The sequence below is a fragment of the Phascolarctos cinereus genome, unplaced genomic scaffold (genome assembly GCF_003287225.1).
Source record: "Phascolarctos cinereus isolate Bilbo 61053 unplaced genomic scaffold, phaCin_HiC Scaffold_3;HRSCAF=262, whole genome shotgun sequence".
Classification (NCBI taxonomy): Eukaryota; Metazoa; Chordata; class Mammalia; order Diprotodontia; family Phascolarctidae; genus Phascolarctos; species Phascolarctos cinereus.
Window position 1 is genome coordinate 145,057,111 of NW_027555736.1, and position 288,358 is coordinate 145,345,468.

A 288,358-nucleotide genomic window follows, 5' to 3' on the forward strand; every position below is an offset into this window, starting at 1 on the left:
GCTAGGTGGTGCAGTTGATAGAATGCCCAGCCTGGAGTCAGGAAAGTTCATCTTCCTGAGTTCAAATTTTACTTTAGACACTAGCTGTATAACACTGGGCAAATCACTTAACCCTGTTTGTCCCAGTTTCCTCATCTGTAAAATGAGCTGGATGAGGAAATGGCAAACCACTCTGGTATCTTTGCCGAAAAAACTAATAACAAGTTCCAAGCACTAGAGACACAAAGAAAGCTTCAACAGCAGCAGTAGTAACGGTATTGGTGGTGGTGGTGGTGGTGGTAGTAGTAGTAGTAGCAGTAGCAGCAGCAGCAGAAGTGGTGATGGTGTTGATAGTAGTGTTAGTAGTAGTAGAGGTGGTGGTGGTTGTGGTGGTGGTGGCAGTAGTAGCTAGTAGTTACCACTACTAGCGATGGTGGTGGTGATAGTAGTAGTAGCAGCAGCAATAGCAGCTAGCTTTTATATAGAGCTTTTAGTTTTGCTAATATAGGGTATCCCAAAAGTTTAAGCTAACTAAAGCTTAAAACCGCACCAGAACACCTGTATTATCTCATTTTATCCTCCCAACAGCTCTGGAAAGTAAGTGCTATTATTATCCCTGTTTTACAAGTGAGAAAAATGAGTTAGGTAGAGGTCAAGTGACATATATAGCTAATAAGGGTCTGAGGATGGATGAGTCCCTGCCCCCTGGGAGCTATATAACATTCTATAAAGGTTGGGAAATAACATGTACAGAGATAAGTAAATACAAAATACACACAGAGTAAATAAAAAGCTATTCTGGGGGGTGGAAGTGGGGGAGAGGGGGAGCATTAAGAACTCAGGGAATCAAGAAAGGCCTCCCTCAATGCCCATCAATTGGGGAATGGCTGAACAAGTTGTGATCTATGAATGTAATCAGACTTCAGAAAAACCTGGAAAGACTTGTATGGACTGATGCTAAGTGAGTTGAGTAGAACCAGGAGAACATTGTACACAGTAACAGCCATGTTGTGCAATGACTAATATTGATAGACTTATCCCTTCTCAGTAATGCAGGAATCTAAGACATCTCCAAAGGTCTCATGATGGAAAATGCTTTCCACATCCAAAGAAAGAACTGTGGAGTTTGAATGCAGATCAAAGCATACTATTTGCTCTTTTTTCTTTCTGTTTTGTTTTGTTTCCTCTTTCTGAAGATTCCTCCTATTGGTTCTAATTCTTCGTTACAACATGACTAATGTGAAAATATGTTTAATAGGAATGTGTATGGGGGCAGCTAGGTGGCCCTGAAGTCAGGAGGACCTGAGTTCAAATGTGACCTCAGACCAAACACTTGACACTTACTAGCTGTGTGACCCTGGGCAAGTCACTAACCCCAATTGCCTGAAAACAAAACAAACAAAAAAAGGAATGTATATGTATAGCTTTTATCAGATTTTGAGTCATCTTAGGGAGGGAGGGAGGAGGGGGAGAAAAATTTAAAACTCAAAAACTTATGAAAGTGTTGATAAATCAAAATAAATTAATAAAAAAAAGAAAGGCCTCTCCCCCACTGACTCCTTTCCTCTCTATTAACCTCCCTCTTCCTCATCCATGACTCCTACTAACCTTTCCTCCCCATCCTGTCTCCTTACTGAATTCTCTGATCCCCTGCTGAATTTTGTCCTCCTTATCCCCTGCAACCTTCACAGACTTCTTTCAATCAAGCAGACCTTTATCAAGTGCTTATAATGCACTAGGCACTATGCTAAGAACTGGGGATGTAAAGTCCCTGCCCTCAAAGAGTTTCCATTTTAATGAGGATACAACATAAGCATATGTATTGGTATATACAAGATTCGTACAAAGTAGATACAGGATAACCTTAGAGTGGAAGATTCTATCAGCTGGGAAAGACCTCCTGTAGAAGGGGGTGCTTAGGGTTCTGTCTAGATAGAAGAAAACCAAGGAGGCTAAGAGGGAGAAGGGAAGAGGGAGAGTATTTTAGGCATGGGAGTCAGTGCAAAGTGACAGAGATGGGAAATGGAGTGTTGTCCTGTGTGAAAAACAGCAAATAGGCCAGTATGACTGGACCACAGAGTGTATGGAGAGGAGTAATGTGTAAAAAAGACTAGAAAGATAGGAAGGGAGTGTTATGAAGAGCTTTCAATGACTGATGAGTTTATATTTGATCCTAGAGGTATTTTATTGTATAAGTGAGTTTATTGTATAGGGGAGGGACATGGTCCTGCTTCTTATCTCTCATTGCCCCATTTCTCATACTGATCTTTATCCCTCACTGACCTCACTGACTTCTATCCCCTCTTATTGGCCCCTATTCTTTTATCTAGGTCCTGTCCTCCCACTGAGCTCTGTGCCTTCACTAAATTCTCTCCTCTTGTAATCTTTCTCTCTCACTTATTTGTCTCCATTACTAACATCCCTTGCATTGCCTTCTGTCCCATTTAATGACTTCTAGCATGCTTAGCCAACCTTCAGTCATTCCTACTCTTGTCCTCTGAATTGAATATTGGGACCATGTCTTCTTTCCTTTTAGCCCCTCAGTGCCTAGCCCAGTGCTGGACATCTTGGTGAATATTTCTTAAATTGAATTGGCCCAGCCCAGCATTCTTACTTCACACCTTCTTCTCCTTCATCAGCCTCTTTCCCCTTCTGCTTTTTCAAGGCCTCCTCTTCAATAATGGGAAGATTTAATTAAATTCTCTTTATATCCTGGACCAAATTGTATAGTCATAATAGCAGGAATTGCACTCTCATTTTCACTTAGTCTTGTACATGGCCTTTGTATCCCTGTGATAATGCTGCAGCTCATAATACATCCCATGCCTCAGTGAACTGTCCCTGAGAAAAGGAGATGGGACCTTCTTTCTAGTCCATCAGGCAACAAGCAAAGTCCTAAATAGAAGTGGACTTGATCTTTCTTTATTGGGTAGAGACTGAGATTGCTTAGGTCATCACTGATCACTTGGTTTTCCCTAATAGCCCGGGTCATAAAATCACAGGAGGGGCGCTAACAGAGAGAATAAGGTGTCAATATTTTCTTTTTTTTTTTTAAGATGTCAATATTTTAAACCAAAGTGTAAAGAAGTGTTTCCTTCCTGCTATGAAGAAAATTTTTCCCTGATGCCATTGGAGGGCAGTTTGCAATGAACAGACTAAAGATTAGCTACATCCCCAGTGGCCTTTAAAATGCTAGTTTTCAGTCTCTGGAAGATGGTGGCCAGGGAGTTTGTGAAGTGTGAGCAAGCTAGACAGACACCTGTCAGGGGAGAACCTAGCTTTTGCATGGGGACCAACCTTTGGCTTTCTCTTTGCACTCCTATTATTATAAGGGAGAGTTTTTGGTAATGGTGGATAGGGGTTTCATGAAGTCATTTGTAAGCTACAACATTTGTTTTTAAAAGCATTAATAAAGGAGTTTACCCAGAAGAGACAAGAAAATGTAATTCTCTTGTTCCTTGCAGAGGTGGGGAAATGGTGTGGAACATGTATTGTCAGATGCAGTTGACATGTTAGCTAATTTTGATGAACTGCTTTTAAAAAATCTTTCTTTTTCATTCTTTGTTATAAGGGATGGCTTGATGGATTGGGATGGGTGGGGGAAGGCTAAGAATGGGCTTTTCTCAATCCTCATCTTTTTTGGCCTCTCTGCATTTTTTTTTTGCCTTTCTTTGTATCTCCAGTGCTTAGCATAGTGCCTGGTGCATAGCAGGTGCTTAATCAATGCTTATCGACTGATTGATATATTTGGAAATGAAAGTAATGTGAAAAAATATCAATAATTTTTTTAAATGAGAGGGTTTAACTAGATGATTTATAAGTTTCCTTCTCAACTTTAAATCTGTGATTTGATGAGCTACAAACATTCAACACTCTGAAGTCAAAGGGGAGAGCTTCTGTTTCTTTTAAAAAGTTTCCTCACATCCAGAACATACTTCCTCCTGACCTTTACCCCATGTGTCAAGGGCCACATCCTATATGGGGGTCTTTCCTGATCTTCCCTTTCTTGAAATTGCTTTATATAACTTTACATGTGCTTTGGATTTACTTACCTGTGTAAATGTGTTATCACTCCTGTAGAATATAAGTTCCTTAAGGGCAGAGACTGTTTCATTTTCCTCTAGGACAATGTCTTGCATGTTGTAGATATATGATAGACATTGAATTACATTGGTTCTGCTCCTGTCTTTGAGGATTCTCAAGCAATATTCTTCTGGTGTTCTCACCTCTGACCTAGGATCTGAACTTCCATCTCAGTTCGTTTCTGTTGTTTTTCAGTTGTGTCCAACTCTTGGTGACCCCATTTGGGGTTTTCTTGGCAGAGATGCTGGAGTGGTTTGCCATTTCCTTCTCCAGCTCATTTTACAGATATGGAAACTGAGGCAAGTAGGGTTAAATGACTTGCCCAGGGACACACAAGTGTCTGAGGCCAGATTTGAACTCAGAAAGATGAGTCTTCCTGATTCTAAGCCCAGTGTTGTATCCACTGTGTCATTTTAACTACTCCAGAAATGTAATTTCATCACTTTGCCATGGATGTTCAGGCTCCAGTGAAGTGACTCCCAGTAATTAGTCAAAGGAGATTTTTGTGAAGCAGAATGCCAGTTTTATTAAATTTGCAATGAGAATGATAGCTGTGGAAATAACCAGAATGCCTGGGGCAGCTGACCTGTGTATTCTCTTCTCAGTAGGATATTGCTGTTGTGTAATTGTTCAGTTGTGTCCACCTCTTTGTGACTCTGTGGACTGTAGCACACCAATACTGTCCATGTGATTTTCTTGGCAAAGACAATGGAGTGGTTTGCCATTTCCTTCTCCAATAGATTCAGGTAAACAGATGGTAAGTGATTTTCCCAGGGTCACACAGTATGTGTCTGAGATCGAATCTGAGCTCAGATCTTCCTGACTCCAGGGCCAGTGCTCTATCCACTGTGCCACCTAGCTGTCTCTTCTCAGTAGGGTAACTAAATGAAACTGAAGTTTCATGGTGAATATAAAGTCAGAGCCAAAGAGAGTAAGCTAATTAATTTTATCTTATCTACTTAAGGGCTATCTATGCTGTCTTTACACATTTAGCTACACTTCCATTCTGGAGAACAATTTGGAAATCAATAAAAAGTCTTTTCCTCTGTGCTTCCCACCTCTCTTACCTTTTCTCCCCTCCTTTGAAATAGCAGCCAACAGGATCATTGAAAAGCAGAATGTCTTTCAAAAGAAGGATAAGACCAAAGAATCAGGAGCCAAAGGGAAGGGGGAGAAAAAAACATGAGGGTGAAAAACTAATCAGTCAGCATTTACCACCAGTCTCTCTCCTCCTTTCTTTAGCTTGATCTCTCCCCTTCTCTCCCTCTTTCCTTCTCTCTCCCTCTTTCCTTTCTCTCTCTCTCTCTCTCTCTCTCTCTCTCTCTCTCTCTCTCTCTCTCTCTCTCTCTCTCTCTCTCTCCCTTCCTCCCCCATCTCTGTCTCTTTTAACTTCCCTGGTCTCAGGATACAGTGCTGTCAAGTTCCCCACTGTGCTATCAATATTATGGGAAGAAGTCAACAGTAACAACTAGGGCTAGGCCAGCTACCTGAATTGCTTTCCCCCTGAATCAAGGTTAAGTCTCAAGCATAAAACTTGGAAGGAAATCCCAGTTACAAACCAATATCTTTTAATCATCTGCAAATTTCCCTTCTTATTTTTCTGTTTTTTTTTTTTTTACAAAATCTCCCTGTATTTATTTTTTCAGGACTAGGTAGATTACTGAAGCAACAAAGAACATTAAAAAAAGATCTAGATTCCAATTAACTTTGTCACTATCTTTTATAAAAGTATTTCTGCAGAAAGTGGGAAGACAATTTTTACATCAAGTATCTCTGACATTATCTCTCATATATATCTGAATCAAATTTATGAGAACACAAGTCACTTCCCAATTGATAAATGGTCAAAGGATATGAACAGGTAGTTTTCAGATGAAGTAATCAAGGCTATCTATAGTCATATGAAAAAATGCTCTAAATCACTACTGATTAGAGAAATGAACATTGAAACAATTGTGAGGTACCACCTCACATCTATCAAATTGGCTAGAATGAGAGAGAAGCAAATGACAAATGGTGGAGGGATATGGGAAAATTGAGACACTAATGCACTATTGGTGGAGCTGCGAACTAATCCAACCATTCTGGAGAACAGTTTGGAGCAATGTCCATATCCAGGATCTCCCATAAAAAGGATTAACAATATGCCTTCTAGAAAGGTTCTCACTGTACAAAATTATATATGTGTATAGTATGCATATATATATTTTTGTATGTTTATCTATAGCTACATCTACATATGTATCAGGTATAGGACAACTATTTATTTCATTCTCCATAAAAGAAATGCTCAAAAGACTCCTGAGCACATATTGACAACTACTTAAATGAATAAATACTTAAAACATGAAACAATAAGCCGTCACCTATTATATTCTCCTGGGAGGTAAAGATAACCTAACAAAAACTGCAGAATAGGTATTTGATTTTCACCTCTGACCTGTGCTGTCTGTGCAGCATATGTCCAAGTCTCCTATCAAACCAGGGGCATGGTTTGTTTTTGTTTCTTTAGTTCTTTCTGCCGCAGCATTCTCCTGGTGGTGATGGTCATCTCTTCTGAGGAGTGGTTGTGGAAACCACTCCATGCTGATCAACTGTCTCCCAACCACTTTACTCACAAGGTTATTAACAAGACTAGAAATGTACATTTCTTAGGATTTCTGCTTAGTGACCTGAGTTCAAGGAAAGAAAGAAACAAACAAAACCCAAAAGAGGCAGCCAAGGACATGAGGTCCAGTTCAGGCTTACTTAGGCAACAACTTGTTCTTACTGCTTTGTGTGTTCAGTTGGCATTATTGCCTGAGGCGGTGGGCCGGGAAAGAAATCCCTTTTCCCCTTCATTGGAAGTCCAAGGGGGAATTGGTTTTGTGTCCCAACAAAAAGGCCACCTGGGGGGAGGGAGGGGGAGGGGAAGAGGGAGAGGGAGAGAGGGAATTGTTTCTTCAGTTCTTCTTATAGCCTACTAGGTGAATGACTCTCCTTGGCTCAGTTGCCAGTCACCTACACCTGAGTCCCCAGCCACAAGGATCAAGGAACCAATCAGGATTCAAATATCCTTTAAGCAGAGTCAGATCATGTGGCCCACCTGAAGGGGCTACTGAATATGCTTTGCCCTATCACCCATGTTATAAAACAAATAAAAAAAAAGATTCCTCTAATTCTCATTTCTTGCAAGAGGCTAGATCCAGATTTTCCTAATAGTGCCGTAGGAAATGTCATCCTTTTTCCCTGTTTTTGGACACCCATCTCTATGCAATATTCCTATCCTTTCTTAGACAGGTGCACTTATTCTCTGAGGATAACTAACAGAACAGCATGCCGGAAGGGGCTGTATTCTATATCTATGGCAAAGACTATCTTTATTGTGTGTTGTGTATGGCCCTAGGGATAAAGAAAACTGGCTGGTAGGTTTTAAAGAATCAAGAGAATAAGTCTAAGAGAACAAACTCAGGCCTGGAGTTAACTTCTCTCCTTCCCTGGAAGTTTTCACAGTTGGAGGTTGGTGTGGGCTATACTATTTGTCTACTTCCTGTGGTTGACTCAAGACCAGGTTCAATTTCTGTGTTACAGACAGAAAGGTCTCTTTAAAATATTAAGTGCATCTAGCTAATTTTGAAAAGGGACTATAAAATGTATAGCTGATCCACTTTCTATAGCTTGATACTAGCAGAGGACAATTCTCTCGATTTGCCAGTCCTTGATCTCATTATTTATGGAGGTTCCAGGTTGCTCTTTCATTGTTGTCTGTTACCTGGTATGACTAGGTACAGAAAATTATAGTGTTCTATCCTCACTTGTCACTTAGGAATTTAGTTCTTAAAGTATAGCTGTCCACAAGGGTCATCCAGGTAGTCCATGGTCTGGTCTTTTGGAACATTAATGTTAACATGTCTATAATTTTGTATGTCCTCCAATAAAGCCCTATTCTGATACTTCTTTGAGGAGCAGAGGTAACAGTGGGTCATCGAAGGCTATACCAAGCATAAGTTCTGACAGGTCCTCCAGGCTGCAATTTTTTTTTTAAATTACAGAACCAGTAACAGATTAAATGGTTCTCACTAGGGGCAGCTAGGTGGTGACTAGTTGTGTGACTCTGGGCAAACCACTTAACCCCAATTGCCTCACCAAAAATAAATAAATAAACAAACAAATAAATGCTTCTTGCTTGGTTTAGTTCAGAGAGGTTCATCTCTAGAAGACTGACCAGCAATTCATAGGGTCATAGATTGAAAGTTAGAAGGGACTCTAGAGGCCATTTAGTCCAACCCTCACATTTTACAGATGAGGAAACTAAGGCTGAAAGGGGTGAAGTGATGTACTCAGGGTCATTTAGGTGGCAGAGCTGGAATTGGAACATAGGTCCTCTGATTCCAAATCCATCATTCTTTCCTATGGTACCTCACTTGTGACAAAGGGGTGTGTGTGTGTGTGTGTGTGTGTGTGAATGTGTTCTGTGTCAGGGAATCAGGTACCCATACTTGCAATTAAAAATTACAGAAATTTGACATATTGAAATAAATAATTTTGTTTCTCTTATTTAAAAAGTGATTTATTTGTATTGTCCTTCTATCAAAGTGTTGACAATAAAAATGCTAATCTTCATTAATTCTGGGGAGACTGATGAATAGCCCCCAGATTCTGTCTTCAGATAGTCTGTGGCTTGAATTTTAGAACAACCACAATAGCTTAGGCAAAGGTCAGCTCAGGCTGACAGCTCAGTACTCATCTTCAGTTAAACCTGTGTGTCCTGAATTCTTTCGAGGTGAACTCTCGTCTGTAAGAGTGGTGATCATGGATTGGCCACCAGGGGCAGGAGAGAGAAAAGAAACACCTATTTTTCTTTTATCCCAGCGTCTCTAAGATGGTATCTAGCCAGGGTCCTGAAATAACTCGTCAGAAAAACAAAAACAAACAAAAAACCTCTTTGAAAACAAAGGTTAAAAGTACATATATCTTGGTAGGATATGGCATTCCTTTTTTGGAGGGATGTCATTTGCCTATGTGCAGGACTGCCTCCAGAGAAAAAGACAAACTCAGTGGCCCTCTGCCATCCCTCTATGCCAAGTGTCTACCATCCAAAGGAAGCTTATGAACCTCAGAGCAGGGAAGGTGCTCTCAAGTTTGGCAGAGGGAGCTAACGATCTCTTCTTAAGTTTAAGTTTCTTGCTGGGGTGTGTGTGTGTGTGTGTGGTGTGTGTGTGTGTGTGTGTGTGTGTGTGTGTGTGTAGGGGAGGGTGGAGGTTGAGGACTGGTCAGGGATTTATGAAAGCATGTCTATAGCTGAGAATAGCCTTCAGCACAGTGCCACAACACTTTCTGGGAGCAGTCAATAAACATAAATGAAAATTATTTGGTTAGTTGAATAGACCTTTCTCAGATTGCAAGGAGTCCACTGAACTCCTAGCATACAGTCCACACAGGGTCCCTGAATATCCCAGCCAAACTAGGGGACAGCTCAGTTAGCTTAGTGTCCTAGGGACTTGCCTAGGTGGATCTGAGGACATCAATTCACCCTATCTCAAAGGATTCCTCCTGGACCCGAAGCCAATATTTTCTATGTCTTTCCGTTCTGCTTTCTGAAGAAGTCCTTTCCCTTTTCTCTTAGAGCCCCCACTCAATCCAGGCTTCCTTCCCTTTCCTGTGACAACAGTGGTGAATATGAAAACCCAGAGTAATTTCCAATTACCAATTGGAAGCAAGCTAGAAAGAGCTCTGTCTCCTCCCCCACTAGTTTCCGGGGTCAAAAGAGAGCAGATCTATTTCCCCCAAGCTCATCCAGAGGCACCAGCACCTGAGCCTTGTTCAATACCCTGTAAGCTTCTTAAGGGCAGCAGGTATTAGATGGGATTGGATATCCTTCCACTGATATGCCCTTCATACCCGACCCTGCCTCGTGTTAATACTCAGCTGGAAGTAGAGGGGAATGAGAATGGGAGAATTCACTACCAGCCTTCTCCAATCTCACTTCTACTCTCTGAGAGTGGGAGTCCAGAGAGTTTCCAGAACTGAGAAGTTTCCACCAATGGTCCACATTTCCAACTTGGATATCATGGTTTGAAGGTAAATTTGGCAATTTGATAATATTGGCTCATCTCAGGAATTAGTTTGACACTTGAATAATATAGCATAAGCCTAAAGTAGAAAGGGAACTGCTATAACAACCTTTAGAATTTTCCTTATGAGGTTCAAATATGGAAAGCATTGGTGTAACACATGACAAAAGACCTGGCAGGTTGTAAGTATCTCTTTGAAAGGAAGATTGCATGAAAGAGTTGAGTAAGTTAAAATTATGCATTGCCTTGTCTTCTGTTGGTTTCTTTTAGCTTTAAAAATTACTTTCATTTCTTTAATTTGTAGAAAGAGTATTGGACTAAAGGCAAGGGAACCCAGGTTCTTATGAGTTTCAAGTTCAGACCTCTTAATTACTGCTGCACTTCAGCTTCAAGAGCCCTCAAGCAATTGCTTAGGAAATGTTAATTACCACTTGAGTGCCAAGCCTCTTTGTCTTTGCTGATTTACACAGACTGTTTCTAGGGTAGCAGACAAATGGAATCATTCAGCCTTCTCAGGCCTGGCCTTCCTTTTTTGCTGTCTCTCTCAGATAGAATTTCCCTTTTCTACTTTTCTCCCACTCTTAGCAAAGCCCTTCCCAATGTCTATGGGGAACATCAGAAGCTGAATGTCGTCAGCTTTTGCCTTATCCTTAAAGAAGAGGCCGGAAAAAAGCGATTGAGTAGTGAGGGTAAGGAGCACGAAGAAAGGCAGCATTGGAGAGGGGGGAGGGCGCTGGACCTGGGAATCAGGACACCTGGGTTTGAGTCCAGGACCTGTCACTCACTAGCTATGTGACCTTGGAAAAGTCACTTAAATTCTTTGGGCTTTGCCTTCCTCATCTATAAAATGAGGGCTTAGAAAATTATATCTGAGGCCCCTTGGGGTTCTGATAATCTTTTAATTGCCCTTCTTAGAACATCCTGGGTCTATCTCCAGAGGCCAACTGGTAGTATCCATGTTATTGCAGGCCATGCTGTTGCTGCTTTTCTCATAGAAAGGATAAACTAGACAGGTTACTGCTTCCTTTCAAGCATATACCCCACTGCCCTATTGGATGAGACTCTTCTCACGTCAGGGGACTTGTCATTAAGGGCTGTGACATAAATCTTGGAGTCTCTGAGGCTGGTATTCTCATTTACAAATAATTAGAGTTCCGTATCCTTTCTAAAAGCTTTTTTTCCATCTCCTTTCTTAGAGGAAAATACCTTCTTTTTCAGGTTTGCAGACACTTCCTGGGATTCATGACTCACCTTTCCCTAATGACCTCCCCAAATCCTGGAGCCAACCCTATTTTCCAATGGCTGGAATAAGAATCCTTCTCTAAGATCTACTGGTCATAATGGGGAAACGGATTAAATTTTGGGGACAGGAGAAGCGGTTAACCCGACGGAAGAGGCTCCAATGGAGTCGAGTCCTTTTCCTTTTGGGCATGGTACTCATCGGCTCTACTTACCAGTTTTTGAGGAGCCAGTGGGCCCTGCCTACACTATGGACAGCCATGTATTCCCAGCACCCTGTGAAAATGGCCAGCCGGGACCTTCCTAACAGTGAAACAGTAACATTGGACAGTGACCATCAGAAATCCAGTCTAGAAATGGAAGGCAGTACTCTAAATCCCCAAGTTACAGAAGACAGGGACAAGTTAACACTCCCAGCAACTGTGGCAAAGAAAACCTAAATACACCCAGGAGAATAGTGAATAACTCTACTCCAGTGACTCCAGTGACACCTAGGAGAAGGAAGAAAAATTATACCTTAACAACAGGCAAGCAAATAGTGAAGAACTATACTCCAACCACATTCAGTAGAAATTTTCAGAACCCTACCTCAACTACACCTGAAAGAACTGAGGACTATATGATTACCCCCAAGGCAACAATGAAAAACAATGACACAATGACAACTAGGAAAACGGTGGAAAAGAAGCTTCTGGCTACCCCAGGGACCCCTAAAGAAATAATTGAGAACACCCCAACTATTCTAAAAAGAATAATACAGAACACTGTCTCACCTTCTGCAACAAAAGTAGTGGAAAAAACAACTCCAATTATTCCTAAAAGGATAAAGAATACCTCAGCTGCCCCCAAGAGAGTAGTGGAAAAGAACACTCCAACTAGCCCCGAAAGATTATTAGAGACCACCCCAGCTTCCCCTAAGAGAGCAATGGAAAAGAAAACCCCAACTATCCCCAAGAGAGCAGGGGAGAAGAACACCCCAACTGCTCCTAAGACAGTAGAGGAGAAGAAGAATTCAAATGCTTCTAAGAGAAGAGAAGAGGAAAATGTCCCAAGTGTTCCCCAAACAATGATGAAGATAAGCACTATGGTACCCAGCACATCAGTGGAGAACAATACTTCTCCTGGATTGGGTATCATGAATACTCCAACTAGAGCTAGAGTACTGACAACAAGAATCTCCTCAACCAGGGTGATGACGAAGAGAACCTCTACAGCCAGTCTCAGAGAAGGAGCACATAGCACTACATTATCTGCCATGGGTATCATTGCCCCTACCACCCAGATCCGGCACTGTGTGTTTGTAGAACCTGTCCCAACAGTTCCTGCCAGCCTCTCCCCTTCAACAGGCATGACTCCTTTCCTTCATGAGGCTAGCCGTAGCTCCCCTGCAGCCCCTAAGCTGTTAGACTTTCACCCCAAGGCGGAATACCCTCCAGACCTGTTCAGTATAGAGGAGCGGAGGCAGGGTTGGGTGGTCCTACACCTCTTTGGAATGATATATGTGTTTGTGGCCTTGGCCATTGTGTGTGATGAATACTTTGTCCCAGCTTTGGGGGTCATCACCAATAAGCTACAGATCTCTGAGGATGTGGCTGGAGCCACCTTCATGGCAGCTGGTGGTTCTGCTCCTGAGCTCTTCACCTCACTCATTGGAGTTTTCATCTCCCACAGCAATGTGGGCATTGGCACAATTGTGGGCTCTGCTGTGTTCAACATCCTCTTTGTCATTGGTACTTGTGCCCTATTCTCCAGAGAAGTCCTCAACCTCACCTGGTGGCCCCTGTTCCGCGATGTCTCCTTCTATATATTTGACTTGATGATGCTTATCCTCTTCTTCTTGGACAGCCTGATCACCTGGTGGGAGAGCTTAATGCTCCTCATGGCCTATGCCTTCTATGTCTTTACCATGAAATGGAACCGAGAACTTGAAGTCTGGGTCAAAGAACAGCTCAACAGGAGAACAATGGCTAAGATTATGGTTGGGACAGGCCTCAGCAAGGTAAGAGCAGAATCCACAGAGGGTGGGGTGAGAGAGGACTTTGTAAAAGGTTGATTCCCCTTTTTTGGGAGGCAGAAGAGGGATACTTGGATGATGAAGGGGGGATTCTCTGGGTTTGTGAAAGAATCTGGGTAGAAAGAAAGGGTGGGCCAAACATTGCGCCTGGAACCAATTCCAAGTGGCAAGTCCTCCAGTAGGAAAGTGGGAGAGGTAGTGCAGTTTCATGGTGTGTTGTGGGGGGTCATCTCGAAAGAATTCGCAGGTTCAGACTATGTCCAACCCAAGCAAAGGCATTGATTGAGAATTATGCTTTTCAGAAAGTGGGCTGAGCTCCAGAAAGGAGCCAGCAGCTTAACAGAGCAAGACAGGGATTTTTGTAGAACAAAAGATGCAATTACATCATTACAGACTATATAAATATTAAAATAAAGGAGGAGTTTGTTAAGGGATTGGGCAATAGGGGAGGGGTCCCAGTCTTCGTGGAACTGCATATGTGATCACTCATAGTGCATATAGAAAAACCCATTGGGGGGCATGTATGTATGATTATGATATTATAATAAGCCTCTCTGTATCATAAGTTCACCTAAAGGACAGCTTTTGCTATTACTGCACAGTAACCTACTTAGGGAAAGTCTTTTCTATTGTTTTGGGGTCTGCTTTCTGCTCAGGCATCCTGGTAGTGCTGCTTTCTGATTGGCTGGTCCTGTCTTAAGACCAGATGGATATGGTTGACACACCTGCTATTCTAGTGAGGCATGAGTTCATGAACATGGCTACTGTTCTAGTGAGGCATGAGTTCATATGAGGAAATTGAGATATTGGGGGTGGGAGCAGTGGCTAGATTGGGTTTGGGGGCCTGTAGTGTGGTTAAATTGTGTGGTCAAATCAGGACATGCCTGCTGTTCAGTGAGGCCCATAAGGTAGTTAGAATATTGGGGCTGGAGGCAGCTTTATTAAGATTCCATCAGTGTGAAGTTGAGTGGATGAGGTTTCTCAGGGAAGAAATTCCTTTATCTAAGCCTCAGGATATGCAGGGAGTGATATGAAATGGTCAAATAGAAAAGCATATGGGGATTTTATTATGGTACACAGTACCTGGATGAGCACACTGGTTTGCATTAGTCAAACCCCAAACAGCACAGGTTTATCTGGTAGCTTTCCTTAACTACTAAGGGAATCAAATAATAAGGGAGCAGGGGATTTTGACATTTGCACTGATTGGTCAGTCTATGAAATGATCCAGGAGGGACATCTTCCAATTTTAGCAACCTTACCTGGTTGCTACTTACTGCCTTCTGATGTGCTATCTCAGTCCCAAAGATGAATGGGAGTCTTTCCAGCATTGGGTAAGTGTCAGGGGAGGGGAAGGAGTAGTTATTAAGGTGGGAGACAGGAACTCTATTAAGCAGCTGCCCATGAAGTAAAGAGGGCAGCTCAATAACCAAATGTGCATCATTCCATGGAAAACAGCATTCCAAGAGCGTTCTGAACACATTCTTAGTTCACAAATAGGCGTTAGAGGCTGTTGTTTGGAGGAAGAGAGGAGAAGAAAGAAGAGGGAAAGGTTCTTTGTTCAAGTCCCTTTCTTCACAATTAGGAGTGGGGAGGAAGGGCAGGGAGAGAAGTCTCCTGTTGAACCAGGCAGGTTCAAATCCTGCCTGTCACCTCCTGGCTCTGTGACCTTGGCCAAGTCATTTATTCTCAGTTTTCTCACCTATAAAGTGAAAGGGAAGAAACTAGGTGGCCTCTAAGTTACCTTCCAGTTCTAAACTTGTGATCTTCCAGCTAAGTCCAAGGACAGCAAGTCCTTATTGAGTACCCAATATGTTCTGAGAGAGATAGACATAATTCTTGTCCTTCCCTTTGGCAGTTTACAATCTAGGTAGACTAAAATCAAATAAGATAACACATGCTGGAAACCTGCAGTGTTTGTAGTTTAGACAATGAGTATTTCAGGGAGGGATAAATTAGCACATTAATTCCTATTAATGTCCTACTAATGCCCTATATTTTAGTGTCTCTCCATGGGAGTGGTCCTTAGTGTTCATAGCCTAATGCAGCTCTCATTCCAACCTTAAAGAAATGGAGAAGCTGTGGGTTGAGTGGGGGAAAGAAATTGTGATTTCTTTATATCAGCAAATTCATTAGGAAAATACATTTTAAATTGTGGAAATGGATTCAGAGGATTTTGAGCAAAAGCTTATATATGTTCTGTTTCTGGAAGATGTGAACCAAGATGGGGAAAGGCTCACAACCCAACCATCTCAGGTTTCTAGAAATGGGCCTGATATTGGCTGATGCGGTGGGTGCAAAGGGTGGAAGGGTTTAGCTACTTAATCTGAAGTGGCTCTGGTGCTGACCCCAGCACTGTCTTGGCAAAACTATGCAGGAGATACTGCCTCCTTCATCATTTCTTTAGTGTGGAAGGAGCACTGGCCTGACAGACTTGAGTTCTAGTCCCAACTTTGCCTGTGAGACCCTATCTCTGGGCCATAGTTTCATCATCTGTAAAATGAAAAGGCTTTACTAGATGATTTCCAAAGTCCTTTCCAGCTCTAACAATGTATTCTAAATAAGTAACAAAAGCAAAGTTTCAAGGGGGAGGTATAATGTACTAAAGAAACAGACTGTTTTCAACTACCTTAATAGCCGTTAATTTGTGCAACAAGCTAATGTGTTTATTATCAAAATGTCTTCTCTGTTGGCTAAGGTCCCTCAGGATCTCTGTTAGAATCATAGGATGTTGCAGTTGGCAAGGGGTGTAAAGATAAGCTAGGCCCAAAACATCATCTTACAGAATAAGGAAATGAGGTCCAGGGAAGTTAAGTGTGACCCAAGTTCAACCAGAGAATTAGTGGCTGAGCTGAGACTGGAAAAGTCTCCTGATAGCAAACAATTTCTAGAAGTGTATTGATAACAGCTAAGCATTACATTCTGTATTTTGAAACAATAAAGCTTCGTTTCTCCCTTTTTAAATCTTTAATTAGGAATATTCACTAATTCTGACTGGTGTTAATTCTTGGATCGCTCTAAGACAGGACTGCTGTTAGATTTTCAAAACTTTTTTTTTTAAATAGGTGGATTTTGTCTGCTTAGCTACAATGCTGAGCAGATTTCCTCCTCTACCTCCACCAAGAAGTAGAGAAATTGTGTTTCTTAGACCCTCCTGTGACCTGAATTTCAGTGACCAAGGCCTCTGTGATTTGGCTAGACAGTGTAACTATTCACCCAGACTTTTTAGTTAATCCAAGGGCAGATTATTCTCTTTTGAATTCATAAAGAGACACTTTGAAGATCTCATACTTTATCTTAGGTAAGCCATGTCAGTAATGTATAGTCATGGTTTAAAAGAGTCTAATGCAAAACTTTAGCCCTCACTCCCATAAGTTGTTTAGCTTCCACTATTCAAATGAGCAATGCATTTCCTAGAGTGCCCTTTTTCATGGAAGGGTGCACATTTGATTACTGGGCTGCAGTCTTCACTTAGTGCATTGGTAGATATCTAATACAGCAACCTCCTCCCTTTTCTTCCCCCACAAGGTAATGAGGGTAGAGGAGGACTGAAGGAAAAGGTGACCGACTTGTCTCACTTATTTTAATTCACTTTGGCTTCAAAAAATGAGTAACTTAGAGGAGACATGGGAATTGGTGGGGAAGGGGGAGAGAGGACAGCAAGGTTAGGGATAGAGAAACACGGCAAGGGAGATGAGTCTAAGAGGTTAAGTTTACAATAGAGGATCCTTGAAAATTTGAAGCATTAGAAAGTCAACTCTAGGGGTGGCTGGGTGGTGCAGTGGTTAGAGCACTGGCCCTGGAATCAGGAGAACCTGAGTTCAAATCCAGCTTTAGATACTCACTAACTGTGTGACCCTGGGCAAGTCATTTAATCCCAATTACCTCCAAAAAAAGTCAATGCTGAACAAGGTTCCTGAGAAGGGGTCTTTCTTGAAAGAAAATAGGGACTAGGAGATGGGAGAAGTCATACGTAGAACTTGCTTCATTGCAAAGAGTTTAATGTTAGAAAGGATATTAGATATCATGTTGTTTACCTCCCTTATTACCATTGAGAAACCTAAAGTCCAATGAGGTCCTGATCAAAGTTACAGTAGGAAGTGCCAAAGACAGGATCTGGACTAAGGTCCTCTGAGATTAAATCTAATGCTCTTTCCATTGAACTTCAGTGCCTTTGCTACCTTTGGGATGGAAGAGAAAGGAACTGGACTCAAGGACAGCTGTAGATTTGGGGGAACACTTTGTGCATATAACAAACACTTGTACTTTTTCCCTACCATTCATTCATCCTTGTGCTTGGGTTTTAAAAAACAGAACTATAGAGAGCAAATATGGCATAGTTGATAGAGATCTGGCTTCAAAGTCAAAAAGACCTGGATTCAAATCCTGCGTCTTAACACATCCTGGCTTTGGGACGCTGAGGAAGTCACTTAGTCTCTCAGTAGTAGGGGATGTTTCCTCACCTGGGAATTCTTTTATAAATGATCCCAGGTTTAGTCTTCATTCTTCTCCTTTGTCCTGTAAGTTAGCTACATCAAGTACAAATTTGTCTGGGTTGTCTAGAATAATTAGAAACATCACAGATCCCCGTGGTAGAGTAGACGATATAGAGATGGACTTGGAGTGGAAAAGACCTGGTCTCAAATCCCACTCTCCATTGACACTTATTAGCCATATGATCCTGGGCAAGTCATTTAACTTCTCTCAGCCTCAGCTTCCTAATCTATAAAATGGGTATGATAATACCTATTATATCTCACAGGGTTGTTAAAAGGCTCAAACAAGGTAATGAGTATACAAACTTTAAAACACTACCTAAATGTGAGCTGCTACTATTATGTGGTCAGTCTTCCCTTCCACAACAAGTTCAGACAAGTCATTATAGTAATGTGTTTCCAAATTATGTCTATGGCCCTCATGTTCTTGTCCCACTCCCTTTAGTACTCTTGGGAAAAGATCTTCCATTTATTCATTCATTCAACATTTGTTAGGCACTTTCTGTGCCAGTGTTGTTGATTGTTGAATATTAAATAAATATCTATCACTTATACTTGGCTAGAAAGCAGGGAAGTCAACTCCTCACATTAATAGGAAATAGGAGTCAGGGAAGGGATGGTCAACCAAGTGGTCATCATCATTTATAGCCTCCCATCCCATCCCCTACAATGGCAACCAAAAGGTTTCTTGAACTTGGTTGATATCACTCTGAAACAAAAGGGTATCTGGACAGAGGGAGGGAGGGGTCAGTGTCTTAGTATATCATTTTTGAAAAAAGAGGAGTGTCACTCTAAAACTTAGCTTCCTGGCTACATGCCAGTCAACATCAATTTTGTCCTAAAGATATACTCTTGGGTTTTTTCACTTAGTTTTTGCAAATATTTGATCAGAGTATAGACAGGGGAAATTGTGGTGGTCACAGTAGAAAGATAGGAGGGTGACTGGAGCATCAGTATTTGTTTACAGGTGGGTATAATACCAAAACTATCCAGTTGTGGATATACTCCTTTCTAAATGAGTATGCCAGACTTGTCCAAATGTGGATAAAAAAACTGTTCAAGTGAGATTTCAGAATGCTTCAGATGAGGGTTTTAGGGCTATAAGTCTGAGTTATTTTCTGCATTGTCCAGTTGAAAGAACCCTGGGCCAAGAGAGACCTCCATGAGATTTGAGTTCTAGCCTCATCTTTGCTGCCAACTAGCTGTGTGATTCATTCATTCATTCAACAAACACTTATTAAGTAGCTACTGTGTGCAAAGCACTCTGCTTTGTGCTGGAGGAGATACCAAAATTACACTTCAGTTCTTTTAAAACTAGGGCTGTAGAATGGCAATCCAATCCTGACAGTAGAAAGGCAAGGATGAATCCAAGAGCACATAAGTCAAACAGCCAGGCCAGATTAATGTAAAGGCTTTAAAAAAAAAAAAGAGCTAATAGTCAAGGGATTGAGACAGAAGCAAGATTCCAGTTACAGGAATAGAGGAGTAGAGATTCAGGTTGAAGAATTCAATACCAAGAACAGGAGGCAGTGCAGGGATGGTCAAAGAGCTCACTCTCAGTCTGACTCAACCTATCTTTCCAAAGTCTTTTATGACAGCTGTACCACGTGCTTATTCCCACTATGCCTGTATGTCATGTGATAAGTACAATGAACCTATTAGATAGCATTTTTGAGATACGATCATCCCTGACCTTTAGGAGCTTATGATGTGATTAGGGAGACAATAGTTACACATATGAAAAATCAGATAACGGTGCAGCAGCTGTCACAAGGCAGCATATTATAAATGCCATCCTTCTGAGACTTGCCCAGGGTTACATAGCTAATAAATGTCTGAGGCCAGATTTGAACTCAGGAAGATGAGTCTTCCTGATTCTAGGCCTGGCACTCTATCCACTGTGCCACCTAACTGACAGGGTTCTACCATACCCCTTCCTGACTTCTATTGTGAGAATTAAATTAGATGATGAAAAATCAGATGAAATATCAAATATCTACAAATATCAGGCATTTTGTATTGTTTTTGTTGTTGTTTATCCTTCATTCTCGAAGAGGACCATGGCACCAGGAAGGTGATGCCATAACTTGCAAGTGGATTGGATTTAAGTGAGGCAGGGCTATGCAAAGTCACTTTCTCCTCTGCAGCCATCTGGGTCCAGTGGCAAGTTATAAATCAGAATGACTGGAGATGGCCCTGGACGCAGCCTTTTTAAGCCAAGGTCTTTCTGAGGTCTCAGTTTGACTGAGGCAATGCCCATTCAGTGATTAAGGGTAGGTAAAAAATGAGGCAAAGAATGTTCTCTTTTACCTAGTTAAAAAAATCAGTCTGAGAGGGAAAGACCCTCAGGGTTTCTGGCCAAAACTAGAAATAATTGTATATTATTATTAATGGGAATGAAAAGTACTATAAACAAAAAAATTCATTTAGTAGAAAGTACTTTTGAGTTAAACTCTTAGAAGACGTCATTGATGAGTCAAAATAGCAGATGACTAGTTCTACCTTAGGTAAAATGTTGCTTATTATATCCACCTGAAGGTAGGAATCAACTGTCTAAAAGCTTTATAGAATGGCTTTATATAATTCTCTGTATTTGGGTGGGATCAACTAGACTGGAGATACTCTTCCTCCTGCCCTCACCTCTGACCCTGTATAACCTAATAAATTCACTGGTGTGTCATAGACTGAAGAAAGGTAGGAAACAATGCACTGGAAACTCAGGTTCAGGTGTTGCCCAGCTTCCTCAGTTTGGTTATCTTTATGCCATTCCATCAAAATCTTGTTTTAAGAGTCCATCAATAGCCAAGGGGTTCAGGTCAATAATACCCAGGCTACACTTATAGAGTGAACTAGAAACCATTACATCCAATGTCAAAGGGAGCCTAATGGGTTATATGATGATTAATTGGGGCACAAATTGGTGTCAGTAAGGGAGGCTCTGAGACATGCCAGCACTGTAGGTAATAGCAGAAGTTACATTATTATTTATCCAAAAGAAAAATTGCCAAATACCTATTATAATAATGAAAGGCGTGAAAGCACTTTGAAAAGTTCAAAGCATTCTACAAATGTCATATATTATTATTATTAATTCATGTTGTATGATAAGCACAATTAATTATTAATTAACCTATTAGATGGTGTTTCTGACCTCCAGGAGCTTATAATGTGATTAGAGAGACAATAGTTGCCCACGTGAAAAATGAAATAACAATGCAGCAGCTGTCACAAGGCAGTATAGGATAAATGCTACCTGAAGGATACAGACAATAAGTACTCCCAGAAGGGATGAATCCTTCCAGCTGGGTTGGCAGGAAGACTTCGAGATAGGAGCTAGGATCTGGGTAGTAGAGAAGAAGGATGAATGACCCTAAGGAAGCAGGAGAGAGGGATAGAGGGGGATAAAGGCTCAGAGATGAGCAAGAACATGGTATGCTGGAGATCATGGACTACATCAGTGCAGGCCTAAAGGGCAATATTGAGAAAAAAGTAGGGGGATGGGGAGAGGGAAGGAAAAAAAAGAAATTTGCATGATTTATTTATTATATATTTAAAAGGAACAGCAAGTTGTACATAATCGATTTGCAGTTTCATGTGCAATCATCTTTTTAATTATACTACATTATGGAAATGCTTGTTTTATTTCACAAATTAAAAATAAAATAAATTTAAAAAATTTAAAAAAGGAAATGAGTAGTTTGGGCTCAGATTATAGAGGATCTTAAATATCAATCTAAGGGATTTAGACCCATTTAGATAATTTTTAAAACTTGATTAATTCCTGGATATAGATGAGAAATGCTTTATCCTGTCCCAAACAGTGAGATAAAAATAGCATGGCTTTGGGTGGCTTCTGAGCACACAGAATGCAGGTGGGGTGTGGTGTGCTGAGGGCTGTTACTGGTGTGACATTCTTGTGACTCCTGTCCTTGTTTTGTAGACAGGCAATGGGGACATAGCTGTGGATGACCAGGAAGATAGCAACAAATCGAAGGTGGGTGCTATCAGGGGCTTGACATGGTGTGGGAAGCCCAGGGTTGGGGGAGGGGGCATTTTGGGGGGAAGGTGTGTCTTCCTTGGTTTAATAGATGGGATCCCAGGCAGTGATGGACTGGGAGTTAGGAGGTCTTCATTCTAGTCCCAGTCTGCAACTAGAATAGCTATGTGTCTCTGGGCAAGAAGATATTATTTATATAGGACTTAAGTTTTTCAGAGCTCTTGATTTATAATGTTTCATTTGATCCTCAAAATAGCCCTGTGAAGTAGGTGCTGTTAGCCTTATACCCATTTTACAGATGAGGAAACTGAAGTTCTGAGAAGTGAAGTGATTTGCACAGGATCACACATCAGAATAATCATAGGATTCAGAGAGCATCCTGACTTCTGCAGGCCCAGGGCTCTTTCTTCTGCCCTATGTTGCCTCTTGCGGGCAAGTCATCAACATCCTCTGAGCTTGGGTTTCTTCCTCTGTAAAACAAGGGGGTTGGACTACTTGATATCTGAGGTCCCTTCCAGTTTTAACACTATGAGCTAAGAGTCTAAAATGATGTGAAGCATGAAAAGGAGAGAGACCTATGAGGTCCAAATTCAAAGAAAATACACTTATAATGGGAGATAAGAAGGGTACTCCTGGATGTGCATTCAGGATTTCGGAAAACTATAACTGCCTTAAGCTCTTTGACCACCAATTTGTCTGAGGGTTCTCTCTGGGATTTGGGGGTGGGTCTTGGGAAAAAAACATACCTGAGTATGGTTACACAGAGATTTTCCAAGGGAGACCCTATGGGCTATACCCATAGACACATGGCCACTATTTCTTTTTCTCTCTCTCCTTCTCCTCCCCCTAAATCCAGAGAAAAACCCCCAACTCTTGCTTCAGTGACTTTGGGAATTTATTAAAGCTAGAAGGTGTATTAACAGCCTGGGTGATCTATATTGTAGCCACTAGAGGGCAAGATGGCCTCAAATGCAGAGTGCTGTGTGTGTGTGTGTGTGTGTGTGTGTGTGTGTGTGTGTGTGGTGTGCGCGCGCGCACTCATGTTGTGTATGTGCACAGGCATGTGTATGTTTATTGCTATGGGTGGATATGGTCATGTGAGTGCACCCAACATCAGTGCCTGTGTCTGGGGGTGTCTGCATGCACTGATCTCTTCCCAGTGTAGTGGGAGTTGCTAAATCACCTTGAAGATCTTGCAGAATTCCTCTGGTCACCATGTAATCTAGCCACAGGGCAGTAGGGAGTTGTGGGGAGGGCTTTGTTGTTCAGGTGCTAATCCAGTCTGGAAAATCAGACCTGCGTCCTCCACGATGCCTCCTCCCGATCTGAAGCGGGTGCGATTCAGACTGAGGCCGCTGTGGTGTCTCCCCTTGCTCAGCTCCCGTCCACTCTGACCCGAGGAAGCAGTGCAGCCTCGCTACACAACAGCACCATTCGCAGCACCATCTACCAGCTCATGCTGCACACTCTGGACCCCCTAGGGGAAGGTAAGTTTCTAAAAACCCACTGGGAGCCTGGACCAGACAATAACCTCGCCTCTTACAGCTGGAGAACTGGGTCCTCAAAATCTCCGAGGCAAGAGACAGAGACAGAGGCGAAAGGAGATGGAGACAAAGAGATGGAGGAAGATAGAGGCAAAAGCAGAGGTGAAAAGAGACGAGACACGAGATAGGGAAGGAATACAGACAAAGACAGAGAAAATCAGAAGGTATCTAGGGATAGATAGAGACCAAGTCAGAAGAACAAGGGTACTTGAGGAGATGGATAGAGGCAGCAGAGCTGGTGCCTAAGACTTGTGGAACTTCAAATGGGACTGAATGATGTGTCAAATCCCCAGAGGTCACAACATCCACCTCAGCCAGTAATTCTAAAGCTTCCAAGGGGCTTAGTCTCTGTAAAGTCTGTATTTGCCTCACATTCTTGGGAAGATGTCACTCAATGATCAGTTTTGCTCTTGTGACCCAGTTCTCCAGTTCCCCACAAAGGGAGGGGGAGGTGAATGTGATAGAATTTACTTGGGTACATGCTGTCCCTTTGAGGGGGAGTTTTCATCTTGTGTGCCCACCTTAGACCCGGGCTGATTTGTACTCTCAAGACTGCCTCTACCCTTCAGGGAATGGAAGCTGAACTGACCTGGAATGTCAGTGAAATAGGTAGGGTCTGAGTTCTTTATTACACTGGAGGGATCCAAGAAAAGGCCAAATTTGAGGATGATGTAAAAAAAAATCAGCCCTGAGAAGGGAGCTGAAGCAGATGACCTAATCTAAGATTCCTTTCAACTCTGGGAATCTATGATTTTATGATTTGAGAAATGCATATAGGTAGTAGCAGCCAGTCACAAGCATTTATTAAGTGCTTACTATGTGCCTGGTATTGTGCTAAGCTGGGAATACAAAGAAAGACAAAAGCCAGTCCCTGTCCTCAAGGAGCATACATTCTTATGGAGGAGACAACATGTAAATAATTAGGTACATACAAGAGAATACAGAGTGGATGGAAGGCAATCTGAGAGGGGAAGTATTAACAGCTAGGAGGGGAGGGTGGATTGGAAAAGATTCCTGCAGAAGGTAATGTTTGAACTGAGTCTTAAAGGATGGCAGGGAAATTGAGGCAGAGGTGAGAAGGCAGGGAATTCCAGGCGTGGAGAACAGTCATGGAGAAAGAAGGTGAAGGATCCCAAGGAACTGCGAGTAGAACAGTACAGTTGGATCACAGCATACCTGAAAGGGATTAGGATCTAAGAAGGCTGGCTAGAAAGGAAGGGATTGTAAAGATCGTTATGTGGCAAACAGGGCTTTTTATTTGATGCAGGAAGATCATAAAGGGCTTTGTAGACTTTAAAGTCTATATAAGTATTAGCTACTATTATTGCTAATTATTAACAGAGCCAGTGGAGTTCATTGGTTAGGAGGATGACATCATTAGACCTACATTTCAGGAAAATCATCTTGGCAGCTAAGTGGAGGATGGATTGGAGTGGGGAGACACTTGATGCCAGGAGAATGTTGCAGTAATCTGGATGAGAGGTGATGAGGTCCTGTAGTAGGGTAGCTGTGTGAATGAAGAGAAGGGAATTATATGGCACATGTTGTGAATGTAGAAGTGACAAGATTTGATAACAGATTGGATATGTGAGGAGAGTGAGAATGAGGAGTCAAGGATGAGACTGACGTTGAGAGCTGGGATGATTGGGAGCATGGTGGGGGAAAGTTCAGAAGTGGAGGAGAGTTTGGGGAAAAGAAAATGAGTTCCGTTTTAGACATATTGAGTTTGCAGTGCCTGTAAGATGGCCAGTGCAAAATGTCTAAGAGGTAGTTGGAGATGCACAGGCTGTAGGCCAAGAAGACTACTAGGGTAGAATAGATAGGAAATCATTTACGTAGAGATAATAATTGAACTGTGGGAAATGATAAGGTCACCAAGTGAGACAGTATAGAGCAAAAAGAGAGGAGTGCCTAGGACAAAGCCTTAGGAGACACTCACACTTAGTGGACATGGCTTGGGTGAAGAACCAGCCAAAGAGACTAAGAAGGAACCTTTGGACAGATAGGAGAACCAGGAGAGAGAACCAGGGGAGAGAGAGAGGACAGAGAGAGAGAGAGACAGAGAGACAGAGAGAGAAGGAGGGAGAGAGGGAGAGAGAGAGGTCACAGAGAACTCACAGAGTCCTGGTTCCTTAGGGATGGAACAGGTCTCTCCTTTCCTTTCTTTAAATGATTTTTAGGTGGTTGAAGACAATTCCTATCTTTCTACCAAAAAATCTGCTTCAGCTATGGATTTCATCTTTGCTATGTGCTTTACTCCCAGTTCAGAGGCAAGAAAGGAACATCTCTCCCAGAGACAGGGGTGGAGGAGGGGGTGGGAGAGGAAAATTATTTTTAAAAGGCTCCTAACATCCTAAAAGTCAGAAAGTGACTGGGCTCCTTTCACCTCCTGGGTCGTAGTCAAGAAGCTTTTATTAAGCTTTTGTCAAACACTATGCTAGACCCTGCAGACACAAAGCAGACAAAAAAGGTCCCTGCCCTCAGTTTCCCAGTATGCAAAATAACCCTTCCTTGGCTTCTGAGGTCAGAAGGATATTGTTACAGACTATTTAGAAATGGGAACCAATAACCAACAATGAGTGGTTAGGGCTTGGAGGTGGGATGAGGGAGGAGGAGTAAATTTGAGGCTTTGATCTGTGCGGAGAACAGGAGATGCTGAGGACTGAGCAAAGTGAAGAGAGCTAGAATGTCATTTTTCGCTTTCTCCCTCTATGGTTCTTCATCTCTAACCCGAATGAGAGCTTCCGGGGAGCAGTTGCGATTTCTCCTTGGAGCTGAGTCTTAAGGTAGATAGATAGGTAACATATTACAGGGGAATGTGACAGGGTTGACTCGCCTAAGCCACGTCACCTTCACAGTAAGACAGTTCAGGAAATAAGAGCAGTTCAGGAAATTCTCTCTCTCGAGCTCGGTGCAAACTAGCATGAATTTATGCCCAGGCCCGACTGCCAAGTGCCGTAAGTGCAATCCCAATCGACGCCCGAATTGAAAATCCCCAGTGAAGTGCTCCAAGTGGAAAACAAAGGAATCGTTGTCGCCTCCCAGTGATTTGTGAGGGGAGGTTCACAGCCCATTAGAGAGACTATATAAAAGGCGCATTTTCCGCAGGATCTCTCGCGGAGTCGTGCCAACCAGATGTTTACTTTTCTCTGGGGCCTCTCGGCAACTGGATTCCTAATGTCTGCAGTTGATGTTTAGGAAGACACCTAGGGAAGGAGATATTCGGGTCCCGCTGTTGAGCTTTGGAGACCTGAAAAGTCTCTACTAACTTGGGGTGCTATGGGGCAGGGGAAAGAGGGATGACCTTGAAGCTGCTAGGATTTGGATTCAAATCCCACCCCTGCCCTATACTACTTGTGTGAACTTAGGTAAGTCACTTAACATCTCTAGTCTCCACATCTTTAAAATAAGAGGGTTGGACTAAATGACCTCTAAAGTCCTTTCCAGCTCTCCATTCCTGCTGTACCTCTCTTCCTCCCTCACCAACCACAGTCATTTATTATTAATCAGCTAACATGCTAGGAGCTAGAGGTACAAATGTAGAAATGAGATAGTCCCTGGCCACGAGGAGATTATATTCTACTAGGGGAAATAGTCACAGATAAATGAACAAAAGATTTTTTTTTGACTGGACCAATCGTTTCACCAGTGTAGGGGGGACTTTGTGAGGTACCCTTCAATACCCAGTAGTGTTGTTCTATAACTTATAATCTTAGAGAGTGCCTGGAACCCTAAAAACTTAAGCGACTTGTCCAGGTCAAACAGTCAGAACGTATCAGAGGAAGAGCTTAAGGGCACATCACCCTGATTCCAAGGCTAGCTCTGTACGTCAGAGCAGTGGTTCTTAACCTGGATTCTATGAATTTTTAAAATTTTAACAATCACATCCAATATAATTGGTTTTCTTTGTAAGTCTGTGCATCTTCATTTATGCCTTTAAAAACCTTATTCTGAGAAGAGGTCCAAAGACTTCATCAGATTGCCTGCCAAAGTGGGCCATGGAACAAGAAAGGTTAGGAATCATTGGATTTTGCCATGTTACTTTTCAGGAGAGATATACAAAATAATACTAGTAAATGGGGAACTGGGAAAGCCTGCTTGAAGGAAAAAGCCCTTTCAGGAATTAGCCTGGAAGAGGGACAGAGCTTCCAAGAGGCAGAGCTGAAAAGGGAAGCACCCAAGGGCTGGAGGACAGCTTGAGCTAAGGCAAAGAGGCTGGGATTTGGTAAGTGGGAAATACCAAAGAAGCCAGTTAGGCTGAACCATTGAGCCTGTGAGTAGAACATATGAGGGACAGTAGTGTGTAGCCAGCCTGGAAAGATAGAAAGACTGGAGACAGATTGGGAAGAGCTTTAAATGCCAAATGGAGTTTATATTTTATCTTAGAGGCAAGGGAGTGTCACTGAGGATAGATAGTGAACAAAGAAGTGACCTAGTCAGACTTGTGCCTTGGGACTATCAATTTGGCAGCTCTGTAGAGCAATGGTGTCAAACACAAATAGAAATGAGGGCCACTAATCCAAACATAAGGATCCATACTGGCATGTTGACTTAGAAAACCACATATTAACCTTATCTATGTTCTATTGTGTTTTTATTTATTTTGTTAAATATTTCCTAATTACATTTTAATCTGGTTCAGGCTTCACTTGGGAGTGTTCCAGGCCTGTGGGCTGATGTTTGATAGCTCAGATATAGCAGATGGGTTGGAGAAGGGAGAGAATGGATAAGTAAGACCAGTTAGTAAACTTGCAATAGTCCAGGGGAGAGGAGATGAGGGCTTGGATTCAGACAGTTGTGGCATGAGTATAAAGAAGGGAGAGATGGAGAGGAGGGGGAAGCAATAAGACTTGGCAATAGATTGGATACGGAGGGGAGGGAAACTGATGAATCAAAGATGATGCCTAGATTACAAACTTGAGAGTCTGAAAACCAGGTTGCCTTCAAAAGAAATAAGAAAGTTAAGAGGAGCAGACTTAGGGAGAAAGAGAATGAGCTATGTTTTGGACAATAGTGTTCCAGATGCCTATGGCATATCCAGGTAGAAATATCAAACTGACAATTGGAGATAAGGGACTAGAGCTCAGGTAAACAATCAGGGCAGGGAATGTAGATTTTGGAATCATTTTATAGAGCTGATAGGTGGGGGCTGATGAGATCAGCAAGATAGAGAGAACAGAGAGAAGATAAGATCAGGGACTGACATTATATTCAGGCTCAGGGGTAAGATAGGAACCTGTAAAGGAAGCTGAGAAAGATCAGTCTGATAGGTAGAATGAGAATCGGGACAGAGCAGTGTCACAAAAACTCAGGCAAGAGGAGAGAGGTGGTCAGTGGTATCCTGGAGGAGGCAGTTGATGGTATCAAACACTGCAGAGAAATCAAGAAAAAGGAGGACTGAGGAAAGGTCATTTGATTTTGCAATAAAGAGATTACTGCTGATCTTTGAGAAAACCATTTCGGTGGAGTGATGGGGAGTAGAAGCTAGACTGCGAAAGGTTGAGAAGTGAGTGGAGTTGAAAAAAGGAGGCTACAAATGTAGATAGGAATTTATTGGTAAAAAGGAGAGAAATAGGACCATATTTTGAGGAGATGGTAGGACCATTCTTGAAGTAATATTATTTTTAACAATTGAGGTACCTAGGTGGCTCAGTGGATAGAGTGCTGGGTCTGTAGTCAGGAAGACCCTGAGTTCAAATCCAACCTCAGATACTGATTAACTCTGTGACACTGAGCAAGTCACTTAACTTCTGTTTGCCTTAATCCACTGGAGAAGGAAATGGCAAACCACTCCAGTATCTTTGCCAAGAAAATCCCAGATGGGGTCACAAAGAGTCAGACACTACTGAATGACAAAATTTTTAATAATTACTATTGGAATTCTGATTAGAAAGGAACATATCAGTCCTGGTTTTTTTAAACAAAAACAAAAACATTGTACTATAGAAAACAAACTGGCTTAAGAAATTAGTCGAGATAATTCTTGATTTGAGATAAGTCAAAGAAACATAGTAATATTGCTTTCTCTACCAAAAAAGGGGTGTGTGGTGAGGTACTTATATATAATAATGGGTTGCTATTCTAATAACTCAGCTTAAAACACCTTTCTGTTCTCCTAGATTATAACCTTGCTTTTGCTTTCTTTGAGTGAAGTTTTTCAATATGAGGGAGATGTGGGCACATTTGTAGGCAGTAGAGAAAGAGCCCATGGTTAAGGAGAAGATAAAAATTAGGGGAAGAAAAGGGATGATGGAAGAGATCAAATTCCTGCAGGAGGCAGGGGGAGTTGAGATCAAGGCCTCAAGGTAGTTTTGCCTTGAGAATAAAGGTAGTGTCTGAACTCTGGACTTTCTAAATGTCACAGGAAACTTAGTCTCTCAAATACCTCACCAAAGCCTCTTCTCTCTGTCCTTTCCCTTTCCCCAAGAACCTCATTCCCCTCTACCATCAGAGTTTGGGAAAGACCCTCAGCATGCCTCTCTAACCAGCTCTGGGGGCTCTTCTTTGCTGGGGCTTTGGGGGAACAAGCTCTGCCTCTGTCCAGGTCGGGCGCCTCCACCCTGGTCACTAGCCAAAGTTCCTTCAGACTGTGACTTAGGTCAAGGACCCCCAAGTCTTGGATCTATCCTCTCTTGATCTCCCCAGCATGAGACCCTGTTTCACAAGAAAGGAGGCAACAGTCAGGAAAAGGTTGGGAACAGAAGTTTCCCAGTTATAGTGAAGGATTTTTGATGGATTTTTTTTCCTTAATAGCATTTTCTCCAATTACATGTAAAGACAAATTTTAATACTCATTTGATATTCATTAAATTTTTTTGAGTTCTAAATTTTTTCCTTCCCTTTCTCCTCTCCCTCTCCCTAAGACAATAAACGATTGATATTGGTTATGTATATGCAATCACGTACAACATATTTCCATATTAGTCATGTTATGAAAGAAGAAATAGACCAGAAGAAGAAAAAGAAAAACACCCCCAAAAAGAAAGTGAAAATAATATGTTCTGATCTGTATTCAGAATCCATCAATTCTTTCTTTGGAGGTGGATAACATTTTTCATCATGAGTCCTTTGGCATTGTCTTGGATCATTGTATTGCTGAAAATAGCTAAGTCATTCAAAGTTGATCACCATACAATATTGCTGTTACTGTGTTCTCCTGGTTCTGCTAACTTCACTTTGCATCAGTTCATGTAAGTCTTTCCAGGTTTTTCTGAAATCCACCTGCTCATCATTTCTCATAGCACAATAGTACCCCATTACATTCATATACCACCAATTGTTCAACCATTCTCCAATTGATGGGCAAGTGATGAAGGAATGAAGAAACACTATAGTCAAGGTGCTCCAGACTTAACATGGAACAGAGCCAGGAAGGCTATCATCTTTCTCAAAGGAACACCTAATTTATTTTTTGTGTATGAAATAATCCAGAGGTAGGGGATGTAACATCATGGCAGTATTGGACAGAAGAAGGAGTACTAGATTTCAGAGTCAGGACCAGAAGCCTGGACCAGAACCTGTGCTCTGTCACTGTGAGTGTGACCTTGGGCAAGTTACTTCTTTACTCCAAATCTTAGCTTTCTCATTTGTAAAATGAAAGGAGACAGAACAATGGATGAAGATCCTTTAGGTCCCCAAAGGTCTAAACTCATGATCCTTTGGCCGCAGGATATTGCTTTGGAGGCCCTGTCTTGTAGACTCCTCTGAGCTACTCCTGTGTCAGACATCAGAGACCATGATCTATTCTATTTGGTTACTCTCCTCTATCAATACAGATTTCGTGGGTAGCTGAGGTTAAAAAATGCTGGTAGGGAGCAGCTAGGTGGCACAGTGCATACAGCACCAGCCCTGAAGTCAGGAGGACCTGAGCTCAAATTCGGCCTCAGACCAAACACTTAACACTTACTAGCTATGTGACCCTGGGCAAGTCTCTTAACCCAATTGCCTAAAAAAAAAAATGCTGCTAGCCAAGCTTCTGGAGATGATGAGGCTTTTAGATTTTAGCTAGACTGGTGCTCAGACACTCAGGCAACATACAACAAGACTTACTAGGTCTGCACAAGTGGTCTTTCAGTGTGGTATAGTAGGTGGAGTGGCCACACCTGGGGTCAAGAAGGCCTGATTTAGAATCCTCCTGTGCCAGATGCATATTAACTGTGACAACTTCTCCAGTTTTCCCATCTGTAAAATGAGATAATATATGTAGAACACTTTTTATACTTAAAGCTCCCTGAATGCCAGTTATTACTCTTTCCATTTTTCACTTGAACTTGTGCTCTTCTGGCATAGTCTTAAACTCATGGTCAACTCCAGACTGTGGTGAGGCCTTGGAGTTGGGATATAGTGGCTCATATATAACATCTGAGATTTATTAAAAGCAGATAATGACATTTCAATGCATTTTTGAAAGCAGCTCAAACCGAAGGCATAAATTCTCCCCTGAAAATCTCCAAGGGAAAAGCTATATGGGGGATGAAAAGCCCAAGTGTTAGCTTCATTAAAAAAAAAAGGGCCAAATTCCAGTTTCTGAATCCTGAGTCAATGGTATTGTGTGTTGGAGGGACAAGAGGGTGGGAAGGGAGACCTGGACTCAGGATCATAGTTCTTTCATGGGATTTCATAGATAAATCCATGGCAAGTATCCTTGGGGATTCTAAGCCAGGGGCATCTGAGAAGATGAAGCCCTTGTCCTCAGGCCACAGTCTGGAAAAGCACAACCTCTCTGGCCAGGGTCACTGACATGGTCTAGTGAAGAGCTTACTTGTCTTAACTGGATTATAGGATCTGCAGACCAGGAAGAGGTCAGAGAGGATTGAGACTAAGGAGGTGAATCCCTAGGGCTGAGAAAAGGGACTTGTTCAGAAGCAACATCACATCACCAGAAGGAAGGAAGGTAGAGGCCTTGAAGGGGGTCACAACTCCAAAAAGGTAGAGACTGGTCTCTCAGTGGACACTGCTCTGAATCCAACTGTATTGGAGGGAGTAGGGAAGGGGGAAAATTGGAGGAGGAAAGACAGAGGAGGTAGAGTTACTTTGTCCCTCGATGTCATACACTATTGCAAAATCTCAAGTTTTAATGTGATTCCTGCCTCCCCTCCCCTTCCTGAATTTTACCTATTAAGACGAGTTTTTTCATCTGCTTCAATTCAGCAGGTTTACAGAAAACTTCTTCCAGATGGCTAGATGCTCTTCTACTTCAAATTTTGTGTATGGGTAACAGCCATTATTAGTAGTTAATAACCCATAAATGTAGTATGTAGAAAGAAGACAAGCTAATCTCTGAACTGTTTACTCTAAAGCAAATACCAGCTTTTGGCACTCTTCATCAATTAATAAGTTCTGTGGTTTCTCCCCTGTCTAACATAATCTCCACACTGCTGCCAAAGTAATTTTCTTTAAGTGCAGATCTGCCCATGTGGCTCTCTTGTTCAAACAACTCCAGTAGCCGCTTGTTGCCACAAGAATAAAATGTAAACTCCTCTGTTTGGTTTTTAAAGCCCTTCACAATATGGCCCTAACCTATTTTTTTTTTTTATCAACCTCATTTAACATTATTTCCCCTTTCATACTCTGGGATCTAGACAGCTGACCTTCTCTCTGTTTCTCCCACATGACACCCCAACCCCAATCTCCATGTCTTTGTACTGACCACGCCATGTGCCTGCAATGCACTTCCTCCTAACCTGTCTCTGTAGAGTCTCTCTCTTTCTTGAAGACTCAGCGGAAGCACCATTACTTTTTTAAATTAATTTTTATTTATTTCATTAAATATTTCCCAATTACATGTAAAATAATTTTAACAATCTTTTTTAAAAACTTTGAGTTCCAAATTCTCTCTCTTCCTCTTGTCCTTCCCCCCTCCTTGAGAAGGCAAGCAATTTGATATCAATTATGTGAACTCATGCAAAACATATTTCCCTATTAGCCATGCTGGAAAAGAAAGCACAAACAAAACAATAAAAGCAAAGAAAGTAAAACAAAGTATGCTTCAGTCTGCATTCAGCATTTATCAGTTCTCTCTCTGGAGACAGACAGCATTTTTCATCATTGGTCCTTTGGAATTGTCTTGGATGATTGCCTTGATCAGAGTAGCTGCATCTTTCACAGTTGATCATCCTTATAATATTGCTGTTACTATGTACAATATTCTTCTGCTCACTTCACTTTGCATGAGTTCATATAAAGTGAAACACCATCTTTTGCATGAATACTTTCCTGATACCTCTAACTTTTATTGCCCTCCTTCATAAACCTTGTATTTAACTCCTTTATATTTGTACTATATATACTTAACACATGTACTTCTTTTATTCTTTGCATCTGTGTCCCTAGCACCCGGCACAGTGCTTGGTACATTGCTGGCCCTTAATAAACGCTTTTTGATTGATTAAATTTATTCTTCTGAAAATTGTTGCTTCATATCCTTTAATCTATTGCCTAGTGAAGAATACTCCTTGTTCTTATATATTTGCATTGATTTCTTGCATATCTTGACTACCAGAAATTAATCAGAGATAATTGCTGAAAAGGTTCCCCCCCCACTTGACTAGTTCTTTTCTAATTCTAGTTGCACTGATTTTGTTCATGCAAAACGCTTTAAATTTTTGTGTAGTCAGAATTGTCCATTTTATCTTCTATGATCTGTTCTACCCTGTGTTTAGTTAAGAATTCTCTTTCTAGTTATATTTGTACAAAGATACCTTGTTCTGCCCTCCTCTATTTTTTAAGATGATGTGACCTTTTATATTTAGGTTATGTATCTTTTTAGCACTTATTGTGGTGTATGGTATAAAACGCTAGTCTAAAATGAATTTCTGCCAAATTGCTTTCCCTTTGTCACTGGGTTCCTTCCTTAAGGTCACCTAGCTTTCAGGAGGGTCTTCTGTAGTTTGTGTATAAGTCTCATTCCTCTACTAGACTGTGCAGACTCCTTGAAAATGGGGACTGTGCCTAGTATATGCACAAGAGTGTTTAATAAATATTTGTGGTAGAATTGAAACACAGTCTAGCCACGACTGCTCAAAATTCCTTTTTAATGTTTGTAAGATGTTTATTTCCTAACAATCCTTGTTTTACTTAACTATGTACATGTCATATTTTTGTTTTTGGGCTAGGCAATGGGGTTAAGTGACTTGCCCAGGGTCACACAGCTAGTAAGTGTTATGTGTTTGAGGCCAGATTTGAACTCAGGTCCTCCTGAATCCAGGGCCGGTGCTCTACCCACTGCGCCACCCAGCTGCCCCTATGTTGTATTTTTTCAGTAGAATGTAACTTCCTTGAGAGCAGGGACTTCTTTTTTGTCTTTGCGTGCCTAGTTCCCACATTCCAAGAACTTAATAAATGCTTGTTGAACAGAAGTGGAGGCTGGTAAAGCATGTATTGGCCAGTCCCCTGTTATACTCATTTCAAAGTCCCACATTTCTACTAGACACTTTCAGTTTCAATCTGAGAGATGCCTTCAGTTCTGTTTGCTGGCAGGGTAGTGACATACTCTGAACCTAATGACTAGTCAAGTTTTTAGTGCTATGAGGTTGGGCTTGCTCATGGCTATGGATCTACATTGGGTCCTCATAACTATTTCCCTGCCCCTGGCCCTACCCCCCAACTTTTAAAGTTTTGAACTCCAGGACTCGGCTCACTGGGTTTTGACACATTCATTCATTTACTCAGTATATGTTTATAATAATAATCAGTATTGTGCTATAGCCGGTTCCTAAAAGTTTAAGAGAGCTGATTGGTAAAATCGGAGTGTGAGCATTAATGCTTCAGGGCTTGATTTATTATTTTGTTTGTTGTATAGACTTATATAGAAATATTTATTAATGAGGATTAAACTTTAAAGTGTATCGTACAGATATATTTTTCCAGATAGTCCATTGTTAAACATTTACCAGTACACTCCTAATAATACCTAATGTTTTTCTAGCACTTTATACAGTGATAGAAGGCTCTGTGAAGGAAATTCTTTACATTTAGGCAGGTTGTAACTAGTCTAAGACTTCACAGAAAAGCCCTAGGGAGTTGTCAGAGGCACATAGAGGTTAAGTGATTTATCCATAGCTAATAAATGTCAAAGACGCGATCTGAATCCACATTTTCCAATTCCAAGTCTAGCACTCTATCTACTAAGCTGTACCATCTCCATCTGTATAAGTGAATAATATATATATATATATATGTATATATATGTATATATACATACATACATACATTAAAATAGAAATAGGAATATCATATATTTATATATGTCTGGGAATACAAATAGATTCCTAGGCATAGGGCTTTAAAGTTTGGAAAAGTGCTTATTGAGCACCTACTGTATACCAAGTCTACTGCTAAGCTCTCCTGGAGATGCAAAGATTAGATAAGACATAAACCCTGAACTCATGGACTTTACAGTCTAGGAGGGAGGTAGGACTCAAGCATAGACAGCTATAATACATGACATGATGTGATATGTGTATTAAAGAGTTGAAAAACAAACTTCTTTGTGAAATGTTTTGAACTCTTGGATTTGGTTCACTGGGCTTTGGCCTATTCGTTCATTGACTCAATAAATATTTAATAATAATAGCTGATATTTATCTGGTGCTTTATACAATGACTGAAGTTCTATGAGGGCAATCATTACTGACTTGGGGGGAGCATGGAAAGCTTAATGGGGATGGGAGCATTAGAGGTAGGCTTTGAAAGATGGATTGTAATTCAGTAAGCAAAGAAAGGGAAGGAGCACATTCACATAGGGAACAGCCAGAGGAAAAGCAAAGCGGTTGGAGGGTGCATGGTGCATTTGGGAGACAAAGAGCCAACTAGTTGGGCTGGAGTTTAGAGTTTGTGGGGATGGGGGTGGGATAACAAAATGAATCTGGAAAGGAAGAGTGGTGACAGATTGTTGAAAGCATTAAATGACTGAGTTTGACATTTACTCGGAGGCAATACGGGACCACTAATGATTTTTCAGCAGAGGAAGGAAATGAGAAGATCTATGGCTAAGAGAGATTATTCTGATAGAAGCACACTGCCTCAGAAGGGGGAGAGATTGAAGATAAGTTATGACACCATTGAAATAGTTGGTAATAGGTGGTAATTACAGTCTGTAGCAGGCTATTATCAGTGGGAATTGAGTGGATAGATGGGTATGGATGTTTTGAAGATAGAACTGATAGGACCTGGTAGTTACTTGGATATAAGAAATAGGAAGATGGAGAAGTCAAACAGGACTTATTTAGGAACATGGGAGGCCAGATCAATGGTGATATGTAGAGAGATATAGTGAAATTGGGAGGAGCAGGTTTAGGTGGAAAGAAAATAAAGTAGATTTTAAACACATTACATTCAAAGTGTTGGTGGGACATCCAGGTGCACACACCCTATGGGTAATGAGAAATTTGGATCAAGAAATATAATTTATGAGTCCTCTGCTTAGAGGCAGTGCTTGATGGTATTGTCAGGGGAGAGAGAATAAAAGGAACAGAAAAAAGACCCAAGGACAGAACATTGGGAAGCACGTTAAGAAGTGAACAAGAAGACAAGAACTTGGGAAGGGAACAAAAAACACGGTTAGAGAAGTAGGAGGAGAACCTAGAGCTTATTTCTGAAGCTAAGGGAGGAGAGAGTATAAACTAGGAGGGAGCGGTCAACAGCAGAGGCAACAAGGAGGATGAGGACTGAAAAGATTGGGACGCCATTGATGATCTTTGAAAGAATATGTACAAGAGAGATCTAGGTTTGGTCTGGAGTGGAGGCCAGATTGCAAGTGGTGAAAAGAGGAGTGAGTAGGGAAGAAAGGGTATTATTAGGGATACAAACTTCTTTTTAAAGGAGCTTGACAGTGAAGAGGAAGAAAAAGCTGGGTTATCAGGCTCAAATGATCATTTCCAGGTTATATGTCGTATAACATTTCCCCCAGGTTTTCTTTGCTGATGGCTCAGGTTACTGGGTTCCCTTTTCCCTAGGAAGTGCTATTCTAGAATCTAATCAAATCAATTTTAAAAAATCAGAAATACTTAAAACCCAACATAATAACAATGGACTCTTTGTCTTCTCTGACATTTGGTGGAACTGACCATCTTCCTCCATTGCTTTTGCTCAAGCTTTTCCACAAGATTAAGGGGATTGGGGTGGCGGGTAGTGGTCAGGAAGATCTTTTTCTGGGACTTTTGGCCTTCCCCTGTTCTAGTTGTTACCTATTATATCCTTGACTGGAATCAGGCTGAAACTACTGTATGCAAGACAACTGTTCTCTAGCTTGGGGAGGCCCAAGAAGAATAATGATTGGTCAATTCATTTTTCATGGTTTCCTTTTCCTCCTAAGATAGAATCCCCAAGGGAAGCCTTGAGAACTCTAGGCAGGAACCCAGAGTCTGCCCTGGGGTTGCCCAAACTTTCCCCATTCTTTCAGCTGCTCTGCACAATACAAACCTGTGTCCTTTCACGTTTTGTCCTTTTAAGTAGAAGAACCTGCAGAGCCCGATGAGCTCCCATCAGTCAAAGTTTCTCCAGCCTCTGCTGTGCACACTGCCAAAGATCATGATGAGCCAACCCCTGATGGGCAGGTATGGTTGGGCCCAGACTCGTCATATAGTTGTCCTAGGAGGTAGACTCATAGTTATAGAATTTGCAAGCTGGAAAGGACCTTAGAGATTATCAAAGTCCAACCCTCTCATTTTTCAGGTGAGGAAATTTAAGTCCTAGAGGGGTTGGTTAAATGATTTGTCCAAAGTGCCATAGCTAATTAAGAGGTAGGATGTCATTAAGAGATCCTACCTGGAAGCTAGGGAGATCAGGAGGTCCGTCTTCTGACTTATTCTGGCTGTGTGACCCTGGACAAGTCACTTAACTTCTCATTGCTCTAGAAAATTTTCCAAGATCATAATTTGCAAAGGAAGTGCTGACTGTCATTGGTAGAGGACGTTTCCTCACCTGTGAGTTCCCTATATCAATGACATCACAAAACTAATTGCTGTTCCCATCTCACAACTAGCTGGGGTCAGAATCTGGATTAGAACCCAGATTTAGTGCTCATTCTATTCTGGAAGGTTGCTTCAATCACCTATGTGATGTCATTCAAGGGATGAAGGCTTCCCTGGACCAAATCACACCCACTGATGCCTAAAACTCTGCTAGAGATTCATTCTTTTGAGAGAAATGTTGGCCCAAGGCCAGGAGTTCTTAATCTAGGATCTAAAACCTTGCTTTTAAAAAAATCGATAAGTATATTTCAATATATATTTTTTTAATTTTGTAAACCTCTGTATTTTATCTTATGCATTAAAAACATTATTTTGAGAAAGGGGTCCATAGGTTTCACCAGCCTGTCAAAAGGGTCCTTGATACATAAAAAACAAAACAAAACAAAGCAAAACAAAACAAAACAAAATACCTTTAGAACTACTGCTCTACAGTCTCTTTTAAAATGCAGTTGTACCAGGGAAGGGTTAATACATTAATCCTTAACACTTGTTAGATCCTGTGTTCTCGTACAGGCCAGACCTTGAGCAATGAAGCAATGCTGAATTCCTGGAGAGGAATTTTGGGGAAGAAGGGCTGGAGATGGCATCTCCTTCATCATTTTGCAAGAGGATGGCTCTGGATATAGAGTTGGAGTTACACACTTCTTGCTGCTGGTTATACACATCAGTCACTCAGAAGAGAGACTGATAGACTGAGAGTCAGGGAATCTTAGAGTAGAAAGGGACCTTAATTATCAAAGTCCAACCCCCTCATTTTAGAGTTGGCAGAGGGGAGAGAAAGGAATGTCTTCCTTACTCCATCTCCCTGGTTACATGTTGTGATTACAGGAATTAGAGGTTGGAGGTTGAGGGTGGTGTTGGTGGTGGGCAAAGAAAGGGTGTGGGCATTGGAGAGGCTGGGATGGTATTGGGATCCAAGTTGATCCAAGGTAATAATGTCATCAATGGAGGTGGAGTGTGTGTAGACAGAATGGCATTTGAACCCAGACCCCCTGACCCCTGACTCCAGACACAGTATTTTTTTCCACTGCACTGAAACCTCCCTTGGTGATTCCTCTGGAGTCATTGTGTCTTTAGATGGAGCTGTGAGGATTGGGCTGCTTGTCTTGTCTTCCAAACAGGAGGGAGGACTCTACTTGCTGTCCTGGAGTCAGTTTTTAGGCTCACACACTTTTTCTTTCTATCTTTGAGTCCATCCCCTTCCACTAAAGTCCAACCTCAGTAAGTGTTTCATTGCGGTAGATTACCCTCGGTTTTGATGGCTATGGAATCAAGTTTGGGCGGGTTCTACCAAGGTGGAAAAGCTTCTGAGCACGGATCTACATTATCTGCTGTTCTCCAAGATCCAGCAGAGCTCTGAAAAGCTCATCACATTGTTGGCCATAGCAACTTTTAAAGATCATCTGCTAATTTTCTGAGGGATTTTCAATCTGCACTGGTCAAGAGAACAACATCCCACACCTCCAAAGTCATGGATTCTTGAGGCATTGAAGAAAGTACACTGAGCACATTGTCATACTGTCCCATGGCTCCACTTCCACCACTCTGTGTCCCACCTTGACAATATCTTCCCATTATCCTGGGATCCTCTCATCCTCACCAGGTCAGACTAATTCCTCTGACTAATTAGAACAATCACTGTGAGAAAATGCCTCATACAGGAAAGAATTAGTCATCACAGGTAAATTCAGCTTTCTACCTATATATTTTTACCTCTCCAGGAGCCCTACGACCTGAGGGGGGGTGCTCTGATCACCCTTGCCTAGGTGAGAAAAGTTTGAAATTTTAAGTAATTTTGCTATGCAACAAAAGGAAAAATAAAACAAAACAGGAAAACAGATTAAATGAAATTATATACAAACAACTCTTTTCTATGGCCCAGCAACAGATTGATTGGCTTGGCTGGAATAGTTATGGGGCACCTAGTCTTTGTTTCCATTCTGTGCTCTCCATCCTGCCTCTCACTGAGGAAGGCAATTCTCTATGTAGCCATCCTACTGAGCCATCCTTGAATCTTTCTATGAATTCAATGAATTCCCTTGTGCTGTTGAGTCTGTCTGCACAACCATCTCTTGGCATTGGGTGCCTTTACTTACCCAGCCTCACTCTAATTCAGGTCCTCGTCACCTCTTGCCTGGATGATTGCAATAGTCTCCTATCAGGTCCCTCTGCCTCTAGTCTTTCCTCTCTCCAATCCATCCTCCACTCAACTGCCAGAGTAATCTACCTAATGCACAGTTCTAATTCCATCACCAATCTACTTGAACACCTTCAGTAGCCCCTTCTTACTTCTAGGATAAAGCATCTGGTGTCTTCAGCTTGGCATTTAAAGCCCTCTACAGTCTGAGTCCCCTCCATCTTCATCTCATGTCACTTCCCTCCTTAGCCTCAATGACTCAGTGAGACCAGATTGTCAGTTCTCAGACTCAGCATCCCATCTCCCATCCCCATTCATCTGTAGAAGCCATTCCCCCATGCCTGGAATGTACTCTTCCCTCCTACCTCTCTCTCAAAATTCTTATCTTCCTTCAAGGCTCAAATAACTAGTTAGGTCTTCTTTGAGAATGGAGGACAAACAACAACAAACAACAGCTAGGTAGCACAGTGGATAGAACACTGAGCCTGAAGTCGGAAAGACTTGAGTTCAAACTCAGCATCAGACACTGACTAGTTGTGTGACCCTGGGCAAGTCCCTTAACACTGTTTGCCTCAGTTTCCTCATCTGTAAAATGGGCTTTAGAAGGAAATGGCAAACCACTCCATTATCTTTGCCAAGAAAACCCCAAATGGGGTCACAAAGAGTTGACTGAAAATGACTGAAAAAAACCTCCCCAAAGACTTCCTTGATCCTTCTCAGTTGTTGGGTATCTCTCTCCCTTCTCAAATTACCTTGCATTTAGTTATGTGGGCACATATTATATTCTTCTCCTCTTCAATAGTTTGAAGGTAGGGTTTTTTTTTCGTCTCTAAGTCAGTCCCTAGGACCTAGCAGAGTACCCTGCACATAGTAGATGCTTAGTAAATGTTTGTTGAATTGATTGGCCCTCAAGATTTCTTCATTGAGCTTCAAGTTTTCCCAAACTGATCTCTTCCATCTCTCTTGGAGGGACTTAGAACCCTGTTTCCTAGAAGTCCTGATCTTGTTCCTTTGGGTCTTGGTCTATTTTTCTGAAACATTCATCTAGCTCTTAAAAAACACATTTAATTGATATATTTTGTTTTTGTATTACTTGAATTTTGCCAATATATTCCTCCATTAACATTCCTTATAACAAAGAATTTTAAAACATAGAAATAATAGTTCAACAAACAAACAAACAAACCAAGTTCAACACTGTGTGTATGTTTTATATCCATAGTAGCTTATTTTTGGAAAGAAGAAAGGGAAATACATTCTCATATCTCTTCTTTAAAGCTAAGTTTGGTCATTACAATTTCCCAGCATTCATTTTTGACCTTCGTTGTCCTATTCACATTGTTGTAGTCACTGTGTATATTATTTTCCTAGTTACTTACTTCATATAAGTCCAAGTTTCACATCTACCATTTCTTATAGCACAGTATTATCCCATTACAGTCACACACCACAATTGGTTTAGCCATGCCCCAGTTAATGCTTTGCTACTGCAGAAAAATCATTAGCAAAGTCTTAGACAGGCTATGTACTTATGTTGAAGCTGGAATTCCAGGCTAACATTCTGGCCTACCCTTGATGGTAGCCATGTGGTCTCAGTGGCAGGTACTATCTTTTCTGGAGCCCATCCATATGCCATCAGTTCCTTCTTGTCCTCAAGAGTAGATTGCCTTTTCTTCTTCAGAGTTCCCACCTTCATTGGATCATCTGCCAAGAGCCTGAGGGGTGCCTCTAGTCCTCAGCTCATTTGTAGAGTTGGCATGACCAACACAGGTCCAGAGCCCGGTGACTGATCAAGTCTTTCCAAAATCGGTGACTACTGTGCTCCTACTCAAGTGCTCTCTTGGGGGAGTGGGTGGCATTTCAAAAACAATTCTAAAACATCTAAAAAATTTTAAAATGTATGGTAGCATTAGACAATTCCCATTAGAAAGAGAAAGATCTCTTTCTTTCAAACTTAGTGGCTGGTCTAGACATACAATTTCCACTTCCCTTCCCATTCTTATTCAATGGACCCTCTAACTACCTCTGTTAATATTTTATTATTTAGTGTCCCCTTTAAATACGTGTGATCACATCACAGCAGCATCAGTGCATCGACTGAGCCATCAGGTGATAGGACCACCCCACTTCTGCCACAGCAGGATATACATGCTCAAAATGATGCCTTTAGCATATATTTAGTACTCAGTAAATATTTATTGATTGACTAAGTATATGCTTAAGATGAGACTTCAAAAGATGAGACACATTAGAATCACAGAATGCCAGAGCTGGAGGAACCTTAAAGATTGTTTAACCCAAACTTTTCATGTTACCTATGAAGAAACAGAAGATGACATGGGAAAAAAAAACTTGGAAAGAGATCAGATTGCTACTGGTATTCAGGCTTTAAAATGACAAGTGAAGTCCCATAAGGCCAGGATTGGGAGTTTGAATGTGTTGATTCAGGTCTCTAGTCAATGTCTATGTTGATTTTGATTTGCAGGAGGACCCAGATACTGGAGCAGATGATAAAGGTGAAGGTGAAGGTGAAGGTGAAGTTCTAGGTAAAAATGAAGATGATTCTGAGGTTGAAACTAGAGGTGTAGAGGAAGTTGAAAACCAAGCAGGAGAAAATAATGAAGATGAAGATCAAGATGAAAGCAAAGGTGAAGATGAACCTAAAGATCAGGACAAAGATGAAAGTCAAGGTGAAGGTAAAGGTGAAGGTGAAGGTGAAGATGACTCTGAGGATGAAACTGGAGTTCTAGAGGAAGCTGAAAACCAAGCAGTAAAAAATAGTGAAGTTGAAGGTGAAACTAAAACTGAAGATGAACCAGGAGGTCCAGACAAAGATGAAACTCAAGGTGAAGATGAAGGTGAAACTCAAAGGGCCAATGATGATGAAATTGAAGGGGAAGGTGAAACTCAAGGTCAAGGTACAGAGGAAGGTGATGAGAAGGGTGAAAAAGACCATGGAGAGGGAAGTGCAGGGGAAGGTGCAGAAAGAGATGAAGAAGGTAGTGAAGGTGGAGAAGGTGAAGAAGAAGGTGACAAAAAGGGTGAAGAAGACAATAGAGAGGGAGGTGCAGGAGAAGGAGAAGAAAAAGATGAAGAAGGTGATGAGAAGGGTGAAGAAGACCATGGAGAGGGAGGTGAAGAAAAAGATGAAGAAGGTGGAGAAGGTGAAGAAGGTAATGAAAAGGGTGAAGACCATGAAGAGGGAGGTGCAAGGGATGGCAAAGAAAGAGATGAAGAAGGTGGAGAAGGTGAAGAAGAAGGTACAGGAGGAAGGACAGAGGCAGGTGCTGAGGAAGGTAAAGAAGGAGGTGGAGAAGGGAGAGAAGATGAAGAAGAAGGTGGAAAAGAAGATATAAAGGAAGGTGAAGAAGAAGGTGGAGAAGGTGAAGAAGAAGGTGATGATGACAGTGAAGATGAGGATGAGGAAGAAGATGAAGAGGAAGATGAAGAAGAAACTGAGGAGCCTCTGTCACTAGAATGGCCTGAAACAAGGAGTAAACAGGCCATTTACCTCTTCCTTTTACCCATCATTTTCCCCCTGTGGCTGACAGTTCCAGATGTCAGGAAACCGGTAAGATTTTCCATGCCTGTACTCCTGTCCCTTAGGGAGGTATTATGGAAGTTTTCAAGTGTTCAAGTGCCTCCTGAGAGGCAGAGAGTAGATGCATCCACTTATGTTTGTGGGCAGAGCATTTCAAATTCTGAAGCTGAAATGAGGGCATGGTTCAAAATTCATTGAAATTACAGATTCAGCTTTGGATGCCCCCATACAGAAAAAAAACCTTTTAAACAAAAGCCAAGCTGAGTATGACTTAAGTATACTTTAGGTAGGAGATAGGAAACATGGGGTGTTGTCCTGGTTCCCAGAATAAGATTTGAAAACCTGTGTCTTGGTTTTCCTATCTGTTAAATGGGTGTAATGTCATTTGTTCCCCCCCCCATTTCACAATGATTGAGAAGACAAGATGAGATCATACAGTAACTTGAAAGTGCTTAGAAAATAATAACAAAGCTATTATTAGCAATAATAGTAAACACTACTCTTCTATAGTTCCAGGTAATATTAGGGTACAGTGGAAAAAGTCCAGGAGTCAGGAAAACCTAGGTTCCAGTTTCACCACTACCACTAATTATTGTGTGACCTTGGGCAAGTTACACCTTTTCTGTTTCTTCATAATTCAAATGGGGAAAATAATGCTTTCTCTGTTTAACTTATAGAAATGCTGTGAAGATCAAATGAGATAATGTATGTTAATACATTGAAAATATCAAGTATTTTATACATTTGGTATTTATTATTATGACTACCAGCTCTTTAAACAAATAACACTTTCAGGGTATATTTTCATCAGCGGAACAATTGAGTCAGAGGGCACCATTATTTTGTAACTATTGGATTGAACTCTAAAAAGATTTCACAAATCTCTAGTTCCACCAGCAAATTTGTGGGATATATGTTCTTCTATAATCCTACTAAAATAGAGTTTCATTTCTCTTGATGGGTGTGAAATTTTATCTCAAAGTTGTTTTACTTCGCCCGACTTTATTAGTGAGATTGAGCATTTGTAAATTGATGGCTTGCCATTTGTGTTTCCTCTTTTGAAAATTGTCTTTTTAAGGGGCAGCTAGGTGGCACAGTGGATAGAGCACTGGCCCTGAAGTCATGAGGACCTGAGTTCAAATGTGGCCTCAGACCAAACACTTGACACTAGCTGTGTGACCCTGGGCAAGTCACTTAACCCCAATTGCCTTAAAAAAAATTGTCTTTTTATATCCTTTGGCCATTTATTCATTGTGGACTAATTACCACTGTGCCCTTTCAACAGAATGTTATGCATTTTAAATATGTTTTTATCTTTCATAGTTGTGATAAATATTTTTCTTTTAATATAATTTTTGTTGTATAGAATTTTTTATTTTTACATAATCAAGAACATATACTGTCCCCAATAATTCTTCCTATTTGTTGAATCGAAAAAATTCATCTCTCCTCCACAATTGAGAGAAAACTTTATTCTACTTTCATCTTTTTAGTATTTTTTAATGTTTAAGTCATACATGCAAATAGAATTCAATGGGATATATAATATCAGGTGTGGGTCTTATTCCTAGAGACATTTCTAAGGAGAGTTATTCAAATAGGGGGATCAGTAGTACAGAACTTTATCGGAAGCTTCCTTTGGGATTTGAAAGAATAACTTCTTGGGGCAGCTAGGTGGCACAATGGATAGAGCACCGGCCCTGAAGTCAGGAGGACCTGAGTTCAATTCCGGCCTCAGACTAAACACTTGACACTTACTAGCTGTGTGACCCTGGGCAAGTCACTTAACCCCAATTGCCTAAAAGCAAAAAAAAAAAAAAAGAATAACTTCTTCCCTGGAGACTTATTGAAACAGAGCTTTTGACATCTCCTAGATGCCCCAAGTTCCCAGGAAGAAATAATATTGAAGTGAAATTCCAGTTGGACTCTGTTTCAAACTACTCTCTGTGAACCCAAAGAGTCGCCATCAGTGGCTCAGTGTTAGACTGGAGGGAAGTCTCCAGTGCAGTGATCTATATATCTGTTCTTTGCCATATTCAACATTTTTATAAATGACTTGGATAAAGGAGTAGATAGCATGCTTTCCAAATTTGTGGATAATAAATTGGAATAGATAGTTAACACACTAGATCCAAAAAGATCTAAGCAGATGAAATTTAATAACAATAAATGACAAATCTTAGACTTAGGTTAAAAAAAAATCTTCTCAAATAGAATTTAGAAGAAGTGCAGCTCGAGGGGTGGGGAACCTGCGGCCTCGAGGCCACATGGTCCAGGTACTCAAGTGCAGGCCTTTGACCAAATCCAAACTTCACAGAACATACTGCAGGTTACCCATCCCTGGGCTAGATGATCATTAATGTGAAAAAGAGTCTGTGGTTTATATTGCACTACAAGCTCTCTATGAGTCAATAATATAATATGGCAGCCAGAAGAACATATGAGGTCCGGTATCCTGAACTTGGGAGGTGATTGTTCCACTCATTGCTTATGGTTCTGCCTTAGTCAGTTCATGGATGAAGTACTGTATTTTTGGGCCATTGTGATTTAGGGAGGCAGCTGGAGGATGTTTAGAGGAGGATGACCAAGGTGATGAAAGGCCTTGAGAATATGCCATATGACTGTTTTAAGGGACTGAGAATGCTTACCTGGAGAAGAGAAGACTTAGGGGAGACATGATAGCTGTCTTCAAGGAAGGCCTATATTGGCAAATTGATTAGAGTCAATCTGCTTAGCCCCAGAGGACCAAATTAGAAGCAATGGGTAGAAGTAGCAGAGAGGAATATTTAAGCTCAATATAAAGAAACACTTTATTTAAAAAAGCTATTTCTATTTCATTAAATATTTCCCAATTACTTGTAAATGAATTTTTAAACAATCATTTACAAAAATTTTGAGTTCCAAAATCTCTCCCTCCCTCACTCTTCTCCCCCCTCCTTGAGACGGCAAGCACTTTGATTTTGATTATACATGTGAGGTCATGCATATTTCCATATTAGCCATATTGCGAAAGAAAACACAAAATAAAACACTCAGAGTTCATCAATTCTCTCTCTGGAGGTGGCTAGCCTTTAAAGACAGAATTTGAGAGAGATCTTATGGTACCATGGAACATGCTAGATTGCAGTGAGGACCTGAGATCTACTCCTAATGCTGCCATTAATTACCTGTGTGACTTGGGCAAGTCACTCTCTGGGCCTCTGTTTCTTCATCTGTAAAATAAAGTTTGGACTAGATGGTCTCTGAAGCCAGCTCTAAATTTATGGGCTTATAATCAGTTATTCTCACAGTCCTAGTATATACCAAGGTAGTTATTCTTTAGGAAAAAGTTGAGAGCAATTTGTAGATATGGTGGTATCACAGCTAAATAAGAATTTAGAGAGACTGCTCTGCTTTGGTTCATGCTTACTCATGGTAAGAAGAAAGGCGTTTTCATTGGTAGGAAATGTCATCATGTACAGCAGCATTCACATCTTTCCCCCTTGTTTGTGGATAGAGCATTCTTTGGAGATAGGCATTTCTCTAACACCAGTGAGTTGCTTTAGGATTCTGACAAGAAACAAACTGACTAGAAAGCCTTGAAAAATGTTTAGAACTGTTTGGATGAATCAGTCTTGATTTTGAAGAAGCTGCTATTAAGGGGTTTGTAGAAGCAAAGTCTAGGTGAGAAAACAATTGCTGTAATCATACTCTTGTATCCTGGTTCGAGAGGAGACTAAGATTACACAAAAAGACTGATGAAGTTGATTTCAGGTTGCCCTCGGGCAATGGCAAAACCCAAGGTAGGTCTTAGCTTTTCTAAGGGATGATGATGACTTTTTTTGGTGACTTTGTGACAGTTTGCTGTGACATCTCCAAATACAGAAGATGCAATGCCCCCATTATTGTACTGTTGTCTTTATCTCTTGTTACCCTTATGGTTAATGGAAAAATAAGGCAACTTTGGTCTACATGGCTTAAAATTTTACTTTATGCATTGGATGTCTAATATCTTATCTACTTGGTAAGTTTGAGTTGTCATAGAATGACTTGTATGCTTTAATTCACTGTGACAATAAGCACGTTATATTATTCTGCACCCCCAAAGCTCTCTCTCTAACCTCTGAAGGAGTCTACAGAGGAAATATTATATTCAAATGATGAAGAAAATAGGATACAGAACTTTGTAAAATTCCAGAGAAATCTTTTGATTCCTAGGTGGTTTGCAAATTAAGGAAAGCTCAAGCCTTTTATCATATTGAAAGTGAAAGTTTAGAAGGAGTAATGACATTTTTGCCATGATTCTTCATGAAGAGGTTGGTTTTTTTTTTTGAGAGGGTAAGAGCATAGTTTTATATTTTGTTCTGTTAAATTAAATTTGAGACATTTAATGTGTGTGGTTATGAATATTTCAAAACACCAACTGAAAGTTTTTAGGAGGAGAAAAATTGCCTTAAAATGTTTTCCTTTTTTCTTTTAAAATTACAAAGTCCTTTTGTGATTAAGTTTTTGGGCATCTATTTGAATATCAGTTTGTGGTCTTCCTTTTAAAAGTAATAGATTTGTCATGCCATAGTATTCTAAGAGGCAGTCTTAGTCACATTGCAATGTCTCTCTTTGGGTACTTACTTGGCATTGGTGGTGGGAGTTTGAGAATGTAGGGGATGAACACAATAGATCTTTCCTTTCATGATTATTTCATAACTGGAACTTTTTCAAAGCAATATTGAATATACAATATGAGACATCATTTTATGGGCTATAAAATCAATTGTACATTTTTTTCTTGTAATACTGAAGAATGTTTTTCCTACACTTTAAAAAAATCATTTCAGCAATTTTTTTTTTTAGTTTTTATTGACTTGTTTTTTGTTCTTGTTTAAAACTATCACTGGATTATGCTGGTAGGTGCTGTTTGCTGTTAAGACTCTTGGCCTCCCAAGTTTGGTAATTAACTTAAAAATAGCAAAGGCCAGTCAATCATTCACTGGGAATATTATGGAAGGGATTCTCAATCAGGCAAGGTTTGGATCAGATGGCCTACAGGGCTCCTTCCAGTGCTAAGATTCTGATTCATACATCATTTGAGTCCTAGCAAAATACCCCTTTCATCCCCTGTCAAGTAGGTACTGGCACAAATTCTGGTAACTTTTGGTCCAAATGGCTTAGTCTTTCCTCCAAGACTCTTGTGAAGCTGTTTCATTTATTTTTCTAAAAACTTTCCAACAGGAATCTAGGAAGTTCTTTGTGATCACATTTCTGGGCTCCATCCTGTGGATAGCCATGTTCTCATACCTCATGGTGTGGTGGGCTCACCAGGTTAGTAAACAGAATCCCTAGCAACATTTTTTTTCTGTTCAAATTTTTCCTGCATATAGCCAATGCTGGCACGTCGGTTGTGGTTTTAAGTACCCAAATGAATTTTCTAAATTCTCATTATTTTCTCTGAAGACTTGAAAATAAAATTATCTCCACTGACATCATACTTTACAGATGAGAACTACTGATTTTTCTCCCCTAGGAAATAAACAGACTTTTGAAGGACTGGCCCTTTCAGCTAGGTGGCATAGTGGATAGAGCACGAGGCCTGGAGTCAAGAAGACATCTCCCTGGTTTCAAATCTGGCCTCATAAACTTACTAATGGTGTGACCATGGGCAAGTCACTTAACCCTGCTTACCTCAGTTTCCTCATCTGTAAAATGAGCTGGTGAAGGAAATGGCCAGTATCTTTGCCAAGAAAACCCCAAATGGGGCCACAAAGAGTCAGATATGACTGAAATGACTGAACAAGGCCCTTTCACAGTAGCTGTGGTACAGTGGGAAGAGCACTGGTTCTGATGTTAGAGGACCTAGTCTCAAATCTCACTCATAATACTTAGTTCCCTTGTGACTTTAGGTAAGTCACCTAATCTTCCTTGGCCTCAGTTTCTTCATCTGTAAAAGGAAAGACTTGGAGTAAATGCCCCCAACGCCCTTTCTAGATCTACATCTATGATCCTAGACAGAATAACTGTTATTGGTTGTGCTGCCTTGATGATGCAGTCAGTGGAGATGTGGGGACACAGGTGTGGCAGCCTAGAGAGCCCATTCTAAAGAAACAAGGATCCTTATCTGATGTCCTGTGATTTCACAGACAATAAGTGGCCATTCCTTTCTCCCATGCCCCTACCTCCATCCCTTATAGATGCTGAGGGAATGAGCTAGGATGCTCTTCTGCCTTAGGCTGTAAGCTCCATGAAGGCATGGATCATATATTATTTATCTTCAGTTCTCCACCATGCCTGCATGTCAATGATAAATGCTTTAAAGATGCCCAGCTTTCTTGAGCAAGCTGTAGCCACGTTTGTTTTCAATTCTTCTTTCTTCATGAGGTTGGTGAAACAATTGGGATTTCTGAAGAGATTATGGGCTTGACAATCCTAGCAGCAGGCACCTCAATTCCTGACCTCATTACAAGTGTTATTGTTGCAAGGAAAGGCCTAGGAGACATGGCTGTGTCCAGCTCAGTGGGCAGCAACATATTTGACATCACTGTTGGGTAAGTAGAAATATTATTTTTCAAGTTAGATTAAGACAGAATAAAAAAAATATATTTTGGCTCTGGCACAATAGGATTCAGCCCTCTATTTTCGGCTTTGTTCATTTTGAAAAGAAGTATCTGCATTATTGTGTTACATGAAGTAATAAAGTGACTTTACTTTGTTTTTCTTGAACACAGTAGATTGCAGAACTAAAATGCTGCTTGAAATAGAATTGATTAGAATTTACAGATGGATTGAAAAGTGAAGTCCATTAAATGCCATTACTGAACATGGTCAAACCCTCAGCTCTTTGATTCCTGGGTTCAGCAGAAGAGCCCTTGATGCAATCTTAGTTCTTAATTCTCTTCTGTATTTGAATTACTGCCAGTTGCAAGGCACCAGATTGCATCTCTAGTGAACAATCAGCATTTTCATATCATAAGACCATTTCTACAGTCACACATACACATACAGTCCCCCCTTTTTTCCTGGTCTGTACAGAACATAGCAGCATATCATCTGAATAAGCCACATTTACTAGCCTTTGGATAACTGAGGTCTGCCAACAGGCTTTGTAGATTGGGAGGGAAAAAGAGGGGGCTAGATTGTTGAGTGCCATGAAATCTTTTATTCTGAGCCATAGCTTTCCTTTAAGAAGTACAGAGTAAACGAAATTCTTACATCAGGCAATCTGATTTGTCTTTGAAATGTCAATGTGATATAAGGGCAACTTAAGGGACAGAAAAATGTGGGTTCAAGGTTTGGCTCCGCATGAACCTGGGAAATTTTACTCTTTCCTGTGCCTCAGTGTCCTCATTTGTAAAACAGAAAGGTATTGCATTAGAAATACACTAGAAAATGTCTTGTCCTGTTAACATTCCTGGAACATCACGCTATGTACTCATCCAAAAGCCTTTTTTCTCCCTTCTTGTCTTTCAGTTTGCCAGTTCCTTGGTTACTCTTCTCTGTCTTCAATGAGTTACGGCCTGTTCCAGTGAGCAGCAATGGCTTGTTCTGTGCAATTGTTTTGCTCCTTCTCATGCTCCTGTTTGTGATCTCTTCAATAGCATCCTGTAGATGGAGAATGAACAAAATCCTAGGGTTTACCATGTTTCTCCTTTACTTCATATTCTTGATTGTCAGTGTAATGTTAGAAGATCGAATCATATCCTGTCCCATCTCTGTCTGAGTCAGTCTCGAGGCTGCCATTGAATGAAGAGCAAATGAACATGTGATGTTCCTCTGTGACTCACTGTGTTTCCCCAAGGATGAATTCCACCCATGGCGTTGTTGCTTGAGAGGGTGGCTGGGAGTTTTGACAGTAAGCGATGTCAGGAACCAAAGGCCTGATGGTGACTTGGTTTCATACTTGGTTGACGGAATATTCTTCCCTGAAGGGCTCTCCCCCAGACCTCATGCTCCAGTGTAGTGTACACACTAATGCTATACAGGTGTAATTGAAACTAGAGAACTATTTTTTTAAATGAGGGGTAGGTGAAAGGGGCTATTGAAGATAGCCTTCACCATTACACTATTCCCTGGCCATATCTGAGGAACCCCTGAAGCCTCCTAATTTCACAAATCTTCTTTAGGCTATAAATCAGATTGGTCAAGCCAGTGGACATGGTTTCTATATCTCCTTCTCTGAGCAAATATTGTGCTCTGCTTTCTCCTCTTACCACATTTTCTTGAATAAGGTGCCCATCAAGTTTATAGTCAAATTATTTTTTTGTGAATTTAGGTAAAGGTCACTAGTAGGAAGAAGCATTATGAGAAGCAAACACTGTTCACCAGTATCAGTTCATCTTAAATGATACTGACTTTGAGCATTTGGACAGTCTTTTTCTAAAAATGAAGGTGTGTGAGGTAGAGTTCCCCACATGTAGCAATAATTTCTAGCTTAGAAGGGGAAAAGTTTAAGCTCCTAAGAGTATGAGCACTTTAAAAAAGAGGAAGGAGCAGGACTAATGAAAAGTTCTGATTTTCTCTCACATTAGGAGTGCTGGGAGTGAGGCAAATATTGGAGAGGAAGAAAACAAAGTAAGACAATGACTTTAAAAGCAAATGTAATAGAATTTATGCATCCAAATGAGTGATGTTCTCTTTGAAGTAGTCCCTTGGGAAGCAATACACTTATTCTAACTGTTGCCATTTGCTGAAAACAGTTCCGGGACTTTTCTTTTGGCAACATCTAAAGCCCCAACACATCTTTTGAATATCCTGAGTGGTGGCAAATCTTTGTCCTTTGGGGATGGATTTGATTTTTGGAAACAATCACTGGAACCACTTTGGGCAATCAAATTTGGAACATTGTTTTTTAGTTTTTAAAGAACAAAATAAAGAAACAAAAACATTCAAGGTGTGACTATGAAGAACTGAGATGGCTTTTTGGCTTGTAAACTGGCTCTGAAAGGAAAAACAGGAGTCTTTCAAAGTGCTTTGGGCAGCATCCTTAGAATATATAACATATAACCTCACAAGGTTATTAGTTTGATGGGGGTGGTATTTATTTGGCTATATGAGCTCTGATATGGTCAAGAAAGTACCACTTTTTTTTTTTGTGAGGCGATTGGGGTTAAGTGACTTGCCCAGAGTCACACACCTAGTGAGTGTTATGTGTGAGGATTTGAACTCAGGTCCTCCTGACTCCAAGGCTGGTCCTCTCTCAACTGTGCTACCTAGCTGCCCTGAAAGTACCATTCTTATGGTTCTATTGTTTCATATTCTGAAAAACATAAAGGAGGTGTTTTCTCAAAAGGCCTGGAAATGCTGTTGCAAAGGACTATACAGAGATTCTTAGTTTAAACCTCCTCTGTGGAATTTGTTGCTAAGTTTTTATATTATTACTTGCTGCTTTTATTAGACTTAAACTATTGATGAGGTACATCAGGAAAGGCACAGCCCTCTTGAGTAGTGTCACTGTTATGATCAAAATTGAAGACAAAAGCAGCTGAGAGTGACTGTTGATTACAGTTAAATAGTGAATGACAACATAAGAAGGGAAACTCCTGCATCTCCCAACTGCTCCAGAACCAGAGAGTGGAATCCACAAGAAAGACTGCAACTCCAAGGGACCCTTTCTCTTAAAGCCTCAATCAAACCTCCAGATCCCAGAAGGATCTTTCCTTCCCAATTGCACCTTGAGGACCTCTGGTCTTTGATATTGGTTTTGGTGTTGGACCCTAAGGATCAATAGGCCTTTCCATCCATTTTAAGCAAATGATCTTTTATGTGCTGGCTCTCTCAATCAGAATGTGAGCTCTTTGAGAACAGGAACTGTTTCGTTTTTCCGTGCCCCCAGAGCTTAGCAGTGTTGGCGCAGAGTAAATGCCAAATAAATGCTCTTCCATTCCACTGAAGGACACCAGAAATATAATGCTTTGAAACAAATGAAGAATTACTTATTATAAGCCTTAGAGAAACCATCCATATGGTTTCTCTAATAAAATACAAGTGCAGTTTCTTTCAATGATACTTCACATTTTGATATAATGAGGCAATAACTTTCTGTATCTTCTAAGATCTGTAGGTCACATAATGGTCACCTCCACCGAGGATTCTACTATGCAATTAAAAAAGTCAAGGAACTGTAGATCTGAATGTGAATCATTTCACCAAATACCATATGTCCTCATCTCCAAGTTCATCAGAATATGCAACAGAAGCTCATTAAAGCTATGTAATTATGCTCACAATGTAATTTCTGTAATATCAGTTCTTACATCTGAATATTGAAGAAGTCACAAATCTAGGCAATTCACCTTGCCTTGAATGTTTTGACAGGAAAAATAAAAGGAGAAGGTGGAAGGAGGGAGCTCCTTCCAGTTCAGTGAGCTGCTCAACTCACCCTCTAGCTTTAGGACATGATTGCTCATAGCTTTCTCATAACTAGCCTCTGGCAGGCCACTTATTTTTCACCCAGAGAGCAGAAAATCCCTCAAGGATGTGATATAAGATAGTGAAGAATTTTGCAATTAGAAAGTGCTGTATCTTTTCGTTAAGTGATTAAAACCAATTTTTTTCATGAGGTTTCCTTTGGCCAAATGATTGGCTTTCTTAACATTATTCTTTGTTCCCTCAGAAAAGAGATGACCAGTTCTGGTCAGTCCCATACTATATGACACAGAAAAGAACAAGAGGGGGTAGAAGTTGTGTAGTCAATAAAATTAAAGAGTTCTTAAAATCCTATTAAAATCCACACAATTTTAAATTGAGAAGCAGTGATTTCATGGCCAAAGTATATTACACTAAATTAGGAAGATCATCTTCATTAACTGAAAAACTGATGGAAGATAAATTAACAAACCGAAAGAGAGAAGGAAGCAATAAAATACCAATTTCTATTTGCTATATTGCATAACATTAAAAATGTTCACCTATAAACTTTAAACATCTTTAAAAACTTTTTTTAAAAATTTATTTTTAGTTTTCAACATTCCACAACTTCCACAAGATTTTGACTTCCAAATTTTCTCCTCATCTCTCCCCTCCCCTACCCCAACTCAGTGTGCATTCTGAATATCCCCTCCCCCAATATGCCCTCCCTTCTATCACCCTCCCCCGCTTCTCTTATCCCCTTCCCCTTCCCCTTCTATTTTTCCTATAGGGCAGGATAGATTTCTATACCCCACTGCCTGTATATCTTATTTCCCAGTTGCATGTAAAAACAATTTTTAACATTTGTTTTTAAAACTTTGGGGTCCAAATTCTCTCCCTTCCTCCCTCTTCACCCACTCTCATTGAGAAGGCAAGCAGCTCAAAACAGGTTATTCATGTGTAGTCCTCCAAAACACTTCCATAATAGTCATGTTGTGAAAAACTGATTATATGTCCCTTCATCCTCCCTCCCTCCCGTTTATTCTATTTTCTCTTTTGACCCTGTCCCCCACCTTGAAAGTGTTTGCTTCTGATTACCCCCTCGCCCAATTAAACTTCAAAAATCTTACAAAAAAGCACAGAACTTGCTGTCAGCTGTGAGGAAAATCATAAAATAAGTAAAAGTTATGCTTTTAAAGCTGACATTTAAAAAGTGACTAGTAATTTTCTTAGCATCAAATAACTTTGCTCTTAATGCTTAGCTACTGTCTTGTGTAGCCAAGATTCTCAACCCCATGGAGAAAGAGTGAAACTTCTGAAAGATGCTTAAAATAGAAAAGAATAGCTATACTGATATTTTAGCTAAATCTTTTTTTTATTTTACATTGTAAAACTGAACAGAATTTCCATTTTTCTATAGATGAGAGAAAAATGTTTATCATGAACATTGATCAGATATATTTTAAATGAATTACAAAACAAAACAATGACCTTCCTGATGTTCTTTTTGGTAAATAAAGTTTCAGTGTTACATATTTACAAATCTACAACCACTCATTAAAAAGTGCAGTTTTGGAGGTAACAAAGTATCATTTAAAAATCCCAAAGGTAACAACAAGAAATGTTAATCTAATAAATCAACATGTACCATATAATAAAGATTTGATATGCAAAAGTGATCCATTTCTTTTTTAGGGACAAATTATTGCCAGCATCAATATGACATGGAGAATTTTAAGGAATCATTCAGCTTAGAGATTTGTAACTAATGCATTTGGAAATTACTTAGATGGTGATGAATTCTGGGATAATTTTTGCTTACTTATATATTCATCCTACCTATGGTTGCATTTCCTTGGTGTCATTGTTCTGACCTGTAATGTACTGAAAATGTAAAATTCTCATTTAGACTATTCAAGACATTGCAGGTATATAGGAAAAAATGTACTTCAAGCTAAAAAATTTACTTGCTTTATAGGGTTATACATTTTTGTTACAAGTGTTGAAAAGCACATGGTAGCATTTTTACCATCAAGCAGAAATTTGGAAATATTTATTGATTCAAACTATAGGAATGGCTCTGTGATATGGTCTCCATAAAATTTCTACTCAACGCTTTCAACAAGATTAACCTAGGGACATATTTGCTTTGTGGGCAAAGAAGGTGGGTATTACCAAATAGTCAGAGGACATTGTGCTGAGAATGCTAAGATTATTACTGAAGGGCAGCTGCTAAGTAGGAAAATAAAAGTCTGGGAAACAAAGGCTAGAAATGTGTGTAAATAGGAATGGACAAAGTCTACCTTAACTTCCAGCATAAATATCATTGAACCACTCCAAAGAAGACTCTTTCCCTTCCTGGCTTGAGATAAATGAACTGGACGGAAGCACCCAAGTAAATAGTGGTGCAAAAATAAAAATGAAGCTTCATGCAGTGTTGTGAGTGAAAAGACAAATAGGTATTTCCTTAAATGGGATCACAGAAGTACAAGGTAATTTTTGTAAAAGGAAGAATGTAGCATGTTCTCATTATTCTCAGATTTCATAGTGATTATCAAAACACTTTGGAAAAAAGTATTATTAGCTACTTGATACAGGATACTGACATTTTCAGTGATCATTTTTTTAGACTGCAACTAAAGAAATCAGAAAATAAGTAGATCTACACAATTCTGCAGTTGAGAAAGAAAAGGAGGATAACTGAAATATAACATGACATTCAAAAATCACTAACAAGTAGTAATGGAGAGGTAATTTTCAGAACATAGTGGAAGTAGCATATACTTTACATCAGCAAGCAGTATGGTTTTTACTTAATTTCAACAATTTCAAAGTCTAAACCAAACCAAGCATTCTGAAATGAGAGAGTGTACCAAATGGGAAAGGAACTTCAACTATCCACATCAGTCTATATGATCACATAGATCAAGCACAGTACCTGTGGCAAAAAAGGGTGCTTTCCTTATAGTTCTCCTGACTTAATTTTCCATTGCTCTCTATCTGCAAAAGGTAAAATTCTGGAAAAATATTTATGTAGAATTATTTTTAAAAAACTGACCCAAATACTGGGAACAGAACCCAGACAACAAGATAACTTAAACAACCACTTCCCAAATGCATCTGGACTGTAATAATAGGACATTTAAATTTATATAAGAATGTAAAATACATTAGTAGCTAAGAAAAAAAGTAAACAGCCATGAGAAAGGCTTTTGCAGGAGAAAAAAACTCAATACATAAGTACCTCATTACAAAAGTGACTTGGGCTAAATTAATGTTCAATCTCACCGCTGTCCAATACATTGTCTCTTAAGACGCTTACTGAAAAAAATTTTCAAATTTATTAGTGGATTAGAGAATTAGAATACCAAGTATGAGAAACTTACAATTAGTTGGGAATAGAAATTGTGGTGGTGAAAAAAGAAGCAGGCAGAGCGTGGCATCATTGAAGTAAGCTAGTGTCAACACAGGCCTGACTTAGGAGCATTACATATGTTTCATGCCATCATGTCCCCAAGTGGAAAACAGTAAAATCCTTTAAGTTGGGAGTACTCACTAGTGGCTTCACTTAACAGTGAGGCCCATTGGTAGTTGAACTGATTTAGAGAACAAATGACGGGACATTCCAGTTACATTCCGTGAGGGCACGTCTTCTCCTCTTCTACGAATTGCTTCTCACATACACATGCAATTTGGGATCATTTCCTTGGTCCATTTCAGCACATTACCTGGGCAATCTTCCTTTGTTAATGACAACACATGCACACAATCAAACAATGAAAATCATTAAAGTAACTAATGGTAACGGGATACTTTTCCCCCTTGGAAGTAATAACTTGAAGAACACTGAATAGAGTAGCACAACTAAGTGTTTAAAACAAAACAAAATGAAACGAAATCAATTTCAAGTATCTCTGAATACCCAGTAATAATGCTTGAACATTCAGCTCATTGTCTAGTTTCCATAATTTATAGATCTTGATGGCTTATTTCAAAAGCTACATACTTTAATATGGGAGATCTGTTCTGTAATTTATCCCTCTAGAAAATTAATGTTTTGCTCCATGTAAAATAAAAATATATTTTAAATATAATTCTAAATGGAGCACTCTGATTATGTTCCCTATAACTACCATATAGCAAAGATGACATACCCAATCTCATATATTAAAATTGGAGTATATCTGCCATAATCGCTATCTTGCATATTAATATTAGAATAAAACTTTTGAAGTAGTGTCAACCTACTTGGAATGCACACCATTATGTATATTTATAAAATTTATGTTTAATTTTGCAAGTTTCCCCCCCAATGTACTGTATATAAGTGCCATTAGCAACAACAACAAAGTGCTGGGTTCTTCACTGTATGCTGGGCCTGAGTTTAGAAGGTACTGGAGAATTATACTTGGGACTTCTACTACTCTCAAGATTGTCAGTGTGCCAATCCTGGCAGCATACGGGGTCTATCACTCTACAACTTACACATATGTACATACTTTCAAACTTATGGCTTCCCAACATGCAAATGCAAACTGAACCCAGGACAACACTGGAGCTCGGGTTGGCATTTATTGACCATTGTTTGTCCTCCCCTCCTTCTTACACTCCTCTCTCCCAATTGAAAACAGGTTGGACTATTGGTTTCAAATAGCAGCAGCCTTAGAAGGAAGAGCACTAAACTGCTCATTTAAAGTTTAAATTCATTTTAAGTTTGCTATAGTAATTTTAAAAAAATTAAAAAAATATCAACTTACTATAAACAATTTAAAACATGTATAATACAACTTTGTGTTCTTTATAACATCTGAATAATCTATGTAAACAGCAGATCCTTTGATTTTATGTTACTTATTAGTATTAACACATGATTTTTCTCACTGTTTCCCAAGAGACTGTCTTCTTTTAAGACAATTACTTTTAATTATGGTTTTTCCCCACCATGAACCTCTTTATGGAGGGAAACGGCAAAAGGACCAGGAAGCAAAGCAGGGTTCAGCCCACTTGTTACTATTCTTTACCTAAAACATATATAGTTTTATCAGGGCTTTCGGACTCAGCTGCAAATGCATTTTCAAAAAAATGAAGATAGAAATTTTCTTAGAGGCTGAAGTGGTAATTTGTACACAGACTGTACAAAACATATATAGTGTGTGTATATATGTACATACACACATATTTATGTAACTATATACACATAAATTTATTTTAAAGATAAGGTTCGCCAAATATTTTTCGACATTCCATCACTCCTGTGCTTGGCGGTCTATCACAGTTGTGGGTACTCTTGATTTGATTAGGTGTAAGGCGATCATATGCCATCTTGTATTCTCTGTCAAATGCATCTGTAAATATCCACACAGAAAAAGAAATCTGCATTTATAGGGGTATATAGAATCAGTAACAATATTACTTCAGGAACACAAAATCAAAAGCTCGGAAAGAATATCTAGAGGCAATTTTATTCATCTTCTAAACTTAAACTATCTCAAAATATACCATTTGTAACATATTCCAATGTTTCGCAACCCTTAGAAATGGAAAATTCTTTCCAAATAAAGTTACTGAAAACTAACTGGGCAATCTTCTATAATACCCTAAAACTATAGATAAACCAACTCCAAGTTAGCTTCTGTAAAGGTTAATTAAAATTCTACTGCCTTCTTTGAAAGATTTAAGAACGTCGATCAATACAATGACCAGCCATAATTCTAGATGGCTCATGATGAAACATGCTACCCTCTGCTTGACAGGGAGATAAGTGGGTGCAGATTGAGACATATTTTTTTTGGACAAGGCTAATATTTGTTTTGCTTCAATATGCATGTTTGTGAGAAGGCTTTTGTTTATTTCTTTTTTAACGGTGGGGAAGAGATAGAAAAGAGAAAAGTTGGATTCTCATTAATTAAAATTATAAAAATCTTACTTGCTTTCTAGACCCCTGAATTTTCTAATCTTACTGAAGTTGCAGGCCTCTATATTTGAATGACTCCTAAGTAAAGATAGATGGTCATTTAGAGGATTATATCCTCTTCTTCAGTTTATGCAACCTTGTGTTAATATCAGTTTTTTTCTCTCTGACAAAGGCACTAAGTGCTGATTCATGTTAGACTTGTGATTAACTATAAATACTAGCCCTCAGATGGCACACAGGCATGAAAGAAAGTTTCCTCCTTCCTTTTTCTATTTTGACAGTATGTTTTTTTCCTCTTAAACCAAAATACCCTGCCTGTATTTCTTTTAAACTTCTTGTTTAAATTTGGCCTCTTTTCTAATTCTCTTCTCTAAGATGCCTGCTCCCACACCTATGTATCTTGCTGCCCAACTTTGCAAATGTTTTCATTGTACCAAAAGTCTTAATGGCATATGTATTAGAGGTTACCATAGCAAAACAAGCCACCCTGACTGACTTCCTTCTCCTTACAGTTCTAGGGACAAAATGCCATGGGGGAACATTCTCAGCTTTCCTTCTACTCCCCATGTCCCACCCTGGCCTGGTGAAGCAATGCACAGATGCTATGGGTGCCTGTCATATGCCATTATCCATAGTACATTAATAAAACTATTGATTAGTACTGTCAAATATCACTCAAAATGGCCTGTCAGGCCAACACTGAACTGATAGCTACTCTTTTGATAGGATCCTTTAACCAAGGAGGTGATCACATTATAGAAGCATATTCTATGCTATATTATTTTATTTATTGATGGATAAGTCTTAGACCACCAAATCAAGATGGTCCAATCAGTTACATCTATTTATCATTTTCTTACAGAATTAAAGATTAAAAGGGACCTTAGAGGTCATCTAGTCCAACCCCAAAAACAGAGGAGGAAAATAAGGCTCAGGGAAGGGGAAAGTTTCAGTTTCAATTAGTCCTATATCAGTAAATATAACCGTGGTTATCAGATGTGCCACACCCTTAGCCTTAGAATGCTTTCTGACCATCCACATTGATTTAAATGGGATGGTCCCAAATAGTACTCTTTGTAGCTAACAATGGCTATTTTTGCATTCTTCCTGAGGCTTAGAAGGGGAAAACTTAAAGAAGAAGAAGGTGAGCAAACTAAGAAAAGTTTGGGGACTAATGAAAAATATACTTAAAATATATAATTTAAATTTACCAGTATTCTCACCAATGTATTCTTATTACATGAAATAATATTGAAGGGATAAGGCTTTGGAGAAATATATTCCGATAAAACAATTTACATTTATTGTTTATTTTTAAGTTGGCACAATGAAATAGGATGATAATCATTCTTTTTCTTGATAACAACTTGTATTGAAAAAGACAGTGCTAAATAAGTACAAAATAGTATTATTATAATGAATTATACCTATGTCAATGTTGTCTCTTCCTAATGCCACAAGTGAGAGAAATAATATTTCTCTATATAAACTCCTGAAAAAAAAGGGGGGGGGAGAGAATAAAGTGTTAGGTTCCAAATATTAGGGGAAAATATGTTCATTAGAAGTCATGTTAATGCTAAAAGAGACATGAAACCAGTTTTGACAATAAATTACTAAGCAAAGAATTATTAATTCGTTTTGAGGGACCTCATGCTCATTTTAAAACGTTGCCTGACTTAAAAGAATGGTTCTTACCGTTGTCGTTTAAGATGAGGCCATTTGTTCAGTATCTCCAAAATCTGACTCATTGGTCCATAAACGTCGTTCATCTTAATACTTTTTACCATGCTTTTCAGTAGTTCTTGGTTAAATGAGTTATCACCTTTTTGCAATAAATGGACCATTGGGTACTTCTGGGCTGTAAAAGAACCAAGATAACAAATGAAGCAGTGTTCATTGTCTAGAAAGAAGAAAAAATAATTAAGCAGCAGCTAATAGGTATTTTTTCAGATGGGCACTATGAAAATTATAAACCATTAAAAAAGCATCAATAAAATAAATTAAGAAGAATACTAGGACAAAGAAAGGAACAGAGATAAAAATATGAATAAAGCATAAAAGGAAAAGACAAGTACATCTAATGGGGTGACTATGGGACTAAAAATATAACATAGTTTCATACAAGCAACAACAAATGTTTTGCCCCTCAGAGTATCCCTTAAAAGCATCTGAACTGGCAGTCTAGTAAACAGGCAGAAAAGGAATCTGGATGAAGCAATCTGCTGAAAACTGAAATCTTTTTTGACAGATGCATGCACGTTCACACACATACCACCCCCCTCAAAGAAATCCACATATTAGCAACACCAAGCGTAACACTCACTCTCAAACAAAAGAGTACGATTTTGACCTGAAAGACAAAAAGTGGCATTAAAAAAATATCAGTTGTATTACTATCCGTGCTACTTGAAAAAAATAATTAATTACTGTATATCAGTAAAGATTTCTTCTTAGAAAGGCACTCACTCTGTGCATTCCAGAGGATGTATAAGGGTTGTCCTGGATCCTGGTGTAATTTCATGTTGTCCCATAACATCTGAATTAAAACATATTTGCTGTCTTCTGACATACAGTGACGGGGAATCTAAATAGTAAAAAAAGAAAAAACAATTAATATGAGGAGTTCCTTATAGAGTAAATTCTTTCAGACACAAAATTAGTCAGAATGAACATGATATACTATCTATATGTATATAAAAAAAAACACATGCCCCCCTTCTGGGCTCTTGGAGCTGGGAGAAGGTGGAGAGGGAAAAGGGGAGCGAGGGAAAGAGAGAGAGAGAGAGAGAGAGAGCGCAAAAGAAAGGCAGGAAAGGCCAAAAGGTTGTTTTTGGTAGCCCGTGTGCTTCCTTCTTCTTTTCTCCTCTCTCCAGTGTCTTTGCCAAGAAAACCCCATGATGGTATGGTAAGGAGGCAGCTAGGTGGCTCAGTGGATCTGGCTTTACAAAATAACTAGCTGTGTAATTTTGGGCTAGTCATAACCTATTTGCCTAATTCACTGGAAAAGGAAATGGCAAACCACTCCAGTGTCTCTGCCAAGAAAACTCTATATCAGATATTCTGAAGAGTCAGACACAACTGAATAACAAAAAAGAAGCCTTAATTATGCCATACCAGGGGTGGGGGAACCTGTGGCCTCAAGGTCACATGTGGTCCTTTGACTGACTCCAAACTTCATGGAACAAATCTCCTTAATAAAAGGATTCACATCTTATTGATGGGAATGTTCTCTCCAGTGATGAAGATGGCAGCCCATCTGATGAGATTCCTGTCTATGCTGTCCCCTATGCACTCTCCCTGCCCCACCAACCCAACATACTTGACTGCTTTCCTTGGTCATGTCCAACAGAATGTCAACCTGTCATCCCTTCATGTTACCATGTTATCTTATTTTCACATCATTTATCTCCCTGGTGATATAACTTACTCCTGTTCTGGGGATGACACCTGTACTACTCTACAACATAGGGTATCTGGGAGGAAAGAGCTTTGTAAACTTTCAAGAGCTAATTGTAAGTAATGTCTATGGGTGGCTCAGTGGATAGAGCTCTGGCCTCGGTGTTAGGAAGACTCATCTTTCTGAGTTCAAATTTGACTCCAGACACTTACTAGCTGTGTGATCTGAGCAAGTCCTTGAACCCTGTTTGCCTCACTTTCCTCATCTGTAAAATGAGCTAGAGAAGGAAATGGCAAACCATTTTAGTGTCTTTGCCAAGAAAACCCCAAATGGGGTCATGAAGAGTCAGATATGACTGAAACAACTGAACAATGTATCTATTAAGGGCGGGATATCTTATTGTTACTTTGTTGCCAGACTCACAGAATTTGAGAGTTCGAAGGGACCTCTAATGGCCATCTGATCCAATTCATCCTCAAAATCTCAAAATACCTCAAAAGAATCCTCACTACCTCTCCCCCTCACAGTACTCATCCAGCTTCTACTTAAAAGACTTTCAGTAACCTCACCCACCAACTCAAGAGGCAACTCCTACCTCTGGACAGCTCTAATTGTGGCAAAGGGTTTTTCCCCCCAACACCAAAACCTAAATTTCCTGTCTTGCAACTTTCATCCATGGTTCCTGATTCTGCCCTCTGGGCCAAACAGAACAAATCTAGTCCCTATTCCACATGACAGCCTTCCAAATATTAGAATATGGCAGCCATGGGTCCTCTGTGTGTTCTCTTCTCCAGGCTAAATACAAGGCCAGTTTCTTCACCATCCTGGTTGCCCTTTTCTGGATACTTCCTAGCTTAGCAATGTTCTTCTTAAACTGGGGTGTCCAGAACTGAACAAAATTGTCCAGAGGAGGTCTTGATAAGGGCAGGGCACAGAAAGACTCTCATCTCTTTACACATAGCAGTTATACCTCTCAGTGGCACCCAAGGTCAGATGTGGTGGCCACATCACAAGGCTAACTCATGATGAGCTGGTAATCTGCTCTAACCCCTACACTTTTTTCAGACAAACTGTTGTCTGAAAAAGAAAAAAAAAAGCTATGCCTTCCCCATCTTATGCCTGGGGAGTTGCTTTTTTTTGTTGTTGTTCCTAAGCGTAAGCCTTCACATTTTTTCCTACTGAATTTCATCTCCTTCTATTCAGTGCAATGCTTTAGGGTGGCTGTCAAGATCTTTTTAAATCATGATCCTGTCATCCAGTGTGTTAGCTATTGCTCTCATCCTAGACTCTGCAAATTGTATGAATATGTCATGCCTTAATCCAAGTCATTGATAAAAATGATAGCAAATGGAGGTAAAGAAAGAACTATAATAAGGGATTCTTTTTTAAAAAGTTCACAAATGGTCATTATGGCTGTTAAGGTCCTAGAATAAATGAAATATAATGAAATTCCATTTTTTATAATTGAGAATAGGCAAATAATTTTTGAAGTAAAGAGAACAATATTTATAGTATCACATTTGGTACGCTTTTCTCTCATACCTTAGAATACTTATTACAATGCTCAGAAGACAAAATCAATCCAGGCAAATTACTGGGTAAGTCCAGACGTCTAAAATACCACACTAGATTCCAAAATACAATTGGGTGATGGTCTACAAAGTCTGCCACCGTTATTGCATTATCGCCTTCATTTTCCAATAAACTTTCAAGTTCTTTCCATACCACTAATGGACTGAGATATGGGACAGTAATTGGGTCTGGACTTGGAAGGTCCCATTCTAATCCCAATGAATCCTGTTGCAAAACAACAAACAAAAGTTATACAAGTATAAAACATTTAAGTGGAATCATACTTTTCAAACAACTGTTATGATATACTTTGTCACTTCAGTAGAATAGTAATAACTTTCATTATAACTTTATTATGGAAGCTAAGACTTCAAGCTTTCATAATAAAGTTATAATGAATTTAAATGAAGACAAACAAGACTATATAGCATAAGGGAAATGAAAGTATAGCTAAAAGATCAGTGTCCAAATTAAAAATACCAAATATACCGTTGTGCCTTGCAAAGTTGCTGGTAAACTGCCTGTAGACACAATGTGGCTAATCTTCTGGCCTCCTGTTTCTTCCTTGTCTAAGGGACCATAGGTACTGATGCTCCTGGCCACTGGAAATATTGGACATTTTGAAGTTCTCATATTTTGTCTCCTCCCTTCAGGGATCTGAATACTTCGGGCACATGAATTTTCTTGCTCTTTAGATTTGCTTGGGGAAGGAGAAGAAGAATTGGCAATACTTAATTCACAGCATACACGATGAAAATGTTCATTTATGCAGAGGAATATAATACAACATACATTTCTATAGTGCTCCGATATAGACTGTCTGGATCATAAGAAACCTTAGAGGCTGTTTACTCCTAGTCTTTCTCCCCTCACTTACTTTGATTTCATGGAGGGAATCCATGTTCTTACCCTAACCCCTGCCCCTTGTTACAAAGGAAATCAATTAAACAAGAAAACCTGATAGAGTGAGACAACCACATTCTTCAGTGCTAGTCCCCCTCCCCTCTGGCCTAACGATAGAGCTTTCGTTTTCTGATCTTCTGGACTATCAGTGCTTTCTCAATTGCTCAGAGTTCAACTTCCTTTTGGGTATTTTTTTCCCAATGTCTTTCCAATTCTGCTTATTTCACTTTGCATCTATTTATGTAAATCTTTCTAACCGTTTCTCTGGATTCCTCATAGACCATTTTCTTTCCCCGGCCTTTCCCCGACTGATGGATTACCCTCTCTGTAATACTAAAAAATTGGAAACAAAGACTGCCACTATTGATATTTTGTCTTTGGTGTCCTTGGGGTACATACCTGGTATTGAGGTCACTGGGTCAAAGGGTACGGACCGCATAATCACTTCTCAATAATTTTACACTGAGAGTCTAAATGAATGGGTCAATTCAAAAGTCCACCAACTATGTATTTATGTGGCTGTCTTCCTATAGCCCTTCTACCATAGATTGGTTTTCTGGTTTTTGTTTTTGCTTTCTTTTTCATCTTTGACAATTTGCAGGGGGAAGTGAAATTGCAAAATTGTCTTAACTTGCATTTTCTCTTATTCTTAGTGGTTTGGACCACGTTTTCACACAATACTGTATAATTTGAAGTTCTTTTCTGAACTCAGAGGCCCAGAGAGGAAGTGACTTTGCCCAAACATTACACCACTCTTGTGTGATGGAGCTGGAGTTTAAACTCAGGTCCTCTGCTCTGAAATCTTTTCTTTTTTCTCTCTATACTTACTGGATGATCTATCTCTTTTTCCTGGCCAGTCCTTATGGATTCACAGCATCATTCCTTGTAGCACAAGCAGCTGTTTCTGTCTCAAAAGTTCAGAATATTCCCTTCTGCTTCTTGTCTTTCACTTGGTTCTGACTATTAAGTGGTACTTCTCCCCTTTCTCCCCCATTGGCATATTTTCCCACTTGACCTAGGTTAGAATTCCCTTCCACCTCTGCATATCCTTTTCCTTTGTTTTCACTTGGAAGCCCTTCTTCCATATATTTTTTTTAAATATAAATTTATTTATTTTTAGTTTTCAACATTCACTTCCACAAGTTTTTGAGTTCCAAATTTTCACCCCATCTCCCCCCTCTTCCCCCACCCCAAGATGTCACACATTCTGAATATTCCTTCCCCTACTCTTTCCTCTCTTCTATCTCTCTCCCCTTCTCTTATCCCCTTCCCCTTCTATTTTCCCGTAGGGCAGGATAGACTTCTGTACCCCATTTCCTATATTTCTTATTTCCCAGTAGCATGTGAAAACATTTTTTTAAACATATGTTTTTAAAACTTTAGGTTTCACATTTTCTGTCTTCCTTCCTCCCCACCCACCCTCACTGAAAAGGCAAGCAACTCAATATAAAGTTGTACATGTGCAGTTATGCAAAACACGTCCATAGTAGACATGTTGTGAAAAACTAACTCTATTTCTCTTAATCCTATCCTGCCCTCTCATTTATTCTATTCTTTCTTTTGACCCTGTCCCTCCTCAGAAGTATTTACTTCTGATTACCCCTTTCCCAATCTGCCCTCCTCTCTATCATCCCCTGCTCTCTTGTCCCCTTCTCCCCTATTTTCCTGTAGGGTAAGACAGATTTCCATACCCAATTGAATGTGTATGTTATTCCCTCCTTAAGCCAAATCCTATGAGAATAAGATTCCTCATTCCCTCTCACCTTCCCCTGTTTCCCCTCCACTGTAAGAGACTTTTCTTTTTTTTTTGTGAGATAATTTACCCCATTCTACCTCTCCCTTTCTTCTTCTCTGAGTATAATCCTCTCTCATCCCTTAATTTTATTCTCCAGATATGACCCCTTAATCTTCAACTCACCCTGTGCCCTCTATCTATCTACATATACATACATATAATTTTTTTCCTCCAACTACCCTAATACTGACAAAGGTCTCATGAGTTATAAATATCATCTTTCCATGCAGGAATGTAAACAGTTCAATCTTAATAAGTCTCTTATGATTTCTCTTTCCTGTTTACCTCTTCATGTTCCACTTGAGTCCTGTATTTGAAAGTCAAATTTTCTATTCAGCTCTGGTCTTTTCATCAAGAATGCTTGAAAGTCCTCTATTTCACTGAATGACCATTTTTTCCCCTGAAGGATTATACTCAGTTTTGCTGGGTAGGTGATTCTTGGTTGTAATCCTATCTCCTTTGCCCTCCAGAATATTATATTCCATGCCCTGTGGTCCTTTAATGTAGAAGCTGCTAAATCTTGTGTTATCCTGATTGTGTTTCCACAGTACTTGAACTGTTTCCTTCTGGCAGCTTGTAATATTTTCTCCTTGACCTGGGAACTCTGGAATTTGGCTACAATATTCCTAGGAGTTTTCCTTTGGGGATCTCTTTCAGGAGGAGATCTGTGGATTCTTTCAATTTCTATTTTGCCCTCTGGTTCTAATATATCAGGGCAGTTTTCCTTGATAATTTCTTGAAAGATGATGTCTAGGCTCTTTTTTTGATCATGGCTTTCAGATAGTCCAATAATTTTTAAATTCTCTCTCCTGGATCTATTTTCCAGGTCAGTTGTTTTTCCAATGAGATATTTCACATTGTTTTCTAATTTTTCATTCTTTTGGATTTGTTCTATGTGTCTGATTTCTCATAAAGTCATCTTCCAATTGCTCTATTCTAATTTTTAAGGAAGTATTTTCTTCAGTAAGCTTTTGGACTTCCTTTTCCATTTGGCCAATTTTGCTTTTTAGGGCATTTTCTCCTCATTGGCTTTTTGGACCTCTTTTGCCATTTGGGTTAGGCTATTTTTTAAGGTGTTATTTTCTTCAGTATTTTTTTGGGTCTCCTTTAGCAAGCTGTTGACTTGTTTTTTGATTTTCTTGCATCACTCTCAGTTTTTCCTCTACTTCCCTTACTTGCTTCTCAAAATCCCTTTTGAGCTCTTCCAAGGCCTGGGACTGATTCATATTTTTCTTGGAGGCTTTGGATGTAGGAGCTTTGACTTTGTTGTCTTCTTCTGGTTGTATATTTTGATCTTCTTTTTCACCACAGTAAGATAATATATAGTCTGACTCTTTTTGCACTGCTTGCTCATGATCCCGGCTAATTACTTGAGTTTTAAACTCTTTGTGAAGGTAAGAATCTGCTTCCAATGTGGAGAATGTACTGTCCCTAGATTCAGGGGGTTTGTACAGCTGTTTTCAGAGATACTTGTAGGGCCCTGTAAATTTTCAGTTCTTCCAAGGTGGTATGATAAGGGGCAAGGTGTTTACTCCTTTCCTGGCCTGTGACTACAAGTACTCCTTTCTGTCCTATAACTGTGAGGAGGGGCTCCTCTCCACAACCACTACAAGCTCCAGCAAGCCAGTGCTCCTCCTCATCCCAGCACCGCCACCCAGAACTGTGGCCCAGATCCAAACTCGGGCAAAGCAAGAGATTCCTGCCTCAGCACTGGCAAATAGATCCCTGCGATCCCTGTCTGATCAGCCACTGGACTCCCCCTCAGTCTGTGGGCCAGAAGCTTGGGAAGCAGCTGCCCCTCCCAGGGCCACTCTCTTGGGGAATGGAGCTGAAATCCTGCCTTCCTTTCTCAGCACCGACAGAAACAGACTTTTCCCACTGACCTTCTAAGTTGTCTTTATATTTTTACTAATTCCTTGCAAAAATAAAGATAAGAAAAAATAATCTGAAGCTTCAAGTTTCCTATGAACTTTTGCCTTTGAAAAAATAGGAACACTATAATTACAAACTTTATAATCCAGTTAGGTGACATTTCAATACACTGCCTTTCTACCGAGAAGTTTAGGTGTTTATAACCTAACATTTGGTCTACTGATCCATTTTAATGCTTTTTTAAACAACAGAAGGAGGTGAACATTTTTCATAAGGCTCTATTTACAGACTTCAGAACAGTTAACTCCTTTCTGGAATCATCAGCTCCTTTAACATTCTATTCATTTAACAACCTAAGACTGCACTGCAAAAGATGATCAAATAAGGTTAAAATTGAACATATAAAATGGTGGAAATATGTTAACACCACATAATCATAATTACCTATTTGCATTACAATTCTCTTTAGCAGAAATAGCAATGCCTGAGGCAGATGAAGAAATGCAGGACTTCCTTGTCTGATTTGAACATGATGATGGAAAATGCATATTCTCAGTAGAGGGGCTGGACTTTAAAAAGTACCTACAATGTGAATGACAGATGTTTAAAAATTTTTAGAGAAAAAGTATACAAACATGTGCCTCTTTAAATAACAACAACAATTGTTATTATTACAGGTATCATTTATATAGCACCAGGCACTATACTTAGTACTTTAAAAATATTATTATCTCATTGGAACTTCATGACATATGAGGTAGATGCTTTTATTATTCATATTTTACAGTTGAGGAAACTAAGGCAAACAGAGGTTAAGTGGTTTGCCCAGACTCACGCAGCTAGTGAATATAAAGAAAAAGAAAGGTTATTTCTTACCTGCCAGGTCGTCGTAAATCTCTTATTTCAATATTTAGAAAGGGTAAGAAAAGATTTCCACAAAAAGGGCATGTGGTATTGAGATTTGAATCATCCGCTGTCCAACCAGCCATGATTTCTTCATCATGTACAAGGCAGTCACAAGTTCGACATCTTGAACAGCTTGATATGAGAACCTGCAAGAGAAAACAACACTCACTTGAATTTTAGTAATTTATGTATTTTTGTGGTAAAGCCTTAAATTATTCCTTGAGAGTTGCTATCTGGACAAACTGAATTAAAACAAAACCTAATTCAATTAAATCTATCAGAAGAGTAACATTCAGAATTCATCTGAGGGTGGGTGGTAGGAAGAATACTTCTCCTGGGGTCAGAAGACCTGGATTAAAATCCTAGTTCTGCCATTTATGGGCTTCATGACCTTGGGAAAATTACTGGGACTCTCTGGACCTTGGCTGTTCCAATGGAAATGAGAACTCTAATTGTACTACTTCAAAGGTTTGTTCTGAAGATCAAATACAAATGTATGGAAAGTGCTTTATAAATCTTATGGTACCACATCAGGTAGGTTATTATTATTATTATTATTCATAATGACACTGCAAAGAGAAAAGAAAATTAGTTCATCATCCCATAAATTTCATAAATGATTCTGTTGGGTGTATGGAGCTGATCTGACAGTTGTATGATAAAACCTCATTAATTTGAAGTCCAAGGCAAGTGATCAGAAAAAGATTCTGAGTTAATGACATTCATACTAATATTTTTATTAAAAAACAATATTGAGTATTGTCAGGAGATCAGCAATTACTCCTATTTAGATAACATTATATTATTCATTGTAATCTTAATAAAAATTTTATTATTACAAGTATTCTGTACCCTTAATATTTAAGACATTATTTAAAATTAATAAATAGAAATGAAGCATGCTATATTTGCTTACTATTGTATACTTTATTATTACAGGTATTTCATTTATTATGAATTCAACTTTAAATAGTATTAAAACTGATTACATCTACATTTAAAACTACTTAATTTTAAAACAGAATTTGAATATACTTTTAATCAAAGCTACTTATTAGTTATTCCCTCTGTACTGCTTTCCAATCGCTTTGTGCATTTGTTCACTCATTTGTGCATATATTTTTCTTTTTATATGGTCAAAGATAAAGAATCATTCTTTTAGTCCTGCTTTCATTGCATGTTTTTCTATGTTTCCTTAAAGTATTCATTTACCATTTTTAATTGCATTTTATGTTGATATATACCACAATTTGTTTAGCCATTCTTCTCTTAGACGTCTACAGGTTGTTCCAATTATTTTTGATTACAAATGACACAGTTATTAATATTTGATATAAATTAAAATAATGCTCCTAAGTATATTCATAATAATGAGATAATTGGGTTTAGGGTACAAATATTTTTCAAAAAGATATTCTCCTACAGGGGGACATTTAGGTTGTTTCCAGTTTTTTGCTATTACATAATTTGGGAGGGATTCTGAACCTGTGATTTCCTAGGTATAGAGAATTCATCATGAGCAAACTTCCTTCAGTAAATAATGCAGATGGGCAATTGCTCTGCCCTTCCTAGGCTGACAGAGTTGAACAGGGTGCTACAAGATGCCTTGTCCAGGGACATATGGCCACTTGATACACAAACGGAACTTGAATCCATGGCCTCTCTGACTGAAAGGCTGATTTGCTATCCACTACACTATGTTTTTTCTCATTATAAATGATACAGCTGTTAATATTTTTGCATAATTTTTAATGCTCCTTCCGTATATTCCAAATAGTGGGAGTACGTGCTCAAAGGGTACGACTGAAAACAAACAACAATCTGGAAAACCAGATTGCTTTCCAGAAAGCAATTTGTAGTCTCAGCAGCAATATATGCGGACACTGTTTCCCTAAGGGTCTACTACAACGCCTTTTGTTGTTTCTGTTTATTTATTTTTGGCATTTTGACAGATGTGAGGTGGTACTCTATCATTATTCCAATTTTCATTGCTTTGAATGAACATTTTTCAGGTGATTATTTTCAATTTTCCTATCTTCTTTTGTAAAGTATCTGTTCATATTCTTTGAACTTTTATCCACTGGGAACTATAGGGCATCCTTAAGTATTGTTATCAGTTCCTTGTAAATTTTTGATGTCACATTTTTTTCCTTCAGATGTATAGGCCATAAATATTTTCCTCTAATATGTTATTTTTCTTTTTATCTTAGTTATGTCATTAATAATAAAAATAGTTAACATTTATATAATGCTTTAAGGTTTACAAAGTGCTTTTATCTTCATAACAATTCTGGGAGGCAGTTGCTATTATTATCCCCATTTTACAGAAAATGAGGAAGGCAAGGTGGATAGAGAGACTTGCCCAGGGTCACACAGGTAGTAAGCGTCTGAAGCCACATTTGAATGCAGGTCTTCCTGACTCTAGATCCAGCACTCTATGCATTGTGCCACCCAACTGCCTCATACTGTTTTTTGTTTTGTAGAATTTTGTGCAATTTATTCCATTTTTTCCCCCATAATTTCTTTAAAAGGTAAAAATTTATCCCCTCTCCAAAAACGAGATAACTAGATTTTTTTCTTATAACTAAAAATGCTTTAAAAAAATGCTTGGTTCTTTGATAAAACTGGTATTGTTAAACTGCGGATATAAATTCATTTTTTACTCTATGGCCATCTAGTCTTAATCTTTTTTTTTTTCAGTGAGGCAATTGGGGTTACGTGACTTGCCCAGAGTCACACAGCTAGTGAATGTTATGTGTTTGAGGCCAGATTTGAACTCAGGTCCTCCTGACTCCAGGGCTGGTGCTCTATCCACTGCCACCAAGCTGCCCCCTATCTGGTCTTTATAGGCAATGTGGTATGATAGAATGAGTACTGGCCTTAGAGGTGGGAGGAGGGACCTGGCTTCAATTCCTGACTGTGACATTTACTGTCTGTGTGACAGCAGATAAATCATTTAATTTCTCTGAATCTTAGTTTCTTCATCTGTAAAACAGGCATTTACCTGATAGGATTTCTATGCGGCTACTGCAGGAAACCAATGAGGTATCTGCAAAGTATTCTGCAAACCTTAAATTACTATATAAGTTCCAGTTATAATTATCAGTATCTTGTATTAAATAAATATTTAGCCCAGTTTTTATTTCACATAGGTTTAACAAAAACAATTTTATATGTCTATATCTATTTGAATCTATTTCTGAGTTCTTTAGGCTGTCCCACTCATCTTTATTTCTACTTTTAAGTCAGTACCACATAATTCTAATTCTAACAGCTTAGTAACACTTCAATATCTGAGAGGGCAAGTCTCCCACCTTTAACATTTTCCTTTCAAAACATCCCCTAATATTCTTGCCCTTTAGATTTTCCATTTACATTCTGTGAAGATTTTTATTTGGATCTATAAAGAAACCCATTGGTATTTTGATTCTGCAAATCTGAATTTGAATCTACAAATTAATTTTGGGAGCAGTGACATTTATATTAGGTTTAGAATACCTCATCCAGAAACACTGCATATGCTTCCTACCATTCGATTCTTTCTGTAGTTTCTCCTTTCCTCTCTCATTTCAGTTTTACAGTTACAAAGGTAGTATTTTGAAAGAATTCTTACCTCCATAGCATAGTTCTGGAAGATATTTGTACTACTTGTGCTGCAAGAAGATGCCAATTCTGATTTCCCAGGTAAAACAAACTTTGATAGGGAACCTGTTCATCGTCAAAAAACAAAACAAAACAGCAAACAAAATCTTTCAAATACGAAAATAATGTATAGTAGATAATTTAAAAATAACTAAATGTAAATGTATTTTCACAAATGAAATGACAATTTTAGATTTCAGAAATAGTAATTCAAGAAAGTATTCTATATGTGGGGGGAAAACCTTTATGGCAAAACCAAAAAAAACAAAACAAAACCCCCCAAAACTACTAAGGCAAAAAACAATTTTCTAAGGAATAAAATAAAGAACACTGAAAATGTGTTTTTGATATGAGGATTTTAGTTACCAGGGAAAACAAAATGCAGTTCCATTGGTCCATGTAAATATTAGGTCCACTTATTCAACAAACATCTCTTGAGAATCTACTGTATAAATCTAAGAGGCGTTATAGTTATATGCTGTTAGCTGCGTAGCTTTAGGAGATGTTATAGTTGTATGCAATATAATGTAAGCTCCTTAAGGGCAGGGATGATTTTTTGTTTTGTCTTTTTATTTCTAGTACCTAGCACTGTGTCCTGTATATAGTAAACACTTAATAAATGCCTGCTGAATTGGATTAGATTAATAGTCTGAGAGAATCAAAACTATTGAAGGCTCTCTCTCTTGGTTTTCTTACTATCTATCTGACCACTATTTCTCAGTCTCTTTCACTGAATCACCATCCACATCATGTTCACTAATTGCTGGTGTGCTGAAAGGTTCTGTCCTGAGATCTATTCCCTTTTCTCTAAGTTCTCTCCCTTGGTGCACCCGTGCCTCAGCATCCATGGGTTTCATTGTCACCACTATGCAAATGACTCATATGCAAACAGATCAAATCCAAGTCTCATTCTGAGGTAAAGTCCCACATCAATAACTGTTCATTGGACATTAACCAGGAAGTATCTCAATCTCATCATATGTCCAAAACAGAACCCATGCTTTTTTCCCTAAACCCACCCTTCTTCCACACTTTTTCATGTTGGGGGTCCCACCATACTTTTCTATTACTCAGTTTGCAACCCTGCTGTTATCCTCAACTGTTCACTCCTACTCATCCCACAAAGATAATCAGCTGCTAAATTCTAGTCATTTTTATCTCCGTATTTCTCACATACATGTCTTTCTCTCTACTCACATAGCTAGCGCTCTTGTTTAGGCTCACATCGCCTCCTGAATTCTGGCAATATTTATTTGGTCTTCCAGTCCCCAGTCTTCTTCATACTCCAATTCATCCTCCACATTACTTTTGATGTGATTTTCCTAAAGCATAGGCCTGACCACGTCATTCTCCTACTCAATAAACTCTAGGGACTCTATTGCTTTGAGAATCAAACATAAACTCTTTCACTTGACATTTAAGCTCTTCACAGCACGGCCCTTTTCTAACTGGCCTGTCATTGCTCATTGTTGCTTCCTCTGCACTCCAGAGTGCAGACATACTGGCCTACTTGTGGTTCTTCATATCCCACGCTCCATTTCCTATGTCTCTGCTTTTGCACCATCTGTCTCTTACGATTAGAATGCTCTCCTTCCTTACTTCTGCTTCTCAGAATCTCTGGTTTCCTTCAAGTCTCAGCTCAACAGTCACCTTGTACAGGAGGCCTTTACTGGTCCTCCAACCTACTAGTGTTGCCCTATCCAAGGTCACCTTGTGTCTGCTTTGTAAGTGTCTCATATATAACTTTAGATGTATGTGTTGTCTCCTGTAATAGAAGGCAAGGGATGTTTTCACTTTTGTCTTTGTATTCTCAATGCTTAACACAGTCATAAGCACATTGAGGTTTAATAAATACTGACTGATAGATAAATGAAAAAAAAATGAGTTCAGCTTAAAGATTTCTGAAGTACTAAAAACATATTAAAATAAAAAAAAGTCTTTAATGGAAATTATCTGTTTTGTAACTATATCATGACTTGGGTCAAAGGGAGCATAATTTTCCAGTTCACGTATTGTAGGCTATAGGTTTAGGTACGTGTTTAAAGGTCAAGGTAAGGAGGGAACATGAACCCTAACAGAGAAAGCTTCAGAAAGTCCATGTGGAGGTAGAAGAATTTGGCCAGAACGTGAAAGACCTTGCTTTTTAGTTCTGTCAAAGTTATCCTGCAGCACATGGACAAAAGATATTCTTCTTTATTTCAGTCTTCCAATCTCCAAATTAGAGGTTACTTGTCTGCTCCCTCCCTAATTAAAAACTATTTTCTACTTTTGTTTCTGCTACTTTGTGTTCTTGATCAAGTAACAAGGTCCTTCTTTGGGTCTCAGTTTTCTTATCTGTAAAATGAGGGGGAATATTAAATGATCTTCAAGGATCTCTCTAGAAGTGGACATTGAGAAGGTAAGGCAGGTAAAAATACAATATTCAGGGAAGCATTTTATCATTAGAGTAAGGAATTACCAAGTAAAAGATATCATTAAATTAGCAAAAGGGGCTACAAATTAAATGAATGTGCTTATTATTACAGCAATAGAACTGTTAAGACAAACCCTCGCAAGAAGCAGTACTTTCCAGACTTGATCTACTAAGTCCCATTCCCTTTGTCTCTGAAGTGACATTATTGTCTTGAGGGGAAGGCATTCCTTCAAACTCATTACAAACATCTTCATCTGTTAAAGAGGTAGATTCAGAATCTAGGGCTCCGGCTGAAGAAAGGCTGGTTCGGTCTGAATTCTGATCCTAATAAAACAATTAAACTGCTTATTTCTTTTACCTGTAGAAAGTTCACTATCTTAAAATTAAAACAACCAATTTAATGATGCTCCTTTACCAACATGATCAGCACTATGGGTACATTCAATAGGAGAAAAGATAAATTTTTCTTTTAAAAAACAAGAAATGTATCTTTGAAAGCCATTTTGGGGAAAACATAATTAGACAGTCTCAAGACTTGTCCACTGAGACATGTCCATCACAAAATGAATTCAGAGCCAACTATCCCAACAATAAACCTGAACTTACAAAAAATGATTTTTCTTACACCTCATAATTTTATTTCAGAGTAACACCAGTCAGGAAAATACTTATTTCAAACTAACACATTTAAAGATATTTTCCTGGTGACTTTGAGGAACAAATGTGCACTTATTTAAAATGTTTCTGTTTCATTTCATTATCTGTTAATATGCTCTGAAAAAAAGTCAAATGGGCAAAAAGGCAGTTGACTCAGAATATAACAGAAGACTATAAAGGAGTCCCTAATCTATAATAGTAGTCAGGTAGCGAATCTTTAGTATTTGATTAAAATTAGTGTTTTCATTAGCTCTGAACTCTAAATGGCAGTGAGCCAGGGAAATAATAATTGGTTAAAGGAAAAGTCTTTTCTTGACTAAGAGGCAGTGTGGTATAGTAGATAGAGCTGACTTAAGAGACTGGTTCAAGTCCTGCTTTTGACATCTAATGGCTGTGTGACCCTGGATAAGTCCCTCAACCACTCGAGGCAGCTCTGGAGAGAAGGTGCTGAGCTGCATAAGCAGAGGAAGTTTCTCACCTGGGAGCTCCCTATGTCAAGAAAATCAAAGTGCAGTACTTAGCCTTCTCTTGTTTAGAAAGGCACTGCTGTGGGTTTACCCGCCCTCCCCCAACCTATGCAGTGTCATAACTTTTTCTTCTTTCCTGTTTTCACCATAGGAATATTACATTGGAAAGTCAAATGAGATCTTTGCCCAGAAAAGTCTGATAGGACAAGTGCTAGGCATTGGTTAGCATAGTGAGAAAGTGAAATAACGAGGAAAAAGGTAACAAAAAGGTCTTTGGAATCCGAGTGAGTTACTTGGATGTTCGGAAGTTCTGAAGAACTGGAGCCAGAGTGAGAGTTGGGTGTGTACATAGCATAGAAATCACTTTCATTTAAGAAAAGATTCAGAGTGAGTTGAAGACTGTTTTCTACTCAGAGCTAGGTGTAATAAAACCAATGTCAAGTTAAGCATTGACTAATACTAGTGAAAATTTTTTGAAAAGGCACATCTGATCATACAGTGGTATTAATTTCTTCAAATCTTACTCTACTGTTTATAACTAGTGACTTGTTTATAATGGATGAACTGTTATTATTTCAAACATTTTTCTAATATAAAAAAGTACACCTGACTGGGAAGGCACGATTGTTTCTTTGTTCATGTTGCCTATAGGAAGCTGAGCTGAGTTAGAAAGCCCTAAGAAGGTACTGACATTGGCCTGGTGAAAATTCCCAAAGTGCATGCAGATAAGATCAATGGTTTCTAAAGGATTAGTTTTATAAAATCAGGAAAAGGCTGCACTGCCTACCATTTGCTGATAACATTAATGGCTATTTGCCTTTATTTTCGCTTCTACTCAAAAACATATTGTGAAAGTATGTGAGTCTATCAAAGAAATGAAAGCACCGTCCCCCCTTCATTAGAATAAAAAGAAAAAGTAAAAAAAAAAGACAATGGCAATTTCTACAATGCAACAAGAGCAACAATTTCTGCAATGTGCAAATTGCTGATACTGTATTATATTTTTTCATGTGAAAATTGTTTGCCAGGACTAATAAGCCAGTTATCTTCTCTTTGTTATATTATACATCAACAGGTTTAACCAGAAAAACAGAATGAAGACTGAAGATCAATAATAATTTTCTCATGATGGACCCTAATAAACAAGTATATGTTATCTTTCACAGTGGGATTACAAAAAGAAATCTAATCAATAAAATTTCTCCCCCTTAATGACCTAAGTCTTGTTTGTTCTTTATCTCTGACATAAATAAATCTAAGATTTTAAAAAAAGTTTTCTTTAGACAGGGCCATTATTTAAAGAATAACTATCAATATCAACTTTTCCAGCAGTCATGTATTTTAAAATTTTCTATCAAGGGGGTGGAAAGGAAATAACCCTGGACACCAGGGAACCTTACCTTGGAGGGTGTAGTATACATAGTGAATCTTGTATACCATTTGCTTGCCTTCTCTGCAACACCTTTTCCAGCAGAGAACACACTACTCTTTAGAACATCCAATTTAGGCGTTATTAATGTATCTAAATTAAATGAAGGTGATGAAACAAGAGTTAATGTACCAGTCATACCCTGAGACTGTTCCCTAAGTGGACAGGTTGGTGAGAAAGTTGGAGAAGACCAGAGTCTATCCCGGGGTCTGTCTTCATTTTTTATATAGTAACTTTTAGATTTGGTAAGACGCATCGGCCTGGGAGAAATGGGAGGAAGGCTAGACCTTCTGCACGGCTTGGCTGCTGTTGGACTTTTCTTATTTGCTGATTTGTCCTCATAAGTCCGTTGTAAATCAATGCTTGGTGTACGGCTGGTCAAAGGACTGCTCATATTATTCATGTACATCACAATTTCCTCAGCTAAATCTCTTCTTGCTGATGGTGTGGAAATGCTTTTGTTTTCATCATTATCCTCATCTTCTTCCACTTCTTTCTGCTGCTGCTCAGTTTCAGCAGCTAAAAGTGAGAGTGGATCAAACCCAGCTGCGACATCAGTTTTCTCAACAGGTTTTATTGAGAAGCTGCTATTCATTCGTTCCACCCTTTTAGGGTTTTGTGCAGGGACAGTGCCTACTTTTGATGTATCCACTTCGTTGTCTAAATCTTCTAAGTCAAAAATCACAGGAGAGTCAGTTTTATCTGCCAAACAGTTGTTACCATCAAAAGGTGTATCATCGTCACTAGATTCCTTTTCCAGACTGTCTCTTTTTGATCTTAAAGATGGATTTCCAATATCAAGGGTATTTGGCCTTGCATTTTTCTGCATAACATTTGAAAGAATTTTTGCATCAGCTCCTAATTTTTCAACCATTTCTCCAGGACTTTCTTTCTGGCTAATCCTATTGATCATAAGTCCCATCAATACACCTCCACTAAGATTATGATTTCTGTTTTCCCAAGTCATCTGTTGCTGCAAAGCAGGCTCTGCATCACTTTGGTGCCTTTTTCTGAAACCTCTTTCAATATTTTCTGTTTCATTTGTCTCTTCAAAAGAAGATATTAATACCAGCTGAGATGCGTCTTCTGAAAAACAGGAAAGGTAATTTAGTCATGAAGAATTTAATATGAGAAAATGAATTGCATTCAATACCATATGTGCAGATTAAGTCAAGCCAGCAAGCATTCTTAAGAGTTTACTATGTCTCAGGCACTATGCAAAGCAATGAAAGAATAAACTTTAGTACTTTTTTTGCTACTTAAGGAGTAAATTCCATAATAAATTTTTTAACCAATTTTGCCTGATTAGATAGCAAAAATTGTATTTCATTGCTATGGAAAACAGAAAATACTTCACTAAGGAAACAATTAAGAATGAAATAGCACAGCTTTAGAAATTAGCATTAAAACAGGCAGCAATAACCATACTTTTTAAAACAAAGGAACTCCCTGAAAAGCACTAATCACGAAAGCAAATTCAGTTCAATACACATCAGGTTCCCACTATGTTTGAGGTATTCTGCTTAGAGCTAGGATTGAAAACACAAAACTGAAACAATACCTGGCCTTGCAGAGTTTATATTTCACTGCTGAGAAATAACATGCATTCAAGTAAATGTAAATTATACATAAAGTGATACAAAATAATTCTGAGACAGAGAGAGAGAGAGAGAGAGAGAGAGAGAGAGAGAGAGAGAGAGAGAGAGAGAGAGAGAGAGAGAGAGAGAGAGAGAGAGAGAGAGAGAGAGAGAGAGAGAGAGAGAGTGCTAATAGCAGGGTAGGAGATAATCAGTGAAATTCTTGCATAAGAGGTGACCTGTGAGCTGTTTTTTGAGAGAAGCTAGTGATTCTACCAATCAAGTGTGGAAGCAGTACATCCCAAAGAGAAGAGACTACTTGTGCCAAGAAGAGAGGAGGCAGAATGAATACTATGTAATGCATCATTTAGCAGGTCAATGTCACAGACAAGGAGTACATGAAGGAGAATAATACAAAATAAGAATAGAATGAGAAGTCAGACATATAAAGGATGGCTTTAAATACCAGGCTAAAAATTTAATATTTTATCCTTGGGACAATAGGGAGCCACTTAAGATTTCTGAGCAGGGGCGACAAGGTCAGATCAGTTGCCAATTCTACTTTCTTCTCTTCATCCACATGGCTACTACCTTGGTTCAAGTCCCTATTACCTCTCACCTAGATTACTGCAAATCTCCTAATGGGCTCTCTGTCTCAAGTTTCTCACCATTCCAATATATCCTCCACTCTGCTGCCAAAGAAATTTTTAAAAGCATGTATCTGACCACGTGACTCCTCTACTCAATCGACTCCGGTGACTTCCTATTGCCTCTCGGGTAAAATATAATCTGTTTGGCTTTTAAATCCCGATACAGCCTGGCACAACCTATCTTTCCAACCCCATTGGACATTGCTCCTCCCATGCTCTGCAATACAAACTTAATTTCTCTCTGTTTCTAATTTACAACAGTCTATTTCTCATCTCCATGTCTTTGAACTGGCCATTCCCTCATGCCTCAAATTTAATCCCTCCTTGCCTTCATCTTAGAGTCCCTCTTTTCTTTTAAGATGCAGCTTAAGTACTATCTTCCACATGAAGCCTTTCCAGACCCTTCCTATTACTAGTGCCCTCTGTCCCAAACTACTCTGCATTTAACTAATTTGTGTGTATATTTTTTGTATCTGTGTATACATATATATGTATATATCTGTATATGTGCATGTATGTGTTTATTAACTTTATGTAGTATGTATTTTTAGATGAACTTGTTTCTCCCATTAGAACTTAAGTTCATTACAAGTAGAGACTGTTTAATTCTTTGTATCTGTATATCTAGTGCCTTGTACAGAGTGGGCACTAAGTAAATTTTACTTGTTGATTGATCTGAATTTCGGGGTTAGCTTGATAGCTGAGTGACAGATGGATTGCAGAGAAGAGACTGTAAACAGAAAGACCAATTAGATGGCTACTGCAACATTCCAAGTGAAAAGTGATAAAAACCGAAGGGAATGGATGTGAGAAATGTGAAGGTAAAATGGATAATATCTGCTAAATGACAGGCTATTTGGGGTGAGGAAAAGAGAAGAATCAAGGAACGGTTTAAGGTGCAACCCAGGGCGACTGTCAGGATGATGGTGACCCCAACAGAAAGAGGAAAGTTTGGAGGAGGGAGAGTTTGGGGGAAATTACAGTTGATTTTAGACATAATGACTTTCAGGTGCCTACAGAACACCTAAGTGGAGATGTCCAGCAAGCAGTTGGCAGTATGAGATCAGAGTTCAGAAAATATATTGTAGCGGGATAGATTTAGAATGTCTGCATAGACACTTCTCTTATTGAATCCATAGGAAATGATTAGATCATCAAGGCAAAGAAGGTAGAGATAGAAGAGATGAAGGCCGAGGTGACTACAAATACTATTGACAAAATACAATATACATTTCTGTTAAAAAAAATCACTAGAAAACATAGGAATAAATGAGCACTTCTTCAACATAGTAAGTAGCATCTAATACCAAGAGTCAGCATCATATAATAATGAGGATAAACAAGAGTCCTTTCCAATAAGATCAGGAGTCAAGTTAGTATGGCCACTGTCACCACTATTATTTGATCGAGTGCTAGAAATGTGAGCTATAGAGATAAGATATGAAAAAGAAATTGAGGGAATAAGAACAGTCAAAAAGAAATAATATTGTTGCTTTTTGCAGACAAAAAGAATACTTGAGAGCCTACCTACCAAGATACTCATAGAACTACATGAGTACAAATATAAAACAATTTTTAAAATAATAACGGCAGACATAAATAATCGGAGAAATATTAACTGCTCAAAGTTAATTAAACAAATTAAACAAAACTGTTTCATGAACGTGGACAGGAAATTAAACAAATTAAACAATTAAACAAAAATGCACATACTAAATTTGGCATTAGTATGGTGAGCCCCTGGGAACAGAGATAAGGGGCCCAGAAAGGGTGAATTGGCCCAGATCAGAAAACAGAACAAGTCAAAGTTCCTGTGTTGATCAGAGTGAGACCAGGTCAGCAAAAAGACCTTGAACTTCCAGTATGGGTGAGAAAAAAAAGTTTGGGATGGCCAAGGTACCTGCCAGAGAGAAATTGGACAATGGGGACAAAAGAAGGACTAAATCTTAGAGAAAGGTCATTCCCTATAGTTCAGTGAACACCAAGGACAACTTTAATTATGAGACATCTTGAAACTAACTTTTCCTTCATTTATTTTTATCTCACCTGCCTTTTCATTGTTCCTATCTTCCTTGTTGGGGGCATTATCATCCTTCCACTGACTAAAGTTCACAAAATGAGAGTTATTCTTAACTCTTCATTCTCCCTCACCTTTCCCCTCTTCATTCTCTTAATCAGTTGTCAAGACTTCTGAATTCTCCTTAAAATAATAAATAGCATATATCTAAAACCTTCAGCAAGCATTATATGTAATGGGGACAGACTAGAAGCATTTCCAATAAGATCGGGGGTGAAACAAGGATGTCCATTATCACCACTGTTATTCAATATTGTACTGGAAACGTTAGCTTTAGCAATAAGAGAAGAAAAAGAAATTGAAGGCATTAGAATTGGCAAAGAAGAAATAAAGCTATCACTCTTTGCAGATGACATGATGATATACTTAGAGAATCCTAGAGAATCAAGTAAAAAACTACTTGAAATAATAAACAACTTTAGCAGAGTTGCAGGCTATAAAATAAACCCACATAAATCATCAGCATTTCTATATATTACCAACAAAGCCCAACAGCAAGAGATAGAAAGAGAAATCCCATTTAAACTTACTGTAGACATTATAAAATATTTAGGAGTCTACCTCCTGAAACAAACCCAGGAACTCTATGAACACAATTACAAAACACTTTTCACACAAATAAAATCAGATCTAAATAATTGGAAAAACATCAGTTGCTCATGGGTAGGCCGAGCTAATATAATAAAAATGACAATCCTACCTAAGCTAATTTACTTATTCAGTGCCATACCAATCAAACTACCAAAAAATTATTTTATAGAGTTAGAAAAAATAATAACAAGATTCATTTGGAAAAACAAAAGGCCCAGAATATCAAAGGAACTAATGAAAAGAAATGCAGGGGAAGGTGGCCTAGCAATTCCAGATCTTAAATTGTATTATAAAGCAGCAGTCATCAAAACTGCTTGGTACTGGCTAAGAAATAGGGAGGTGGATCAGTGGAATAGGTTAAATATGCAAGACACAGTAGTCAATGACTATAGTAATCTATTATTTGATAAACCCAAAGACCCCAGCTTCTGGGATAAGAACCCACTCTTTGAAAAAAACTGCTGGGAAAACTGGAAAAGAGTATGGCAGAAACTAGGCATAGACCCAAATCTCACACCATATACCAAAATAAAGTCAAAATGGGTTCATGACTTAGATATAAAGGCTGATACCATAAGTAAACTGGGAGAACAAGGAATAGTTTACCTATCAGATCTATGGAGAACAGAAGAATTCATGACCAAACAGGAGATAGAGAACATTATGAAAAGCAAAATGGATAATTTTGATTACATTAAATTGAAAAGTTTTTGCACAAACAAAGCCAATGCAACTAAGATTAGAAGGAAGGTAGAAAATTGGGAAAGAATTTTTACAACCAGTCTTTCTGATAAAGGCCTCATTTCTAAAATATATAGAGAATTAAGACAACTTTATAAGAACACAAGCCATTCCCCAATTGATAAATGGTCAAAGGACATGAACAGGCAGTTCTCAGATGAAGAAATTAAAGCCATCTATAGTCATATGAAAAAATGCTCTAAATCATTATTGATTAGAGAAATGCAAATCAAAACAACTCTGAGGTACCACATCACACCTATCAGATTGGCCAACATGGCAAAACAGCAAAATGATAAACGTTGGAGAGGATGTGGGAAAATTGGAACGCTAATACATTGTTGGTGGAGTTGTGAAATGATCCAACCATTTTGGAGAACAATTTGGAGCTATGCCCAAAGGGCTACAAAAATGTGCATACCCTTTGATCCAGCAATAGCACTTCTAGGGCTATATCCCAAAGAGATCAAACAAATGGGAAAAGGACCCACATGTACAAAAATATTCAAAGCAGCTCTTTTTGTGGTGGCAAAGAATTGGAAATTGAGAGGATGCCCATCAATTGGGGAATGGCTGAGCAAGTTGTGGTATATGAATGTAATGGAATACTATTGTTCTATAAGAAATGATGAACAGGCTGACTTCAGAAAAACCTGGGAAGACTTATATGGTCTGATGCTGAGTGAAGTGAGCAGAACCAAGAGGACTTTGTATACAATAGCAGCCATGTTATGCAATGACTAAGAATGTTGAACTGAACCCTTCTCAGCATTACGAGGATCTAAGACATCTCCAGAGGCCTCGGGATGGAAAATGCTGTCCACATCCAAAGAAAGAACTATGGAGGTCGAATCGCTCTCACTTAATTTTACCTTAAGTTGAATTTTGTTTCATCTTTCTGATGGTTCCTCCTATTGGTTTTAATTTTTACTTACAACTTCACTAATGTGAAAATATGTTTAATGGGTATGTAAATGTAAAGCCTATGTCAGATTGTGTGCTGTCTTGGGGAGGGTGGCGGGGGGAGAAAAAGGGAGAAAAAAATTTTCAACTCAAAAGCATATGGAAAAAAAATAAATAAAAAATAAATAAAATTAAAATTAGAATAGAAAAAAAAAGACTTCTGAATTCTATTTCCAACAACATCTCTTGCATGAATCTCTTTCTACTTATTTAGCCAACTCCCCCCGGTTCAGGATTTCACCTATCTCCTTGAATACTGAAATAGCCTTCAAATTTGGTATCTTTGCCTTAAGTCTCTCTTCTTTCCAACCTACTTTCCATATAGATGCCACATTGATATTCTTAAAAGACAGGTCTGAACGTACTAGTTCTCTGTTCAACAAACTCTAGGGCAGGGATTATTAACATTTTTTGTATCATAGACCCCTTTCTGGCAGTCTGATAAAACCTCTCAGAATAGACAGGTTTGTTTTTTTTAATATTCATAATCCCAGGAAATGCTAAATTTCAGTTAGAGGTTAGTAAAAATAAAAATGTGATTTTTTTTTCCCTATCCATGTTCATGAAACAACTGAAATCTATCCATGTACTCCTTGAGGGTACATGGACCTCAGATTAAGAACCCCTTCTCCAGAGGCATCTAACTTCTTGGAAAAAGTACAAACTCTTCTGTTTGGCATTTTAAAAAACAGATTTGCATTGCTATCTTTTGCTTTTATTTCATGGTTTCCTGTCCACTCCTCAAGAGCCATCTTTATAATAAAGAATAAAAGAGAAAGAGAAAAAAATTCTGGAAAACCAATCAACATATTGAAAAAGTCTGACATTGTATGTAATGTTCCATACCCATAGACCTCCATCTCTGCAGTGGGATGGGGGTGACACCTTCTCATGAAGCTTCTTGGGGCTAAGCTTGGTGACTATAACTGCAACATCCAATTCTGTTTTGGTATTTTTGTATTTCCATTTATACTGTTGTAATTAGTGCACATGTTGTTTTTTTGGCTTTGTTTATTTCACTTTGCATCAGCCCATAAGTCTACTTTCCCTGTATTGGTCACGATTATTTTTTCTTACAAGAACATTCCAGTGCATTCATGTGCTGCACTTTGTTCAGTCATTCCTTAATTGATGGTCAACTACTTGATTTCCACTTCTTTGTTACCACCCAAACTACTGCTTTATTTTGGTGTCTATAGTATCTAGTACCCAGCACAGTGCCTGGTACATAGTAGGTACTTAATAAATACTTGATGAATGAATTGTTATTAACAGTGAAAACTCCTAGAAAAGAAAAACCTCAAAAAGACTATGCTTTTGTTTCAGGGACAAGAGGGTGGTTAGGGAAGGAATCTGTGTTCCACTTCCATAGCGGGCCCAGGAAAGAGGGAGCCTTCAGTCTGAAGTAATGACTGGAGGTGATAAAAGTGAATAAGATGTATGAAACCTTATATTTGTATAGTTATGATACAGATCAATCCTTGTCTGGCTTACTCTGAGATACATTTTCTCAGGTTTTATTCTAGTGGAAGACCTTTGTCTTTGTCCCCACAGGAGGAACAGGAAGGGGTGGTATTTTGTTACCTGTGTATTCTTCCCTTACTTTCTTCCCTCTCCTATCCCTTCTCACCCCTCTCTTCATCCCCCCAGCTCTCATTTGGTGCACCTGCTGGAGCTTCTGCCTCAGGCTGTGGGAACTACAGGCAACCTGAAGCCAGGAGATCCCCTTGCTCAGCTACAGTGCTCCCAGTCATTCTCTTCACGTGCTTATTACTTTAGATGAGGTGGGTTTGCAAAGGCATGGAGCTTCTATGAAATGAATGGACTCCAAAGCCTTATTGCTGGTGCCTCAATTCTGTAGGACACAGAAGGGACAGGGACACTAGAGAAGGGTCAGGAATAGTATAAAGAGCTCAGGGTACTACTGTCCATTGGCTTTAAGCATCTGCTACTGCCAAATGGTGTATATAAATATGGATTTACTAGTGTGCGAGCTATAGTTGCCTATGTTAAAACTGGGGGCACCATATGTGAGGCAATTCCCCATTGACAGGGAAAACTAGGTAAGAATTGCCCCAATCTTACTTATTCAATTTTTACAACAGTTAAGACTTGAGTATAAAAAAAAGAAACTGAGAAGCCAATGTTGGAATATTCTTCTTTCTTTTATGAAATTCCAGGAAATTCTTATTTCTCAATAGATTACAAGCATCATCAAAGACTTAGAGGTAATCACTCCATACTTTAGACACAAACAACAGTGCTTCACAATTAAGAAAACATGCAAGAATAAGGAACTAAAGAGCTTTCAGCCAGCATGGTGCTATGAACTGAAAATAAATGAGGTCAGTTACTAGGCAAAAATGTACAAGGCTGAAAAAATGAGCTTGCTACCTGGTCAGTTTTTACTGAAAACCAATGTGCTGATGAACAAACAAAACAAATTAAGAGAATAAAAATCACATGTATGACTCTACCCAACAACGTGTGGCATGCAACCCGAAAGACTTAGGAATTCTTATCGACTCAATGACCAACAATTCCAGAAGACTCATGATGAAACAGGCTACCCACCCACCTCCACACACAGAGGTGATGGACTCGAGTACAGATTGCGGTTTATGTTTTGTTGTTGTTGTTTTGGACATAGCTAATGTGGGAATTTTGTTTGCCTGGCTAAACATATTTGAAATAGGTTTTATTTTTCTTGCTTTCATAATGTGTGATGGGAGGGGAAGGTAGAAGGAAGAGAAATCAGATCTGAAAAGAAAACTGAATAAAAGAGAAAAAATCTGAAAAATGAACACAAAAAGGGAAGTTTTTCCTTACCTGGGTGCTTTTATCTAAACAAACATCTAAAATCTGAAGAAAAAATAAGACAAGAAACAAGGGTAAAAAGAGATAGCCCTTTTAAAGGAAGAGGTCATGTCCAGCTTCAAATATGACTGTTTGACTTGGACTTGCTACAGATGATACAATCAGGACCTTGATCGGAATACAAGGTACATCTGCAAGGGTATTCTTTATTTGAAAAAAACATGACAACTAGAAAGAGGGCAGTGAATATGGAGTAGATTTATATATTCACGTAAAAAAATCCAGGAACAAGCTGGGAGGAAGTATGGTGAAGAACAACTGAAGCAGAAACTAAAGCAACATTGTTGTTAGAATATGCCACTGAGCACCTAGACAGAATGAAGAACTAGATGAGGAGTTGGGGAAACTGTTCACTTCCCAAATCTCTCTCTCACTTTGAAATTCCTTGTCTTTTATCATAGTATTGATAACACAGTCCTTAGTGCCCTAGTATTTGCTTTTTGCCAAAGACTGCATAATCTTTAGCAAAGCTATCTAGGTTCTGACAGGGTCATTTGTCTTTGTGAATCACTGGAAGTGGCTATTGTCATCATTTTTGGACAATTCATGGAGGCTGTCACTAATGATGAGGGGAATCAGGAAAAATTTCTCACAGCAGATTGCAATCTGAGCTGAACCTAGGAGGAAACTAAAGATTTTAAAGAGGGAGAAAAAATTAGGTAAGAGTGAAAAGACAACAAGGCAGAATATGGAGAGCTGAGTTTAGGGAACAGTATTAGACAAGAGCCTGGAACACAATATATAAAAGGGAGTAAGATGAAATAAGTCTGGAGCACAGATTCTTAAGATCTGGCCCACTTGCATTAGCAATACAAATGCTTAGATTCCTTAAGAGTCTGGCCAATATGGTGGATTCTTTAAATCTCATCCACCCCCGATTGATGTTCTAATAAACCTTGTCTTTGGCTAAAAGAAGGCTTGGGTCGAGTTCATTGGGACAGGACCTGTGTGTTGTGATTTTGGGGTCCCAGCACCCCTAAACCTCAACATTTTGGTGGTCCATATGGGGAAGCTGCCTAACCCTAAACTCTTCTCCAGCCAAGACTGGAAGGTATGTAAGTCTCCTCCCTCTTTCTTGCCCTGCAGTTGGGGTTGCTCTCCAAACAGGAGAGGCTTGGAGGTGATTTTTGGGCAGATAGTTACAAGGCTATCTCCTACTCGGCCTGATGCTCTCGAGGCTCTTGGTCCACTGGTTTGGTTTGAGGCTATGGACCTGGGTACACTTTCTGCAGCATACAGGAGAAGGATGGACACCTTATCCAGAAGTGTATGCCCAATTCTGTCAATTCTCTCGGCGCTAGGGAATTGGGAAAACTGCAGGTGCTTTTTGGTTCCCTGAGGCTTACTTGTTCCCTTCCCTCTATATCCCTGGATCCTCCTTCAAGGAGGCTACAGCGAAAAATTAGAACAGTTAAAAATACCTTAGCAGAATCTGAAAGTTTTGTGATCGATCATTAAGGAGTTTTGAAACACCTCCTTACAACTCTGGTCATTCACTTCTCCCACTCCCTTCTCTTGAATCAAGATGGTATCTTTGTTAACCCCTCTCATAGGAGAAGAGAGTTTCCCCCTCCCTCCCCTCCCCTTCAAATTTGCCCTCTCCAACCTGGCAAAAGGAAGGAAGGGGGAGGGGCAGCAGCTATAGCATGAGCCCCACTGGCAATGGCCTTGGGCCCTGGGGCAATCTTTGCCTGGAAGCATCACCCAGGTTCAGCACATCCTGCTAAGCCCCTCACCCCCACTTCAATCCCCAGCAACCCTGGGGAGAGAGAGAAGGGGGATGGGTCAAGGTAAAGAAGCTAGCCAGCCTCCGAATTTGGGTAAGCCCGCTGTTTTAAAGTTGTAGTCTTAACTGTTAATGAAGAGATGTTGATTCTCTGTGTAACATAATTTGGAAATGCATTTAACAAAACTGAAGTCACCTGATTGGTAATGGATTTGTTTTAAGTTTCAAACTGAAAAACTTTTTATATCAGTTATGTCAAGCAACTTTTCATAATTTGGTTTCAGCTAAAACAATTTGGCTATTGTTGGTTATCATTTTAATGTGTAAACTTGCCAAAAAGCTTGTTTGGGTTATGGTTTGCTGAGAATTTGCAAGTATATGGAAATAATCTCTAACAACTGGCTTTTTACACCAGGACAAATTTAAATTTGAGATGTAAATCCAGGAAAAGTTTTTCCTAAGCTGTGATTAGTGAAACGTGCTGTTTGAGGTAAAAGTTCATAGGACCCTAAATGATTTTATTCTGAGTTGTCTCTAGTGAAACTTGCTGTTTGAGGTAAAAGTTCATAGGACCCTAAATGATTTCATTCTGAGTTGTCTCATGGATCATAATAATCCATCAATAATCAATAATCCACCAGCTGAGAGAAATGTCACAAGCTACTCAGAATGTGATACTGGTGGGAAGTTAGCATTGGGAAAAGCTGAGAGGACAATTTTAGCCTCAGTCTAAGACGGGATCCTCCTGGCTCAGTTTCCCCATTATGTTCCTTTGAAAAGGAATGCTACCTACCTGGCTATTCCTGAGTGTGGCTATGAGGTGGATTTGATACTGCACAGTTGGAAAATTGTGAATTATCTGAATTCAAGCAGAGTTAAGGATGTTTTATCCTGAAATATCTGGGCCCCAAATCTTGTCCCTACTTTATCCTCTTATAACAAATTTCTATAGTCAGAGCAAACAGCAAAAAAATATAAGCACAATGCAAGTGTTTGAGATCTTGCTGTTTTGACCTGAATGTGTAGTCATTCAATTCCCCTAAACAACTGAAATTAAGTCAGAAACATCTTCAGTTTGGTTTGGGGAGGAAAATTTCAGTGATAATTGAAGTGAAAGTCAGTCTCCTGGCAAATTCATTTGTGTAACTATTGGACCTGGAGGGGAAAACCTCTACCAGCAAAAGTGTTACTTAAACTTTTGAAAAAGTAACAAGATCAGATAACCCTGCAGGTCAAATGTAAATGATTTTAATGGGGCTCTTACACTTTTACTTCTCCCTACAGTTGGGCCCTGCAGTCTTTTCTGTCAGATTTGTGTCTTCCAGACTACAGGCCATTCACCTACAGCTGGTAGCAAATGATGGGTACTGTCCCCGCCAATGTCCCCCCATCATCCCCTGGATACAGCCTGTGCTCTGTTCCAGTCAACCTTCTCTTTGGGACCCCCCTTGAGGAAGGGCCAGCTCTATGCTCCTTGTTGGCAGGCAGCAGTTTCAGAAGCCAAGATCTTTGCCCCTTACCCCAAAAGAATTTGGGTCCCATTTGTTTAAGGGGGGGAATGATAGGGATGGGATCTGAACCCCTAAAAGGAAAAGACCATGTCTTTGGAATCTGGACCCAAAAAAAGAAAAGCCCTGGACTTTCCCACATGGCCAAATCTCTGGCGTTTGCATGAGGCTATAATCCATTCAATTGGCCTTTCTTTGTGGCTATGTCCAATCTTCCAGTTCTGTTATATTACCTCCCAATTGCCCCTGGCCACTCCCATCCAGATCCTCCTTAGATCCCTCCTCCAGTCACCCTAGACTACTTGACCACTCCTAGATCCCTCCGCCAGTCTTTCTGTATATGAGGTCCATCTTGTCTCCATTAAGGGGCTCAGATTCTTAAGATCTGGCCCGCTTGCATTAGTGATACAAATGCTTAGATTCCTTAAGAGTCTGGCCAATATGGCGGATTCTTTAAATCTCATCCACCCTGACCAATGTTCTAATAAACCTTGTCTTTGGCTGGGGAAAAAAAAAGAGAGAAATAAGTCTGGAAATCAGATTACGAAAGGGCTTTGAATGTAAAGAATTTAAATTTTCTCCTAGAGATAAGGAGGAAAAACTGGAAATTTTTGAGCTGGAAAATAATGCAATCAGATCTATGTTTCTGACAGCTTTTTGGAGGATGGACTGGAAAGGGGAGACATTAGAAGCAAGGAGACCCATTAGGAGGGTATTTCAATAATCTGGGCAAGAGGTGACCTGGTCATGTCAGTAGAGTGAAGGGGATGAATACAAGGGATGTTATGGAAGTAAAAATCAACAAAATTTGGTAACTAATTGAATTTGGGGCAATGAAATGAAGGAAAGAATTAAAGATGACTCAGGTTGTAAACTAGGGTGATTACAGGGATAATGGTACCTTCAATAGAAACAGAGAAATTTAGGGGAGGGGAGATATAATGGTTAGAAAGGACCTGATGACTTATCAATGAAGTAATTTCATGAAGCCAATGCAAAACTTTAATAATGTTAAATAACATAATATTTTCCTAACAAGGATTCTAAGAGAAATAACCATATATGCTACCTGATAGCAGAAGATTTATAATAGTTTTTCAGAAAAGGTTATGCCATAAAATTGTGCTAGTATTTACACAAAGGAACTTCACCTAAGATAGTTCCAAGATATGTATATTCTTGTTTATAAATAGAAGAAAAACTGAGCTGATTCAAGAAATAAAAATGTATAGTCACATTATTCCATCAAAAAAAAAACCCAATCCTGTGTCCATTAAACCTGTAGATCCTGTAGAAGGATCATAGGATCATAAATTTAGGGCTCCATGAGACCACAAAGATCAAGTTCAACTCTCTCCTTTTATTGATAAGGACATGGAAGTAAAGAGAGGTTAAGTGATTTGCTCAAAATCACACAGCCAGCACCAAAGAATGGAACTGAATTTAGGTTTTCCTGACTCCAAGATCAGCCCTCTATTGACCATGTCATGCTGACTCTCTAGAAACCTGAGGCTGGGAGTCAGCAGACTCAGGTTCTATAATCTACCTCTCCCAGGAATAGTGTCACCTTGAGCAAGTCACTAAACTCCTTAACTCAAGTTCCTTATTTATAAAAGGGTATAATGCAGGCTTCTTCTTATTACATTATGGTATTGCTGTGAGTCTTGGGAAGATTCAAGGATCCTTAATCCACTGATGTTGATACACACTAAACTAACCCCAATTACAAGCACCCTGACATAGTAGGCAATTTTTCAGAGTTGGCCTGGCCAAATAATTCAGTACCTTGTAGCCAACCTGCTGATGATAAGTCTCTCTGAACTTGTCTAGGTTGATCTTTGGAAGGCAAATATAAGATAGATATATATACATACATATATATATATATATATATATATATATATATATATATATATATATATATATATATATATATATATACACACACACACACACACACACACACACATACACACACACACACAGATATGTATGTATATATATGTGTGTGTGTATATTATATATATACACACACACATATATATAAGCTGGGACTATACTTGAAGGTTTTCTATTATGGTGAAATTTTTAAGTATAAAATGAGATCTTAATGTATAAAAGCATTTTAAAATGTAGGTCTCATTACAATATGTCAACTATAAGAGTGTTATTGCCACTGGGTGGGTAGACAGAATTCAGCTACAAAATTGAGGACTTGCATTTTTCTAACTGATGAAATTATGCAACTATGCTTAAATTTTTAATAAAAAAGCCAGCTTACTATCCTTTAGAGTTTCCAATGGTCTATATGAAAAGTAGCAGTAATGCCAACCTGGGGTGGAGTTAGGGTATATGACAAGTTAGAAAAGAATAGTTCAAACAAGAGTTGGTTTGTAATAAAGTTCAGAGCACAAGTTGCTTGGCCATAATGTCAAACATCACAAACAGACACCAATGACATCAACATCATCGACGACATCATCATCATCATCATCATCACTAGCATTTATATAGCACTTCCTGTGTACCAAGCATTGTGCTAAACGTTTTATAAATACTATTTAATTTATTCATTTAATAAAAAAAGACCATAAAATTAAACCTAATTTTTAATACTGACATTTTTGGTTAATATGATACATTATAGATATAAATTTGGTGTATCATGCAAGGAACAAAAATGTAATATATAGATTACCTGTGCTTCCTCCCGATACTTCATCTGCATGGCTAATCATACCACTGGGGCGAACTATACTAGATGTAGGATTTAGACTGCCCATATTTTGATAATTGAGCTTAGGAAGACAATCAGCACTTCCTTTTGCACTCTCACTCTCAGACACTGCAAAGAGAAAAAGAAAATTTCAGCATTAAAAACAGGAAAGAAAAAAGATACCTGAGGAAGTATAAAGGTTTTTTCCTATTTTTTTTAAACTGCTAAATATAAAGATTTAAGAAAACACTTAACTGTTTCTCCATTTATAGACCTGGAATTATTCCACTTTCTCCAGACTTTCAGGAGAAAAGTATGGGTTAATTTATATCATTATATATAATTTACATATGAAGTACAAGGCATTAAAAAGCTGTGTAGAGTCTGGGACACTTAAAAGGATACAAGGAAAAATTTGTTAACCAATACCTTATGTTACATGGTATGCTTTTAAAAAATTTCCCCCCTCTGTGTGTGCAGCATTGTCTTTTTCTTTCACTATGGGCCAAAGTCCACTTTAAAACATTCTGTAACAAAAAAGTTTTCAATACCCAGTTGAAGGCCTGGTTATTTCAAGAAATATTCAGTACTATATAATGATACTACATCAAGAGAATTTGGGTCTCTTAGCATACAATGTAATAGTATGTGACCTGGAAAGACTTTTAAAAGGTCACTAACTGCATATATTCATGTGGTAAAATAGTTATCACTTTTATGTTGAATCCAATTTTCCTTATTATGAGGATGCATAATATGCAAATATCTTGACTAGTCAGGGATCTGGGCAGGGATAAGAATAGAATAAGCATATTTTACACCAGAGGGTCTCTTATCTGTTTCAATGAATATAAAGTTAGCAGAAGGCACAATATACTTTGAATACCTGAGAATTGGCTCAACTACATAAATAGTAGGTAATTTTACATGTTGGTACTTAAATACCTACAGGAACTACAATCACTCTCTTTCTTGTCCTCTTTTTCTTCCTGTAAATCTTGGGTAGATGTGTCACCTCTTCTAACTTCGTCTTTGGATAATGAATTATATCCAAGATCTGACTGACCCCCTGGAGAGACAGAAAATATTTTAAAAGTTAAGAACAATAATTATGTCATATTTTATGAAATCCTTCATAGTGACAAGTGAAATTATCTATTTTAAAAAGTAATTAATTGTGAAATTTAAACAAAAAAAGCAATTAAACTTACATTTATAATAAAAAAGCCCATATAGAACTATCTATAATTTATCAGTTATTATCTCTTGGGGTATGCCTTTCATTGTCTTTGCTTGTACATTGATCCCCATATTTTCATATATACACATTCACACCCACATTACGCGGTCATATAGTGCTTAGATTGACTTGCATACAAATTTCTGGATACATTTCAAATAAAATCACTGTACTGCCAAGTCCTTTCTTATTCCCACTAACGAGAGGGATTTGAGTGCTTGTCCTTCTTTCATCAGCCCTACCCTTAGTAGCATGAAGCCCAACAGGGCAAAGAAAAGTCTGCAGATAATACAAAGTAGAAAACCCACTTAAAGACAACTAAAATTTGACTGAATATACTAGCATAAATATACAAGGTTTTTGGATTGGTTTTATGTAACTGATGAGCTCATTAAGATTTCAGCTAAAAGAAACCCACACAAACTCATATATTTAAAAAATATATATAATTATATTGGGATAAGGAAGAAAATGCTCAAGTAATACATCGAAATTAAATGCTAAAACATTATCCTATAATTTAATTTTTTATCATCTTAGGTGATTTATTTTCTCATGCTGGTTGTATTTGTTCTAATACAACTTATACTTTTCTAATGAAAATATTACTCTAATTCATAAAGAAATAGCTCTTAAAATTTAGAAAAATAATTTTAACAGACTCCTCTTTTTTGAATATGCTTTTAATTACACTTTTTTAAAAAAATTGCATAACTCAGGTTGTACAAGCTCTCACTGAATTATTCAAGAAATAAAAGTTGCCATGAAAGAGCTAAAAACATAGTTCCTCCTAAAAATGAACATCAAAAGAAACAAACCAAACAAATATTCTCTGTTGCAAGAAAAGCAACTTTTAAGTTTTGTTTTTAATAAATTTTGGATCTTTCAATTCATACTTCCTGTCTGTTATACTGTTTCTAAATGTTATATCTAATTTAAAAAATGTAATATTTAAAGGACAAGTTGATACACTAACTCATTTACTACATGTATCCTAGCAGTCAACACTACTTAGAGAATATCTGTGCATTAATTTCTTATATTACAGCGAAATTAATGTAGTTCTTCAGTGCTAAGATGCTATAAGTTTTTCTAGGGATTAAGAATTTTTATAGAATGTGCTCAAAGGAGATTATATGCTCAAGGGATCTATGTGCTTCTGGAACTAATTATATTTTAATATATTAAAAATGTTTAAATAAGCTGCTTTAGTAGCTCTCCAACCTTTTATTCTATTAAAAATAAGGAATGAAAGAAATCAGACAGCTAATGAACTCTGGAATCTAGCCAATGTTAAATAATAAAAGCTTAACAAGTATTTTAATAGAACAATATATGTTTTATTAAGTCATCTACTTAACATCATATCAAGTTAAAAGAAAACATTCAAAACAGGAATAAGACAGTCTATCAAATCCTGTTTAAAATATATGCCATAATACACATATACATATACACACACAAACCTGTACTAGATCTATCATCAGTAGAATCTACTTTGATTAACTCAGTGTTGAAGGGTGCCTGCTCCACAGTGTTTGTGTCATTACAACTATCCATGCTGCCATGACTAACAGCATCCAGGTCACTGCCATCTGCTTAAGAACACAATATGATAGCATTTTACCACTCAAGGAGATATATCCCCAAATACCCATTAATCTGTTGATTTTTATTTGCTTATGGTGGCAATCTACTGACTGTTGTATGAAAGAATCTGAACCTTTTCATCTATTTAGTAAAAATGTGTTCAGCATAAAGCAAACACACAAAAAGTTATGAATTTGTTTAAATTCAGCAACCCAAGATTGAAATTTAAACAATGTCAAGAAGATCAATTAATTATTTTTAAAGGGTTAAAATATTATGTGCTAAGATTTCATATGAGACAACCAAAACTAGCAAAATATTCAGTATTGTGAATTTAAAATACTTATAGAATTCAAAATTTTAACCTCATTTCATGAAAAAAATAATCTTAAAATTACTTTATTTACCTGAGAGAGGAGCATGTGATAGATGAGCATTTTTTCTTAAAACTTTTTTGAACTGTGCTATTCCTAAAACAACATTTCTTATTTTGGTCCACAGAAAATAACCACTTCGACTGCTTGAAGGCCAGGTACTTTCCAAAACAGCCTATCAATTAAATGTAACATATAATGATTATCAATTATAACAGCTCTACTAGATATACAGCCTCCTCCCTTTTCCCTCCCTCCCTTCATCTGCATCTCTTTCTCTCTTTCCAAACCAAAGACTAGAAAATAACAAGATGCTATTTATTTTAAAAGTACATTTTCAATTAAATAAGTACATTAAGAAATCCTTGCAGTTTTATCAATAGCACTTACATTCAAGCATTATAATTATCAAAAATATTTATCACTCTTCCACCACACTACACTAAACCAAATTAATTACCTTATTATAGTAACCATAAGTAATGGCATTGGGATCAACACCAGCTTTTTTCATTTCAAAAAGTACTCGTACTGCAAGAACAGGCTGACCATACTGGCCACACAGCTGCATAAGAACCCGATAGCAGACCTGAAACAGTTATGTTAAAAGGTACACAGAATTAGAGGACTATGTGTACAATTTTAGTAGGAAGCAATGGATTTTATGAGACTTAACTATTACCTCATCAGGAGGATCAATCTTTTTAGAATGCATTTTTCGAAGTACATCATAGGCTGTTTTCAGAGCCCTGACTTTTGAATGGCACACTTTCACATATGCTGGCAGGCAAATAAACCACAGACCATAACAATGACGTAACAGGCATCTGGACCACATCTGAGGGATGGAGGAATACCTCTTCGCTATTTTATGAGCTGACTTTATTTCCTAGGAAACAAATTTTCATTAATGACTTTATATGCACTTAAATTTCCTTACCCACGTGATCAATGTCATAATTATAAATCACACATCAAATCCAGTTAAAACAAATCCTACCACACCAAAATCCCTGAATAGCTAAAATATGTTAAAATAATAATTGACACACACACATATATATATATGTATATATATATATATATATTTCAAGCTACATCTATTATAATAAAATTACAATATGATAATTGGATGATCTTTTAGAATGGGCTGCAATGAGATTTGAACTATAAAATGTATATATGTGTATGTGTATATATACATATATATGTATATATACACATATATATATATACACATATATATATATATATACATATGTATATATATACATATATATGTATATATATATATGAGTGCTCTAGGATGTGACATTCTGTTAGGAGTGATAGATTAGTGGGTGCAAAAGAATTAAACTGTGATGACAATAAAAAGTAAAAACTTTCTAAATTACCTGTTTAGTTCTTCTGAACATTGCTGAAGGGCTATTAGGACTATTATTTTTTGAGGCCAGTTTATTATTTTGTGTTTGCAGAAATCCCTCTGGCCTCTCAAATAAATCTATCTTCAGGACAGGAAATCCATTGTAGCTGTTAGAAAATAGGGGGAAAAAATCTCTTGTTAAAACCTATATGTAGAAGCACATAATGCCTAGAGATTATTAGTTACCTGACCACTCACTGCTTTACCAGAAATTGGTATTTTTGACTTGTATTCTATCAGAGGCAGTGGGACACAGTAGATAGGATGCTGATATTGAAGTCAGGAAGACTTGGGTTCAAATCCAATGTCAGACATAAGCCTCATGACTCTTGCCAAGGCATTTAGAGTCTGCCTGTGTCATACAATGCCCTAGGACCTCTCTATTAAGACACACTGAAGAAATCTAAGTAAGAGAGCCTCAATTACTTGCAAAATGACAGGAAGCAAGGCATGGGGAGAGCAAACACTTGGGAAAGAGAAATATAAAAAAAATTCTTCAATTCACACTGAAGAACAACTTGGCTTCCTTTACAATTTTACCTGATAACATCCCATTTAAAAGCTTCAAAATAGTTTTAACCCTTAATATCCTAAATTAGTAAGATTATTACTAAAGTAATTTGTAACCACTGTCAATTACTTAAGTCAAAATTCACTTAGCTAAAGAAATATTGGCAAAGGACCATTAGGAAATAGAAACAAAGAGCAAAGCAGTCCAAAGAAGTTGTGTTCTATAAAGGTACATAATATGCTAATGGTATTATTATAAAGAAATGAGAGCAATTTTTTCTTTTTTTAAAAATTTATTATTTATTTTTAGTTTTTAATATTCACTTCCATAAGATTTTGAGTTCTAAATTTTCTCCTCCTCCTTCCTCTCCCCCTTCCCCAAGATGGCATGCAATTTGATATAGGCTCTACATTCATATTAAACATATTTTTACGTTAGTCATATTGTAAAGAAGAATTAGAACCAATGGGAGAAACCAAAAGAAAGAAGAAACCAAAAAAAGAGAAAGCAAACAGTATGCTTCATTCTGCATTCAGATTCCATAGTTCTTTTTCTGGATGTGGATAGCATTTTCCATCATGAGTGATTTTCTTTTGTAAGTAATTAAATATAAATCCTCTACCCCTGGAGGTGTGAACTGTTTTGTTTTTGTCTCTATACTACCAAAAATTAGTACAGATCTTGACACATGATGTAAGTTAAATAAATGTGAATTGAGTTCTGAATATCTTATAGAGATAAATCCCATCCCATTGTAGTCACACTCTGTATGTCTGTGTGCATCCACGGATTTGTGTATGTACACACATACATGAATCTCCATGCAAGCTACCTTCTTTCTGCATATGGACAGGACAGAACTGGTCTCCATAAGCAGGCATGCATTTTATTTTTCCAGTAGTGGCTACTATTTGCACCAAAACATTTCAGGCTCAAGAAAGCCACTATTCCCTAACTTCCCAAACAAAAGGAAAAGGGTAGTGGATGTTTAAATTAAGACCTAGATGCTTACTTCAATAGGTCAAAGATTTTGTGATTTCATGCTTGTGGAAACTGTCCACACTGTCAAGACTGAGCTTTCTCCCTAAGCCTTAACATTCATGAGTTCTGACCAAAAAAAAGATCACTGCCTTATGGCCAACCTGGTAACAAGCTTCTCTGAATTTTACCAGGCTAGTCCTCAAATGACATATGCACAATCTGTTGCTGGACCCATTTTCGGCCTCCTCAGGGTCGTTGTGAGGATTTAATGAGATAGCATTTGTAAAGCCTATAGCACAGTGCCTGGTATATGTTGTTTTTGCTGTTGTTTAGTTGTGTCTGACTCTTTGTGATCTCATATGACTAGAGTGGTTCGCCATTTCGTTTTCCAGTGGATTAGGCAAACAGAGGTTAAATGACTTTCCCAGAGTCACACATACAGTGAGTGTCACAGGCCGGATCTGAACTCAGGTCTTCCTCACTCTAGGCTCAGCACTCTATCCACTGAACCTAGCTGCCTCTATATTGCCTGACAAATAGTAGGTGCTTAACCTTTTCCCCTTCCTTTCCAGCTTGGTAAGACTTGCCAGTGCTTACACATCAAAGTTATATCTACATCATACTAGCAACAAGGACACAGTATCAACAGAGTAAGCCATAACATAGAAAGAATAAATGACCAAGGTATATTAATCCAAATGGAGAAATCAGAGAAGTAATGATATATTGTCAAATGATGCAAAGAAATGGTACTGCTCCATCTGCAAACTGGCCCTCTAGAAATCATATTGAAAAAGAATTAAACCACTTAGCACTGAACTCCCTGGGTCCATACAGCTTTATCTTCATCCTGGCCATTTTCCAACCTGCTACCAGGCACATACCCCTATAGGGAGTTAATTGAGTCTACTATGGTTGCACTCATCATCTGTGTATCTTTGTAGAAAAACAAACAAAAAACACCTGCCCCTGCTCACTGTTCCTCTACTATCCCTCGCTATTACCCTCCTTAAGAATAAACTCTCCTCATTTTGTATTTGTACTCCCTGCATACAGAAGAGTGCTTAGCATACAGCAAGCACTTAATAAATGCTTTTCATTACTTCACTCAAAATCTACTAAAGTAGAATAATAAATGCCCAAGTAGGAAATGAGATACATATTTGTATGAAGACTTATAAAATAGTGAAAATGTTATAAATATTTTAGAAAAAGGGATCAAAAAATATTAGAAGTCACAATATTTATGGAGAAATGCAGTACACTTAAAAGAAGTTAGGTGCAACAGTGGATAGAACACTGGGACTGAAGTCAGGAAGATGAGTCCAAATCCAGCATCAGACACTTACCAGCTGTGTGACTCTGGGCAAGTCATTTAACCTGTTTGCCTCAATTTTCTCACCTGCAAAATGTGGACAATAACAGCACCTACCTCACAAACTTCTTGTGAGGATCAATTGAGATAATATTTGTGAAGTGCTTAGCACAGTGCCTAGCATACAGTAGGCACTATATAAATGCTTATTCCTTTCTCTTCCCCTTAGACTGAAGAAAAGCAAGTTTCCAATTTATACAGGTCTCAATGCATAGCTCTGCTTCTCCATTTTTTCTACTGCTATATGGGGAAATTACTGTATGCCCTACTGCCTGCCTTTCATAGAGATTTTGTGACAGTTAAGGAGACGATCTTCCAAAAAAAGCAAAAATATGAGACTGAGATAAATATATAATAAAATTTTTGAGCTCTTAAAAAGAAAAAATTATGTAAATCTAAAGTAGTATTATAATTGGAGAATAAAGGAAAACTAGTAATAGTTTTGACAAACTAGTAATAGTTTGATGACAAAAAAGTTATAACATTTTCTTCCCTTCAAAAATTTCTTATTTTTAGCACAATATTCTTTCTAAATTTTAAATTTTTTTCCTTTTAATTTATAATTTCAGATTCTCTCTCTCTCACCTTTCTTCAACCACTGTAAAGGAAAACAATATAATATCAATTATACATGTGAACTCTTATAAAACATATTTCCATATTAACATAACACAAAACAAAGTTAAAAAAATAAAACAAGAAAATTATGCTTCAATTTGCACTTTTGGAAGTGGATGGCATTTTTTCATCATAAGTCCTTTGGAATTGTCTTGGACATTGTATTGATCAGAGATGACAAGCCTTTCACAGTTGATCATCATTACAACACTGCTGTTATTGTGCACAATGAGCTCCTCATTCTTCTCACTTCACTTTGCATCAATTCATATAGGTCTTGCCACGTTTTCCTGAAACCATCCCCCTCATCATTTCTTATATTATAATAGTACTTCCATCACAATCATAAACCACAACTTGTTCAACCATGCCCCAAGTGATGAACATCCCCTCAATTCACAACTCTTTGCTACCACAAAAAGGGATGCTTTAATTATTTTTGTACATATAGCTCCTTTTCCTTTGGTTTCTTTGGTGGTACAGACCTATTAGTGGTATTGCTGGATCAAAGGGTATGCCCAATTTTGTAGCCCATTGGGAATAGTTTCAGATTGTTTTCCAGAATGGTTGGACCAGTTCACTATTACACCAATAAATCCTTCATCCCCTCCAGCATTTGTTATTTCTAATAGGTATGAGGTGGTACCTCTGAGTTATTTTAATTTGCCCTTCTCTAATTAATAATGATTTAGAGCATTTTTATATGACTATAAATAGCTTTGATGTCTTCTTCTGAAAATGTCTGTTCATATCATCTGACCATTCGTCATTTGGGGAATGCTGTCATAAATCTGATTCAGTTCTCTATATATTTGGGAGCTCTGGACTTTGGCTATAATATTCCTGTGAATTTTATTTTGGGATCTTTTTCAAAAGGTAATTGGTAGATCCTTTCAATTTCTATTTTATCATCTGTATCTAAGATATCAGGGCAGTATTCCTTGATAATTTCTTGAAATATGATTTTAGGCTCTTTTTTTGATCTTAGCTTTGAGGTAGCCCAATAATTCTTAAAATTATCTCTCCTTGATCTATTTATTTTCCAGATCAGTTGTTTTTCCAATGAGATATTTCATATTTGCTTCTATTTTTCAGTCTTTTGACTTCGTTGTATTGTTTCTTAATGTCTCATGGAGTCATTAACCCTTGCCCAATTCTAATTTTTAAGGAATTATTTTCTTCAGTGAGCTTTTGTATCTCTTTTTCCATTTGGCCAATTCTGTTTTTTAAGGAGCTCTTCGGTGAATTTTTGTGTTTCTTTTACCATTAAGACGAATTCTGTTTTTAAAGGTGTTCTTTTCTTTAGTATTTTTATACCTTTTTTTTTTTACCAACCTTTCAATTTTCTTATAATTCTCATTCCTTTCCCCAATTTTTTCCTCTACCACTTTTATCTCTTTCTTTAACTCTTCCAGGAATTCTTGCTGGTCCTGGGTCCAATAAGCATCTTTAAGGCTTTGCTTGTAGCTATTTTTACATTGTTGTCTTCTTCTAAGTTTATGTCTTAGTCTTCCTTGCCACTGTAGTAGATTTTTAGGGTCAAGCTCTTTTTTTTTTTTGGTTTGATCATTTTCCCAGCCTATTTCTTTACTTTAAATTTTATATTAAAGTTGGGATCTGTTCACCTGGGTGTGGAAAGGCACAGTTCCAAGTTTCAGGCTTTTTTGTGCTACTGTTTTCAGAGCTAGTTCAGGGGGTCTGCAAGTTTTCAGTGCTTCCAAGGTTTTGTTATCCTGAGAAAGATGTGATCATTGCTCTTGTGGTCTGTGTTCTGGTCTTTACACAGGAAGGACCTCTGCTCTCCTGCAGCCACAAGTGCTAACACTCCTCTTGGCCCTGGAATTGTGATCAGGTCCTCTGCTCCCTTATGATTGGTCACTAGTGCTCCTCTTTACCATCAAACTGCAACCCAGAACTGCTTATAGGCAATCAAGTTGCAAATCAATTCCAGGTGTATCCAGTGCCAGCAAAGGGTCCCTTTTAATCTCTTTTTTTTTCTTTTGTTTTTGGAGGCAATCAGAGTTAATTGATTTGCTCAGGGTCACACAGCTAGTAAGTGTCTGAGGCTGGATTTGACCTCAGGTCCTCCTGACTTCAGGGCCAGTGCTCTATCCACTGTACCACCTACAGGCACCCCCATATTCTCTTTCTAATCAATTGGCCGACATCATCAAGCCTTGTGGTCTCCGGGCCAAGAGCTCTCAAAGCTGCAGCTGCTGTTGCGGCCTCCTCCAAGGCCCACTGCTGGTGCTCCTGTCCAGCTCTGGGCCTGCACCCACTCCAGTGTTACAGACCTTTCCTGTGGTCCTCCTGAATTGTCTTAGGCTGGAAAAAATATCTCCCTTTGAACTTTTTTTGGCTTTACCACCCCAAAATTTGATTTGCAGTGTTATTTTAAAGTTGTTTGTAGGGGAACATTGGGAGAGTTCAGCTGAATCTTGGCCTGTATTCTACCATCTTGAGTTATAGCATTTTCTAGTATCTATTACTATTTTAAAAAATTTCCAAACCAACCAACCAATCAAAAAAAAATTCACCCTAAATTATACATCTAAAGCACATGGTGAACTTACCAGAGTCAAATTCATTAGCACAGATTTCAATTAAAATAAAGAAAACTTCTTGAAAGCTTATAGCATAAAATTAGAGATGCAGAATCAAGTCTTCCAATCATACAAAATATTGTAAAATCTTTCTGAAGACCACAGAATTTGATTAATCTTTTAAAATTACCTTTAATGAAATAAACAAAAATTTTGAAATGTTCTTGAAATATAATATAATTACATAAATTTCTGTCTAACTAAACTTGTCAATATTTGAGAGGACAACTAATTACATGGCTATGATGAAAGAGTTTCCCAAATTTGTAGGTGTTTTGCAAAAAAAAATACAAAGTTGTGTAGGTGTGGGTTTAATTTGTTTAATGATTTGCTATAAATTTGCCTACTACCTACGAATATTAAGATTTATAATGTTTTAGCTTTTAAAAATACCATAGTACACAGGATCATAGATTTCAGAGCTATAATGTAACTTAAAGATCGAGTCCCACCCCTTCCCATTTTAGTGATGTAAAGTAGTGTATATCGATGATCATATTTCTCTGTTGAACCCATACATCTTACTTATTGATTACCTGTACTGTAAAGGGTGTTCTTCACCAGTAGGCAGATGTGGGATCTCAGGTGGGGTTACAAAAACAGTATGTTCACTTTTGAAGGATTCATCCAGTTCTATAAGTCTCATTTCACCATTTTTGTCCATATCTACCTAAAGAGGTTTAAAAAGAAATACACTAAAAACACATTTTCCTTGGAAGCGAAGGGTTACAAATATCCTAAAAGGGAACAGAAAAATGTATGCTAGGCACAAGGAGCTGAGGTATCTTACTAAAAGCAGCTTAAATGCTAGAAGTGACCTAAAGACATTACCTAGGATGTGTATAACCACAGAAGGAGTGAGAGATCATGAAAGAGAGAATGAGTGGACAGAAGGCCTGAGGTAATTAGTGCCTCTGAGATTTAGAAAAGCCACTGCAGTACACTGGGAAGCTCCTCAATAGAGAGCTTATGTAAAAGTGAACAAGAAATACAGAATGAGAAGTTGAGAAATGACTGTCATCCATACCATTGGGGGGAGGAGTTTCCAATGAATTTACAGATCCATTGAATACCAAAAGTTCAACAATCAACAAGCATTTATTAAGTGCTTACTATGTGCCAGGCACTACGTGAAGGGCTACAGCTACAAAGAAAAAGTGAAAACAGTCTCTGCCTTCAAGGAACTAGCATTCCCATAGAAAACACATATGTATACGCAAAGATACATATAAAATAGGTACAAGGTCACATTGGGAAAGCACCAGGAATTGGCGAGAATGGAAAAAACTTGGTGCAGAAGTTGGAGGTGGAGCTGAGTGTTGAAGGACACCAGAGATTCTCAAAGGCAGGAGTGAAAAGGGAGAGTGTTCTAGGTGTGGGGCATGGCCAGTGTGAAGGTATGGAGAAGGACAATGAAGGATCATGTGTGACGGACAGTAAACAGACCAATATGACTGAATAAGTATGAGTGAATAAAGGACAGTAATACGTAGAAAGACTGGGAACGTAAGAAGGGACCAGGTTGTGAAGAGCTTTCAATGTCAAATAAAGGATTTCATGTTATGTTTGAGGTAGCAGAGCCACTAGAGTTTATTGAGCAAGTGGGGTCAGACCTGCACTTCAAGAAAATAATTTTGGAAGTTTTGAGGAAGCCGGATTGAACTGAGGAAAGACTTGAGGCAGGGAGATTAATTAGGAGGCTACTGTAAAAGTCCAGCAGAGAAGGGATGAAGGAAAGAACTGGAGGTATGACCATGCCAGCGGACAGAAGGGATATGTGTCAGAAATGCTGTAGAGATAGAAATATAAAATTTGGAAACTAATTGGATATGTGTGGGATGACTGGTTATACACAGAAACAATAGAGCATTATATTTTCATTCCTTTTGAGAATGCAATTTCTATTTAATTCTAGACATCAAATTTGTTTGTCCTGAAAGTATGTATGAAGGTTACCCAGAAAGAAAAATTATTAGAGTATATTCTGGGTTGTTGTGGCATGTGTGACAGTGAAAAAAAAATGCCATTTTCCTTATAACATAATTTAGATTTGTAATTAATGAAAAACTCATTCCATAACTTGATGAGTTATAATTATTTTTGAAGGAGAGTTATTGAAAAGCTTAAACATAATTTTATCCCATATTATATAAGTAATCTTTCTTTTCAATCTAGAATTAAAATTGTAATCTAAGCCATATTTCAGTTTAAAAAATCTATATATATAGATTTTCAGTAATATAGTAATATATATATATCAAAAAAAGGATTTTTTTTGGAGATTTCTGAGGCCTGACAGTCATCAAGCATTCATTTCAATAATCTTCTGCATTAACTTCTGTTGAGTGAACAGCAGTTGACCTACTTTCATGAAATCCTAGTCAACTAATGCATTAATTATATAGTACATTAATGTCCCAGATCATAATGTCTCAGGTTCTTAGCAACATGATAAGCCTTGTGTTTCTTTTATTTTAATTAGAATTATTTAATTTAATAATAATAATAATAAAAAATTTTTATTAGAATTATTTCTTAGCCACATGATACTACAACATGGATGAATAACACATCTAATGTTAGCTGAAACTTAGTATTTGTAACCAAGATATCCACAATGGACCAAAAATATAACAAAACTGTAGGAGATTTCAGTCTGTGCTGAGAACTGTATATATAATAGTAAACAGTTTTGTCATCTACTACTGCTACTGCTCCTTACTACTACCTAATACCACCTGACCCCCACCATGAATGCTAGTAAGTATTAAAAAACGGGGCCATTTTTTCACAAGTTAAAGAAGTATATTAACAATAACACTGTAATTTATTTTTTTTCCTTATGAGTTGGCTGGCTAAAGTCCAAAGAAAATTCTGTTTGAAATAATAGATTATAGCCCTAACCCAACAATTTGTCTCATAAATATGTGCCATTATTCACAAAGAAGAACAAGGTGAAGATTTATGTAGTTGGCTAATATTTGAAACAATTTAAAGTTCATGTTCTATTGATAACAGGAATATCATCTCTACGTAACTAACACACATTTGTTTCTATAGAAAAGATTTACAGGAAAAAATGGTGATTAGGTTTCCAGGTCAGGCCACAAAAATAATTTAACCCATAACATAATACTATTTCAATGATACACTGTGACTATGGGAAAACTCATTGAGTTCCAACTGGAGACAGTAGAAATACACTCCCTTATTTGACAATATTTAGGGGTAGTAGAGGTACACCTGGGAAATAGTTAACTACCCCTAAATATTGTTAGCGAACTTTTTTTACTTGTACAAAGGGAGGTACTTCTCCACAGTTTTATGGGTAAAAGAAGGCACCTCTCTAAGTCCATTCATTCCTTAGATTTCTAAACTGGGGAACAAAAGAAAGTGGTCATCACGAGGAATAGAGAAAATGAATGATCTTGTCAATTGTTCACTGTATAAATCATACACGTAAGTTCAGTGGTCATAACTTTGGAACTGCTGGAAATAAAACTTTATTATGCAAAATGAGCTTCATAGAATACTTTGTTTTAAGATGCTTAAAAATGTACAGGACAGAGTGTCCCAAAAGTCTTGGTACAATTTTATGTTTCATTAGCTTTAAACTGCACTAAGACTTTTGGGACACTTTGTATTTGTACTTTAATTATAATTCCAATCCTAACTCTTGAAAAAAATAAACCATTAAAAAACCAAATGAAACAAAAGGTTTCCTTTCCTTTTTCCATTCCCAAACCAGTTATAGTTAGTTATAATGAATCCCTTGTTCACATAAATGTGTTTCTAGGTGATCTTTATAAATGTCTCAGATACAAATTACAACATGTGGGATCAAATCTACAGAGAAACCATTTTTATAGGAAAAAAATCCCACCATTATAGTTATACCATAGAAATGCATCAAAATATTATTAACAATAAAGCTTCATTGTACAGATATGTAAATAAGCCCATAGACTATATTTCCAATGTCTCTTACAATTTAACGGAATCAAAGACTTTGTTGGGGGCAATAGGTATGCATTTCACCACTTCAGTCATCTTTATGTATTAATAAAGCAGCTAAGTTCTAAAATAATATAATCCAAAGTACTCATTATTTTTTAAGGTGATGAACATAAACTACCCTTCTATGTATGAGACTCATTGATTTAGCAAAATAACACAACAGGCATTCTCTATTTTAAAAGGAATTTCAAACTCAGGAATATTCAAAGCCCTAAGACTGCTAATTGTAGTAGAAAGTCAGAAGTTGCCATTATTAGCTATGCAACCTTGGGCAAATCACTTTTACCACTTTACGTTTCAGTTTCTTCTTTTGTAAAATGAGAGAGTTGGCCCAGATGATCTCTCTAAAGTCCTTTCAACTCTAAGATGCTATGAAATTTAAGGAATTTTCAGTTAGAAAACAATACATGATACATCCCATTACTCAACAATGGGGAAAGTGAAAGTTGGCATTATAACTGTTAATTATTGCAAATAAAAAGAAAAAAAAAGGAAAAGGGTAGAAAATCTTGGGTGCTTTAACCAGGGAATTCCCAGGATGAAATAAATTACTGTGAACTAGATGGAAGAGGACAGGGTGGGGCTAAGAAGAGAATCTTAAAGTCAGTGGAAAGCTATCAAACACTACTAGCACAATATCTACTATAATACAACATGCCACGGTGCCACTACTATTTGAGCTATAATTGAACAAAAGGTTTCATTTCAATTTATTAGTGGACTTTCTCATAAAACAATTTTTATCACAAGAAGCCAATGACAAAACTGAATTTATTCAAATTTGCTTCAAAATCATCTTTAATGAAACTTCTTTTCTACAATGCATATTGATAACCTGTATTGTCCCAACACAATGACTTTATTTATTTCAAACAAAGCAAGCACAGGTTACTTGGTTACTTCATATATTGGCAAGGTTTATGTTTTTTTTTTCAAATTCAAGAAGTTCATTATTACAACCCAAAATAAAACTCAACTGTAGATGAAAGGTTCCATAACAGTATTACTTACTTTGTCTACACAATCATCAAAAAATGCCAAGCTTGCATCTTTGTCACTGACAAAGGAACATTCCTCAATGAAACGAATAAACATTTGTGTTTTGGTCATCAGGTTGTAGAATTTTTGATGGGACCGGTCCCGGCTTTTTAAGAACCCTATTAAGCAAGCACATAAACTATCACAATGTAGCTTGTATACTTCTAATTTATGAGTAAAAAACAGTTAAACATGAAAATACAAAAACTTATTACTCATACTAGTTTCTCAAACTACTTTGGCTTTTTTAATGTTGTTTTTCAAAAGAGAAGTACTTTTCCTCTTTAAATTCATTTTTCACATATAACTTCTAGATGTAGTATGGCATGGTGGAAAGGGGGCCAGTCTTGATGTCAGGAAGACCTGTGTTCAAATCTTGCCCCTGAAACATACTAGCTGTATACATTTAGAAAAGTAACTAAACCTCTCAGTACCCTTAGGAAATTCTCAAACACAATTTGCAGATGAGTTGTGATCTACATGGAGGAGTACACCAAGAGTTCCCCTTGCTAAGGAAATCACAGTTCTATCCAACAAAAGATTTAAATTATAAAGCAAATGAACTCTGCATTTTCCATAATTTTTCTTTTAAATATTAAACACAAAAAATTATGTACAATATCTCATTAATTACTTAAACTATTTCTTTTGCCTGTTTTTACTAATCTGTGTGCAATCAATAGATGTGAGGGAGTTAAGAATTAATCTTAAAGAAATTAATTAAATATTGAATGGTTAAAAGTATCCACTGAAAAAGTGAGTCACTCACATAACTTACTTGCTAAAGAGCCAAAACTATTTCATGGCAAAATGGAATCACTCACCTTGTAGCTCAAAAAGGGAACTTGCATCTGTGGCTGTCTCAGATGGGGCCTGTGTTATTGGTCTTAAGTATGATCTGTAACCTTTTAATATAGAGGCCATGAAGCCTAAAAATGCCTCCTGGATTTCCATATCTATCAAATGCAATCTCTTTCCTGAGTTAAAATCATAGTCATTCATTGCTAGATCCATTAATTCATCTTCTCTGGGTCTCTGTTGTACTGTGAAGAAATACAGTGTTGGTGTTTATCTTCATAATGACAGCAAATATTTTTCACAATGATGAATAGTAGATAACAGTTCAAAGACAGTTCCACTGGCTGAAGAGTCAGTTTCATATGCCTACACCATGAAATTTTTAACGTGTGTTTTTCTCTTTTTTCACCTCCTATTGGGTATATCTTACTCATGCTATACGAAAATGACATTTGTTTATCCTAATAACCGTTGGCAATTTTTTTCTAGTTCTCCATCTCTGATGATTTTAAAAGTCAACTTCTTGTCCCATGCTATATATTTTATTGACTCCCACGTATATTATACTTCATATGAATCACAGTATTCCTTTAAGGTCTTTAAAGAGGAATATCACTGAAATACCAGAGACTTAAACAAAGAAACTATAGTTTAATCCCTTTATCACCATTTCTGGAACACTTCCAGGACATATTCTTACTTATTCCTTTTATAGAAACCCTCCATACGCTAAATCAATTTCCATCCTGATTAATGTAATTATACTTTTGGCAAATAACTATTTTCTAAACATTTGAAACTTTATAGTGCAGCTGCAAGATTCACTGAATCAAAAGCATATGGTGTAACTCCTACACTACATACTGCAACTATAATTTCCTAATCTAATTTTAAAATAAATTTTCTCAGATCTTCAAAACTTGTTTCTGTACTTATATCTCTCTACTTCAGTATTTTACTTATAAGCAAAATATAGAAAGGTGAATCCTTGTTTTTTCCCCAAAATTTTAGTAAAAGAAAATTAAGGAAGATAATTTAAAAAGATTCCTTCCTGTTTTATCATTCAATAATTCTTTTCAATATGGCAGGAGTGTGAGCAAAAATGTTCAATTTATTATTTGTTTCATTCTTTACCCTAAATTTCACTTTAACACCCAAGATATGAACATTTCCCTCTATAATACTTCAAATGCAAAATTGGGGGAAAAGGTTCAGTAAAGGGCAAGAAAAGTATTTCATGTTGGTCTCATGAGATAAAAGATAATAGAAAGGGTAACAAATCCAGCCCCTCTACCTTAACTTATTTACTCACATTTTGCTAGTTGCTGGTGCAAATTGTTCAATGTGTTCATCAGATTTTTGCACGGTTTCTTTGGAAGTATCTTCCAGGCTATATTCTTCTTATCTCCAATTCTGAGATTTAAAAGCAACAATAATAAATTTACCAGATGGAATTATTTTCATAAAGTTACAATCCTGTTATGTGTGAAAAAGGAAAAAGAAAAAGCACATGGGGGTAACAAATAAAATGCAAAGAATACAAAATTTTTGGAGGCAAAAGGAGAAAAACACTGTGGTGGTGGTTTTGGGTATCTAGTATTTTAAAACTAAGTTAATGAACAACAAGAGTCTTTATTTTATACACATCTATACTCTAGCATCTTGTATATAGTTCCATGACCATAGTAAGTTCTTAATAGACATTTGTTAGGAATTATAGTGATTCTACCAAGGCAATAAATAAATATGAATACCTTCAAACTAGTTAAACTGGAATGATTTAAAAATACTGTTAACTCCATTAAAGTGAATTTTAGTCGTGGAAAAAATTAAGTGACCTTATTAAATGTTAATCTCTCCCATACAGTGGTTCAATACAGTATAAACTCCAAAAGAACATTATAACTAAGTTTCAAATATACTTTATATCCTAGCAATTTACCTAATCAAAATTACTTCTTTGGTATGTGAAATAATGCTTTTAGATGGGTTGCTTGTTTTTGTGAAACTCAATGTGGAGGGTGTGAGGGACATGATTTACATATGACTGAAAGACAGAGTTTAAAAAACAGCCAAGTCAGGTAGCACCACACAGTGAAGAAAGATGAGAAAAGCTCTAGGAAAAGATAAGAAAGGCTGCTATAAAGCCTTTCTCAAAAGCCCCCCGTGACTCAATTTCCAGGGCAATAAATAGGTGAAGAAAACTGCCTGTTTACTGTCATCATTTGCTATGAAGAGTTAGGAATAAAAGTTAGTAATCAGAATAACAAAGAACAGACAATCTTAGGTCCTACAAGTATGGGGTGGGGAGAGGAATATTGCAGTAACTTAAAGAGTGTGCCCTTGGCTTGTGTTTTTTCTCTGCTAAAAATACAATGTATTTTGTGTGCACATTGCTCTCCATACTAGAAGAAAAAAGTGAAAGGGGTAGAGGAACATCTCTTCACTCTCCAATTAACAGGGGGAATCCCATGGTTCTAAAAGAAGGAAAGGATGAAAAGAAATCTGAAGAGACAGAAGAATCCTAACTGTACCAGTATTTTAAAGGATGGTAAAGAGAAGAAAGGGAATAAAAGGATCATTGATTACTTGAAACAGTATCTGGATTAAATATAGCTTCTTCCTATAAGCAAGTACTTTCTGTACTTCAAGGAATGATGATGTGGATATTACAGGTACCATCAGGAGAAAGATCATTCAGTAATAGTCAAGGAACAAAGAGTAATAGCAGTACTGAAGAGGCTACATGGAAAGCTGACATGAAGACACAATATCTTCCTAGGGCATGCATTCATGATGTGACTAAGAGCCTCTTGAGTCTTGTCTTGCCTTATCACAGGGTCACAGTTTTAGAACTGGAAGAAGCCAGAGGTCTTCTGGTCTAAACCTTTCATTTCACAGATGAGTAAATGGACTCAGAAAGGAGAAAAGACTTGCTCAAAATTGCCAAAGGGTGAAATGTCAGAGCAAAGATTTGAATCCAAGTCCTCTTGATTCTAAATCCAGCCTTCTTTCCACCACACTGTGATGCTTCCATTACTTCACATAGAGGCAAATGATATTGTTAGAAAGAAACTGAAAATGATCACTAGGCATAATGAAGCCCTGGACAAAAGACTGAAGACCTTAGGATAACAGGTAGTGTTCCCATCACTACTGCTGATTAAAGGTAAGAGCTTCAGAACAAAGAAAAAGCCGATATAGGAGGCAAACAGCTAATTAAGATGATGTCTGAATACAGAATTTGGTTTTCAAGACTAGGAATTAGAATTTGGGAATAGGTCAGGGATGAAGTACATTTTATGAGGGTAGTAAAAATAAATTTGACTGGAAAGTTGGGTATGTTTTATTTCCTCAGTAGAATGTAAGCTACTTGAGGCAAGGACTATTTCATTTTTGTCTCTGTAGTCTCAGTGCCTAACAATGCTTTGTATATGCCATATATTTAATAAATATTAATTGAATTAAAGCTCTCACCAACTGCCATAGATTTGATTATGCATATGACATGCAAATCTATATGAACTGTACCTCAATTCCATTGGTTAATAGCCATCTCCACTCACATATTCTCTCAAATTTAATATGTCAAAAATGGAACTTGTTTTCCTCTATAATCCCAACCCTCCTCCAAATTTCCCTTGCTCTGTTGAACACACCACTATCCTTCAAGATATTAAATTCATAAGTTCAGTCAGCTTTAACAGTCCTATCTCCAGGCCAACATCCCATTTCAACTTCCAAACTGGTCAACAGAATTCCAATTGTTCTCTTTGCTTCCCATTTCTTCTCTCTCCAATCCATCCTCTTCAGATCTGCCAGTTATCTTCCAAAGACACAAGGTTGATCAAGTTACTACATCTTCAAAAACTTTCAATGGCTCCCTACTGACTAGAAGATAAAACGCCAGCTTCTCAGCCTTAGAACTATCACCTGCCATCCACCTCATCCATTAGCTTGCCATCTACCCTGTAGCAATTCTCCCTAGACCACTCAACCTAATGAAAACATACCCTGAGTAAATCAATACGCTCAATTTTGGAACCACTGCCCTGGGCCAGTGCTATCCTGATTGATAAGTCAGACAATACAATACACACGGCTCATTATATTTATCTTGTTCCAGACCATGCTGCACATTTCATTCCACCATCCACCCCAGTCATCTTCTTGCCATCTGCCCTGCTGACAAGCATGCATACCCAGCAGTACCCCTTTATCCCTACTTTCCACCTTTTGCTCTGGGAACAGTTATCAAATCAATACTACCATTGCTCCTGGAAAGGGCATGCCAGATGACTTTCCCATGATTCTATTCACCAATCTTGTGACTTCCCAAAGTAAAACATCTTTAGCTGTCATTAAGGAATTCAAGTTATGAGATTCAGGGAGACTATATCCCTGAATACCAAAAGAATTAACTGATGTTTTTTGAGCCATGGTAAGCGATCTATGAAAAATCACAGGGAATTGGAAAGGTACTACAAAACTGGAAACAGATAAATGTTATGCCAATTTTAACAAAAGGGAATAAAATGGAATGTTTAAATTATAGGCTCTTGGACCTGACTGCAAATACTGACAAAATCCTCAAGCGTATATTAAAGAGTTTGTGAGCATTAAAAAAGAGAAGTAGAGATGACTAAGAGTCAACATCACTAAAAGCAAATTATGACAGATTAACTTCCTCTTTTTGGTTAGAGTTACTGGACTACTAGATCAAAGGAATGTCATAATCATAGCTTATCTGATGAAGTTTCTCATGACATCCTTGTGGATAAAGTAGAAAGATGTGGGCTGGATGATAGCACAGTTAAGAGAATTTAGAAATATTTAAATGACTAGACCCTAATAGTAGTGATTAATGGACTGAAATAATGCGCAAAGGATGTAAGACAACTCCAAAAGTCTCATGATGGAAAATGCTATTCACATCCAAAGAATGAACTATGGAGTCTGAATGCAGATCGAAGCATACTATTTGCTTTTTTTTTCCTTTTGTTATGTTTCCTCGTTCTTTTCATTCTTTCTATTGGTTCTAATCCTTCCTTACAACATGACTAATGTGAAAATATGTTTAATAGGAATGTATATGGATAGCCTATATCAGCTTGCATGCTGTCTTGGGGAGGGAGAGAAAAATTTTAAACTCAAAAGCTTATGAAAGTGATTACTGATAAATCAAAATTTAAAAAAAAAGAAGAAATAATGCTCAGAGACAGGTCTCTAGTGGAGTGACTCAGTGAGCTAGCCCTGGTTCTGTGCTAGTTAATACTTTTTATCAATGACTTTGATGTTGCTGAACTTATTAAATTTGCAGATGACACAAAAGTTGAGATGGAATTGAGATAGAAATCTGGATTTAGGCAAGATAAGTTGAAAAGTTACCACCTCTCAGAACCCAGGGTGGCTCTAGGGGTAGAGTCTAAGTTTCCAGTGAGGAGAGGGTAGAGATAATGGCTAGAATGGAGAGAACAGTTTTGGAAATCGTGACTGGGAAACGAACCAAAGGACTAGTCCCGGGCAAGATAAAGAAGATAAAGCACACCTATCAGAGCCCAAGGTGATTTTGATTATTTCTCTTGATATTCCAGATCAGGAGTTCTTAAACCTTTTTTGTATCATGGATCCTTTTAGTGGTCCATGGTGAAGCCTATGGACCCTTCTCTGAATAATGTTTTTAAATGCATATAATAAAATACAAAAGAATACAAATTAAATAATTATTTTGAAATAGTTGTCAAAATAATAATGATCATGATCAAATTCACTAACCCTAGATTATGAACCTTTCTACACCTTTTGTTCTTTTAAATGAATCTTGTAATTATTTTGTCCAGCTCTAAAAGTATTGTCTTGGTAATCTGATTAACACAGCACTAAATATGTGGATTAATTTAGATAGTATAATTTTAATTATACTAGAATGGTCCAAACATGAGTAATGAGTATACCTTCAATTATTTTTTATTTCTTTAAGGAAAGTATATGTCTTGAGTGTTCCTTAGACTAACTCCCGGATATTTTATGCATTTTGTTATTTTGAATGAGATTTCTCTTTCTATTATCTCTTCCTAGATGTCGTTATTGCTACACAGGATGTGATGTTGATTCAGATACTTCACTGAAGCTACTAATTGACTCAGCTTCTTTGCTGATTCTCTGGAATTTTCCAAGTAAAACATCAGCAAATAGTATTTTTAATCTTTCCCTCTTTGTCTTGCTTTATTAAGTTGGTTTTTTTTAGCATAAATGAATGTTGTACTTGATTAAAGTTTTTTGTGTTTATTGGTATAATCATGTAGTTTGAGGTATTTTCCTTTTTAATGACTAATAATATTGCTTTCTTTATATTGAGGTATCCTTGCATCTCTGATATAAATCCAACTTGATCACAGTGAGTATTTTTTGGATGTATTGCTATAATCATTTTGCTAGGATTTTATTAAAAAAAATTTAAACAACGTTAATGATAATGGCCTAGAGTTCTCTTTCTTTGCTTTATCCTTACTTTGCTGGCATATTAGGTCTTAAGACATTTATCACACAAACTGAAATTCATGGCATGTTTTCTTTCCAAATTGTTGAGAATAATTCCTATAGTAGAGGTATTAATTGCTTTTTAAACCAACAAAAGAATTTAATTGTAAATCCATATGAAACAGGATTTTTTCTTTTGGAATTTCTTTTATAGCTGTTTCTTTTGCATTCTTCTGACTGTACTATTTAGGAGATCTATTTTACATTGTGTTAATTGGGGAATTTTACATTTTTATAGTTAATCTTCCATTTAAAAAATCAGTTTTGCTGGCATAAAATTGTGTATAGTAGCTTCTAATAATTCTTTTTTTTCCTGTTTGCTGTAATTTCATCTTGTTTATTTTGGTAATGTGATTTTCCCCCTCTTTTTATTCAAGTTAGTTAAAGATTAATCAATTTTTAAAGTTTTTTTCCCCAAGAACCAGAATTTAGTTGTATTAATTCCATATTCTTATTGTCTTTCATTTCATCTATTTCTACTCTAATTTCCCAGATTTCTTCTTCTTTGATTACTGTGGCTTATTCAATTTTATCATTTTAAAAACTGCGTATTTCATCCATGAAGCCTCTCTTTTTCCATTTTGTTACTGTATGTTTTCAGAGATATAATTTTTCTTCCCAGGATAGGTAGCTTTAGTTGAAATCTAGAAATTATGTATATTATCTCACTGTTGTCATCATTTTCACATCATTACTGTTTCTCTGATTTTTTTTCTTTGACCCACTCATTATTCTGAACATCATCATTAACTCTTCATTTAGGTTTGTATATTTTGCTTTTGTTCTCTGCACTAATCACTATTTTTATTGTAGTATGGTATTAAAAGGATGTGTTTGTTATTTATTCTTTTTTTACAGTTATTTACAATTTTTCTGTGCTTTCACACATGATTTACTTTTGTAAAGGTACTATGTGATGCTAAGAAATATGTATGTAATGTAACGTAAAATATGTAACATTCCTATTCAAAAGATGCCATAAGTCTTTAAGTTTTAAATTATCCGAGTTTGTTCGGTTCAATTCCTTTCTGTTTACATTGTGTTAGATTTTTCTACAGTTCTAGCTGTTATTCACTTGATGGATTTCCCTGGGTATGTCACTTAACCCCTTTGGGCCTCAGTTTCTTGACTCCTAAAATGAGGACTTAGATAATCTCTTTGTTCCCTTAGGATTCTATGAAGCATGAGAATACTTTGAAATAAAAATATAACCTCTCTTTCAAATAAGAATTAATCTTTTCAAATATGTCCTTCTTTAACATTCCAGTTCTGCATCCAACTTTGTGGATTATTTTATGTCTTTTTTTTATCAATGATACCTAACAATAATTCCAACTCCCGGCACTTAGTAAGTATCTAATAAATACTTGTTGATTGCTTGACTGACTTTTCTTCATAGGATTCATCACAGAGCAGAAGTGATCCAGGATCCAGAAGAGTGTGTCATTAGAGTACTAGCTCTAATACAGGACTGCAGCTCAACAGAGTTGAAGGGTAGATATGAGGTTTGAGAATCATCTCCATAAAGATGATAGCTGAATCCATTAAAACTAATGATAAAGAGAGTGTAGAGAGAAGAGGAATGGGTCCTGTAGGAAGCCCTGAGGTACACCTATACACAGAGACCAAGCAGGATTAGTCAATAATCAATCAACAAACATTTATTAAACTCTTATTATGTACCAAGAACTGTAAGCACAACACAGCAGTGTCATAAAAATCCAGAGAGAAAAGAGGATAAAGAATGATGGTGTGATAAACAAAATCAAATGATACAAAAGAGGAGTGAGAAAAGTTAACAGGACCATCATGAAGACAGTTGCAGCTTATAAGTTGTGTTATTTGACAAAGCAATGGAGTCCTATGAAGAATTTGACAAGATTCTCCAAACCAAGGCAACATAAATCTTAATACTTGATCATCTTGAAATGAAGATATGCATGCAGAGAATGGTGAAAACTATGTTGGAAAATATGGTTCTAAATAAAGAAGTCAAAGATGCCTAAGGTTTGTAGATTGTTCAAAAGCAGAATTTGGAACTCAAAATTAAAAAAAAAAGAATGTCAAAAATTGTTTTTACATGTAATTGGGGAAAATATTATTAAAAAAAATATTATTCAGAAGCCTAATGCGGGTACACACATCATGGATACTTTCTTCAAAAAAAAGAAGGAAAAAAATAGAGTCTGAAAGCACTAAATATAGTAAGCTCCAAAACTCAATACAAAAAAAAAAGAAACTGATTATCTTAGCAAATAAGAAATGACTGGTTACTGAAATGGCAATTATTTCAGAATTAGCTTTTTGTGTGAAATCAGATCATTGTATGACTGGACCAAAGGTCAAAATCAGTATGAACTTAGAAAAAAGATAATAAGATAATAATTAGAAGCTCTGATCCAACCTATTAATTATATAGGCTACCTATGCTGAAAAACAGAGGACAGTATTAGCAATGACACTGATTACTGCTATTTCTTAGAGGTTTAATTTTCACAAGGAGGTAAGTTAGCAAAGAAACTATCTCAGCCAGTGATCTTCTTGACAAACAGAAAAACACATGGCAGCCAAGAGCAATACCAATTTATAATATAAAATTATCTTCAAAAGATTGTATTGGAAAATGATGAAAGACTAAGAAAAATATTTCCTCACAAAACAGCAAAAAGTTAGGAAGGAGAAATTCAGCCCCATGAAAGCTTTCGTGTTAAACCTATCAGGATGTTGTCTTGGGAGCTTTCTTCTCTATCACAGGGGAAGGAAGTAGACTGTACTCCATTTGCTTCCCGAGGTCCTGCTGTGAAATAATATTATAATAGCATAGCCAGGTGGCAGTGACCACTATGTCAAGGTAACTTTCCCTTGACATAGGAAATTATTTTTAAATAATTGTAAAGTAGATTTTAATTTAGGATTATCTTTTCTTTCATGGTTCTGGCTTTGTATTCAAATACTTTCGGTCCAAGGAAAAAGGTAATATAGTAGATCTTGTGCAATTCTGTTTCATGTGTTATATTTTCTTGTTGAAAAATTTCCCACAATAGTATACAATATAAATTTCTGCTTATATCTAATAATGTTTTCATAATTACTTCTCAACATTTTCCTTCTAAAACTAGAGAGGAAGGTATTAAGCATCTGCATCCTTATCCTCTAACAAACTTTTGCTAATTTCATCAGTCTTTGATTTTCACTTCCTATTTCACAAAGGACAAGTGACTCATCCAGAGTTATACAATAATAGGAAATATTTTTAGAATCTAGTTATAGTCATCATTGGATCACAGAGCTAGAGAAGAGCTTATAAATTATGCAATCTAACTCCTTCATTTTGGACCTGAGAAAAGTAAGGTCCAGAGAAATTAAGTGACTTGACTACAGTTACAGATGCTGTCCAACATTTACAATGCCTAGGTGTCTAATACCTGACATACTTCTGGATCAAAAGATACATCACCTCCATAGTCTCCATGGCCTAGCACAAAAAGAAATCCCACTAATGGCCCTTCCAAGTCTATCTTTGATGAATCTCAAAGACCACTTACGACCCCAGAGGATGACTTGCTTCTCACGGTCCTGTTCCAAACTCATGCTCAGCCTATCATTGAGCCAATGTCCCCATAGTAAGAGCTATATCTTATAAAATTTCTCTCTTCTTCCAGCAATTCATTCAAGTTGAAATGCTGCTTTAAGAGAAGTTTTATATATTTATAAGCATCGGACAGAGGGGAGAGGGACATTACTGGCAATTGATTTAAAAGGTAAAATTTCATTTAATATTTCCTTTTCCCTCAAATTTCTTGCTTGGCACTTAAATGCTTTTGATTCAAGGGAAAAGGGAGCTGTTAATCACTGCTGAACCTTTGTACAGTAAGCACATGGACTAGGAGGGAGAAAAGCCCATTTATCCTAGGTAAAGTAAAAGGGAGATAAAATAAGAAGATATCAAAGATAGAGCTACATGAGGAATATTAAGGGAGGGTGTTGCCTAACTTCTCCTCTCACTCCAATCAGTGAGAAAAAGTTTTCTACTATTAGTTTTCCCTATAAAAGATAAGGTTGAGTCTACTCACAATAAGCCTCTTCTGGAAGTAATGTTAGAATGTCAAAGTTGAAAGATAAAAGAGTGAGTGAGAAGGAGAAATATATGAGCAACATTTTTATTTTAAACTCCTTCTCAAAATGTGTGAGGGAAAATACATAAGTCAGAAAAAGAGTCTAAAATACTTGCCAACTAACCAATGATTAAAATATCTAATGAGAAGAAGCAATAACAACCAGTTATGAATACGTATAAATATTCACTCACTCTTGCTTCTGGGAAGTCTTTGAATCAATACTTAACCAAAATATGTTTTCATGCCTAAATTTTTTTCTATGCTTTCTTAGTTATTCCATAGAGCTGAAGTTCTATGGCTTAAAAATTGACATTATGATTAAATGATTAGCATCAGGATTATTTTAAGGTACCAAAGTCTTAGAAAATGTATTAAATCTAAGTGCCTGGTAATAAATAGAAGTATATGCTCACATTTTACACATGTAAGCTGTAAAAGCTATACCACTTATTGTGCTTCACAAATCAATTAAGAAAAGGAATTATTTTTAATGTAGCATATTAATGTAGAGTGTATGAGCAAGTTACTTGTTTTCTCTCTTTCTAGGAGACGTCTTCAGTCACCTCAGTCAGGATAGTCACGCTATGTACAGGTAGAGTACAAAGACTGTAACTGGAAGCAGCCTGAAGACCTCTCCTTATACAAAGGTATAAAGCATGCCCCTGCCATAGCACAACTATCTTTTCCCTGTCTCTTGAATAGCTTAAATATGATCAAAATTTAAACAAAGGAATATTTCAAGGACAAAACAAAACAAAACAAGGAAATTATAAAGTGACATAATACTCAACAACCACTTAAACATGATAGTATTAAGAACAAATAGTGTCCTCACAAAGAGGAAGCAAACATTGTCCTCTCCTTGTAAGAAACTAAACTCTTTGGGGCAGCTAGATGATACAGTAGATAGAGCTCTGGCCTTGGAGTCAGGAGAACCTGAGTTCAAATCCAACCTCAGACACTTGACACTTACTAGCTGTGTGACCCTGGGCAAGTCACTCAACCCTGATTGCCTCACCAAAAAACCCCTCCAAAACAACAAAAACAAAAAAAAATACCCTAAACTAAACTCTTAAACTGGATTCAAACTAAATTCTAGGTTGCATTATGATTTCACCAATAATTTTTATTTGCATTGAGGGGAAATTTAAACTTTCTTTTTCTTAATTCTAACTTTTCTTCTTCCAACTTTCAAAAAATGGATAAGGTCACATATTTAGAGACCTGTAGTGGGGAGAGCTCATTTTCTTTTAAGCAAAGAACTCTCGAGTGTTAGAAATTTGGTCTGTTGAAAATGTAGATAAAGCTGATTCAAAAATAGTAACAGATCTTAATACAGGTAGAAAATACATCTTAAATAACCATAGTTAATGTTCATGAAATAAATACTTAAACTTACAAAGTCAGATTCAGAAGAACTCATTAAGATATACTTACTGAGAAATGGTGTTGGTATCTAGATCAACACAACTAACATCTGGTGGTGGATCATAGAGATCAAAGTATCTTGAATCAATCCCCACTATGAATGGACATGGTGCACTCAAAACATCTGCTAAAGCCAATGGGCAAAGAGGAACATATGGGCATGGCCAGTGGAAAGGAAATATCATCTTTGGATAAATAACAGATAAAAGAAAATTTAGCTGTTTACAATATAAGCAAATTACATAAACATAAAATATTATCTTTTAAACACATATTTGATTTCCAACATTTGATAAAGGATGACACTTATAACCATACCTAACATCTGTTAGATCAGTTACAATCTTACTCTGATGCTTCAATGTGGTATATATAATAAGTTCTGGTAGATACTTCCAAGCAGGAAAGGCTTTAAATATGGGTATGGTATTAGACTTGATGTCTTGTCGTCCAAGGTCTAAGTTAGCTAAGTCAAAAAGGCTACTTCTCAGAAGGAGGATGTTACCAGAGGATGATTTTTTTTCAGCCACTGAAACCCATGACAATGGTTTACTAAAGTATGAATGGATTGCGATCTACATGGTGAAATGAGTACCCACACAAGTAAAAACCAATGACCTTCTGAGGCATCTTAGTATAATAATCAATACATTAAAATAAATCTAAAATTAAAAAAATTAAAATTAAAACATTAATCAAATTAATTCATTAACTGAATTAATTAAAACATTAAAATTTTAAAGATTAAAAAAATTCCCCCTGAATTTTCACAGGATGTGAATTGGAAGGGACTTCAGAATTGATTTGGTTCATTCTTACACAAGAATCTTTTCTTCTACATCATCACCAACAGTGACTCCACTGAAAAACTTCCAGTGAGATAGAACTTAGTAAACTTCCTTGAAAACTTCTATTGAGGTAGAACTATAAACCTTCTCCAAGAACCCATTTCAATTTGAGAAAGCTCTAATTGTCGATAAGATTTTCTTTATATTAAACCTAAGTTACCTTTTTGTACCTTCTATTTGTTGTTCGTACTTATATTCCTTGGAGGAAGGAAAAAACAAATTTATTCCCTCTGTTGTCCAATATACCACATATATCTTGGATGTGAGTTTTGCACGTTATCTCTCTCCTCTATTAGAATGTATGCTATTTGAAGGTATGGACTGTATTTTTTCTTTTTCCTTATAAGCCTGGTACACAGAGAGCTTAACATATGCTTGATGACTGATTGATTCTACTATGTGACAGCTCTTCAATATTTGACGGCAATTATCTTCTGCCTCTTAAGTCCTCTCTTGTCCAGGCTAAATAACTGTAATTCTTTCCATCAATCCTCATATAGCATGGTTTCTAGTCCCCTTATGATCCTAATCAACTTCTTCTGGACACACTCAATCTTTAAACATCCTGTAATGTGGTATATAGAATAGAAAACAGTGGTCCAGATGTAGTTTTACCAGGGCAGATTTTTCTCCTTTCTTTCTGGACAGCATGCAAGCAAGGAACACAGAAGACTTTTTGGCTGCCATATCATATTATTTGCCCTTCTTGAGCAGCACTGCATGCAGACCTCCAGGTCTTTTCCACATAAACTGCTATCTAGCTATTTCAGGAGAAATATGCCTCCAAATAACTTCAAATTACAACATTAAAAGCGTTTAAAATTACCTAAATAAGTCTGTTGAAAAACTAAATACTTACAGAGACTAAGGCTTCTGTCACACTAGTCAGGACAGAAGGCCGCAGGGAATGGATGAGAATTTTATGTTCTGTCACTGCAAACACAAGCAGTGTTACAGCATTTTCAGGGCCCAGGTTTTGCAGCAGTGTTGAAAACCTGCCGCCACTGTTAACAAAAATATAAACAAGAACCATAAATAAATATTTGAAGGAAAAAATTCATGAAATTTGTCCCAAAGATCAGAGGTAAAAAAAGCAAATATTGATTAGGTGCAATCTGTGCTTCTGATACTCACAGTCTTAAACCTAATGAAGTCATACTGGTTTCTGCTATTATGCTTTTAAATTCACAATGAAAACAATTCAGTGCTGATGTGGCTCCAAAATCACTAATCTCTTCCATATTATTTTTACTATAGAAAAGGGTTGCTCCTCTGTTTAATTTATGTTAAATTAAATTAGCTTTAAAGAAATTGATTAAATAAAGGATCTTGATTTAAAAAGCAATGCTTTAGCTGGATGGCAGAGACAGGGCATGTAAAAAAAAACCTTTTTGGGGCAGCTAGGTGGCACAGTGGATAGAGCACCGGCCCTGAAGTCAGGAGGACCTGAGTTCAAATCTGGTCTCAGACCAAACACTTGACACTTACTAGCTGTGTGACCCTGGGCAAGTCACTTAACCCCAATTGCCCACCCCCCCCAAAAAAAAAGAAAAGAAAAAAAACCCTTTCTGGACATAGCACATACATATCCTCATTTTAATTGAGCAATCAAGATATGTAACTCATTTAAAACAAAACAATAAATGAAAATTTGGATTTACCAAAAGTTAGATGTGATTGTTTCCTTTACAAAAGCAATTGTTAAGTTATTTCTTTAACATCAAATTCCTCTACCGCATTTAAAATGTAATTCAATTTAAGCATGATTTTTAAAAATATACTTGCTGTATAAAATGTACATATGTATGGCTATGCAACTGTTAAATTGTTTTCTTATTTTTAAATATGTATAAAACACTTTACATTTGTAAGATGTTGATTTACAATAAAACAATTTATTCAGAAAATATTGTTAGTTAATAGTTACTTCTATCACAAAATGTGGAATCAGAGCTACAAAGTGAGAGAACAGATATAAAGTAAGTTATTGATGAAACCATTTGTAATTTTTTAAAACTAAGTTAAAAAATACAAGGAGCTCTACTCTCTCAGATATATACTACATAATAACTTAATTACATTGTAACTGCAACTCTATGACTAGAAAATTATGTTGCTCATGACTAATGTGGAAATATTTTTAACATGACTGTACATGTATAACATATATCAAATTGTTGCTATCTTAGAAAGGGGGGAGGAAAGACAGAAAAATTTGGAACTCAAAATCTTATGAAAATGAATGTTGAAAACTATCTTTACATGTAACTGGAAAAAATAAAATATTATTAAGTGAATGAAAAAGAAAAGTATGTTGCTAATCAGATTTCAAGGTGCTATATTATGACAGGAAAACACATATCATCATTTTTCTTAATTTGTAACCTGAAGAAGTATGTTATTCTGTTAGTCTGCAATAGTATAATTGTAATTATTTTTTCTTCTTTCAAATTATATTTAGAAATATATAACTTTTGGGGGGAAATGAAAACAAGCAATATATTTTTCATAAAATACATATATTTGGACATATGAAGCAAAAAATATTCTAAACTAAAAAACCACTTCACAATAGACAAAATATTCAAGGTTTTCATTATAGTTATTCTACATGACTCCAAAACCTATTAGCTGAAGACTAATCCTAAGAGATTTAAATTCAGCAAAAAGTCATAGCAAAATGTTTTCACTATTTGAAATTGTAATATATTCTAGCAGAGAACAATTGTAAAGAAGATAACCTCATTGAATAATGAGCATTTACAATTTCACAAAAGGTTTAAATATATTTGAACCTTATATGAAAATATAGCTTTACTTACCTTAAAGGAAGAGGTGAGGATACAGGCTGACTAAGAATAAGATTATCATGTGGTGATAACTGAAATAGATTTAGAGCAACAGTGTTTTGAATAAACCCTCCATTAATGGCAAAGAAGCTACACAAAATACTAAATCATTCCAAACCCCAAAACCGAATTTTTTAAAAAAGCCTTACCATAGGACAAATATGTATAAGATTAATAATGCCATTAAAAACTCCCTCGTCCCATTTATCATTATCATAACTAAGTGCACAAAGATTTTGAGAAAACGATTTTAACCATTACTTTTTTTCCTATCCTTACCCTCTTCTTTGTAACCAGTTTTCTTTTGCTCCCTAACAATTTTCTTAAATATTATTGTAATGAATATAAATTTTAAAACATCAAACATAAATTAGTATGGTGAAATACACATTTTCTTTTCCAAGTATTCATCTCTTTGTTATCATGATTCAATCTTTTAACAGAAACTAAGTATTAGTTTAATTTAGAAGTACTAAAAAGTGATTTGTGTAATTTCAGGCAATATTAGAAATCTGGGCAAATCTGAAATTTATTATTTAAAATTCTATGAAACAGAAAAATATTCATATGATATCATAAAAAACCAAGAAAATGTTACCTGAACTAAAATTCGTGGCCTCTGAGGAGATGGAAAAGGAACTTTATGCATAAAATGTGAAATATGCCTACAAGAAATAAGAAAAATGTCAGCCTAAGAAAAATTTAATTCTGAAGCATTTTATACTATAAAATACAGACTAACACCATATGTAAATCTTGTACAGGTTAGTCAAAAGTCCCTGTGCACCTGTTACATCACATAGTATCATATTACTAAAATACTTGCTCCAGTTTTTCTTCCAATGGCACCAAGATAAAAAATTATTTTTCAGCATATTAACAATAATCTGCATAGAACATCATTTAGAAAATACCTTATCTTTGTATTTTCTTCCCAGCATCTATTGGAGAGTATAGGAGGAATTTCATAAATATTAGAATCAAGTCCTAAGTTAGAATCCTGCATCAAATACTATCTGAGCCTGGGAAAGTAATTTCACTCCTCTCAGCCTCAGCTTCCTCAACTGAAAAGTGAGAAGTGTGACTTAGTGGTCTCCAAGCTCCTCTTCAGCTCCAATCTAGGATTCTGTGCTTTAGTGAACAAAAGAATGAAAGGTCAGACATGTTGTGGTCATCACAGGGGCACCTCACATCTGTGAGGCTGAAACAGCCAGTATATCAATCTGCAGTGCACTTTGTTCAAAGCGACCACTCTCAGACAGCATCCATATATCAAAGAAAAAGTTAACCATTTACCTCTTAAAAGTCAATCAACCCTTTGGGAGTATGATTGAGTAGAAGAGTGGTTCTTCATAATGAATGGGCAACTTAGTGGTGCCACAGGGCACAAAGCACTGAGCCTGGAGCCAAGAAGACCCGAGTTCAAATTTGGCCTCAAACACTTACTAGCTGTGTGACCCTGGGCAAATCACTCAAATTCTCCATGCGTCAGTGTCCTTATCTGTAAAATGGGGATAATAATAGCACCTACGCCCCCAGGGTTGCGTGAGAATCAAATGAGATAATCATTATAAAGTACATTAGCATAGTGCCTACTACCTAGTACACACCATAAATGTTTATTATTGTTGTTGTTATTGTTATTATATTCAACTTCCCTGAAAGAATCACGTCACTCCCAGATCCTCTATTTGAAAAGGCATCCAGCCAGGTAACCATCTCAATTAGACTTCATCAAAGCTCTCCAGAATCTCAGCATTCTGAAAGATCACATGAATCCTGAAACTCACACCTCCCCCAAAACCCCTGCCTGGGCCACACTGGTATGGGAGCTTCCTTCCTCCCTTCAGGCCCCTCTATCACTTTTCCTTTTACGTATTAGATTCTGAGCTCCATGAAGGCAGGGGCTGTCTTTTGCCTTTCTTTGTATTACCAGAACTGCTTAGCAGAGTGCCTGGCATATAGTATGAACTTAATAAATGTTCCCTGACTGACTGATTTTTAATCTTCTAAGGTTCTAAAATTGGTATTACTTTTTTTTTTCCTACAGGAAAAAAATTTCATCTTTACAAATGGATTTTGATTTATACACTACAGAAATAAAGACATGGAATTATAAATATAAAAATCCTTAGAAAGCAAGATCTTAATGCTTATTTCATAGGTTCATTTTTATATTGTGTACATCTTTTTATAAATCATCAGAATGAAAATTCATTTTTTTTTTCAACAAATATGTTCTAATTACTTTATCATAGGCAAGGAACTCGCACCTGGAATAAGCAAGATCTGAGTTCAAATCTGGCCACAGACACTTATTAGCTGTGTTACCCTAGGCAATTCATTCAACTTCTGTTTGCCTCAGTTTCCTCATCTGTAAAATAGGGATAATTATAGAACTTACCTTCCTGGGTTGGTGCAAAGATAAGATGAGATAATGTTTTTGTAAGTTTCATTGAAAATCTTAAAGTGCTATATAAATGCTAGCTATTATTATGAATTATGTTAGGTGCTACAGGGATATACAAAAGTGACTAAGACATCATACTACTTATTCTGTAGTAGCATAGAAAAGACAAGAACACATGTAATTATACCACAAAAGTTTGTAATATTGTCAACATGAGTATTCCTTCCACAAATACAGATCACAATTTCTCTGTAATAAATGATCCCTGGAGAGTCGCTGTGGACGACAAATGCATTGTTCTGTTATTGATGTGGTGATGAACCTGTCCCAGCTAGGTTGGATAGTCTGCAGACAATAAATATATAGACCTCAGTGTCTTGGAAGAGCTTGCCTCTCCCACTGGCAGAGCCTCTGAGCACGCAGCGTCATTCTAATGCCATAATGAAGCATCAAATAAAATTGTTAATAACTACTATTATAATACAGGTGAATAAGAAGCACCAGGCCTTCACTGACCTAAAATATTTGCATGAATAGTTTGGAAGAAAATGAAGAAGGTAGAGAAATGTGGGGCAAGGCAAAATTGGAGAGAAGACATGTCAACTCCCACATGACAATTCAGTCACTATATAATGAAAACTGGATCATTCCGGCTTCTGTGCTTGAAAATTCATGACAGCCTTGGTGTCAAGTGGGACAAACAGCATGCCAGACAAATATAGAACAAAGAAATGTAGATTAGTTGCATAAGATCCTTATGCAAAAAATGTAGGAATGCTGTATGAGGTGGCAGGAAGAGTAATGGCCTTAGGAGTCAGAATATCTGACTATAATTCATACCTGTCTCTGCCACTTAGCACCTATATGACCTTGAGGAAGTCATGTAAGTCTTGGTCTGCTCATCTGTAAAGTGGGGACAATAATAATGAGGTTGCAACAACAACCTCAAAAGGCTGTTGTGGGGAAAGCATAGACTATAAAATACTATATAAATGTAAGTTATTACATTTACTTAATTTATTCTCATCAAATGTAAACTTTACCCAATTCCTTTATTTTTGATGCATAATATTTAAATGGGGAAGGAAAAATTCAAATACAAGTTCAATGTTTATTATGTATCACAGGTTCATACAAGCGTAGATTCAGAGCTGGAATGAACCTTAGAGGCCATCTAGTACAAAAACCTCATTTTTACAGATAAGGAAACTGAGGCACAGAGAGATTAGTGACTTGCCGACATCATTCAGGTTGAGTGTGACATGTGAAATTTGAATCCTGGTCCTAAGTATGAATTCTATGATTCTGTCATGGGACCATGGAGAATGCAAAAATATGCAACACGTTTTAGCTCAGGATTTTAAAAAATCATTGATTATAGAAAAATACATGGGAAAAATGTATGTTTCATTTTGGAAATAACAGATAACAGAAATAATCCTGTTACAAAAACAAAACTTAGAAACCGTTCTTGAAATTCTTTTTTAGACCAGATTGTGATTTTATTGATATAGAGAATTCCAGATGAAGAAACTTTCTCTTCTGCTATAGGCAAGACACCTGTTCTGCATTTGCTCTTAGAGACTGCCTAGAGCATGGAGAGGCCCAGTGAGTTGCCCAGGAGCTCAGAGCCAAGATGTGCCATGGTGGACGTGAACCAGGTCTTCATGACACTGAACTCACCTCAATCTAGTGTATTACATTGCCTCTCACCTGGAAATGGATCCCTTGATATAACCCTCTCTAGATACACAATTCTATTATTCAAATGCTAGCATTTATATCATACAAAATTAAAATAACAGAATTACATATTTAGGAAATGTTACGTCAAAGGACCTATTTGCCATGTGAAATTTGGCTAACTCACAAACACAAAAACTATATGTTAAGTCTAACAAAAGTTAAAATTAGAACCAAAACAATTTCCAACTTACTTCTCAATTGGAAGGACATGAGGTCCAGAGATGGAATAACGATATAGAAAAGTCAGAAACTTCTTGAAGGCATCAAAGAAAGGCCAGTGAGAAAGAAGGCAGATGCATTTATTAGTGTGAACTGTTTTGGAGCTATCAGATTTCTCCTCCGTAGAAGATGCTAATCCCAAATGAAATCTTTGTTTTTCTGTGAGATTCTCCTCAGGGTATGATTCATAAAACTGAATAGCAGCACCATAGACCTGCAAAATAGTTAATGCTGGTAACACGTATATTTTCTTATTCTTTAATGCAAACTAAATAGGAAAATATTCTGGGATCACTAAACCTCTTCCGCCTTTCCCCCTCAACTAACAATAAGACACTGCTCTGGACTCCTAAAAAAAAGTTCTTTGTATTTGTTTTTATAAAAGAGTGAAAACTGTCCTACCAGAATTCTTTTTTTAAGTGACCTATGGAAATAAGTTCATATCAAGGGAAGTAGAAACAGTAAAAGTACAGCTATAGATTCTGCCAATATTTCTGTATCAATTTAAGCTATTTTTTGAGCATGCCAATGAAGGATGTGACCTTTGCTAGGGCTAGTCTTACTGGAATAAGTTGTGACGATAAAAACTTTTTATCATATTGGCATAGGAGAGCTTGGAGAGACACAATAAAATGATTTCTTTGCTATATCTAGAAATGCCTCAGTTGCTTTATTCACATTTTCTTTTGTCCAGACCTGTGATTTATTGGTATAGAGAACTCCCACATGGAAACTCCATCCACATAGATGAGCAACTCACCTGCAATTTAATAATCCTAGAGAACTGCCTGGAACACTAAAAGGTTATGTTGACTTGCTTATGGTCACATACTTCTTATGTTATAGAATAGAAATTAAAGATTTGCAAATTTACACAAAATTCATAGCTATAATTTGTTGAATAGGACTTAGTACCTTTTCAGCAGAAGCTCCGGTTAATACGAATGTAGAAAAAACAGGAAGAGGGTATTTGCTATTTGATGGCCAACATTCAATAGTTGCCCCCATTGGTAAACAAAAGAGGGGAACCGATTCTGGTAATGGGAATGACTCATAGTCTTCTTCAGGATATCTGCAAATTAAACCTAAAAAAATAAAGCTTCAACAGTCATCAAAAACTACTGAACTCATTCCTTCCTAACTTTATACATGATCAAATGCTTAAATGCTTAGATGTTTAAAAGTCAAAGCACTTTAGTAATAGTTCATCCTATGACACTTTAACAGAATTTTATAAAGCTAAACTCTTATAAACCCTTACAATTCCTAATATTAATAGACTGCTTATTATTTATCATGTGCCAACTACATTCTAGGAGCTAAAGGGAATATGAAAAAGATATGGTTCTTTAGTTTGGAGCATATGTGTGTCCCTGCCTCGGTCTCAGAGTGTACTTCTATCTTTAACACGTAATCATATTTTCAATTTGGAGCTTGTAACTATTTCACAGTTCATTAGCACCTTCCTTCTAAGCATGGTAACACAGGTCCCACGAAGAAACATTCATCTTATAAAGTAGATACAAGAAAATGTTTTCACAAAAACAGAAGGAAAAGCACTGTATAGTCACAAAAGCGGATTTTAAAAAACCCCACATATTACTAGTTAGATGATATATAAAGATTATAACTAATTTAGGAGTCCAGATGATGCAATCTTATGGTGGGGCAGACTGGATCAATGGCTTCTAATTTTCTTGGGAAAATTTTATGGAGAAAATATTACAAGAGAAATTGGAAGAAATTTTTAACAGCTTGGGCAGTAAGGGCTTACCTAGGTACTATAAGTAAATGGTGAAACTTTTAATAAGTACCCAGTGCCAAAAAAGTAGAGAATACTATGGGAAGTTCAAATAAAGTAGAAAATGGGTTCCATGAACTTGGAAACTATATTACCTCCTAAGTTCTTTCTAGATCTATAATTCTATGAATTTGTGTTTATGTTATTTGTGTACATATATCCACATACAACTTCAACAGAGGGAAGGACATGGAGAGGTGTTGTACAGGATAGACAGGTAGGTGTGCAATCTGAATCACTGAAAGAAATACCTACACTGACGAGATCACAGACCCATCTGAGGGTTATATACATAGATGTATGTTTTTGCGTATGCAAAAGCAAATGCATACATATAAAAGACATTCAAGTACAGCAATTTAGCTATATGTATGTTAAATAATCATTAAAATAATAAATATAGATTACTTGGATTAACTGGAATGAGCTCATGTTACCCAGAAAATAACCTCATGAAATTTTTTTTTCCTCATGCGGTTAATACCATATTCCATGACTTAGGGTGAGATGCCATAAAAGCAGCTGTTTGACCAATGAAGAATGTTGGGTGGGTAGCAGCAAGAGATTCTGGCTGTAAGAGACTCAACCTATGGAGATTTTAAAAGCCCATTATTAGGTATTTTAATTTAATCTGAAAGGCAATGGAAAACTACTATAGGGTCCAAAGGAAGAAATTAAAAAGATAAGAAAGCAGATTCTTTTTATATATTAAGAGTATAAATACATAAGTACAAGAGTGCAAAAGTACATAAGAGAAAGTCCATAGATCTAAAAACAGGAAACCAGACTAGGGGAATGACAAGTAGGTCAGTATGAATAGAATGGAGAAAAGGGCAGGAAAATTCAGAAAGAGGTTAATCTGGGTTGGTCAGTGAGAAGGTCTTAAAGCTGAAGACAAGAAGCTTAGATTTAATGATGAAAGTGACAGAAACTGCTCTAGGGTTTTAAGGTGGGGATGACAAGGTAACAATCAGCCATTGAGAAAGATAGGTTTGGCAGTAGCTCATAAGACTGACTAAATGGAAGCAGTATAAGAATCAGAGAAGCCAAGAGGAAATTTTCTAGAACACAGAGAAAAATAGGTGACTCTAAAAAAAAAATCTTTAAAGAAGCAGCAGCAAATCTGGTAAGAGAGGATATTTTTATCTTGGGGATGGAATAAGTGCTGCCTTGTCTCTAGTAACCAGGAAGGTAGACCTAGAAAGTTTTCTTTCTTGAAACATTTTTAATACAAGTTTTATTGTTGCCTTTTGTTTTTACACCACAGTAATATCCCCTTAGTTCTCCCCCTACTGTTACACCCTCTCTTGAAACAAAGATAAACATTTAAGCAAAATCAACCAGTACATAGTGATGGTGTTCTGACAGCCTACGTCCTATTTTACAATCATAATCTCCGTACTTGGAAGGATAAAGGTATTTCAATGACAATTTCTGTAGGACTGAAATTGGCCATTACGATTAATTAGATTTCAACTCCTTTCTTAGAGTTGTTTTCATTTACATTACTGTAGTCATTCTATATGCTGTTCATTTCATGCTATATAATTTTCTATTCCCTTATCCCTTATTTTACCAAAGTAAGCTCCATGAGGGCAAGGGCTGTCTCACTTTCCTATTTAAAGCCTGAGCACCCAACACATAAGAGGCATTTAATAAATGCCTGTTGACTGACCAGTTCATGTAAGGCCCCCTCCCCCCCGTGTCTTTTAGTTCTCATTTTTGTAATTTTTTGGCACAATATTTTTGAAGAAGTTTTTCAAAAGAAAAACACTTAAGACCTGCTGAGATTCAATTACAATGAAAATAGAATATGTACAAATTATATACCAAAAAGGGCCTCACAAATTCTTACTCTAAAGGGGTCTGTATCGGGGCGGGGGGAATAGAGGTGAGCCTGGGTTCTGAAAGTCCAAGACAGTAAGATGCGGCCTGGCAAGCTGGAAAAACCTTAGAATATGAACTTATCAACAAACTGTGTGTCCAAGGACAAAGATACCTGAGTTTGGAGAGCCTCATCAACAGAAAGCTGACCATGAGGTAACGATTTCTTTTTTTTGGTCATGACAATCTACAAAATGGACAAAACCACGAAATGGTTTCCAGTCCTATGTGACCCCTTTCTGTTATTACACCGGAGGTGGGAGGTGGGAGGAAGAGAGGTACAGGAGGTTTAAGAATCACAGTGTTTAAAATGCCTAATATTAATTTGACAGTTGGTACAATTGAGGCTGACCACTGGACAAAGTTATGAATTAATCAATTACTAGAAGAATCATTTATGTTATCAGCCTAAAGGCAGAAGGATGAAGGATGGCTGACAGGTTCTCTCTGAAGAGGTGAATAGAAGGTTGGTGGAGGTGATGTCTTCCTATATATCATTTCATGGAACATTTGATCATCTTGCTTCGCAGTGTTGATGCTGAACACCAGCAAAATAGATTAACAAGAAGATATTCTCGTTTATGTGCAAACATTCATTATAGGGAAAAGTTAAGGCAGGATACAGGAGAAAGAACACTAGATTTGGAGTCAAAAGACCTGGGTTCAAATCTTGGGATAAAGTTTTGTGACCTTGGCCAATTTGCTTATCTCTTCTAGGCTTTGGTTTCCTCATTTGTAAAATTAGAAGATTAGACTAGATAGATGATTTTTAAGGTCGCCTCTAACTAAAAAAATCCCACCATATTGTAAGAAGTAATGATTTTCAATAAAAAACCCAACAAAATCTTCCAACCAATTCAACATATACTTTAATTCTCTGTGACTTTAATGTGAAACTGGGTAAAGGGCAAAATGGGAAAAATTTTAGAAAAAACAATTTGGGATTAAGAAATGAAGGGGCAGCTAGGTGGTGCCATGGATAGAGCTCTGGCTTTGGAGCCAGAGGACCTGAGTTCAAATCCAACCTCAGACACATGACACTTACTAACTGTGTCACCCTGGGCAAGTCACCTAACCCTGACTGCCTCACCAAAAAAAAAAAAAAAAAGGCAAGAAATGAAGGAAGGCAAAGGGTGCCAGACTACTAAGAAACCTATTGACTATCCATAGGAATATTTTCTTTAAGAAGAGAGTTGCAAGGGAGGGGGGTGGAGCCAAGATGGTGGAGTGAAAGCAATGACTTGCATGAACTCTCCCCAAACCCCTCCAAATACTCATAAAAAATGGCTCTAAACAAATTCTAAAGCAGCAGAACCCACAAAAAGAGTGAAACAAATTTCCAGCCCAAGACAACTTGGATGGTTGATTGGAAAGGTATATTTCACCGGGCTGGTAGCAGAGCGCAGCGAACCTGGAGCAGGCCTCAGAGGACTGAATTGTGGGCAGCTGTGGGGGTTTCCAGACTCAATCCACGAATCCAAGACAACTTAGAAGGTCAGAGGGAAAAGTCTGTTTCTGCGGTGCTGAGAGAGGAACATGGGGTCTCAGCTCCATTCCCCAAGAGCGTGGCTCTGGGGGGGGGGCAGCTGCCTCCTGAGCTTCTCGCCCAGAGACTGAGGGGGAATCCAGTGGCTGATTACAGAGGGATTGCAGGGATCTCTTTGCCAGTGCTGAGGCAGGATTCTCTTGCTTTGCCTGTGTTTGGATCTGGGTCACAGTTCTGGGCGGTGGTCCTGGGGTGAGGAGGAGCACTGGCGTGGTGGAGCTTGTGGTGGCTAGGGAGAGGAAACCCTCCTCACAGTTACAGGACAGAAAGGAGTACTTGTGGTCACAGGCAAGGAAAGTAGTAAACACCTCACCCCTTATCATACCACCTTGGAAGAACTGAAAATTTACAGGGCCCTACAAGTATCTCTGAAAACAGCTGTACAAACCCCTGAAGCTTGGGACAGTGCATTCTCCACATTGGAAGCAGACTCTTACCTTAACAAAGAGTTTAAAACTCAAGCAATTGGCTGGGATCATTATCTTACTTTGGTGAAAAAGAAGATGAAAACATACAACCAGAAGAAGACAACAAAGTCAAAGCTCCTACATCCAAAGCCTCCAAGAAAAATATGAATCAGTCCCAGGCTTTGGAAGAGCTCAAGGGATTTGAGAAGCTAGTAAGAGAAGTAGAGGAAAAACTGGGAAGAGAAATGAGAGTGATGCAAGAAAAACATGAAAAACAAGTCAACAGCTTGCTAAAGGAGACCCAAAAAAATACTGAAGAAAATAACACCTTAAAAAAATAGCCTAACCCAAATGGCAGAAGAGGTCCAAAAAGCCAATGAGGAGAAAAATGCCCTAAAAAGCAAAATTGGCCAAATGGAAAAGGAAGTCCAAAAGATTACTGAAGAAAATACTTCCTTAAAAATTAGAATAGAGCAATTGGAAGACAGTGACTTTATGAGAAATCAAGACACTGTAAAACAAATCCAAAAGAATGAAAAATAGAAGACAATGTGAAATACTCATTGAAAAACAACTGACTGGAAAATAGATCCAGGAGAGAATTTAAAATTATTGGACTATCTGAAAGCCATGATCAAAAAAAGACCTAGACATCATCTTTCAAGAAATTGTCAAGGAAAACTGCCTGGATATTTTAGAACCAGAGGGCAAAATAGAAATTGAAAGAATCCACCAATCTTCTCCTGAAAGAGATCCCCAAAGGAAAACTCCTAGGAATATTATAGCCAAATTCCAGAGTTCAGGTCAAGGAGAAAATATTACAAGCTGCCAGAAGGAAACAATTCAAGTACTGTGGAAACACAATCAGGATAACACAAGATTTAGCAGCTTCTACATTAAAGGACTGCAGGGCATGGAATATAATATTCCAGAGGGCAAAGGAGATAGGATTACAACCAAGAATCACCTACCCAGCAAAACTGAATATAATCCTTCAGGGGAAAAAATGGTCATTCAGTGAAAGAGAACTTTCAAGCATTCTTGATAAAAAGACCAGAGCTGAATAGAAAATTTGACTTTCAAATACAAGACTCAAGTGGAACATGAAGAGGTAAACAGGAAAGAGAAATCATAGAAGACTTATTAAAGTTGAACTGTTTACACTCCTGCATGGAAAGATGATATTTAAAAATCATGAGACCTTTGTCAGCATTAGGATAGTTGGAGGAAAAAAAAATATTTGTATGTAGATAGATAGATAGATAGATAGATAGATAGATAGATAGATGGCAGAGGGTGAGTTGAAGATTAAGGGGTCATATCTGGAAAATAAAATTAAGGGAGGAGAGAGGATTATACTCAGAGAAGAAGAAAGGGAGAGGTAGAATGGGGTAAATTATCTCACAAAAAAACACAGAAAAGTCTCTTACACTGGAGGGGAAACGGGGAAGGTGACAGGGAATGAATGGATCTTATTCTCATAGGATTTGGCTTAGGGAGGGAATAACATACACATTCAGTTGGGTACGGAAATCTGTCTTACTCTACAGGAAAATAGGGGGAGAAGGGGACAAGAGAGCAGGGGATGACAGAGAGGAGGGCAGATTGGGAAAGGGGTAATCAGAAGTAAATACTTCTGAGGAGGGACAGGGTCAAAAGAAAGAATAGAATAAATGGAAGGGCAAGATAGGATTAAGGGAAATAGAGTTAGTTTTTCACAACATGTCTATTATGGAAGTGTTTTGCATAACTGCACATGTATAACCTATATTGAGTTGCTTGCCTTTTCAATGAGGGTGGGTGGGGAGGGAGGAAGGGAAAAAATTTGAAACCTAAAGTTTTAAAAATATGTTTAAAAAATGTTTTCACATGCTACTGGGAAATAAGAAATACAGGAAATGGGGTACAGAAGTCTATCCTACCCTACAGGAAAATAGAAGGGGAACGGGATAAGAGAAGGGGAGAGAGATAGAAGACAGGACAGAGTAGGGGAAGGGATATTCAGAATGCATGCCATCTTGGGGTGGGGGGAGGGATGAGATGGGGTGAAAATTTGGAACTCAAAATCTTGTGGAAGTAAATAGTGAAAACTAAAAATAAATAAATTTATATTTTAAAAAAGAAAGAAGAGAGTTGCAAGATAGTAAATATAACCAAGCACTAGGTAACATCATAACATGAAGGTGACTATATTTCAGACAGGAAATGACTGATTACAGATGTAGCAGTCACTTTAGAATAGGCTTTCAGTGTACAATAAGGTTTTTGACTGGCTAACAAAGGTCAAGGGAAATATCACATCAGAAGGTTAAAGACAAGCAGACACTCAGTAAGGTTATAGTAGAGCTACTTGATGTGTTTAAACAGCCTGTCTACTTTTAAAAATGGGAAACAGACAAAAGTAAAATCATAGACCATCAGTTATTTCCCAGAGGAGTTTTTAACCAATCCAAAAAATCACTATAATGAGCAGTCCAAAAGAGCTTGGAGACTACCTCAACCAGAAAATATTTAACCTTTTTGATAAGTAAAGAAGGATAAAACCCAAGGAAAACACCAGTTTAGTATCTAAGTTTATTTGTAAAACATCATAGAAAGGTGGCAACGTAAAACCATGATGAGTTATCACCACACAAGGCACTGAAAAGCAGGTAAGAGACAAAATTAGCTTGCAGAGATTTGTGTGAGACCTCCCCAGCTAAGACAGATTATACAAAGAACATTTGTTGATGGATCTGAAAGGACAAAAGACCAAAGTAAAACAAATCTACCTCTGGCATACCATTTTATTCTCATCAGTGACAATAGTAGAAGTACCACGTTTGGACCACTTTAAGGACCTGGTACAACTAAGGAAGTGATGAGGGCAGTTAAGAAGTAGAAGTCAGAAAATGTAAGGCCTGACCGAATGTACACAGAAGAAATCAGTGTAACAGCAGTAATTTTAAAGGCTTTAAGGGATAAATTTCTAGGTATTTGAAAGAGAGAAAGATTCTTAAAGAATGGAAACTTATTGAGACTACATATGACTTGAAAATAATGTGGGTTAGTGATATGAGAATGAAAAACAAGATATTAAAAAAGAATAAAAGGAAGTATTGCAGTATGTTGAAGACTTACAGAAAAGACACAGAAAAGAATCTCACAGGGTGACAAGATGTAATATGCATTGGTAGAGGGAACATAACACACCCTGACATAATCATGGAGCCACTAAAGTACTAACTACATCTGAATTTTGGGAAAATATGATATTCATTAGGATGATAATACTTCTAAACCTTTAGGGAATTAAAATATTCTCTTACAAATGTAAAAGCACATATTTAAGACAAAGTTTTTATGCCACATGTTTATCAACCATTATGATTATAGATATATAATATAGATTTACAATTGATACTGATAGGACTTTTAAAAAAATTTTAATGTGGGGAAAAGTCTACTGAATAAGCTACAATGTAGACAAATAAAAATTACAAAGAAATTGAACATCTACCAGGTGGGAGTTCATACCTATTTAAATTCGAATCAGGAACAACATTCCTGTTTTAAATTAATATTCTACTAACTATCCAATGAATTCTATAAGATGAAATGCTTTTTTAAAACTTGCAAGACACTTACCAGCTTTGTAGGATATAGTATTAGTCTTTGCCACAGACTTCTTATAACATAAGTATACTGCTGATCCCCACTGGAAAAAAAAAACAAACCAACCTTCATAATTTAATAAAAATAGAATTATTTAAGGAAAATAACCTCTCCATAATTTCCCAAGCACCATTACTTAAGACACAGCAATAGATTTCTTTCTGTTTTTACATTTACTTAGTTATCTTGGTAGCATTTTGTTAAATTCATCATATGCTTTTAAAAAATAGATTTTTGTTGAAATTTTTTGCTTTTAGGTAACCTAGATTTCCCCATATTCCTACTCCTTATAACAAAGAAGTTTAAAAAAAAGGGACGGGGGAAATTCAGCAAAATTCAGCAAAACTCTAATACACTTTAAAAAAAAAGTGCAGTTTGCCAGTCAAGAAAATTATATGCACAATGAGATAAATGAAAGATAAAAGAATAACCACTACAAAACAACTGAAAATGAATGTTGTTAAATTACTAAAAACAAGTTGATCTCAAAGAAGAGATAAGAGAACAGATGCCCCCTATTTCTTTGCAAAGGACTAAAGAGGTGGGAATCCTTGAGTGTGGACTGTATATATTGTCAGATTTTTTTCAATATATTGATAGATTGTACTGATTTTTCTCTCTTTTGTTTTATACTAATTTTTTTTTTGGTTCTCTGGGAAGGGAAGAGGGAGGGAAATCTTAGGCAATGTAGAAACAAAAGATTTAAAACATTTATTAAAAAAATAATTAAAATAACATTTTCCTCTGTCAATATTACCTTTTTTTATAGCAATAATTTTACGGCTCTAATTTAGAGGAATAATAATGCTTTAAAACAAAATTAGACCACAATAAGTTTTCATTACAAGTTCAAACTCTGGGTAGGAAAAGTGATTGAATAAGACAAAATTCTTAAGAGTTATTTTAAGGGGCAATTAGGTGGTGCAGTGGATAGAGCTCTGGCCTTGGAGTCAGGAGAACCTGAGTTCAAATCCAGTCTCAGACACATGACACTTACTAGCTGTGTGTGACCCTGGGCAAGTCACTTAACCCTGATTGCCTCACCAAAAAAATCCCCCAAAAAACAAAACAAGAGTTACTTTAATAAATAGGTGTAAAATTATAAGTGAAGTGTACATACTAATAAGCTAGATGTTTGATTATTTAATGATCCTTAAAATAAAATCCAAAACATTAGTTTAAGCAAACAGTCAATATACATAAGCAATTTTCTTATATCTATACTGATTGAAGATTCTAGTGAGGATAAATTAAAACATAATCCAAAATTTATTCTCAATTAATTTTTGTAATATATTATTTATTTATAAAGATACATTTCAGTACTTCAACAGATCTATCATTTGCTGTTGTGTATACTTATTCCGTTGATGGACTGCAACCCTTTCTAAGACTTAGTAGAATATATCATGAGTTGCTACAGCCAAAAACAAAAAACAAGTTTCATCACCTTATTGCAAACATTGAGTTACTAATTTCTCTAAATTTAGCTAAGCTAGAAGATAGCTGCTTGAACAACGGCAGGTAGTCTAACTCCCACATACCTAATTTAGCAAAAACTTTAAAACAGTACCATTCTAAATAACAATCAAGAATTACAAGAAAAAAAAACTACAATGACTTCATCTACTTATCTAGAAACTCACAGGCAATAGGAAAAGAGATCTGCCAGAAAAATCAGTGTCAGAACAGATAAACAAGGCAGAGAAGCCCCTTAAGGTAAGCAAAGAAGGGCTTCCTCTTTGGCCTACAAGTGTCTGTACCCATTTGGAAGCAGCAAGAAGAGGGTGCCCATGAAAAAGTTTTCCTGTGGTCAGAAACCTACTGTGTGGACCTTGGAAGAAAATGAAAGCAGCAGATCCAAAGAGACCCAAAACCTCTCAGCACAGATATGTCCCAGGAAATGGAGTTCAGAACTGGGACTTAGGTGACCATGGGTGAGATCAAACAGGGCTGACCCCACCACCCAAAAAGGAGTTGGGGGCAGAGTCTGCCCAGGGCACAAAACTATAATTGGGAAGTAAAGTTGGATATGAGTAAACAGAAGAAGACACTGACCACTGTGTAGAATTATTACAGATCCAGAGATATCCAAAATTTAGCCCAGAAGAAGAGTAGCTTCATACCAACTGCAAGCAAAGCTCTTAAGGAAAAATGGCATTTCCACATAGACTATAAATAATTTTAAGAAATGAAATGAGAAAATTTTTTAAAAAATGAAATGAAAGCTTTCAAGGAAAAAAATTGGAAAGTGATTAAGTACCTTAGAACAGAAAGCGGCAAACCTTACTCAAGTAATGGACTTTCTGAAAATTAGAGCATACCGAACAGGAATCAATGACTCCATGACACAATAAGGAAAATTAGAACCAAAAAAAATTTTTAAATTGGAAGAAAATCTTAAACATTTATGAAAAACAAAGAACTTGAAAACAGATCAAGAAGAGATAATTTAAGAATCAGTGAATTCTTTGGAAACTATGATTAAAAAAATACATGGGCACAATACTTCAAGAATCATAATTAAAACTGACCACATATATTATCAGAGGGCAAAGTGAAATAGAAAGAATTCACAGAACATCTCCTGAAAGAAACTCCCACAGATAAAGCTCCAGGAATGTCTTAGCTAATGTCTAGAGGTTGCAGAGGGGGAAAATACTGCAAACAATTGGAAAGAATGAGTTCAACTACTAGAGAACCCACAATGAGGATCATTGACAAGTTTCTACTACAAGACCTGACAGTTTCTACTATAAAAAAAATAAGACCTTGGAGTACAATATTTAAAAAGGCAAAAGATGTAGACATAACTCAGAATAAACTTACCGTGCAAAACTGAATATAGTTCTACAGGAGGAAAAATTAACACTTAATGGAATAAAGGACATGCAAGAATTTTTGATGAAATGACTAGATCTGAATAGAAATTTTGAAGTGCAAACAGAAAAATCAAGAGAAACTGAGAAAGGTAAATTTTTTTGAAAAACTCTCATACTGCAACATACACAATGATGCTCCCTCAACTGTTCTAATTTCCCAGTTCCTCAAATCTACTGAATTCCCATGAACTACTACTCCACTTCACCACAACCTCACACAGAGAGGGTCATACATAGGGAGATCTTGCTATCACCCTAAGTGGAACCTTCCATATTTTTGAACTCTGCAATTACTTTATCTGATCATAAGCTTTTATCATCCCATCTTTCCTTATGCTTTATAAGCCCTAGCCCTGTTCTTCATCATCACTAAGACTACCAGTCCCTATACCCATCAGTTCTTCCTGAGGCCATCAATGCTATACTAGTTACACTCATCTCCTTTTCCCACCTCAACCGCTTAACAAATCAGTTCAACTCTACATTATCTTCTACATTAGAATTACTTGCCCCCTTGTCCTATTAATGATTATACTTTAGCAATCCCCAACTTAGGGCTATTCACACCATCTACCTCTTTGTTCTTATTCACATGCTGCAGAAAGAAGCTGGAGAAAATAAGAAAATCATATTGATTGAGTCTATTACAAATTTGTTATACAATCTAATTAGGGCCTCACTGTAAAATGGAATCTTTTTAGACCTCAAAGTTACCACAGTAGCTATTCCAAACCTTTTTTATCCCTTCTCAAGTCTCCTGTGGTACCCTCCCCTCTCTCAGCTGAGGATCTTGTTTCATATTTCATTGAAAAAAAAATGAAGTCTTTCGCTGACAGCTCCCTCTTTTCCCTTCTTCTTCATTTCACATTATGTAGACATCTTGCCCTGCTATCTTCTGCTTTACCCATTTCACACAAAGAGATGATTCTCCTTGCCCCAGCAAAGCTTTCAATATGCATCCTTGATCCTACCCTTTCCCATCTTCTCCAGAACATTACTCCCATTATCATCTCCACTCTCTAGATTCAACCTCTCCCTACTGGCATCTTTCCTGCTGTCTACAAATAAGCCCATATCTCTTCTATCTTTTAAAACAAAACAAAACCTTTACTTGACCCAGGCAACCCCACTAGCACTTCTCCTCCTTGGAAAAGCCTTCTACACTCGGTGCCTCCCCTTCCTTTCCTCTCACTCTCTTCTAAATCCTCTGCATCTCAGTCTCCTCATTCAACTTAAACTGCTCCAAAGTTACCAATAATCTTGTAATTGCCAAATCCAATGGCCTTTTCTCAATCCTAATCCTCACTGACCTCTCTGAAACACTTGATGCTGTAGATCACCTTCTTCTGCATATACTCTCTAGATTTTTGTGATACTGTTCTCTCCTGGTTCTCCTCCTACCTGTCTGATTACTCCTTTTGAGTCATTTTGCTGGATTTTCATGCTCACTGTGGGTACTCTCTAAGGTTCTGTCCTGGGCCCTCTTCTCTTTTCTGTCTCTACTGTTTCAGTTGGTGATCCCCTTAGCTCATAAGTTCAACTACTGCTTCTATGAAAATGATACAAGATCTATATATCCAGCTGCAGCATCTCTCCTGAGTTAAAGTCATATCACTAACTGACTTTTGGACATCTCTAATTAGGTATCCTCTACACATCTTGAGCTCAATGAATCCAAAATAAAACTCTTCTTTCCCCTCAAACTCTTCCCCCTTCTGTGACTGCTGAAGGTAGCACCAGATTCCTCCTAGTCACACAGGTTCACATCCTCAGGGTCATCCTTGAGTCCTCACTCTAATTCACCCAACATGCCCAATCTGTTGTTAAATCTTGTCATTTATACCTTTACAATATCTCTTCTATATGTCCTCTTTTACAACTTATATAACCACCAGAGAACCTCATCATTTCTTTCTCAGACTAATTTTTTTTGGTGGTGTGGGGAGTGGGAGGAAGAATTGTTGTTTTTTAATTTTTTAAGATTTAAAAATTTTTTCAGTTCCAAATTTTCTCCCTCCCTCCTGCCCTACCACCCTTCTTGAGAAGGTAAGCAATTTGATATCTGCTATACATGTGAAGTCATGCAAAACATATTTTGATATTAGTAATATTGCAAAAAAAGAAAAATAAAGTAAAAAAAATATGTTTCAATACATACTTAGAGAGAGGTTCATCAATTCAGTCTCTGGAGGTGGATAGCATTTTTCACCATAAGGCCTTTGGAATTGTCATGGATCATTGTATAAATCAGAAGAGCTAAGTCTTTCACGGTTAATCATCATTAAAAATATTGCTATTATTGTGTACAATGTTCTGCTTCTGCTCACTTTGCTTTTCATTAGTTCATGTAAGATTTCCAACGTTTTCTGAAACCATTCCTTGTCATTTCTTACATAACAATTGTATTCCATCACAATCATATACTACAACTTGTTCAGCTAATCTCCAAATGAAGGATATCCTCTCAATTTCTAATTCTTTGCCACCACAAAAAGAGAGCCGCTGTAAACATTTTTGTACATATCTTGCCTAGACTATTGTGAATCTCCTAATCAGGTCTCCCTACTTCTCTCCCTATTTGTCCACACAGCTTCCAAAATGATTTTCTGAAAGCATAGATGTGACCGCGTCACCACCCCCTACTCTATACACACCACTGGCTCCCTATTACCTCAAGGATCAAATATAAAATCCTTCATTGGTCTTTAAAACCTCTTCACAATCAGGCCCTTTCCTACCTTTCCCAGAAAAATCTTCTTACACTTTACTCCATTCCCACACTGTATAATCTGGTTATACTCGTTTCCCTGCTGTTCCTCATATATAACACTTCATCTCCTTCCTCAGTGCCTTTTTTTTTTTAATTTCAATCAATATTTATTAATCACCTACATACCAGGCATAGTGCTAAGCACTAGGGATACAAAAAGACAATCTCTATCCTCAAGGAGTCCAATGTGGGAAACAACACGCAAACAAATACATACAAACAAGCTCTACAAATAATAGGAAATAATTAACAGAGGGAAGGCACTAGAATTATGAGGGGTTTGTTTAAGGAGTAGCTGCCCTCCTTAAAAGGGCAAGCTGGATATACTCTGGGACTGTCAGATCTTGAGGACTTGCTTTTTCACATTTCCCTTGCACCCTGAAGCAAATAATAGGGGAAGGGAATTTCTTTTTCTTACTCCCCAACCAGAAGCAGCAACAGTAAGTTACACATGGTATGTGCAGCCTGGCTAAAATCCTATCTCTGTACAAGCCTCAACTAATCTCCTTTGATGCTCATGGCTTCTAAGATTACCTCCAATTTATCTTCTATATTTTTTTTAACATAGTTGTTTGCCTGTTGTCTTCCCCATTAGACTGCAAGCTCCCTGAGAGCATGGATTGTTTTTTGCCTTTCTTTGTATCTCTAGAATTTAACACAATGTCTGGCATACAATAAGTGTTTAATGTTTATTGACTTGACACTGACACTAGATACATCTTCATTATACAAAGATCTAGTCATGTCACCCCTCTACTCAAAACTCTCCATTGTTACTCCACTGTCTATTGAGAGGACCAAAGCCTGGTATTCAGATTCAGGACTCTCCACAAATTGGCATCATCTTATCTTTCCAGCTTTAGCTCACATTTTTCCCATCCAGAAGCTCTCTCTCTATGTGTATTTGGCTCATAGGACTACTTGCCATCCTCACACAAGGCCTATGCCAGGGGTGGTAAACCTGTGGCCTCAAGGCCACATGTGGCCCTGTGGGTCCTTGAGTGTAGTCCTTTTACTGAATCCAAACTTCACAGAACAAATCCCCTTAATAAAAGGATTTGTTTTGTAAAATTTGGACTCAGTCAAAAGGTTGCACCCAAGGACCTAGAAGGCCACATGTGGCCTTGAGGCTGCAGGTTCTCCACCCCTGGCCCATGAATTCTCACCTCTATGCCTTTATTTTCTCATGCTATTCCCAATTCCTGAGGGAACTGCCTCTGCAATCTAGACATTCCTTCCGCCTGTTGAATTACTACCTATTCTTCAATGTCTCACTTAAAATGACATTTTTTCCATGAAGCCTTTCCTCCCAATAGTGACCTTCCCCCTTTTGAATCTCATTTGTTTGCTTGTCTTTGTATATTTATAATTTTATATTAGATATTTATATATCTTATTCCCCTACCTGACTGCTCCAGGAGGGCAGGAACATTGTCTTATATAAACTTTGTATCTCTCCCACTGCCCATCACAGTGATATACATGTAACATATATTTTAAAAAGTCTCAAAAGAAAAAATGTTCACTAGTAAATTTTTATATCACATTTGCTTGCTAATAATTCTATCTCCTGCTCTTTGTATATTATTCTGATAGGAAATTCCAAAATTTGGATTAAAGATTTTCATTATGCTCCTCAACGCATTTTATTCTAGCACTACAAAACCTCCGCTCTCTGAAGCAGTAAATGTTCAAATTGGAGAATGTTTTTAAAGAAATGCACATTTACTACTTTCAAGTACTATACACAATATAAACTAAAGATATAAATGGGCACTCCTAAGTAATGTGAGGTAAGTTAATGAAAAAGTTACAATTCAAACCAAGCCTGTTGTATGAAACAGATATCAAACAAAAGCCTTTTGACATAGAAGACTTAATTACTGAACCCCGAAGTTGAAGGCAAATTAAAGGAATCTTGAATATTATGAACCCTTGGTTTTAAAAAGTTACAATTTTAGAAAGGGCTCTTCTCTGGGATTGTTTTTAGATTAGTTCCTGTTGCATCTTTTTTGGTATAGAATAGAATCTTTGAAACTCTGGAGTGGGCATCAACAAAGTCAAGAAGACAATCTAAATTCTCTCAACTACTGGATAATTTAAACTTTGCTGAATGTTGTCCTACCTCTTCTTCGACAACCCCTTCTTCCTGGATAACTTCTATAGTAATATCTTCCCATTTTGGGGATGGCAACATGCTTCATTATCTCCAGTTAACGACACCCTCACATTATCTAAATTGGACTCTAGGTCACCACATTGCTCAAGAATTTCTCTGTAATCACTGTCTTCTAAGCCTTGAAAATCATATTCTGGTTCTTTTTTGTAAAGTAGATTTTCTCATGCATTTGCTATTGTGATTTGCTTTACTTCATCCCACCTCTTTGCCCATTAGAAATTACACTTTTTATGTTATAAGCTTTGATTTTTGCAACTGTTTTTTCTCCTCTTGTTTCCTGTTCATCACTCTCTTCAAAGATTACCAGACTCTCTTCTAGCTGCTTCCATCTACAAAGTTGTTTGCAGCTCAAGATCACACCCTGATTCATTGACTGAATCAGTGATGTAGTATTTGGAGTAGAAAAGATACATTTGATTCTCCCATCATTACTAATTACAGACTCAGCTGAAGGATGGGCTGGAGAATTGTCTAGCAATAACATTGCTTTTACATCCTTTTCATCCAACCCCAGGACATTAAGCTGAAAATCTCTAACCCCAGGAATGAAGTTTTGAAAGAACCATTCCAAAAATGATTCTCTGGTGAACTAGACATCTTTACTAGATCTGTATATCACTGATAAAGCATTTACATCATCCTCAATAGACCTAGGCTGCTTTGATTTTCTAATAATAACTGACTTCCAAATTGTGGGTCCTATCTGCATTTGCACATAAAAGAGCTGACAACTGTTCTTCATTTCCTGCCCTGGCATACATAAATCTTTTTTCTTTGCCTGAACATTTTCTGGTACTGACTTCCAAAAGAGATCTGTCTCATCTCCATTGTACACCTGAGCCAGACATAGTTTCTCTTTTTGATGATCATGGATAGTTTTTGTCTAAATGGTTCAACATTTTCTGAAACTGAACTCAGAATTTGTTCCCCACACACTTTTTGGTTCCCTGTTGCATGCCTATTTCAAAATCTAAAAAGCCAACCAGTGCTGGCTTTGAAGTCTATTTGACCAAAACACTGTGCATATCTCTCAGCAGCAGCCTGAAGTTCCACACTCTAACAGAAACACCAGCTGAATGCTTTTGTTGGTATCACATGTATACTGCATCACCAACATCACCACATTTGGCACCTGTTTTTTTTTCTTTTCTCTGCTACAACTAATAGCATATCTTGCTTTAACACAAAGTCTAAAATAAATTTCTTATTTTTCAATGTCATAAAATGTTGATTTGCTGATTCCAAATTCATCCATTATACTTTTAAGAGAGCACCCCAGAATCAATTCTACTCAAGACTTCATTTTTTCCTCTAAATTCAATGCTGTGTATTTTCCTCTCTTATTCATACTGAGTTATTTCAATATATAGAAACAAGAGAAGTTGGGAGAGAAACAGCAATATTGGGTGACAATAAGTAAGAAGTTGAAAAACACAAAGGGCACAGATGTTGGTACTAAAATACTGACAGAATGGCAACTGCAGGTGGTACAGATTGGTGGGAAGGTAATGGCCTAACAATGAACATCAAAGGTTCCCCTCGTCATGGCCTTTAAAGACTGCCACTACGAGATATCTTCCTCCATTCTACTATTACCATAGCACTATAATAGTGAACTTCCAGGAACATTTCAGTGACCTCTCACTTCTTGTCCTTCTCAAGCATAAACAACCAGGAAGGAAAGAAGCCCGTAATGTACCCTGAAACCCTCCCTATAGCCCCACATAAAAGTTGTACAGGACAACAGAGAGCATAGAAAAGGAAGGAGGTATGAGCAAAGAAAAATCAAAGGATGCCTCTAAAAGGCAGGGTAAGAGAGGGAACAAGTTGGTAGAATGAGATTGAATCTTTTTCTTTCCCAATGCTATGGCTTTACCTCACTGCTGAGAAAAAAAAAATAGCACAATTCAGTAAATACTGCTAATGAGGCAATAGGCTTTGAACCTGGAACAGGTCTTTAGTCTTCCAGGACCTGCCATATGTGTTATTTTGATGTTCTGAGAACTTGAGACAGTGGGCATTTTGCTGAATAATGAAGTCAATAAAGCAGCCCATGATCAAAATACATACAATTTTACCATATTCAATAACATGTCCTGGCAAATCTCTTACATTTATTACACTGGTTGATTATTAATTTCATAGTTGGTAATGACATTTCTGCTCTGAGTGAAGCTTTTCCCACACTCAAGTCACAGGATTTAGAGGTTGGAAAGATTCTAGAGATCACCTAGTCCAACCTCCCATTTTACAGATGAGGAATATAAGTCCCAGAGATATTTACTTGCCTAATGTCACATAACTAGTTATGGCCAAAACCACCTTGACCCCAAGGATAGTGCTCTTTCTGTTACACCTATGGTCTTTGGTTCCTGGTGTGGAGTCTCTTAAGTATCGCTTTCAGTGAGGATCTTCCCCACAGTTTGGATATGTATAATGCTTCAGAAGTATGGTAGTAGTGGGGTACCCAAGTCTGAAAGCTTTATAAAGGTTTTCCCAAACTTAGAATATTTGAAAGATTTCTTCTCTGACTTGATTTCCTTGAGTTGAATCAATGCAGAGTTCTAACAAAACTTCTCATATTTGGGATACTTATAATTTCTCTTCTGTGTAGACTGAGTTAGACAGTTAAGATCATAAATTTTTTTTGCAGATGGAAGACACTTTTAAGGGTTTAACTTGGAATTTTTGTTCTACTCTTTTCTGTAAATCCTTCTCTTGGGGAGTGACTTCATGCAATCTCTTAACTAGGGGATTTCCCCATAACTCTTTCATTCTCATTGTCTTTCCTCCATTTTAGCACAATCTCTTGAGGTCTTTCTAGTAACATTCTCTGTGATTTTAGTTTCTCAGAAATCTTCTGCTTGTTCCCCCTCCTGATCCACAAATGCATAAGAAGGTATAGAAATTTTAGCTGTCTTCCATTCCAAGTACAAGAGAGGCTCTGAGCCCAAAAGGTCTGCAGAAATCTTTCCGATCTGCTTCCAGGTACCCTCACCTTCCCTCCCAAAGGAGAGGAATCAAGAAAGCTGACTGCAGAGCACTGTAAAAATGGGCCTCTGTGTCTTCTTAACAGCTATTTTTCATGCCTCTAATTCATACTTTCTTTGCCATTCCTCAAAATTCAGCTTATGCAAGAAGCCTTTACTCATCTTATCCCACTGCTAGAGGTAATAAAGGGGCACAGTAGATTGAGCACTGGGCCTGGAGTCATGAAGATATGAATTCAAATCTAGTCTCAGGCACTTTGGAGTTGTGTGACCCTGGACAAGTCATTTGACCTCTGCCTCAGTTTCTTACATTTCATCTGTAAAATGAGGAAAATAATAGTATCTACCTCTGAGGATAACTGTGAGGACAAAGTGAGACAATATTTGTAAATTACTTTACAAACCTTAAAATGCTAATGCAAATGTTACTTTTATCATTAAAGTCTTCACTCTGAAATTACCTTTCATCTACATTGCATATGTCTTGTAAGTACAGCTATTTGCATGTTGTCTCTCTCATCAGAATGTGAATTCCTTGAAGGTGGGACCATGTTTTTGCCTTTCTTCATATCCCTAGAATTTAGCACAGTGCCTGGAACACAGTAAATGCTTAATAAATGCTTGTTTAATGACCTACTGATGAAGAACTAACATTCTAATTAGGGGAGGAAAAGCAAGTGTTCTTTCAGAACTTTAATGTCTTCAAAGGACATTGAGTTAAATAAGACAAATCTACCTGGAGGTGGAGTAGTTCTGTTCTGCTGCTTTTAAGATAGAAAAGAAAAGGGAGAATGGAAGGAAGACACTAGAGTAGAAAGGTGATGGAACTAGTATGCAAACATGTAACAAAGTCATTAGGTGAACCTTACTTGCACTCATGCAGATAGACAGATACACACACACACACTTTGGTGGAGAAATACAGTTAACAGGGAAAGATAGAGGTGAGTTTAAGAGGGAGGATAAAACTAAGGACATAATAGTCACAAGCAAAATGAACATCAGCTTTGGAGGGTAGATCCTGAAGGGAAGATTAAAAGGATTAAAAAACAAAAAGACAAGAACTAGTTACAGCGTCTAGACAAGGGGAAAAAGAGGAGCAGTGAGATGAAAGCAAAATGCTTCAATTATAAGCCTCTGGTGTTCATCACAGTCCTTCTCTTTCACCACCCTCTTCTTTGTGCTAAGAGAAGTGACTGGGAAAAACCTACACAGTAAGTTACTTTGATTAAGATATAATACCAACATACATTGGGAACTGATTCAAATATATAAGAACATCCCACATGAATAAATGGTCAAGGGATATGTACAGGCATTTCTGAAAGGATGAAATCCAAAGCATCAATAGCCATATAAAAATGTTCTAAATCACTAATAATTAAAACAAAACTACCTCACTCATCAGATTGTCAAAACAATTAAAATAATTATAAAACAATTTTTTAAAGAAGTAAAATGGTTATTGTTAGAGGGGTTATGGGAGCATAGGCACACAACTGCATTGTTCAGGAAGCTGTGAATTAATCAAGCATTTCTAGACTACCACTTGTGATGGTGGGCTTTGGCCAGGACTGCTTTGATTCTCACTAATAATCCCCCTAAGGGCAGTGGGCATAGTAAGAATTTAACTAGGTGGGAACAGGGAAAAACAAGATTGTAAGATGTAAAATAGATAGGCCTCAAATCACAGAGACTCTGCCTTGACTACTGCACTCTTACAAGACCCTAAACTTGTGCTGCCTAATGTGAAATCCTGACTAGAGAGGAACCTAAGTGCAGAGGAACAGAGTTAAGCACGAAGAGGCCATTTGTTGCCTGAAACTTTTATTGAGACAAATCTTACATCATGTATCCTTGCCCTGTGTTTGACAAATGTATTCTTCCCTGTTAAGTTAGAGTTCTTAGTTTGAGATCCTTGAACTTATTTTTAAAAAATATTGATCACACACACACACTCTCTCTCTCTCTCTCTCTCTCTCTTTGCTGGTTTGGGGTCAGTAATCTCAATACCTGAAGTTAGGATGGATTCTTCCTCAACTTCCTTTAACAGAATTATGCCCAAAAGTTATTAAACTGTGCATTCCACCAACCTAGCAATACTGCCACTAAGCTTATACCTCAAAGAGATCAAAGAAAAAGAAAAGTATATATATGTAGAAAAATATTTGTAACAACACGTTTTGTTGTAGCAAAGAACTGTAAATTAAGGGAATGATCATTAATTGAGGAATAACTAAACAAATTCCAGTACATAAAGAGCCGTGGTGCAACAAGAATCATGCATTTGTGAACAGGCTGCTGTATAGATTTGCTTTGCTTGGCTACACTATTTATTCCAAGGATTTTTTTTTCTTGTTTTATTTGGGAGAAGGCAATAACGATCCCTCGAAAAAGGAAAAGAAAAAATGACCATCAAACTTTTTATAAAAATGAGAAAATGACTTAAGTGGCTTCTCAGATAACAAACACACAGCCTGTCATGAGGTCTTTGCTAAACTTTTCCAGGTTTTTAGAACCTGCTACAGCTTGTGATCTGCCAGCACAGCCTTTGTGGGTGCAAGGTCCTGTCCCTGAGTCAATGAAGAAATGAGTTCTACTGGAAGGTTCACAGCCACACTGACTGGGTTCACTAAAAATGTATGTCATCTACTCTCAAATGGGCCCTTACTACTTTACCTCAATCCTTTTCTTCTTCCCAGTCAGTCAATAAACACTTTATTACTCAACAAACATTTTTTAAGTGCTTATTATGTACCAGGCACTGTGTTAAATGCTGAGGGTACCAAAAGAAGCAAAAGAGACAGTCCCTGCCCTCAAGGAGCTCACACGCTACCCTCCATCAGTACTGCATCACACTGCCTACAGCAGTGGTTTGAAACCTTCTTTTCTCCAACCATATTACATCATCATCCCCTAAGGATTATAACAAGGTCAAAGAGTATGCATAGCTCAGTGACTTTGGGGGGAAAGTTCCAAATTCCAAATCCCTCCTAGATATAGAACGTGAGCTCGTCGAGAGTAGAAACTGTCTTGATTTTCTTTCTGTGCCCCCCAGGGCTTGGCATACATTAAGTGTTTTTCATTAATTCTAAACAGCAAATTAAGAGAGAAGAAGAAAAGCTATTTCAGGAAGCTTAGCCAGATGGAGAGAATAAGCTACAATTCAAATAAATGTATTATTAGAAACTAGGCAGAGAGGGGGAAAAAGAGCAATATGCGCAGAAAATCTTCCAGCAGTCTCTGGAAAGTCTGTGACTCTCTTTTCCCTTCCACAGATGCCGAGGGAACTATGTCAGTACCTCATTTAACTGGCATCATTGGGAAATGAAGGTCTTCACATGAATGATTTTTCCAGATAATTAGAAAATCTCCTTTAAGTATCAAAACTTTTACCATCACTTTTAACTGAAAACTTTCTGAAATAATTCCATAGTCAAAACAAATGTGTGGGGCTGAAAGGTAATAGTAAAAATGCATTACCAATGATGAACTATGTGAAAGAAGTAGTGACAAAGAGATTATCTAGGAAATATGTGATTGGAAAAGGAAGTGGGTCAGTCACAAAGGGAGAGCAAGGGATAACTGTTAGACCAAATCTTGTACTAGAATCTATGAAATGTTAAAAGATCTAGAGAAAGTACTCTAGAACACTGGAAGGACATGGATAAGCATGGCACTGGATGAAGCAATAAGAATGGGTTGTAATGGGCACCTATAAAGGAAACATAGATCTCAATGAGCTCATGATTCAATTTAAGTTTAACACTATCTGGTTACATCTTTTTTTTTTTAATTCCCACCAAGAAAAGAGAATTAAAATGAAATGAAAAGTAGAATTCACTTCTGCTTTTCAACTTGGGATATTTGCCAGTGTCTAAAATATGCCCCTCAAATGAAATTACACCAAAATAACAAAACTGAGAACATTTCTCTTCTATTATGGCATCACAGCCCATTTAAAAAAAGACATGCTTAGGCATCCAGATACAATAGCCTGCAACCCCCCCCCAAGTTTCTATTTTAAGCTTGTTTAATGTTTGCCACTTATTTTAAACTTACAATTCAACAAGCATTTATTAAGTGTATGATTTATGTCAGTCACTGTAATAGATTCTGGAGATACAAAGACAAAAACTAAAAGACCCTGGCCTCAGGAAATATGCATTCTACCAGAAAGAAATGAGGGGCAGTTAGATGGCTCAGTGGATAGAGTGCTAGGCCTAGAGTCAGGAAGACCTGAGTTTAATAGCTGTGTAACCCTTAAACCTCTGTTTGCCTTAATCCACTGGTGAAGGAAATGGCAAACCACTTGAGTATCCTTGCCAAGAGAACACCATGGACGGTGTTGGTGTGCTGTGAGATCATAAAGAGTCAGACACGACTGAAAAACAAGGGAGAAAAAACACAGGCTCATAGGAACATAGATTTACAGCTAGAAGAGACCTTAGAGGTCATCAGATACAACCCCCTCATTTTACATATGAGGAAACTAAGGCACAGAGAGGTTGAGTGACTCAGCCAAGGTAACACAGGCATTGAGTGACAAAACTGGGATTACAACAGACTCCCTATTGAGTGTTCTTTCAACTATATCACGCTGGCTCCAGAGGGCACCAGAATAAGTATCAGAGGTTGGGTTTGAACCCAGGTCTTCCTGTCTCTAAATCTAGAGTCATATCTACTACCTCCTGTACATAGATAAGTAAATATAAAATATATATGATGCAAATAGGGGGCGGTATCAGGAAAAGCCTCAGACAGAAGGCAGAACATGATCTGAACCTTGAAGTTAGCTATAGTGTGGAGTAAAGAGATAGAATGTTCTAGGCAGAGGCAACTCTGGACAATGAGGTAGGAAATGGATGTAGTGTCCAGAGAATGGACGGTTTGGCTGCAACACAAAATACATGACAGGGAATAATAAGAAGGTAGACTGAAAGGGTAGGGCCAAATTATAGAGGGCTTTAAATACCCAACTAAAGAGACAATAGGAAGTTGCTAGAGTACTCTGAGCAAAAGTGACACAATCATACTGTGCTTCAGGATTATCATTTTACTGAGAATGGAGTGGGGAAAGGAAGGACTGGATGCATGAAAAACAATCAGGATGCTATTGTAATAGTGTAGGCAAGAGGTAATGAACCTGAATTAACAGCAGGCTTTTAAAAAACTGTATCTTTTACTTTTGTATCATCTTCATTTCTTAATGTATCACTCTCTGTCCCATACCCAGAGAGCCATCTCTTATAACAAAGATTTAAAGAGGAAAAAAAAAAAGCAGTTTGGGAATACTGACCAATACATTAACTGAGTTTGTCAGTATCTGCAATGTTCCACATCTCCTATCTTCTTCAGGGAAAGCTTTGCCATTATAAGCACAATAAAAACAACAAACTTTTGTTCAGTAATGGTTGGGGTCAGAAGAAAAGGAAATATATAACTGAGCCCTGATTGCATATTTGCATTCATACCCCAATTCTCTCTAATTCCCTTAAGTTGAATATCATATGGACAAGTGTGGAACAAGACAGAACTTCCTGGAATCCCACAAAGCATAAACTCAATAAAATGAAAAGTCTACCCAAACTACTTTTTGGCTCCTCTGTGAGAGGTAGGAAAGTAGCCACTGTAAATAAATTCCATCTAGTTCTGCCAAAGATCTAAAATAAACCAACCTCTCCTCAAAGTTAGTGGTAGCAAAAGCTACTAAAAGGTATACCTATTTGACAGCTGTTTGCTGCTTGGAAATGACAGTCTCTCTAAAACGAAGGCAATTTCTAGTTCATACTAAAGCCTGACGCCAGATTGGAGGGAAAAAGAAAGTCAAAAAAATGGATACAGCGGGAATTCTTTACAATATTCTTTATCACCTTCCTCACAAGATACGTAAAGGACAATAATAAATCAGAATAACAATAAAGAGCTGGCAAAATTAAAGAAATGAATGATTTTTTTTTCTTTTTGGCTAGGCAATGGGGTTAAGTGACTTGCCCAGAGTCACACAGCTAGTAAGTGTCAAGTGTCTGAGGTCACATTTGAATTCAGGTCCTCCTGACACCAAGGCAGAAGCTCTATCCATTGCGCCACCTAGCTGCCCAAATGAATGATTCTTTAACCATGGACAAGGCAGGATGTAGAACAGGGCCTTCCTGGGAACAACCACTTGATGAAAAAAACAACTCAACAGATGGAAATTCAAACAAAATGAGTTGATAGCTTCCACTTTTTGGCAATGTGAACCTTCTCTGCCAACAGTGGATTCATTGCTTTGAGAAAACACAGAGCACATATGTTCATTTCATACAATGGGTATTTCAATGTCCTAAACAAATCTAGAATATTTTTGATAAATTGCTGAACCCTGACCAGGGAAAATGGTGAAAGAGATGTAGTCTACAGAAATAGTTCTTGTCAACAAAGAAACCAATTCACTTTGAATCTGAGTCAAGGCAGCCACAGAGTATATATAAACTTACAATGAAAAAATACACATTTTGCATGAGGTTACATGTTCTGAATATACATCATTCACAATCTGTCAGTTATTTGCTGGTGGAGTTTAAATTATCTTTGCTACTACATGTATTTTTAAAATTCTGGGTATTGCAACTAGTCATTCTCAGAACACACTAACTACCATGCCCATCCTCCTTACTAAGATTTCAAGACCAGTCATATCAGGACAATATGCATACAGTATAATAGAATGAAGTATTCTGCAATAGAGTGTATTAATGGCAGCTGATTTTTAAAAATCATCTGAATAAACAGTCATTTGCCTACTGAGAACAATTCTGAAATTTTTTAGGCCATATATTGGATGGCTAATCATTTGGGGTTATTCTTTCTTAAAATAACTAATACTGATGGTAATAGTTCTGTAAACATTTTATGAAGATGAAAAAGTATGTATATGGGTCAGTAATTGTTGCTATCTTTTTTATCACAATTTTTTATTATTATTGACAATGGATTCATTCTCTTAGTATTTTCCCCTAATATATTTACAAAAGGTTTTGAACTCTTGAAAGAACTTTCCCTTCCATGACTACACGACAAATTATGTGATAGTTACAAATCTGTTACTGCAGCCATTTTGCTTTTTTAAACATATGTTTAGAGGGGCAGCCAGGTAGCACAGTGGATAGAGCACTGGACCTGGAGTCAGGAGGACCTGAGTTCAAATCCAGCCTCAGACACATGACACTCACTAGCTGTGTGACCCTGCGTAAGTCACTTAACCTCGATTGCCTTGCCAGAAAAAACAAAACAAAAACACGTTTAGGCCCATTAAATTTGCTTCGGGTTCTCACTACATTTATCAGTGCTTCCTGTTCTCTGTCTTCTCTAAGTTATAGATAATCCTTCTTGCTGCCACTTATCTTATTAGGTATAGAGAAGATAAATATCTGATTATGGCTAATACACTACATAACAATTTTCCACAAAAAACCCCCCTAATTTTACCACCAGTACCTTTTTTTTTTACAGTAACAAACATAAGACTTTTAAAGATTCTCTTAGATTTTGATCAGGTGTTAATTTGTATGTCAATATTGTTAGACAGTTTATGTTTAATTTATCTGTATGAAGAAATTCTGATGTTATTTTAGGAAAGTTCCTTCTTAGACCACAACTCAATTGCTTCCCTAAAATAAAATACCCTAAGTCTTCAAGAAGCATTTTATAAAGACAGCACGCAAATGTTCAAGTGAAAGCAACGGTTGATTATATCAGCAAAATTGAAAGACAATTTTTTTTCAGGGTTTCAAAAGATCCATGTTATTATCAACAGAGGTAATGGTACAAACACATGTTTCAACCACTCCATATCTTAGTAGACAATCTTCATGGATTGTTATGGCCAAAATGATTTGTTATCTAATGGTCAACATTTGTGAGATACAAAAAGAGATACTTACCATACTATTATTGAGATTCTTGTCAACTTTGCAGAATGTATGTGGTGGACTTTCTCCTTTACTAGGGATAATAATACAGATATCTGTGACAGCTAGCGTGTTTTGTGTCATGCTTTCAGAGGCCCTCCTGTAAGTGACATAAATTCTCTGTGATGAGGTACTACCACTAATGGTTGCAGGGCGACCGTGTGGAGTAGTCTGAATAATCTCACAGCCTTGTTTTATTCTTTCTTTCCAGTCATATAAGACCCTAAAAATTAAACACAAGCAAACCTTCCATAAATAAACAGAATACCTTGACCCTTTAACGTATGAAACTAGAAAAATTAACAAAATTTTATCATTTCACTTTTAATTGTAAGGAAAATTGTAGACATAAGGATGTTTTCTCATAGAAAATGAAAATTGATAGAATGAAATTATAAAATGAGCCTAAAGCCAATATATTTTATGACAATAACAAAATAACAAGAACAATAATTAAGAACCAAAGCATTAGGTTTTAACTCTAATTAATGGAACTAATGCATACTATCTATGGGACACTGGGCAAGTGTGTTTTAGAAGATTTATAGGAAGAGATGAGTAAAAATTGCAGTGTGAGAGGGCATAGCTATATATTGTGACTCCATTGTTGGAGGGAATAGCCACAGAAGATATCACAGCCATTAAATTACCTAACAAATACTATATCATTTTCCTTTTTTAAAGCTAAAGAGACTTTCTTCAGAAGAAATAACGATATCACTGACATAAGTTTCAATTCTGCAACCCTCCTTCCCCTTGCTTGAATTTTATAAACTTGTCTGTCTGCTCACTCACTTCTCCCCATTAGATGGGATAAAGTTGGGTGGATTTGCTGTATAGTGATTTTTCTCTGTTTCCTACTTTTTCAAAAGGTTTTGAAAAGGAAAAACAGAACTAGAAAAGGAAAGGCTATCACCATTTCTAGGGTCATTAGAAGAGAGCCCTAGTAACAACTGACTGTAGATGCCTTCTCAAAGCTACAATAAATAGCAGAAAACTTAAAAATTCTGGTATATAGAAAGGAAGAAAAGGTTTAGGAATTCCTTTCTCCTAAGTGACCTTTCCAAGTCTATGAAAGTAACTACATGAAAACCAAAGACAAAGAAATCCATGAAATGTGAAATAAAATTTTCATAAATCCAAGATTTAAATATGCATAAAAATTTCTAGATTGTCAATACTTACACAAAGACTTTTCGCTTCTACAAAGTAGTTTAAACCATAATAAGAACTCTGTTCTTAGTGTACTGTTTTCAGGGCTTCCTAAACTTTTTTTCCACTCACAACTCTTTCAGCACTTCTTAAACTGTGGGTCGCGACCAACTTTAAATTATACTTAAGTTGAATTTTTCAACATTAAGTAAATTCTCATTAACATTAGAAGTTAACATGCTTTTAAGTTCTCTTTCTCTGCCCTCTAATACATAAAATTCTTATTCACAACACTGTTATAGAGAAATTTTCAAAATATTATTGTACACTAAACTTTAATTAATACTACTAAAAGGCAGTGGTCAGAACAATAGAATCATGAAACTATAGGGTTGAAAAGGACCTTAGGGATAGGAAATATCCAGTTATTTTCTACTAAGAGAGGTACAGAAATGGTAATGGAACACAAAAATATGAGACTTAATATAAGGAAAGAAAGGGGTGGGAAACCTGTGGCCTCGAGGCCACATGTGGCCCTCTAGGTCCTCAAGTGTGGTCCTTTTCAAACTTAACTATGAAGTTTAGATTCAATCAAAGGGCTACACTTGAGGACCTAGAGGGCCACATGTGGGCTCGAGGCCGCAGGTTCCCCACCCCTGAACTAACTCCTTCCTCTTTCATCACTGTCTCTAACTAGGTGAATTGTTGATAAACACTAGGAGAGCTAGGGGCATTTTCAATTGGCCTTCCTACCATTGCTACCTGGCCTGGTGTTGATGGCTCAGCTAGCTAGTACTAGTAAACAGAAGAATGCTGGAAGTTAAAGGATGAATCTCCTCTTCTTCTCTTCAACTTACTCAACATAAGAGAAAGTTCTGGGCTATAGTATAAGGATGCAAACTGTACAACGCTTTTGGAAATGCCACTTATCCTTTGGCATGCTACAAATAATAGAAAGTTAAGGGGAAGGAGAAGAGTTTCACCTGGGACCTGAGCATCCATAAACATTTCTGTACAATTTTAGCCCCTTCCTAATTACATAAGGATAAGGATCATCTCGCATTTTATGGGAAACTGAGGCCCAGATGGATGAAGTAACAGATGTGAAATTCCTGATTCCTACTGCAGGGCTCTTGGCACTATACTCTGCCGTTTCTATATGACATAATACTAAACTGATGAAGAACCACATGCCTGGTGACATCTTAGGCTACTGTCTAATAATATTAATTTAATTCTTATATTGGCATGTAACCTTTAACATACTCATATCTTGTTACTCCAACTAGTCTGTAAACTGCTTAAAGGCATAAACTGTATTTTATATTTATTTGCATCCACTCTCTCAGCTCAAAACCCCAAACTAAGTGCTCTGTGCATATTTGTCAAGTGATTAATTTATTTCCTCTAGTTTCACTACCTTTGTACTCTCTAACTGGAAACTCTTCTCCAGAGTTGCAAGGAGATAACTCATTCCTAACAGAATAGAGGGCAGCCTTCTCCTCTAAAGGTAAACAATAGAGAAAAGGGTGCCACACAAATGAGAATCATAGAATTCTGTTTGTGGGACACAATAGAAGCAGAGTCTTGTGAGGTTCTAAGACCACCTGTCCTTAGCTCTTCAAAGCTGCAAGAATATGAATAATTGATTCACTTTAATAAAGATATATTTGCTAAATGTTTAACATTTTACATATAACAAAGCAGCAATAACTGTCATTTTGAAACTATTTTAAAAGTTGTAATCAAATCATAAAGCACAGAGTAAAAAGACAAACAATTGCTCAACTTAATTGTTTTGTCACGAAAAGTATAAAGTCAGAGAGACGTAAAGCAAGAATGAACTTAAGGAGGCCTTTAATTCATTGTCATTTCTTCAGAAAACATTAAACATTAAAATATGCAGGGAAAACATTAACATTCAACTTTAGTAACCAAGGAAATTTTAATTTGTATTAGTTAGGAAGAAATTCTTTGAATCCAAGAGATTGAACAAGATTAGTCAAGAGAAAAAGAGAATCTCTGAGTTGGAAGATAACCTATAAAGATTATCTAGTGCAGCTTATATATTCAGGCCCAGATCTCAGTACATACAAAGTGTACTGTGTGAAGGGAACTCCAGGCCTAACAAGACAGCCCATCCCACTCGGGTACAGCTCTAATTGTGAGGAAGTTATTGTTATATTCATCAACCACTAAGCCCTCCCTGGAGGCCAAATAAAATAAGGCTAATTACTCCTCCACCAGCTATCCTTTCTAATACTTAATGATAGCTATTATTCATGTTCCCCTTCACTTCCCATCTAATACAAGATTACCTCAGAGTACTTACAGGTTCGACAACAGTTCAAAGCAAAGATAGCACTGAAGCATACTGACCCACTTCCCCTTCTTACCTTGCCCCAAATAAACTTTACCCAATAATACCTCAAATTCTACTGTTATTAAAGCAAGACCATGTTCAACTGGCAAAATTTTCAAAATTCAAAAATGGGAGTGATAACAATTTAAATCATTAACACCTTAGTGTACATTAGCTAATCAGATGCTTTCTCTCTAATCCCAGGGATGATAACTAATGGCATCAGTGGGTACCTAGAAGGGAAAAAGGCAATGAATAAGGAGAAAATGCCATAAAAAGAATGATTGAGATATACAAAACTTTCCATCAGTTCATCTGTTAACTAATAAAATACTTAAATTCTACAACTTGCATTTTTGATGCTGCCCATAATACTTTTTTAAAAACACATACCCCAGATCAGTGAGTGCGGAGGTTTATCTCTTCCTCTTCTATAACACAGGTAGATCTGTGGCCCAACAAGGCTTCCATTATTGAGGTCTGCTGACAATCCAGTTGGGGTAACATCTATACACGTATACCCTTTTGGTACTTCTTCACCAAGAGATTTAATAATAACTGTCACATCTGTGATAGGTTCTTTTGGTTTAGCTATCTTATGGCATGCATCATTGAAGTGAATTTCTTCTTCAAGAGGTTTCGAAATATCAGTCAACCCTGCTACAACAAAATAGTCAGCCACACGAGGTCCCTTATTTTCAATCATCTTCCATTACAGAAAGATACATCTGAAAAGAAAATAGAAGAGACTAATATTCTTTGCAACATCAGATAAATCTAAATGGGTTGTGTAAATACAAGGGTGGATTATAGCACACAGATACATTCAGTAATAAACACTGGCTTTCTATTTTCATTGAAAATCACCTTTAAAAGCCTATCACTTATTTATGCTAATAATCATAATTTATCAATACCTTAATAGCAAAATTCTCTTATGTCAGTTATATAGTTTCATTTAGCTCCTTTTTTCTTTAATTAGGAGAAACTGCAGTACAGTCATATCTTCTCTATCACCATTGTGCAAAGAGAAAGGAAATTTAATATCCTTCCCAGGTAGAATACAACATACTCAGCAAGCTATAGTGAGCTGAGAGCTGGTCTCAGAGTAGGATTCAGGTTCCCCACCTCTGACACACACTGGCACTGTGAATTTTGGCAAGGCACATCACTTCTCAATCCCCTAAGCAACTCTCTGACTAGACACTGCAAAAGGCGTCCTGCACAATAAAATCACATTTCCAGTTCCATTTTATCCTCTATCATCCTAAGCAGATTAAAATCCTTGTGGGCAAAAACTTTACAGTGAATTTTTATATAATATTTTATAATGAATCCCCTTATTTATATCATCATTATAAAAACTTACTCTTTGAACCCATTCTTTAAAATGAAGAGAGTTGGACTAGATGGTCTCTAAAGGACCTTGCAATTCTGAAGTTCTATGACTCCTTTAAGGCTAATTTAATGAGTTACCTAATTTATGATATATTTATGGCATAATGAATTTCTGTTTCAGAAACAGTTGGTAAATATCCTCATTGTTTGCCAGGAAACTGGTGCAGAATTTTCTGTCAAGACAATTTTCTTTTTTTTTTTCCCCATGGGGATATGTCTTTATTTTTCCAATTTTAAAAGGTAGGAATACAAAGAATTACTCATTGTGAACAATTAGAGACCTCAAGGATCATTTAGTAGAAGCCTCTCATTTTAGAGAGAAGAAAACTGAGGCTAAGGAAAGGGAAGTGACTAAGTCAGGGTCACAAGATCAGTAAGGCAGTAGCCAGCATTGGACCAGACCTCTCAGGGGTCGGGGAGGGTTTGATCAAGAATTGAAAAGTTAACTCTTCTCTTGGCCTTGGGATGGGGCCTGGCTGAGTACCTAGGAGGGGAGGAGTCTGATGATCTTTGGTTTGGGGGCTGTCTGGTCATCTGACTGAGAGTGATATAGGCCCTGACCCCTGGATCTGTCTGGGCCCCAAGTCAGGCAGGAACTGACCACTAGAGCAGCCAGAACTCTCTTCAGTTTCTGTACTGAGTCCTGCCTCAAAGGGCTGTAAGCATTGCATACTGTGAACTTAGGCTGGCCCGGGGGACCTGGTTCCAGAAAGATGCTCTCAACTGTAAGTGAGAGTCTGATTTCTTCTTCTCAGAATTTTGTATTATCTGGGCATGATCTATATCTTCCTGACCTGGGAAGTGCTGGATGGAGCTCCTTGGAGAAAACTGGGCCTTTTCTGGCTTGAGTAAGTCAAGGGGATTTTCACCTGGGAGATCCAGGGAGGATAGAAGTCTACACTGTTTCACCAACTGGGGGTAAATAGGGTCAAGCTCTATCTGCAGCTTATTTTCACAGGTTATAATCAGATCCTTTACTTCCATTTTGGCTGCTGGAAGGATGGTAGCTCCTCTGTGGTTGGTGGTGGCAGTGGTGATGGTGGTGGCACAGGGTGTCAGGCCCCTTCTCCATGAGGACTGCTCCCTTCAATGACAGTAGCAAGGGCCACCTGTCAGTTCAGAATCAAGGTGTGTTCATGTCATATTACACATGAAAGTGACCTAGGTTAGGATTCCAGTCCTTACTACTATATCCCTCAGGGAGGGCAGGAGTTGTTTCTTTCTTTGTTTTTTCAATCTTTGATCTCTTTTGCCCCCAATACCCCTCCCAATCAAGATGCTTTAAGCAGTAGAAGCTTAATCAATCTTTAATAAAGGAGTGAGCATGTGGAATGGGCTGCCAGTGTTCCTCCAACTGGGGCTCTCTAATCTAATGCTAGAGGGCTTTTGGTGAGGGGATATGAGGATGCTTGTTTGGCTACTGAATGGGCTGGATGGCCTCTGCTGTCCTTTCCAACTCCAAAGGCTTGGAACCCTGAAAATGAATGAATGAAGGGAGGTGCTGGCATTGATAGACAGAAGTGCCCAAGAACTTATTCACAGGGTTCTTGGACAGGTGGAGGGGGGGGGAGAGAAAACAGGGGAGAGGAGGGTAAGGAAGAAAGGGAGAAAGAGAGAAGGGGGGTAGAGAGAAGAGGGAAGACTCAAGACAATTTTCTTTAGAGATCTATAGGTCTTACGTATCATTTCTAACAGGCAAAAAATTCCTGAGTGAGTTACTATTAATTGGTGCTTAAGAACTTTAGAGTTGCTTCCTAAATTGATATTACTAAGGCAGCAATTTTGAGAAGGCTCTGCTAATCACATGAGAAAAATTCATTGAACCTTTTTCAAAGGTCATTATTTTATATGCTTTTATCCTAGTGGGTACCCCAAAGGTCATAATTAACTGATTAATTTTATGTAAAAAGTTTTAGAAAGCATTCACATAAATAAGTTAAGCAAGTTTCCATTAAGTCTCATTCGTATTAATGAATATCAACAAATAATGGAGGAGATACTGCCATTCAAAATTCCTACAGCTAACAAGGATAAAGTATAACATTTGAACCTTACACAGTCTTGCAAATTTTTTTTAAAAAAATCTACCCTCTCTCACAAATTGATTCATCTTTGCCCACTGTAAGGAAGAACAGAGTAGGCAGTAGACAGCAGCTATATATTTCTGAGGATTCAATTCAATTAAACATTTATTGAGGAACTGTGTTAGGCACTGCGTATACAAAAGCAAAAATAAAAGCATCCCTGCTCTAGAGGATGCAAAGAAAGGAATGATGAGGACATATGGGGGTTGATCTGTGTTCTGGAATTCTCATCCCTAAGGCTAAACAACAGAGATTTCATATATGTTAGGACGTGTTTCCTCCTCCTTTAAGAGGGAATTGGACTAGATTAACTTTAAGCCTTCAAGCTTTATAGACCTATGATTTTTTTTCTCCTTCCCAAATGATGAAAAATATTGCATGTTTAGATGTTCAAGTATGTAGGATTTTGTACTTGGTATTAGACATATTTTGTATAATTAAAGTATTACTACTATCAGCCACAAAAAGATTAAACACTATCCGAATGTTATGAGGCTGGATATTATAGAAATCAAATTAGTCAAAGTCCCTGCTCTGTTTTAAAAGTATAGTCTTAGTAGAAATGCTCACTAGAGGGAATGAGTGAATCTTATTCGCATAGGATTTGGCTTAAGGAGGGAATAACACACACATTCAATTGGGTATGGAAATCTGTCTTACCCTACAGGAAAATAGGGGGAGAAGGGGAGAAGAGAGCAGGGGGATGATAGAGAGGAGGGCAGATTGGGAAAGGGAGTAATCAGAAGTAAATACTTCTGAGGAGGGACAGGGTCAAAAGAAAGAATAGAATAAATGGGAGGGCAGGGTAAGATTAAGGGAAATAGAGTTAGTTTTTCACAACCCATGTGTCTACTATGGACGTGTTTTGCATAACTGCACGTGTACAACCTATATTGAGTTGCTTGCCTTTTCAATGAGGGTGGGTGGGGAGGGAGGAAGAGAAAATTTGAAACCTAAAGTTTTAAAAACATATGTTTAAAAAAATGTTTTCACATGCTACTGGGAAATAAGAAATACAGGAAATGGGGTACAGAAGTCTATCCTGCTCTACAGGAAAATAGAAGGGGAAGGGGATAAGAGAAGGGGAGAGAGATAGAAGAGAGGACAGATTAGGGGAAGGGATATTCAGAATGCATGCCATCTTTGGGTGGGGGGAGGGGGGAGATGGGGTGAAAATTTGGAATTCAAAAACTTGTGGGAGTGAATGTTGAAAACTAAAAATAAATAAATTTATATTAAAAAAAGAAATGCTCACTAACACGTCATCTTTAGAATTACTAAAAATGTAACAGTTTAATGTACTCAATAAGACATTAAGGTGTATTTGTTTCTTATTTCACACATACTCTACTTTCATTAGATATTAGTGGAATTTATAAACACTTTTTTGGGTTAGTTTTTGAATGGAAAACTGTTCACTGTGGGATATGTCCCAGCTGAAGCCAAATGCTCCTGGATGGCTGGAAGTAGTAGGGAAGGGACTTTAGAACGAGATGGTTTGTCATGAAGGATCCAATTGCCCTTTTTCCTCAATTCCTTTTCTCCTACACGACTGCTTCTTAGCTCACCTTTAGTACTGCTTTTCTTTTCACACATTCTTTTTTTTTTTTTTAAATTTTAAACAAGATGTTTGACTTGAAAGGAAAACTATCTAGGATCAATTTCTTTATAGTAATTTATCCCTACTGAGAGACAGAGATTGCCCTACATCTAACAGCTATGTACAAAAAAGTTTTAAAATCGTCCTTGGTTTTTACAATGATAAAAGAAAAATATTGAAATTATCCAATCAAACAAGGTAGGCAAGGACTTTTTTGTGGGTTTTTTTTTGTTGCTGTTAAACAGTGAGAGCAAAATAACTTACTGGAATATAAAGATAAAAATTGAATGAGCATGACACTAATGGAGAAAAGGGATATTTTCACAGAAACAGTTTGTTTTTTTCCCCTTTCCATCTCCATTTGATGTTGATCAAAACATACCATCGCGGGGCAGCTAGGTGGCACACTGACCCTCGAGTCAGGGGATCTGAGTTCAAATCCAGACACTTGACACTAGCTGTGTGACCCTAGGCAAGTCACTTACCTCAATTGCCCTCACAAAACAAAGCAAAACAAAACATACCATCAGCCATTTAGTTAAAAAAAAAACAGGCATTATGCCTATGCATATACACCAGTTACTTTACGTACAATAAAGAAATGGGGGAAGGGAATCAAAGAAGAGAGAAAACTATGCTGCAGTAGTCAACATATGGATGAACCAGATCTTGGTTTTCTAATTGTGGATGGATTGTTTTCCTTGGGAGCACAGTTCTGGAGTAGAGGTAGATGTTCTCTTTTTAGTAAGCACCTCCTGTCTGCTGCTGGAATACCTCAATTGTATCTTCATCCTCCACTTCCAACGGTGCAGGTGTGTCTGTTTCATTGATTGGTTGCCCATCAAAACAGAATCTGATCTGCTTCATTGACAAACCCTGTCATTCACAATAGGCTTTCATTAGTTTACTAAGTGGTGTATGCCTCTTAATCTTAAATTGCACCACCGAACCCTGCCACCTTCAAATTAATGTGATCATTTTCAGTCTTGACATCTTCCTTTGGCTTTTCGTTGGACATGGCAAGTCTGAGGGTCTCCTCAGCCGCCACTTCACAAAAGAGGCACCAGGAGGGTCTGCTCCAAGGGAACGGGGGAAGAAGCAGCAGTGGCAGTAGCAGGAGCAGAAGGAGGAAGATGATAGTGATGATGGTGTGGAAGAGGAGAAGAAGGAAGAGGAGGAGAAGGAAGAGGAGGAGGAAGAGGAAGAGGAAGAGGAGGGGGAAGAGGAGGGGGAAGAGGAAGAAGAGGAAGAGGAGAGCCACGCATTGTTAAGTAAGGACACAGTAAGAGAGCACCTGGCTGCTCTTGATGAGTTTATGTCACCTATCTAAGACGCATCCTATGGTACTGAAAGAAGAGGCAGTCTCTAATTTTTCAAAGATCGTGAAGAACTGCAGAGGTACCACCGAAACAAATAAGGACAATTGTTCTGAATGTCAACAAGCAGAAGAGAGTGGAGTCTGTTTGTTTTTTGGTTTTAGGCAATTGGGGTTAAGTGACTTGTCCAGGGTCACACAGCTAGTAAGTGTCAAGTGTTTGGTCTGAGGCTGGATTTGAACTCAGGTTCTCCTGAGTTCAGGGCCAGCACTCTACTCACTGCGCCACCTAGCTGCCCTGAGAATGGAGTCTGTAAACTATAGATCAGTGAGCTTAACTTTGATTACATGTAAAATTCCAGAATAGATTATTATAGGTAATGCCAGACATGGCATTTCCTATTAGACAGGGTTACTAGACAGATAGATTAGAGGAATACTATAAATATAATTCTAGGGAAGCGTTTGACAAGGTACTTCATCTGGTGCCCAGAACTGAACATAGTACATTAGATATAGTCTGACTAAGGCAGAATATATGGGACTCTTTCCCTTGTTTGGGATGTTAAACTCTTAAGAAAGACTGCTGTGGATGATGGCAGCTTCTTTTTTGGCTACTCTGGCACAGTGTTGACTCATATTGAGCTTGCAGTCCATGAAAACTCTTCACATAGTTTTCATAGAAATTGCTGTCAATCCATAATTCCCCCACCTTATGCTTGTAAAATTAAACTAACTCATGTGAAGATATTTTCCTCTATCAAAATTCATCTTTTTTGATTCAACCAATTGTTATAGCCTAAGATCTGTTTGCATTCTAACTCAGCTATCCAGTCCTATAAATTTAACTTTCAATGGCTTAAATTTACCCAGATGGCTCTGGAGGAGAAAGTGAGGCTGGTGACCTTGCATAGCCCTCCCTCACTCAAATCAGAGTCAATTGCAAGTCATGTCATCATCTTCCTGATGTCATCACCCTCTTCGAGAATGAAGGACAAAATACAACCTGCGATCTATTAGAGACCACTTAGGGTCCAGCTATTCAATCAGTTCCAAAGCTATTTAATTGTACTATCATCTCACCCACAGACTATTACACTTATAACAGCAGCAGGATAGACTTTGTCAAATGGTTTGCAAAAATTTTAGTTCAAAGCTCATGGTATAGTGCAGACGTGTCAAACTCGTGGCCTGTGAGCCAAATCACAAAACTCCAAGTGCAGATGGAACCAGATTAAAATATAATTGGGAAAATTAACAAAATTACAAAATACACAAAAATAGAATAAAACATAGATAATGTTAATTTATGGTTTTCTAAATCAACATGTGGCCAGTAGAAGTTTGCTTCTATTTGAGTTTGACACCACAAATAGAAGATGGGGAACCAGACTTGGAGTCAAGATGATCAAAGTTCAAATCTTGCCTCTGACATTTACCAGCTCTGTGACTCTAGACAAGTCACTTAACCTCTCTGAGACTTAGTTTCCTCATATGTAAAGTGAAGGGGTTGGACTAAATGGCCTTCTAATTCCCCTTCCAGCTTTAAATATAAGATTCTATGACTCAGCAGATCACTTTTGTTGAAAAGACAAAAATAAAAGCCACAGAAAGACCATGTTGCAATGCTTATCCAGCATTATCCAGACGACAAGAAGAGGAAGATGCTGAGATGCTGTGCTGGAGATGGCTGGAGCAAATACCAAGGACAAGAAGACTTCATTGATGGTATTCCCTGCCAGACAGCTGTATAAGAAAAGACTTTTTGATTCTTCAAGGGACAATTATGCTATTGTTTTCTTTTGGGTCTCTGTATCTGCATTTATGAAGGGACTGCTCCTTTGATTTGTCAATGTTTAGAGTAATGCCTATATTTACTTAAAGGGGTGATGGTTAGAGAGAGAGAAGAAAAAGAGCAGAGAAGAATTTGAATTATTTCATGTGATTGTGAAAGACACCAAGAGTGCCAAGTGTTAAAGATATCATAAGAATGATAATTTCTATATGTGATGATATGAAGATGCAATTCATGTTATCTAAAGTTTGTAGTTTATATTACAAAAGTTATTATTGTTTCTAAATTGTATTGTGTTTCTAAAATTCTTAGATGGTAAAATTTGAGAGGAATTATTGTCCTACTCCTGGTATGTCTCCCCACAATGCAACTAATTCGACCTAAATTATTCTTCCTCCTGGGACAAAGAGGCAAACATCTGGGGGTACAAGTATATGATGATTTAAAAGGAACAAGTGAGCCATTGATACCTCTATTGCTAGCATGGGAAATGCAAATGGATGGGGAGATACTTGGCCCCCTGAAAGGATCATAAAGGAAATATGGACCTGCTACTTAGGCACAAGATAGGAGCTGGGGATATCGGACCCTGATATATATCTCTATCTCTATCTCTATCTCTATCTATATCCATATAGAGATATATATAGAGAGATATAGATCTCTATATATATATCTCTATATGGATATAGATAGAGATAGAGATCTATATATATATCTCTCTATATATATACACATACACTTAACAGATTAGACTCCAAGCAGTGGTGGAAATTATTACTAATCAAACTGCTATGGCTACTGACCTCTTGTCTGTTTTTGTAGACCAAAGCAGGGAAGCTATCTTACAACACAGGTTAGTCTTAGATCATCTCTTAGCTGAGGAAGGAGGTGTCTGCGGAAAACTGAACCTGTTCACTTGTTGTATGGAAATAGATGACGTGGGACAAACCATTAAGCGATATTAATAAGGAAATTCGAAAGATGGCCCATGTTCCAGTTCAGACCTGGTCCTGTTCATTTAATACTCCCTGGTGGTCCTGGTTTGGGGGATCTTGGTGGAAGCAGGTATTATGGTTTTTGTTAATAGCAGTAAGTAGAGTCATACTACTCCCAGTGTGTGTCCCTTGAATGGTGCGGTTAATTACTACTACCGTGCAAAAGACCCTTTCTAGAATGATTAACCTGTCAGTGAGTCTATTAGACTAATGATATTAAGGAATCAAGGGTGGATGCCAGTCAATCAGGAGGAAGGAAGGCCTGATTTTGACAAAATAGCAAATAGGGAAACTGAAGAAACCTACCAGTTTTGGTGTGAGAAATCTTCAACTATGAAATGAGAGGGGGGAACTGTGTGGGACAAGTGAAAGTTTCTCATGTGAGATGTAAGCTATGCTCCAAAAATGTAGTAAGGCTTCAGCATGAGCTGGGTCTAAGTTTCACTTTCATTTTTGGGAAATGGGGTTGTGTACCAGCTGCCCACCCCCCTCCCTTGTTTTGTAACCACCCCCTCTTTTGTTTTGTACCTTATCTTTACCAACTAAGGCAATCCTCTAGCTCCCAAGCTTGTTTTGAGTAAAATGGATCTCTTGGGTTCTAAATATAGACTGTGAGGTCTCTCGCCTCAACCAATGAGGATAAAGACATTGAGACAAACAAGTAGGGAGGGGGGTTTCTTGGAGTGATTTGTCTAAGTATATAACTGCTTGCTGCTGTTTGTGCTTTGCCTCACTACTCCAGTCTGCCCTGGGTAGGTGATGCTCAACTCTTGCAGGAGACTTGCTAGAATAAAACTTCTGTTTTCTACCTGGAGAAACCTCTGAGTTTTTATTTGAGTAAGTCGTCTAAATCCCACTCACCCTCAATGTCCCATTCTAAAGCTGCCCACCCCTTTCACTGTGCTTTTTGGAATACCTGCTCCATGGGTAGCAAACTTGCTTTCATCTCAAACCTTTTCCTTTCTCACTCTTTCCATTTTCTTATACTTAATGAGACCTAGCTCCCATCTAATGACAAAGCTTCCACCCTTTCAAGCAATGGTTATACTTCCACTCATAGGTGAGACTCACTGGTTGAAGTAAGGGAATTGGAACACTCTTTGCTCCCCATTGCCACTTTCAGGCTCTCCTTCTATAACCATCACTCAGTAACCTCTCCTTTGAGGTTCACTCAATCCATATTTGCTACCTAATCAAGATTATGGTAGCCGTTATTTACGAATGTTTAGGACATTCTCATTCTTTCTTCAATGAATTCAGTGCCTAGATCACAATCTTTTTCTCTTGCCCAACTTCTACCTTCATAGTAGGGAACCTTAACATGTATGTGTACATATGTAAGTATGTCTATATACATATACACATATATTTGACCCTCCTTCAAACACCTTAACTTCCTAATTCTTCAACTTCATCATTTCCCATGACCTACTCCTCTACCCCTTCTTAGCTACAAAGTGATGATCATATACCCTTGACCTTACTATCAACCATAAGTATTCCTCTTTTATATTCATAAATTCTGAAATTCTTATATCTGATCACAATCTATTGTGATTCCACCTCTACCTTGTAACCCCAATGATGCTCTTTTTCTTATTATGATCTTCAATCCATTCCCCACTCAATTCTTTCCCAGGTCTTTCCCTTGCACTGACTATACTCTCTTCCCTTCCCCAACCTGACCCCTTGGTAAAACTACACTACACTGTTCTCTTCTTGACTTCCTTGCCCCCTTATCCTACCAAGATCTTGGCCTGCCAGGCCTCAGCCTGGGCTTCTGATGTTTTCTCTTCCTCATGTGCTACCAAAAGAAGCTGGAGAAAAAATCATGAAACCACTACAAATTTATGTTACTATATTATGTCACTATGACAAGAAAATCCTTCTACACTTCCTTAACAGATTCACTTATGGCATTCACAATAAGTGCTTTTCCAAACCTTTTCATTCCCCCTCATTCTTGGCTGAGAACTTTGTTTTTCACTGAAAAAAAAATGTGGCTACCTGCTAAGAATTCCCTCTTCTCCCTATCCTATCTTCCCTATCTCAACATTCAGATGAAGTCTGCCACTATATCCTTCACTTCTGTCTCACAAAGGGTGGCCCTTCTCCTTGCCACAGCAAACATCTCTAGATACACAAGTGATCCCATTCCATCTCATCTTATCCAACAGATTGTCTCCTCTCTCACTGATCTTCAATATCTCCCGTCTACTGGCTCCTTCTCTACTGCCTACAAACACATCTATGTCCCCTCATCCTCAAAAAAACCCACCTTACTTTATTGCTACTAGCTACTGCTTTTGCTCCTGTTCATGTCTAAATTCCTTGAGAGGGCCATCTACAACCAGTGTCTCTACTTCCTTTCCTCTCATTCTCTTAATTCTCTACAATCTGGCTTCTGAACTCATCACTGAACCCAAACTTCTTTCTCCAAAGTTAATAATGATCTCTTAACTGCCAAGGAATGTTAAAATTGTGCTCATTTCACATGGCAGCAAGGTTATGCTCAGATTCTGCAAGCTAGGGTTCAGCAATATGTGAACCAAGAATTACCAAAAGAGCAGGCTGGTTTTCTTTTCTTTTTTCAGTAAATAGCATTTTATTTTTTTCCAATTACATGTAAAGAGAGTTTTCAATATTCATTTTTTACAAGATTTAGAGTTTCAATTTTTTTTCCTTCCCTCCCTTTATACTCCCCCTCCCAAAATGGCAAGAAATCTGATATTGATTATACATGTGCAATTACATAAACATATTTCCACATTAGTCATGTTGTGAAAAAAAAGAAACAGAAGGGAAAAGCCACACACACACACACACACACACACACACACACCCCAACAAAAAAAGTGAAAATAGTATGCTTCGATCTGCATTCAGACTCCATAGTTCTTTTTCTGGATGTGGATAGCATGTTCCATCATGAGTCTTTTGGAAGAACAGGCTGGTTTTCAAAGAGGCAGAGGAACTAGAGACCAAATTACCAATATTCAGTGGATTATGGAGAACATAAAGGAGTTCCAGAAAAACATCTATTTCTGCTTCATTGACCACATTAAAGCCTTTGACTGTGTGGATTACAATAAAATGTAGCAAGTCCTCAAAGAGATGGGAGTACCAGATCATCTTACTTGTCTCCTGAGGAACCTATATGCAGGCTAAGAAGTAACAATTAGAACTGAATGTGGAACAACTGATTGGTTTAAGATTGGAGAAGCAGTACACCAAGGCTGTATATTGTCACCTTATTTATGGAACTTATATGCAGAATACATTGTGAGAAATGTCAGACTGGATGAATCAAAAGCTAGAATAAAGTTACCAGGAAAAATATCAACGATCTCACACATGCAGATGATACCACTTTGATGGCAGAAAGTGAAGAGGAATTAAGAAGCCTCTTGATGAGGATGAAAGAGGAAAGTGTAAAAGATCCTTGAAGCTTAACATCAAAAAAACTAAGATCTTAGCAACTGGTCCTATCACTTTCTGGAAAACAGAGGGAGAAGGAATGGAAGCAGTGTCAGATTTTATGTTCTGGGGCTCAAAGATCACAGCAAATAGCAACTACAGCCGTGAAATTAAAAAATACTTGCTCCTGGGAAAGAAAACTATGGCAAATCAGGGAAGCATACTAAAAAGCAGAGACATCACCTTGCCAACAAATGTCTGTGTAGTCAAAACTATGGTTTTTCAAGAAACAATGAAAGGCTGTGAGAGTTGTACTATAAGGAAAGCTGAGCACCATAGAATTAATGCTTTCAAATTGTGGTGCCAGAGAAGACTTTTGAGAGAACTTAGGACAGCAAAGAGGTCAAATCAGTCAATACTTAAAGAAATCAATTCAGGCTATCCACTGGAAGGCTAAATACTGAAGCTGAAGCTTAAATACTTTGGCCACATGATGAGAAGACAGGAGTCACTGGAAAAGACTCTGATGTTGGGAAAGACTGAAGGCAAAAGAAAAGGGGATGGCAAAGGGTGAGATGGACAAATAGTATCATAGAAACAATTAACATGAACTCGGACAGATTTTGAGAGATAGTAGAGGACAGAAGAGCCTGGCATGCTATGATTCCAGGGGTCACAAAGAGTCGAATACAACTGAACAACAACAAAATTATGGCCTCTTCTTAATCCTCAATCTTCCTGACTTCTTTGCAGTCTTTGACACTGTCAACTGCCCTCTTTTCCCTTGATATTCTCTTATCTCTAGGTTTTAATGGCACCACTCTCTCCTTTTTGTCTTTCTATGTGTCTGACCACTACTGTATCTCCTCTTGCTGAATCTTCATCCAGGTCATGCCCACTAACTGCGTGTACCCCCAAAGCTCTGTCTTGGGCCCTTTTCTCTTTTCCTGCTAAATTATTTTGATTGATGATCTTATTATTTCTCATGGACTCAATTATCATGTATATGCAGATGGTTTTTATATCTACTTATCCAGGCCTAACCTCTTTCCTGACATTTAGTCGCACATCTCTGTCTATTGAGCAGCTTAAACTGGATGTCTAATAGATATATTAAATTCAACATGTCCCAAACTGAGCTGCTTATCTTTTACCAAAAAACTTCCCTCTTCTTAATTTTTTTAATTAAAAATAGAGGCTGTTTCTTGCCCTCCTTTGGATCTCCAGAGTTTAGTGCAATGCCTAGAATATCACAAGTTCTTATTAAATGTTTGTTGACTTGACTTCTAAGGCTAAGTAGAATGTGTTCTATGGAACCTCTTCCACACAACAACCTTTCAAATACTTGATGACAGTTATCATGTCTCCCACTAAGCCTTCTCTCTTTCAGGCTAAATATCCCCATTTCTTTCAATCAACCATCATATGACACAGACTCAAGACCCTTTGTCATCCTGGTTGTGCTCTCCTAGACACTCTCCAGTTTATCAATGTCCCTCTTAAATCATGGCATCCAAAATTTAACAAAATACTCCAGATGAGGTCTGAGTAGGTCAGAGTACAATAGAACTATCACCTGTTCCTGGAAACTGCCCCTCTTAATGCAACTCAAGACTGCATTATTTTTTCTGACTATCACATCATACTGCTGACTTATACTGAGCTTGCAGTCACTAAAACCCATTATCTTTTTCATAATTACTATTTATCCATCCACCTGCACCTTGAGCTCAGAAACCTGAGTTTAAACCCCAGCTTTAAAATTACTTGTATGAGAACAGGCAAGCCATTTAACACCTTCGGGTCTCATTTTCCTCATTTATAAAATGAAGATGTTGGACTACCCTATCTTCCCTTCTAATTGTAAATCTTATGATACTCAAATGAGTGGTCAAGGGAATCACTTGTAGTAGAACAGGAAAGCATTCTTCAGTGCTGGTATCACAGAGAGAGTCTTGACACACATCCCCCACCAGGAATTCTGGAATTCATCATACTCCCTAAATTATCTAGTTCAAAAAGGCATCAAAGTTCATAGGGGGCTAGCTTCAGAGTCAAGATGCCCCAGGTTCAAGTTTCACCTCTGATATATGGCTGTGTGACAAGACGCAAGTCACTTAACCTCTCAGTGTTCCAGACAACTCTCTAAAATGATAAATTGCTAGAGCTGCATTGGTAGAGGTAGTTTTCTCACTGGGAGCTCCCTATACATGAAATCACAAGTTCAGACCCCTGCTACCCAGTCTCTATCCTTCTTGCAAAAATAAATTTTAAAGGAATCCACAAATGAATATGGTAGGTCAGCTGAAAAGTGACAGCCAACTCAAACAGGTTGGTCAGGTGATAGAACTACCAGTATCATTGACAAAAGGCTCCAATAATTTTTCCAAGATACATGCTATAACTTCATTTTCCATACTAAATTGAACTGACATGTCTACATGTATTCATTTGTATGTTAAATCTGTGTTATTCCTATGTTGTTACATGTTTCTTCATCTGTAAAATGAGGAAACAATACTTGCACTATCAACTTCAGGGTTATTTTGAAGAATATACCTACAAACTTTTAATAGTATATAAATGTCAATTATTATTATCAGGGCTTTCCAAAGTTATACTGTTATTTTTCATCACAACAGAACAATTCTCAAAGTTCTAAAGAACCAGCACCATATGGTCTAGAATAACAGGTCAATTTCACCCTACAAAACAAATGAACATTGTTCTTGAAGCACACTGGCTCAGATGACTTGGGTGTCAGATCATCTCCACTATGGCAATGATGCTCACTATAGAATATCCAATATGGCCAAACATTCACTGATTCTTTCAGAACCTATTTTTCATGCTCTGCACTTTATAGCTATGTTCGTTTCAACCACATGTCCATGTCAAAGTTCTGTTTCATTATGTAAGCAGGGCCTATGTTAGTTTAACATCTTTGTTATAGCACTTTGCAAAGTTATCATGCACATGTAAGTCTGAAAACATATTTTTGTATCATAACTATCAAGATATAAGAACTTTTTAAAATTTAGATTCTGACTTAATATTACTTAGCCTAGGTTTACTATCAAACTATCAATGACTGGCATGTACATTATAGCTTTATAGCCATCTCTGAAAAGAGAATAGGAAGAAAAAATCTTAATACTTAAATTTTATTTTCTTATGTATAAAAACAATTTTTAACATTCTTTTTTTAAAGTTTTGAGTTCCAACTATCCCTCCCTCCCCTCAAATTAATAATTTGATGTAAGTTATACATGAGCAATCATGTAAAATATTAAAATTTATTTTCAAATGCTATTACTAAGTGGTTTTTTGGAAACTACCAGCATAGAAACTTAAAATGAGGAGCTATACTTTAAAGTAAATGATTTAAAAGAATTAAAACAAACTTTAGCAAAAATTATTAGGTTTTCTAGTATACTAGAAATACTGTCTAGCGTACTAGATAAATCGTCTCCAACTATCTATTGGGCAGCTCAAACTGAATGTCTTGCAGACATCTTAAAACTCAACATGCCCCAAACTGAGCTGATTGTCTTTTTCCAAAAAACTTCCCTCTTCCTAACTTTCTTATTAAAGGTAGGAACTTTTTGTCTTTCTTCGCATCTCCAATACTTAGCACAATGCCTGGAACATCACAAGCTCTTATTAAATATTTGTTGATTTGACTTCCAGGGCTAAGTAGAACGTGTTCTGTGGAACCTCTTCCACATAACAACCTTTCAAATACTTGAAGACATTTATCATGTTCCCCAGTAAGCCTTCTCTTTTCCAGGCTAAATATCCCTATTTCTTTCAACCAGTTATCATATGACATAGACTCAAGACCTTTCATCATCCTGGCTGTCCTCTCCTAGACACTCTCCAGTTTTCAGATAGTGATTTCATAGTATACTAGTTTGATTAACTTTAGTTTACAACTGAATACTCCAAAATTATCAGTAAGGATAACACATGTAATTGACTTTTATTATGTAATATTTTAAAAGCCATAACAGGTGTTTAAAATGGCAATGATACCTTTCATATTTATTGGCAGAGAAGCAAATTATATCATTCAATTTCTATGTCTTGTCTCCTTGAGGAAAAACCGATACCACAAAGTCAAGAGATGACAAAACACAAAATGCCAAGAATACTAGTTGGTAGCATTACAATTTTTTTCAAGCTCTGAATCTGTTCATTTCTCTCAAGAGTATTCTGATGCTCAAAGCATACACATTTTTTTTACTTAAAAAGTAATTCATTTCTTAAGAATGCTTCTGTTTTAAATTTTAAGGCATAAGCATCATTCAAGATGACAAAGCATAGAGTACTGAAAACCTCTGCTAAGGAAATATACAATTAACAAACACTGCCAGTAATTCCATGGGAACAATATACCTCAAGTGGTTTATAGCACCCCTCACATCTGAGAGAAGGGGCTAAATATGTGATTATGACAAATGTACCATGTGGCAGCCTAAAACACCACAACTGTTCATTTTAGACTCTTTGGAAAGTATTATGGGAAAACCATTTCAAGTTATGTACAAAAATTTGGCTTTAATTCAATATGGCATAGCAATGACCTTTGCACTAAAGCATAAGTTATCCAAACAATTTTGGGTTTCTCAGAACTAGAATTTGATTCAAGAACTCTGCAAATAATTACAGTAGTATAAAACCATGAAATAACTTAGGATAAGGAGTAGAAATATACTGTGTTGAACCAGTGTTGGAGGGGGGAGGGTTCCTTTTAAAAATCCTTTCTGCTCAACTTGGAGTAGTTTTCAAAGAATTTTTAATTGATGTATGTGACTAAATGGCCTCTTAAAATTTTCAGTTAGTGCTTAGTTAGTGCTCATTTGAAACTTACCTCCAATTTTCTTAAGACCAGCAAAACCAGAGGAATTAATATCTCTGTAAATTGCTTATCAGAACAAGACTGAGAGTTCAGTTACAGGAGCTTGTGGTTTCAACTAATGGAAATAATGAAAACCGGTTTCTGTTTCCCCTTTCTATAACTATCCAAGAATTCTTCTGTTTGCAGGCTCTCCCCTCTTCCCGTCCCCCTCGGTCAATTGTTAAAAAGTGCTTAAGCATTTTTCTCTTAGGTTAGATTATAAAAACAAGAAAACACAAGAGTAGAGATATTAAGGAAAATTCAGAAGGAAATAAAGACTCTTAGAACAGCTTTTAAGGTAATGTTGAATTTATTACATATGTGTGTATATGTGTGTGTGTACCATCTCCTTCTGAATTTCCTTTTGTTCTCTGGTGTGCATTTAAAAAAAATGCTTCAATGGCCCTCTTTAATGTCTTTTCTTCTTTCTGGCAGAGGAAGGGAAGGATGGAAACACTATAGATAGCTCTTCTCTAAGTCTTCCCCATTATGAAAAAAAGAAAAAACACAACACTTATAACAAATAATCCTAGTCAAGCAAAACAAATTCCCATATTTGTCAAGTCCAGAAATGCATGTCTCATTCAGTCCAGCACCCTCCTGTCAAGAGATAGGTAGCATGCTTTTATCACAGGAGTTATGATTGGCTATTACAGCGGTCAGAGTTTTTAAGCCTTTCAAAGTTCAATTTTCCTTACAGTGTTGTTAGTATATAAGCTGTTTGTCTGATTCTTCTTGCTTCACTAAATATCAGTTCATACAAGTGTTCCCAGGTTTCTTAGAAACTTTTCAACATTTCTTATAGAAAAATTAGATTGCATTACAAGTATATACATAATTTGTTCAGCCATTCTCCAGTTAATGGGCCTCCCCTGTTTTTAGTTTTTTGCCACAACACAAAAGAGCTGCTATATATATTGTTGTATATATGGCTTCTTTTCTCTTTTCTTTGATCTCTTTGGGGTACAGGCCTAGTAGTGGCATTGCTGTGTCAAAGGATATGCAGTTTAGTTACTTTTGAGAAATAGTTCCAAGCTGTTTTAGAGAACGATTGGACCACATAACAGCAGCACTGGTGTACCTGGTTTCCTTCAGTACCTCTAACAATTGTCATTTTCTTTTTTTATCATCTTTGCCAATCAGAGAGGTATTAAGGTAGAAACTCAGAGTTGTTGCTGTTATTGCTGTTGTTGTTTTTGTTTTTTTTTTTAAGGCAATTAGAGTTAAGTGACTTACTCAGGGTCAGACAGCTAGTAAGTGTCAAGTATTTGGTCTGAGGCCGGATTTGAACTCAGGTCTTCCTGACTTCAGGGCTGGTGCTCTATCCACTGTGCCACCTAGCTGCCCCTCAGAGTTGTTTTAATTTGCATTTCTATTCTGCTCATATCCTTTAACCATTTATCTACTGCAGAATGGCTTTCATTCTTATATTTGCATCAGTTCCATATATGTTAGATAACAGACCACCATCAGAGAAACTTGCTATAGTCAAATGTAGTAACTCTCAGTCAACTGTTTTCCTTCCAATTTTAACTGCACTGATATTGTTTGTGTAAAACTTTTCAATTTTATGCAAAGTTGTTCATTTTATCTTCTATGATCTTCTTTATCCCTTATCAGGTCATGAATCTTCCCTATCCATAGTTTCAAAAGGCATTTTCTTCCTTCATCCTTTAATTTGATTATATTTGTAATCTATCCATTTTAGAGCTTACTATGGTATATGGTATACTGTATATGGTAAGATTTTAGTCTAAATCTAATTTCTACCAGACTGATTTCCAGTTTTCTCAGTAAATTTTATCAAATAGTGAGTCCTTACCACAGTAGTTGGGATCTCTGGGTTTACCGACTGGTATGTTCCAGTGTTTACTTACTTTTGCAAGTCATATACCTATTATATTTTGCGGACCTTCTTTTCTATTTTTTAACCAATATCCAATAGTTTTGATATTTACTACATGGAAATATAATTTGAAATCTGATACAGGAAGGCCTCTGCCTTCCCACTTTTTCCCCCCATTATTTCCCTTGAGCAACATGATCTTTGGTTCTTCCAAATTAATTTTATCATTTCTTCTAGCTCTCTAAAATAATATTTTGGTTGTCTAATTGGTTTGGCACTAAATAAATAAATTAATTTAGGTAAAACTGTGCAATTAATTACTTTCTGTTTATTTAAATCTATATTTGCTTCTGCAAAGAGTTTACGTAGTTGTATTCATATAGTTCCTAAGTGTATCCTGGTTTGAGATTTCCTAAGTATTTTATAGATTCTTTAGCTATTCTGAGTGGAATTTCTCTTTGTAGCTCTTCCTGCTGGGTTTTGTTGATAATATATGCAAAGGCTGCTGATTTTTTAAAAGTTTATTTTATATCATGCTACTTTGCTATAATTATTATTTCACTTAATTTTTAGTTGACTTTCTAAGGTTCTATATGAAAAACTTGTCATATTGGGGCAGCTAGGTGGCGCAGTGGATAGAGCACCGGCCCTGGATTCAGGAGGACCTGAGTTCAAATCCGGCCTCAGACACATAACACTTATTAGCTGTGTGACCCTGGGCAAGTCACTTAACCCCATTGCCTAACCAAAAAAACCCCCCAAAAAACCCCCAAAACTTGTCATTGCAAAAAGCAATAATTTTGTTTCCTCTTTGCCTATGCTTATTCCTTCAATTTATTTTTATTCTCTTATTGTTGCTATGCGCTAAAATTTCTAGCACTATTAAATAACAGTGGTGCCAACAGACATCCTTGCTTTACCCCTAATCTTACTGGAAAGGCTTCTAGCTTACCTCATTACATATAATACCAACTCTTGGTTTTAGACAGATACTATCTACCATGTTAAGAATAAATTCATTTATTACTATGTTTCTTGGTGATCTTAACAAAAATGGATAAATTATTCTGTCAAGTTTTCTCTACAATTATTCTCTCTATATTCTCTCACTTGGTGATTTCATCAATTCCCATTCAATTATTACCTCTAATCAGATAATTCCCAGATCTATATATATTATGACCTCAGTCCTTCCATGACCAACAGCCAACTGAATATTTCAAACCAGATGCTCCATAGGCACCTCAAACATGTCCAAAACAGAATTCATTATGTTCTCCCAAACTCTTCTCTTCAAATTTGCCTATTACTATCGACGGCATATCCTCCATTGTTCCCTAGGTCTATAACCTCACTGTCATCCTATATTTCTCAATCTAACTTAGGTAGCACAGTGGATAGAATCTGGGCTTGGAGTCAAGCAAACCTGAGTTTGAATCCCAACTAAGTCACTTTTTTGTTGTTTAGTTGTTTTCTGGTCACGTCCAACTCTTTGCGATCCCTTTGGGGTTTTCTTGGCAAAGATACTGGAGTGGTTTGCTATTTTCTTCTCCAGTTCATTTTAGACATTAGGAAACTGAGGCAAACAGGGTTAAGTGATTTGCCCAGGGTCACACAACTAGTAAGTGTTGAACTCAGGAAGAAGTCTTCCTGATTCCAGGTCTGGCACTCTATCCACTGTGCCACCTAGCTGCCCCACTAAGTCATTTACTGGCTATATTACCTTGGGTGAAGCACTTAACCTCTAAGCCTCCTTTTCCTTATCTGTCAAATGGGGATAATAATTGTGCTTACCTCTCAGGTTGTTGTAAGGATCAAATGAGATGATATATGTACAATGCTTAGGAAACCTTAAATTGCTATACAATGATAGCTATTATTATTATAATTCATACATCCAATTCAGCTGCCAAAATGTGTCATTTCTACCTTCAAAATATTTCTTTTATACTGAGGGAATTCTTATTTCTCCACTCACATGGTTCAGGATCTCATTACCTCTTGCCAGAACTATTATATTAGCTTTCTAAGTGGTTTCCCCGATTCAAGTCTCTCCTTAATTTGCTCTATCCTCTATACAACAACCACACAACTATGAAAGTGATTTTCCTTCATCTTAGAACTAATCATGTCATACCTCCTATTGAATAAACTCTGGTAGCTCCCTATTACCTCCAGGATCATATATAAAGTCCTTCGTTTAGATTTTAATACTCTTCACAAGGCCCCTTCCACAGACTCTACAGTCTATTCCTATTGGCCTACTTGCTATCACTCACACAGGGATTACCTCCATGTTTAAATATAAAGTCCTTTGGTATTTAAAGCTCTTCACAACAAGGCCCCCTCCTGCTTATGTAGTTTTCTTACACTTTACTCACCTTCCAAGGCCTCCATGATCTACCCATCTTGGCCTATTTTGCTGTCTCTCACATAGTCCTTTGTTCTGGCTGCCTCCCATTCCTGGAATGCTCCTCTTTCTCATCTCATCTTAGATTATCTGGCTTCCTTCACTCTCTCACTTACCTTCAATCTCTCACTGTCTAGTGGCTGCTTCCCTACTGCCTAAAAACTTGCTCATGTCTCTCCCATTCTCAAAAAACCCTCACTTGATCCACCCATCCCTGCTATTGTCCTACATCTCTCCTGTCTTTTCTATCTAAACTCTTTGAGCTGTCTTCAATAAATGCCTCTACTTCCTCTCTTCTCACTCTCTTCTTAACTTTCTACAGTCTGGCTTCCAACCAAAAATGCTCTCTCCAAAGTTACCAATGAATTCTTAATTGTCAAATCCAACAGCCTTTTCTCAATCTCCATTCTTCTTGACCTCTCTGCAACTTTTAACATTTTTGATCATCGTCTTTTCCTTGATACTCTCTTCTCTCTAGATTTTTTGGGAGACTCCAATTCATCCTCCACTTAGCTGATAAAATTAGTTTCCTAAAGTGCAGGTCCAATTATGTCATCTTCTCCCTCTCTCCATGCCAGTGGATCACTATCAGCTCTAGGATCAAATATAAAATCCCTTGTTTAGCACTCAAAGCCTTTCATAATCTTCTCCTCAGCACCTTTCCAGTCTTCTAATACCTTATAACTGTCACATGATCCACTGATACTGGCATCCTTACTGTTCCTCAAACAAAACAATCCATCTCCCAAATCTGGGCATTTTACTGGCTGTCCTTCATGCATGGAATGATTTCCTCTCCTCATCTCTGCCTTCTGGCTTCCCTGAAGTCTCAACTAAAATCCTACCTTCTACAGGGAACCTTTCTCAATTGCTCTTAATTCCAGTATCTTCCTTCTGTTGATTATTTCCTATTTATCTGGTTAAATAGTTTGTTTTTACACAGTTGTTTGCATGCTGTCTCCCCCATTAGACTGTGAGCTCCTTGAGGACAAGCACTGTCTTTTATCCTTCTTTGTATCTCCAGCCCTTAGCACAGAGTCTGGCATTAGTGTAGGTGCTTTAAAAATGTTATTGACTAACTTTAAGACTTGGATCAAATATCATCTTCTGTAGGAGATTCTTCATGGGTCCCACAGTTGCTAGAACCCTGCCTGCCTTCTAAGACTGATCTTTTATCTACTCTCTATATATTGTACCTATTGTACTGTATGTATGTAACCACTTACTTGCTGTCTCTCCCATTAGAATATAAACTCCCTGAGGGCAGAGACCATATTTTACCTTTCTTTTTACCTCCAGCACTTAGCACAGTGCCTGGAACATAGTATGGGCTTAATAAATGCTTATTGATTCACTGGTTACTCCTCTTCACGTACTCAATTGCCTGGTCAAACTGGCCACCACACACAAAATTCCATCATCCATTATTATGCCCTTGGACTGGCTGTCTCCCACAGCTGAAATGTATTTATCTTCACCTTTATCTCTTAGAGTTCCTTTTTTTCCCCCAAGGCTCAGCTCAAATGCCACTTTTAACATGAAGCCTCTCCTGATACCTCAGTTACTCACGCCTTCTCCCTCAAATGACTTTGTATCTATTTTGTATATGCCTACCGCTTACAAAATGAAACCAATGCCTACAAATTAAAGAAAACACTTGGTTAACTGCATTACTTATAAAATGGGGTATATATTTAGCTCATTGAAATTTCTGGTTTATCCAGAAAATAGTTAATTTTGACTATTGCTAAAAATCTCTTCAGGAATGTATTATTAATTTGCTTTCCTACCTTTATTAAAAATAATAAAAGTTAACTACAAGTAACATAACTGAATCTTTCAACAATGATTTAGGATAGTTACTATAAACATAAATTACTATATATATGTATATATGCAATATATATACATATGTATGTATTGGTACTATGAATTCTGATGGTATAGTGTAGGCAAAGGAAACAGATGATTTTTAGAAGTCTAATAAAACTTGAGGGGCCTAAAAATAATGTTGGCTAATAGGGCCTTCGGTAAAATTGCAAAGTAGAAGTTTCTCTTCCGTACCTTCCCTCTGCCCTATGGCAATTTAAAGTCCCTGCTTCAATGCCATACCCATGCTAGTTCATTTTCTTGGCACCTCTAACTCCCATTCTGTAAGGGTCATAATCTCAATTTGGTGTTGAAAAGAAAAGAGCCTGATTATCTGAATAAAGTTATTCAAATTGTATTCAAATTTTGATATGAATGACTATTAGGCTTAACCTTCCCTGAGGCTATTCCTATTTTAAAGAGGAATTAAGGGAATGAATCTATAACTGGTGAAGACTGGAAGAGATATTTTTGATCTAAGCCTTCCTTGCAGTAGAACATTTGCCTTCTCTTTTGTGAAAGATTATATAACCTTAGTGTAAATCTGGGACAAGAGAATTAAAATTTTGAAAGACCTAAGAGAATATCTAATGACCAAACAAGAGACAGAGAACGTTATGAAATGCAAAATGGGTAATTTTGATTACATTAAATTGAAAAGTTTTTGTATAAACAAAGCCAATGCAACCAAGATTATGAGGGAAGCAGAAAAATGGGAAAGAATTTTTACAACCAGTGTCTCTGATAAGGGCCTCATTTCTAAAATATATAGAGAACTGAGTCAAATTTATAAGAATACAAGTCATTCCTCAACTGTTAAATGGTCAAAAGATATGAACAGGCAGTTTCAGATGAGGAAATGAAAACTATCTATAGTCATATGAAAAATTGCTCTACATCACTGTTGATTAGAGAAATGTAAATCAAAACAACTCTGAGGTACTACATCACACCTAGCAGATTGGCTAACAAAACAAGAAAATGATAAATGTTGGAGAAGACATGGGAAAACTGGAACATTAATGCATTATTGGTAGACCTGTGAACTGATCCAATCATTCTGGAGAGCAATTTAGAACTATGCCCAAAGGGCTATAAAAATGTGCATACCCTTTGACCCAGCAATAGCACTTCTAGGGCTGTATCCTAAAGAAATCATAAAAATGGGAAAAGGACCCACATATACAAAAATATTTATAGCAGCTCTTTCTGTGTAGCAAAGAATTGGAAACAGAAGAGGTGCCTATCAATTGGGGAATGGCTGAACAAGTTGTGGTATATGGATGTAATGGAATATTACTGTGCTATAAGAAATGATGAGCAGGCAGACGTTAGAAAAACCTGGAAAGACTTGTAAGGACTGATGCTGGGTAAAGTGAGCAGAACCAGGAGAATACTGTACACAGTAATAGCAGCATTATGTGATGACCAACTTTGATACACTTAGCTTTTCTCAGCAATGCAAGGATCTAAGACATCTCCAAAAGTCTCATGCTGGAAAATGCTATCCACGTCCAGAGAAAGAATTGTGGAGTTTGAATGCAAATCGAAGCATACTATTTGCTCTTTTTTTTTCCTTCTGTTTTGTTTAGTTTCCTCTTTCTTGTGGTTCCTGCTATTGGTTCTAATTCTTCTTTACAACATCACTAATGTGAAAATACGTTTAATAGGAACGTATATGTAGAGCCTCTATCAGACTGCATGCCGTCTTGGGGAGGGAGGTTGGGAAGAAGGGGGAGAAAATTTAACACTCAAAAGCTTATGGAAGCAAATGTTGAAAACTAAAAATATATTAATAAAAAAAGGCAATATCTAGTCCAGTTCTCTTATTTTACAGATGAAAAAACTCGGATATAGAGAAACTAAACAGACAAACGAATAGCTCACATTCATAAATTACTTTTATGCTTACAAAGCCTTTTCTCCACAATAATCCTGAGACAGAGACAATACAAGTTTTATTATCCTTATTTACAAATCAGGAAACTGAGGTTCAGAAAAGTTAAAGGACTTGTTAAGTCATTCAGCTATTTAATAGAAGAGCTAGTATAGAATCCAGTATTTCTGATTCCCAGCCCAGAGTTCCTTCTTTTTTAATGAGTTCTGTAAAAGAATTTTCTTTGGTCAAACTATATAATATAACCTGATTTTTCATTTAGAATATATAATCATTATAACTACGATGCTTCTAAGAAGTTTGATTGAATATATACTGACCTCCAAGTACTTCAGCAATTATTTTTAAATACATCAGTTTATTTTCTTATCACATTATAAAATTTTATGAAAATATAGTGACAGTGTGTTTCCTGTTATAGCTATTTGAAGGAACTAGTTAATCGAAATTTCACTGTAATTCATTATGAATACAAAAGACAGTTAATGGAAACAATCTACAATAAAAATAAGAAAACACTTACATATCACTGAAGGTCTCTGTCTCTGAAGTGGTACCAGATGCTAATTTCAGAACACTATAGCCTCCAGACCTTGAAGAATTCTGATCTGAAAAGAATAATAAAGTTTAAATTTCTTTCTTAATCAATGCAAAGAAAATATATTTTAGTATACAGTCAAAATGTTGATAATGATGGTATTTATTTAAAATGACATTTCACTGTAAATATGACTTTAACTAGGGAAGACACATGATAGAGTAGAAAGAACAATGTACTTAAAAGTCAGAAGACCAGTTTCAGCTTTGCCATTAAAGCTCATGATTTGATTTTATTCAGTTTTTTTCCACTGGAAAATAGATGTAATAATATACCCTCAGATTCATCCTTCAGAGGGTTATTTTTGGAAGAATCCAATGAGATCACATGTTCCTAAAGTTCAGGTCTGTCCATGTCACTCTGCCCTACTCAATAAAGTACAATGGTTCCCAATTACCTACAAAATCAAATATAAATTCTTCCGTTTGGTTTTTAAAACCATGCAACCTAGCCCCTTCCTACTTTTCCAGTCTTCTTGCAATGTATTTCCCTCAACATATTCTATGATCCACTGACACTGGTTTTCTTCTATTCCACAAACATTTCCTACTCCCTGTCTTTATTCTGGCTGTCCCCCATGATTGGAATGCTTTCCCTCTTTACCTCTGCCTCCTGGTTTTCCTGGCTTCTTTCAAGCTCAGCTCATATGCCCACCTTCTATAGGAGGCCCTTCCTGGTCCCCTGATCCCACTCCTTTTCTCTAAAGGGTATTTTCCATTTACCTTCCAATGTATTTATCTTGTATGTACAACTTCTGCATGTTGTCTCCCCCGTTAGAATATGAGCTCCTAACAATTTGGAACTATGCCCAAAGGGCTATAAAAATGTGCATACCCTTTGACCCACCAATAGCACTTCTAGGGCTATATCCCAAAGAGATCACACAAATGGGAAAAGGACCATATGTACAAAAATATTAATAGCAATTCTTTTTCAGGTGGCAAAGAAGTGGAAATTGAGAGGATGCCCATCAATTGGGGAATGGCTGAACAAGTTGTGGTATATGAATGCAATGGAATACTATTATGCTATAAGAAATAATGAACAGGCTGACTTTAGAAAAACCTGGAAAGACTTGTATGGTCTGATGCTGAGTGAAGTGAGCAGAACCAAGAGAATGTTGTACATAATAACAGCCACGTTGTGCGATGACTAATATTGATAAACTTAACCCTTCTCAGCAATACAAGGATCTAAGACATCCCGAGAGGCCTTGTGATGGAAAATGCTATCCACATCCAAAGAAAGAACTATGGAAGTTGAATCGCTATCATTTTTTTTCTCTTCTGTTGAGTTTTATTTCCTCTTTCGAATGGTTCCCCCTATTGGTTTTAATGTTTACTTACAACTTCACTAATGTGAAAATATGTTTAATAGGAATGTAAATGTATAGCCTATGTGAGATTGTGCATCGTCTTGGGGAGGGTGGTGGGGAGGAAGGGGGAGAAAAATTTTAAACTCAAAAGCATATGGAAGTGATTGTTAATAAATCAAAATTTAAAAAAAAATTTTCAAAAAAAAAAATATGAGCTCCTCAAGGGCAGGGACCATATTTTTGCCTTCTTGGTATCTCCAGCACTTAGAACAGTGCCAAGCACATAGTAACCACCTCATAAGTAATTATTTGACTTGTCTAATGTATATGTAAATGCTTTATATCTTAAAAACATTATATAAATGCGTGGCATTATTTACACATTTATATTTTAAAAATGAAAACATTTTAACATGTAACATCTCATATAAAACCCAAACTTCAACAAAGAGCAACTTTCACACCCATTAAATATATACTTTTAAAAAACCAATTAGTGGAAAGAGGAAGAAAAAAGACAAATAGTCATTGACCAGAATAGTAAGAGATTATATACCACATCCTCTACCAAAAAAGGGAAAAAAGTACTCATGTGAAGACATTCGAGAACATAAAGTATATATACTTCTGATATGGTATAAAACAATTTTCAGTCTGAGAAGAAGTTCACATTTTTTTTGAAGCACACATTTTTGAAGAGATTTTTTTAAGCATAAAGTTGGCACAAACAACTGGACTTAACATAACTTTATTAATCAAAGGTAAAGCCTTTTGACATCTGTCACTATCTTCATGATATAAATAAATGACAAACGAGGTGAATCAAAAATTTTAATGGATTATTAAACCTTCCTTTAAAATTCTGCTCTCTTGTCTAACTCCAGTGTTGTGATGCTAAATTCTTGAAGGCTAATACCAGTTGAATATAAACTCTGGCAGGACCTATTAAATGGGAGGCTTAAAGTATGGGCCCAGCAAGGTCCAAAATTAAATCAACTATCAAATATTTATTAAGGACTTAACTATTTGCCAGGCATTGTACTATACTCTGGGGATACAAAGGAAAAAAAAAAAGAAATGGCCCCTGCCATGAAGGAGCTTACATTCTATCAGAGACAAAGTATATACCAAATAAATTCCTATGTAATGGGGGACTGAGTGATTCCATTATCTTGCTCCCATGGAAGATGTTAGGGAGCAGATGGTGTTTTTCTACATTAAGGACACTGGGAAGACAACTTCCAGGAGAATTGTGAAGATGTGTAAAGTAAGTGTCTTGGAGAGGCTGGCACATGTATAGACATGCTGTTACAATTCCTGTTAGCCAGTTAGGAGGAGCCTTTTTCGTTACATGTGTAGCTAGAACCGTCAGCATCTTCGCAAAGACACAAGTCAGCTTCTGGCAGCTCTCTTCACCTCACTGTCTTCAGCCACATACTGGTGGGACGGATAGTGGTGTCTAGTAGAGAAACTCTGATTGCTGTAATGGAATGGGTCATGGGACCTTCCCCCTCTAAACCATATGTCCTCCTCCCCTGAAAAAATGGGCCTCCTATCTATCTGTTTTCTGTTCTGGGTAAAGGAAGTGTAGTTTTTGATCTGAATCAAGAACATGAACCACAGGAATTGAGACCAAGTATTGTGGGTAGCCTAGCATCAATGCCCTGAGAAGCAAGGAACAATCTTTGGGAGTGACCTTCAGGACTCCAGCTCAGCAGAAGGATTCATCATCCAACAGCAATGTCACCTTTTCACAAGAACTTAGTGGGACATACACTATGTAGAGTATATAAGTTAAGTGTTGAGTCTAATCTTCCTCTCTCCCCAAAGCTAGGTGGTTTGGAAGAATTATGCTCCTGAGGTGCTGGGAGAAATGTTTGGAGGTTTGTTCTTGCTACAGCATTGCTACATCACCCCTTTATAAAAGCAGCTGCTGTTAACTGGCTAAATGGAACTGAGATATGTATTCATTGGCTCCCTAAAATAAGGGCAATTCAACCAGTAAAGGCCTGAGCTAATGGCAGAGGAAAGATGCTCTAACTCCTCAGGGTATCTGAGAACCCTGATGCAATAACCTCAGTCCTGAGAGAGTGGGGCCAGAGTATACATAGTACACATAAATATAAGATAATTGGAGGAGGAGGAAGTAGAGGAGAGAGAAGGTGCCAGTAAATGGGGGCGGCAATAAGGAAAGGCATCAGCTTCCAGACAAATGAATGGAGGCAGGTCATCCTTTTTCCCATATCCACTCTAGCAAAAACCTGAAATTTGCACCAGATAGAATAATGATCAATAATTCCAATGAAAAATTACAGTAGTGATTTCTTTCACTCCAGAACTATACAAACAGCCAGCCAGAAGAGTAGAGCATTAAGAAAGGGAGCCACTAGCAAAGCCAGCAACAAACAGTATAAGCAAATAAGTCAGTAGCCTCCCAGTAGTATGTGATACAAGGCTGTGTCCAGAGGCAACAAGAATGGAGGGTTTCCAGATAAAAACTCTAAGTAGGGTAATCAGAAAATGCATTGCATTTTGGAAGCTACTAAGTTGGCTGTTCAGGGCCTCCAAGGAAAGTTACCTAGCACTCTGTCTGAGAAGCCAAAGAAAATCTTGAAGATCCAGTACTTGGGACCTCAAAGACATCAGGGAGGCCTATGGGGGTGGGATGGGAGGGAGAAGAGAGTTAGAGATCAGCACAGAAACACAGGTGCCCCAGGGAGAGACTTAAGTAGGGCTGACCACCTCACTCCAAAGCACAACAAGGGGCCACATGTGGCCCTGGCATAAATTCCCAATTCAGGAACTAATGCAGGAGAGATGAATAAACCAAAGGCACCAATCAATATAAAAAATAATTACAGTTCTAGAGATGCCACAAAACAAAATACAGTCTGAAAAGAATGAGTAACTCTGTAACAATGCAAGCAGAGGCTCAAAGGAAAAAAAATTCACAAGGACTTCATAAATGCCTAGAAGAAATGAAGTAAGAGATAAATGCTATGGAGGGAATAATTAAAAGGTAAATGAAGCTTAGAAGAGAAAGTGGTAAACCTTACTCAAGTAATGGACCAAAAAAAAAAAAAGAATAAGAAAAACCCTACAATAGACCACAGAGACATCAACAACTCTATAACACTGTAAGAAACATTGAAAACAAAATCAAAAGAATGGAAAAAAAAGAAGAAAATGTAAAATATCTCCCATAAGAAAAAAAACTGTCTTGGAAAACAGGTCAAGGAGAGATAATTTAAGAATCATTAGACTTTCTAACAACCCTGATTCATAAAAAGCCTGGGGTACTGTATTATCAAGAAATCATAGGGACAGCTAGGTTACACAGTGGATAGAACACCAACCCTGGAGTCAGGAGGATCTGAGTTCAAATCTAGCCATAACACTCACTAGCTATGTGACCTTGGGCAAGTCACTTAACCCCAACTGCCTCACCAAAAAAAAAAAGAAAGAAAGAAAGAAATAATAAATAAAAACTCCTGAAATCTTTTAGAACCAGAAGACAAAGAAAAGCGAGAGACAACCTATCAATCACCTACTGAAAGGAGCCCCAAAAGGAAAAGTCCCAGGAATGTCAAAGAACAACTCTATTTGATATAGTTCTGTCAAAGAAAAAACACTGCAAGTGTCTAGAAAGAAGTGGTTCAAGTACTAAGGAATCACTATCAGGATCACACACGACCTAGCAGCTTCTGTTATACACAAGAGAAGATCTTGGAATAAAGTATTGAAAAAGGAGAAAAAAATAGGCTTATAACCAAGAAACATACCCTACATAGCTGAGCATTATCTTGGGCATTGGGGGGGAAGGGAAGGTAGCAGGTGAAAATAGCTCTTTAATGGAATAGAGGACTTGTAAGTATTCCTGATAGAAAGGCTTATTAGGAACTTGGAAATATAAAACAAGAATCCAGAGGGAAAATGGTAAATTTATCTGAACAATAGAAAGACCTGTATGATGATACGTAACATTCTAATATTAACAAAATACTAACATCTTACTAGTAGGAGAAGAAACAAGTATGCCTGCAGAACCTTCAAAGAAACCTTAATGCCTTCAAAGGATATTGAAGCTATATGGATTAGTTGTGTTCTGAGAGTTTCAAAACTGGAAAAGAAAGAAGGGTAAAAGGAGTTATACATTAGTGTAGAAAGGAATTAGAAGGAGGTGGAACTTGCAACTTCTCATAACTTGGATGTTTGAGAAGAATATACAAACTTGGAGGAAGAAATAGGAGAGGCCATGAGATGAACCTCATTTATATCTGAAACAGACATATAAGGGTTAAACAGTACAGAAATGCATCAATATCAAGGTCTCACGTAGAAGGTGATGCCTGAGCTGAGTTTTGAAAGAAACTAGAGATTTTTAAAGATGGAGACAAACAGAGTATATCCCAGGCATAAAGGTGTCTATGCAAAGACAGATATGGGAGAAGGAATGTCACATGCAAGTGACAGTAAGAAGGCCAGTTGGGCTAAATCACAACATACATGAATGAAAATAATGTATGGCTAGGAAGGTAGACTGGAACTAGATCGTGAATGGCTTCAAATGTCAAAAAGAGATGTTTGTATTTGATCCTAGTAGTAATAGAGAGCCAATGGAGTTTCTTGAATATAGGAATATGGTAAGATAAGTTCTTTAGAATACCACTTTGGCTATATGGTACAGGAATTAGAGAAGGAAAAGACAAGGGAGAGCGATTAAGAGATTGCTGCAATTGCCCAGACAAGATGAGGCCTAAACTAGGGTGGAGGCTATGATTCAAGAAAGAGATGGATAGGCAAGACACTGTAGAGGTAGAACTGACAAGACTTGACAGCTGATTGGTAGATAGGGAACGGGTGTGTGAGGACATGGGAATGAAGAGACAATGATGATTCCTAGGTTGTGAACCTGTGAACCTGGAACGACGGCAGCCCCCTCAACAGAAAAAAAAGGGAAGTTCAGAAAATGAGTAGGTGCAAAAGAAAAAATTGAGATCTGTTTTAGAAATGTTGAGTTTGAGATGTCTATAGGGCATCTAGTACAAAAGGTCCAAACAGGAAGTTGGTGATATCTGACTGGAGCTCAAGAGAGAGGCTAAGACTGGATCTGGCAGTCATCCATACAGATGATAATTGAAACCATGGAACTAATGATATCACAGAGTGTATAATAACAGAATTCATAGGTGGGGAGCAGTATATGGATATTGATTCAACAAAGGAGAATGATCCCCAATTGATAAATGGTTAAAGGATATGAACAGAGAGTTCTCAGATGAAGAAATTAGACATCTATAGTCATATAAAAAATGCTCTAAATCATTATTGATTAGAGAAATGCAAATCAAAACAACTCTGAGGTACCACATCATACTTATCAGATTGCCCAACATGACAAAACAGGAAAATGATAAATGTTGGAGAAGATATGGGAAAATTGGAACACTAATGCATTGTTGGTGGAGCTGTGAAATGATCCAATCATTTTGGAAAGCAATTTGGAACTATGCCCAAAGAGCTATAAAAATGTGCATACCCTTTGACCCAGCAATAAATAGCACTTCTAGGGCTATATCCCAAAGAGATCATACAAATGGGAAAAGCACCCACATGTACAAAAATATTCATAGCAATTCTTTTTGTGGTGGCAAAGAAGTGGAAATTGAGAGGATGCCCATCAATTGGGGAATGGCTGAGCAAGTTGTGGTATATGAATGTAATGGAATGCTATTATGCTATAAGAAATGATGAACAGGCTGACTTCACAAAAACCTGGAAAGACTTATAAGGTCTGATGCTGAGTGAAGTGAGCAGAACCATGAGAATTCTGTATACAATAACAGCCATATTGTGCGATGACTAATATTGATAAACTTAACCCTTCCCAGCAACACAAGAATCTAAGACACCTCCAGAGGCCTTGAGATGGAAAATGCTATCTACATCCAAAGAAAGAACTACTGAAGTTGAATTGCTATTTTTTTTCTCTTCTGTTGAATTTTGTTTCCTCTTTCTGATGGTTCCTCCTATTGGCTCTAATTCTTATTTACAACATCACTAATGTGAAAATATGTTTAATATGAATGTAAATGTATAGCCTATGTGAGATTGTGCACCGTCTTGGGGAGGGTGGTGGGGAGGAAGGGGGAGAAAAATTTTAAACTCAAAAGCATATGGAAGTGATTGCTGATAAATCAAAATAAATTGATAAAAAAAAAAGGAGAATGAGAGTGGTCAGATAGCTAGAAGGAGAATCTATATGGAATGGTGTCATAGAAGTCAAAGGAAGAGAGATGGAAGGAAAATGGAGTGGCTGACAGTGCTGACAGTGTCAAAAACTACAGAAAGGTCAAAGCAAATGAAAATTGGGAAGAAACCACTGGAGAAAGCAGGTTTAGAGCGACTTCCACTTCTAGGAGCCAAGATGGTGGAGTAAAAAGGTAGTCGCTCTCACTCTCCCCTATCAACCTCTGAAAACCCAGAAAATATCACCCAGGAAAAAAAAGACCCTGGAACAGCTGAACTAGAAGAAAGATGGGGATCATCAGTGCAGCAGCCCAGTAAACAGGTCTCCTGGTGCCTCAGCAAAAATAAGGGAAGCAGCACTACAAAGGACCCCAGGTGGATAAGCACCCTGCAGCATTCATATGAAAGGAGCTGAACTTTTTGTGGTGGCAAAGAATTGGAAATTGAGAGGATGCCCATCAATTAGGTAATGGCTGAGCAAGTTGTGGTATATGAATGTAATGGAATACTATTGTGCTATAAGAAATGATGAGCAGGCTGACTTCAGAAAAACCTGGGAAGACTTATATGGTCTGATGCTGAGTGAAGTGAGCAGAACCAAGAGGACTTTGTATACAATAACAGCCACATTATGCGATGACTAATGTTGTTAAACTGAACCCTTCTCAGCATTACAAGGATCTAAGACAACTCCAGAGGCCTCGGGATGGAAAATGCTGTCCACATCCAAAAAAAGAACTATGGAAGTCGAATCGCTATCACTTATTTTTACCTTCTGTTGAGTTTTGTTTCATCTTTCTGATGGTTCCTCCTATTGGTTTTAATTTTTACTTACAACTTCACTAATGTGAAAATGTTTAATAGGAATGTAAATGTAAAGCCTATATCAGATTGTGCGCCGTTTTGGGGAGGGGGGGGAGGAAAAGGGAGAAAAAATTTTCAACTTAAAAGCATACGGAAAAAAAAATAATAAAAAAAAATTTTTTAAAAAAAGGAGCTGAAGAAAACAACCTAGAATCTTCCTAAAGTCCCAGCCTTGCTGATTCCAACCCAACACCAGGTAAACTGTCACAACCCTACAGCCTCCAACTGTCAACCAGAAGGAGATCCTGAAGCTCAGGTGGTACAGCAGGCAAACACCAACACCTGGACCTCAAAGTGCCTCAGTGAGGGTGGGGGAACCGGTGGAAACTAGCTCAGAAAGCCACCAGGTGCCTCAGTGCTCTACCACAAAGGAATCTCCCAGGGCATTAGCAGAAATGATGGAGGCAGCATTGCAAGGGGGCCCCAGGCAGATAAATACCCTGCAGCAACCCATCTAAAAGGAGCTGAAGAAAGCTAAAGGAAAGGAAATGCAGGCAACCTAGAACTGCCTGAAAGTTCCAGCCTTGCTAATTCCAGCCCAACACGAGGTAAGCTGCCAAAACCCTACAGCCTCCAATTGCCAACATAAGAGGCCCCAGCACACAAAGCCAGTGACCAAGACCTAGGCTCCCAATACAAGAACCTTGGGTCAGTGTCCTCTGTTCCCCAGCAGGAGAACTCAATCTCTTTAAAGGCCAGGGAATAAAGAAACCATAAGTAAAGAGAAAGCAGGTTTAATGGAGTTTTATGGTCAAAAAACAGATTGTAAGTGACTGAAAAGTAAATGGGTAGAGAGGAAACAAAAGCAACTAATTGCAGGTGATTCTTCTAGGAGTTTGGCAGTAAAAAGGAGAAGGAACATAGGATGATAAGATTGAGGGATTGGAAGGGTCAAGTGAAGGTTTTATAAGAATGGAGGAGACATATACAAGTTTGCAAGCAGTAGGGAAGGATCCAGTGAATAAGGAGACTGAAAATGAGAGCAAATGGTCATGGGAGGAAAACTGGAGGAAATGGGAAGAAATGGGATCAAGAGTACAAGTGGTAGCATTGGCTTTGACAAAAGGGGCCACCTCTCCTTCATCATTATTATCTTCTTCCTCCTCACCATCATCATAACCAGCCTTTATAGAGGACTTTAAAATTTGTAAATGCTTTATAAATACTCTCTCATTTGATTCTCATAACAACCCAGGATTTCTTACCTAGCCTTAATCATGAATGGGTGTTGCCTCAGCCAAACTAAAACTGGAAAAGACCTCAGCTTAAAACAAACAACAACAACAAAAAAACCAAACCAAAAAAAAGTCAAGGTATCCTACTACATCTGGGGCCATATTCAATCCTTGGATCTATATCTTGCCAGTGGACCCAAATGGCTCCGGAGGAGAGAGTGAGGGTGGTGACTTTGCACAGTCCTGCCTCACTTAAATCCAATTTACTTGTAAGTCATGACATCACCTTTCTGATGTCATGGTCCTCTTTGAGAACCAAGGACAAACAACAACCACCACCCTGGAAGGAGATGCTATTATTATCCCCATTTTTTACAGATGAGGAAACTGAGGCAGGTAGGTGGAGGCTAAATGACTTGCCCAGGGTCACACAACTAGTAAATGTCTGAATACAAATTTTATCTCAGCTCTTCTTGACTTCAGGTCCAGCACTCTTTCCACTGTGCTACCTAGTTGCCTTCAGAGATTGAAGCAACTCTCGATCTGGGTCATAGCTCTTCTTCATAGTATACAGCATGAACTGAGAAGAACCCTTGGTGTGGACTTAGCTCCTATGACCATTCTGTTTCTGCTCCATACCCAGAGATCACCAACTGCTGGTTCATAACTTGTAGATTGGGGAGTTGGCCTTAGCGAGGGCAGCCTGCTGCTTTCATTCTACTCTCTTCTCTGTTGCCTTGAAACCACCTTTCAGTTGTTATTTGCAGTGACTGAGAGATATTTCATATCCTCCTCTGTCTAAGGGATAACTCCATTATGCTAAGGTCATGTGTATAGGGCTCAGTGAAATACATACAGTTTTGGGAAAAGGTTATATTTCCAGTAGATGGAGGATTAGAGCTAGTTCTAATTGAGTAAATGCCACACACATACCACATTGCTTAAGATGAGCAGCAGCCACCCAGAAAAAAGTATATGTCAGAGTAGAAGGTTACCCACTTCCTGAGAACCGCAAAACACTTATTACTTCCCTAGCACTTCTCAGCAGAGGAATCATATAATTGCTAGAACGAGCAGTAGTGGCTAATCTAGTGGCTAAAGATGATTAGAGTGAACTTAGAAAGAGGTAGTATAAAGATGGGAAATGGGAATGGCAACAAGGACTATGCTAATTCCTCCTGGCCCAATGTTTTGGAGGGGATAGGAAGATGGAAGGAACAACCAGTACTGGAGAGAAGATAGGCTACAACCTTCTCTAGAGAGCCAAGTTTCCTTTAAGGCAAGAAGAAAAGAGCACATAATGAAAAGATTCAATACAAAGGGGACTTTGTTAACATTAAAGCAGAGGTTCTAGAGGGCACAATGGTATAGGAGAACAAAGGAGGATATGGACTATGGAGAAGAGTGAGACAAATGGAGATGAGAACATACAAAAAAAAAATTTTGCCACATCAGATGTTAACTCTGTGTCTGGGATACAGATGTTAACTCTGTGTCTGCCTGCCCTAGTATGGGGAATAAAGGTTAAAGTCCTGCAAAAACCAAGTACTAAGATAGAGCAGGTCCTTCCAGCCTCTAACTACCAGAGACCCAGGACCTCATACAATTCTGGGACTCCAGATGAAGAAGAATAAAATAGTAATTAGATACTTAGGGGTTAGGCATGCTCTGCCTGGCTTGGAAAACCACACCATACAGGATGCCTGGGATAATGGTGATGGTAATACATAAAAGCCTCAAGCTTTCTATCTCCCCTGCTTCTCCCTACCTTCCCCCAACTCCAGAATGAATTTAACCTTGGTGCCAAAATATCAAGTTATAGCTCCCAATGAATAAAAGACTCCTCTTCCATGAAACCTTCCCAGAAAAAGTTTCTCCAGTGAACATTCCTTTACTCTGAATGCCTACAATAACTACACTGAGAGGCAGTATCCTATAGGTGACTTGAACAAGTTTCTTAACCTGTTTCTGAGGCTCAGTTTATTCATTTGCAAGTAAGAAGTTTGAACAAAACCAATGCCTCAAACAATGTCGCTTAATCTATGTTTGTTAACTGTTGTTCAATAAGTCATTTAAGGGCTTTTCTAGCACTGGCATTCTATACCTATGATCATATGGATTGTTCTCTAGTTGTACTATCTCTTCAAACATACTTAAAAGGCAGATGTTGCATCTTATAGGATCACAGAATTTAATGCTATAAGAGAATTTGGAAATAATTTAGTCCAATTTCCTAAAGTAAGTGAGACCTATTTCTATTATACCTCCCACAAACTTAGTAGGAGTGAAGGACTCAAAATAGATGCTTAATAAATGCTTGTTGAATGAACAAGGAAAGAATGTAAGAAAAAAGCAAAGAAAAATAGAAATTCAAAGAATTTTTTTCTGAAAGGAGATATTAGCTAAATTTAACTTCCTACCTTTCTATATGTAGAAACTATAACTCAGAGGCTATATGAACTGATCAAAGTCAAATAGCTAGTAAGCAGCAGATAGAACTAAAACCCAGGGCTACTGACTCCCTGTCTATAATATATCTTACTGCTTCTGGGTGGACTAGAGTAAATAATGGGTATATTAAGTAGACTAAGCATGTAAATAAGACTGTCGGATCTGTTGGATGGAAGAGAATGGGAGAAAATAGGGGTGTAGGACAGGAGACTAGAAAAAAATGAGGTGATTAAGTCTAAGAATGCATATATATAACAGATACAAAAACAGACACTAGGGAAGGAAAAAAAAAACCATAGAGACCAAAAAGAAAAAAGAAAAACAGGGAAAGGAGGAAGTAGAAAGACTAAATGATATACATAAGAAAATGTAACTAAAAAAGGGTGATGAAAGAAAAAAAAAGGAAGGGAAATGGAAATATTCATGTATAGACAATTTCAAGTACCACAGTAGAGATTATTTATTTAAAATGTAGGAACCATGAGGATTACATGTAATAATAGTTTCTTTCTAGCAAAAATATTAACTAAATATACTCTGTATTGAACATTAAATGGAAATATATGAGGTTCTTCATTCTGTACATGAAAAGGAAGTCTTCAGTCTTAAACTTCAACTCTTTCACCATCCTTTTCAACTTAATTTCCTATTTACTGCCACTCCCATTCTGTAAAGTTCTTACTTCCTTTTTTGATCTGTCATAGTTAGTTTTTACCATGTATATTTTAAATTTCAAATTTTTATTGATATCTTTTGTTTTTATATCACATTAATTTCTGGATATATCACTTTTCCTTCCCCTACCCAATCAGCTGTCCTGTATAAGACTGAAAAAGATGCAGGGAAAAAAGTTCAACAAAACTAATCAACACATCAACAGACTGACAAAGTAAATAAACAATGTTCCATACTCAGTCTCCCACCTTTGCAAAGAAGGATCAGCATATATTTTTTAAAATACATTTTTGTTGATATCTTTTGTTTTTATATCACCTGTATCAGCATATATTTTAATAAACTCTTGACACACAAAAAACCCACTCTTATTTACATGTTCTTTTTTTGTTAAAAATAAATTTATATTAATAGCTCTTGTTTTTATATCATGTAAATAAATATCCCCTATGTCTCACCTTCTTCCCTTCACAGAGAACCATTCAAATACGCCTTTTCTTTCACATAAGTTATCAGCCCTCTGTGCTAGCTACTTTTAAGACTAAATATTTTGGTTACAGAAAATATTGCCACATTCATTTATATGACAAGTCATCTCAGGTTCAAATTTTACAACTATAAACCACTAAGATAAAACTGAGACCAACCATAGAAAAGGGCTCTCCCCCACCTCATAGGTATATGATTCTGTTTGCTTAGTTGTTCAGTCCATTTTTATTTTTATTTCCTAAATATTTCTTTCATATTGCCATCTACTTGTTAAATACATTTTCAGCTTTTTCTATCTCCTCTCATTCCCTCCCCACCAAACAAATGAAATAAATATCCTTTACCAACCACTGCAATTTTTAAAAAAAAATAATTGCTACATCTCTCCTTGTATGATACAACGTATTGCATATAATGTATATGATAATATACAATACAATAAGTGACATAATATACAATAATATATTGTATACAATCATATATCCAAACAGTCATTTTTTTATATATGGCTTTCAAATTCACTAATGCTTTTAAAAAATGTTTTCTTCTTACCCATTAATGTAAGAAATGTAATGCAATTGAAAGGAGGGAAATAAGAATTTAGTAAGTGTACACTATGTGCCAGGCACTATTCTAAGCATTTTATAAATATTACTCATGTGATTCTCAAAATAGCCCTGGGAAAAAAGTGTTATTATTATCCCCATTTATAGTTGAGGAAACCAAGGCAACAGAGATTAGGTGACTTGCCTAGGGTCACACAGCTAGTACTTTTCTGAGGTCAAATTTGAACTCTGGTATTCTTGGCTCCAGGCCCAACCCTCCACTATTCCATTTAAATGCCTCAGAAAGTTACCTTACAAATAATAATATCAAAAATTAAATTCTAAAACATGTTAAAAGAATACTGCACTGTAATGAAGTGAATTATTTGTGTAAAGTTCATAATCCTTTAAGTAAAGAGGCAGCTAGGTATCACAGTGCTGGACTTGGAGTCAGAAAGACTTGAACTTGAATCTTGCATCAGACATGTCGAGCCATGTGACCCTGGTAAGTCATAACCTCTTTTGGCCTTACTTTCCTCATTTTTAAAATGGGGATAATAATAGTGCCTACTTCACACTGCTATGATGATTGTGAGCTAGCATTTGTAAAGCACTTTGTAAACATAAAAGTATTATGTTATAAATGCTAATTATGATTATTTAGCCTGATTTTAATGGCCTGAATTTTTTATATAAATAGCCCCATATCTTGCTTAATTTATTCCTACAAACCAAATGATGAGGAGAATCATTGTTTGGGAATCATATTTTCCCATAAAACAATATTATAATCAAGACTACATTCCTGATCAATGACATTACAAAATAAACCATAGGTATGACTGTAATTTTATCAAATGCATTTCATATAAACCTTCATAATAATTTCAAATAATAAAATTATGTTCCAAGTTCTGTAAAATGGGCATGGATGTACCACTGATTCCAAGGTAACAAAGTATACAAAGAAATACAAATTTTCTTAGTGACAAGCAGAAGTATTCCAAATCTTCCCAGTGACTTCAGAATTGTTTTGATCATTTTTTTCAAAGACAGATACCTGAAGGCCATAGAACTTTAGCTATAAGAATTTGTAAAGAAATCTCAAATCTAATATTTTAATTCATTCTTTCATTTCTTTATTCTTTCATTCTTTCTTAGCCTCCAACAAAATGAAGGGCTGAATTACATTACTAACGAAACTTTGCAGCAAGAGACAGAAAAAGAAATTCCAATCAAAGTAACTATAGAGTCATATAAAATATCTGAACTCTACCTGCTGAGATACAATTAGATCTTCTATGAACAAAACTACAAAATACTTTTTAAAGAAATGAAGTAAGAAAAATAATTGGAGAGGTATTAATTGCTAAGTATGGGTTGTTCAAATGTAATAAAAATTATAATACTACCTAAATAAATCAATAGATTGGTGCCATACCAATCAAACTACCAAGGTGCTATTTCAAAGTTCTAAACAAAATAATAACAAAATTCACCTGGAGGAACAAAAGGTCAAGAATTGCAAAAGAAATAATGAAAAAGGAAAGGAGGAAGGGGGCTTGGCAGTACCAGATTTCAAACTATACCATAAATCAGTAATATGAAAACAACTTGGTACTGGCTAAAAAAACAGAATTCTAAGGGAAATGATGAAAAAATTAGGAAGGAAGGGAGTCTAGCAGTACCAGATTTCAAACTATACCATGAAGCAGTAATCACACACACCAAAAAAAACTGTTACTGGTGAAAAAAAAACAGAAGTTGATCAATGGAACAGATTGGTCACACAAAACCCATCTCTCACTTGAACTGGTAGGATGAGGGGCCAAGGGGTAGCTACTTTCTTCTCCCCCTTTAGGGATCCAGGTTGCAGGGGTAAGCCTGACGGGCTGAGACTGAGGATTTCTAGTTCTGTTATTCATAAGCCCACACACAATGTGCTCTCCATTAATTATCAGCCAGAACAAATAAGCTTTTAGACAGAGTTTTATTCCAGTAAGTAGATACAGTAAGTACAACTATAACAGAAAACTTTATCCCAACAGAGGACACGGTCTTGTATTGAACACACAAGATCCCTGAGGAGGGTGGACTCATAGAGCTCCTATGGTCAAATAGTAAACTCATACCTCCTGGTTGCTTGAAGGTCTTTTCTCCCTTTGTGGAAGGAATCTTTAGGAAGCTCCTCTCTTGGGTTTCTTTGCTATAGATAAAGGCACCAACTATTTCAGTAACGACTTCCTATCTGACAAAAACTGCTAGGAGAACTAGAAAGCAATATGGTAGAACTAGGAGTGGGGAACCTGCAGCCCCAAGGCCACATGTGGCCCTCTAGGTCCTCTTAAGAATTTGTTCTGTGAAGTTTGGATTCAGTCAAAGGGCTGCACTTGAGAACCTAGAGGGCCACATGTGGCCTCAAGGCCAAAGGTTCCCACCCCCTGGACCAACTTCTCGTGTCATATTGCACAATAAATTCAAAATAAGTATATTATTTAAGTGTCAAATATTAAATTAAATTTTAAAATATTAAAAAGTCAGAGTACAAGTTAGAGACACCTTTCATAACTCTAGCTTAGGAAAGAATTCTTACCTAAACAAAGGATAAAAATAAGCATAAAAGACAAAACGGATGAGCTTGATTATATAAAATTGAAAAGCTACTGCATGACCAAAATAAATAGTTAGGGCAATAAGGAAAATAATTAGATAAAAATCTTCACAATAAATTTCTCATATATATATATATGTATATATACCTAAGTATCTAAAGAATTGATACAAATACCTAAGAATGAGAGGAAGAGGTTGACCTCAATAGCTTCTAAGATTACTTCCAGCTCTAAACTTATGATCCATTCCCCAAAAGATAAGTGGGCAAAGAATATAAACAGGAAGTTTTCAAGGAAGAAAGAAACAAAGATTAGAAAGAAACATAAACTATCAACAACCATGTGAGAAAACTCAAAATCACTGAGATAAATGAAAATTAAGTCTGAGGTTCTACTTCACACCATCAAACTAGCAAAAGTGATGAAAGAGGAAAATAATACTTGTTAGAGCTGTTGTGGGAAGACATGCATACTCACGGACTGTTGAAAGAATTATTAATTGGTTCAACAATTAATATTATGCCCTCAAACTCACTAAACTATCCTGCTATTAGACATGTATCCAAGGAGGTCAACAGTAGAGGAAAAGGACCTATATGAACAAGAATATTTAAAGCAGCAACTTTTGTTATAACAAAGATCTGGAAACAAAATAGGTACCAATCAATTGGGGGATGAGTGAGCAAAATATGGTATCTGAATATAAGGAAATTTAGTTGTGCTATAAGAAATGATGCATGTCTGAGAGAAGTATGTAAAGACTTGTATGAAAGAATATAAAATGAAATAAGCAGAACAAGGAGAACAATTTAAATGATGAGCTCAATAATAATGAGGGAAGAGGAAACGTTGAAAGACCTCAGAATCTTTACCAAACAAAATAGCAACCAATCATGACTTCAAAAGACTCAGGATAAAACATACCTCACCCTTCTTGATAGAGAAATGACAGAAGTACAGAATATTATGTATCCTCATATATGGCCAATATTTTGAACTGCTTTGTTTCACTGTACATATTTATAAAAGTGAGAGCTTCTACTTGAAAAAGGGAAGAAGACTGGTTGGTAGGTAGTGAAAAATATTTTAAAAGCATTAATGAAACTTTTTTAAAATGTAGAATAAAAAGAAAGTACTGATGGAAAGATAAATAGCCCAACTTTGTTACTACCTTGTTAGATAGTTTATATATACACACACACACACATAATTACATACACATATATATGAGAAATTCAACTTCTTATACAATACTTTTTCCTGTTCTTTGTATCTTGTAACATTTGAGTTTGCTGATAAGCCCACAATTAAAAAAAAAGTCAAATCATTCCCTGAAAGGGAAAATAATTTACTTCAGTATATTAAGCATTTATTAAATGTACAATATTTCAAGGCACTGAGCTTGACGCTGAAGATACAAAGATGAAAAAGTATGATCCTTATCTACAAAATGCTTGTACTCCTGAAGAGTGGCAAGCTGTTGTTGTTCAGTTGTGTCCAACTCTTTGTGACCCTGGGCGTCATATAGTCCATGGGATTTTCTTGGCAAAGATAATGGAGTGGTTTGCTGTTTCCTTTAGGCAAACTAAGGTTAAGTGACTTGCTCAGGGTCACACAACTAGTAAATGTCTAAGGCCATATTTGAACTCAGGTCTTCCTGGCTCCAGGCACATCACTCTATCCACTGCGCCACCTAGCTCTCTCCTAGAGCGGTAAAACACATGCACAAAACTATACACAAAAATCAAGTCAGACTGTAATGAATGAATTGGAAAGATCAAAGACTTTTGGAAGAATCACAACTAGCTAGGAATATCAATGGAGGCTTTACAGAAATGGCATCTAAGTTTTTCCATAAAGGAACTAAGAGGACAATTTCAACTGGGGAAGGTATAGAAAGCATCAATTCTAGGTATGGGTTGGGGGGCTGATACAAGTAGACGGATGCAAAATGAGATAAAGATCAGTTAGTTTTTCAGTTTGGCTAAAATGTAGAACATGTGAGTGGGGAACAGTATGAAATACAACTAGAAAGGTTGATAGGAGTGAGGTTATAGTATAGAGGGCTGAGAATGCCATACAGAGTTCATATTTTATCCTACAGGCAATTCTACAGCCACTGGAGGTTTCTAAACAGGAGAGTGAGGAGATAAGACTTGGGCCTGTACACAAGAAAGACAGTATATGGAATAAAGCACTGGGTTTAGAGTCAGAGGCCCTGGATTTTCATTCCAACTCTGTCACTTACTAGCAATATAGCCATGTGTCAATCATGTAACTTTTCTGAGTCTCAGTTTCTTTACTGGTAAAATAAAGAAATTTCATCAGATGACCTTTAAAGTCCTTTCTAGCTGTAAATACTACTTAGGCCAAAATATGAAGGATTTTAAGGCGAAAAGTGTTCTAACTCAGGAGTACTGGGAATAAAAGGAATGGAAAGAAATATTATGGACATAGCATTCAGTTGTTAAAACAAATTAATTTCTTTATGAAAATCATACCACTTGCGAGAGCTAGAAGAGCAGATATTCATGGTAACAAAAGTGAGTCATAGGTTCATAAAATTTAGAGCATAATAAGCTTGGTTCAAGTACACCTTTAAAGGTATACTATATAACTTTAAAAAAATACAGACATACCACATTAGGGTTGTAAGTGAAAAATGTATGAGTGAAAAAGACACATAATAGAAAGCATAAGGAAAAAATTGTATGGACCTCCAACTGAGCATGCTCATGGTACCAAAAGTAAGACTCTTCAAAAAAAATCTGTAAAACAGAAAAAAAAAGTTTCCAAGTAGTACAGGGTATCCCGAACTTTGATAGCTGCTGCTCAGTGACTGAAAAAATTATATTTGTAATCCTAGCCTTGAGATTATTCAAAGAATGAGCTTTTAATGTATACAAAACTGTTTTGAAATGATCCCACAAGAAAAAAAATCTAATGGAGATAAATCAGGTGACTGAAGAATCCTAGCAAGAGGACTTCCTCTAATAATCCAAATAAGAAGGTGTCAACCAGAAACTGTTGAACACACAATCACAAGGTGCCCTGTCTTGTTAGATTAAATTTGGAAATTTAACTAAATAAGTGTAAAAGAGATTTAAATAATAGAAGTTTCAAATGATCTTTTTTTTTGAAAGTTTATGACATTTATACTTTTTGAACTTAGTAAAACTTAAAACTGTACCAAGACTTTTGGGGGACCCTGTATGATCAGGCCCTTATTACCTCTTACCCAGACTACTGTAATAATATCCTAATTGATCTTGCTTCTAGTCTTTGCCCTTCTCCAATTTGTGCTCTACTTCGCAGCTAAAATAACCTTCTTAAGGCATGGGTATGACAATGTCATTCTCCTGCTCAAAAATTTTCAGTGGTTCCCTACTGTCTCTGGGATAAAAATATAAACTTCTCAGCTGGATATTTAAAATTCACAAATTTGGCTCCAATCAATTTTACTAGACATTATTCTCCTTTGTGTACTTTACATGTTACCCTGAACGTGGAAAACATTGCCCCCCCCATCCCTAAAACCACCTTCAAAATCCTCATCCTTATTGCTCAGTTTAGCAGCTAAGCCTTCCGGTGGATAATAGCTTTCTTCCTCCTCAAATTACTTTGTATTTACTGTTCTGTAAACTAATGGGCAGCTAGGTGGTAAAGTGGATAGAGTGCTGGGCCTGAAGTCAGCAAGACCTGAGCTCAAATGCAGCCTCAGACACTAACTAGCTGTGTGACCCTGGGCAAGTCACTTAACCCTGTTGGCCTCAGTTTCCTTACCTGTAAAATGAGCTGGAGAAAGAAAAGGCAAACTACTCCAGAATCTAATCAAGTCAGCAAGTACTTAGGAAGTGCTTACTATGTGCTCAGCACTGTTCTAAGTGATGGAGATACCAAGAAAGCAAAAAATATGGTCTCTGCACTCAAGATCATATTTGAATGGGGTCACAAAGAGTTAGACACAACTGAAATGACTGAACAACAACAATGTGTATACTATGTTTTATCACCTAGTGGAATATAAACCATTGGAAGGGCCTATGTTGTTTTTAACTTTGTATCTCCAGTGCCTAGACAACTGCATGTGTTTGATAAATATTTGTTGAATTATATCACTGTACAACTAATGTCTTCCAAGGTAAGTAACATATAATGGTCTAACTTCTCCTTTGCCGGTATGTAAGAATTATTTAGTATTGGCAAGCCTGTTGAAGGAAAGTTTTCCTCCTGAGACACAGCTCACTAAAAAATATGTATGTGTGTGTGTGTATATATATATGTGTATATATATTTCTAATTTTTAGTAGTAATGACTGCCTTATAGAACATGAAGAATGGCTACCAACAAACTTTACAGCATCCACATTTTAAAACTGAGAGATTACTTCTATGAGCTTATCTCTTCTAAATCAGCCAACTAAACTGACTACAATTGGTAATGTTGAGTATAATAAGGAAAAAACTACAAATCTAATAGAAAGAATATACTTACATTTCATAGATAAATCTAATTTTATGGCTGAAGCAGAGTTGCTGAGACTGAAGGGTTTATGTGATTCAAGATAGTAATTACATTAAAAAGATCTCAAAGGTTTTTTATGAGCATTTGCATGCCACAGAGTACTGGAAAAAAAAACAACAAAAACCAAAAACAAGAATTGTACCTGAAACTACAAAACGAAAAACCCCAACTATTATGTACAACTTACTTTTCTTTTGAAAAATGTAATAAATTCAACATGTAATTTTCAAAGCTGTCCTTTGCTATCCTATGATTCTTTCAGGCCTTCTGCTCTCTTCTGTGTATTTTTTTTAAAAAAACTTCAACGACCTTCTTTTCTTTCTTTCCTTTTTCTTCCTAATTTTTAGGGAGCTATTGTATCCCTAATTCACTTTCTCTCTTCTACATGACTGTTAACTGCCTTTCTCTGACCATTATATTATTTCATGAAAGCCCAGTTATGCTTCACTTCCCTCCTGACTCCACTGTCATCTCCTCCACAACCAGATCAAAAGACTTGCTTCCTTCCCTTCTCTTTTCTCCAGGTCAATCTACTCACCTATGGCCCCAATCACCATCCTGTAACCTTCCCAACCCAAGTGCTTCTTCTGGGACATCATTCCTCTACTTGTATGGTCATCTTCAATAGACTATAAGCTCCAGTGCTTGGCACACAGTAAGGACTTAATGCTTCTTCTTTCATTGATTCACATTGGGGTAGCAGAACCCATATCACCATGAATACGTAACATGAGCGTTCTGAGCAAAACAATAAATAATATTTTATCAGCTTTTTTTTTCTGCCATGGCATTCCCAATGACCTTAATGCTTCACTAAATTGCATTACTAAACATGTACTTAAAAACAGTGTTGAGGTAACCATGGATCTTAGCAAAAACCATAAAGAAGTTCACTTTCAATCAAATGAAGCAATATTGTTCTGGCTAAACCCCAGGAAATATCAATTACGTTCAGGGACATATGAGAACTCAATTTCTTTCTCTCACAAACGTCAGGAAAATGACATATAAACATAGCTAGCCATCTGTTCTCTATTCTTGGACAAGGAAAAAAATCTGAATAAGTATCATGCTCAATTATGTAACAAACAAATTTATAAAAATAAAAATTAATCACGCAGGAGTCTGAAGACCTTGGGTTACTTTGTACTAAGATTGTTCTTTTGTGATAAATGTATTGAATTTGACATAAAAATACATACAAACATAGGAAACTGGCTCACTTAGTCTTTTATTGATGACTTTGGTTTTTATATCACAACCATTTTGAGATATACCCCTTCCATTCCTTCTCCCTATCCCAAAGTGAGTCTTCCCCAACCACCTACTCTTTTTTAGTTGAGCCTGGTTATCCTTATCTCTCCCAGATTAGAAGTATAGATACCACCCAGGGCCCAGTCCTAATACCAACTAGTACAGAAGCTCAGTGGGGGATCACAACATTTGTGCTTGAATAGTAGTTACCCAATTTACTTTAACCTTATTGTAGTTCAACCCAAACTCAAGTGGCCCATCAACCTGAGCTTCCCCCAGAGGCAGGCATTACCCAGCCTCATCTCCTCTTAAAAGCCTTCCCAGATTAACCCTGACTGGTCACTCTGGCATCATTCATTGTCATAGCACTATGAACTAAGTTTAAAGTGTCAAACTACATTACTGTAGGTGTAATTTTAAGTAATTTCATAAGTGTACATTTTATTTCCCCAATTAGACTGGAGGAAGTCCCATGTAGTAAAAAGAAGAGTCAAAAAACCTAGGTTAAAAAATCTAAATCTGCCACTTGCTATTTGTGTGACTTTAGGTAAATCACTTAACTTCTCAAGGCCTTCATTCATTTTCTTCTTTGTAAAAAGAGGGAGTTGGAGGAGATTATCTCTAGCATCTTGTTGGTCTGCTGTGCTTTTGAACATTTAATTTTAAGTTCTTCAAGGACAAGAAACATATCTTTTATTTCTTAAGTCTCTGTACACTCTAAAGTCTTACTTTGTTGTCTCAAGGCACGAAGATTACTGTGGATTCACCCTTTTTAGCAGTTGAACTGTTCACATAAAAAATAGTATAACACCTTATATTATGTTTAAATTCAATACTTGGCTCAGGATGCAACTCATTTCCCACTTGGACACACAAAGGTATCACATGTCCCCTGCTGTACCTGAAGCTATGTTCCATGATGGGTGGCCCAATTGTATTGTGGAAAGCCTACTCAAGAGGCCCATCTAGGTGTAGGATGGCTCAGTTAGCATGTAATATGTCTGTCTGTCTATCTGTCTATCCATTCATTTATCCATTAGTCCATTCATCCATCCGTCTATCCATCTGTCCTTCCTTCCTTCTTTCCTTCCTTCCCTCCCCCCCCCCCAGGCTTCCTTGACATAATAGTCTTTGATCCAGAGAGAAGAAGGTTGTCAGGTTACTGCTCCCTGTTTCTGTGTGTGGGCTGGGCATCCTTGGAGGCCTGGGATCTGGGTTTCAGCAGTTTCTCCTTACCAGACTTTGCACACAGAAAGTAAGTGTCTTTGGGTTTTGCATCCCTTGTGCCTAATGCAGTGCCCAGCACTTATTGAGTACTTAATAAATGCTTATTGATAATTTGGGGAAAAAAAAGATTACTGTGGATTCTCAAAGGGCACACCAGGGGAATGAATGAAAGTTCTGTCAGGTCCTACTAAGTTGGAAAAGCTTCAAGTATGAACTTACGATTAACTGTGTGTCAGTCTACCTACAGGCTTGCAACCTACAAGTTGGTCTCTAGCCGATAAATTTTGGGAGTCAGCAAAAATCCATACCTTTTACAAGCTACCTAGTTCCCTCTTTTGTAAAGTGAGGAAAATACCTATAATATCTATGTCACAGTTGTTTAACCCCCATATGATTGTCATCTGTATGGAGGATCTGCACTAATGGAGGAAGTAACTACAAAATCACAAATTACTTAAAGAAGTATCCCCTCCACGAAGTTTCTTACAGCGCCCTGCACAAAGGGTACTCAGTATATTTTTTCTAATTATAACACAAATATGGTGCTATTTTTTTTATTATTTTGATTTATCAACAATCACTTCCATAAGCTTTTGAGCTTTAAATTTTTCTCCCCCTCCCTCCCCAAGATGGCATACAATCTGATATAGGCTCTACATATACATTCCTATTAAACATATTTTCACATTAGTGATGTTGTAAGGAAGAATTAGAATCATTAGGAGGAATCACCAGAAAGACAAAACAAAACAGGAGAAAAAAAAAAGCAAATAGTATGCTTCGATCTGCATTCAAATTCCACAGTTTTCTTTGGATATGGATAGCATTTTCCATCACAAGACTTTTAGAGCTGTCTTAGATCCTTGTACTGCTGAGAAGGGCTAAGTCTATCAAAGTTAATCATCTCACAACGTGGCTGTGTACAACGTTCTCCTGGTTCTCCTCACTTCACTCCGCATCAGACCATACAAGTATTTCCAGGTTTTTCTGAAGTCTGCCTGCTCATCATTTCTTATAGCACAATAGTATTCCATTACATTCATATACTACAGCTTGTTCATGGTGCTATTTTTTTACTTTTTAAGTAAGGTTTTTATAGATATAATCTGTTTCTTATAGCACCATAGAATCCCATGTATCCTTCCCCCTTCCCATCCCAGAAAGCCATCCCACAGGACAAAGAGTATTTTTAGAGAGACAGAAAAAAAGTCAGCACAACTGACTGATACATTGAAAAAGTCCAAAAATATAGACAATGTGTATCACCTGTAGACCTCTTACCTCCACAAAGGTGTTGGTTGGGGGTATCTTCTCGTATTTCTTCATTCAAGCTCTGGTTGATCTTTATAATTTTGTTACAATTATTTCTGATTTTTTGGGAACATCATTGTTCTTTCCATTTATACTGTTACAGTTTCTGTGTATATTGTTTTCTTGCCTCTGCTTACCACTCCATATCATTTCATATAGATCTTTCTAGGCTTCTTTGTATTCATCACACACATCATTTCCTACAGCACAGAAATATTCTTTACATTATGTACCACAATTTGTTTAGCTATTTTTCCCATTGATGAACATCTGCATTGTTGGTACCTATGTTATTGAAATCCTGGTCTGGCTTTTGACATCAACATAAAGTTAAAAAAAAGGCTTAAAGAATGTTCATAGTAATCTTGCCTACACCCCAAGTCATTTTTCAAGGACAGAGATAGAGAGAGAGATGAAGCATTTATTAAGTGATATATAATAGGCACTGTGCTAAAGGCAGAGGATACAAGTATCCCTTACCCTTAAAGCATTTACATTCTAATGGAGGAAGAAAACACATCAAAGGGAAGTTGGAAAGATGGGAAGATAAAAGGGAAAGACTGCAGGCAAAGAGGTATAAAAGTCCAGAAAGCCAATGGAGTCAGAAGTGAAGTCAGCACGGCTGGAATGATGTGAGCTAGAAATTTAACAATCCTGTGAACAATCCCAAGATGGAGAAATCTCTAGAGTGGAAGGCTGATGGTAAGAAGGTAGAAAAATACAGAAAATCTGGAGGCCCACTCAAAGGCTAAGTACAATATTGTAGAAATAATTTTATTTTTCACACTGTCAAACATCTTTATCAATGCTTAATATAATGCAACATGTTTCATTGGGCCCTTAGTACTTGACCACAAGTAGGCTTGCGTCATGAAGTCACTAATTTTGACATCAGCCCGAAATATAAAGAACCAAAAGCTTGCAAATCCCATGGACACTCAGACATTAGGTTGGTTTTTTTTAATGGAGGGGGGAAGTGAAACGGTTTAGAAGATTGAATTTAACCTCAATATTATAAAAACATTCTTTTTATGGTGTTAGAGCATTTTGGCATTCATAAACATGAAACATAAGAAACACTGTAATATCATGTATAAAGGCAACAAATTCCCAGAACACTGACAGGTTTCCTCACTGTCTTAGGATATGGTAACATTAATAATCTAATGTTTGAAACACCTACACTGAAATCTACACTAGGAAACAATCTGCTGTGGTGCAATCAGTCAACAAACATTTATCACAAACTTACTATATCCAGGCACTGCGCTAAGCACGGAGGATACAAAGAGGGGCAAAAATGGTCCCTGCCCTCAAGGAGCTTTCATTCTAATGAAGGATACAACATGTGAATAACTAAGCATATAAAAACATATACAAATTAGATAGAAGACAATCTGAGAGGTGAAGGCATTCGCAGCTGGGGCAATTAGGAAAGGCCTTCTGGAAAAGGTGGGATTTGAGAGGAATCTTAAAGAAAGACAGGGAAACCAAAAGGGGGAGGTGAGAGGTAAAAGCATTCCGGGAATGAGAGATAGCCAGAGACCAGGAAATGGAGAATCTTGCTTGAGGCAAGTAGTCCAGTGTTGCTGGATCATAGTGGCATGGAAGGGAAATGTAGGGCTACAGAATTAAGAGTAGGCCAGATTATGAAGAACTTTAAATGCTAGAGTTTAAATTTGATCCTAGAATAGTAATAGGGAGCCACAGGAGTTCATACACAACCTATTTACTCTTTAGAAAAATTATATTGGCTATTGAGTATCAGACAGTCATGAGGTCAGTCTTGAGACAGGCAGAAACACCAGCTGGAGAGCTAATGCAATCATCCAGGAGAGAGGTGATAACGACTTGAACTAGGGCTGAGGCTATATGAGAGATACTGGAAATGCTGTGAAGGTAGAAAAGACAAAATGTAGTGATGGACTGGATATGTGGAGTGAGAGGGAGGAGTCAAGGATGACACTGAGATTGTGAACCCAGGTGTCTGGGACAATGGTGTGCCTTTGACAGTGATAGTCTCAAATTCGGTATAACAGATCTACAATGGACCGTATTCAAGGAAGTCTAGAAGAATCTCACAAAAACAAGTCTCACAACCAACTCTGAAACACTTAACTCTGATCATTCCAATAACAAACCATGATTCCAGAGGACTCATGATGAAATAGCCTATCCACCTCCTGACAGAGAGGTGATGGACTCAGAGTACAGATCAAAATATGTTTTGGACAGGGTCCATTCATGAATTTGTCCAGTTTGAATATACATGTTTGGAACCTGGGGTTTTGTTTTTCTTACTTTCTCAAGGAGGGGAGGGATAGGGAAGAAGGGAGAGAGCAAAAGTAGATCCTAATTTTTTTTTAAATTTCAACAGTAACAATTCTTGGTATAGACCATAAGAACCTAAGTCAGAGCAAAATTCCAGTGTATATCAGAAGCACAAATCTTTATATGAAAACTTGAATATGTGTGTATGTGTATCACATGTGTGCATACCTGCATATAAATCTAAAATGTATTTACACATTAATCACAAGGAATGGGTCTATAAAATAGCAAAATACCACAACTGTGATATCCCCTGCCTAAACTTTTATCACTTAACTCTTTTCATTAGAAAATGATGTGTAGTACTAGCAGGAAATCTCCCTTGCTATCTTTTCCATTTCTTTTTTCTTAGTGGTTTGACTCTTCTCCCCTGTTGTACTATGCTCATACTATTTTAAGAAGTAGATAAGCAGTATTGATGAGGATAAGGTCAAGTACTTTAAAACTAGCCTCACACCAAACAGAAAGTACATGAGTATAGATTGGCTTTATGAATACAGGCAGCATCCAAATGACAAATGGACTGTATTCCAAAAGTTCATTTTAAAGCTACCTTGTTGTAATTTTAGATTTGAAATAATGTTATATATGTTAGGTTCTCAACCTAGCCTAAAACAGCTAATTTAACCCCATAAGGGAGATGGAATACTATACATTTGCAATGGAAAAAATAGTTGAAAATAACATTGCCATAATAGTTAAAAGATCATAAAAAAGATAGAATAAAATGGTCTTTTTATTCACACTGAATGCTGATGCCTCAGAAAGTGGTGAAGGTTTCACCAGAGATGAAGAAATAGATGAAGATGTTGAATAAAAGTCATCGGGCCTTTAAAAATCCTTAGAAGTGAATGGTGATGGTACTTTTTTCAGTTTAATTTCCTTTCAGACATATGGCTTTTCCCTCCTTTTCCAGCATTACTTTTTAGTCATGGAACAAAGAGAGTGAGAGACACAGAGTCAGCCTGGCATAAAAGAAAGAACTCTGGAATTGAAGTCAGAAGACCTGAATAAACTCCAGGCTCTGCTCTTTAATAGCCGTGTGACCTTGGGCAAGTTACTTACACTGAGCATCAGTTTTCACAATGAAGGGTTTTGGATGATATAAACTCTACGGTTCCTTCAGCACTAAAGCCAAAGAGGTGGTCCTGCCTTTACTAGGCAAAAGTAGTATGACAGAAGGAGCATGTGTATCAAAGGAGATCTGGGAAATTAAGTCAAAGATAAAAGTGGAGTATTAGAGAAGATGCTTGATTCCAGAGGATAGAAATGAAACTTGTGACAGACAGTTCTATGCAATTGTCCAGTACAGGAGGGGAAATGAGGATGTGTGTACAAGAGAAAGTAACGGGCCTGATCATGCACAGTAATACAATTCTGAAACCAATGTTCTTCATAGCTCAGGGAGTAGCTTTAATTATAAGTTGTTCACAATCCTAGATCGCAGACAAGCAACATTTTAAAAAATTTTGTTTACAAAGAATTATGAGATAATGATTTTCTGAAGATTTTTAGTCTTTTATACTATGATTCAAAGAATTTTTATTCAATTTAATAAAGGGACTGAACCTGTGATTTCATTGGTATATGAACCCCTTAATGAAGAAACTCCCATTATCAATGAAGGTCAGCATCTTCTCTGCAACTAATGATGTTAGAGAATTGCCTATAGCACTAAGAGGTTAAAGGATTTGCTTACCATCATACAGCCTACAAAAATATTAGAGACAGGCTATCTCTAACCCTACTCTTTCTGGCTTAAGGCTGTGTCTCCACTCCACTGCACTGTCTCTTTATTCAATTAATAAATATGTCTTAGGTGCCTAGTGAGAGGCAGCAAAATGTAGTGGAGAGAGGGCAAACCCTGGGGCAGGGAAGACACAGATTTATAAGCCCATCCCAATACCTACTGGCTGTGTGACCCTGGGAAAGTCATTGAACTTCTCAGTACCCCAAGAAACTCTTTTAAGACTCCAAGTTACTGCTGAGCTGCTGATTTGCCCTGGTGGAGAGAACTTATATGCTAGAAGTTCCCCACAGGGATGAATTCACAGGTCCACACCCAAACAAAACAAAAAAGCATTTAGTATGAGTAAAATATTCTGTTAGGTGGGTGAGACACAAAGTTTAGATAACATGTCTAATAGAAGGTTCAGATACATAAATTACCATTGATATTCACAATAACCTTTTAAAAGACAAGAAAGCCATTAGAAACATAAAGAACATTTGTAATATCATTGTATTAAAAAGTTCCTATGCAGCTCATTTTAAAGATCTAAAGAATAAACCTGCTTGCAGTATTGTGGTATAAGAATCCATGATTTGAGACACATTTAGTTTATTTTTAAAAGATTTCCATGAAGCAATAAAACAAAACCACTGGGGTTGGGGGAAGAGAGTTTTGTTATACTGCATTTCATCCCTGTCTTCTCTAAGCACACACATTGTATATCACAGAAAAGGTTAGCAAAGACAAGTCTCCTTACACAAGATAAAAAGGTTCTGCTGGTGTCACACAACCTCCATCACACATAGTGCATCTGAAAATTCAGAAAAGACTAATTTTTTATTTTTATTTATATGCCAATCTTATCCAAACTTTCGTTACTTCTTACACTAGACCCAAGAATCCTATGTAATTCAATAACTATCCGAAAAAATACTATGTGTGGGGTGGAAAAGTAATATTAAACCTTCTTTCCTGGTCCACCCCCTAAAAAGCTTCAGCACCTAATAATGGTGGATTTGTATTTATAAGTTTTACATCACTGCACTATTTTCAGAAATGTTTTTTAAGTTTAAAATAATGCAGCTCGGAATATGAATACTCATTTCCTCCTCCTTCTCTAGTTGGGTTCTTGCTCAATTTACTTTCCTATAACAACAAAATTCACAAAAAGTAATGTGCCCAGGATAAAGAAAATCTACTCCTGCTTGCCATTCAGAAAATTCTGCAGTGTAGCATATTATTGCCAACACAGCTGTCCAAAACACTAAATTTCTATCCAAGATAAAGTTTTCCTAACAGGTGGAGGATACAAATGTTTGGTGATTTCTTCATACTTTGAATTACAAAAACTAGATACCTAAATAATCTTCATTACATTGAGACAAAGTGTATAGACTCCACTATCTACAGAGAATGATAGCACAAAAACTTAGGGCTCCCCAGGATCCACTTTTTAAAAACAATCTTGGGAGTAAGAATAGTAATATTTATAATAGATTAGTGTAACCTGGACTACATTGTTTACAACTGTTTGTTTTTTGCCAAAGGGGGGAAGAATATGCTAGATAATACAGTCCATACACTTAACATCTTTACTTTAAAAAAAAACCCACTAAGAACACAGGCATAAAATGCCTGAAACTCAGAATACTCCTTTAATTAATATGAGCTAACTGTGAACTAAACCCTCAGTGTACTCATTTCCTACTCTCACTCATGACTTTCAGGCTAGCTAACATTCTTTCATCTCTCTTGGCTGTTAGTTTCCAGCTCGGGTCCTGGCGACTGAGCCACAGAATAACTGTCCTGCAACTAAAAACAAAACTCCCACTTTCAAGGGCCCGAGTTTTCTTCTACATGCTATTTCACTACAAGCACATCACCGTCGTCACACAAATGTTACACTACATCGCTCGGTTTAAAAGCAATGGTAATGAAATGCTCTCACGAACCAATTTTCATTCTTTCTTAATAGATGAACTTTAAAGGGAGGGAGGCTGCCACAGAAGGGGGAGCGTGGTCATTTAAAAACAACAACAGCGGAGGCGGTGGAAGCAGCAGTAGCTGCAAGCAGCCGTGCTCCACCACTTCCAGCGGGCAGGTCTGGACCCCCCGCAACGGCGGCAGCAGCAGCATCTCCCGGGCCCTCCTCCGCGGCCCCCACAGCCCCGGGATGACGGGCGGGCGACGGGCTCGCCCGGCACTTCTTCCGGAGTCTGCGGGGCTTCACAGGAGCCGAGCAGGTGGGATCCCCGGGAGCCACCTCAGCCTTACGTAACGGAGATGTCAGGCTCCCAGATTGGGAGCCTTCCCCTCTCTTTCCCCCCTCCCCCACCTCTTCCTCCCAACTCCCTTCCCCGCTGCCCCCATCTGCCCGGACTACACTGAGGAAACAAACAGCCGCGAACTGCGTAACGCCCCCTCCCACCCTGGCATAGCCGCCCCCGGTCACCCGCGGGACGAGGGGGCCGAGCGGCAGCCGCCAACCCCGTCCGGAGGAGGGAGAGCGGGGCGGCCTGGCTACGAGGAGAGCGCAAAGTGTCTCCGCGCCCGCCCGGTCAGGAGAAGTGGCCCACAAAGACCGACACCCCCCCGGATTTCCCCCTCCCCGGAGGATCGGGGCAAGCAGCCCTCGGCCGCCCCCTCCCCCTCCCGCTCGCGGACCCCGGAGCGCGCGGGCGCGCGCAAACACACACACACACACACACACACACACACACACACACACACACACACACACACACACACACACACACACACACACACACACACACACACACACACACACACACACACACACACACACCCCCCCCGTCCCCGACAGTGACAGCTCCACATGTCACCGCTCCGCCGCTCCAGCACCCCAGCACTCACCGCTCGGGGCTCCGCAGCCACCGGGCCAGTCACCAAGGCAGCAGAGCGGGGAACCTCTCCTCCCCGGCAGCTGGACACGAGGGGCCAAAGCGAAGCGGCGGCGGTGGCGGCTGCGGCGGCTCCTGGCCAGCTTAGATCATCCCGAGCCCAGCGCTCCGCCCTCCGCGGAGCCCCAGCCCGCCAGCCCTTGGCCTGCTGGCTCAGTCAGGCGGGACTCCTCCTCCCCTCGCGGCCGCCGCTGCCTCCGCCTCCGCCTCGGCCTCCTCCTCCCTTCGCGGCAGCCGCCGCCACGGCCGTCGCCATCTTGGCAGTGACGCCACCAGTCGAGGGGGCCAGCGGCCAACCGGCGTCTCATGACGAGAAGGCAGAGGCGGAGGGAGGCGGGGGAGAGGCCAAGTGGTAGAGCTGTCCGCCGGGTCCCAGAAGCCGCCGGGTTCCAGCGGGTGGGAAAGGGGGCGGGGCAGAAGCGGCCCAACCCTCCTCACGGCTTTGGTTGTTTGGGAAACCCACAGTCATAACCCGCCTGACAGCAAGAGCGCGGGAGAGCTGCCCCTTCCTGACACAGGGAGAGCTGAGATATCTGGGCGAGATGATCTTGGGTTCCCACTCCACGCCCTCAGTTATTCACACTTGCACCTACCTCGGGCGAGCTTGCTCGACTCTTTTTGCCTCCTAGCTCAGAGGTGATCCGAGGCAAGTCATTAAGGGGGCACGACTAAACCGGAGGCTGTGGAGGGACAGCTCCTCAGCCTGCGTTTCCTCCTAAGTGAACAGGTGCGCTTGGGAATCCCCTTGGGGAACTCAGTCCCCACGAGGGCGATACCAGTATAAACAGCCTTGCAGAATGGGGAATCCAGGGACTTTCTGTGGAAACTACATGGGGGTGGGGGTGGGGAAGCACCATTAATAGCACGAGAGTTTTGGGGGGATTTTGTTTTGGTTACTGTTTTGATTTGGAGTTTATGCTGGCTAATTGATTCTGGCTTGTTTCTCCGATATGATGGACAGAAGGTGGGGGGAGTACCCACTCCCCTCACCTTCTGTATGATTCTGAAATTCCTCCCCATCGTTCTTCAATCATGTCAACCTTTCGAGTGTCCTTCCAATTAATTCCAAGCCTTCGCCTGTTGCATTCTCTATACTTCAAGCAGCTCATCTTCTAAGATGTTGCAGGCTGAGGTTTAGTCCTAAGTAAATCCATCTCTGACAATTTTTTCCTTGTAGCAGATCACACCAGTAAGCCCAAACTTCAAAACAAAACAAAACCTAACCCCCAGGTTTGTAATCTGTGTTTTGTCATAGAAGTGGATATTTGCTGACAGCTTTTTGTCTATGTGTGAAAGCCTAGCTGAAACCAAGTAGACACCTGAAGTCTTTTTCTCTAAGGACAGAGATAAAATTTATCCTTCGGTTTGTAGCAGCGCCTGTTGCTATACCCAAGGGGGTGAGCCACTTCTTTTTAAAGAGTAATTTGGGTGTTCAAAATATTGACTAACAACAAAAATAACACTGCTTCACTCAACTAAGCGTAAAGAGTTTTTTAAAAATCCATTACAGAATTTCATGAGTTGCCATGGCCAAAGAATTGATTACCAAATGAACAGCCTGATGGTAATGATCCTCTCTGCACCAAGGAAGGTCCTCAGAAAGCAAATGTATTGTTGCCAGGCTGTACTAGAGATCTTTCCAGAGGTAGAAATTACCAGAGTTTGATCTCCATAGGCATCACCTTTGAGAACCCAGAGTGACTGCCATACCAAGATACAGCATTGTAGCAACAATTACAAATAGGCAATTACATATTTACAGAATGGAATTCTCTACTTGGATATTTTAATGGATCTATGAAACTATAGCTGTGGGTATTCATTCCAAACACATTCTCTAATGCTATACTACCCTTGAAGCATTCACCATGGGGACCTACCCAACATGCCAGAACTTCCTCTAGTTCTCTTGATATCGCCAGGGTATAAGTGAAGCATACGAGCTGTCCATTGTTTGTCCCTTTTTCTCACTATATGGTCACTTTATCACACATCTCTCCTATGATCCTTATACCATTTTCCTTGTGTGATTTTTCTATGATAATGTGTTGCAGCCTATTTGTACTAGCATGAGCCTACCCATTGCTCTTTTTAGTGATTTTTCCACCATGATATTCCTTCAGAGACTATGATATTCCATGAAAAGATGGATCTTTATTTCAGAAAGAAGCTTTGGTTCAATAAAACATTATTCCATTTCCCTAAGTTAACATAACCCTTTCTCCCCGTCCTGTCCAATTCTTAGACTAGTTCATTGTCTATGTTCAGTGTCTATTCAAGATATATAGATATAGATATAGATATATAGAGAGATACATATATCACACACGTATGTGTGTGTTTATGAACTAGTTATTTGGATTATCCCTCCAAATACGTGTCTTAAATGGAACAATCTACATTATTTATTCACTAGGTTTTTCTTTCATGGAGGCTAACTTTCTTGAGTGAATATGGGTGTCACATAAGAGCCTGTAATGCTGTGGGTTTGATGCAATAAATACATCATTCACAAGAAGGATCATCTATAGGACTATCTAACAGGAGATCCTCTTCCATTTAGACTCTACATTGGATATTATCTAAGACAGAAGCAAACATCTTCGATGACAATACCTCTCTTCGGTTTATGCCTTGCCTGATATAATAAAAAAAGTCATTGAAAGAGGTTACCTCCCTTACTATATCTCTGAAGGCATGGTGGATGACTTTAACATATTCATGGGAGATACTTTGTTAAAGTCATTAAGGTGATGTTTTGTTCTACTAAACCAAATGCTTTTTTATAAACAATTATACTGAGATACTTCATTTTCTACATGTTTTAGTCAATTGCATGATTGCAAAAAATGAGGTCTACTATGGAATGTAATTTTTAAAAGCATTCCTATCCCCTTTTCATACTTTCATCAAAAATGCCCTCAACGCCTATATATAGATTATTTTTATAGACATTTTCATAGAAATGGAAAAGTAAGCACGTAGATCAGTGGTTTCTAATATTCTCTTGGTCATCTTCCCCAAGACTTTGGCATCTTTTCTTTGGATACCTTGGGAATTTATCTGTAGATATCCTCAAAATTATATCACCTTAAGCATCAACTTCCTATTCTACTTCAGCTGCTTTTTCTAGCTTTGTTTTCTTTTGTGCTTTTTCTGCTTTCTCATGATGGTCCCTCCATCAAGGACCTTAGAGTGAAGATTTTATGGTTCAACTACCATTGAGTAGAAGGAAAAATATAAAAATCTTTACAGTCTTTTGCATTTTTGATCTGTTCCTTGTCCATTCCAGTTGTTCAGTCTTGGTAAAGAAACCTAGTGTTTGTTAGCTGAAAGGGTTTTTAGGCTTTTTTATTCTTGTTTCAGTAATTAATTTATATCAAACTTCCTAAGGAAATCAACAAGAATTTATTGAGTACCTGCTATGTCCCAGACACTGTGATAATAGTTTAGGTAGACTTTTATTCTTTTCCTGTCTTTCAGCATCAATAGCTTATTTAAGTCAAGTTGCTTGACTCCACATCATATTACCTTCTCATTTTTGTCATTTCTTCCAATGCTTTTGATGTAGATTTTTGTTCTAACGAATTTGTGTTCTAATACAAACAGCTGATTTGGAAATGGCTTACATTGAGGACCATTTGTTTTCCATTCAAATATAATCAATTGCACTTTTTATGATGTTATGGTTTTTGGGGGAGTTGTTTTTGTTTTTGTTTTTGGTGAGGCAATTGGGGTTAAGTGACTTGCCCAGGGTCACACAGCTAGTAAATATCAAGTGTCTGAGGCCAGATTTGGATTTAGGTCCTCCTGACTCCAGGGCTGGTGCTCTATCCACTGTGCCACCTAGCTGCCCCTGTTACGTTGTTTATGGTGCTCACCATGTCCGGTGCCTCTCAACTCTTCTCAATTAAAAAAAAAAGTATTCATGTATATAAGAATGAGACTTTTGTACAGTCCACAACCTTATGATTGCTCATTTCTTATTCCTGAATCATGTTTTCTATCACATATCTTACCATTCTCTCCTATGCTCATCTTTGCATTGAAGTCACCACTTATTAAAGTTTATATTGAATGAATTTGGAGGGTTTTATTTAGTTCTTCATAGAACTGCTGTTTCTCCTTATCCTCTGCAACAGAAGTAGCTGCAATAATAAACTGCAATCGTTTTCATAGTGTGTTTTGTTTTGCAAATGGTTGGTCATAAGCTCTGCACTGGAATTCTATGCATTTTTAAATGATAAAAAGTTGCTAAATACAAAATATCACCTACAGAGCAATATTTTATAAAGTTTTAGAAAATGACTGCTAAGTACTTGTAAAGTGCTGTTAATTTAAGCAGCTAAGAGCATTTATCAACTATCTCCTTAGTTCTTCAAGCAAGCTAGAAATTACTACTTATGTCTGACTTAAAGTAGATAATTAAGTGAAAGGTATATTTATGCCATTTTTGTATTCCATGGACCTTTTTGGCAGGCTAATGAAGTCTATGGACACCTTCTCAAAATAAAAAATTTAAATGCATAAAATACATAGGATTACAAATGAAATTAATTATTTTAAACTAATTATTAAAAAATTTAAACATATTCATAGAGCCCTAGGTTAATAAACCATAATCTATGCCCTCTTTAAATACTATCATCTCCAAACACATTCAGTACCTTGCATTTAGCTGCTGCTCAAAATTTAAGAAATGAATGCTTTGCTGACAATAAGGGAAGCACAATCTACTTAATGTGTTTCCTATCATAAATAGACTTCAGTAGTAGTGAAGTCACATGTAATAGGAATAGAGATTAAGTCATCAACTCAGTACTTAAATGACAAAGCAGAAATCTAAAAAGCTTCCTAATTTTACTCTGAGCTTTAACATTCTTCATGAATAACAAAGTGGCTCCTTCCTAAAGCCAATCCAATTTGGGGGAGACCCACTTTACGAGTTTAGAATATTCACTGCATTGTACTGTAATAATTCTTAGAATCTGATGATACATAAAGTGGATAATAGGAAGAGAACTGAAGGGCAAATTGTGGGTTTTGATCTCTAGTGAAACAAATTGATATCACTTGATGATGAAAAGAATTGCACTCATTGATGGATTTGAGACCCAAGTTTCACACGATAAATATGATGGTTTGTCTGGGTATACATCTTAAGGGTGTGTTGGTGTGTTTGTGTGTTTGTGTGTGTGTGTGTATTTGTGTGTGTTTGTGCTCGAGCTGGTGTGTGTGTGTGTGACAGAGAGAGAGAGAAAGAGAGAGAGATCCCTTATATACCAAAATATTCATAGCACTCTATGTGGTAGCATAAAAGTGAAAATAAAGTGAATAAAGTGGGTGCCAATCAAATGGGGAATGGCTGAACAAATTCTATGAATATAATAGAAGATTACTGTACCATATGAAATGATACAGATGAGAAATCCAGAGAAACAAGGAAAAATATATAAAGTGGTTCCAAGCAAAAAAACAAACAAACCGCTAAACCAAGGTAAAGATATACAAAATTACTACAATAGTATAAATTAAAACAACACTAAAAAGCAGCCATGCTTAGATTAATTGCAGAGAAAAATCTTTGTCCCAAATGACCAGAGGATGGAACAAAAACCCCTCCTTTCAGGAAAGAGGGAGAAGATTGCAGGTATAAAGTGTACACTGTCACATGTAGTATTGACTTCATCATTTGGTTTTGCTTAACTATTTTGTTACGAGGGAGGGTTAAACAGTCAGGAAATGAGATATAAAAAATAACAAAAAGCATTAATTTAAAATATACCTCCCTCCAGAAAAAGGAGAAAACTGGATCTTAAAAATTCTAATTCGACTAACAGTCTTCCTTCTATTACACCAAGACTTCTATGAATATTGTTATGTCTTATTTTAAAACACCACTATTTCATTTCTCCAAGGAAAAAAACCTAATGACAGTGCCTGATACACTATGCTTGATAAATACTTTTTTATTTGTTCATTCATTTTGTAGCACAAGAAAAACAAGATGTTGTAAAGCTTAATCCTCTCTACTGCTAAATCTACACACTTAATAATTATACTAGAAATTTGTCATGTTTGTGAATAATACTTTGGAGTTTCGACATGTAACTGACCTTGGTCTCTATGCCAGGAGAACTGCCTTATAGATCAGACTAGTTTACACTGAGGTTTTTTTGTTACTTTGGTAACTCAACCCCTTGTTGAGTTCCTTGACTAGGAACCAAGTCAAGCCCAACTTAACTAAATTTGGTGAATAATGTTACATTGAAATTTCAGTATATTTAATTCCACAAGCTAAAACTGTAATTATTTTTTAATAAGGGATAGCTCAATTTCAGATATTACAATAAAGTTTTTTTTTAATAAAACATGACCATGGTCTCTTAAAATCATGAGCTGAAAGGGATCTTCCAAATCATCTACCATTATTTTATTTTACTGATTAGGAAACTGAGGCCCAGAGACATTAAATGACTTATCAAGGCCAGCCACAAAGGCAGTTAAGTGGCATAGCTTGAATTTGAAATCCAAATCCTCTGACTCTAAATCAAGCATGCTTTATGTTGAACTGTGTTGTCTCAAACACCTTTAAAAAGGCAAGTCAGAAGCTCTGAATGGATACCTGGCCTAGACATAAAAAGTCACATCATAAATAAATTAGAAGAACAAGGACTACAATACTTTTGAGATTTATGTATAAGGCATGGGTTGATGACCAAACAAGGGATAGAGAGGATCATAGAAAATAAAATGAACAATTTTGATTACACAAAATGTAAAAGGTACTGCACAATCAAAATCAATGTAGCTAAAATTAGAAGGGAAACAAGTAACTGGGGGGAAAATCTTTGCTGAAGGTTTCTCTGATCAGGGTTTCAGTTCTAAGATATATAGGGAAGTGATTAAAATGTGTAAGAATGGGGGCAGCTAGGTGGTGCAGTGGATAGAGCACCAGCCCTGGATTCAGGAGGACCTGAGTGCAAATCTGGCCTCAGACACATAACACTTACTAGCTGTATGACCCTGGGCAAGTCACTTAACCTCACGGCCTAGCAAAAAAAAAAATTAAAATGTGTAAGAATAAAAACCATTCCCCAATGATAGATAGTCAAAGTATATGAACAAGTAGTTGCCTAAAGAAGTAATCTAAGGGCAGCTAGGTGGAGCAGTTGATAGAGTACTGGCTCTTGAGTCAGGAAGACCTGAGTTCAAATCCAGTCTCAGACACTAGCTGTGTGAGTAAGTCACTTAGCTGGGCAAGTCACTTAGCACTCCCTCCTCCAAAAAGAAAAAAGTAATCTAAGCAATCAACACCATGGAAAAAAATGCTCCAAATCACTAATAATAAGAAAAGTGCAAATTAAAGCACTCCAAGGTTCTACCTAACACTGATACAATCAGTAAAATTGACCAAAAAAGAAAGAAAACAGACACCATTGGTGGAGTTGTGAATTGGTTCAGCCATTCTAAAAAGTGGTTTGGAACTATGCCCCCCAAATCCCCAAAAGATATTTATAGTTGCTCTGTTTGTGGTAGCAGAGAACTGGAAATAAGGGGGTATTCATCAGTTAGGGAATGGCTGAATAAATGATGATGTAAGAATAGAATGGCATATGAATTGTACTGTAAGAAATGATGAAAGAGATAGTTTCAGAAAAACCAGAGAAGATGAACTGATACAAAGTGAACAGACTCAAGAGAACAATTTATACCTTAACAACAAAATTGTAAACAAACAACTTAGAAAGACTTAAGAATACTGATCAATGAAATGACAAAACATGATTTAAGAGGACCAATGATAAGTCATGCTACCCATCTCCTGACAGAAGTGATAGACTCAGGGTGCGGAATAAGACATAATATGTTTTGGAAATGGCTGAAGTAGGATTTTTTAAATAATATTTTTCCCAATTACATGTAAAAACAATTTTAATATTTATTTTTCAAAAATGTCTAGTTCCAAATTCTATTTTTCCCTGTTTTACTTCTGCTCTCCCTGATATGGTAAGCAAATTGATTTAGTTTATACATGTGCAATCATGCAAAACATATTTTCATATTAGTCATGTTGTGAAAGAAAACATAGACCAAAACCAAATAAACACACACAAAATAAAGTGAAAAATAGAATGCTTTGATCTGCATTCAGACTCCATCAGTTCTTTTTCTGGTGGTGGATAGCATTTTTCAACATTAATCCTTTGGAATTGTCTTGGATCGTTGTATTGCTGAGATGAGCAAAATTATTTACAATTGATCATTTTACAGTATTACTGTTACTATTCACTGTGTACACCATTTGCCTGGTTCTGCTCACTTCACTTTGCATCAGTTCATGTAAGTCTTTTCAGGTTTTTCTGAAATCATCCTGTTTGTCATCTTTTTATAACACAATAGCATTCCATTACAATCATACATCACAACTTATTCAGCCATTCCCCAGTTGGTAGGCATGCCCTCAATTTCCAATTCTTAGCCACCACAAAAAGAGCTACTATAAATATTTTTTGTGCAAATAGGTCCTTTTCCCTGACCCCCCCTTTTTAAAAATCTCTTGGGGATAAAGACCTAGTAATGGTATTGCTATATCAAAGGGTACGCACAGTTTTGTAGCCCTTTGGGAATAGTTCTAAATTGCTCTATAGAATGGTTGGATAGGTTTACAACTGCACTAGTGGCTCGATTTTCCCATATTCCCTCCAACATTTGTTATTTTCCTTTTCTGTTATATTAGCCAACCTGATAGGTGTGAGGTGGTACCTCAGAGTTGTTTTAATTTGCATTTCTCTAATCAATAGTGATTTAGACCATTTTTTCATATGCATCTAGATAGCTTTGATTACTTTGTCTGAAAACTGTTCATATCCTTTGACCATTTATCGGTTGGGGAATGACTTGTAGTCTTATAAATTTGTCTCAGTTCTTTACATATTTGAGAAATGAGACTTTTATCAGAGACACTTGCTATAAAAAAAATTTCCCCCGTTGTTCTGCTTTCCTTCTAATCTTGGTTGCGTTGGCTTTGTTTGTGCAAAAACTTTTTTAACTTAATATAATAAAAATTATCCACTTTACATCTCATAATGATCTCTAGCTTTTGTTTGGTCATAAATTCTTCCCATCTCCATAGATTTGACAAGTAAACTATTCCTTGGTCTCCTAATTTGTTTATGGTATCACCTTTTGTATCTAAATCATGTGCCCATTTTGACCTTATCTTGGTATATAGTATAAGATACTGGTCTATACTTAGATTCTGCCATATTGTTTTCCTATTTTCCTGGCAGTTTTTGTCAAATAGTGAGTTCTTGTCCCAAAAGCTTGGGTCTTTGAGTTTATCAAATACTAGATTACTATGGTCATTTGCTACTATACATTATGTACGTAATCTATTCCACTGATACATCTATTTCTTATCCAGTACTAGATTGTTTTGATGATTACCACTTTATAATACAGTTTGAAATCTGGCATGGCAAAACCACCTTTCTTCACGTTTTTTATAAGTTTCTTTAATATTCTTGATCTTTTATTCTTCCAGATAAATTTTGTCATTTTGTTCTAGCTCTACAAAATAATGGATTTTTTCCCTTAATTATTCATATTTGTTACCAGGGTTTTGTTTACCTTTTTATTATTTGTTTTGTTTTCCAATGGCAAGGGAAGTAGAAGGGGGGAAGAATCATTGTTTGTTCATTAAAAAAATTAAATTAAAAAATGTGACTTCTTTCTGAGTAGAGATTGTTTCATTCTCTATACTTATATCTCTAGCACCTGGTACAATGCCTGGCATGCAATAGGCATTAATAAATACTGTCGATTAATTTTTTTTAAAAAGGCAGATCTGCTGAACAACCTTCAGAGACAAGAAATATTAAAAATATCATCTTAAGCCTACAACTAACTAAACCAAACTTCAGATGTAAATGACAGCATAGATTGCAGTGAAAATGGGGGTGCATTATATCTAAAATCCTTCTGTCCCTGTCTTAGACCATCTCAATTGCCTCATTGTGGTATAGTTCTAGTTCATATACTCAAAAACACAAAGATTGTTACTTTAGGACATTCTGGTTTCCAAATGAGTAATATTGCCTTCATTGACATCTCTTTGTAGATTGAATATTTCATACTTTTAATTATCTTAAAAAGGAAAATTATTTTTATATATAATATACTATAAAATGTAATTTACAGTAAGGCCTATGATAGGTCTATTTCTAATATATTTTAATTTTTAACCAAGTAAAGATTGCTGACACTTTATCAAGATGAAAAATATCATTATAGAGGTGGGTTTCATCTTTAATTTTTGGCTTTGTCTGAAATCTTGTAACAGATGTTCATATGTTGTTCTCAGAAAATAAAACAAATGCTCATAAATTGTTTCAACACTTTGGCCTTCTTTCTGGAAATGTCCAAAGGTTCAAACAGTTTGGATGGATGTCTGTGCTGACTTGCAGGAAATATGAGTCAGCTTTTCTTATGTACCCAAGCTTTGTTGTTATAACTAGGACATTTGGGAAACATGAAGCTGGCAAATCGGACACCATTAAGTCTTTCCTTTTTATTGATTTTGGCCCAGACATGAATTCTGCTAGGGTAGACCACAGGGATACCCTCTAAATTGTCAAGCAGGAAGGAGCCCTGTAGGGGAACACCTGCAATGAGAACAAAATATTTATTGTTTGGTTTTAAACAGATGTCTGCCTCCTCTGGGAAACAGCAGAAAACTTCAGGAGAAATGAGGGGCAGAGAAATTGAGCAGTTCACACCAAATCAGTTATGTAATGGTTGGTATTGAAATTAACTTCAACCTCAAACATTTATTAAATGCCTACTATATACAAGGCACTGGGCTAGACCCTGGGGATAAAAGAGAAAGAAAGGAGACAATTCTTAGCTTCAAGGAGTTTGCGATCTAATGTGGAGGAGGGGAGGTTGTAGGCGGAGGGTGGAAGGGATAAATATTTATATAAACTGGTAGGATTCAAATCAGAATGTAATAAAGCAAGTAACAATGGATGAATACATAGACATGAGAATAGTGCCAGCAAGGCTAAAACTCAGAATTAGCCTAGGCTGGCAATGAATACCAAGGACAATAGAAAGTTGGGTTTGTTTTGTTTTGTTTGGAAGCTATATTAGGAACCAAAGGAAAACCAAAGAGGCTATAAGTCCACTATTTGGAAAAGATTAGAGGGGGAAAAAAATGATTGAGAGAAGGCACAGCTACTTTATTTTATTTCTGTTTGACAAACAGAATGGCCTTCAACATGGAAACCTTCTCTCATGCTTGCAATGCACTTCCTCCACTTCTCTACCTTTAAAAATCCTTATTTTCCTTCAAGTCACAGCTCAGGTACTGACATGAAGTCTTTCCTTATTCCCGTAACTGTTGCTCTCTCCCCCCTCCTACTTACCTCTTCCTTTCTCCCAACCCAAATGTTCCTAGAGCACTTTGTATGATCCACACATGCCATGACCCTTTCAGAGTTTATCTTGTGTCAAATAGTGTTTCTCTCCAGAAGAATGTAAGCATTGTAAAGGAAAGAAATTCTTCATGTTTTATCTATGTATCCCCAATGCCTAGCACAGTGCATCACACATAGTATACATTTAATTTAATTCAAACTGTAGGCTGGTAATCTTGATCAGATTTCCTGACAAAATTCTAAAACATATTATTAAAAGGTTTGCTTATGAACATTTAGAAAAGGAAGTGGTGATCACTAAGAACTTGCATGGCTACATCAAGAATAGCTCATGACAAGCTAATCTCATTTCCTTTTTTGACAGGATTACTAGATAAGGGGAATATTGGAGACAAAGTATTTCTGGATCCCTGCAAAGCACTGGATGATATTTCTCATGCTATCCTCTGTGTGTGTGTGTGTGTGTGTGTGTGTGTGTGTGTGTGCGCGCGCGCTCATGTGGGCACATTTGTGGGTATCTCAGGCAACTTTATTTTAAAAAATGTTCTTTTTTAAATGTGAATTTAACATCATCAACAAACACAAACATTTCAATAGATAAAAAGAACCGAAAAGTGACTTGTATAAGGAACTGCAAATTGTCAAGTACTGTTTGATTTTTAAGAAGCATATAAAAAACAAAATATATATATAACAGTTTAAAATGTCTTATACAAGCTTCTTATTTATATGTGTATGTGTATGTGTGTGTGTGTGTGTATGTGTGTCTGTATCACATATAATTTGACAGGGTAATAACAAAACTATTCTATTTGCTTATGTTCCCATCTGTATTTTTTTTTGTTTTCTTCTGTGCATTTAAAAATGTTCTACTGATGTATTTTTTTGCGTATCTATCAACTAACCAACCATCTTCATTGTACCTCATTCCCAAGTAGAAGCTCCCCCTTGTAAAATAGATACACAGACCAGTGAAGCAAACCAGTGGATTGTGGACAAGACAGAAAGATATGGATTACATGATAGTGCAGTTAGGTAGATTTAGGATTGGTTGACTGACTGGACCCAAAAAGTAGTTATTAACGGGTAAACGACAGCACAGAGAGGTCTCTAATATAGGTTCCCAAAGATGTATACTTGGATCTGTGTTCAGTATTTTTTATCAATGGTATTGGTGAAGACACACATGGGGTGCTTATTGTATTTGAAGATGACAAGAAGCTGAGAGGTATAGCTAACACATTAAATGATAGAGTTGATCTAAAAAGATTCTGATGTGTTAGAGCAATGGGCCTAGTCTAATAAAGTAAAATATAATGGGGATAAATATAAAGACCAGCATTTGGAAAACATAAACACAGACACACAGAGAAAGCCACCCAGATAATCAGATTCACCAGAGCTGTAACAAAGTGTCAGTTAATTCTGTTGTTCTCTATCCTTCCAATAACATTAGCTTCATGGCACAGTATAGGGACCAATTTAGGGAATACCAGTCCAGAGGCCTTGGGATCTCTCTACTTTAAAAAAAATTATTAGAAATAATATTAAATATTAGACAACTATAATTGAGTAGTAACCATATTTAAGTTAAATAATTTCAGTGCATTGAAGATTTCTATGACCTGATGCTGAGTGAAATGAGCAGAACCAGGAGAACATTATGCACCCATAACAGCTACACTGTGCAATGACTGACTTTGATAGACTTGGCTCTTCTCAGCAATGCAAGTATCTAATGCAAAAGACTCATGATGGAAAATGCTATCCACATCCAGAGAAAGAACTATGGAGTCTGAATGCAGATGGAAGCATACTATTTGCTCTCCTTTTCCTTTGTTGTTTTGTTTTATTGCTTCATTCTCATGGTTCCTCCAATTAGTTCTAATTGTCCTTTACATCATGACTGATGGGAAAATATGCTTAATATGAATGTATTAAGTAGGTCCTATATCAGATTGCATGCCATCTTAGGCTGGGGGAGGGAAAGGGAGAAAATTTAAAACCCAAAATCTTATGGAAGTGAATGTTGAAAACTAAAAATGAATTGATTAATTATTAAAAAATAATTTCAATGCATTGAGTATCGTAAAACTTTCAGTTCCTCCTTCTAAGTCACTATCAAAATTCTTTGTCCATTCATGTTCATTCCTATGATTATGTACTTCATTTTTATGATTTTACTTTTTGGGGTTTTATATTATTTCATTATAATCTTTCCAATTTTTTCTGTATTCTACATACTTCTCCATCTTAATTATTTAATAGTATTCCCTCACATTAATGTGCCACAATTTAAGTAACTATCGACCTGTTGTTGGAATTTTCGTACTTTAAAGACTCCCTAGAGACAGCCTCAGAAAGGAAGAGAGTTGTTTGTTGCCTTTGCAAGGGCTACTATCAGGAATATGATCTTCCTGTTTTAATAGTTCAACTGCCCTGGTCTTTGACTATGGTAATGAGCTAGGTTGCTTATGGGTTTGTTTTGCATCCTATAGGCGAAGGGGAGCCATTGAAATGTTTGGAACGCGAGAGAGCTCAAATCTGACCAAATCTTTGCAACAGGAAGACTACTTTGGCAAAGACAGATAAGAAAGATGAGAGAATGGAAGCAGAAAACATAGTTAAGTTATTCAGTGATCTAAGCAAAAAAAAAATTAAGGCCTAAACAGGGGTAATAGTGGTAAAAATGAAAAACAGGATAGGATTGAGCAAAATATTTTGTGAATAGATTTGAAATGACTTTGTAACTAATTGGATGTGGAAAGTGAAGGAGAGTTAGAGTCAAAGGTGAGTCTGAAGCCTTGAGCCTATGTGATTTGAAGAAAGATCTTGCTATGATCAGAAAAAAAGACTTTAAGAGAGGTAGATTTGGAAGGAAAGAGAAGTACTGTTCGGATATGTTAAGTTTAAGGTATTAATGGGACAACAGGGTGGAGAGGTCCATTTGTGAGGAAAGACTGGGGTATGTAATATTGAGGTGGAAGCTATTTGCATACTGGTAATCACCGAAGCCATGTAAGTGAATAAGGTCACTAGGTGAAAGAGTATGAGAAAGAAGAGACAGGGTCCAAAGACAGGGACTTGGGAGGAGGAATATAGAAAGATGACAACAACTTAATGAAGGAGACAGAGAAAGATGGTCAAATAGGTAGGAGAACTGGGAGAATATTAGGAAGATAAATCTGGCAGAAAATGAAGAATGGCGGGAAAGGAGTAGAGATTAATGCAATCATCCAGAAGAGTGGTAATGGGAGCTTGTTCAAGGTGGTGACAGAGGTAATCGAGAAGGCATAAATTTGAGAAACATACTGGAAGTAGAATAAACTTGACAACTTGATTAGATATGGGTAGTGAGAAGAGGCAAAAAGTCAGAGAGAGCACCAAAATTTCAGATGTGGCATACTGAGTAAAGGTTGGTATCAGTGATGGAAATGATAGTCAGAAAAGAGAGCAGGTTTTGGAGGAGAGATAATAAGTGCTCCTATCAATATCTGCCTTATCAATACCTTATTGTAGTGGAGAGGTAATCCTGAATTTTTGAAGGTTAATAGCACTGGACAAGAAACTCTGATAGTTCCCAACAAATTAGAAAAGTTTTAACTATGAACACAGAACTTAATTTTATATTTGTCATCCAGAGACCAAGTTTGGAGAGGCTCATCACCAGAAATGTTGACCATTAGGTGAAAATCTTTTTAGCCACACAGTTCTGCCTACTAAAAAGTGAAGGTTTTTGTGTTCTGTGTTAGTGGAGGGACCAAACAAGACCATTAAATCATGGGTTATTCGAAGTATTGATATATTTTGATATGTGGCGTTTAATCATTCAGAATATGCATTTTATGGTGGCGGACCCCTTACCCTCAACCCTTTATGCTGTTGGAAACAATTTCAAGCCAGAAAACCAAGAGGAGCAGAGAGCTTACATGTTGGGTTCCCTCCCTCTGTTCTGCCATCCTGGGCAGCTTCAGAGAAACAAATGGCGATTACAAAATTAGAGAGGTAGTTGTAAAGGGGTGGATTGCATCCCCTAGAGGTCTGCACTGTGAGTTTTCAAGACCCTGGGAAATTTTTTCAAGTGTTAGGGACACTCTCAGAGGTGAGATTGGAGCAGTATACGGCCTAGCCAAGAAGAAATGGGGGAAAAAATGGCAGCTATGAATCAAATAGAGTTGTAATTAGAAATTATTTTAACTCTGGCAAAAAAAAAGTGGTGGGGAGGGGGTGGCAAAGGCACAGTGGAAGTTCAGAGAACAGTTCAACCATGGGTATAGTCACACCAAGACCAGGCACACTTCAGTCCTTGCCATTATAGAGTTGGCAGAGAAGGTGAAGTAGAAAAAGTAGATCTGGGAATTGGGTGCTATAGTGACAAAACCCAAGGGGTAGCAGCTGTGTAATGCAGTGGTGTCGAGGAGGACAATAAAGTATGACACAGGGTTACTTCTTGCCAGGGCAATAAGTCAGAGGGTTGTCAGCACCTGGGACAAAGCCCTGTTCACCCTTTGCTAGTTGTGGCTCTTCTCCTGAGCTTCAGCATCTTGCTCAGACCTTTATGATATTGTAAGCATGGCTAGGGAACTCAGTGACCAATCTGGTGCCAAGAGTCTAGTGCCCTTAAAACTACCCAAGGAAAGAGTCCCACGTACTAGACACACATATGGGGGAGCCTCTCAGTTTCTGTACCCCACCAACACAGGAGCACCTTAACCAGGCACGTAGAAAAAGAGATTGGGTTTGGAACATTTCTGTCATCCATGGACAAAATTAACCCCAGGGGGAAAAATGCATAGTTAGCCCTACCAGAACATGATGATTAATAGAGATTTCTAAAAGTAAAGATAAGAAACAAGCCAACCATAAAGCAGCTAATAAAGGTGGTGTTCTCCCATTAACTAAGTACCCATAGATGCTACCCTGGAATCTCTAGCATCAGGATCATTTTCCTGTCTCCTATTAATGATAGTCTTCCTCTCCATTCTGTATTTAAAAACCTGAGAGCTCTCCTACTTTATTGCAATCCTTTTTTTTTAACAGCATCATTCATAAAACTATATCCTTATTGACTTCAGGGAGTTCAAATGTTTTTCATAGAACTGAAAACTATGCACTAAATAAGGAAATGAAAGTTGTAAAGAAGAAAGTAGTTCAAGTTGAGATAAGGATCTGGTCCCCCTTCTCCTCTGTTTAAATGAAGGAGAAGGGGGACCAGATCCTTACCTCAACTTGAACTACTTTCAGATCTGGAAAGCAACAGAAAAGTTTTTTAACAGATGACAATAGTCAGGGAATTGAACCCAATAAGCCATTTTTGCAATACTATGTGGATGATAAGCTGCTCAGTGGATAGAGTGCTGGTCTTGGATTCAGGAAAAACTGAGGTCAAATTCAGCCTCAGACACTTACTAGCTGTGTGACCCTGGGCAAGTCACTAACCTCTGTTTGTCTTACTCCATTGGAGGGGGAAATGGCAAAACACTCCAGTATCTTTGCCAAGAAAACCCCATAGACAGCATTTGAGTGCTATGGTTCACAGGGTCAGGAAGAATCAGACACTACTGAACAACAACAATGTGGATGATGGGCAAAGAAAAAGGAAGCCATTTAATCCTTGATATTTTTTTTAAGAGGCAATAGGGTTAAGTGACTTGCCCAGGGTCACATAGCTAGCAAGTGAGTATCTGAGATCAGATTTGAACTCAGTTCCTCCTGACTCCAGGGCCAGTGCTCTATCCACTACACCACCAACTGCCCTTAATCCTTGATATTTGGACTAAAGTAAAAATGTGAAAAGAACTCTGTAATAAAATGAATGAGGAGCTAAAAGAGTTAGTGGAAGAAGCAAGGACTGAGTTCTTAATGCTTCATGTACACCAGACAGTGTGCAAGTTGGCTGGTAGTTGCAGAAAGTATGAAGCTGAGACCAAGGGTTCAAATTTTAGTCAAAAGAAGATGAGTGAGGGGCACCTAGGGGGTGCAGTGCATAAAGCATCGGCCCTGGAGTCAGGAGGACCTCAGTTCAAATCCAGCCTCAGATACATAACACTCACTTAGTTGTGTGACTATGGGTGAGTCACTTGCCCCCATTACCTCAGCAAAAAACAAACAAAAGAAGATGAGTGGCCAAAGAAGAAGCTTGATAAAAGTAGAAATGGCATACTAAATGGGAAGCCTGACAGGCTAAATAGACTATTACAAGGTTGCTGAAAAGGGAAATGGCCTGACGATTTATCAAAATACAACTGAAATACTTGCCAATAAACTTTATTATGACAAGCCTGTTTGCAAGTATTCCCACAGAAGAAATCTGCTTCATTTCCCAAATAAACTTTAACAGAACACCTCAGTGGAAATACAAGCAGAAGCCTATCCAAATGGTATAACTCAGTAGTGATGGCAATGGCAGTGCTTCTTCTGAATAACATATCTGTGCTATTCGTCTGACTCTACATTAAGGCTGTTTTATGTGGATGATACTTTCATCATTTGGCTTCCTGGATTCTCTGACACAAAACTGGATGTTAGAACTGGACAGGATGTTAAAGATCATCTATTTCTAGGGGGTTCCAACCTTTTCAAGCTCACAAAAAATTTTACAGATCCCCCCACTCTCTCCTACACAGACAGCAGTAGCTGTTGATTGTGAAAATAGCTGATGACAAAAAAACCCTATGAATTAAGTAATGCTTTTAAATGAATTTTCAATTCGAAAAATGGTGATATATTTGTACACCAGATCTGTTTTTTTACTTAGTTTGGAAGATATCTTTGCTTATTTAGTGTACACTAATGTTCTGCATATTTAATTGGAGCTAAATATAGATCAAGAAGCTATCTGGGAGAGGGCACAAAGAGCTAGCCTTAGAGTCAGAGACCTAGGTTCATGTTTTGCCTCTGACACTGACTGACTACTGCCTATGTGACACTGAGCAAATCATTTAATCTTTCAGTGTCCTCAGGCAACATTCTAAGACTTTCAAGTTATAGATCAGGTATAGATCTGTATTGTTTCAGGGAGTTTCTTCCACCTGGTGAATCCCCTGTTGTTAACTGGGAGTTACCGGCTGTGTGTGTGTGTGTGTGTGTGTGTGTGTGTGTGTGTGTGTGCACATATTACATTTTTATATACATACATATATAATAAGGTTGATGCACATAGGCATTTACTGATCTTTTTTCAATAAGTCTATGGTCTAGAGCTCAAAGGTTGGGAATCATTGATCTGGTCCAACCCTTTCTTTCTCGTAAAAACTTTATTAGTAGTTTTTGTTTGTACCATTTACCTTTGGCTCCTGCTTTTGTCCTCTACCCAGCAAGCCCCTTAAAATAAAAAAAAGCAGTTCAGCAAAAATAATCAACAAAATGACTGAATCAGATAGACTAGTCAATATTTCACACTCCTAGCCCCCTATGCAAAGAAAAGGGGGAGATGTATTTTCTCATCTCTTCTTCAGAGCCAAGATTAATCATTTTAACTATACAGTATATAGGGTTTTGTTGTTGTTATTGTTCTTTCCAATTACATGGCTGCAGGTCATCATGTTCATTAGTTTCCTGATTATGCTTTCTTCACATGCAACAGTTCATATGTCTCTCCATGTTTCTCCAAATTCTCCATATTTATTGTTCTTAAATCATTGCAATTTTCTATTACATTTGTGGGAGGAACTATCCCATGGAACATATGTGGCAATGAACTGAGCTCCCCTGGACCACTTCCAGTGGGCCATGTGTGCTAGTTCAACACTGATGGTCTCTTTGCTTTGGAATGATGAAACTCCTTGGATTATATGATCCTGGCAAAGGATACCTGTGTCAAAGAGTATTGGCCACTGAGCCAAGAAGAACCTGTCTATTAAGTAGATTTTAAAGAGAGAGATGATTTCTACTCTCACTCTCTTTTCTTCATCTTTCTAAAGCATATGATGTGAATCTCTCTCTCTCCTTCTCTCTCTCTCTCTCTCTCTCTCTCTCTCTCTCTCTCTCTCTCTCTCTCTCTGTCTCTCCCTCTCTCCCCCTCCTTCCCTCCCTCCCTGTCTCTCTGTGTGTCTCTGTGTGTCTCTGTCTGTCTCTCTGTCTCTCTCTGTCTCTCTTCCCTCTCAAAAGCAATGTCAGCTACTCACATATGGCAATAGGCACATGTGCTACCTGAGCATGGCCTTCAAGCCCTGGATGCCTCTTATGATTGTGTTTCTTTGTTTAGAATTTGATAACCGAACAGTCATTCTGAAATGGAAGTTTATAGTCTTGGAGACAACTTTGTGAGTTGTACTATGGTAGCTTCTCCCTGCCCCACTGCAATTTTACTTGAAGAAGATGACCATTGACTGGAGGATGAGCCATGCCCTGGCCTCGTTTACCCAGAAGACATGGACCTTCAGGGAATTATGCAAACAGTTGCAGAGCCAAGGTGAAGTTGAAATGTCTGTTCAACAGTTCTATCATCTGCTCTATGTTTTAATGTTTTAAGTATTAACTTCCCAAGAGAATATAATAGGAGTTTGGAGTTCCTGTATAATGCTTTATATCTTTGTCAATGGACAGAAGCTTATGAGTCTTTTGTGTCTTAAACATTTCTCTGTTGGAGAAATAAATAGCTATCTTATACTTGACCTACATTGCCCATTGAGTACCTTTCTATTCTCTATTGAGGAAATTCTGAACATGAGCCGAACCTAAGCTTTAAGTGATTCTCCTAAGGATTTCAGGGTAGGGTTGTAAAGACCCAGTTAGTTCAAAGAAAAAGGAAAAAAACAACAACATGATCCTTTTTTTTTTTAGAGGACAGGCTTTTTCCAGTGCTAAAACCCGGTCTACCTAAGAGTCCAGAGCTAGAAGCCTTTTCATGGGAGAGAGAGAGCAACCTAATCTTGCCTGAATCTAGCAGAATCTGTTGTTATTCATTCATGCACCATAATTTGTAGCCTTCTCTCCTTCTACTTTGTTTTTAGCTCTTTGCTATCTTAGAAAGCACTGCTATGGACATTGTCATAGTGAGGAAACTGAGGCCTAGAGATGCCATATAGATAGAGCATTTATTAAGACTTACTAAGTGCCAAGCATTGTGCTAAAAGCTGGTAGTACAAATACAAGACAGTAAGACAGCCTCTGCCTTTGAGTTTACATTCTAATGGGAGAAGACCACATTTAAAGAATGATTGAAAAGAGAAAGAGGAGAGGGGAGATGATGAGGTGACTGAAAGAAGTGTCCTGGAGTCCTGGTTCTCAGTGATACAAGGCAAAAGCCTTGCCTATCAGAGCCTGAGGGAGTCAGCGATGGCATTTGGGACATAGAGAAGATCAGAGAGTAAGGTCCATGGCCAGGAGACTACAGCAAGTAACAAACAAGAATAATTTACCCTAAGTTGCTGAGTATAATCCTGGGTAGGCGCCTGCTCGTCTCACCTGTAAGTTCAGCAGAACCCAGGCTGTTCCCACCGTAAGCATTCATGACAAGAATACCTGTTCTTCTTGTTGCCCATGCCAGTCCTGATCACCACTTCTCAGCAACATTCATAACATCTGGGGTCACTTGGGTAGCTGACCTGTCAACTGTCCACAATCCTGAAGCCCAGTTCTCCACTGGTTCCTTTTTACTCAGGCTGTTTCACTTGCAGCCCTCCAGCTTCCAGGATTTTCTATTTGGCGTTCAAAGTCCTTCATAAACTAGCTGCCTTTTACTTTTCCAGTCTTCTTACACCTTACTCCCCTATATGTACTGTTTGATCCAGTGATACTGGCCTCCTAGCTATTCCATGAACAAGACAGTATCCCTTGGCTCTGGGTGTTTTCTCTGGTTGTATCCCATGCCTGGAATACTCATCCTCCTCTGCTCTCACTACTGACCTTCCTGGCTTCCTTTAAGTTCCAACTAAAATCCTACCTTCCACAGGAAGCCTTTCCCCACCCTCTAAATTCCAGTGCTTTCCCTATTTCGATAGTTTCCTACTTATCATGTACATGGTTTGCTTTGTATATACCTGTCTGTATTTTGTTTCCCCCATTAGATTGTAAGCTCCATGAGGGCAGGGACTGTCTTTTGCTTCTTTTTGTATCTCTAGCATTTAGCACAGTGCCTGGCAAACAGTAGGCACTTAATAAATGTTTATTGAATGAATGAATTTTCCAGTGGCAAGGATCCAAGTGGTCTCTAATTAAGACTTTCTATGGATTTGCAACTGCCATTGCCTGAATCATCCTTCATCTCAGCTCTCACTTACGGCCACACATCTAGTTAATGGTGAAACTAGGACTAGAGTTCATGTCTGCTTACTCCTTGATCGTAGTTCTTTCCATGATATGCTAACTCAAATTAGAAGACAATATCTTTTAAAATAGCATAAACCTTGCATACCCTTTGACCCAGCAATAGCACTTCTAGGGCTATATCCCAAAGAGATCAAACAAATGGGAAAAGGACCCACATGTACAAAAATATTCAAAGCAGCTCTTTTTGTGGTGGCAAAGAATTGGAAATTGAGAGGATGCCCATCAATTGGGGAATGGCTGAGCAAGTTGTGGTATATGAATGTAATGGAATACTATTGTGCTATAAGAAATGATGAGCAGGCTGACTTCAGAAAAACCTGGGAAGACTTATATGGTCTGATGCGGAGTGAAGTGAGCAGAACCAAGAGGACTGTGTACACAATAACAGCCACGTTATGCAGTGACTAAGAATGTTAAACTGAACCCTTCTCAGCATTACAAGGATCTAAGACATCTCCAGAGGCCTCGGGATGGAAAATGCTATCCACATCCAAAGAAAGAACTATGGAAGTTGAATTGCTCTCACTTATTTTTACCTTCTGTTGAGTTTTGTTTCATCTTTCTGATGGTTCCTCCTATTGGTTTTAATTTTTACTTACAACTTCACTAACGTGAAAATATGTTTAATGGGTATGTAAATGTAAAGCCTATGTCAGATTGTGCACTATCTTGGGGGGGGGGGAGGAAAAGGGAGAAAAATTTTCAACTCAAAAGCATATGGGAAAAAAAACATAAAAAAAAAAAATAAAAAAATAAGAAAATACTGAAAAAAAATAAAATAGCATAAACCTAGTCCTACAATTCAGTCATTCATTCAACAAATAGGCACTATGAAACAGATTGTGAAATTAAAATGTATTTTTAATTTAATGTTTGATTTGCGAGAATAAAGCTTATATTTAAGCTTATACAAGGAGTATCTACCTCTCTGGCCTTATTATTGCAAGACTGGAATCATTTGCAGAATGGCTACACATACTCCAAGTTCTCCTTAAGGCATTTTCCATAACACTTTATTACAACTCTCCTAGAAGCAGGTTCCCCAGCCTCTTAGAGAACTGCATCAGTCAAACATGCTGATATGCTCTGCGCAAGCTCATAAGGATTGGGTTTATTGGCCAGTCCCACACTATACTTAAATCAGAAAGCCATATGCTTAAGGAAAGTATCTTTAGTTTTATTTGGTAGTCATAAAGTAGTAAAAGAATTGTGAAAGGACTAATTAACAGTCACTTCCTCTTGTATAGCAAATGTAGTCAAACTATCATACTTACTAACACTTCATGGGAAACTTAAAAAGACAATCTCTCTATAACAATTGAGACAATTTATTTCCAGTTATGACTTTTTTTCTCCACTATTCACAAGTAAGTCACATTTTTCTTGTAATAGTATGCAATTTCTTAGTTCGTCAACATCTGCTAGTGTGATCTCTGATGGATCATCTAATAATTTAAATAAAATAGATAATAAATATATAAGTATATGAATAAAAGTATTCTTCTAAGTTTACTATAAGTTCTCAGTAACTTCAAAAGAAAAAAATTTAAACCCTTCTTAAACAAGATAATGAGTCAGTGGTTAGTTTTTGGTTTTTTGGGGTTTTTTTTGCAAAATCACCTTTCTCTATAGAAAGGTGACTAAGTAAAGGTTTTCTTAATGCCTTAGCACTAGGACTTTTGTACCAAAAGAAGCGAAAAGGGGAGAATCAAATGAAATATATTGGTATTGCCCAATTAACTTGTTAAAGTCTCCTGTGAATAGCTTAGGGAGAGTAAGATATGAAGCCATGGAGGGGGAGATTTATTTTCAGAGGGATGGAAATAGGTTATTACTAGAAGATATTCCTTTTGGGATTTCTTTTTATTTTATTCTAGTACCTATTTTAAGATTTCTTTCCTTTTTTAATTTAATTTTTTCTATTAATAGAAATCTTCTTTCTCTCCCTCCCATGCAGCCCCTAGTTGAAAACAAAAAAAACAAAATCCTGTTACAAGCAAAACAAATTTCAGCATTGTTCATATTTAAAAGAATATATAAATATATATGAATATTTATGTGTATACATATGTATGTATGTGTATGCATGTATGTATGCATCATTCTTCAATCTGAGTCTTTTACCTTTCTATCAGCAGGTGGGTAACATGTTTTATCAACTTGATTAGATTTCTCTGTCTTCCAATGCTGTTTTTAAAATATTGTTGTTACTGTATAAATTGTTCATTTCTGTTCACTTCACTCTGTATCAATTCATATAAGTCTTCCTAGGTTTCTCTGGAACCAGCCCCTTCATGGTTTCTTAACAGCACAACAATATTCCATTGCATTTATATACCATAATTTGTTTAGTCACTTTCCAGTTGATGGGTACCCCTTCAGATTCCAATTATTTGCTACTTTAAAAAAATAGCTAAAAATATTTTGTACATCCTTAGTTAGAGTTTGTTTTCCTTAGGACTAATCTGTCCCATCATCTACACTCCCTTTAATTCTCCTTTTCTCACTTCTCCCCCTTCCCTCCTGTTTCTCAGTTGAGTGAATGTTTCTGTACCCAACTCTGTCTCTCTCTCTATATATATATATGTATTCCTCCCTTCTTCAACCAATTTAGACGCGAATGAGGTTCAAGTGTTACCCAATCTTTCCACCCCCTCCTTCTTCTTTGTATAGACTTCTACTTATGCACACTGACTATAGGAGATAATTTCCCTTAGCCTTCCTTTCCCCCCGATATATTCCTCTTTTCCTTCCTTTCCGTTTTTCTTTTAAGATAATCAAGACATGACAGAATTACTCCCAGGCCATCTGTCTAATTAGACTCTATGACCTCTGATGATGATAGGGTTCAGAGGCAACATGTGTCATCTTTCTGTATTAGAATGTAAGCAGTTAATTCTTTTTTTAGTCCTTTGTCACTGTTTCTTTGTGGTTACTTTTTCATATTCTCTTTTTTTTATTCGTTTTTTGGTGAGGCAATTGGGGTTAAGTGACTTGCCCAGGGTCACACAGCTAGTGAGTATCAAGTGTCTGAGGCCAGATTTGAACTCAGGTCCTCCTGACTTCAAGGCCAGAGCTCTATCCACTGTGTCACCTAGCTATCCCTTTATATTCTCTTAATCCATGTATTTGAACTTCAATGTTTCTATATAGCTCTGGTCTTTTTATCAAGACTGATTTTTATCGAGACTAACTCAATTTCGTTAAAAGTCCATTTTTCCCTTGGACATATAACACTTACTAGCTGTGTGACTTTGGGCAAGTCACTTAACCCCAACATAGTATTATACTGAGTTTTGCTAGGGAAGTTATTCTTGGCTGTAAGCCACTATCCTTTGATTTTTGGAATGTCATCCTCCAAGTGCTCTGCTCCTTTATAGTGGTGGCTACTAAATTATGTGTGAATATGACTGTGGCTTCTTCGTACTTAACTTCTTTCTTTCCTACTGTTTATAGTATTTTTTCCCTTGACCTGGAAGCTCTGGATTTTGGCTATAATGCCTTTTGGTTCTAAGAAGTATAGCCAGTTTTCTTGAAAGATGATGTTAAGTCCCTTTTTCATCATAGATTTCAGGTAGTAAGTTCATTCTTAAATTTTTCTTCCTCAATCTGTTTTCTAGTTTAGTTCTTTTTGTTATGAGATATCTTATATTTTCTTTTTTCCCTGGTTTTTTCCACTTTCTTTATGTATTTCTTGTCTTATGGAGACATTGTCTTCTATTTAGACCATTCTAATTTTCAAGGAATTTGTTGCTTGGGTAAAGTTTCATATATCTTATTTTAACCTACTTTCTGCCTTCAGGCTTTATGTAAGGGCCTTTCCGTTAGGCTCTGTGCCCTTCTGGAGGGAATCTCCTATTGCTGCTTTCTTATTTCATGATGTCTCATGAAGTCACTAACTTCTGTTTGGCCAATTCTAATTTTCTTTTCTTTTTTTTTCTCCACTTAATAGTATTTTATAGGGGCAGCTAGGTGGCACAGTGGATAGAGCACTGGTCCTGAAGTCAGGAGGACCTGAGTTCAAATCTGGCCTCAGACCAAACACTTGACACTTAGCTGTGTGACCCTGGGCAAGTCACTTAATCCCAATTGCCTAAAAAGAAAAAAAAAGAATAGTATTTTATTTTTTTCCAATTATATGTAAAGATAGTTTTCAACATTCACTTTTATTAGATTTTGAGTTCCAAATGTTTTTCTCCCTCCCTCCTTCCACTCCCTCCTGCCCAAGACAGCAAGCAATCTGATATAGGCTATACATGTACAATCATATTAAACATATTTTCACATTAGTCATGTTGTGAAAGAAGAATCAGAACAAAAGGGAAAACCTCAATGCTAATTTTCAAGGAGTTATTTTTAATAAGATTTTGTGCCCCTTTTATCCTCTTTTTCATATTTTTCTTCCAAAGGTCTTATTTAGTTTTAGAAATCTTTTTTTTAAAGCTCCTTTAACATTTATCTAATTCTTATAGGATTTCTTATTGGGATTATGTTCAATCTGCATTTTTCTCTGAACCTATGCTTGTAGATTTTTTCAAGTCATTGTCTTCTTCTGTATTTGTGCCTTGAGTTTCCCTCTCACCATAATAGCTCTTTATGATTGGGTTCTCTTTTTTTTCCCTGCCCATTCTTCCTACCTACTTCTTGACTTTGGACTTAATGTTAGCATTGGGCTCTTTTCACTTTGGGAGAGAGAGGGACGATGTCTGGCCTGAGTGTTTTGTCCTTTTTGTCTCTCTGCTGCTTTCATAGCTCAGTCTGGGGGTCTGCAAGTTTTCATTGCTTCCAAAGTGGTATAATCCTTGCAGAGATTTGTTCATTTCCATCCTGGTCTGAGCTCTGCATATTGGGTCTCTTGGTTTGTGTAAAGCTGAATTTTTATTGTTTGGTGTTTTTTTTTTTGTTTGTTTGTTTCTAGGCAATGGGGTTAAATGACTTACCCAGGGTTACACAGCTAGTAAGTGTTATGTGTCTGAGGTCAGATTTGAACTCAGATCTCCTGAATCCAGGGCCAGTGCTCTATCTACTGCCCCAAAAGTTGAATTTTAGTAGCTTGATATTAGACTCATCACTGCTAGTCTGCTGAGAGGTTCTGCAAGTCCAGAGTGACTGACCTGCTGGCTCCCCCATGGTCTTGGTCTCTTTCCCGGTTATTCTATTGTATGTTTATATTCTGGCCTAGAGATTAGAACTGAGTTGCCACTCTGCTCCTGGGCTCAGAACCACACAGCTAAGTTATTGTGGAGGTGTGGGGAGGAGTTAAGGCAAAAATGCTTTCTGTCATACTGCCATTTTGACACCACCCCAACCTGTAAGTTTTCAATGTTCCCAAAATATGGGACAAAGTCTGATCAGAGTCCTGTTGGTCTGAGCTCTGCAAGTTCCTGACCTGCCTTTCAGTCTGGGCAGTAAGGTGACAGCTGCTAGACTCAGCCCCTATTAGCCAGCTGGAAAGCTCTAATGTTTCAGTGACAGAATCATAAACTTCCCTTTGGTCTGAGATTGCTGCCTTGATTATTCCTCTGCAGGCTTCAGTCAGGCTAGAAGCTAGAAATGAGATACTGCTTTACTCCTGGGGTCTGAGCCACACTGCAGCACTTGCTTCTAAAATTCCTCCTTGCTCATTACATAGGCTAGGACCCCCAACAGCTCCTTACCTCAGAATGCTACTCCTGGTGCAGTTCCCTTCCTTACTCTGCTCTGACTCTTACCCAGAACTAGGTAGTGAGTGATAATGCTGCCACTTGGTATCTGTTCCTCCTTCCCTACACAGGATCCCTATACAGGTCTTGTCTTCCTCTTGGGCACAGTCCCTGGGCATTGGAATGCTCCTTGCTTCTGGCCAGATCCATCTCCTTTGCTCATATGCCTCTCTATTTCTCTATTCTCACTTGAGCTGCTCAAGTGACTTGCTGTGATTTTTTTTTCTTGGATTTCCCAATCAGGATTTGGTCTGTTGCATTTTGAAGGAGCTTTGAGGGGAAGCTTGCTGTACTAATTCTTGCTACTCCATCTTGTTTCACTGACTGCTTTTCAAACAATTATGTGTCAAGTCAACAAGCATTTATAAACCACTTAGTTATTATATGCCAGACATTATGCTAAGTACTAGGGATACAAAGAAAAGGAAAAACAGACACAAAATAGCTCCTGCCCTCAAGGAGCTCACAATCTAATGAAGGAGATAGCATGTAAAGAACTATGTGAAAACAAGACATATATACGGGATAACTCAGAGGTAATCTCAGAGTGAAGGCACTAGGGTTAAGGGAGACCAGGAAAGTTTCTTGGAGAAGATGAGATTTTATCTGAGACTTGAAAGTCAAGGGAAGCCAAAATGAAGAGGTGAGGAGAGAGAGCACTGTAGGCTGGGAGGACAGCCAGTGACAATGCCAGGAGTCAGGAGATGGCGTATCTTGTGTAAGGCACAGCAAGGAGGCCATTGTTTCTAGATCATAGGGTATGTGGAAGGAAGTAAAATATAAGAAGACTGGAAAGATGGGAAGAGGCCAGGTTATGAAGGGCTTTAAAAGTCAAACAGAGGATTTAATATTTGATCCTGGAGGTAATGGACAATTACTGAAGTTGATTAAATAGGGGGCTGACATGGTTAGATCTGAGTTTTGGGAAGATCATTTTGATAGCTGAGTGGAGGGTAGATTGGAGTGGGAAGAGACTTGAGGCAGGGATACCCATCAGAAGGCCATTGCAATGGTCCAGGTATGAGGTGATGAAGACCACACAAGAGTGGAGACAGTTCAGAGGAGGAAAAGGGACATACATGAGAAGTTATAAAGGTAGAATCAACAAGGGCTTGACAACATATTAGGCATAGATTAAGGGGCGAGAAAGAGTGAGGTCAAAGATGAGACCCAGGTTGTGACTCTTGGTGTTTGGAAGGATAATGGTACCCTTGACAAATATTAGGAAGAAGAGAGGGCTTGGGAAGTCTAACATAGAGGCTTCACTAACAACCTGAAAATAACATAGATATTTAAGGTATGAAAGTGGCAGTGTGGTGTAGAGGACAGAGAGCTGGTATGGAAGTCAAGAAAGCCTAGGTTCAAGTCCTACCTCTGACAAATATTTGCTATGTGATCCTGGGTGAGTCACTTAACCTATCAATGCTCTAAGCAACTCTTTAAGATTATAAGTTGCTGGGCAGCTAGGTGGTGCAGTGGATGGAGCAACAGCCTTTGAGTCAGGAGGACCTGAATTCAAATCTGGCCTCAGACACTTACTAGCTGTATCACCTTGAGCAAGTCACTTAACCCAGATTGCCTCTCAAAAAAAAAAAGAGATTTAAGTTGGAGAGAGAAAAATAGGACCTATATTAGTAGAGGGAAATTTCTCACCTGGGAGTGCCCTCTATCAATTAAATCACAGGTCCAGTACCTATCCCTATTTAAGGTATAGCACATAGGGAAAATGACAAATGGAAGGTGGGATGCCCCAAATAAGGTGTGGTAGGACAATCAGTCCTGACTCAGGCTGGTTAGGTGGTTCAGACCTGAGACTGGAACAAAATTGGATGTTTGTAGAACATTTAGCAGTTAGCAAAAAGAGGTTTGCTGATGTCTTCTGGTAATGTCATCGTGCTGTTCCCACTGGACCTACTCCCCACTTATCTCCCCCAGACACATATTCTGCTGGATGATGCCCCCACTTGATATGTGGTCTCCGTCAGATTCTGCTCTAATTGATGCTGTTTTATTGGGTACAAAGTCTCTACCCATCACTGGCAGACAAGGCCCCACTAGGCATGTAGCTATGGACCTCTTCCAACTTCTAGCTTCAGCAGGAATCCTTATCTGCAGTGCTGTGCTTTCCTTATAACTGGGTCCTATCATGTTTTTTTTAGTTCAAAGCCAGAGGTTTTTTACTGATCTATTGTAAAAGGAGCTGCTTCAGCCATAGATCAGTAAGAGCCTTCCTTAGGTGGGAAAAACCAAAAAAAAACCTTCAGGAGAGAGAGTGAACTATCTTATTCTTTTCATTCTTGTTTACTGATCTCTCATCTCCAATAAATTCTTTTCTCCAGGCACCCAACTCATTAGCATCAAGAGTAGAAACAGGTTCAGGTCTGTCTTACTGAATTGAACCCCTTGGTCTCTGGGTTTGTGTTTCCATATACAACCTCACTCTAATTCACTATCTGCTTCCTGATTTTAATCTCTGAAACTAGACCAAAGTGATGTCCTGACCTTTTCAGGTCAGGTCTCAGATATCTATGAGGTCAAAACTTTTTTCATAATAATACTAAGACATTATTTGCGTATTGAAATACTCCTTTTTCCAACTACATATCTCTGTGAGGCAGGATTTTCTTCATATACATCAACCAAAAAAATCCCCCAAACAAAACACATTGCAACAGATTGACTGCAGAAGCTGATATGAGAATATAGCTCTCTTCTATTTAAGCCAGACATAAAAGAGATTTCCAAAAATATTTAAAACAATGTCACTCTTCTTATTCAATTTTTTATTTTGGAATACATAGCTATTTTTTCATAAAATATTTTATTTATGCTAATGTATAATTGATTTATTGTTATTTTAAAATTAAAATATATTTTAAAAATTTATCAGTTTTAATCTCCAGTATGGTAATGTTAATAGATATAACCCACATAAACAACAGATCTTTGGAATTTTCAATAATTCTTAAGAGCTAAAGGGGTTCTGAAACCAAAATGTTTGACAACCACTGGGCTAGACTTCCCAAAGAATATGGGATTTTAGCTGAAACTTGAAGGAAACCAGGAGGCAGAGATGAGGAGGGAGAGCATTCTAGACATGGGGAGCAGCCAGTGAAAAAGTACAGTCTGGAAACGGAGTGTCTTGTATGAATGGTAAGGAGGCCAGGGTCACTAGAACACCCAGTAAGGAATCTACCCATGCAGAGCAGCACCTTCTCTACAACCTGGTGTTAGAGACTTGTCTAATGCACTCCTTAGAGTTAAGTAACTTGCCCACAATGTGTCAGAGGCCCAAATTCACTGGCTTTCAGGTCAGCTCTTTATCCACTGCCCACTTGGTGTTAAACACGGTGCAGCTGCCAGCAACATTCCCAAATGCAGTCAGCAACCAGATTAAAATATAATTGGGAAAAATTTAGCAAAATAAAGAAAAATACAATAGAGCCTAGATCATGTTAACATGTGATTTTCTAACAATATGTGGTCAGCAGGAATGTTTACTGGATTGGCTTTCTACTGGAGTTTGACACCACTGGTCTACATGTTATCTCTGGCATAAAAGCAAATCATATAAAGATATTTTTCTTTATATTTGGGATTCCAAAGAATAATAATAATAATTCCAAATACTAACTAGTATTTAAATATTGCTTTAAGTTTTGCAAAGTTAGTGAGCATATTAACAAGAGGAATTATATTCCTGCAACCTGAATCTTAATGAAACCATTTAGGGGTTGCCAAGACAACCAAGAAGCTTGAAGACAAGAACATTTTGGGGTAGAGGCTATAGAAATAATTCTGTGGGAACATTTCAGAAGAGAAGAATTGAAGGTAATACTCAGTTAAGTCTCTTCAGAATTAAGAAAATAGGATCATCTGGAAAAGCTAGGCCTGAAGGCAATTTATAAACAAACAAAATTGTCTAGAGATATATCTCCCTCCTCATCCCAACCTCTTGCTTACCTTGGCTTCTTCTAAGTCACAAGCAAAATCCACCTTCTACAAAAAGCCTTTCCCAATCTCTCTTAATTCTAGTACCTTCCCTCTGCTGATTGTCTCCAATTTGTCTTGTACACAGCTTGTTTGTACATAGTCGTTTGCATGTCGTCTCCCCCGTTAGATTAGAGGCTCCTTGAGAGTAGGGACTGTATTCTGCCTTTATATCTCTAGCACTTAGGAAAAAGGCAGCTGCAGAGTAGTGGCTTATCTTGTCAGACTGACTGACTGTTATCTGATAACTTAGTGGGCCAGAAAAATATTCCCTGATTAAAATGTACTGTTCTCACTAAAACAGCTTTTAACGGTGAGAACATGCTCAAGGGAAACGGATTTTCTACATGTGAAGCCAGGCATAGAGAAAGTGAAATACTTTACAACTTGTCACTTAATGATCTTCCCTGGGTCATATTCATTACTCTTCTTCCTGGATCCTACAATTCAGCCTGATTGGCCATTTTACCATTCCTCACATGTGGCACTATGTCTCCTCTCTTTATGCTTTATACAGGCTGTACTTCCAGATTGGACTGTACTTCTTCCTATATCCTCCTCCCATAATTACTCACTTTCTTCTTACTCAGCTGAAGCACCAAGAACCTCCCTCCAAATTCTAGCAACCTACCTCCCGAAGCTACCTCATAGTTATCTTGCATTTATCTTGCATATATTTATATATACCCGTTGCTTGCTTTGATAGTGGAGCTTTGTGAGAGGAGAGACTGTTTCATTTTCGTCTTGAGTCTAGTCTAAGGCATAGTAGGCACTTAACAAATGCTTGTTTATGGATCAAATTGCTAAGCAAGTTCTTTCCAGAGCTGAGAAACTGGGTGCTCAGTTTATAGATTTACAAATGGACTGAGATGACAAAGGATTAAATGAGGGTGGTGTGTTGAAAGACAGATGTGGTAGTACAGAATAGGCTACAGTTGAAACATTCCAGAAATAAGTAACATATTAACAGGAAAATTGGTTAGAGTACAATGGAGCAGGTGCTTTCTATTGTTCTTTCTAAAGGCAACAAAGTTTTCTATAGGAAAGTTAGTTTCCCAACATCCCTTAGGGTAGTAATGTCTAGTCTACTCATAGCCTTTTGAAATCATGCTAAACTCTAGGTGCAAGTCAGAAGATGGATTGATAATCCTATTTTCCACATAGGATTTGCTTATCTAGTCTGTTTCACTGAGCTACTTTACTATTTTTAGATAAGCAAAAAATAGCTTCAATGATTACTATTGTATGAAGTAACTTTGGATTTAGTAATGTTAGGCCTCCTTCAGAATTCCTACTTTTTTCATTATTTCCCTCGAAATTTTGAACTTTGTGTTCCTCCCAGTTAATTGTAGTATTATTTTCTTTAATCTTATAATGTAACTTCCTTGGTATTTTGAAAGCACTAAATATAGATTGACTTAGGTTAATAATTTTTATTATATTAGCACAGCCCAATCATGAACATTGGCTACTTCTCCAGAGTTAAGTCTTCCTTTATTTCTATAGAGTGTGTTGCAGTTATATATATATATCTATATATGTATATATATATATCTATATATATATATATATAGATATATATATATACACACATATACATACATATGAAATAGACACACATCTATTTCATATATATCATAGTATATGTATTAATTGCTCTTTAAACATTTGATGAGATCCATTTATAAATTTGGATATTTCATCTTAATCAAGATTTCCACCACCCCTCTCCTCCCATTTATTGTTTACTCAATTTATCTTGGGCTTTCACAGATCTCTATGTCTTTTTTTTTTAATTTTGATATACTTCTGAGGAAAATTACGTGTTCCCTGTAAGTTGGCATATAGTAGTAATATGTAGTATAATTGTATATTGTAGTTTCTGATTATTTCTCTTTATTCCCTCTCTATTTGATGTGAATTTAGCCTTATCATTTTTAAATTTTTCAATATAATCTCTTTATTTTGAATTGTTTAACTAGTTTATCTAGTTAAACTAGTAGTTTATCAATTTTATTAGTCTTAAAAACAGCTCTTTGTTTTATCAGTTTAATAGCTTTTTGTTTTAGATTTTACCAATTTCTCCTCTGACTTTAAAAATTATTTTTTGTTTTTGTTTTAAATTCCTAATTTGTTTGTTTTCTAGTCTTCGAAATTGCAGGCTAAGTGCATGAATTCTTTCTTTTTCTATTTTGTCAATGTGTATTTAGAGATAAATTTCTTTCTCTGAACTGCTTTGGCTATATCACATAAATTCTGGGTATTGTCTCACTAGTATCATTTTTAAAAAATAATTATTTGTTGTTTATATTTATGCTTTTGCCTACTCTTTATTTGGGTCAGGATTCTTAGCCCTTTTTTTTTTTTGTCTCAAGGACCTTGTTGGCAATCTGGTGAAGACTTTGGACCCCTTCTCAGAACAATGTTTTTAAATGTGTAAAATAAAATATATATGTATATTTTCTGTGTGTGTTATATATGTATGTATATGTGTGTATGCATGTATGCATATTTTTTGCAAAGGAAATCAAAGGTTAGTGAAAATGAAGATGTATTTTTTCCCATTCAATTTCATGGATCCCCTGAAATCTAACCCTAAGTCAAGAACCTATAACCAAGGATGTTGTTACTTAGGCTTCATATTATCTGTATCTTTTGCTCATGTTTCCTTGACTAATTACTATTTTTACTATTATAGCCTATGATGGATGTATTTAACATCTCTGCTTTTTTACATGTATTTATGATATTTTATGCCCTATCCCATGATCAATCTTTGTAAAAGTGCTATTTGGTGCTGTGAAATATACTTATTCTTTAATATTCTATTGAGAAACTGTAAAAGGTATTTTAAATATATTTTCCCACCAGTATGTTCACTTCTACATTTTTATCTTTCTGTCAGATTTATTCAGCTCTGAAAGATTATTAAATTCTCATATAATTATCACTGTATTTTGTAATTCAGTGATTTTTTCCCTTAAGAACTTAGATGTTATGCCATTTGGTGAATATATATGTAATAATGATATTATTCATTGTTATTTGTAAGTAATTTTGTTCCAGACCTCATTTTGCTTCTGTGTCATTATGATTTAAATTTATTTCTTGTATGCAGCAAAAAATTGGGTTTTGTTTTCTCATTCATTCTGCCATTCTCTTTCATTATATTGAGGAGTTTAATCTGTTCACCTATAGGGTTATAACAACTAAGGTTTTGTTTTCCTCCATTAAATTCCATTTCTTCTTTTAAATCACAGCTTGATTTCAGTAGTTTGTTTTGCTTACATGAAACTGATCCTGTATTCTTCTCACCCACCCCCTGTATCTTGCCCACATTGAAATTCCTCAAGTTTAATTTTGTTATTCTATTTTGCTTTCTTTTTTTTTTGCCTTTCTCTTCTTCAGACCAGATAAGAGACAATAAATTCTTTTCTGCTCCTCCTATTCACTTTCTTAATTTGAATAACATTTGTAGTGCCCCTTTCCAAGAAATTTAAATTTAATTATATTTCTCTATTCATTTCCTCTTCTGTAGAAGTGGTGTCAAATTCAAATTTGGTGTAAAAAAATAGGGACCATTAATCTGTACATAAGGATCCCTGTGGGTCCCATATTGACTTAGTTTTAAAATGTAATACCATCTATGTTTTATTGTATTTTTATTTATTTTTGTTAAGTATTTCTCAATTACATTTTAATCTGCTTCAGCTGTATGCAGGAGTGTTGTAGACTGCATGCGGCCCAGGGCTGCATATTTGATGCCTCTGCTCTAGAATTTCATTTCCCATTCATGGGCTTTGAACTTATATCCTGTTTCTTTATTCTCTCTATGACCCTAGTTTAAAGTGGGGCTTCTGGAAAACCAGAGCTTTGCTTATTCTTCTATTCAGGCCAACTACTAATATAATTGCAGATTATTTCTCAAGCTAATTCTTTTCCCTGATTCTTTTTAGAATGATTTTATGAGAAGCCTTATTCCTAGAAATACTAATTCATGAAGGATACAGGATGGCATTGTTGAAGGAGCTCCAGGTCCAGAGTCAGTAGACTCAATCCAACTTCAAGCATTTTCACTAACCACACACCCATTTGAAGGCCAGTACCTCACCCTGCTATACTTATGTCACCCTATCATCCTGCCTTCAGTGATGCTCACTCCCCAGGTATTCAGACTTTGGCTCTTTTGGAGCTGGAAAATTATCCTGAGAAACATGGCCCCTGGTAACAGAAGGTTCATAGGAGATCTTATGAAGTGTCCATGTCACTAGAATGGAGCCCATTGTAAAGTCACTGTCACATAGCTCCACCTCCAGAAATAGGCACTACAATATTTTTATAACATTCCCTCTCCACAGACCATAACTGATTTATGCTCTGCCTTCAGGCTTTGCCTCCTTCTCCCATACTTCCCTGATCTGTCAAAACCTCCAACGCAGAAAAACAAAACAGTCAGACCCCATCCCACCCCCACTTCTCTTGAACCCAGGCAGGAGTGTATCTCTACATCCAACCCCCACTTAACCTTCCTTTGTCCTTACTCCAAAGAATTTCCCCTATGCTTTTCCTCTCCCCTAAAATATTGATTCACTAATAAGTGAATGAAAAATCTAGGTTATGAACTATTAATTCATTTCTATCTTTTTTTCCCCTTTCTCCCAATTCATTTGATGTCCTTTGAAGTTTGCCAATTGATAGCTTTTCTTTGTTGTCTCAATGGCCTTTAAAGAATGTAAGTTTAAAAAAAATAGCCTTGTCTTTCCCTAGGAGCATGAAAACACTGATTTCGTTGTTTATCTTTTCTTGCCAGCTGTACATGTTTGTCTTTCTTATGTCTCTTTTGTTGTTAAGTTTGCAAATGCCCTATTCATCTCTTGCTTCTTTTGAAGGAACAACTCAAATTTCTCCATTTGGTTTTAAGTCCATCTTCTTTCACTGATGAATATATACATACATACATACATACATACATACATACGCACACACACACACATACGGACACACAACTTTGCATGATACTTTTATTTTAGAACTTCTGGGCTTTTACGTAAACTCTCATTTCGTTTTCTCATTGAACTTCCTTCTTTTCTCTTCCAGAATGTATCTAGTGTTGGCCTGTAAAACTGATTGCTTTTTCTTTCTTTCTTTTTTCTTTGTTATCTTCTTTCCCTCTTTCTTTCCTTCTTTCTCTTTCTTTCTTTCTTCTTTCTTCTGTTCTTTCTTTCTTTCTTTCTTTCTTTCTTTCTTTCTTTCTTTCTTTCTTTCTTTCTTTCTTTCTTCTTTCTTTTTCTCCTTCCTTCCTTCCTTCCTTCCTTCCTTCCTTCCTTCCTTCATCTAATCCACTAGAACTGGACAAATTCCTGATAATCCTCTTGCTGAGAACTGGCTGAATCACTACTAAAGAGAGATTTTGAAAAACAAGAAAAAAACCACATGGAACTTGGGTACAGGGCCTAGAATGCAAAGTGCTTGGTATAGCAAGGATTTGCTATTGGGTGATGTGACTGTTATTCTTTATGTAGTATTTACTTTGTAAGATATTGTTTCCTTCCTTCTCTCCTTCTTGTTATTTTTCCTTATTTGGGGACATTTCTTGCTCTTTTGAGGTACTGAAGGGAAGGGCTGGGCTTAGATACAACATCTCATTCTGTCATCTTACCAGAAGTCTCCAGCTTGAAACTGCTAAGAACATTTATCTCTGCAAGTATACTCATTGCAAACACCACTTAGTCTTTTCCTTTTGATTTAGCAAAATCCAGCTTGGAGACCAACAAATTCTCCAACTGAGAAGACAATACATATGTTTCAAGAACTGCCAAGACAACTGAGAGTTTCTGTAGTGACTGAAAATAAGAAGAGCAGTGAAGGATGAAAATTTGGGCTTGTAATAAAGACAATGGAAGGAAGGCTTGGAAGGAGATAACTTAGAAGAAAGCAAATATTGCTGAGGCAGTTGAAAACCATCTTTTCCCCTGGTTGGAGATGGTGTGTAGTTCTTCCTATTTAACAAAAAATTTAAGTACCTTCTTTGTAAAAAAAAAATAAACCCCAAAATAAAAACACTAGGTTAGGTACAACAAAGAAAAAAAATCTGCAATTATTTTAGTTTATGATATATTATATATACATATATACTATATATTCTCTATATATTATGATATAGATACAAATCATTACAGTCCAAGGTGGAATGGGAAAATGCAATAAAAGAAGTACAAAGTGGCACAAAGATCAGATAAAAGGAGGGATTCTCTCTGACTTGGGGTACAGTGGGGTGTCATATTCAGCCTTGATGTGGCAGACGGTATTTGAGTTGTTCTTTGAAGGAAAGGTAGGATATGAACGCCTCTGCTCTAGAATTTCATCTCCCATTCATGGGCTTTGGATTTATATTCTGTTTCTTTATTCTCCCTATGACCCTAGTTGAAGGTGGAGCTTCTGTAAAACCAAAACTTTGCTCATTCTTCTATTCAGTCCAACTAATAATATAACTGCAGATTATTTCCCAAGCTTCCCCTAATTCTTTTTTATGAATGGTTTTATGAGGAGCCTTATTCCTAGAAACACTAATTCATGAAGGATACAGTGTGATATTGTTGAAAGATTTGTATTTTACACCAGGTATTCCATTACATTCATATACCACAATTAATTTAGCCATTCCCCAATTGATAGGTATCTCCTTGATTTAAATTCTCTGATACTGCAGAAAAGTTGCTATAAATATATTTATACAATTGGTTCCTTTTTCTTTTTTTTTTTTAAATCTCTAGTAGAGATCAAAGGCCTAGTGGTGGTATTGCTGGGTCAAAGTATATTCACAGGTTTGCAACTTTTGGGGCATAGTTCCAACTTGCTTTCCAGAATGGGTTGTACCAATTTACAGCTCTAATCACAATGCATTAATGTGGCTTTTCCTGAACCCAGGCAACATTTGCCTTTTGGAACATTTTTTATTATGGTTGTTAATAACTTGCTTTCTTCTTTTGAAAACTGCCTTTTCATATCTTTTGACCACTTATCTATTAGAGAATGACTTTTGTTCTTTATATATTTTGTCATTTCCCTTTATATCTTTTATCAGAGAAATTTATTAAGATTTCCCCCCAATTACCTGCTTCCTTTATAATTCTAACTACACTGTTTTTTGTGTGCAAAAACTTGTAAATTTTATGTATTTATGTATGTAAAAATTGTCCATTTTACCACCTGAGAAATTCTCTATCCCTTGCTTGGTCTTCCCAAACTCTTTTCCTATCCATAGATCTGAAAGGTAATTGATTCCTTGTTCCTATTCTTTGTTTATAATATTACCCTTTGTGTCTAAGTAATGTATTCATTTGGAGCTTTTCTTGATATATAGTGTGAGGTGTTGATTTATGCTTAGTTTCTGCTAGACATCTTTCCAGTTTTCTCAGAAATTTTTGTCAAATAGTGAGTTCTTATCAAAGTACCTTGGATCTTTGGATTTAATGAAACACTAAACTTCTATCTTTGTTTGTTTTGGTATGCTGTGTATCTAATCTGTTCCACTAATATACTCCTCTATTTCTTCATCAGTATCAAATCATTTTGATGATTACTGCTTTGAAAAATAGTTTAAGATCTGGTACTTTATTTCTACTTTTTTTTCATTATTTCCCTTGAGTATCTTGACTTTTGCTCCTCCAGACAAATGTTATTTGTTTCTAGTTCTTTAAAGTAATCCTTTGGTAGTTTGATTGATATGGCATTGAATAAATAAGTTAATTTCTCCTTTTCATTATATAAGAGAATATACTTTTCCTTTTCATTATATTGGCTCAGCTTATGCAAGAGCAATTAATATTTAATTAATATTTTATGTAATTAATACATAAAATTAATATTTCTGTAATAATTATTCTATATTATTATAGTCTTCTATAGTTATATTCATAAATAAAGTTGTAATCATATTGCCCTCCCCCTTAACTTCCAGAAACTAACTCCCTAGTTACAGTGACTAGTTAACATTGATTAGCTTATACAAAGGGTTATTTATTTACTTGCAGGGGACAGCAAGAACAAGAAGAACAAATAATCCTCTCCTCCAACATCTAGGAAGGAAAAAGCCCCTTTACTGCCTCTTCTGTCTCTGGGGAGAACAATCTCAGATTTAACTGTATTTTCTACATAGCAATGGTCCCACCAAGTTGTATATTGCTACTGGATGAGCCCTTATTTCTGCTACCACTAGGCTGGGCCCTAAAGGTACCTCTTTGATCCTTGGGACCTCAAAGCTGGACCAGCTAGCTATGAACCCAGACTCTACTCCTAGACCTTCTGGTGGCTTGCTCTACTGATCTTTCAAAACTCACAAGGTGGTAAAGGAAAGATAAAGATGGCAAAGAACTCTGGCCCATGTTGATCCTACAGGTCATACGTTGGCCTTGGATAGGGAGGACCTGCGGATTCTCCTCTTACAGTCTGATCTTCTCTTCATTCTATGGTGAGGAAGGAAGTAATCCAATCAAGGGAGTAAACAGAATTGCATAAATACAATCCCATGTCCTCTGTCCAGCAGCTCTGCCAAATACCTAGTAATCAATCTTCAGGTTTTGGGGTGCAGTGATAAATTTCCTCCATTTCCCATTTATAAAACTAAATCCTCTCTTATTAAAACAGAAAAAATTGGATAGTACTATTAAAAATCATTCAACAATCATTATGAAGTACCTACTATGTGCAAGGCATTGTGCTAGGGATACTATATAGAAAATGAAAAATGAAAAAGTCTTGAAGAATATTCTACTGGAGGCTGAGCTAATAGAATAAAAATGACAATTCTACCTAAGCTAATTTACTTATTCAGTGCCATATCAATCAAACTACCAAAAAATTATTTTATAGAATTAGAAAAAATAATAACAAAATTCATTTAGAATAACAAAATGTCCAGAATGTCAAGGAAACTAATGCAAAGTAATGTAGGGGAAGGTGGCCTAGCCATTCCAGATCTTAAATTGTATTATAAAGCAGCAATCATCAAAAGTGCTTGATACTGGCTAAGAAATAGAGTGGTGGATCAGTGGAATAGGTTAGGTATGCAAGACACAGTAGTCAATAACTATAGTAATCTATTATTTGATAAACCCAAAGACCTCAGCTTCTGGGATAAGAACTCACTCTTTGACAAAAACTGCTGGGAAAACTGGAAAAGAGTATGGCAGAAATGAGGCATAGATAAAAATCTCACACCATATACAAAAATAAAGTCAAAATGGATTCATGATTTAGATATAAAGGCTGATACTGTAAGCAAACTGGGAGAGCAAGGAATAGTTTACCTATCAGATTTATGGAGAACAGAAGAATGCATGACCAAACAGGAGATAGAGAACATTACAAAAAGCAAAATGGATAAGGTTGATTACATTAAATTGAAAAGTTTTTGCACAAGCAAAGCCAATGCAACCAAGATTAGAAGGAAAGTAGAAAATTGGGAAAGAATTTTTACAACCATTGTCTGATAAGGGCCTCATTTCTTACTTTTTTAAAATTTTCTTTTTTTTGCATATTTTATTGATTTATTTTGATTTATCAACAATCACTTCCATATGCTTTTGAGTTTAAAATTTTTTCCCCTTTCCTCTCCACCACCCTCCCCAAGATGGTGCACAATTTGATATAGGCTATACATTTACATTCCTATTAAACATATTTTCACATTAGTGAAGTTGCAAGTAAAAATTAAAACCAATAGGAGGAATCATTAGAAAGAGGAAACAAAACTCAACAGAACAGAAAAAAAAAGATAGCGATTCGACTTTCACAGTTATGATTACTATCTGTGTCTTTTTCTCCATCCTTCCCCCCCCCCCCCTTTTGCTTTTCTTTCTCCTCTCTCCCTTACTCCCCTCACCAGTACTTTGCTTTTGACCACCACCTCCTTCAGTCTCTCCTCCCTTCTATTATCCATCCCCCCTCCCTTTTCTTTCCCCTTTTCCCTCCTACTTCCCATAAAGCAAGCTGGATTTCCATACCTAACTGATTATGTTATTCTTTTCTTGAGCCAAATCTGATGAGAGCAAGGTTCAAACAATGCACACTCCCCTCCCTTCTTTCCCTCTGCTGTAATAGGATTTTCTGTCTTTTCTGGTAATGTAATTTACTCTTGTCTGCCTCCTCCTTTCTCAGTACATTTTCTAAGATCAGACTAATCCACTTACTTGGATCTATTTAACCCACTTGATTAGATTTTTTTTATCATTGTCAAAGTCAACTAACATCCACACCCTTTATGTATACTCCTTTAACATGGTATAATAACAATACAGTTCTCAAGAGTTGCAAGTGTCATCTTCCCTTGTAGGGATGTAAACAGTCCACCCTCATTAACAACATTTTGTATCTTTCTGTCTCATTTACCTTTTTATGTCTTTCTTGAATCTTGTACTTGAAGATCAAATTTTTTGTTGAGCTCTGGTCTTTTTATCAGGAAAGTTTGGAAGTCTCCTATTTCATTGAATATCCACCTCCTCCCTTGAAGAATCATGCTCATTTTTGCAGGATAGTTGATCCTTGACTGCAATCCAAGCTCCTTTGCCTTATGGAATATCATGTTCCATGCCCTGCGGTCTTTTAATGTAGAAGCTGCAAGGTCCTGGGTAATCCTGACTGTGGTTCCATGATATTTAAATTGTTTCTTTCTGGCGGCTTGCAGCACCTTCTCTTTCATCTGGTAATTTTTGAATTTTTCTATTATATTCTTTGGTGTTGTCAATTTGGGATCTCTTTCAGGTGGTGAGAGGTGTATTCTTTCTAGGGTTATTTTCCCTTCTGGTTCTAGGACTTCAGGTCAGTTTTCCTTTATGATTTCCTGGAAGATACTGTCCAGTCTCTTTTTTTCATCATGATTTTCAGGTAGTCCAGTGATTTTTAAATTGTTTCTCCTGGATCGATTTTCCAGGTTGGTTGTTTTACCGATGAGGTATTTTATGTTTTCATCCATTTTTTCATTTTTTTTGGTTTCTGTTTGACTGATTCTTGCTTTCTCATAGAGTCATTAGTTTCCATTTGTCCAATTCTAGTTTTTAACAAATTGTTTTCTTCTGTTAGTTTTTGTACTTCCTTCTTCAATTGGCCAATTGTATTTTTAAGGGATTTATTTTCTTCAGTGTACTTTTTTTCCAGTTTGCCAATTGTGTTTTTTAGGAACTTGTTCTCTTCAGTGTACTTTTTTTCCAATTGGCCAATTGTATTTTTTAAGGACTCTTCTACCTCTCTTATTTGACTTTTAAAATCCTTCTTGAGCTCTTCTAAGAAGGCTTTTTGGGCTTCAGACAGGTTCATATTCCCTTTTGATGTTGCAGATGTGGGTTTGTTGACAATGTTGTCCTCTTCAGAATCTATGTCTTGATCTTCACTCTTCTCTTAATATGAATCTATGGTACGTTTCTTTTTACTCACTGTGTTTCTTTATTCCCTGGCCTTTAAAGAGATTGAACTCTCCTGCTGGGGAGCAGAGGGCACTGACCCAAGCTTCTTGTGTTGGGAGCCTAGGTCTTGGTCTCTGGCTTTGTGTGCTGGGGCCTCTTACGTTGGCAATTGGAGGCTGTGGAGTTCTGGCAGCTTACCTCATGTTGGGCTGGAATCAACAAGGCTGGAACTTTCAGGCAATTCTAGGTTGCCTGCTTTTCCTTTCCTTTAGCTTTCTTCAGCTCCTTTTAGATGGGTGCTGCAGGGTGTTTATCTGCCTGGGGCCCCTTGCAGTGCTGTCTCTCTCTTTCTGCTAATGCACTGGGAGTGCACGAGGTTTTCTGAGCTAGTTTCCCCCCACTCCCTGCCCTCACTGAGGCACTCTGAGGTCCAGGCATTGCCTGCTACCACCTGGGCTTCAGGCTCTCTTCCTGGTTGATGGTTGGAGGTTCTGACAGTTTACTTGGTGTTGGGCTGGAATCAGCAAGGCTCGAACTTTAGGGAGACTTTAGGTTGTTTTCTTCAGCTCTTTTCAGATGAATGCTGCAGGGTACCTATCTGCCTGGGGCCTTTTGTAGTGCTACTTCCCTTATTTTTGCTGAGGCACTGGGAGATCCATTTGCTGGGCTGCTGCACTGCTGCTCCCCATCTTTCTTCTAATTCAGTTGTTCCAGGGTTTTTTTCTGGGGTGATATTTTCTGGGTTTTCAGAGGTTGATAGGGGAGAGTGAAAATGGCTACCTTTTCACTTCTTGGTAAGGGCATTATTTCTAAAAAATATAGAGAGGTAAGTCAAATTTATAAGAATAAAGGTCAATCCCCAATTGATAAATGGTCAAAGGATATGAACAGGCAGTTCTCAGATGAAGACACAAAAGCCATCTATAGTCATATGAAAAAATGCTCTAAATCACTATTGATTAGAGAAATGAAAATCAAAACAACTCTGAGGTACCACATCACACCTATCAGATTGGCCAACATGACAAAACAGGAAAATGATAAATGTTGGAAAATATGTGGGAAAATTGGAACAATATTGCATTGTTGGTGGTGGTGTGAAATGATCTAACCATTTTGGAGAGCAATTTGGAACTATGCCCAAAGGGCTATAAAAATGTGCATACCCTTTTGACCCAGCAATAGCACTTCTAGGGCTACATCCCAGAAAAATCATACAAATGGTGAAAAGACTCACATGTACAAAAACATTTATAGCAGCTCTTTTTGTGGTGGCAAAGAATTGGAAATTGAGAGGATGCTCATCAATTGGGGAATGGCTGAACAAGTTGTGGTATATGAACGTAATAGAGTACTATTGTGCTATAAGAAATGATGAACAGGCTGAGTTCAGAAAAACCTGGAAAGATTTGTATGGACTGATGCTGAGTGAAGTGAGTAGAACCAGGGAATGTTGTGCACAATAACAGCCACATTGTATGATGGCTAATGTTGATAAACTTAACCCATCTCAGAAAAACAAGCATCTAAAACATCTCCGAAGGCCTCATGATGGAAAATGCTATCTACAAAGAAGAAAGAACTGTGGAGTTTGAATGCAGATCGAAGCATACTATTTGCTATTTTTTTTCTTCTGTTGTGTTTTTTTCCTCTTTCTGGTGCTTCCTTGTATTGGTTCTAATTCTTACTTACAACATCACTAATGTGAAAATATGTTTAATAGGAATGTATATGTATAGCCTATATCAGACTGTGTGCTATCTTGGGGAGAGAAGGGGGGATGGGGAAGAAAAATTTTAAACTCAAAAGCTTATGGAAGTGATTGTTGATAATTCAAAATAAATTAATTTTTAAAAAGAATATTCTACTGGGCTTATATTCTATCTCTATGGGCACTCAATGAATGCTTCTCAACTGATGGGCAATAATTATTAGTTCTTTCATATGAATCACTCTTTTATTATGAAAGTATCAATGACTTAGCTTATAATTGGTCCTTATTCCAGTAGCATTTTGGAATTAACGGACTCTACAGGAACCTTGTCAAACTTTTGCAGATTTAGGGCAAATTTATCTGGGATTTAATCTCAGAAAACCTTATTCTATACACTTTTTTAATTTTGAAAATCAACTATCTATCTACCAGGGCCTCAGCAGACAAGATCACAGATCAGAGGTCACTAAACTTTTTTATGTCATGGATCCCTTGGTAGTCTGGTAAAGTCTTCTTAGGAATAATAATTTCAAATGCACAGGATACATGAAAATTACAAAGGAAATACATTATATTTAAAGAACAATTATACAAATATTAAAACAAACAAATAAGTTCCTAGATCTCAGGTTAAGAATTCTTGAGTTAGAGTACCGGTTGGGAGCCCGTGGTTTAGAATATTTCCATTTCCCTTTTTTTCTGTTTTTTTTTTCTTCTTACCTTTTTCCTCTGGTTTCTAACCCACAGGATGATTTAACAATATCTTGGTTTCATTTTGCAACAGCCTGGTCCTGAAAGAGAATGCTGTCCTGCTGAAAGTTTAGGCAATCCAAGTTACTGAAATCCTCCCTGCTACAGTTAATTCATCGCTTCTTTCAGAGACAGCCTTCACCCTTTGGGGGCAAACGTAGATTTGTTGTCCTTAATAGCACTGATTATATAGCATGGCCCATGCCCTGTTTTAAAATTTCTGCCTTCAGGTCACTCTGTTCCTTATTCTTGTAAAAGAATCATTAAATGACTACTGCATTCAGTCACTGAATCACAACCAAAAACACATCACCCTTATTTATTTATAACCACTGCTTTTCTCACAGAAATTCAGCTTCTGAGCAAAATCACAACTTAGAAAGGTGTTTGGTTTTTTAAAAATGATTTTAATTGTTTAAAAATTCATTTTATGGTGGTAAGAAGATGGGTATGCATATACCCTTCAGAGTATACTATAAAAAATAAAAATAAAAATATATACCATAAACTCAAGTCTGTAAACAGTTGAAGCACACAAGCAGATATACTCCAGTGTACCATTAGTTCTCTGAAACTATAACCTATTTCTCAAAATCATGTTCATCTTTGGTTACTGCAAGAGAGGACTCACTACTCACACCACGGGTGACACATTTTCATTTCTTTTTTTTTTCTTCTCAAGTGCTGATTCTCATAAGAAACTGAGATGATAAAAAGTAACATGTGGGACACGCTGATACACTACAAGTTTATTCAGCTCAGTCCACACATGGCCCTTGATAACTGTGTAATTCATAGAAGCGTAATTTTGTTTATCTGAACATCTTAAAGCATTTTGTAAACATGGTGCTTTCACTAAACATGAACCAAATGGAAGTAAACCAGTCTTGTTTCTTTTCCTGTTCTCCTCCTACTTCCTTTTTTGTACTCATTCAGATCTTGGTTTTTTGTGAATACTTGAAGGTACATTTTCAGTTGGGATCCCATTTTAGTGCTCTTGAGCACACAGGTCTTCTGACAGTGCCTCTTAGCTAAGTGGTTAACTAGTACAGTAACATTGTGGCTCAAACCACCACATACTAAAGGTAAACACAGTCAGTCAACACCCTCAGAGCTCACCAGGTATAACTAGTGAATATATATGTATATATGTACACATATATATATATTTTTTTCTTTATATATATATGTATTTCTTTGTAAATAGTATTTTATTTTTTCCAATTACATATAAAGACAATTTTAAACATTCATTTAAAAAAAATTTTGAGTTCCAAATTTTCTCCCTTTCTCCCCTCCCTCCTCACTAAGATAGCAAACATTTTGATTTAGGTTATATATGTATAATCACAGAAAAACATATTTCCATATTAGTCATGTTCTATAAGAAGAAATAGACCAAAAGGAAAAAAGAAAAAAACAAAGTTGGGCAGCTAGGTGGACAGAGCACTGGCCCTGGAGTCAGAAGAACCTGAGTTCAAATCTGGCCTCAGACACATAACACTTACTAGCTGTGTGACCCTGGGCAAGTCACTTAACCTCAATTGCCTCAGCTCCCCTTCCCACACACACACACAAAAGAAGACCCAAAGTGAAAATAGTACACTTTGATCTGCAATCAGACTCCCAGAAGTCTTTTCTCTGGAGGTGGATAGCCTTTCCACAAGTCCTTTGGAATTGTCTTGGATCATCGCATTGCTGAGAATAGCTAAGTCATTCATAGTTGTCATACAATGTTGCTGTTACAATGTATAGTGTTCTCCTGGTTCTGCTTATTTCACTTTGCATCAGTTTATGTAAGTCTTTCCAGTTTTTTTCTGAAATCAGCTTGCTCATCCTTTCTTATAGTGCAATAGTATTCCATTCCATTCATATGACACAACTTGTTCAGTCATTACCCAGTTGATGGGTATCTCCTCAATTTCCAATTCTTTGGCACCACAAAAAGAGCTGTTACAAATATTTTTGTACATGTGGGTCCTTTTCCCTTTTTTATGATATTTGGGATACAGACCTAGTAATGGTATTGCTGAATGAAAGACTGTGTACAATTTGATTGTAGTGGCAATATATTTTGAGGAAAATTAAGTGAAATGAAAAGTTGTAGGAATGAGATTTTTTCCTTTGGCCTTTGTTTTCTTACAAAAGGTTCAGGCATTCCTTAAAAGTCACTTATTTCAAGCCAGCTCAGCAATTGTTCTTCAACTTTTATTCTTAATTGCTGAGAGCCCCTGAGAGGCTACATCACTAGCCCAGAATCACATAGTTAGCAGGTATCAGGGACAGCACTTGACCCTGGGTCCAGATGACTAAAAACCTGATGAGCTTTAGCCACTCTGCTACAATGAGTCTTGGGAGAATGGCTAAGATCCTCACATCAGTGAAATCACTGTGGGGGATGGGGTGTGTGTGTGTGTGTGTGTGTGTGTGTGTGTGTGTGTGTGTGTGTGTAAAATTCAGACAAACCTAGGATTGGTCTCAATTTCAACAAGCATTTATCATGCCCCAAGCATTGCACTAGGCCTCTGAAGATAGGTAGACAAAAAGTGAAAAGTGTCTCTTCTTCCATCGGGGGCTGACATTCTTCTCTTGGCTGAATTTTAAGGTTCTTACAAAGGGATTTGGCATTCTAAGTCAAATATAAGGACTATTTAAAATTCAGGGATGGGAAACCTTCGGTTTTGAGGACCTAGAGGGCCACATATGGCCTCAAGGCTGAAGGTTCCCCACCCCTGATTCTAAATCTTTCCTCATGTAGAATTTAACTTCTCCTGAGTCAAAGTCACTAAGTAAAATTCACTGGGTCCAACTATATGCTGACTTAATTTTGAGTTCAAAAATGATTATATCCTTGTATGTGTGTCTATGTCTACATGCCCCCGAGGAAAATGGATATTTGAAAATAATTCAGTTAATGTGAATCATGTAAATGTTTGGGTTTGGTTCTTTATATTGTCAAATCTCCAATTCTATGCTAGCTTAGACACGGTCACAGAGAAAGAAAGAAAGAAAGAAAGAAAGAAAGAAAGAAAGAAAGAAAGAAAGAAAGAAAGAAAGAAAGAAAGAAAGAAAGAAAGAAAGAAAGAAAGAAAGAAAGAAAGAAAGAAAGAAAGAAAGAAAGAAAGAAGAAAGAAAGAAAAAAGAAAAGAAAAAAAAAGAAAGAAGAAAGAAAGAAAGAAAGAAAGAAAGAAAGAAAGAAAGAAAGAAAGAAAGAAAGAAAGAAGGAAGGAAGGAAGGAAGGAAGGAAGGAAGGAAGGAAGGAAGGAAGGAAGGAAGGAAGGAAGGAAGGAAGGAAGAAGGAAGGAAAGAAAGAAGGAAAGAAAGAAAGAAAGGAAGGAAGGAAGAAAGGAAGGAAGAAAGAAAAAGATAGAGAAAGAACTATGAATAAAAATAACATAACTCAGAAAATGTTCTTGGCAAATTTATGTATTCCATGTTGCTGACGGTTCTTGTTAGAGAAAGAAAACAATGGAAAACAGCTGCTAACATACTTCAGTAGAGGAAATAATTTGAAGTAGACCTCATAAATTCATGATAAGCATATTTATTCATTATACCTGCAGAAAAGAACTATGACCCATCGTGTACTCTGATTTCAACATTGTTTATAGTGATTCACTTAACTACTTATTTTTGCACTTCATTCTGCTTTTTAAGGTCCTTTGGGGATAAGAAGCTATAAACTCTGAAGTTTAATTCCCAGAGAAGCTAAATATGGTTCAGGAGCTAAAAACTTCTTGACTTGGGCTTCTGGTTTATATTATTCTACAGCCTTAATTCAAAGCACCAAGCACCTGATTTTACAGGAAAAATATACTATGCACAGACTAATTTTCCTTGAGACTTATTTAATACCTATCGGTCTAGAGGACTATATATAATAAAATCACTTTTTCCAAAACTGTTTCTAAATGAGGTCAATATATCATAATAAATAAAAACATGTGTCTATCATTCTAATTTTTTTGTCAGTATGAAATATCCGTTTCCAAATATCCAGATCCCTTGTTATAGTATAGATAGATACTCATAATGGGTAAATATATTGATGAAGTATGTTTAACATGTGTGGGTTTCAATTTCCTATAAGCTAGCAGTTTTAAAATGATATACTGGACCATACTTGAAATAATCTGTTTCTCATGAGTAAAGCTGGGCCCTTAGACTTGCGGTTTTCTCAGAGCTTTTATAGAGAGACAGGGACTGAGCACTGTCCTTGCGGATAGTTTATCCTTGACCTGTAGGGGACAGAAAAGAAAACCCTGTTTCAGAGGCAAAAGTTTGCAGGGTCTTTACTTGATGTCATTATCTAAGCAACTTTGCCTCAAAATGGTACCATAGAAAGAAGATTGGATTTGAAGTTAGAGGGCCTCAATTTGAAACCTGGCTCTGTCCCTTATTACCTCTGTCACCTTGGGCAAATCATTGAATCTTTCTGGGCCTCAGTTTTGTCATCTGTAAAATGAAGGAGTTGGCCTTGATGAACACTAAGGTCCTTTCCAGAACTAAATCTATGGTCCTTTAAACTCTTACTTTGGCACCATTTCAATAAAAGTCCTTCTAGGAAGTTGGAAAGAAATCAGTCCTACCTGTATTTTTTGATCACCTGCCATGTACAGTGTATTAAGCTACAAATTTGTGAATGAGTCTAGTCCCTGAAAATCAAATATAACTTTTTGAATCTTAATGTCTTTGCTGATTTAGCCTCTGATCCAAGTATTGGGCTAAAACTTTAATTTTACATGAGCCTAGAAGCCCTAGTAATAGTCATAATATTTTGATAGTTGTTTTTTTCTTAGAAAAATTTGTGTGTTAAACCTGAATCACAAGTATCCGTTTCGTAGGCAATTTTGTGTCTCCATGGTTACAGTAAACACAACAAGGACAAAAGGGAAATGTCTCTTCTGTGGTTGATAAGTTAATAGGAAGTATTCCTTGGTATACTGGAACATTAATAATTTCAAAAATGTGACCCAAAGACACATCAGAGCTTATTGTTCATTTATTTTGCTGCTCAAATGTAAATGAGAACAGTTAACGGAAAACAAAAACCGTATGTGTTAAGTCAGAGTTAAGAATCACTGTATCCCTCCCTGCGCTGAGAATTGTTCTGTGGTTCAATTTTTCTCTCTATGCTATTTATAGTGCTTTCTCTGAAGTGTGACTCAATAGAGCAGAAGCAGAGAGTATCTCATAGGTTAGACTAGAGGCATCCTATTCCTCTGCTAAAGAAGGTTATTTTTATAACATAGAGCCAAGCAACCCTTGGAAATGGCAACTTCTTGGAGAATTTAACAATATATCCCAGACCAGTAGTTTTAAAAAAATATTCAGTGAGTGGCCAAGATGTTACTAGGAGTAAGTCATTGATGATTTTTTTTAAAGCAAGCCAGAGTGGTATAGTAAGGACCACCCAACTAAACTGAACTCAAACATTTACTAAACACTTATTCTGTTAAAGCTATCATAGCAGACAATGGTGATACAGTCACAATGTGACACAGGTTCAGTTCTCAAGAATCTTCTGTTGCTAATTGACTACTTAAAAATTTGTTGTCCAAACAACTGTATATCATTCTCTGTGGGGCTCAGGTACGTCATCTGTAAAATCAGAATAATGATACCTTACTGGATTTCATGATATACTGAGCATCCTTTTAGCTCTAAGATCAATAACATTATAAAAATCCAGATTTCAGTGATCCTCCCAGAAATACAGTATGATGTGGATACAATACCATGGAAAGCCAGTAGATACAATACTATGGAAAGCTAGAACACTTGGCTGTGAAGAAGGGAAGGCTATGCTCAGGGACTGAACAAAGTGTCAAAGAAATAACAGATAGGTAGGCCATGGTAGCAAGTGCCTATATTCCCTGCTACTGGGGTAAGCTGAAGCTAATAGATCTTTTGAGCTCAGGACAAAAAAGAAGAGGAGGAGGAGAAGGAAGAAGAAGAGGAGGAAGAGAAGAAAGAAGAAGAAGAAGAAAAAGAAGAAGAAAGAGAGAGAGAGAGAGAGAGAGAGAGAGAGAGAGAAAGAAAGAAAGAAAGAAAGAAAGAAAGAAGAAAGAAAGAAAGAAAGAAAGAAAGAAAGAAAGAAGGAAAGAAAGAAAGAAAGAGAAGAAGTAGCATATGCAAGGAGTTCAGCCATCAGTGGGAGAAGAAAATAAGAAATTAATTGAAAGGAGGTAGCAACTTTGAGCATAGGCTTTTTCAGAAGTAGCTAGCCAGGACACATAAAAAGGCAGACAAGGGAGGAAAATTATGATCATACCAGAGAAGGAGACAATCAGTACAAGAGTAGAATAGGTTATTCTATTTTTTTTTTCATTCCTGCCTTCTGGCAATTAAAGAGGTTACTTTCTTGACTATGATATTGACGAGGATATACAGTACCTGAGAACATTTGGCATATCATATTCCAGATGGTGAGAATCCCTCAGGGTGTGAGCCAGAGGGTGAAAAGCATTTTTAGAATCCAAAGTAGCATTAACTGCTTTGCCCCAACTAACTCAGATGGGAGGCCATGAGCTATACACTGAAGTATCTATCATTCCTGAAGAATAAGGGAATGGCAAGAGGTACTGAACATTTGATGCCTTTTTCATCTTTTCTTTAACTACCAGATCTTAAATTTCCTTTCTTTTCCCCTGAAACATGTAGCCAGATGGCTTGCATAAATAATATATTCAATCATGACAGAAATGAATGAATTTGTGATGTAATTTAAAAAATAATCTCCCTCCTCCCCGTGATCTCATGATCTAATCTTTTTTTTTGCCTCGTTTTCCAAAAAAATGTATGGAATTGTGGAAGAGTACTATTCTAAGAGCTGGCAGGCCTGGGTTCTATTTTTCCTCTACCACTTAATAGGTGCTGTTGACTATGGGCAAATCACTTCATATCTCTAGGCTTCAGGGTTGTCCTCTGTAAAATGTGGATACTACCTTATCTACCTTCACAAAACCTCAGAGGTGGAGAAAAACTTCATAAATCATTTAGTTCAATTCAAGAGGAATCTCTTTCCAATTTCCTGGAAAGTAGTTATCCAGGCTTTATTTCACCTGAACACTGCCCGTGACAGGGAGCTCATTATAACTCAAGGCAGTCTATACACCTCTTTTGGCCAGATCTGAACATTAGACATGTTTTCTCTACACTGAGTTAAAATGTCTTTGCAGCTTCTTCTGACTGCTTCTACCTCTGCTCCCTGGGGTAAGCTGAATAAATCTAATCCTTCTTCTCCGTGAAGGTTCTTCAGTGGCACTGGCCTCCTTGCTGTTCCTTGCCCAAGACCCTCTGTCCCCTGACTCCATGCATTTTCCCTGACTGTCCCCATGCCTGAAATGCTCTCTTCTCTCACCTTTCTTTCCCTCTTGGCTTCTCTGGCTTTCTTTAAGACTTAGCTCAAATCCCACCTTCTGTAAGAAACCTTTCCCAGTCCTCCTTAAAACTAATACCTTCTCTCTGTGCTTACCTTCATTTACCCAAATGTACATCATATAGATATAGTTGTTTGCATGTTTTCTCCCTCAATATGATAAAAGCTTGACAACAACAGCCAGAAGTCTTGAGTCTCTAAGGCCTTTCCCAGGGCCATTTCCCTTCAAGGCTAAGCATAGGGGATTCAGACAAGGAGAAGTCAGTGGAAGAGGGCTGAATCGGGTGGTTTCTTAAGATCTAAAACTCTACTATCTTGTGGAAGTTAGAAATGTACAATAGCAACTTCTGCACCATTGTCAGTGAGAAGTGGGGAAATGAGGTACTTCCCTTAAGTGTAGTGGGCAATTAGCAACGTAAGTGGCATTGGGATCAGGCCAAGAAACAAGGGCATCCAATACAAAAAAACATTCTTCTGATACCAGGAACTTCATTAAATGGATCTCCATAGTCCCTAAACTTCCTTAGGACAGCAGTGGGGGAGGGCATGCTCAATGGTCCCTTTTTAAAAATCAGAAGAATGACAGTAATATTTCTAGATTTTAAAATTTATCAAGGGAAATATTGAGATGATGACTTTATTTCCCTCATGTGTTCAACTTAGTGGAGAATTAAAGCAATGTAACATGCTACATTTAGGAAAGTGGCTTATTAATTACAGAGAGGCATAACTAGGAATTTTTGCTGCTGGAGCAAATTTAATTAAAGGGAAAAGAACATAGAAATTAGTCTAACAGCAGTTACCATCATGCAAGGAGCAGAGGTGGTTCATACCCCAGAGAATCTAGCCTTAACTCTCATGAGGGTTGGGAGGAGATGGGTCCTTGGAGAAGGGTGCTATGGCAACCAACCTGACAGTGGTTGTGCTGTGTTGCAGTGCAAGCCAGCCAAAGATATAAAGGCAAAGTATGGAGTGGTCACTGTGGGAGGAAGTGCTCCCATAGAGCTGGAACTAGGGTGAGGCAATCAGGGTTTTACTCTATTGTGCCTGCCATCTTGTTCCCTCATGGTCTTTGGTGAATCCTATTCTGTGAGATCATATTAGTCCTAATCTCTTCATCCTTCCTCACCTGTCAACTCCTCTAGGCTAAATCTCCTCCTAAGGAACCATCCAATATGACTACATTCAAGTAGGAGGTACTATCCTCTATCACCCTCCTATTCCAACTTTGCTCCAGGCATAAGAATTCCAAGTTATAGCTCTGGCTCTGACAGCAAGCATCCAGATATTCAGAAATTCAAATTCTCGATTCAATGTTGTTTCACTTTGCACATTGATGATTGTTATTGTCCAGATACAGCCTTAATCAATCTCATTCTTCCCTGAAGTCTTTCAACTCAAGAAGGTTCCTTTACTTGCCCGAATGATTCTTTCCCAAGACTCACTCAATCAGTCAGGCAGTTACTGACAAAACATTAATGGAGAAGAACCAAAACAATCACTTTTACAAATGCCTTTAAATTAAAACAACAACAACAGCAATTGGCTCTACATTTTAATAAAAGCTCCTTGAAGACTTACCAAAAATGATTAAACCATATTTGTTCTGATAAATGGCCTAAGGATATTTTGTGACAAAGGGATGTCAATTTTTATTACCTGTAATAAAAGGGAGATTACTTCTAAATGCTAATACTTATAATGAGCCTTTGTGTAACAATCACAGATTGTTTAATCCTCCTAAATGAGATACACCTGTCCTTCCTGATTTAAAAAAAGAATCAAACAAATTAAGAATCCCTTGCTCTTCCTACCAGATCTATATAAGTGAAGCAGTGTGTATAGTAGAAGATGTAACCCAAAAGTAGCGCTATGATGGAATCTGTTGTTAAATCAGCAAACACTACAAATCAAGGCTTGGTTTGTTGTTCACCCTTTGTTTTCAAAGATTGGTTTGTTGATTGTCTAGACTTCAGAAAGTGAAGAAGAAAATATGAATAATGCAGATTAAACTTATGAGTGTCATGAATACTCTTTTTTGGAGAGTTGTTTATTAGACATTTATCAGCATACTTCTGCCCTAAGGCAACATAAGATTTAGGTTCTAGTCCATGTTCTACCATTTATTTTGCTGTGACCTTGGTTGTGGACCTACAATCCAAATACTCAGTCTTGGATTTAGGTTCTGCCACTTATATGCTAGATGAGCATGGAGAAGTCACTTGCCATATTTGGACCTCATTTATCTTGTTTGTAAAATAAGTGGGCTGGATTTTGACTGGATTTTGATTCATGTTGGACAACTCCCAGGAGAAGCCAGAGAAGAAAGGCAGAAGGAAAGGCAGGTAGGTTCAGCGAGAATGCTACATCTCAGTTGGGTACAGTCATGCAGGGCAACCCCTGAAAAGAAGCAGAGAGTGGGTGATAGATGGGAGGACATAGTGGTGAAGTGAGAGAAGATGGGATCCTAATGACAATATATGGAATGGACCAACCTCAGTGTCATTTTCAACTCCTAATTCTCACTCATCCCACATATCCAATCAATTGCCAAACCTTGTTATTTTCCTCTCCATATCTCTTAAGTATATCCCATTCTTTCACTCATGACTACCCTAGTTCAGGCCCTCATTCATCACCTTTCATCTGAACTATCACTACTGGACTTTGATGACTCAGGAAGAGAGAGAGAGAGAGAGATGCTCACTTTGGGCAACTCTGCCTCATTTGAATCCAATTCACAAGCAAGTCAAACAAGCATGTCATAGGTTCTCTTCAAAAACAAAGGACCAGGGGCAGCTAGGTATCGCAGTGGATAGAGCACTGGCCCTGAAGTCAGGAGGACCTGAGTTCAAATCCGACCTCAGACCAAACACTTGACATGTACTAGCTGTGTGACCTTGGGCAAGTCACTTAACCCCAATTGCCTCACCCAAAAAAAAAAAAAAGAACCAACAGCAATAACCTCTCAACTGATCTCTCTGCTTCTTCCTCCACTTGGTTACCAAAGAGATTCTCCTAAAGTGCTGGTCTGATCATCCCACCTTTCCTCCACAAGCTCCAGTGGCCTTTAGGCAACTTTAGGCAACTCCTTTGTCTGGCATTCACAACTTGGGCCTATCCTATCTTTCCAGCTTTCTTGCATTTACTTCCCTCACTGTACTACTCTACTGTCCAACCACACTTACTTTCTTTTTCCTCACACATGACAATCTCTCCCTTGTTTCTATGCCTTTCCATTGGCTGTCCCCCATGTCTGGAATGTTCTTCCTTCTCACCTCTGCCTTTTGGAATCTCTGGACTCCTTCCAGACTCTACTCAAGTGGCCCCTTCTGCATAAAACTTGAGTGATCCCCACACTTGCTAGTGCTGTCCCCTCCATGGTTACTTCCATGGGTACTGCTTTATAGATATTTTGTCTATACTTATAGACTGTGTTGTCTCCCTCCTTAGGGAGGTAGATTTCTTGAGATAAGAAATTATTTTTACATTTATGTTTTATTTTTTCTCGTTCGACCTAACACCTAACAAATGCCTAATGAATTCTTGTTTCATTGACTGACCAGAGACTGGCGGGTGGGCTGCAGAACCATTATAGGGAGCGAGCAGGTCTTCTACCTCGATGCTGGTGACCTGGGGACAAAGTCTCAGTTGCTCTTCTCTAATTACAGCTCTAGTCATGTAGATCAAATCCAAGTCAGTCAACTTGAATGTAGTGCTTCCCATTGAGATTTCATATGCAAACAGAAAGAGGCTAATTCTCCCTGCCACTAGTTTTCACTTGAGAGATCTCTGCACCCTTAATTACCATTGCACATCTGGCAATTGCTGTTTCAATGAGACCTGCTCTTGAAGGTGGGATTCATTTGCAAAAAGGTGTGATTTCTCCAAGTTGTTAAATTCTGCTTTTCCTTCTAGTTCCTCAGATATAGTTTGTACCAGACAGTGGGACAGGAAAAAGGCAAGGAAGACTGTGCAATGAAAGTACCTCAAAAGAACAACTTTAGTAAGTAAGATTTCAAATTTCAAGTTGAAATCACAAAAGGAAGTCAATAATCAAATTGAATTTGGACATATTTACAGAACACTTCATTTCAGAAATATGAACACAAATGTCACCATTTTCATATTGCAAAGGCCCCAAATTCAGATATAGTAATGAGTTTATGTAGTAATGCACACATTCTATGTATGTTTCTGTTGTGTATACAAATGGTAGCCTAAGGGTTAAAAAGAATACTAAGGGTTGCTTTTCCAGTACTTTGTGAGGCCCTTCCTGGGGAAGAGGGGGAGCATTCTGTATTTGATCCTATAATTTAAGAGCATCCTAAAGTCCTTTTCCCCTTATCTTGAAATACCGTAAAACTTCTCCTTAACACGTACCAAAAGAATTGCTTTTGTCTCCCTTATCCTGTGTTCTCCTGGTCCTTAATCTCTAACCAACCATAAAGCCCTAAAAATCTTCTTGTCCTTAATCTTTAACCATCATAAGACTCTAAAAATCTATAGACTGTATAGCTTTCTGTCTACATAAGCCTAGTCCCCCCAATATCAGTACCTTTTACTCAGCCCCATGGTACAGTAAAAGGTCTGTGTGCTTTCATGCAATAAAACTCCCAGTGGCTAAAAGAGAAGTCTAAGTGAATTCTTTCAACCTGAACCACTCTCCTGAATCTGACCTCAATATTTCTATGAACAAGAAAAATTCCCTTTAGGTAGAGACTTCCTCATTAATATATATTATTGTGACAAGATAAAGTTCTTGATTATATTTTTTCTTTCTTTTTTTCTTAAATTTTATTTTATTTTCAAAGATCAGCCTTCTCTTCCTCCCACTTTCCTCAACAGCCTCACACACACTGAGAAATCAAGATAACAAAATCCCTCTTTACAAACACGAAGAGTCCAAAAAAAGCCCCCCAGATTTCTCATCGGCCATGTTTTTTTGTTTTTGTTTTTGTTTTTTAACTCTCAGTCTGCACTAAGTCCATCACCTCTCTGTGAGGAAGTAGGTAACATGTTTCCTTAGGAATTGTGACTGGCCATTATGTTATCATGATTATGTTCTAATCTAAAGAAAGCCTTTCTGACCAATTTTGTAACCAACAATTCTGTTACCTTAGGCTGGGAGACAAATTCTGTTCTAGGGGTAAGAGGAATCTCAGGTTGAGAACTTAGTCCTTCTGACACAAGGCCACAGTTTTTTTTTTTATTTGTTCATTTGAAGAAAGGAGAAGACAGAGACTTTGGGATGTTGCTTTTTGGGAGGCCATGATGAAGGAGAAGCTGGGGAAGGCAAAGACAAAGCTTACCTGGATTATAGAGGGATCTTATCATTTGGTAGCTTTCTATTTTAACTATTCTTGCTTATCAGGTACTCAGCTCAGTTGTTTCTGCCTCCTCAACAAAGTGCTCTCTGTATCTTCTAATTCATAGGTTCCCAAAATGGGTAATGCTCCCCCTGGGGGAGGGGCTGGAATGATCAAGGGGGTGGTAGTAGCCTCAGGTGCAACTGGGGGGCATTGAATAAAAATAAGGGGGGGTGGAGCATAAGGAAAGAAGAGAAGAAAATTTATGAAGAACTGTTGGTACCTGTTTCATCTGCTGTGTAACAGAGTTAGAGTTGTAGTGATTACATTATTTTCCAAACAAACACACAAAATATAAGTTATGACTGATCAGTGGTCGAGTCCATCGGCAGGTCTTAACAAGCAAGTATTGGCAGGTGAGCCTGTTGTGCATTGTTGGGAAGTCCAGCATGCATCGGCAGGAATACGTGCATGTAATCACTTGTTTATTATACCATACTATACAGTGACATGATGCAATATCTCATCATCAAAATTTCAATGCAGAAAAAACACAATTTTACAACTATAAAATTTAAGATACGTCATTTAAAAAAATAATTTATGTATTTTTGAAATGATATAAATTTTTTTAAGGCAATGGGGTAAAGTGACTTGCCCAGGGTCACATAGCTAGTAAGTGTTATATGTCTGAGGCCAGATTTGAACTCAGGACCTCCTGAACCCAGGGCTGGTGCTCTACCCACTGTGCCACCTAGCTGCCCCTAAATGATGCAACTTTTTAAAAAACCATTACAGGATTAAAGAAAGTAGGTTTCCTGGGGTGCTGAGTAATTTTTTTTTAAAAAGGGGTTGGTAGGGCCAAATAAGTTTGGGAACCTCTGCTCTAATTCCTGGTACTCTGGAGCAAAGGCCTTGTGTCCCTACCCTAGTTATGGTTCTGCTCTTGACTTCCCCTTTAACAGGCATGACTGAATAGGAAAACATAAAGTCTGTATATGTATATGTGATAAAATATAATATGGTTTGGGTAGATCAGTTGATATACATGCCAAGACTCACAGGAAACCTGAGAGGCTGCAAAACTCTTTTAGTTAATCAGTCAATCAAACAGTATGCTTACCGTATGACAGAAATGCAAAGAAAAAGCCAAAAACAGTCCCTGCCTTCATGGCACTTACATTCTAGTGGTGAAAATCTTGTTACTTCATTCTTGGGTAAATGTTATCATTCTAGGACAGCATTTGGAAAGAACTCTGGAGGAGGAATCTGCACTAGCAGTCATTGCTGGGTTCTGTACTAGCTATGTGACCTTGGACCTCAAGTATCTGAACTTCCTCTGTAAAATGAGAAGATTGGATTATTCTGTCTTTAAGGTCCCTTTTTGCTCCAAAAATCTATAATGAAATTTAATTGTTCTTTCTTAGGCCATTAAGACCAATTTGAAATTTGGGTGTTCAGGGCTTCTGTGGCATCTCTGAAGCAGGGTAGAGATTCTACCAGAAATTTCCAAGCCTCAGTTGTTGTCCTGGATTGGGAGCAGCTACTGAGCTTTGCCAAAATAGTGCCACTTCTATGGGCTTGACAGGGCAGATCTGAATTTCTTGGCATCCATTCAAGAAATGGGGAAAAAATCCTGGGCCTGATATATCGTTCAAATACCTGATGCTCCCTATGTGATTTGGAGAAGTCATTTAACCTCCCTAGGCCTTGGTTTCTTCATCTGTAAAATATGGTTTGTACTAATCTCCCAAGTATTTTTTTTAAATAGTAACACATCTAGTGTACATGAAGGGAAGGCATCTTTAAGGAAGAGGCTAAGTATTTGTACCCAGGTGTTGTTTTTCAGTAACCCTAATGATCCTGGGGGAAGATGATCTAAACTTGGGTGAGAGGTTCACCTGGGAGAATTCACAATGAGATTTAAGAAAGAAAACAACACAATTGTTGTCTTGAGTGATTATTTACTTTGCCTCCTTGCAATAAATAACCCTGTTTATTTTTATAAAAGTGACTGCAAAAGAGACACCTATGAGACAAACCGCCCACTCAATCTGTCCAATCCAGGCATGTAAAAATATGCCTTCTCCTGGATGACTCAGGCGAGCAATGAAAGGGATATGCATGATAGATGCAAGAGGCAGGGTGACATAGTAGATGTAGAAAGCTGGCCTAGGAGTTGACAAGATCTGACTTCAGATCCTGCCTCTGATATATATTAGTGAGTCTGGCCGAGTTACTTAAACTTTTAACGTCCCAGACTATTCTTTATGATTATAAATCACAGAGAAAGTGCCTACCTGATTTGCATTGGGAAAGGGAGTTTCTTAAGTGGCACACGCTTTGTCATTGAAATCTCAGGTCTAGGTGTGGGGCAGGATGGGGGATGGGAAAAGGGGGGAGGGAGAGGGCAGAGGGGAAGGAGAGAAGAAGAGAAATACAAATAGAAAGAGGCTCATTTTCTGTGCCATTTGTTTTAACTTGAAAGATTATTATTAACATTGCACATCTGGCAACAGCTATTTCGATGAGACATACTCTTGAAGGCAGAGAGAGAGAGAGAGAGAGAATGAGAGAGAGAGAGATTGACAGACCAACAGAGAAGGAAGGAAGGGTAAGAAAAGAAAGGAAGAAAAAAGAAAGACTAAATGCAGAACAAGCTGGTTTTTTCATTTGTTTGTTTTTGGACTAGTCTCTTGCCCAAGCTAGAAGTTAGTAGTATCCAGAAGTGCTGCCTCAGAAGGTAGTTTAAGTTCCCTCTCATCTGAGGTCTTTGAGCAGATACCAGATGACTACTTGTCAGGTATATTAGAGAGGAGAGGGATTTCTGTTCAGCCTTTAGACTAAGATCCTTCCAAGTCTGAGAGTCCATAACTCTAAATCTTGTATTCATTCCATTATGCTCCAACTCCTGCCTCTGGGACCCTGCTCTCTGATTGGTCAGTTTTTATCTTCTCAGAATCTCCAAGCCTTGATACCCAGCACTCTGGCTTCCTCCTCAACCACCCCCTCTCCAATCCACCAACAGAACTCAGACTCTCACGCTGGGGATTCTGGACCCTCATAGGTGAGCTTTCACTTATCTTTCCAGATCTAGGACTCATTACTACACTTCCCTTCCATCTTCAAACCAGGCCACCACACTCACCCTCAACCATGCCTTGCCTTTTTCAGTTCTTACTTCCTTATATGCATTGTTTCCCCCTATTTTGAATGTGAGCTCCATGAGGGCAGGGACTGTCTTGTTTATTTGTATTTGTATGTCCAGCACTTAGGTCTGTGGCTGTTCACACAAGTATTTAGTAAATGTTTTTTCATTAGTTTATTCATTCAACTTACACTGCTGGGATTGGCTTTTAAAAGGAAACACTGGATTTAAGAGAAATAAAAAGATGTAAGGTACAGACTAAGAGGGGAGAGGAGTCATGCACAGATATGGTTTTGGTTCCTCGAGAAAGGGGATGAAGCATATGGTCCCTTTTAGAAACTATGTGGCCCAAGAAATGCCAACAGATAGAGTCATTAATAAAGTGGTCAGCCTGAGAGATTCAGGAATGTTGTACCGTTGAAGCAGCAGCAGTGGAGCCAGGGAGGAATTCTAGACCAGCCCAAGGATCAATTTAGTTCAAGCTGGAAGATGCACGAATTGTAACTGTACCCTTCAAAGGTACTTTGAGTCATGTAAATTATGCAGGTCTAGGAGTTCCTCAGTGATCCACTATTGCCTTCTTCTGAGGCTGTGTGTTTCCCTGGAGGTGCTACATGTTTGCTCAGGCCTCTCCCCAGGGAACTGAGTTCTTGTCTGTGTGTAGCCCCTTTCTCTTCTCTATCTAATCTCTTATTTTCTCTCCCTACAACCAGAGTTTCTCTAAGGAGTGCCAGAATTTGACATAGGTCTCTATGACAAAAGAAAAAGTCTCAATTACTATGCAAGAACTAAGGCTGACAAAATATTAAGGACAGATTTTATTTCACCTAACAAAAAATGCAAGAGACTTATATCCAAGCACATAAACAGTCCAACCGACTCCTCCTCTTCTCTCCAATGGGCTTCCAACTTCCCCAGGGATGTCTACAATTCTCTAGTCTTACAATACTGTCTTGAGAGGCTCCCCCACCCCAGCCTCTAATCCTCAAGAGGAAAGCACGAGGGGTTGTTAGAAAAGGACCTGTATACAGACACTGACTATCCCCCAGAGAGAAGGAAGAACTAAAAACGATGGATGAAAGCTGTAGAGGAGCAGATTTTTGACTTGGTTTAAAAAAAAAATAAGTACAGGTGTCCAAAAGTAGAACAGCAAAATAATGGGCTGCTGTGGGAGTTAGCTAATTCCCCTTCACTTAAGTTCTTCAGACAAAAACTGGATGGCTACATGCTGGGGATATTGCAGAGCTGATTACTGGGTATAGGTTGGATTAGATGACCACCAAGGTGAGGTCCCTTTCAACTTGAGATTCTGTGATTCTGTGACCATACATGTGTGATAACCCAGTTTATATTATCTTTATGCATACAAATGGCTTGGCTTTAATATTGCTATTTCCTCTGGTCAAAAGCCAACATAAAAGTTCACCTGCCCAAACATCCCTATTCAGCCTGCTTTTGTCAGTGACTTCCCCAGGGAGCCCTCTGTACAAACAAGGCTTGTTGGCCTGGTTTGAAAGTCTAGAAAATTCTACCATGAGTCACTGGGCCATCAGTTCAAAGAGCCAAGCCCCTGGGAAACTTGGAATCCAGGTTTCTGATGTCGTTTATCTCCCAGTGGATGGGACGAGGAGACTCTAGGGGACTTTCACCTTTCACACGTCTGCTTTTCCAAATAATACCAAAGTACCCCTGTGCTTTGTATTCTGCAGTGCGGATCTGTTTCCATTTCTGCCCAACAGACTGTCTGAATGGCAGTTCACAGAGTGATGGCTTGTTTTTAAGGAACCTAAGTAAACATGGAATTGGAATTTAGGAGAAAAAAAAGGGTAATAAGGTTATTGGATTCAAGCCATAGTCTTTCCACAGGAGGGAAATGGCCAAACAGCTGTAAAAACTAACTCAAGATCAGGAGAGCAGGGATAGAATTAAGAAATAATTCTGAAGAGGGTGATACAGTACCCCCAGACACTCAAATCCACGTTGGTCAAGTGTTTTCTGGTATTACAAAACGAACAGTTTCCACTATTCACGTAAAAGCTGAAGCAGTTAGTTACAAAAGTATTATGTACTCTAGGCAGGCCTGGCTATGTCGGGAGACAGAGCCGATGGTTACTTTTACTAGAAGGTGTGATTTGAGCAATCTCTCTCAAAGACTCTACAGCCCTCAGATACCGGTTCCACCCCTGACGGGTGCTGCCAGGGGAGTCAAGCCTCTGTGTGTGTCGATTCTAGTGATGGTAGTCACAGCACACATTTACACAGTGTGTTAATGTTTATAAAATGCTTTCCCTCTTACGTTCTCCATGCAGTTGGTGATTTGAATATTATGATGCCCATTTTATGGGAAGAGTCTCTGAGGTAAAGTGACTTGCCCTTGGTGACACAGCCAGTATCTGCCAGACTTGGGATTTGAACCCGTAACCCCCTGTCTTCAAGGTCCCGTGTTCTTTTCACCACCTCCTCTTGTTGCTACCACAGTATGATCCTCCTCTGGGCAGCCAGCAGCAGCAGAAAGATGACGGGGATTGAACATCGACAAGCTTTTCTGGCACGATGAAGGAAAAATAGGAGAGAGAATTGACATTGTTAAGTGCTAGTCATTGTGCTAAGCACTTCACAAATGTCATCACATTTTATCTTCATGACAACCCGGTAAGGTAGATATCATTAAGTAGACAAGTTAAGTGACTTGCCCAGTGTTTCAAAGCTAGTAAGTGAAGGGGGCAGCTAGGTGGCGCAGTAGATAGAGCATCAGCCCCGGAGTCAGGAGGACCTGAGTTCAAATCGGGCCTCAGACTAAACACTTGACACTCACTAGCTGTGTGACCCTGGGCAAGTCACTCAACCCCAATTGCCAAAAAAAGAAAAAAAAAAGAAAGGAAAAAAAGCTAGTAAGTGTCTGAGACTGGATTTGAATTGTCTTCCTCACTCTAGGCCCAGCATCAGTCTATCCGCTGTGCCACCTAGCTGCCTCTAGAAGGAAGCCAAAGTTAATATTTGCCTGTTTCACAAGATAGGATCAGGCCTATCAGCGTGAATCTGACACTAATACTCTTTCTAAGGTCCAGAGTCATAACTTGGAATTCCAGGAACCAGGGCAAATTCAATTCAGGGGGCAACAAAGACTCTGAGGTGCCCGTTAGGGAGACTGGAATATACACGCATCTCTTGAATCGACACAAAGATTGCTGATTTCAGTGTCCCACATAGTATGTGCTCCCAGACCTGGGGGTGTGATGTAGGCAGACTGCCCTGGGCTGGAGGGAGGAAGAGGGGCTGCTGCTGGTGTTCTGGCACTAAGAATGGAGAAGAAAGGGAGGCTGTGGTGACCAGGCACCAGGCACAAGGGGGAAGAAGCATCCCTTTCCCCTTCCTCCCTCCCAAGGTTGGATCTCTTTTGCTCAGTGTGGGTTTTCATCATTTTAAACACCTTAGAGAGATAATATTTTAAAACTTTATCAGCCCAATCCAAGATAATGTAAACCCATATAGTGATATTGTGGGTGGTTTTTCAATAGATCTAGTGATATTGATTCCTTTCACTGTAAGAACTGCAAAAAAGTTAGGCTCTGGAGAGTGAGCTACTCATACCTGAGAATTGTACCTAATCCATTTTCTTTCTCTAGGTTTCTTTGTCTCTGTCTCTCAGTCTTTCTCTCTCAATCTCTCTGCCTCTGTCTCTTTCTCTTCCTCTCTGTCTCTGCCTCTCTCAATCCCTCTTTCTCAATTCTTTCTTTCTCTTTCAATCTCTCTCTCTCACTCTCTATCTCTCTCAATCTTTCTCTTTCTCTGTCTCTCTCCTCCCTCCCCCTTGGTCTCCCTCTGTTTCATTTTCTCTTCTTTCACCTTTTTTGTCTAAGTCTGGCTAGCTGTTTCTGCTTTCTGCTTAGACAAATAAAACAATGTGTTAGCAGAAACAATAGGCCATCTACCCCGTCCTGGACATATCATTATAGATTGAATAATGGAATCATACAATATCAGAGCTGAAAGGAACTTAGATGCTCTTCAGTCACAGAAGGGCAGACTGAAGCCTTGGGAGAAGTGACTGACCCAAGGTCATATAACAAGTTAGATAACTGGAAAAGATTAGAACCTAGCTTTTCTCATTAGCCTAGAGATGGTATCAATTTGGCTACTATTATTAAAGATAATAATAAAAAGAAAATAATGTGCCATCTTGGGGAGGAAGGGAGAGAAGGAGGGGGGGAAAAATTTTAAACTCAAAAGCATATGGAAGTGATTGTTGATAAATCAAAAGAAATTTAAAAAAGAAAAAGAAAAAAAGAGAAAGAGCCACAGGTAGTTTAGAGATTTTGAAACTTCTGTTTTAAGATGATATAGATCAAAATTGAGTTAGGTCAATTTCTTGCATTTATTTGCTTTTGAAGCCTGTGAAGACACATTTGACTATATACAGATGTTTGGAGGACTATGGGATTTTTTTTTATTAATCTACAAATCCAAAATATGTTTATTTCTGATTAGCAAGGATAATGAAAATTGGGGAATGAATTTAGATGTAGATTGACATGCTAAAACCATATCCTTCCTGCCACAACAACCATGGGAGTCTTTGTAATTTGTGAATATTGGTTGGGTAGATCCTGTTATTTCTTATTATTGAATAAATTTAATTAAATCATTAAAAATTTTTTTTTATCTGGCACTTAGCCACCAGGGGTACTGTGAGAAACAGCATAAAGAACAAACCAGCCAATGACAAGACAACTTGCCCTTTGTGCTATATGGTTAACCGTACTTATAGGAGATTTCTGTCCATTGATTCTGTATTTCTATTTCATAGGGTTGCTTGAAGAAAGCACTTGGTAAACTATAAAGCCATATATAAATGTGACTTTAACAAATTCAGTGCAGCATTTATAAGCCCTGGGGGATCCTTTTCCCAGCTCCTACTCACTGATGATGTAAGTCATTGAGCAAGGCTGTATCTACCTCTCAGAATTCTAGGGGTAACCTCTAGGGGCTAGTGTGTGGTCTTTTAATGCTACAGCTCATGAGCCCTCTACCAGTGTACCTCTTGCCATAATTGTCAGTTGATTAGTCAACTAAACTAAGTTTGTTTTTAGAAAGGAATATTTGCTACAGAAGGAGAGTAGAAACAGTCGTTAAAAAACATCCGCATAGAAGTCTGTGACACTGTCCCATCAGTACACATAGAATCTAGGCAAACGTAGATAGGAAATGTAGCAAAGGGGTAGCTCAACTCCTAGAAGTCTTTTTTTCACGTTTGTAGGGTGCTCAATATGTTCCCCTTTGGGATGGTGTGTTGCTTTTCTGGGGTGCTCTTTGTGGATGCCTTCCTGCGTCACATTCAGTCTTTTCTCAGTTTCCAGTACAGACACTGCCATTAGCCACTGCTTCCTGGGGGGATAACGCTAAGACACTAATCAAAAGATGAGAAGTTCAAAATACTTCAGACCCTTCAAAGCTCACCAGGTCCTTATCCGGCCAAGAAGAAGATCTAAACCAAGACTGAAGCCAAGATACTTTTCTCCTCAACAAATGGTTCCTCCTCATAGATTTTGCAGGAATATTTTCTCCTGTCTGCTCTCTTGTGGGCCAGACTGGCTTGGTATTTTATAGATGACTCCTAAGTTATGATCAAGTTTCTTCATCCAATCTGAAAACCTGAACACACTGTCTGTGCAACATTACTCCAGCTGATCAAGGACTTTCTGAACTTATTCTGAAGTCCTTGATTTATTGCCTTGTTAAGATATCATTTACTTAAATGGGATGATAATGATTTGATTGATTTTACTCAATTGAGTCCCACCATAACACCAACAATATATTAAATACCTACCATATACAGTAAATTGCAATTGGAAGCAGGGATAGAAAGATGGAAATTATAGAGCTCCTGACCTCAAGGATCTATAAAATAGTCTGCTAGTCTAAGAGGATAGAGAGATAAGATATTTACACAATATGTCAGAATTATAATTTCATTCTCTCTGTTTCTCTGAAAACCTTATATTGTAGAAGGAAGAGACTTAAAATCAGAAGACTGGGCTTTGAGTTACAATTCTACCATTTACACCTACCCAGCAAAACTGAGTATAATCCTTCAGAGGAAAAACTGGTCATTCAGTGAAATAGAGGACTTTCAAGCATTCTTGATGAAAAGACCAGAGCTGAATAGAAAATTTGACTTTCAAACACAAGATCCAAGTGGAACACAAAGAGGTAAACAGGAAAAAGAAATCATAAAAGATTTATTAAGATTGAACTCTTTACATTCCTGCATGGAAAAATCATATTTATAACTCATGAAACCTTTGTCAGTATTAGGGTAGTTGGAGGGGCAAAAATTATATGTATGTATATAGATAGATAGGGAGGGAGAGGGCAC

The 288,358-nt window shown here is 37.6% G+C and overlaps 2 protein-coding genes across 2 annotated transcripts; one reads left to right on the forward strand and one right to left on the reverse strand.

Annotated features, from left to right (window-relative positions):
* Positions 1-11,346: 11,346 nt before the first annotated feature.
* On the forward strand, positions 11,347-52,917 carry SLC24A1 (solute carrier family 24 member 1). The gene is given in 9 exon segments (XM_078151626.1): positions 11,347-11,785; positions 11,788-13,353; positions 21,805-21,884; positions 23,143-23,348; positions 37,860-37,960; positions 43,000-44,085; positions 49,264-49,353; positions 50,407-50,573; positions 51,496-52,917. Coding segments are annotated over 9 exon segments (3,876 nt in total). The 5' UTR covers positions 11,347-11,455; the 3' UTR covers positions 51,746-52,917.
* Positions 52,918-55,728: 2,811 nt separating this feature from the next.
* Positions 55,729-220,916, reverse strand: DENND4A (DENN domain containing 4A). Its single transcript, XM_020983081.2, is given in 34 exon segments — positions 55,729-59,717; positions 61,714-61,778; positions 61,982-62,144; positions 62,753-62,870; positions 65,226-65,480; positions 65,745-65,955; positions 70,270-70,407; positions 70,702-70,877; positions 74,345-74,439; positions 76,921-77,110; positions 79,311-80,425; positions 94,748-94,894; positions 95,715-95,834; positions 97,472-97,600; positions 98,003-98,144; positions 98,430-98,558; positions 98,652-98,858; positions 99,364-99,499; positions 106,017-106,150; positions 110,509-110,654; positions 111,360-111,578; positions 112,646-112,746; positions 123,429-123,604; positions 125,127-125,271; positions 127,090-127,148; positions 127,715-127,781; positions 131,464-131,705; positions 132,407-132,576; positions 140,757-140,826; positions 159,530-159,779; positions 163,464-163,477; positions 163,480-163,798; positions 189,123-189,207; positions 220,827-220,916. Coding segments are annotated over 32 exon segments (5,763 nt in total). The 5' UTR covers positions 163,777-163,798; positions 189,123-189,207; positions 220,827-220,916; the 3' UTR covers positions 55,729-59,580.
* Positions 220,917-288,358: the final 67,442 nt, after the last annotated feature.